The sequence below is a fragment of the Copadichromis virginalis genome, linkage group LG2, assembly GCF_057382275.1.
Source record: "Copadichromis virginalis isolate Kocher_CV1m ecotype Utaka linkage group LG2, C_Virginalis_male_GT1.1, whole genome shotgun sequence".
Classification (NCBI taxonomy): Eukaryota; Metazoa; Chordata; class Actinopteri; order Cichliformes; family Cichlidae; genus Copadichromis; species Copadichromis virginalis.
Window position 1 is genome coordinate 32,223,197 of NC_140619.1, and position 264,035 is coordinate 32,487,231.

Here is a 264,035-nt window from a genome sequence, read left to right on the forward strand (position 1 = left end):
ATCTGATCATTAGCACCTGGCTGCAACTTAGCATCTTAATTCATCTGGAAGCAATGTGAAAAAAGCCTTTTTCATATTGTTGCACATGTGAGATGAATGTCCTCCTTGTTTTTGAGTGATATGGAACAGGTCAAAGGTCAAGCCCAAGTCCAACTTGTTCTAAATTTTATTGAATGCATGATGCCAAAAAAGAAGGTTTCTGTCCTGAGGATCACATACTAGGTGATATTTGGCAAACCACAGAGAATGAATTTTTCTTGCTAGTGACCAGTGGACTCTGTCTTGGCATCTCGCCATAGATCTCACTTTACTTCAGCCTCTTTCTGGCCTCATGATACTCATGATGACTGACTGAAGCCAAGGACAAAAAGAAGCCAGCAGACCTCTGGATGCTGAAAAGAGGGATTCTTTTAACTTCCTCTGATTCTTCAGTTCTTGGAGAGGTTTAGGCAGGACCACTTCTTGGCAGATTCAGTGCTGTCCCAGACTTTTTCCCGCTTGTAGTTGGCTGATATTCAGTGGAGCCCCGTAGTTTTTGAGAATGACTCTGGAAACATTTCCAGACTGATAGGCGTCAACATCATCCCGCAGGACATGCTGATGTATTAACTTTGATTGTGATATAATGTGAAATATGTGTGATGATATTTTTTCTCTCTTGGTGAAGGTTGTCACATGTTTAATGCTTTCACCCTAATGGTCTCACAAAAGATCTTGTGAAGTTGAAGAGTAAAAAGTCTGTGTAGAAACAATTTAGTGGCCAGGTAGATTTACCTTAAGAAGAAACAGTTTAGTGTAGAGTAAAGTCCAGTTTTTGTATAGCTGCTGCTACAATTTCACACCCAACAGCTGTCAGGACAGTGTTGATGTTGATGTTAATGTCTCACATTAACATCAGCATTAAAACTGTGCACCAGGTGCTTCACAGCATGGCCCAGCAGCTCCTGTAGGTGTAATGTATAGGTTTATGTAGGAGACAGAGTATGACAAAATGTTGAATCATTGCCTCAAGATTATAGTCATTTTTCAATTCTTTATTTTTTAAGTAAATAAGCAGAAAATTTATAGGTGTCATATTACTCTTGTGTATACGAGTGTGTGGTTCCAACTGACCTGAAGCCCCTTTAAAAAAAAATCAACTCTGTGATACAACTGCCGTTTGACATAGTCAGGGAAATTCCATCTTATTAGCCCTAATTATCATTCTTCAATCTGTTTCTAGTTAAATAAGGTCCAGACAGTAATCAGTGAATGCACACACACACACACACACACACACACACACACACACACACACACACACACACACACACACACACACACACACACGCACACAAATTCAATGTGGTCTTAATTTTCATTAACAAGAGGATGGTTGGTGGGTTGGCAGGGGAGAGGGCGAGTCGCACGGTACTTGAAACATAAAACATTTAATCCTGTGATTCCATTAGAAGAAGACCATAACACATCATTTTTCTCAGTTTAAAACTACACACAGGTGGTCAAACACACTCACAACTCCTGAGAAGGCATGAACTGATAATAGTAACGTCTACTGCTCGCCACAGGGAGGCATTAGAGGCATATAAAAAACTTTTACAAGAGAAGTCTATTTAACCTCTTTAACAACTGGCCAATCATTTAGGAAACAGTGCTGTTGGCTGAAGCAAAACAGTTTCCAGTGGGCTTATTTACCTCCGGCAAGATCTGGAGCAGGAGCTCTAGCCTTAATGTAATCCAGCGCTCTCCTGTAACACAGAAAACAAAGCAGGAGTGCTTTTTTGACACATCTATTTGATTCGAGCCAAGCTTGGAGGCATTTCTACTGCTTCTCAATCCTGAACCTCAATAATGCTATAACTCTTATCCAACTTGGAAAGTAGGTTCCCATTATTCAACACACCAATTCTGCAGAGCTTCATATATCTTCCTTAAGTGGGTGCGGCCCTCTGGTCCTGTAACAGTAGTATCAAAAGAATGAACCCCAAGAACAGCCAGGACATGTGTTTTTCAACAGGCGTGCAGTGTAATGTACCATGCATAGAAGCACAAATGTCCATATAACATGAAAACTATACAAAGAACATATATTTAATGAGTCTAGATGAAATTAAAGTGATTTTTTTTATTTAAAAAATCCCCATATATTTTACTAAGGATTGCACTTTTTAAAATGTTGGTCTAAATTTTGTGTAACTTTTGAAAATACCATCAATCACAAATCATTTAATTTCTGCAGCTGCGTACTGGTTTATAGTATCACAAACACATGTGCAGAAAATCAGCTGCAGCGGATCCCTTTGTGTTTCAAAAAGACAGCAAAGCCATAACGGCTGTAGTTAAACCGGCATGAAATACCAGGTTGAATTCTCAATTTGCTTAAATGAATAGGGGGCATATACTATCTATATATAATAATTTGATTGCTGATTTTGAATATGTGTTTTACTACATCTATAAAAAAGAGCCAGCCGACCCTTGATGGTGAGAATCAGGATTACGTGTTTTCCAGAGGGAAAGTGGGAAAGTCAGTTTGGTGTTTAATACTCAAATAAACAGAAAACTTCAAAAGCTAAAGGTTCAACCAAATCCTGTGAGCTGCTACATTTGGATAACTCGTGAGATGTTGCTTTTGACACTAGCGTTGGGTGAATTTCTGACTTCACCATTCACAAAACTTGAGAACCAGCTTGTTGTCAGCCTGACCGATCGTCAATGAGGATAATCACAAGTGGCATGAATGCGATCTCTTTCAGGAGCATGAACAGGTGCAAATTAGGGTTTTAAGACATGAATTCATCCCTGGGGTTACTGTGTCAACATACAGAGCTTTTGCTTGAAGAGACCTGAGGAGCGTGACACTTTTTCAGCGACCACACCACTTACACTCATCCCCAGTATGATATTGAAAGGTTGCTGTTACCAAGGAAAAGATCCAGGATGTATTTCAAATGTGCACTTCCAGGCACCATTCTAAAAATTTCTGGAGATCAGGTAAGGTTTTTGATTTGGTAGATATTTTGGAGTCGTGGAGCTTGCAGACCTATGCAAAGCTCCAGTCTGTTATCCACCACTGAAGTTCATGCTGCCCATAAGATGTCATTCGGAGATACTTAAATTAGTTCCTGCAGATTAAGAACAGTTTCCTCAAAAATGTGCAGAATAGCAGCATTATACTTTGAATTTTCTTTCAGAAAAAGTAAAAAAAACAAAAAACAAAACATTCACACATTCATTGCACTCTAAATGTTTTGCATTATCTGCCATTAGAGATGAAGAAAAGCCTGGAGGTTGTTTGTTGGAACAAGGTCTACATGGTCTACATGAGATGAGTTATTTTTTTATATATCTAATAAGACTTTGTTTAGAATTGAAAGAAGATGTGAAAATGGAGTCCAGATCAAACATTGACTGATTTATCCTCGGGAGGGCATTAAGACTTTGAGGGCATTGTGTGTAGGTAGTAATTACCCTCCCTGCTGTTTCTCCGCACGCTCCTGCTCTGAAGTTCAATGGGCAGAGCATGGCGTGGCCATTCTGTGGTTAGGGGTTAGACTCCCGCTGTGGCTCCACAAATCGAAACTGCATGTTTGCACAGCACTGAAACACCAGTAATAAGAAGGATCCTTCAAATTGCTTATGATGCATTTGTACCCTGTGAGGCAAGTAGGTGCCTAAAAGTAATTAGCACATTCAGTTTTTTTTCCACAAGGACTCCTGCTGTCTTAAAATGGTTTGCTACTCCTGAAGTCGGCGAATAATCAAAGAGATCCCGCTGTGCAGTTGAGCCCATGGGCCAATCAAAAGTCTACTCCTGGCTTGAGTTATGACATGAAGCTCTTGAAACTAGACGCATTGGGCTGAAAGGAGCCCTGAGTGTGCATTAAACCAACGCGGCAGTAGCTCAGGACAAGCATATTCGCATAAATATGAGATAATTACACGACAGCGTTACAACCGCCGGCGACAGCACATGATGGATGAGCCAGGGAAAGAAAACATGAACAGGGCGAGCAGAGAAAGAGACAGGGCTACTGGTGTAACACTAACTCTCGATGGAGGGATGGGAACGAAAGCCAAAACAAAAGCTAGATTGAAGGACGGACAGGGAATGGCGGAGGTCTTAGTGGCTCAGGCCTCAAGTATTACCCGCTCCTCTTGCCCTTCTTCTATTTCTGCCTTTTAAGGAGCTCCATAACTTCAAGTAGATAATGAGTGCCTTCAAGCAGGCGGAGTAAATCAGACAGAGCACGACGAAGGGTAAGTGAAAAGGTGAGTGTGTGTTAAGGCGGGAGGGGGATGAGGGTGGATTGAGAGAAGCAGTGGGAGACAGTGGAAGGAAGAAGAAGATTAGAAGTGATAACAAATAGAGCGAGAGAGGCAGAGAGAGGAGCTGAGCTGAATGGAGATGCACGATAAGATCATGCATTAACTTAAAAGCATACTTTAATGAAACTCCAACGAGAGCTTAAGAGAGGGAGATGCGAGGATGGGTTTTTGCGTAGGTTAGGAAAACACACGATCTCTCTAGATGTTTTGAGATCCCCGATTTTGTGTTTGACCCCAAATCCCTCTTCTTGCTATTCTTCACGCTCATCACGTTACTCTATTTACAGTCTGAACAGGCCATACGCGGATTCCTGTCTTTCTTCACTCATTCACTCCAAAACTTCAGGTTCTTGGTAGGAATGTTGTGACTTTGAAGGAACCTCGAGTGCACTGCGTCAGCTTCACATTTCAGACTGCCACCTGGTTTCAAATTAGCAGCAACCCAGTCAACTTTAAACTTTCACTCTTACTTTAACCGAAAAGGTCTGATCAGAGTAATGAAGTCAGCGTGCTTTAGAAAGACAGCTCGTCAGGTTGTCTTTTTCAATCTTTTTCACGTCCTCAACAGCACAGGACATCTATCGAACACCCTTCGGCTTGGACGCTGAAAAATACCAAAAAAACCTCCACCTTTAATGGATTAGCACAGGTGAGACCCCTCTTACAAACAAACATATCGATGTTTCGACATAATGTCATCACGTTTCTGAGCACAAAAGGGGACTTTAAGAAAAGAGTGTTTGAATTCGCTTGCTGTTATCGTACCTTTCGTACCTTTCACCAAGTCGAGACACGTGAAATACGCAGAATACGGGAGATAGGGAGGCATTGCGATGCAGCCAGATAGAGGCTATGATGACAGACTTTCTTTCGTGTTTAGTGATACAAATAGCTACACGTTTGTCCTTAGACGCCATCGAGCGGCTCCTCGCACAGCCTAGGCTGGTTTAAGCCAACCGAACCCTTAAAGATGCTCTCGACAGATGACTGCGGGTAATGTGATAGGGACACTTGAAGCAAACCCCAATCATCACCCAACTTCATTTCGCTCGCATCTACAGACTTTCCCACGTATTTGTTGTTGTGGTTGTTGTGGTCTGTAACTTTACCTTTCTGACTCGACACATGAACTCTGCACAGAGTTGGAAGATTCGGGTCCAAAGTTTCTCGGATGTTACATGCCACAGGACGCTGCTGGAATCACTCTGTTTGGTTTAGGCGAGGTGCAACTCCTGGAATGAACATGCAAGAGACAGCATGACACTTACTGTGAACTTTAGTGTAACCTGCATATTCCTACATGGGTGCAACTGAATATTACACTGGCTTTGTACTAGGGAGCTGTCTCATCTGACTGAGTTGAACATTTGTGATTTCACATGCAGCTCCATTGGGGAATGTTTAGAAAGGATCATTGCTGCAGTGCGTGTATAAAAACAGCTGTAGTATTATTTTCCGCTCACTGGGTTGAGCAGGTAACCCATGTGCCATAAGGCTTGCGCAGAGACCTCTCCCAGCTATCAAAATAAAAGCTTAAAAAACCCATAAAGAATACTTTTTAAAAATTGTGACTAGAAGGTGGGTGGAGATGTTTTTAAAAAAGTACTAGTAATGTATTGCGTTACTAGTTTACTCCTTCTAAAAAGTAATTCACAACCTAACACAACTCATTACATAACCTATGTGTTACCCTGGAACATGCCCCGAGATGTACTGTCACATATTTACTGTTTAACAATAAAATCCAGAGGCTACATTCCCACCCCACTGGCATAAATCCCAGACCTAATGAGGACACTCACAAGATCTTTCTTTTAGTGTTTAAGTTTAAACACAAAGAGGACAGCAAAATTGGAAACCAGCCCAAAGAGCACTTCGGAGAAAAATGTTTTGGCCTCAGCGACTCTACTGTAGAAACAGGTACGGGTAGAAAAAAAGGCTCCTTTTCTCACCTGTTAAAAATCAAGCTGCTGGTCTGTGATTGGCTTACACTCAGTTTTAACCTCATTCTGGGTCCAGTTATCTTTAAACTCAGTTGTTTTTATGTAGCATCAATCGAAGAGTCCTGCAGGAGTCTGAGCCAATAGCAGCACAACTAAGCGATGGTTCAGCATCATCTGATCCAGCCTCGACTTGAGCTTTACCAGAAAGAAAAGTTTTAAGTCTAATCTTAAAAGTAGAGAGGCCAACTATATCCTGAATCCTAAGTGCAAGCAGGCTCCAGAGCAGAGGGGCCTGATAGCTGAAGGCGTCCCATTCACCTTCGCATGTTGTCTTTGCAGATTTTGGAAAAAGTTGATGTGGTGTTAGCAGCAGTGCACAGCTGTTTCTGGCCTGAGTTTGCACTTGATAGTCGTGTTCTGTACCTTTCAAGCAGAAAAAAATAAAGTATGTCCATATGTCCAGGTTTCTCGAAAACTGCTTATGGGGATGTTTAGCAGAGAAAGAGCTTTTATTTTATTGATCTTAGTGGATAGCCAAGAGCAAAACAAAGATAAATAAAGGATAAAAAAAAGAGGAAGATTGAGATGTGATGCATGAGTCCAAGTTAATGTGAATAGGCAACTGTCTGCTAACATGTTTATCAAATAATCCTTACAGGGTGTCAAAATGTTGTGTTGTCTCCAAGTGGCTAAAAATCAAAGTAGCTCTAAAGCTGCCCTAAGTGAAACTTCAGTCCAATGCATTCATCTTAAACTAATTAGAACATCAATATTTCATTAATAACAGCTTTCCTGCCAGCTTCTCTGACTGTATTTGTAGAATGTGACACTATATCTGAGCATCTCTGCGGTAAGTTCAATTTCTCACATTTCTGCCTCCCATACTGGTCAAAAATAACAACCATCAGTTTAATAGAAAACAAATATTGCCCAAGAAAACCCATTCTTTACCCACATTTCTCCATTTTCCTCTGTTTCTCTGGATTTTGCTTTGCCATCCGTTCATCTTTGTGTCTCTAAACCACAACCGTTTGTGGAAATCAGTCCCAGCTGTCAGCACTTTGATCTGATTGTAGAACGTGTCAATCAAGCCGGGCCGCATTGAACAAAATCTAATTCTAGTCACTCGTTATTTTAGCTCCCACTGAGGTCTTTGAGGAGGAATTAACTCTGACTGTCACACAGAACTAAGAAAGCCGTGGGCAAAACTGACCAGTGCATCTGATCTTTGTTCCATCTGCCAAGCAAACTGTAGATGAAAGCACAAACTTATTCAAAACAACTTGTTCTGGATTTCTTTGAATGTTCTTGCTCCTAGCACTAAATAGCTTCATGGCGGGGTTGCACGGCAGATGTGAAATTATTCCTTTTTTGTAAGCATAAAAAAAATACAAATCTGCCAGCATTAATAGAAACTGGGGATCAGCCCTGCTACACATCGTGGGAATCATTCCTCTGGATAGGTAAAGTGATGTTTTTGCAGGTTCGAGATGAAAAGTTCAGATTTTAAACAAGGCGTCAAAAAGAGGATGTGAATTCCCCCCCCCTCCGCTTTTCATTCATCTGGTCAGGACTCCCGCTCTTTCCCTAAACTTTTTCCTACTCGCTCATCCTTGTCCGCACTTTCAGGCAGACACAAGCATGCCCAGCTTGAGTTTGCTTTGGTCCATTCTTGTCTTTATATGCTCAAATGGTAAAACACCACAAAGCAATTAAAGAAAACTCAGACAGCGTGACGGAATGAAGAAACAGCATCATGTTACGGTGAGGTTTGTAAGAGGCCCTGTGTACTCTCCAGGCCTGGACCACTATTCGGTTCTGCCTTTAGAAATGGTGCATGGTGGGGGAGAAAAAAAAAGTTCAGGGTCAGTGAGAATGTAAGAAAGCAAAAGAGGAAGCCACGAACAGGTGTGTGAGGAAATGTGTTGTGTCTGTGAAGCAGGCGTTAAATGAGGTAGCAAAGTGGGAACCAAGAACCACTTGAACCAAGGACACTTAAAAATTGTTGGTTATTCAGATGTCAGTATAAGATTTAATAAATAAGCATAAATAAAAGTAATTACAACACTTGGAAAAACAATTTTAAAAGACAGTCAAAAAAATTAAGTATGACATCATATAAAAGGAAGGTCTATAAACAGGAATGATTTAAGGGAAATCACTGATTCTGCGAGCCTTATCTCCTCAGACTGGTCCTTCTAGAGTTGAGGGGCCCTGATGGGGTGTGATCTCCTTTTGATTTAAACCTGGATTTTTTTTAAAGCCAAAAGAAAGCCAATAAAATGAAGCCTGGATTAAGGGGACGTGATGCTGCCTGCTCAAGCCAGCAAGAAACCGAGGTGCTACCTTCTGAACCAGATGCAAGAGCGACTTCTGATTTATTCCAGAAAAAAAAGGTCTTGCAGTCAAATCTAGAGAAAAGAAAGACATCCTGTGTGCTACATCAGGTTTCAGCTGGATGAGGAAGGCTAAATTTGGTGTCTTTTGTGTGTTTCACGAGACTTGTTTGCATTTAAAAACACAGTATAAACACAGTAATTTTAAAGGTTAAAGGCAGGGATGTAGCATGGACTTGTTAGGACTAAAGTTGGGGTAAGTCTCCAGGGCATGAATGTAATGTCTCCCCTTGAGTGACAAAAAACAAGTGTGCGACGTTGTGTGTATCTGTGAGGGAGTCTGTAGTTCTTCCATAATCTCCTGTCTTTTTGTGTCATGCAGACAGTTTAAAAGCCTTCTATTTACCTTTAGCACCATTCTCCCATTTTCAAGTCACAGGATAGAGATGTGTGTGTGGGTGTGTGTGTGTGTGTGTGTGTGTGTAAGAGAGAGACAGAGAGAGCACTGTAAGTCTTCTTTGCGTGGGTGGACAGCCGGTCCAAAACAGGCGTTTTAGTCTCTAACAAACCGTGACACGTCAAACATGTAACGTAGACCGCGACACAGCAACATGTAAAACGCCTCATTGACTCTCACCCAAACCCTCGAGGGAAAGAAAAGAGAAAAAAAACTCCCAACTGTAGCCATTAATCATAAATGAGATTTTACGAGGGATGGGGAGGAATATGATTGTCATAAAATGAGCAAAACAAATGCACAGAGGGAAGTTCCTGGCTGTGGTTGCTGGAATCACCTCAGGATAGCTTGGCTCTGGGAACAAAGGTGCATACCTTGTCATACCTTGGGTTTGGATGCATATGTCTACCTCCCCCACCCGTCCGTCCCGCTGCTGCTGCTGCACCCTCTGTTTTGCATTTGTTCATCTCTGCTTTTTGCCAGGATGGATGTCAGTTATCGGACTTATTAGACGCCATCAAACGTCTCTTTTATCATCTGTTTGTTATCTGGCTCCTTCTGCTTTCCCCCAGTCTTTTCTCTCTAAAGTAGCTTTCGCTTGTTTTCCCTTTTCATCACTCTCTCACCACATACGCACACAAACATACATTAAATGTAAACCCCCAGAAAGACGGACAAGCAGAAGGAAAAACACAGAGCGAGTTGGGGGGGAGAGCAAAGAAAATACACAACACTACGTGGAAACATGCAAAGGTTCTCTGAAGCTGAAATCTGCTGATAAAAAGCAACATCCTGTGGGTAGGAGGACATCTAAACACCGTTTCTGATTGGCCAGGTGTTCAGATCATGTTGCTTGACACCTTGTTCTGGTATAACTGCTCTTCTTAATGATTGTTTAATCTGTAACCATTAAAACATAACCTCAGCTTAACTACAGTACTTTCTGCTTTGGTGTTACAACGTCTGAAAAATGGGGACTTTACCATCACTTTTCTGCTGGACTTGCTGGACATGGAGGTGCATGGGTTTGTTACTTTTACACAGCTGACTTTGTGCTCTTGTGATGATTTTCTTGGAGCAAAAATGAGGCACTGGTAGGATACAGTTCCTACTGCATTGTCAGTCACATTAGATATTACTTAACCGACATGCTTATTCATAATCCATGAGATTATCAACAAACAGTTTCAGGATCTGATTCAAGTCATTGTTTACTTGCCGCACTCCATTTCCATCTTCACATCTTCGATATTACCTGAGGCAGGGATTTTGTCCTCCCTCATGAATCACTAGAGACCCTTATATCCATAGACTGTATGTAAAAGATGGACACAGCCACCATTCAGTTGTAAAATCCCAACTTGAAGCCTTAAGCGGAGGCCATTATCTCCACTACTGTAGCGCTCTCTAACAAGACATGCGAGGAGACGTGCAGATCAACGCGGTTAATAATTATTATTGATTAATAACAATTATTAAGGTCAGGTTTATTTATATAGCACATCATAACAACAGCATTGACCAAAGTACCGTACATTAAAAGTATATAGCCTCAAGAAAAATGACACGAAAATCCAGAAAGGTTGAGCTCAATATACACCATTAAAAGACAAATCAAATCAAATAAAAACAATAAATAAATAATGAACACTTTTTACAGGGGAGTTTCCTGAACAACCTACTAACACCTCAGTCAAGGTAGCAGAAATGAGACTGAGTGAGAGACCCTAAAAAATCTGGAGAGACAAAAACCTTTTACCATTTTTACCTCCAGATATATTCACTAAATGTTCTGTTCTGTCTTCTCTGCATCTTGTTTTGCTATAATTATACCTAATAATTACTATAATTACTGTTCGAGTTCGAGCTGAACAAACCTGTTGAAAAGCAAAAGGGTGTGTTTGAGGTAATATGTCCTGAATTTAAAGAATTAATTTTTTTTAATGTAACTTAATGTAAATTTAATATAAATAAATTTGGTGATTGTTAAATGTCACATTTATGACTGAAAATATGTTAGCAACTTGCCAATTAATTAATTAATTAAAAGATAAATATAACACTGTATTTAATAAGAATGACATTTAAACTAATGGGAAAATAAAATAATGGGGAAAATGTTTACAGAGGCCTGAGGTCAGGTGAGCTCAAGGGTCCCATCCACTTCTATGCATCCAGAGTCACACCCTAATGGTAATTTTTGATGCTTTGTGTGCATTTTTTTAAAATATTAAATTCAATTAAATTCAATTGGATTTTATTTTTTACAGCTCCAGATCACAAGGTGCCACCTCAAGGTGCATTATATTGTAAGGTAAAGACCCTACAATAATATATGGAGTCTGTTGAGGAAGATTTCGATGGATCGTGCTTTGCCATGCCAGCATACTGCCACAAAGTAAAAATAGTTTTACATTAGCCTCAATTTCATCAAGTGCAGAAGAGCACTGGCTTGAAATTGGCTGTGAGGATTATAAAAATGGCAGTAACTGGCTAATCTAGCATTGGAGTTACTGTTTTAACTAAGAAACCATTATATTACATCACAGAGCAGTCAACTCGTTCAAAGATTTCGACCCGGGCAAAACAAGAATGCATTATTTTTAAACTGTATATGATTTTAGTTTTCCACTCAAGAGGAGTCGAGTGTTCAGGTCACTCCTATTATCAGTCCTTAGGGCATCAACTCCCAGCTTATAAGCTCCCATGAGCTAAATTCATGCAGCTTGTATGACAGACAGATGATGTAAAGGAGTGATGACTCTTTCCACCACTCCTTTACACTCCTTTAAACCATCATTTATCAAGTGACAAAGTCAAAGGTCGTTTTCTTTCACAAACCAAAGTAGAGTAAAAGTGGATTCAGAGATAAGCAAATGTCCTGGATCAGCTGCTTAGATGTCTTTAAATTAGTACACTGTCTGAAAAAATCTGTGAGCAGTTGTGAATCTGAACAATGGAGCTGAATGGCAGCTGTGTAAGCTGCTCACAATTGATGAGACAGTATAAACACAACTTTCTGTGATCTCTGCCTTCTTGTCAGATCAGTCATCTAAAGCTGAACAAGCAGAACCGCTGTTGTCATTGATCTGTTTTTGTGTTTATTTTGGCACATGACATTCACACCATAAAATAACGATTCGGACAGAATTCTCCCCGCCGATGCACAAACGTGATGTCAGGGCTTTTCACGGTCAGGTGAGGCTTCTGTAAGACCTTAACACCATACACCAACATCCACACAGACGAGGCATTCAACCATCAAGGTGAATGAAAACCCAGCCCCATTTCTCCGTAATTGCTTTTGAAAACATGTCGAGGAGCTGAACAACATGGGGAGTGACAGCTCCTGCTGTTTTCCTAAGGGACTGAGTCAACAAGCACAGACAGTAACATGAAAGAGCTCACACACCTCTGCGGTTTTACTCACTCACACGGACGACCGATTGATTAACTCATAAATCAACCTCTTCCCAGGCCCCAGGCCCTGAAGCGCCCCCTCCATCTTCCACCCCCACCAACCCCTAAACAGCAGTGAGAACCTGCAGCCCAACCCAACGCCCTCCAGCTAAGTAAGTGGAGGCGTGATGTTCCAGGTCATGGAAGAAACCCAGCAGGAGGGAGAGGCTAGGTGTAGCAGGTAGAGTGGGTGCTCCAGAGGAGAAAAAGAAAGGGTGTGGTCATGGAATCAACAGGTATAGGATTAGTATGTGTTAAAGACAGGAAGGGATGGAGAAAGAAAGCACAGATGGACTTAAAGAGGGATATAAATGTGTTAAAAAGACAAAGGACAAGATAGGCTGAATCCACTGCTGTGTTGTGCTGCCAAAACAGAGAGAAACAAGGGGAGACAGATATGGAGACAAAGAGGGAGCAAAAGCATAGAGGAATGCAGTAAATCCCACAGTGACTGAACTATCCTCTGGAGAGAGAAAAGAGGAATTTTTATGTGCTGCAGGTGAGCAGAAGAGAGAGGGAGGGAGAGGGAAGAGACTGAGAGAAGAAGAAGAAGAAGAAGAAGAGGAAGGAGATAGACAGATGGAAAAAGGCGGAGAGAACGCGGGGGTGGCCGAGGGAATTTGAGGGAAGGGTGAAAGGGTTTGATTGTAGCCGAGAAAAGTGGGACACATGGGGAGAAAATGAAACAAAACTGACATGAAATGACACAAAATGGCTTCTGGTGTGGTTAGAGAGGATGCCATACGGATGGACGCTGCAAAGGGAGGCAGTGGGACATATGGAAAAAAGATTAGGAAACAAAAAAAGCATGGCGAGCAAACACGAGAACTACAGACAGAGGGGGGGAAGATGAGAACCGTGAAGAGCTTGAAAAATGCATGTATATAATTTACAGGGATACACTGGATTTCTTGGAGACTTTAGCCTTTATTTCACACACTGTTGATGGTTTACGATTAGCTAGTAATATCTTGGAGAGGAGGATGTACTCTGGTTGTATTTTACAACATTCATACCACCACAAGTGACTTTCTGATGCCAGTAATGTATTTTGAATTTGACACACACACATTTGGATCTAGCATGTCCACAGAGGAACCTCACCTCTTAAGGGCAAAGAGGAATTGCACTCTCTTCTACATCCAAGCACTCAGGAAGTAACCAGGACTGCATTTATCACCATTTAAAGTATTATTGTCCTGAACAAAACATGTGACAAATTTATTTTTGAGGAAGATCTTAGGAGTATTTTTACTGCTGCAAAGATCCTTTGACAATTTTCTTTCACGATTCTGATCCTAAAAATAATAAAGTCACACGTATAAAGACTAGAGATGGCACGATACCACTTTTTTATGTCCGATACCGATACCGATATCATAAATTTGGATATCTGCCGATACCGATATGAATCCGATATAGTGTTTTTTAATCAACAAAACTGTTTTTTAAATATCTTGCTGCATTTTGTATAAGTTCATACTCAAGTTTAAAACAACAACTACACTAAAGCTATTCTGTTATACCTGTATGCAAAAAAAAATATTTCATATTTCAGCAATACTGATCAATCTAATAAACTTAAACCTACACCATCCTCCCTATTCTGGTATTTTAAAGAGTACTTAGCATAAATATTAAGCAACCTAACTAATAGGGTTCCAACTCCCAGCAACAACAAAAATAAATAAATAAAAAATAGGGAACCACCCCTCATGCTCCACCTCATGATGCTTAATCGCCGTAATCAACCTTAATTTGATGCAGTGTGAAAAAAAATGCACAGAAATCAATTATTTTTCAAGAAATATTAAATAGATTCAACATCTTTCTTCAACAGAATTGCAGACTGCACAGATGGTACCTTCCCAAAGTAAAAAGTACTATAGCTTACTAGGGTATATATATTAGACTTAATAGTTACTATATACAGTAATTGACTTCTATTCATTTTGCATCAAATTAAAACTTTGGGTGTCAGATAATTATTTATTAAAAGCTAGACATTTTAAATGAGAATAAGAAAGAAAAGTATGTCTTTGTGCCCCCTTTTCCCTGTTAATGCCCTATCGGCCCCCCTGGCTAAACTTTGCTAGATCCGCCCCTGCACAGTTACCAGTCGTCAGCTACATAGAAAAAGATCCTGGAGTAGAAAGTAATATTAAATACATTCTAACAACAGCTGATCAAGCTTAAACGTGCTGCTGTTGTTCAGCCGCTGGTTTCCTCTTTCTGGTGCAAAGTGGGCCAAAAGCAAACCAGAGAGACGGACTCGCGACAGAAAAGCCGATCAGCTGATCGTTAAGCAGTTTCATGATTGAAGTAGCAGCAAGAAGAGGCAGTCGCTCCATATATCGTTTGTTAAGCTTAACGCAGGAATGCTTTACAAACATTCAGAGATGGACTTACACACTTGCTTTACTTCTCTCGGGATAACTTTGTCGGAGATGAAATGCCGGGTTGCTAGCGAAGCTCCAAATGCTATCCAGAGCACCGACAGGTCCCGCATGCCACAGCCGCTCTATCACGTGATGCATACTGCTCCGAGTGCTAACGTTCTGAGGTGAGTTATGGCGTGTTGCAAGTTTTGTGAGGTGCTTTCGTGATATTTAATGGATCGGATTAAATTTTTTATTTTTCTCCGATATCCGATCCAGTAATTTAGGTCAGTATCGGACCGATACCGATACGTAATATCGGATCGGTCCATCTCTAATAAAGACTAAAAATAGGTCCATTGCAGGGTGGCTTCTGTTGTCTCTGACATTAAATAAAAGTTTTAGTATTTAGTATTTAGTATTTATTTATTTATTGTCATTGTCAAGAACAATGAAATTGCATTTGGGGCTTCCATACAACCCAAAAAAAAGAAGAAAATAATAAATACCCCTTAAAACCCAAGTGTACATATTTAACCCAGTGTAACTTTTTATAAGTGCATATAAGTTAAACTCGTCATTTTAGGCTTGCTAAGTGGTTGCTAGGCAACAAGATGACATCATAAAATCTGATATAGATAAGTACCTTCAGGGGACTAAGATGTACCTGTGCGTCAAGTTTGGTTGCTCAACTCCTGATTGTGTAGGAGTTCACAGACAAAGAAACAAAGAAACACCCAGACAGACAGAGATTATATGTATTACAGTAAGATAACAATGGAAAAAATAAACACCGCAAATGGCAAAGTTCTTCAAAGAATTTGAAACGTGTTCATGGGAATCGGGCCTTAGTGAAAAATTTATGTGTTTACAGGCTTAACGCTGTGTAATCCTCACTGCCAGGATTTTGGAAAAATGTATCCAATCAACAAATGTTTAGTCTTTTGTCAAAATGAAGGTAAACAACATAAATATGCTGTTCTTGTTACAATGTAATCTTTCAGGATGTGCGGTTACCTAGATTTGAATGAACACACTAGTGGATGACGTCATCGTTATTTACCTCAGCAGTTGGACCTGATCCAACCTTTTTTTCTCCTCTGGGGTGACCCTGCATTGTTTTGCTGCAGTCCCGTTTCTTTGGCACACATCAGCAGGGAGGTTATTTTCAAATGAAACTGTTTAACTCTGCATTAAGCTGGGATTTCAAGCATGTGGCCTGGGAGCCTGAATCGGACTCCCAAAGATGGCCGACTGGATGACTTTGCAAAAAATGACAAAGAAAGACATAAATCCTGGGCTGTATGTTTCACCAGAAATTATTGACGGTCGCCCTTAAAGAAAAAAACTGTTTCCCACTCCTTTCTTTCTTTATATATTGTCTGGTATACTACTGCAAAGTAAGGAGGTAAAAGGTTAAAAAGGTAAAAAACGGAGACAACTTACTTTTCTTATGCCTCATTCACACAGGCCCAGTGTTGGGAAAGTTACTTTTAAAATGTATTCCACTACAGATTACAGAATACATGCCCCAAAATGTATTTTGTAACGTATTCCGTTACGTTACTCAATGACAGTAACGTATTCTGAATACTTTGGATTACTTAATATATTATCATGCTTTTTACAACTACATGAATGTACTATTGCTGTGTGATTTATTACTATTACGGGAGGTCCGCGGCTCTGAACGCAGTAAAGGACCTCTGGCTAATACGTCAGGTTCGTGTCGGGCTCGTAGCTGAAAACTAGCTTTACTTTGTTGTCTGGGTCAACTTTACTAGCGAGAGGCAGAGAGAGGCTTTGAAAGGCTGCTCCAACGGAACTTATTGTTTCGGAGGAAAACATGAACACAGTGTACAGTCGAGTCTTAGTAGCGTACTTACAACTGGGCTCGTCAGGCACTCTTCTTGGCTGCAGTAGTTATTATTATATTTACATGCTTCCAGCTCCCGTTTCTGCTCGATGACAGCTCGTACTTTTCTACTCTCCTTTTTCTTCCTCCTCGCGCTCACAGACACATAACGAGTATGGCAGTCCATTCTCCCTGCAGCACAGACTACACTGCCCATGAGGCTAAATTCTTTAGGGCTATGCCTGTAGCATTCTGCCTATTAGCTTAGCACAACAACAACAACAAAAAGGCGCTCTGTCACCCAGGAAACACACAGTTCCAGAGAGAGCGTCACCCTGTAACCATGACAACCATGACACCCATAACGCTGCCGCCCCGCCTGGAATAACAGCATTATTTCAACAAAGTAACTGTATTCTAAATACCACCGTTTTAAACGGTAACTGTAACGGAATACAGTTACTCATATTTTGTATTTTAAATACGTAACGGCGGTACATGTATTCCGTTACTCCCCAACACTGCGCAGGCCTAAAGACTGATCAGCAACCCGCCCGTGACCACCAGTCACTGGGGAAAAATGTGTATTCGCTGACTGGTAATCACACGGAAAAATTTGTCACAAAGAGGTCTGCAATACTACACTGGCAAATGTCTTCAGTAGTCCGTAGTTTGGAAGACAACAACTTATCTGCACTCGCTAAGTATTCTCCAAGTAGTAGCAAAAGTGTGAAAATTGCAACACAAACCAGAAACAGATAAACTATGTGTGACCCTGGCAATCAACCAGCAACTACAGCAACTGCAAGGGGGTCTTCTTGCTTTTGAAATGGTTGCTTCCAAGGTAGGGACCAGGTCTGCAACCAGTCACAGGCGGTTGCTGTCCTTGAAGCAAGTTTGAGGACAGCAATAAAATGGCAATTTGTCTTCCCGCCAGGTGACCCATGCAATGGTCTTCTGATTGAAAGTTGGTCCAACAAATGTGAAAAAATCAATACAATAACTGGGACGACAACCAGATGTCTTTCTAGTCACAAAGAGGTTGCTTTCCTATTTTTAATGCAGTGTGACTGAGCCATGAGACAACTTAAGTTGTTCAGAGTCAGTTTTATAAAGGGTTTAAATTAAACGTGAATTTTTTGAAGCTGTACCTAAACTTCTTTATAGTAAAAGCAAATAAATAAAAGCAAAACAATGGAGGGGGGATAAATTTATTTTGGATTTCAGTGGTTTGGCCATTAAAAATCAAACTAAGCTGCATGTGTCCCAAAAACAACAATGAATTTCACACCCCTGCCCTTAAGTTCCCACCCAGCTGGATAACTGAAATTCTTCATATGACTTACACATTTTGTCATATATTTCAGATCTCAGTTGTTCATTCATCTTTTTGTTACGTACCTTTAGTTATATTTCAAATGAACTTAAAAAGTGCTATTACAGAAAAGTGGAATCTGGCACAGCTTCACCCACTTCATAGAGTGGGTGAAGCAACTTTATTGCTCTATCATTGTGTCTTGGCTTGTCAACATGTGACCCTGATGAAGGCCCCGAGCCAAAACAAGCTTGAGTTTTGACTTTTACTATTACCCTGCTATTCTTTGAGGGAGAAAATTGATATTGATATTTCCAAACTTATATACACGGATAATCCCTCTAAATGGTAAATGGCTGGAAAAAAAAATACGAGCCACCAGGGGCGTTTGAACTCAAAACGGAGATAAAGGAGAGGAAAAGCTTGGTTTTCCTTGGAGTGCAAAGGAGTAAAGGGAGCAATGAAACCAGAAAACCAAACAAAAAGAAAAGAAAAGGAGAGCTCTCCAAGAGGAAATAAAAACAACTTCTTCTTCAAAAAAGATGGCCCAAAATTGAGCTCCTCCACTGTAGCTCTGTCAGTCACACAGACAGGCCTGTGTGAGCAGTAACTGCCTGATAGATGAAACAAGCCAATAATGTCGATGCCTTGTCACTCAGTATCTGTTCACGTCGAAGGACCTGCCAACTGAGTCATACTAACAGGGCTCGGCTATCCTGCTATGTATTAGTTACAGCAATTTGTCTCTGCATCGCTGACAGGCAGAGAGCGGCGAAAAGAGAAAGAGAGAGACGATAGTGAGTGATGGCTGTTAGATAGCTATGCATGACAAGCCTCATTCCAGCGAAGTTCTGACACATAGAGATAATGATTCACACACGTGCTGCACTTGCAAGCCCACACAGGGGCACACACACACACACACACACACACACACACGCACACACACTTATAGGCCCCACAAAGCTGCCTTTGTCGACTGCTGGCAGCCGCTCGGTCACTGCTTACTGACTGTAAAAAAACACACGGCGCCTTGTGTTTATGTGTGTGTGTACACATATGTGTCATGCCTTTTAACCCTTTACAGCTCTTAGCGAGAGTTCTTAGTGCGTGCGTGACGATGATGCATCAGCGTTGACACAGTAAGCCTCCCATATAAGTCACTTCCTAGTGAGCTAATTCTGGATTTGAGGCTCATGCGTGCACTTGTTTGCCAGCACTTTCGTCCACGTTTGGGTGTTTGTGACTGTGTGCGTGCATGTGTGTGTGTCAGGGAGGGGAGTGTGCGGTTACGTGCAGGTGTGTACCTTGGAGGTGATGGAAGGGAGATTCTCATTGATCCTTTAATATCTGGCCTGAGGGGAGGCACAGAACAGCAAAATACATGGGAAAAGAAAAAGTGCAGTTGAGAGCAATAAGGCCAAACAAGAAAGACAAAAAAAGAAGATAACAGGTGAAGAAGCAATAAAAGGCTGAGAGACTGTGGGCAGCAGACAATGGCCATGCAAAAAACAAAACAAACCAAAAAAACATAAGAGGCAAAGTTGGTGACAGAGACGGGGCAAACACAGACACAACAAGAGACCCTGGTTGGATTATGGGTAGTGTTTGTACCTGTGCTCATGTAAATCAGTCAATGTCGTAGGTCAGGGGCTGTTCTGGAGGGAAGACGAGCTTCGTGAGATAGTGTAATGAGAAGGAAAAATCAAAGAAGGAGGTGGGAAGAGAGAGATGAAAGCAAAACGGGAAACGATCGTAAATTTTCACCCGGACAGACAAATAAAAACTCTCATACATTGCCTCTCTCACTCCTTCCTTCCTTCTTTTTTTTGCGACGAATGTGAGCCGGCCTTTGTTTTTCAGGGAACGCCCTGACCCCAAACTCCTCTCCCCTTGTGCCAATCACCCGAAACCATCCCTATAAAACTGAAACCATTGCAAACAAAAATCCCATATGCATTTCTTTATTCTCTTCTCCCAACGGGCTCCCAAATGACCAATAACACCGCGCTCTGTACAAAAGCTAGTATTTATTCTCTCTCAAGTTACAACACAGTATTTTCACACTGGAGAAAAATAAATAAACATCTTGTTCAATAAATAGTATAGATATGATCCATAACCTTTAGCCATATCATCTAAGGCACATTGCAAACACATAACATTTATTCTGGGGGAAAAAAAGCCATCTGTTAACCTCCACGTCTGCTTTTTTGGTATTTAGGAATGTAAAGTAAGTTTAAGGGGAAAAAAAGTTCATCATTTTGGCACTGAAAATGAGATTACAGAGCAGTTTTCCAACTTGCTTCACGATGTTGTCACTACAATCAGTCACCAGAAATCTGTAGCAAAAACACAACCAAGCCCATATCTCCAGTTCTGAAAAAAAAAATCCTGTATCTGTAGCTCAGATACTCAAAAAGTGGACCTATTATGCTCATTTAAAAGTACATATTTTATTTGGACTCTGCAGTTTGAAGCCAGCTGTTTTAGCTCCTTTCTTCTTTAAGCCCATTTTCTTCTGATTGGATGCCTTTTGCAAATGGAAGGTTTGAACAGAACAGGAATATCTGCCGTCAATGACATCACAGGAAAAAAATGTCTAAAACTGGACAGTAATGTGCAAAGGTTTTGAGCCGCCCCTCATTTCTTTATATACTTTTCTAGTTTGGTGTGACAGCCCTTGTTTTTCAACACAGCCTGAACTCTGTTGACAAGCTTTCTTGTCATTTCTTTAAGTTGTCTTTAGGAATAGTTCTCCAGGCTTCTTGAAGGACATTCATGATTGACTTTTGTTCTGTTCTCTGTCGAGATGATCCCACGCTGCTTCAGTAATGTTGAGGTCCAGACTCTGAGGAGGCCAATCCATGATAGTGTTTCACGTTGTGTTTTTTTTAGATGCAGCCCTCAGGTCCTGTGTTGGGTCTTTGCTTCATTTCATCTATTTCTTAAGGGCATGACTGTTTATCTTCTAGTTTTTAGCCTTTCCACCACTTCTTTTTTATCCTCCACTTCTTCAGCTTCCTCCAATGTGCAAAGGAAAAATCTGAAAGACCTTTAAAAAGCCAGGAAGCTTGAGACCACTATAAAAATCACAAAAGCTGCGTTCTTGGAAGCAAAATATAAAGAAGTAAGGGGTGGTGCAAGACTTTTGCACAGACATCCATGTATGAAAATAAATAAAATAAAATAAAGACAAGCATAATGGGTCCACTTTTAAGTCTTTTTCTGTTTGTGTTTGAGAAAGCACAATCAGTTGCTATAGCTATGGGACAAGACATTAGAAGCATAAATGAAAGTTGAGAACAGGGACAAAATGTTGACACTAAATTAAGTCTCGTTTGATATAAAATACATATACAAATTACAATTTGTGGCATTACATGGATGCTGAAGTTATGCAACATTTTATTCAAGACTTTGAGACCACGTGTAGGCTTTGCTGGTTTGCAACTTGGTGATTTTACATATTTACCTGGGCTTAAAAAAATAGACATTAAAAATGTGTATTCAAATGTGAGCCTTAGAGTTGCAGGTTAGTAGATTTCTTTACCCTGTTTTTATGCTTAAGAAAGCTGACTGAAGGCTGGCTCTAGAATCATATTATTGTACAAATCTGACAGTGGTTTAGATGTTCTCATCAAGCTTCCTGTAAGGAAGCAACACAGTATATTTTCCACTGCAGTGTAGTGTGGAAGTATTTCTTTGCTTTGTCTCAAATGTTATTAACATCTCTTGCTGTGAAGTGAAATATGTGAAGAGCTGAATTGACGGGATAAAAGTGAATGGTGTGTTAAGGCAGGAAACACCACAATAATTAGCGTGTGTGTGTGCGTATGTGTCCGGGCAGTATGTGTAGCGCTCTTGTAGGGTTACTGTAACTGACCAGTTGACTTGTGATTACGCAGCAGTACCGCTCTGCTGGTTATTTCCAGAGTCATCCCACTGACTCAGCTTCCTCTCCTTTTCTGCCTCTTTCTCTCCTCCTCTGCGCCCCCATCATCCCTCCGGCCATTTTTCCTCCCCTTTTGTCTTTTGCCCATTCAGAATTTTTCCCTTCTTCCTTTAGAGAAAATGAATGTTTGCTGATTCACACATCTGGGGGTCACTGAATCAGTTTTCACTCAATGGAGGCACTGTCTGTCTCACCGCCTGTCACTCAGTCTGCCCTCGTCTGCATGTGTGTGTCTAACCACCTACAGTGGTATTTCTGTTGATCTATGAGCCGTGAAGTCCGGTAACTCAGCCCAGCCTCAGTGTGTCTAACTCAATGAGCAGCTATGTGCATTAGGCGGGTGACAGTGCTGGTAATGTGTTGGCTTTGTGTGTCTTATATTCCATTAGCACTTCTGGTGACCTGCCAAACAGTCCTTCATTCACTTATTCCAGTACGGTATGAATGCATGTGTTTATGTGCTTTTGTCTGTTAAATCCGTCGGTTTGATTCCACTCAGATTTTGTGCAAATAATTCCCGATATACTGCACTTTTGTGTGTCTGTGTGTGTTTGTGAGCGTGCGTGTAAGTCTTATCAGTGCCTCAGCCTCGGAGCTTCTTCTTGAGGCAGTTAAAGTCCTTCGCCGATCGCCACAGCCAGCTCTGAAGCTCTCGCAGTATCCAGAAACCCTCCACCTTCCTGGTAAAGTCGTTCATTGTCGTCCGTGCCGGCAGCAGGGAAGATGAGGGGGAGGAAGAGGAGGCGGAGGTGTAGGAGGAGGTGAAGAGCGGATTCAAGGGAGGCGAGAGTAGGGAGGTGCCCCTTTGTAAAGATAGAGGGACAGGCTGGGGGAGGAGGGTGTGCTCCTTGCCTGCTCCGAATTGGTAGAGGAGGGAGAGTGTGGACAGAGGAGGTTCGAGAGTCGGGGAGAGGAGGGAGCGAGGAGACCGACGCTGCTTCAGATATCCACTGGAGGAAGAGGAGGTAGCATCTGCGTATGCTTGCTTGTCCTCCTCTTCCTCTGACCCTCTGCTCCCCTCTAGAATGAATCCATCCTCCGCTCTGAGCGTGTCTGGATGATGTGCGTTCAGATTGTAGCTGTATTGATGGTCGTTGGTTCCTTGTTGGTTTTCTGTTTGTTGTTGAAGAGATCCCAAGCCTTTTGTGTCCACATATGACACTTCAAACCCGGGTTCGAACTGCCTCTCCTGTTCCTCTCCATCCTCAGCTATACTTAACAGCCTTCTCCTCCTCACCCATCTCTCCTCTTCCTCCTTTCCTGCTGCGTTTTTTGCACTGGCTGCCCAATTTCCTCTCTCTGGCTCTTCCCTCTTCTCTCTTCTCCGTCTTTCTCCCCTTGCCCTCTCCCTCGATCCGCTACTCCTTCCTCTGGCTGCCTCTGCTCTCCTTGCCTCTTTTCCTCTTCTTTTTTCTGTCAGCTCCTTAGTGACACCATCTTCCTTAACTCCTCTGACTAACTTTGCCCCACTTCTTCTTTGGCCACTACGCTGACCAGACACCGATCTAGATCCGGCTCTCGATCTGTACAGGTTCTGGCTCATGAGCGGAGCTGGTCGGCCACCTCCTGTCCCTGTCTGCAAATACTGCAGCTCACCAGCGTTACCTCTCATGTTTGGAGTTTGTGTAGGATTTGTGTCACCGAGCGCGGTCATCAGTGCAGATATTGAACCCAGAAGTCCATCCAGACCCATGCAGAAGTGCAGGAGGGAGGTCTTGAGTGAGGGGCAGAGGGTTGAGCGGGCCAGCTCCCTGACAGCTCCTAGAAGGACAGAGTAGGCCTTTTGGTTCTGGGCCAGTCGTGCTTTGTTCTCCAGGCGGTGCCACTGGTCCACTCGAGTGGCAGCACTCGGCAGTGTCAGAGCTGTGCTGTTGGGCCGCGGAGGGGAGAAGTCTTTGTCATTAAATGGAGGGCCAAGATAGGTCAGCTGGAGGACAAATGAGAAGAGGAAAGGAGAAGATTTATTATAGTTTATTACAAATTGGGCAATCATTCATCATAACAATTTCAATATCTTCACTGCTATAAAGCTAAACTTGTCAGGGTGAGAAAAAAAAAGTCAAGAGCCACTCTATTTGAGTGCTTTAGGGGGCCTCCTTTTTAACTAAAAGGAAGGCAAATACCATGGTGCTACACAGAAAAACAGTGCACAGTTTATGCAAATACACTGTACAAAGGCTGAGCGGGAAAGTCACCCACTAAACTGTGAGGACTGACAATTGTTTTGCAGTTTGGCTTTGTTTTCTCCTCCAAATTAGTTTCCAAATAGTTCGGCTAACCGGAGGGTTTGAGTAAAAACCTGTCTGATCTGAAATAGCAGTTTCTGTTTCTTGTCTTGACAAAGTCCCAGATCTCAGCAAGTAACATGCAAAAAAACAACCAGCATGATTTTTTTTTTTTTTTGGTTGTGTTTCTTCAAATGTAGGAGGTTTTCTGCTAAATGGTTCTTCATGAGCCTGTTCGCATATGAGAGGCATCATCTGCGGCACATGTCCAGTGACAAGCAGACAAAGTTACAGCAGAATGACATATTCTACCAATGAATTCAAAACTATAATATTAAAAGCGCTGTAGAATTAAAAAGCACTGTTCTTAATACACTCTAGTGCTTCACGCATTAGGGTCGGAGAAGTGTGATATAATTGCAGCCCATTTAAAGCCAGAAAGGAAAGCTGGTAAAATTCACCCTATGCAAGTTAATAGACTTATCAGCATCACTGCCTCATTGTTTAATATAAATACCCAAACCTTTTTATAGTAACATCTTGCTTAAATTAAGGTGTTTCTACATAATGTAAGACAGTTTTTGACTTTCAGCTGCAGTCCTGTCAGCATTCAGGAGTCAGAAAACAAGTAAAGAAGTGTTTTTACAAATTCAAGAGTACTTCAATATGCAGAATTAAATTGGGGGTTGAACCACTAAGCCTCCAATGAGTAGAAAACCCGTTCTGCCTCCTCAGCCACATCCGCCTGCACTACTATCTGCCTATAACATCCATCTATTCTCTTCTGCTGATGCTTTTCAGGGTCAGGGTGGTGGTTGGGGGGGGGGCTGGTCCCAGCTACCATAGGGCGAGAGGAGGGGTACACCCTAGATAGATCACTTTACTTAGATCTTATTTTTGGATCTGATGCTGTTCATCAGGAATTACATCTATATAGACAGAAGTAGTGGGAAGTGCTTTCAGGAGTGTTCTTTAGTTAGTCAAGATCATATTTAAAAAGCAGGGTATAGAGTTAGTATTAATAATGATGAATATGAAGGGGTCTCCATGATGTATAGAGTCCAACAGGGTTGCTTCAATCTCACCATATGACTAGTCACACAAACATGCCATGTACCATGTACCATGAGAAGGTAAACAACTGAATGCAATAAAACATCCTTCAACTACATGAAGACAGAAGTAATTATGTTTGGCAATAAAAAAGAGGGAGATGCATTAAAGCTCCTTCATGCTCTGTTTTCTTGTCAGGTGTACTGCTGTAGTATATGTTAGACAGTCTTCAAAATGTAACAGAGATACACCAACAAGATCACACATAACTCCAGTTTCTTGTATCCTTGCACTGTTTGTCAATTAAATATAGAATTCACCTTAAGTCCCAATGTGTTGTCCAAAAAATATCACAAATATGTTTACTGAGCACAAGCCTGCACGGTCTCTCAAGTCTGCAGGGATTGGTCAACTCAAACCAAACATGGTGAAATGGCTTTTAGCCATCCTGCTGCCTACAGCTGGAATCAGCTCCCCACGGAGCTTAGATATACCCCAACTGTAGCCATTTTAAAACTAAACTCAAAATAAGCTACTGTTCCCAGTTCTCATTATCTGTTACGTTTATTATTTTTCTTATCTTTGGCCTGGCAGTGTTGGGAAAGTTACTTTGAAGTGGTTTACAAACCAAAAATTTAATTCACACAGGGAGCAGCTCAGCTAGCAAAATCGCCCGAGGGAGAAACTGGTAAAAAGAAAAAGCTACTTCATTAATTATTTTGCTGAGAGAAAGACATTATAATATATTACCAAAAAGCCACATGTCAGCTAAATGTCAATCAGTTTAATTTATTGCAAAGAGCTGTACTTGTTTACAAGTATAAGAAAAGAAATACTCCTTTATTCATGGGAAAGTGGAGAAATGCCATCTGTGGCTATCTATATAACATCCATCAGGCTTCCCTTTGGGAACTAGTCCTTGCCTTATACACTCTGTGGGCAAAAGCATTTAGCCACAGCTCTTAATCTTTGAATTGACGTGTTTTTAGTCCCATTACCACAGGTGACGTTACAGAGGGGGATGTCCAAGTGATGAGGCGGATCACATGTAAAAGTCACCAAAGCTCTGCTGAGTAAATAAATGCAGAGCTCTGAATCTCCTCTGACATTAAAATCAGTACAAAAATTGTGCACCTGGTGCTTCATGGCATCAGTTTCCATAGCCTGAGTTGCTTCTGTTGATGTAATGTGTAGTTGGCCCAGTGTTTTTGTCCATATTGAGGACTTTCTGGACTTTCTGGCCAAAAATTGTGTGTAGTTTCAGTTGTTAACTACACAAACGTCCACAGTGTGAATATGAACATTAACTGCAAGCAAGTTACTGCAAATGGCTAAAGTGCCTGTTTAATGACATGTAATTTCACCATAATTTCATAAGGAACCATAACAGATATGTGGCTCTTTATCTGCTAGATGTTCACTAACTATCTATCGTTTTCATTGTTGTGAAGGATCATATTCATCGTCACTGTTAAATACATTCTTATGATAAATAGTGCATTTGTGAGTTTTGAGCTGTTTTGCTTAAGCATTCTCATTTATTCCTGTGTATTTCATGCATATGCATTCCTATTTGAAAATTATTTACTTTTTTTCTCTGATGCAGACATTTTGGTAAAAGACTGAACAAATCACAAAACTACTCACATATACGTCTTTGATCTCTTTCAGCTGATACTCCAGGTACTTGGTGAGCTCATAGGTGCTCTGTATTGAACTCCTCTCGCTGGCCAGGTTGTGGAGAGCATCCCCGGCGGTGGCCATGGCAGCGGCCAATAGCAAGACGAGCTGGTGCTCGACTATGGAGAAACAAAGAAAACACTGTGAGATGTGTCTTTAATGACTTTCACGTCTTGGGTGTCCAAGCGTTAAATAGCTCACGCTGTAGAGGTATTTGCCGTAAAAACAGAGAGGTGAAATTTATTTTCTAAGACGTGTTGTCATTATTTAACTTGGATGATGAGTTTTTAAATGAATTTTGATGATAGGGAGCTCAACAAGCAAAAAAAAAAACAGAAAAAAAGAAAATCACCTCCAGCAACAGTTTCCTAGCTTTTCTCCGGTCGCATCACACTGTTTATAGGGATTTTTTTTACAATATTCCAGTTTATTCCTTTGTCTCTATGACGATGGCCTTGTCTGTTTACATTTTGCCAGGTCAGAGTCATCTGACACTGCCAATAAAGCTTTTTCCGTTTCCAATCTAATTTTAGAGGTTTCTGGCTGTCGGAGGTTTACTCTGGCTTCAAATAAAACCTTGTTTAATAGCTTCAGACAGTCAGACAAATGGCTCCTATGTTCAATGCAGCAGTCTGTCAGGACAGCAGTCGCCTGAACGTGCACACACTCTCGCACACACGCGTTCATTCCTGACCGATAACCCCGAAAACAAAGGCATGTGGCTTTCTTTACAATCACAAACATTAATGTGTTTGTATGGGTTGTATGTTTGCTGTGGACTTCTTGTTTAGGTTTCAGAGTGTTTGTGTAGGTGTTTCATGTTACTGTGTGAGTGTTTGTGAGAATGTTTGTAGCCGTAATTATATATGTGGATTAAATTCGCATTGCTGAGAGTGTATACAATGATTGTGCGTGTGTGTGTGTGTGTGTGTGTGTGTGTGTGTGTGTGTGTGTGTGTGTGTGTGTGTGTGTGTGAGAGAGAGAGAGAGAGAGGGGGGGGGGGGCGGCAGTGTATTTGTAAGAGCGGAAACCTTTCAGTGCCCCTGTCTCTGGTTTCAAACTGAGAAAATTGGAAAATTGGAGCTGAAAGGTGATTTTCAACATTAAGGAACTTCATGTACGTCCACTTCTCTGCGTCCCATGCGCTCTCTCTCTGGACACTTTCACACTTTCTCCTTTGCTCGCTAACTCACTCTCTCAGCACTGCTTCAGCCTTTCATTGGAGCCCTGCAAACATTTCCTCTTTTCATTTCTGCTCTCCATCATCCTCTCCCCCCCCTCCATCCTCCTGACACCCGGACGGCAGGCCGTGATTCATGCTTGTAATTATGGGCAAACCATGCTGCTGCTCAACAGGTGTGAAATATGCATTGCACAATGTGTGTGTGTGTGTTCATGTGTGCGTCCGCTTTCTCTCTTATGCTCAATCTCCTCTGTCTTAGACACACCTCAAGCCTCCTGTTGTTTGACCAGTGCAATCCCTTTCTGCTTCTAGATTAGTCACACTCTTCTCCAGCGTTCCTATCTTCCCTGTCATACCTTTATCCTCATTTTCTCCTCTCAGCGATCTTATCTCTCGCATGCCTTAGGTCGGAATAACAGCAGACAATTAACCCTGATTAGCTCGCCTGCTCCTCAATTTCCCTTTTCTCTCTCCCTTTGATATTTCACTACGGGGGCCCCACAGGACTAATATGAGACTTGAGAATTGAGGGAATTGCTTCAATACCCTGCAGAACATTTACCCCTAGCGTTCACTTGGGTATAAATAAAATAGAATAAATAAATAAATGATTTCGGTTTTAAATAGTCAACACCTTTTTTTCCTTCTCTGACTCACCATATTTGCCATATCAGTATGCACTCCCACACAGGGTTGGGTTGAAACTGAGTGATATGCAAAAGCATCCCAGAAATAACTGCACTGAGGAAGAGATTTAGCTCTCTATAATAAGTAAGTGATTAGTTATGACTCACCCAAAAATCGGAAACAAAAACAAACCACTAGAATACAGCAACAAGTAGGATTAATTATGTTACTTAATTTGATTCATTTTTAAAAAAGCACTGTGACATGGCAACTGCTTCTACTATAGCCTCACTTAATAGCAGATGACAGACAGTTTCAAATTAAAACAGGATTAAAAATGTGTGTCATGCTTTGAGTGACAGGGCAAAATCTAAGCAAACAACGCCCTAACTGCTTGATTAAACAAGACTCTTTCACACCAGGTGACTCTTCCCCTACCCGTTGACCCCCAAGTTGCCGACTACATCAAGGCATTTTCCCAGACTATTTTCTGAGCCCATGGCAACTCCCACACACACCTTGAAGTTAGTCATCCAGGGCAACCCTTCTCAGCCAAGCCTCCTCCTCACTCCTCGTCACCTGTCAGAGGCACTAAGCATCTTTCAGCAACGGCTAAACATTTGGAGCTCATCAAGCAGCTGGCTCCTCCCACTGAACATCCCCCATTAGCATCAAAACACCCCGAAACCAACACAACATCGTTGACTCTTGAAGTAAACAAGCTTGAAGAAAACAAGGGCTCACAGTGTGCAGTGAGGGGTCATTTTCAAAGGGAATAAACAGGTACCGAAAAAAGGAGTCTGGGATGAAGGAGGAAAAATCTTCTTGGCAAAAATCAACCCAAACTGTTCCAAACCGTTTCCTTTTGTCTGCAGCCACATGCTTGGAGATGATTGCCAGACGTGAAAGGCTCTTGTTGTTTTGATTGAGCACTGACATGTCTTAAAGCGGCCTCTGCTGCCGCTAAAAACAACCGCTCTTTTGTACAAGTAAACTCAGATAACTCAAACCGAAAGCCATGTTGTCGTTATATAATATTAGATTGAGTAACGGCAGTATAGTCGGCATATAGCCTGACTTCAAGGCGAGCCCTGTAGGCTTGGGGCTGTGTCTGTGTACCTGGCAGTGGAAGCACACTCCGCAGGGCAGGGTTGAAACCAGAACATTCTCCATGGGAGGATTGCATTACAGCAACACAGGAGTTCCCTACAACGGCCGACCGTGACCTGCTTCCACGCAGTTGTTTGTGTGAGTCTACACACGTGTACCTATTAGAGTTACACATATGCACACATGGGGTGAGGTGGGTTGGGGGGGGGGGGGGGGGGCTCCTTTATTTGCAACAGATCATATTTTTTATCTTCAGTTTGTTCGCCGGTGTAAAGTCAGTTCTGGCGCTCTGGAGTCTGGTTGCCATCTGCAGAGCAGAGCTGAACGTGAGGTTCTGGCAGCAGAGCTTGTGCGCTCCAGATAGTTCAGAATTAAACACCAACACGGGGTCAGGGTTCAGAGTTGAATGTTAGGGCGCAAGGATGTGTTCAAGGATAAAAGGACATTTGACATTTTACACTCCAGACGCTGTTTTGGTAAACCAGTGACCCAGTGTTTGTGGGTGTTGTGTCGCTTCCATCTGAGAGGACTGGTATTTCATCTTTCCCAGCATGCATCACCATTTGAGGTTTTAAACAAGCACTTAAACAGAATTTGGTATTGTGGGAAAACCATGTGCAAGAAAATCTCTCCGGTCTGGTCCAGGAAAAACTCACTCGGGTGCCAAAAAAGGTTGCCCTCCATCGCTCTAACCACTTGAAAGAGGTCTGAAACAGAGATGAAACCTAAGTACATGGAAGATGTTGTAAATCAGCTCTAGATTCATGATGTTTATTATTTCCTGTGTAATGCTGATTGGATAGGATCGGATGTTGTCATGTGCATACATACATATAAGTGCTGTGTGTACAGTACAAGATTTAACCTTTTGCAAACCCAAGCCATGTTTTCCTGAACCAAAATCCAGAGATGGATGCTAATTTCCTCACTCGTCACACATTATTTGTATCTAGTCGCTGTGAAGAATTCCTCTACTCCACCAGAGGACAATATCAAACATCACTAGGGACAGAAATAACTGATGTTTCCAGATATTTTCCACTTTGCTGCAATCCGTGATTGGAATATTGAGGTTATATTTCAGCTCCGTGACTGATTTTTAGTATGCTTTTTTTCTCTCCAGACTTTAAGAAAGATATCCCGATATAATCTGTTCAATATTTGCTAAAATGACCGGACTCACGTCATGATCAGACCAGGCAGCAGACCCTGCAAATACTATTCATGTGAGCCAATGATTGTGATTCTGAGTCAGAGATATCAGAAACTTTTGACAGCTCAAAAAAACAACAACAACATAGTCCGCTAACATCTGGGAACAATTGCTTAGATGTAATTCCTCCATTGGCAGGGACTTCTAAATAATCCTAATACGAACACTAATAGAATTAATTAAGCAAAAGTAAACTAAAATCATACTGTTTCCATTTGTTAGGACAGCACTACAAATAATAACACCACAAAAACATAATAAAATAACACTGCAAAAATGGAACAAATAGTAAAAGCTATTCTAGCCTTACCGACCTCTTCTATGCGCGCTTATACTAAAAGCCACATTCACCCATTCATACACTTTACTCTATTAACTTTAAGCACTTCGTCGAGCTCAAACACAGATGGATGCATCAAATTGGGGATGGGTATCTTTCCCAAGAAACGTTTCTTTCCCTTCTTATTAGGACGACCGGCTCTACCTCCTGAGCCGCAGCCGCCCCCAGCGTTTCCTGTCCATCCCAGCCTGCCGACATTATATGAATGCAGAACAAATTCAAGCTCCAGCTCAGTCTTACAGCCCTCATCAGACACTGTGAGCGTGGGCGTCACTGCCAACATCAACAAGTTCACAAATTATCGATATGTGCTCACTGAAATCCACATCCTGGAGCCACTAAATGAAAAACGGATCCTCTGCCTTGTCTTGTACGCTTGTTGTCTTCCAGCTAACGTGGCAGAGGCTGAGCTGGAGCCTCAATGTGGCTCTGATGACAGAAAGGAAGCATCCGAGCCAAAAATCAGAGAGCTGTTTGCTTTTTCCATTGTTTTAAACTATTCGGCTGCACTGTACCTGGTGGCAATTTTGTCCTCAGCCACACATATACAAAAAAAACATAAACACACCAGTGGATGCCAGGGGGAAAGCCATGCATCGCCTTACTGATATAAAGGATGGGGGGAACACAGGCCAGATGGACAGAAGGTTGACATTCTGGGGTCGGGGTCAGTTTTGTCTATCTGTGTACAGTTAAAGGCCAGATTTATGTGCAGTCTGTACTCAATCAAATGTGCATTCCTTCACTAACTCAACACACACACATGTATAAAGACTGCACACTGGAGTGTAGATCCGTGCATGCACAGGCGTTATACAGAGAAATACATATAAACAAACCTTTTCATAGTCAAGCACACACACACATGTGCAAACTTTTCCCATCCCTTCCCTCATGAGATTCCTTCCTCTGGAGTTTGTTCATGGTGAATTTCAAATTGATCCTCTTGGCACTGGACACACTCTGGGGTTGCCAAACAACATCAATGACCCCCAAAACAAAGGCAAAAGAAAACACACATTAAAAAAATCCAATAAAAATCATGTTCATGCCCAGAATCTCTCTTTGCAACCATTTCTCGCAATTTGTAAACTCAACATCTTCTGCTCGGCTGCGCTTCTCGCCTCATTGTCTGTCTCCTTCTTCTCCTTATAAGCCAATCTACCCCCTCCTATTTTTTTTATATCACTGGATTCCAGTGGCTCCATGCTTTATCGCCATGTTTGGTTTCAATTTCTTTGTCGCTTCATCTCCACCACTCTCTCCTTAAATCTCTCTGAAACATCAAACTTCCATTTTAAAGTCTCCTTCCTTTCTATCCCTAATTACCTTTCCCTTCTCTTCCTTTCACTAATTGGCTCCACTCGTTCCCTCCATCAACATCTCTCATTCCCTCCCTCTTTTTTTGTCAGACCTTCAGTTTTTAATTTACTTCGAACCCCCACCCCTTGCCATCCCCAAACTCACAGATTTTGCTTAGAAAAACACCCCGTAAACAGAATCAGACGAGAATCCGCTGCCGAATCGAGACTCCCCTGCTCCTCTACGGCCTTGATGGAAAGCCGAAGAGCAGAGGTGGGAAATACGGAGCTGTTTATCGAAATACGAGGTAGCACTGAAGAGTATAAAAGGATTGGGAATACAAAGGAAAAAATGCTAAATATTCTCTACTTCCAGCTTCTTAAATTCTTCAGCTTCACCGCTTTTTATCATCTCACAGGAGAGGGAAAATAATAGCGGCAAAACAAGGGATTTACAGTCCTTACCTTCGTCTTTCGGAAGATAACTAACAGATTAAAAGGCACAACTGTCGATAACAGACCTCCTGAAAGTGCCTCTATACACTTTCTATACCCTTAAGGTCAGCTTAGGGTCAACCTTTTAATTTATCCATTCGACAACTGTCCCTATATATTATCTTTTAGATTCATACACCGATTCTCTTTAAAGAAACACCCATGTGCTGGTGGAATACGGGTCCTTATCATTATCGCTTGTGCTCTGAGCAGTTTGACTCTTGTATCATCTGGGTTTGTGTGTCTGTGTGTATGCGCCTGTGTAAATTCACCAATTTACGCCACTTTGTCAAGAACCTTTTACTCAGTTATATGCATTCTTCGGCTTCCCTTGCGCATTACTCACTCCAGCTGAAGTGTTTATGCGTTTCTCTTATACGACGCATTGTTAAATAGTCGCTCAATGTGACAAAAACCTAAAAGAACCGCTGTAACTTTAAAATACTGGCTACACATACACTAAAACTTGGCGATTGGTTACTTTAATAGGATATAAAAGACAGATTTTTTTTGTTTGTTTGTTTTACTGCAATTTTTTTTTTCTGGAAGTGAGGAAGATATTTTGGAGCCTTGAAGGATAGACGGAGGGAAAGAAGAGGAGGAAGAGGAAAAGGGGTCGGTGGAGGGGAGCACGAGGGAGCCGGTGAGGGAGAGTTTTGTGAAGCGAGGGGCCATGTTAATTTGGGAAAAATGTAAACAGCATGTGTAACTGTTCAAAGCGTGACCGACTCATTTTATATCAGTCCCCCCCTGCTCTCTCCGCTCTCTTTCCCTCTGGGTGCTGCTAACTTCTGTCAATCTGCACTGCATTAACCCCTCTACCGCCAGTTCCTCCTTCTCCCTCTCTCCTTCTCTATTTACTTTTATCTGTCTCTCTCCCCCTCCACACACATCTTCCTGACGTTCACGTATACCGTGAAGAATTGGGGATGACGCTGCAGCGAATAAAAAGATGTGAAAGGCTCACTTTATCCTGTTTTCCACCTCCTCTTCTCTCTCTCCATTTATCCCTACCTCTCTTTCTTTTCACCCTGACTTTGTTTTGTCCTTTTTAACCAGCATTTTGGAGTTAATGGGTCCAGCACATACTAAAGCTTTTATCTGAAACACACTGACACTAATTCAAGCCTTGGGGCAATAAAAGTCTTTGTCTGCGTGTGTGTACGCAAAAGTCAGACAGTGATGAGGAAAAGCGTGTATCTGTGCATCTGTGACAAGATAAATTCAAAGTGTGTGTGTGTGTGTGTGTGTGTGTGTGTGTGTGTGTGTGTGTGTGTGTGTGTGTGTGTGTGTGTGAGACAAAGACAGCCGAGCTTTCTGTGTATTTATTTGCTCCAAGTATCGGTTTGTTCTGTAGTCAGCTTTCTGTTTATTGTCCTTCTAAAGTTACACTATACCTGACGTGAGACTCAAGACGGGACAGAGAGCATCATTTCGTCATGGGCCATCCTTCAGTAGCTGCTTATCTTTCCTTCTTCTTTCACTTCTCCTCTTCCCTTCGTCTCCTAGACATGGAGCAGCAGCCGCACCAGTGGTCCCAGGGGAAAAGTGTGTGTGTGTGTGTGTGTGTGTGTGTGTGTGTGTGTGTGTGTGTGTGTGTGTGTGTGTGTGTGTGTGTGTGTGTGTGACTAACGTGAATCATGTACTTTGTCATATCAGTGACAGTTAACTAGACAGGAGCTTTAGCTGCATCTGACCCCCTCAACCCGAGTCATTTTTTTCCCTTTTACTGTGAATAAGACCCCTCCCCATCCATCTTTCGCTCTCACAGACATTTTTCAGCCTTTCTCGCTCTTTTTTTCCTTCTCTCTTCCTGCCATCCCTCTCACATGGATATTTAACACCAAATTACCCTATAATTACATTTCCTATATTTTCGCTCCATTCATATTTCCATCCTTTTTTTTTTTTACTGTGTTTGTTTGTTTTTTTCTGATAACCCTCAGAGAATTGGATGATGGACCACTAAACCCACGTGTGCTCCTTCACCAGTAATTTCCAAATGTGAAGAGATGACTCACAACAACCTTTAAATTCATTTTATATTTAAAATAACAACAAGAAAAATAAATATTAAAAAATTAAATTATGTGATTTCTTTCCAGTATTATAAAAAAAACCTGTTTTGATATTTGGGATAATTTGATGTTTGGTTTTAAGTGGAAGAAACGTACGCATGTTAAACCCTTAGGCTACACAGGAAAGGATCATATTTGCGGGGATTACGCACTAAAATATCCAAACTCGGCGCTTTTGCCACAACTTTTAATCATGATTGAAGATGCAAGGCAAAACAAATTATTAAATAATAAAGCAAACGTTTAAGTGTAAAAGAAAGAAATGTTTAAAAAAAAGGAAATTCCACTTAATTCCACTGTAATTTTACTCTGTCTGGCAACAAAGTTTTTCTTTTTCCCATCATCCCTCCATAAAAGGTTTTAGATTCATGGTCTTACCTCCGCAGAATCTCCTCATTTTCCTCAAATCCTTTTATCCACGTCGGTGCGCTCTCAGAAGTTCATCCACTAAGCGCAGAAAGAACCCGATAATGATCTCCTCTCTCCTCTTGGAGATTAAACAGAACCGCAAACCTTTTTCTTATTTTTCGTCTAATCGGCTCAATAAAATCTGCTCAGGAGAAGATAAAGTGAAACACAGGTGATGCCGATCCAGTCATTTAAAGTGAAATATTTGTTACATTCAGTTGAAATATTAACGATCCGCTGACTATGGTGCGTGTGGTCTGTGCGACAGACTGAATGACGGCGGAGCCTTTTTGTACCTCCTCCTCCTCTTTTTCTACCCTTTCCACTTATTTCCTCCCCTCCTTCACATCCCTGTCTCTTCTTCTCCTTCTTCTTCTTTCGTTATCCGCCTCCTCCTCTTCAGTAAATGGTGGTGATTCACCGGGTTGACGCATCACGGCTCAACTTGACAGAGCCGCTGAACCACGAGACTTGTCACAACTCATTTCTTCCTCTCTCTCCTCTCGTCATCCTCGGGAACCCGATGTAAGCGCGGCCGTTTGATCTTAAATCTGCTTCCTTTTAACAAGGTGCGAGTCCGATTTGATCCGTTCAGCTGAGGCCAGCGTGACCTTCAAATCGTCCGGGAAATACGGAACGAATTAGATGTTTTCTCTCTTTTTCCATTTTATTACAATAATAATTATCATTATTCATTTAACTAAGCATTTACGCTTCCACTTGGAGTAAAAAATAAATTACCAAACAGTCGAAATGTTTTTTTTCTCTTTTGTCCTCTTTACGCAGAGACCAAATTAGTTTAAAAATGTACATTAAATCTATTCGTTTAAAGTAGGCCTAATAATATTGCACAAAAATCTCAAATAAAGTGAAATAACATAACAAAAAAATTCAAGGCTGTATTTTAATTAAACTGGGGCGCAAATAATAAAGGAAATAATTGCGTCTAAAAACATTACGCCTGTTTTGTTTTTTTTCCTTTCTGTTTCTTTGCGGGAGAATGAAGGCAAGTGTTTGCTTGCTTGTCCCGCGCTTCTTTTCTTCTCCCTCCATTCCTCAGCTCTTAGTTTTTTATTGACAGTGAGATTATTCTGGATCTTCTTCTCTCACCTCCAGCTGTCACTCAGCGTGCCAGCCAGAACATCAGCCCGTGGCATGCAGCACCGTATCGCGCCCCGAAGCACCGCTGCTGATACTCTTATTTGTCCCGGATCCAAGTAAAATTCTTTCGTAATCGCTGAGATATTTCAAAATCCGTCAGGCCCACCGGTTCATGTGGTTGAATAAAGTAGTCTAGTTATACGGACTGACAGTGTATCCTCAAGGCTGGATTAAGGTGGAGGAGACGGAGGAGGGGGTCCTCAAGGACTTTGCCAAAAGCTTCGGCGGTTTGTTTCAGCCTCGTGTGCTGATGTAGGGAGAGAGAGAGTGTGTGTGTGTGTGTGAGAATGTGAAAATGCACTTTTAAACTCACCTCAAACGATAAGGGCCTTAAATGCGCCCCGATTTAATTCAGGCCTGCCGAGGCCCTGTTTTGAAGGGGAAGAGGGTTCATTTATTTGGCCGATTTCTGTTTGGTTGCCTTATGTTGCATTTTCTTAAATTGATTTAAAACGAAATAAAGGCCAAACTGTGCCTTTTGCCTTAAGGTTTTCAATAAGGTTTGTTGGACCATGCGTACTAGCCTATTTGATCCGGGGCCTTCCTATCTCTGTCCATATGTCGTATTATAAGAGTCTAAATAACTATTTAGAATGATGCAATATTCCTATTTGACTCTTTTTTGTAATTTATTAAAAAATAAACCCATCAGTATTGTTATAGTTTGTGTTTAATACTATGTTATTAAACCTTTTGGCACTAAGTAAAGGCTGCCATACTAGCTTCATTACCTGTGCTCTGTGCCACCCAGTGGTGATGAGCGGTTACTGCAACGCATTCTGTCCTGCGCAGACTCCGTAACAAAATGTTTTTGGGCTTTTTTGTTTTATTGTCCAAGTTTCACACAGACCTCAGCTTTCAAACCACTTCAAATCCTTGTAATTTACTACCCACCAAACACCTCAGTGATTCAAAGGAAGAAGGGGGTAACGTCTCAAAACCGGAAGCAAATACGAGCCACCGTATGAGTGTTTCCTGTGACTAGCTCCCGATGCTACACGCGGGAAAACAGGCGAAGCTGCTGAGCACTGTCACAGTAAGACCTGATTTTTTTTAAACTCTGCATTCTCGCTTCTATAGAAATTAATTTTTTGATATGTATAAGCAACGAGGGAGTGCGTGGCGCACAATTAATTACTTTGAGTGACGTCGTTTGTTACAATAACCCCAAATATTTACATGATTTCTTTTTACCGGCCTAGTGCTGATGGAGCGCTGGATTTTAACTTAGGACCAGCCCGAGCGGGCGGCGTTCTAGCGCGTGCCGTATTCAATTTGAGGATTCAGTTGGAAACTGTCCCACATCGTTGTATAAAAGAAGCGTACCCTGTGCAGTTGAAGTTAGCCTAGCTATTGTTAGTGGCGCAGCATGGATGATAGTTAAGGGTTGCTTCGAGAAACACAAAGACCCAACTGTCGCTGACACATTCACGCCATAAGATAACGATATTCGTAAACTTTCGCCGGGCAGAGCTTTCTTTTAATTGTTCATAGTTAGCTGTTAGCTGGCTCAGAACTTCACTCAGTTTTTTAAACACTAATAAACGGAAATATTAAATAACACGAAAAGACCCAAATTCAACACGAAGCTGCTTTTACCGTTTGCACACTCACAGGATGGCTGCTTTCTGCCTCTCGGGTGTTTTGGCTCAGTCGCTGCGTGCTTGCTCATGTTTTCATCAACACCACACTACTTTCCCACCGTGAGGAGCAACAACAAAATGCAGACCCCACCTTGCCACAATCTGGGAATGGTTTTAAAGCCAGGCGTGACATAAGCCTCGTTGTAGATGTTTGGTTGTATTTAGTGCCGTTTCTTCCGTCTCTGTCTGTCTGTAGAGCATCAGTCATCGCCTGTAGCCAAAATGGGAGACACACTGGAGTTCAACGAGATCTACCAGGAGGTTAAAGGCTCCTGGGTAAGTATCTTCACCCAGCAGCTCTGCTCTCAAATTCTTTCAGGTCTTCATTACAGTCTCTTTTGAAGTGGCATCGCAGACAAACATCAGATCCTGTGCTCTTAATTGCAGTTCTGATTTCTTGTTTTGTTTTGTTTTTTGCCTATTTGTGTCACTCAGATTTTTCAAATCTTCAAACAGATGTCAATATTAGAGAAAGATAACCTGAGTAAATTTAAAATAAAATGCAGTTTTTAAAATGAGGATTTCATTTATTAAGGGAAACAAAGCCACCCAAACCTGCCTGGCCCTGGTTCAATTACCTCCTAAACCTAATAACTGGTTGTGCCCTGCTTGGGAGCAATAATTGTGCAGTATTGTTTTATCTGCCACACTGGAAGGTTTTCAGTCACAAATGTGCTGTTTTAGATGGGCATTCTCCTTAAGGAGTCTCTGGTAAAAAGTGAAAAAGGGTAGCCTTTGTGTGGTCAATCCACCGAATATTTTCCTAAAAGTCTTGGGGGATCATCAAGATGTTTTTGGCGAACGTGAGAGGAGCCTTCGTTTTCTTTTTGGTCAACAGTGGTTTTCACCCTGTAACGCTCCCAAGGATGCCATTTTTGTCTCTTTTTTTCTTTTCTTTTTTTATTGTTCAGTCATGAATTCTGACCTTAACTGAGCCAAGTGAGGCCTGCAATTCTTTAGATGATGCTCTGGGTGTTCTTTTGTGACCTACTAGATGGGTCATTGATGCACTTTTGGAGTAATTTTTATAGTCCAACCACACCTGGGAAGGTTCAACACTGTTCCAGATTTTCTCCATTTGTAGATAATGGCTCTCACTGTAATTCACTGGAGTCCCAAAGCCTTAAAATGACTTCATAAGCCTTTTCAGACTTATAGATGTCAGTTACTTCGTTTCTCATCTGTTCACTGTAGCATGATGTGTTGCTTTTTGGATCTTTTAGGCAACTACGATTTGTCAGACAGGTTTTATTTAAGTGATTTCTTAAGTAAACAGGTCTGGCAGTAATCAGGCCTTGGTGTGGCATTGAACTCAGCTCTCCAAAAAATGTGGTTAATCGCAGTTAATTCATGATTTACGATGTGCCAGATATGTTTGGATATTTTAGTTTTTTGTTTGTTTTTCTTAATAATTAAAATCATCATTTTAAAAATTGCATTTTGTCTTTCCTTGGGTTATGTTTTTTTTTATCTTATGTTACAATTTGGTGATCTGAAACATGTGACAAAATACTAAGAAGTCAGAAACAGGGAAAATTATTTTCTATGGCACTGTATTATTGTATCATTACACAACCTAGTAAAAATAAGATGCCTTTAAATGCTGTTAGCATTGACTCTTAGCCATGAGTGTGAAAAAAAATGAAACTGTCATCGGCTCAGCTGTGGAATTTTTGTTTTGCTGAAAAGACATTTACTCTTCTTTTTTTTTTCTTGTAAAATCACTATTGTAAAGAGGGTATCCATGCCCACGAGTACGGAAACAATAAGAAGATCTGGATTTTGGTTTTGTAAATTAATCTAAATCTAAACTAATCATCAAACTTAAAAAATAAATGTTATGATGTGAGCAAGCTCCCATTTGGAAAGCTGTAACCAGTGTTTTTTAGTTTATGTATAAAATATTTGAGTTTTTCATTTTTCAATATCTCGCTGCAGAATGACGGACGGCTGCGTTTCAGCAAGCAGAATGTGGTTTATAAGAGCAGCAAGACGGGGAAGGTGGATAGCATCCCTGCCAGCGAGCTCAATTTGGCCCAGTGGAGGCGGGTGTGCTTAGGCCATGGCATCAAACTTGGCACCAGCACGGGACACGTCTACAAATATGATGGCTTCAGGGACACGGTGAGTTCTGGATGCACATTGCATGCCTCCAGGTTGTTTTGTAGATTTGGGTAAGTGTGTGTGTGGTTCATATCTCTGATCAGTCTCTGAAGTTTGTCTCTCTCTTCCTTTTTTTTTTTTTTTTTTTTTTTTTCCTGGGATCTAAATCTTTTCTCTCCGTTTCTGGGAAATAATTGTTACCTTACTTGGAGGAGAACAAGGCAGCAGTGGAATATTTCAGAGTGACACACACTGCTGGTTTATTCAGCGCTGTGTTTATAGCCAGGGATGTAACCCAAGCAAGGGGACCTCTGATAAACAACTTCCATTCCCTGTCTGACATTTCCTCAGGAAAAACACTACCATCTTGCGAAAATGCCACCACTTGAGGGTGCGTGTGTGTCAGAAGTATGCGAATGAATCTGCTCTTCTCCCCGAAGCTCCTAATGGGATTAATGAGGGAAACGAGCACGAGCATGTGTGTTCCATAAACAGTGTAATCATCGGCTCATGTGAGTCAGTGTTTATATCAATCCACTGAAACAATTTGGCTCAGAAAACAGACAAGAAAAAATTGTGGTCGTGTTTGTTTTTTATCACTCCATTTTTTTCCCCTGCTCTGCCTTTTCCCTGCTGCTCTGAGTGTGTGGGGAATGTCAACACACAAGTACAACTCTGAGATGGAGGAGCGGGTATTAACCTGGAGTCTGCGGCTGTCTCCTGGGGTTAATCAGCGTATTTTTTTTCAAGATGGATCCTCTCAACCTGGAGCGCAGGCCGTGATGTCATTGTTTATTATCCCACGGTTAGTGTCGGTAATCGAGAATTGGCTGGAGGTTTAGCTGCTGGCGTGCGGAGCAGACTCTTTGATTCATTTGTCCCTGTGAAGCGTTCTTGAGCAAGATGGTGAATCTTTGCCAGATAGTCTGTTATATAGCTGACCTGTAACTCATGTGGAGGAGCAGAAGGTGTAGAAAAGCATGGATTTCACTTATGTTCATGTCACTCACATGTTTAGAGTGCAGCTGGCCCATAACGCTGTTGCTGACATTGCGAGTGTGGTGTTGAATGTATGCAGCAGCCCACTGTGGATGCATTTTACTATTGGGGTTCAAAAGTGTTTAGGCCTCATGCGTCAAACTGTCAGGTACTAAAGGCTTCCACCCTGCATGTAAAGTTGAAATAGTTTGACAGGTAACAGAAACAATTCATAGGTAGTTAATCGTTTAAATCACAGCTCAGTATTGTTTTAACGCAGCTTGTTTGTGTGTTAGGATAGAGCAAGACAACACCTCAGTATTTATGTTGTTGTTTTGCAGCTTTTTGAGATTTTATAGCGTAAACTAGCACTCCCCAAAGGTTTTTCTGCCAGCTGTTAGTTCAAATAATGAGTTGCTTAGTCTTTGTACCTCCTACAGGATTTTTCCTGGCTTAAAATTGGCCTTTGATGGTGCCTACATATAAACATGATTGAGCCACACGTGCTTAAAAACATGTATTTATAAATGCATGTAAAACCAATCGTAGGGGGATTGCAAGGCTAGTTGATTTTGGCAAAGTCTGTGCCAAATCAAACACAAAGATCCAAATCAAATACAAATGTTTTAAGTTTAAACCTTTTAAACAGACTATAATAGTAAAGGTCTTGCAGTTTGACATTAATTTATTCGTTTCAATCTATGTTGTTTTTGATTATGTCAAAATCGTTTCAGGGCTGAAAATCTTTTAAGTAACGTTGTTAATGCAGGGCAACATTGCATAGCACATAAAAGTAAGATAGTAGCAAGCCTTTAAAAAAACAGAGCGCTCGCTCTGTGCTTCATGAGGAAACTTTGTGTCTGATGTTAGAGAAGCAAGATGCTGACTGTCTAATGTTAGATAAACCGTGTTTAATGTTGACAAATGATGCCTGCAGAGTTTGGACATTCTTGAGTGTCTTTTACCTCCTCAAAAGAAGCCTCGACATCCCGCCTGTAACTGCATCGATGAACGGTCGATGTCTTTCTGTAGCCACTTCCTGTGGTGGACTTGACTGTGCACAACCGAACAAAAACAAGACTCTTGTCATCAACTGATTAGTTGGTACAATGTTTTTGGAGGGCGGCCCTAATCCTTATTGTTCCAGGAATCAATGATAAAATAATTGTTAGGTTCGGTCCTAATTGAAAGCTCACTTTTTCTTTTCCGTTTAAAATAATCTTGTTTGAGTGGTTGTTTCAAGTATTTGAGGTTTCAGTCCAGATGTTGACAGTACTTTATACAGCTGCTTGACAGCTGTACAAGAGCTCCTTATGAAAAGATTTTAAATGAAGAAAATGGCAAGGGGGGGGATTCTTATATAATAGTTGTAATTTTCACTTTTTACTCAGTTTAGTCTTTGTTTCCAGAGTTTGCTTGTTTAGATTTTACACTAAAGATATCTTTATTATTATTATTATTATTATTATTATTATTATAATCATAATCATAATCATTATTACTACTATGGGTATGTTTTTACTTTTTTTTTTTTCATTTTTTCCCAGGGAGAAGTTGAGAACAGGAGTTGCAATACAAACACTTGACTCACAGTCATGTAGACATCCCAGTCTCAATAAACATAACCACCAAACCACCTCATCAGACTGGCCATGATGAAAGATTTGACCACAATGACGGAGTCAAATTAAAGAGATTTAGCTCTACATTTTTATTTTATTTTACTTAGTTCTGTAATACATTGTTTGAAATAGTTTTGGTTAACTCTAATTTTTTTCCCGTACTTATTTTTTAAGCCTAGTCTTAGTAAACTGTATAAAGCAAATATCCAACTGACATAATGAAAGTAATCTTTTAACAAAGTGGATGAAGGCTTTTGGAAAAGCGGGGATTTAAAATGTACTAATAAAAGGCAGACAGGGTGGTCATGTTGAGTGAGTGTGTGTGTGTGTGTGTGTGTGTCTGTCTTTTGGTGGTCTGTGTTTATTATAACTTCATGAGCTGGGCAGTAACAAATCTGCCAAAGCTTCATCGAGGAGATGAGAACTTGCACAAACTCTGATTTTATGAATTTACACATCTGCTTGCGCCTGCTCTCCTATCTAAAAAATGCCTTAATGCTGGTCAACAAACATGCTGATGAACTTCAACGCACACACACACAAACACACAATTCTGAATCTCTGGGCTCTAATTGGCTGTAATAACCTCATGGACAGGCAGATATCCAGGTGCGTAAATTCGGTTTCCCACAGAGTCTCATTCTACCTTACACACACTCACACACCACAATCACTTCCACATGTGTTTGCACTACTGGGACTCTGTGTGTGTGTGTGTGTGTGTGTGTGTGTGTGAGAGTGTGTGAGGGAGAGAGAGTGTGTGATTGACCATGTGTTTGTCGCTCTGTGTGATTTCTTTCCAGTTGTAAGGGGTCCTGCAGGATAAATAAACAGGCTGATTGTCAGTGGTGGTGTAGAGGGAAAGAAGACAGAGAGGGTGGATGGATTACATTCATCTCCTGTGTTCCCAAGAGGCCCAAACGGCGGACATAGTTACAATTGCATTGTGATTAATTATCCCATTCCTCCTTCTTCTTAGGTGGTGTTTTTATAAGCTTTGACCCATGTGGAGCCAGTGCTTTGACGGCATTGCTAACTTTGAGGCTTTCTCTTCCTTTTGTTTTCACCTCTTTCTCTTCTGTCAACCTTTTTTCCCCACTGTTATTCTTTCTGCTCACCCCACCAGGACTTTGAGAAGATTTCAGAGTTTTTCAAGGCCAACTACAAGGTGGAGCTGACAGAGAAGGACATGTGTGTGAAGGGCTGGAACTGGGGAACGGCCAAGTTTTCAGGTAAATTTTTCAGAATCACTGCACTAATAATGTCTGAAATATTGATGATGATAAGTGAGGTGAAAATCAACAGTCAATTTAAGATTAGTTTGCTGTTTAACATCAACTCAGAGAGCTCTGAAGATGAGGTCAGTTGTTTCTCTCCTAACTGTCTTGTTTCTGCCTTTCACAGGGCCACTGTTATCCTTCGAAGTCAATGACAACACAGCGTTTGAGATCCCACTGTCCAACGTTTCCCAGTGTGCCACAGGGAAGAACGAAGTCACTCTGGAGTTTCACCAGAATGACGACACAGAAGTCTCCCTTATGGAGGTCCGATTCTACGTCCCACCCAGTCAGTCTGATGAACGGCAAGACCCCGTGGAGGTGACAAAGGATGCTTTACTTCTGCTTTTTTGTTTGTTTGGTTTCTTTATGCTTTTCTTTGTTTTTGTTTACAGTAGTTCTAAAACTGTGTGTTTTCATTCAGGCATTTGCCCAGAATGTGTTATCTAAGGCTGATGTGATCCAAGCTACAGGAGACGCTGTGTGTATCTTCAAAGAGCTGCAGTGTCTTACACCCAGAGGAAGGTAAAAGATTGACATTTGAGCACCCAAATCCAGTCACCTACCGATTTTCTGATTTGATTTTAAACCAAAAAATTGGCCAGTTTATCACTATATTGAACGTACTTGATACTAAGGGAGCCAAATTGTACAAAGAAAACATTCCCGTACTGTTACACTACCACTAGCCTGAACTGGCAGACTGGATCCATTCTTAAAGGTTGTTTACACCAAATTTTGACCATACCGCCCAAATGTCGCAGCAGAAATTGAGACCAACCACACCAGGGAATTGTTGTTGTTTTTTTTACCTTTGACCTTCAGCAGGTCATCTTGACATTGTCTACATGCAGAAGTACATTGAGTTGCTGCCAGGTGATTGGCTGTTCAGATATTGGAGTTAACAAGCAGTTAGGCTGATATACCTAATAATAAAATGGCCTTTGTATATTTGGATAAAGCGTGCATAAACCTTGCACTTTCATGAAGTCACACTTATGAACTCACTATATGATTCACATTAGTTAGTTATTCACATTAGGAGTTAACTAGTTAACTTTCCTTTCTTCAGATATGACATCCGTATCTACCCGACATTTCTTCACCTGCACGGTAAAACGTTCGACTACAAGATTCCCTACACCACCGTCCTCCGTCTTTTCCTGCTGCCACACAAGGATCAGAGGCAGATGTTCTTTGTGGTATGTGAACTTTTCTGTGTGACTTTTATTGTTGACAGTGTTAGCATTTAATGCTCCCATTTTCTGACCTGCTTTCTCTTTGTGGCGTTTTTGTTTTCTTTATAGATCAGTCTGGATCCTCCTATCAAGCAGGGGCAGACACGTTATCACTTTCTCATTCTGCTCTTCTCCAAGGAAGAAGATATTAGCCTAACCCTCAACATGAGCGAGTGAGTGCATCTAGACCTAGATTGGCTTCAGCTAATTTTGACTGAAGAATAATGTTGTAAAGCGTGTGTCCACTAGGGGGAACCAAGGGTCTGAGTCAGTAGTGTCAGTAGAAACAGTTCTTTGCATCATTTAGAAACTCTCAAAACTTAATTTTAAGGTTTTAAACTTTGTTCTTTCCCATGTGTGTCACAGAGAAGATGTGGAGCGTCGTTTTGAGGGTAAACTCAGTAAGTTCATGTCAGGATCTCTTTATGAGATGGTGAGCAGGGTGATGAAGGCCTTGGTCAACCGTAAAATCACAGTACCTGGAAACTTCCAAGGGTAGGCATCTCATATACTTCTGTTTTTCAAAAACACTGTTTTTTTTTTTTTTCTTTTGCAAAATTAAGTATAACTGTGTCACTCTTTGGGCGTTGATCTCTTCCTCCTCAGACACTCAGGAGCCCAGTGCATCACCTGCTCCTACAAGGCATCCTCAGGCCTCCTCTATCCTTTGGAAAGGGGTTTCATCTACGTCCACAAGCCCCCTGTTCACTTGCGCTTTGAAGAGATCTCTTGTGTCAACTTTGCCAGAGGCACCACCACAACACGTTCTTTTGACTTTGAGATTGAGACCAAGCAAGGGAACCAGTACACTTTTAGCAGCATTGAGAGGTGAGCATTGAGAGGTTTTGTTAACAGGAGCAGACCTATCATAAAAACACAAAGGTATCCTGGATATGTGTTTCATGCTGGGGGAATATTCATTCATATACAAGTCTGGGCATGATTTTCACTCTGGCACACTCGTTCACATTGTGTGGGTTTTTTTTCTTCTTCTAATAACTCACTTTAGAGGATGAGAGTAAATCCATTTTGGTTTCTGGCTGTTTGCATTGACCACTCTGCTGATTCAGCATCTCCATCTTATCGCCACTAATGTAACATGATCCTTCCAAGCACTAAAAGTCATCATCTGCATTAGAGTTGTCAGACTTTCATTTCATTTTGTGCCATATACTACAAAACTCAAGCTTAACATGAAGCTGCTGGAACCTAAGTTAAGTGCCTACACGGAGGGTTATATTCCCATCAAAAGAAGGACAGTAGGTAATTTCAGATTCTGAAGCAAGGATGTTGTTCATAAATTTAGATCTTGCTAATACCATGTTTTTATTTTGTTTATAGCTTTTGCCAGCACTGTACTGCTCAGACAGGAGCTCAGTTATGATATAGGTTCATGTGCCAAAATATGGAGGAGGATGAGCATTTCCTATGGATGACTCTAGGGTTGGGTGATTGCCATGGTCTGATTGTCCCCATGTGGGATCGCCAGTGAAATGTCTTACAAATGAGTATATGTGGAGATGAAATATGAAGCAATATTGAGATGGATTGAGACAGATTCATGTTATTATGAATATCATAGTAAGAAATATCTTAATTGAATGCATTAATGGTGGACAAGGGTCTCCATATTTTGGCATCTGAACCTATATCATAATTGACCAATGGAGACAGCTGAGCCATCATCGACATCGTTGTCCATCAGCACAACTTGCCATACTACATATTTATAATGTCACTTTTATAAACAACAACAGAGGTTACCATTGTGCTGAAAAATAAAACCATAAATAAAGGAAATAAAGCACAGGCCAAAAGGTAACAGACACCAAACACAAAAGAGCTGTAGAAGTGAAACAATAAAGGAGTACATAAAATATAACTTAAAATCACAGTCAACATCTCACACTGGGTTCAAAGCCAGGGAGTAAAAGTGTGCTTTTAAGGGATTTAAAAACAACAAGAAAAGGAGCCTGCTTGATGTGCAATGGCAAACCACAGGTTTGCTGGTCTACTGACCTGAGAGAACCAGTGTGACATTTGGCTGGATCAGAAAAAGAAACGATGGGGCACCACCATTAAGAGACTTAAAAACAAATGAAAGGGTTTTGAAATCGATTTGTAAATGACCTGGAAGCCAGTGAAGGGAAGCTGAAATTGGGCTTATGTGCTCTTACTTGCTTTAACCTGATTTAAAAAATCAAGCGAGAGCATTTTACTCCAGCTGTAGTCGAGAAATGGAGACATGTGCATTGCATTGCCGTAATCAAAACGAGACAATATGTTGTAAAAGCATGTTAATGTTTCAAGATTGCATGTGGACAGCTGAGGCTTGATTTTGACAGTAGTATATTCAAATGAGAATCGAACTTCAGAGAAGGAACCGTTTTCACATTTAAATTGGTGATAATGCATTTCTCATATGGGAGCAGATTGGAAAGGTTAACACAGTGGGTGCTGCTTTTGCCACAGGGTCTAAACAACATGACTTATGAAATTCAGAAAATTTGCAGCAGCTTCTGGTCCAGGTTATTCTTCCTCAGGACCGCTGTTGGGCCTTCTTTACCACCGCGTTTGTGTTGTGGGTCCAGATAAGATCGGCGTGAAGGTGGAGACAAATTCCACCCGTTCTCCATTTATAATCAGAGGGGAGTGGACCTGTCTGTGCCTCCTGAAGTCCATTATGAGTTCTTTTATTTTAAGGACGTTCAGCTTCAGAGCCATCCCATTGCAGGGCAGGGGAAGCTCTGCAGTTTTAGATGCTGAATTGAGGCTTGTGAGACATTTGGTTTTTGATCATATTGTTAAGCCATTCTGATTAATTTAAAATAAATAACTCCTACTTTGTCTCTTTCCCTTCTAGAGAGGAGTACGGCAAACTTTTTGACTTTGTTAATGCTAAGAAGCTCAACATCAAGAACAGAGGTTTCAAAGAGGTAATGCACAAGTCACTGAAACACCTCTCAGTTTGTACATTAAGTTTGATCATATTTCTATCCCCGATATTGATGCTTGTTGCCCTTCTCCTTTGTGTTTGTCCTTGTACACCTGTAGAAGAAGGTGGGTATGGTCATGGGCGTCACGTGTGGATTAGGCACTTGATTTTATTGGTCTGGAGTGATTTCCTGCTTGCATGGCGTGCTGCTGGTATGTGTGTGCGTGTTCTGAGGATGGCGTCCAATGATCTTGATTTGGTTTGACATTACCAATATGATTGCTGTTGAACCTGAGATATTTTGAGTGATTTATGACTAATCATGGGACATGGAGGTGAGGGAGCGCTGACCAATACCTCTTTGGGTTGGTGTGTGTGTGCGCGCGTTCTGTGTGTGTGTGTTTGCATTGTGCTGACTAATGTGTGGCCTGGGGGCTTTTGGTGTGCTTTAACACTGAGTACAGTTGTCATCAAGACTGCTGCCTTACAAAGGCGACGCTGATTGCATTACCTACAATGGTCTTTGACATATATGAGCTTCTTTCAACGAGGCCATCCCATCTGTTTCTGTGGTGATGGGGTCAGCAGAGGTCAATGAAAATTAATGGAGCTCCTCTCTAATTCCTGTTGGTGTTCAAGTAGCAGCCTCCCTGTTTGTCTGTCGATTGGTGGACTTGGATGCGTGCAGATGGAGAAGAAGAAAATAGTTTGAATTTTATTTCCAGGATGGCATTACAGCATAGCGAGCCTCAAGCTAAAGAAGAAGATGCTAAGCTAAGATTTTGTGTGGTCTTATACTTCACTTTATATGCAAACATGAGTCATTTAATTGATTAGAATCACAGTGTCCAATGGTTTTGGCTCATGTTAACCCTTTCCATGTCCTGGCAAACTAAATTTTTGTCCATCCAGAAGTTTGAAGACCTCAGAAATGGACCAAAAAAGCCCTGAACCACCTAAAATTCTAGATAAGATGAGCATGGCCACCATGACATCACCCATTATTTTCTGAAGTCACATCTTAAAGCTGGGCATTTTGTGGTGGATCTTTGTGACACTGTGTGCCTTTTTTCCACAAGTACCGACTTGACTCCACTCTACTCTGTTTTGGTGGGGTTTTTTCCCATTACAGTTGAGTGCCATCGCAGTATGATGGTCATTATAGCAACGCGTCCGAAACTCTGCAACACTATTTATATATGACACAAACACGACACAATAATGGAGGACTTAGGGGTGATAGTATACCTTTTGCTCCATTGTGGTGGGGGTTTCAGACTCGAGGACCACGGTGTTTATTTTTGTGCAGCCATTTACCTCGTTGCAGAGTTTCAGAAATGGAAGTTCTTCTTTTTTTTTCTTTTTTTTTTTTCTTTCTTCCCTTTCCTGAAAGAGTCACTTTCATGACTCATCAAGTAATGCCATCATTGACTGGCCAATCGGGGCTTGCAGTCTTTTGACGTCACATTTTCGTACCTGGTACCAAGTGCACCACCTGATGGAAACTCTAAAAGCCAGCCGAGTAGGTACTAGTGGAAAAGAGGCATTTGACTCTTGTACAGCAGAGACCTGCTAGTCACAAGGTAGCCACACCTTCAAAAACACACTGCTTTTTTTTTCTATTTAAGGGTATTTTTAAACACAATTTTCTACGGTGTGAAGAAGATTTCGCAAAATGTGTTCAAAGGTTGAGTCAAAAAGCTGTTTTCGCATAGGCTGCTATAGGATCTCAAATCTTTATTGTATGTGTGCGCTTCCCCCCCACAGCTATTGCCCTCTGGTGGCCATCACAAATAATGCAGGTTTCTAGGCACTTCTGCAGCGGCTTCATTTTTCCAAACCAAAATCTACATTCATGTTTTAAACCATGAAATGTGCAATAACAACAGTAAAAACAGCAGAACTAGAGAGGAAATGAAAAAAAGTTGGCATAAAAGCTAAAAATTTTCCGTAGGAAAAATGTTTTTCTTCCCATTTCCTGTTCTTAATAAGCTAGCTGCCCCCTCAGATTAAACCTTTAAACCTGCATTATATTCTCTTTGTGACAGAAATGCGATCAGCTGAAATTACTTCTGATAATTAAGTTATTTATTTAGCAAAAAGGGCCGAAGTGATGTGTTAAGTTGCAGTCATGTGTCGGGCTGATTTAATAGCACTGTACATTAAATATTTGGCGGTTTTAAACATGCTGGAAAAAAACAGCAGTTGCAATATCTGTAATGCCTAGTGGGATGTTTCTTTCTTTTCTGTTTTTTGCTAATGAACTAAGCAATAAGGAAAAGGTGGCTAACTTTATCTCAGAGTAGATAGAGGCTCGTGGGTACTGTGTTTTTTGTTTTTTGTCTGTTTGTTTTGTTTTTTGACCCTGTAGTGTATTTCCAGGGCATGAAGGGCAAGATTGATGAATACAGCGACTCAGATGATGACCAACACGATGCTTACTTGGAAAGGATGAAGGCTGAGGGCAAGATCAGGGAGGAGGGCAACGACAGCGACGAATCAGACGGTGAAAGTGGTGAGTAATGACTGCCTATATGACAGGATAGCGAGCATACTCAGAAGATGGGGAACGTTGGATAGTGATATTTTTTTCTTTCTTTCTTGTTTCTCTTCAGATGAGTCTTTCAACCCTGGAGAGGAAGATGAAGAGATTGCAGAAGAGTACGTGACTCTCCTAAAACGTAGTTGGATGATATGATAGCTTATTAACACTTATTAACACTACTGGCGTCTCCTTGTCTTCAATCAGGTATGACAGCAATGCCTCAGCAAGCGAGAGCAGTGAAGGAGGAGAGGAGAGCGAAGATGAGAGTGCAAAGAAGAAAAAAGCCAAAAAAGCCAAAGTGGTGAAGGAGAAAAAAGAGAGAAAGCCACGAAAAGAGGCGAGAGAAGGGCTAAAATAAGCCACCACTGTACATAAAGGTGTGCAGTTTCAATCATTTCTTTACTCAATTCCTTTTTATCTTCAATGTGAGCAGAAGAAGCAGAAGGATGCTGGCGGACCCAAGAGACCAATGAGTGCGTATATGCTTTGGCTCAACTCCAGCCGTGAGCGAATCAAGTCGGACAACCCCGGCATCTCCATCACAGAGATCTCTAAGAAAGCGGGAGAGATGTGGAGACAGCTGAGCAAAGATGAGAAGCAGGTGAGGGTTAAGAGAAATTGCTTTAGTTTTGGTTTTTTAACTTAAAAAAAAATACACACGAATAAAATGCATCTATTGTCCACTTAAGTATGTTAATTAACCAGAATAAATGTGTAGAGAAACCTCTAAAGAATGTTTTCTGTAGGAGTGGGAAGCAAAGGCAGGCGAGGCGAAAAAACAGTACGATAAAGCAAAGAAAGAATACAAAGAGAGCGGAGGAGCAACTTCCAGCCCCAGGAAGTAAGGCCTACAACAAAATAAGTCAACTCTTTGGTTTTGTTTTTTTTTTTGAAGTCTTGATGCAGAAAAATGGCTAAATTTGTTATATTTTCTTCCACTTTTCACCCATTAGGGAGAGTAAAAAGTCTGGAGGCAAAAAGGACGATAAGAAAAGGAAGTCTGCCGGAGCAGACAAGGACAAGGAGCGGGGAGGAAACGACAGCTTTAAGAGCCGAGAGTTCATCGAGACCAGCGAGGAGAGTTCATCAGACTCTGACCACAAGAGCAAGTCCAAGAGGAAGAAGGTAAATCCAGTGACTGTAAATGCCGTCATCAGACAGAACAGACTCAGACTCTTATTGAATGATGTAGGATGACTTTTAGTTTCTTTTACCTAATCAGAAACCACAATGCGATGGAAATGTTTGATCTAGCTAAAAGTCAAAACACTGATGGCTGCTCAGTGAGAAGTAGACATTTTCTTCAGGAGGAGAAACCTTTAAATCCCGTTAGCTGATTGAGGGACAGCTGCGGGACGAAGTGTATCAGGGAAAACCTGGAACTGAAGCACCCCGCTTACTAAAAAGATGGCAGGTAGGAGAGAGGGAAGGCAATAGAGAGCTAATGAGTGTGAGAATGAAAGCTCCTGTTATCTTGTGTATCACTATATTGCATTTTTAACCAAATGCAAAGAAAACAGTAATGAGGAGACTAAGAATTTTCTTGAACATGTCTGTGTATATTTGCAGTTTCTGTTAGAATATATTTGCGATAGAGCTACGAGGCAGTGTTTGATGACTTGCTTTTTCCTGTTTAGTTGAGATTTTGCCTGCAGTTTGAGTTAACTGTAAAGAAATGTGCTTTATTCGCTTCTCGATAACACAGATGCAGAGAGCAATCAGAGAACTTGAGCGTTGCGCATTAAATCAATGGAAATTGTTGATGTAAACATAGTGAAACTGCTTCATTTAGACTAAAGCACTCCTTCATGTTCTGACATGATTGTAAACACTGAGTTCTTCTTTCTTTTTTCTAAACAGGAATCAGACGATGAGGAAGAAGAAGAGGCGGTGTCAACACCTGCAAGCTCCGAGGAAGAGTCTGATTGAAGACACACTTTTCCACCTCGTATACACACACACACCAAGGACCAAGCGTTTATACTCTCTCTGCTGATACCACACTGACGGACAAATTAACAGACTTGAGTTGTATTTGCTTCTTCGTGGTTCGTTTTATGAGTACAAACACATTTTTGTGACTGACTCTTCAACCATGTAATGATATTTGAGTAGTTTGATGATGAGCTGGCATACCTTTTGGAAATACTGAAGGGTTTTCCATCAAACCAGTGGGCATATATGTTTTAGTTACATAGCACGATGATTGCAGGGGTTGTTAGTTAGCAGATGCAAAATTTATGTACGGGAATTTCTTTGACTTTTCCAGTGTCATGTTTTCAGGCCAAAATAAATAAATGAATCATTTTCAATAAAAACTCAGTTGGTGGTGCTTTGATCCTCATGGAAAAAGATTCTGAACTGATGGTCAAACGGTCACCTTGAGAGATTGCTTGCTGCCGTTTGCGTGTAAAGTAGCTTGTAAAGCACATTTAATGAATGTCGTCCATTTAGTGTTATTTACAACATGTAAACATTCATTCATTGTTTAGAATGTTTAAAAGTTTCTTTACATACACCGTTTCAGCCATTCAGTTAAATTCAGTTTTGTTTATTTAGCGCTAAATCACAACAGCAGTTTCCTCAAAGCGCTTTATATTTTAAGGTAAAGACCCTACAATAATACAGAGAAAACCCCCAACAATATTATAACCTCCTATGAGCAAGTGCTTTGGCGATAGCGGGAAGGAAAAACTCCCTTTTAACAGGAAGAAACCTCCAGCAGAACCAGGCTGAGGGAGGAGCGCCCATCTGCTACCACCAGTTGGGGGTGAGGGGAGGAACACAGGACAAAGACATGCTCTGGAAAGGGGGACAGAAATTAACATTAACTAATGATTAAAGGCAGAGAGGTTAACACATGTTAACAAACCAAAAATGTGAGTGAGAAGGGTAACTGAAGACGTAAAACTCAATGCATCATGGGGATCCCCCAGCAGCCTAGACCTACTGCAGTGTAACTGAGAGGAGCCCTAACTATATGCTAAAGTTATAAGTCTAATCTTAAAAGTAGAGAGAGTGTCTGTCTCTGGAAGCTGGTTTGACAGACGAGGGGTGTTCTGCTTTTAGATACTGTAGGAGCCACAAGTAAACCATCAGTCTGAGAGCAAAGTGCTTTAATGGGGTGATGCGGTACTATAAGTTCATTAAGATAGGATCGGTTGATTATTCAAGACCTTGTATGTGAGGAGCAGGATTTTAAATTGGATTCTTTAAATTTGATTTAACAGGGAGCCAACGAAGAGAAGCCAGTATAGGAGGAATATAAGAAATCAGATGGCAGCCACTCAATCATATGATTGGCAGTACAGTCTAAACGTAGACATGGTTGTGACTGGATGCTGAAGTTCAAACTGAGCAGAATGAGGAAGAAAGGTCATTTTAAGTGACTTTGAACATGGCATGCTTGTTACTGCCAGACAGGCTCGTCTGAGTATTTCAGAAACTGCTGATCTGAGATTTCCCCCCACAGCCATCTCTGGGGTTGACAGACTGGTCAGAGAAGAGAAAATGTCCAGTAAGCAGTAGATTTCTGACTGAAAATACTTTGTTGAGGTCAGAGAAGAATGTCCAGACTGCTTTGAGCTGGTAGGAAGGCAAATACACATGTTAAACAACCACCAAGTTATGGAAAAGGGCACCTCTGAAGGCACAACACAGCAAACTATACTCATACTCAATTGACCTCCACAGTGACCAGGACACTTTTGGGATTTGGTGTAACAGGACATTCACAAGTGCAACAAACAGTGACTGCTGCCATTTCAATATGGACCAAAATCTCTGAAGAATGTTTCTAGCGTCTTCTGGAATCTACGCCACGAAGAATTAAAGCAGTCCTGAAGTCAAATGGGTGCCCAACCCGTACTAGTGGCTGTTGTCTGAGCTTGTGGGGAAATTCTTATCTATGTGAACTATGAAATACTTTAAAAACATCCCTCCACAGTGTAGTTACTAAAAAATTTATATGTAAATCAGCATCACTCAGAAGTCTATACAGGGCTCACAGAAAGCAGAATTAAACATGTATCTTAGTGACAAATGAGCTACATGTGATTAACTCTGCAAATGAAAATAGCTCCAGAAAAACTCAGCCATGTGGTCCAAAAATCCTTGAAGAAATTAATATGATCAGCGTATGTTAGTGTAATTTTTCAACACATTAGGAACAGAATGAAAACCAAACCTCTTAAGCTGTTAAGATACTCCCATAGGACCTACACTTTTGCTCACTTGACCAGGCGGGGTGGTTTGAGAGTGTGTGTTAACTGGCTGCCCTAGTCAAAGCTGAAGAGACAGTGGTTTTAGCGATTTGCTGAAGCCTAAGTACAAGGTGGTTTGAAGAGTGGTTTTTAAGAGCTAAACGATACCAGCTCTAAAGTTCATCTCCACTTAATGTGGCTTTTGACAATAAGGTACTCTTCCCACATCCTGTAGTACTGATCACATATCCTTAGAATAGCCTTGGATATTTGTTATCATTTGATATTTGTTATCATCATGTGAAACTCGAGGTGTTGCAAAGTGGCTCTGTGAAGCTGCAACTAGGCAGAGCTTTCAGTGTTATTGTTTTAATTTGGTTTCCTTTGATTAATTTTTTTTGAATGCACCCTTTCCAGCTCTCTTAATAAGTAAACAGAATATGAATTAAAAAGCTGAGGTTTGTTCTTTTTGTCTTGTGTGATTGTCCTTTTATACTCCTTTACTCTCTGTTATGTCACTGTGATTTCAGTTGTTCTTCTGTCTGTTAACAGTCTTTGAGTTTTTAGAAGGAATGCATCCATAGTTTGGCATTTGAGTCATACCTTACAATTTTAGTAATTTTTAGTCAATTATGCTACACATGTCAATTCAAATCACACTGCACATGTGGCACATGCGTCCTAACTAGATGCACTGATATATGTGAGGATTAACTGACTTGTTATTTTCAGGTGCTTCCCTTAAAGTTTTTGTGGTTTCCTCCTGCACCTTAATCATGAATCAAAGCACCAAAGTATTAGAGGAACTTTTTAGAGTGAAAGAAGTAAGGTATTGAGTCTATGATGACCTGCACTGCATCATAATCCTATTGAGCTATTGTGGGAACAGCTTAAACTTATATTACATAAGAAGTGGCTTTTATACTAATTTCATTTGTGGGAGGATTTCAGGAAGCATGGGCTGAAATTGATTCAGATTACTTGAACAAATTGACAGCTTGAAGTGATTCTTTGACTAGATTAAATTTAAAGGATGAACTATTAGAATATTCCAATAATTTCTATTCACTTTGCAACACATTTGATGAATAGATGTTTAAGTTTGAATTTTAAATATGTACTTCATATTGCATGTGACTTCCTTGACCATGAATATGATTATATTCCAAGTCGGTAGAATAAATCCTCTGGAGAGCATGAATGTGTCTGCTAAGATTCATGGCAAAGAGTAACCTCGCTACAATGAGCTGCGTACGCTCTTCATGTGGTGTGTTTGGGTGCCGTGCAGGTGTCAGTGTGTTTAGTCATGTCCTAAATGTGGAGCCCAAAGAAAATCAGAGTGGAAAGTGTTTGCATACATCCCTTCCTGTGACATAATTATCTTTTCCGCTGCAGTTTCCCCTTTCACCAGTCTGCTCCCCATTCAATTACACTCTGACGAATAGGGTTTAGTGTTCAGTTTTCTGCTGATATAAACATGACATTTACATGAAAGCTTGTGATCTTGTTTGCATGTTCAGCGCATGCTTGTGTGTGTTTTTAGATGTATCTTACATTGTATTAGGTCACCATTAGCTGACCACAAACATAATGGATCCACTTAAGTAATTACATACTATCTACACACAGACACACACACACAGAGCGCTGTCACTGCATTACATTATCTCTCTAATGTAAAAGGCACTAATGCTGCTGGTCCTTGTGAATGTATTGAAAACCGATTGTATCATATGTCGCACTTATTGCACACTTGTCAGTAATACCGCTCTTTGTAATTTGTTGCAGTGCTGTTATTGAGGCGTCATCTGTAAGTATGGAAGCACATTGCTTTTTTTCTATGCCACTGATGTGCAGAAAGGTGACAAAATTGCATATAATGGAGTCATATTGAACATTAAGATTTCCCCCAGTGGTTTCATTTTAAATGATGACATTTCCAGAAGTTTTTCACAGCCACTTATATGAAAGTACAAACAACTTTCTTCACTCAGGCTTTCTTGTTTAGTTAAAGAACGGAAGGTCCTTCCTCTCTATGTGGCTAAAAGCAAACATAGTCATCTCTTCTATTTAGAGCATTACTTATATCACATTTAATAAGATGAACAATCAATAAACAATCAGCAGCACCACTTGTTCATCACAGACCATAAAGAAATGAGGACAAATTATAGTAACTCTGTCTCGTGTTAATGTGTTCTTCTTGTCTCGGTGCTTAGTGTTTGTCTTCAGGTTACTTCCTGTTTTTTACTTTGAAGGTTTGTTTCCTTTCATGTCTTGTGTTAGTTATCATGGTTTTCTTTTTAACTTTTTGTCACAGTATCTGTTTCGTTTCCAGCCCTGTGATAGTCTTTGCTATGGTTATTTTTTAGTTTGTGGACTGTATTTTGGACCATTCACTGTTCTGTCTGACCTTATATTTACTGTTTATTTCTACCATATCCATTGCAGCGCTCATTTTTCTAACATACCACATATCCCAGCTAGTATTAGGTAAGATGTACATCCCGGAGGGGTCAGTGGTCCATAACAGGGGTAAAGACATCTGTTCATACTGGCATCTACACCTCAGTCAGTATTAACTGTGGAAGGAAGAAACTTAACAACAGGAAATCAAAGAAACAGACACAGGGAGGACATGCAAAATCCAAACAGACAGGCCCCAGCCAACCAGGAGGTTATCTCTGCTGCAATATAACATCTGTTACTAAATAACAGATAAAATCTGCCTTCTGATGCTTTCTGTCTGGTTTATTCTAATGTCTGCAAAATTTTATTCTCATGAACTAAACCACTGAAGCATCCAATTTTATCATTTTTTCTTCATGCTGCTAATAAAATGGTTACTAAAAGTGAAATGGAAAGTGTGAGTGGTAGATTCCTTCTGAGTCAGACACTAACACATGAAAGACGAAAATTATTACATTATTACTGAAAGCATGCTGTGAGCAAATCACAGTGGACATATGGGGTATCGATTACTGCCTCAGTCTAATTGTGCATTTGTCTGTGCATGGTTAGTGTGTTTGGGGATGGGGATTTGTGGAGACAGAGGGAGACAGAGGGAGGGACAGAGGAGACATTTTCCTCCCACTCATTTGTGTCAAGAAAGGGGGAGGTCCAATTTGTGTCATAAACCAACAAAACTAAGCATGCAAGGAAGGCGATAAACACAGGCAGGACTGAGAGATGATACAAGCAGGGTGAAAATTAGGATCTTATTTCTTTATTTGAACCAGAAGGGAGAGCTGTATTGTGAAAGATTTACCATCAAGTTTCCAAGAAGGCACCTGTTGGGGAGAAGAGTTGCACTTTTCTCTCAGAGTCATTGCTACCTGGGTCACACTGACGAGCAGCAATGGGCTTCGTTTTGTGGGGGTTCTTGACTGATTTCTTCACCTACGAGACCACCAAATCCGTGGTGGTAAAGAGCTGGTCTGTGGGTATCATCAACCGTATTGTACAGCTGCTCATCATCACCTATTTTGTCGGGTCAGTGATCTGTAGTTTTCTTTTGAGTTTTTTTCAGAGTGTAATAATGTGTGTAATCATGGGTGTAAATTGAGTTTTCCTTAGCTAAATTACAAAATATTTCTTTCACTGATCCGTGTCATGCAGCTGGGTCTTCATCCATGAGAAAGCTTATCAGTCAAGCGACACCAACATTGAGTCCTCCGTGATGACCAAAGTCAAAGGCTTTGGTTATCTACAAAACCAAAACCAAAATGAGAACTATCAGAATCGTGTGATGGACGTGGCTGATTACGTGTCGCCCCCTCAGGTGAGTGACGTGATGATAACATGACATATTTAAACTTTGTAGTTTTCTATGAGTTATTAACAATGTTGGCAGTTAAGATGCTGCAGTTGAAAGTGTTTTTAAAATAACTTTTATGATGAGCAAGCTTTCTTCCCAGTCTCATATGTGTAGTAATAAATAAACACAAAGCATATCATAAGCATTCAGTTGTTGTTTTAGGGTTCAGGCGTGTTCTGCATCATCACCAAACTCATCGTCACTGAAAATCAGTTCCAAGGACGATGTACAGAGGTGAGTACACATTCAAACGCATGCTTTTGTCACGTTTTACTATTTTACCATTAATTTTCAGTCGATTTTAAGGCTTGCTGGTTTTATTGTAACCACTTATGTCTTCTTATTCCTAGGCAGCATAAAATACGTCAAAAATATTGCATATTTTGAACAAGGAAACCAAATTGCAGATTTTTTGTCAACATATCAGGATCAATATTATTGCAAACTGATATTCCAGCAGATATCTGCCTGGCATTTATACTTACGGGGTGTTTTTGGTCTCCAGAGAATCAACAGGAAGTCTTCAGCTAATTCACTGAAAGCCCTACAGCAAAAACATGGTCATATATATCAGTAAAGATTTATGACTATATTTATTTTTTCTGACAAATCTAATTAAAGTTTTAGTCTCTTTTGCACTGACATCAAATTACATTCTACTCCTACCTGTGAGTGGCGGTAGGATGCAGTAATGAGCTGAAGGGCAGAGGACACACCTTGAGCCATTAACTCCTTCTCAGTGTTGTGTTGGCAGTATGGTCCATCCATCCATTTTTCTTAGGCAGAGTATAACCTGGAGAAGTCATCAGTTTGTCACAGTAGTGTGTCAGTGCGCCCCAGGGCAGCTGTGGCTACAATGTAGCTTGCCATCACCAGTGTGTGAATGTGTGTGTGAATGGGTGAATGACTGAATGTAATGTGAAGCGCTTTGGTAGTAAAGCGCTATACAAATGCAAGCCATTTACCATTTTGTAATGAGACGGTGTGTGTGACCAGGTAGGAGGGCCTTGCCTCCGGATGGCAGGCAGAGACTCGATTCTCAAGGCAATGCTAAAACTGTATATAGAATGGGAAGAACGGGAGTCTTTCAATCTATTCTGGAATTTGTTACATTTATTCATTTGGTATGGAAACAGCTTCATGTTAGTATAAGATGAATGCAATTAGTAATATCTCTGATATGTATTCTTTAATGTTTCTAACGTAAACAGGCAGATCTGTAGGCTCTTAAACGCAGCCTTTTATCTGTCAGTGGCAGACAGGATGATTAAAAACTGACCTCACAGTGCATTAATAGCAGCTGGTAATACTGCAACATTTTTCAAGTTATATTTGGACTGATATATCGGGTTATATTTAGACTGATATATAGCGACCGTGGCTCAGGGGGTTGGGAAGCGCATCTATAACCGGAAGGTCGCTGGTTTGATCCCCGGGCTCTCTGTCCTGGTTGTTGTGTCCTTGGGCAACACCTACTGGTGTTGGCCAGAGGGGCCGATGGCGCGATATGGCAGCCTCGCTTCTGTCAGTCTGCCCCAGGGCAGCTGTGGCTGCAACCGTAGCTTGCCTCCACCAGTGAGTGAATGAATAGTGGCATTGTAAAGCGCTATATAAATCCAATCCGTTATTATTATCTTAGAGATGTGATTTTCAGTTTTATTTTTCAGTAGTAAAAGCACCAGAGCAGTCGTCCATGTGTTCCTGTTCATCCACTGTTACATTTCTATATGTTTCTTATTTTGTCTAGCATGCATTCAGTTTCTGTGTTTATGTTGTTTTTAGACTGAGAAGAAATGTTCTTCCGATGAAGACTGCCAGAAGCATGTTGGCAGCAACCTTTACAACGGTGAGTCAGATTTATTTTAAACAGAAACTTTCAACAGAAACAGAAACGTGCTGATGTCAAGTCTGTGGTGTTGTAACTTTGCTTATCTTTAAATCAGATTTGTGGCATTGGCTGGTAAGTAAATACTAGATGAAAAAATAATCATGAAAAAATCTTTTAACCCAAAAATTGAATTAATAAAATAAGGCATGGTGCTAAAAACTGAGGAAATGAATTACGCTATTTAACAAAAAAAAACAAAACAGGGTTTCTTTGTTCTTTTAACCGGGACAAAAATATTTTTAAAGTAGAAGTGAAGTTTAAAAAGAATCATAGATTTATTTTATCTACCTTTGAGACATAAGGCAGAATGTAGCACTTAATACCCAGGAACAAACCTTCTTAAAAATAATATCAATATAAATAATATCTTCAAAATAATGTGCAAAGATGTTTGTGATATTATTGTATCGTCAAATAATCTTTAATTGAATATAAGAATATATTTATAGTAGAATGAGCCAGCCTTTGTTAAACTTGTAGATTTATTAATGGAATCTTTATACCACCTGATATTGTTTAAACCCAATGTAGTAAATGGTGAAAATTGAAATGTGTTCCTATGTTTTGCAGGTTTAATATTATAATATTGAAACATATTGGTAACAGAAAGTCAGACAATGCTCATTGTTAAATATTTCAGTCTTTACAACCAGGTGCCATGTCCTTTAGCATATTTTAGAAGAATATCAACTGCACAGAGTATGAACCTAAATCAAAAAGCAGGGTAAATATTTATAGTTTTATATTGTTTACAAACAATTTGCAGTAAACGTTATCCAAAACTCTCTGGCCCTGTCTGACAAAGTAATTCACCCCTAAGCCTAATAAGTGGTTGTGGCAGCAAGAATTGCACTCAAGTGTTTGCAATAATTGGTAATGAGTCCTTGTCCTTGTGGACTGGAGGAATTTTGGCCCACTCTTATTTGCTGATTGAGGATGAATGGTCATCTCAAGTCCAGACTTAGGCCACAGTGACTAGGCCACTCTAAAACCTTCATTTTGTTCATTTTTTAAGCCATTCAGAGGACATCGGTGGACTTGCTGTTATTTTTTGGATCATTGTCCTGTTGCATGACCCAAGTGAGCTTGAGCTTCAGGGCATGGACTGATGGCTGGACATTCTTCTTCAGGATTTTCTTTCAGAGAGCCGAATTCATTACTCCATCAATTATGGCAAGTCTACCAAAGCAGCCCCAGACAATCACGCTACCACCACCGTGTTTGACTATTAGTATGATGAACTTTCTATTAAATTTTGTGTTAGTTTTGCACTAGATGTTAAAGTTTTGTCTCACAGAATATTTGATTAAAAGTCTCGAGGCTCATCGTGATGTTTCTCTGCAAATCTGAGATGAGCCTTTGTGATCGTCTGCTCACTGTTACTCTTCCATGGATGCCATTTTTGCCCAGTCTCTTTCTTATTGCTGAATCATGAACTCTGACCTTAAATGAGGCAAGTGAGACCTGCAGTTCTTTGGTTGATGTTCTTTGTGAGTCGTCGATGCGATTGGAGTAATTTCGGTCAACCAGCCATTTCCGGCAAAGGTTCACCGCTTGTCCAAATTTTCTCTGTCTGTGGATAAAGGCTCTTCCACGTCGAAAGCCTTAGAAATTGTTTTGTAGCCCTTTACAAACAGATGGTTGTCAAGTTTCTTCAGATCGTGGCATGTTGTTTGGCTTCTTGAAATGTTTTGACCTAGCCCACTTTGTCAGACAGGTTCTATCTAAGTAAATTCTTGATTCAGTAGGTCTGGTCAGTAATCAGGCCTGGATGTAATGAAACTTAACTCAGATTTCCAAAACATTAATAATTTAAGTGGGACAATTACTTTTTCACACATCATTTTTTTCCCTTAATAAATGAAATTATTATTTTCAATCTGCAATTTGTATGTGCTTGGGTTATCACTGTCTGACATAAAAATGTGTTTGATGATCTGAAATGTGTGTGGCAAATGTACAAAAACACTTGGGGTAAATACTACTTCACAGCACTGTATAACTGATCATTATTATGGCTAACAGTATCTCCATTCAGTTACCTGAGCACAATGTTTCCTTCCTCTTCTTTCTTACACACCAGGTGTAATAACAGGTGCTTGCCTTAAAAACTCCAATGAGTCCCATGGCATGTGTGAGATGGAAGGATGGTGTCCAGCTGAAAATGATGCCATCAAAATGTAAGAGTGCACGCACATCCCACACAAATACATTTCACTCACTGAAAGTGTCATCTTTGTCCCCTTGTCTCTGTGTTTATCTCCCACAGTGAACCAATGGATGTGAACACCTTCACTATTTTCATCAAAAACAGTATTCGTTTCCCTCTTTTTAATGTCACCAGGTAAACCCCACAAACCTTAACCGAAGCAGCTAAAAAACATCAATATATTATGAGTGTCTTTTAAAAAAAACATAAAATCATTTTCCTTACTCAGAGGGAACTTTCCACCCACAATGACAGCCAATGAAATCAAGAAATGTAAATACCATCCAGAGGACAACCCCCTTTGCCCCATCTTTCGTGTGGGGGATGTGCTGAACTACACCGGTCAGAATATAACCGAACTGTTAAGCAAGGTAAGCATGAGTGTACAAGGTCGTATGAAGGTCTTGTCACTGTTAGGATGTTTCAAGTTACAGACAGCGGTCTTGTCCTTCCTATGCAAAGCTTCTGAAGTGCCTCAATCATCATTAAGTGCACAAGATAACACTTAGCTCAAAAAGCCAGATATTTTTGGAAGTATTTCACATTAATTCTCTCTGACCTAAAGTCAATCCAATTCCATACACTTCAATACCAGCCTTAGCTTTGACACATATTTACGTCAAAGCCAAAGCTGGTATTACATATTTAAGTGCTGAACCTCAAGGGGTGTCTCTCTTTTCCCAATCCTTCTGTCTCAGGGTGGAGAAATAGGAATAAACATTCAGTGGGAATGTAACCTGGACTTAAACATTGAAAAATGTATTCCCAAGTACTCCTTCACACGACTCGATGCTCCATTTGCCAAGAATGCTGTGTCCAAAGGATACAACTTCAGGTAGTGATAATGATTCTTCCTCTTCAAGTTTACTTCTTTTTTTAAAAAATCAGTCTTTAGTTACTCTTTTCTCTTCTTTGAATACAGATATGCAAAATATTTCAAAACAGAGAATGGGACTGAATTTCGGACTCTTCATAAGGCTTTTGCGATCCGTTTTGATGTCATGGTCACTGGCAAAGTGAGTTGTCTTCAAACTTAATATTAGACAAAGTGTGATAACAACTGGCTAAAACAAAGAATTTCCATGTGTCATTTTATGTAATTTATTTTCAGAAAATGTGACATTTATTAATTAAAAAAACACTGAAACATGACAAAATCAAGAAACTTTGCAGAAGTCTCAATTTAACATGAACTAAAATCATTTTGTTGAGCTGAGCATTGTGGGAAACCTACTACCACCACGTTAGCTTATTGTAGCACAGAGCTAGCTTAGCTTAGACTCTAGACTTAGCCTATTGCATAGGCTGTTTTTCTAAACACAGCACAAACGTTTTGAAGCTTCCAAATTTCCAGTAATTGCATAAGCAAATATACTCACCAACAACTTTATCGGGTACATGCTTTTAACACCAGGCTCAACACCCTTTTCGTTTTCATGGCATAGGAGATTTTGGTCCCTGTTGGTATGAGCATCGCACAGTTGCTGCAGATTTCCATGAGATTTGTATCATGGACCATCATGGACCATGATACAAATCTCCAATTCCACAACATCCTAAAGGTGCTGCGCTGAATTAAGATTTGTTGACTTTGAAGGCTGTTTGCGTACAGTGAGCTCAGTGTCATGTTCCAAAAACCAGTTTGAGATGATCTGAGCTTCATGACACAGAGTGTTTTCCTCCTGGAAGCAGTCACTAGACGATGGGTACATTGTGGTCATAAAGGGATGAAAATGGTCAGCAACAATATTCTGGTAGGCTGTGGCACAAACAATGCCCAGTTGGTACTAAAGGCGTGTGCCAAGAAAATATCTTTGCTACCATTACACCACCATCCATGCTTTCATGTTGTATATACCAAATTCTGACACTACCCTTCAAATGTTAGGGCAGATATCAAGATTCAAGAACAAACCAGGCGATGTTTTTCCAAGTTTCTATTGTCCAATTTTGGTGAGCCTGTGTGGGTTATAGCCTTGATTTCCCGTTCTTAGTTGGCATGAGTGACACCTAGTGTGGTCTTCTACTGCTGTAGGGTCAATGTGTTGCCCTACACATTGTTGCACAGTGAGTGAATGTTATCTATATTCCTTTGAAAATAGCTCAGCTGATGTTTCCAAGACTTCAGTCTTCAGACTAAACTGCTGGCACAGAGCGCGATCCGTCCTCTCTCACCAGAGCAGAAAATAAGCATACTAGCCAAGTGTAAAAATATGACTTTTAAATCCCGGACTGTAAATGTTTAGAAAATAAATCACCATCTTTAAATATACATTTCAGTTATAATAGTGTAGAAAATCATTAAGGAATAGTACTTTATTTTAAAATTAAACATTATGGAGAGAGCCTGTGTGTATGAAACTGCATTACATGCCATCTGTCAAGGTCTGCGGAGGCAGACCGTGCGGAACGGTGTGTGGTGGACCCAGGTGCGAACACAAACGAGGATGCAGGAGTGGGTTCCAACAAAAACGAGCCTTTTATTATGGCTGAAAAACTCATAGAAAAGAACAACAAAGTAACTGAGGGAAAACCTGAACATAGACTGGGAAACTATGACTCTAATGAGATTTAGACAGCAAAATGCAAACTATGGCTGGGATACTACGACAAGGGGTAGGGGAGATAACACAGACGACGCGACACAGGCTACATGAAACACAGAGACTAAATACACATGAGGGATGATCAGGGGAAGTGGATGCACACGGGGAACACAGGTGGCACTGATAATCATAACAAGACACGGCAGGAGTGAACATAACACTGATGGGAGATGGGCAAAGTAAAGCAGGACGTACACAAAGGTTCAAACAGGAGGAGGGAGAGCACGGGGAGAACGCAGACATAACGGGCTGGGGAAAACATAGAATAAAGCACAAAGGGAGACGAGGGCTCATAAATACATAGAGGGCACACAGGGGGGAAGAGCCATGAAGGGAAAACACTTAGGGAACAACACAACAGGGCAACTCAGAAAACATGGCCTAAATAAGGAACAAAATACAAAAATGCATGAAAACTAAGAATACTGGGCCCACATGGCCCAGGACCATGACACCATCTAAAGTGACTCCATCTATTTCAGGCAGGAAAGTTTAACACAATCCCAACTATGATCAACTTGGTAGCTGCCTTTACCTCGATTGGACTGGTATGAAATTCTTATCAACCTAATCTATTGTTCTCATGTTGCTCTCGGCTCTCATTGATCTTTTGTATCTGTCGTGGCAGGGCGCGGTTCTCTGTGACATCATCTTACTAAACTTCTTGAAAGGGGCAGAGCAGTACAAAGCCAAAAAGTTTGAAGAGGTATTGCTTTTCATGGCACAGCAACATGTTTGTCCAAAAACCTATCAGAACCTTATCACAGATTTTCCTTCTTGCTTTGTCCGTGCAGGTGTCAGAGGCTCAGATAGAAGCTTCCATAGCTCAGAGTCCAGGGAGCCAGCTGTCACTCAAATGCATGAAGAGCTCCTGTGACTCTGGAGCACTTTCTCTCAACACCTATGACCAACCTCTCTAACCGACAGCAGCAATGTGAAGACATGGGCTCCCCTTCCTCTTTTCCTTTCCACCTTATTATAAGAGGTATTCAGCTTTAGATCGGCAAGTATATAGAACAGGGTAAAGGAGGACGATGTTGTTGCCATCTCCATAAGAAGTAAGGGCTTGTAGCTCACAACAATAACTGTCAAACTAGAGCCTCTTTGTAATAGTAATAAAATCCATTTTTATTCCAAACATTTTGATTTAGCAACATGTTAACTATGATAATCGTCAAACTCATGTTTGTCAGCTGAAAGGTGGAGCCGATTAAATCCTCCTGACTCAAGCCAAATAGGAAAAAATATGTCTAATACTGAAACACTGTTGAGAATAAATTATTTGAATAAGACTTTGGAGTATCTTTCTTTGTTGTCATGTACGCACAAACACAGTCTGTTCTTTTGTCTGAAGTAAAAGTGTCCAAGTCTCTAAGTGGTGTAGAGACACAGCAAATCCTGGTGTGTGTGTGTGTATGTGTGTGTGTGTGTGTGTGTGTGTGTGTGTGTGTGTGTGTGTGTGTGATCTTAAGGTTTACAAATGGTCCACTATTAGTCCACATCTGGTGGATATTGCATACTCATGCAACAGTTACTGTGCAGATTAATGGACTATTATAGTGATTCTTATTCTCTCAATTTTTAGTCATTTTTTTGTTTATGCAATTGAAAAAAAGATTATTCTTCTGCTTTTCTGACAGATTTTCATCTCAGACAGTCCCTCTACTTCTCTCCGTCACATATTTTCATTTTCCCGTCATCCGTCTGTGCCCACCCACTCTTCACTACCAGGACACTAATAGATCGGCTAAAGAGCTTCTTAATGGTGCTTGCTGACAGTGATTTATGAGAAAGGATATCTGTCAGGGGAGGCCACAGAGGAAACAACAGCAGTTAGTGTGAAGCTTTGATGTACTAAAATGATAACACAAGTTAGTATAATGCATGTAATGGAAATCATAGAATATGATACAATACACCACGAAGCACTCTGTACATGAAAAATACACAAAATGATTCAGTGTATCCCATAATTTTAAGGACCTTCTCTCTCACACATCCATGGCCTTTTTAGAATTACCAAGTAGCCTAACATGCCAGGTCTTTGTACTGTGGGAGGAAGTTGGAGCAGAAACACAAGGGACACGGAGAACATCCAAACTCCACAGAAACGCCCCTGCCCACTGCACCAACCTGACACCTGTTGAATATAATTATTAGCATTGAATAATGTGAGTGGGATGAGATGAGATTTGGTGGGAGGTGTTTATTTGCTAGTCAGCTATAGAGAAAATGTGGGTGTTATCTCAACTTTTCCAGCATAGATGCACAAGCATGAGGTGTTTGTGCAGATTTGCTTTGTTGATTTTTCTCTAAACTTCAGTCTTGTTGTTTCTTCAGATGCAAACCTAAACTGTGCTGCCATGTTCTTTTATAGAGGAGACACTTTCTCTTGGCAACCTTTCCAAACTTGTTCAGTCTTTTTCTAATTGGAGTATCATGAACTTTAGCATTTAATATGTTACATGCTAACTGAGGGCTATAGAGTCTTAGATGTAGCTCACCACTTTTTGTAGTGTCTCTGAGCACAGTTTGCACAGTTTGACCCAAGGTGAATTTTCTGGGATGTGCCCTCCCACAGATTGGCAGGTGACTTTCCACTCGTGAATAGTCTTTCTCACTATGCAACAATATACAATGGGCCTGATGAAGCTTCCTAAATTGATGGAAAGCAACAACTGACTCTCTACGGTCATTGTTTATGTGTGTCATCCTTAGCATCATGTTAATACTCACCTTAAGGCTCCAGACCAGCAAAGTGCCAGAACCTCTCCTCTTAAATAAAAAATGACACAGTATATGTCATCTATGTTCTTCATTTCAGCTTGTATTTATCTAATTTTAGAACCTACTGTGGACCAGATGATTTACCATTATGCCCGGATACATAAAACCCTAAAATTGAAAAATGCACTTTCTTTTTCACATGACTGTATAAATTTATTTTATTTGTTTATTCTGTAAAAAAAAAAAAAGAAAAGGCAGAAATAACAAAGTTCTCGTCTAACCCTACCAAAGAAGACAGATAGCTAAAGCTCTGACGCTTTATTTTTTGTCTCAATACTGCACAGCCTCTCATGTTGCTACATCTAAAAAGAAATAAAACGGCCTCAGCTGTTAAAAAAATTCACAGAGGTTCATGTGAGATGATGATTCACTCTGTATACACAGTATATAAAAGATAAAAGCAGTTTCTGGCTATGAAAACGAACTGTTTAAATACCAACCTGGTTTATGGTGACAGCTGCTAGTTTTAAGTCTTATTCAAGACAGAATGATGTTCATTTCATAAACAGTGATCACATGTAGAAAAAGCGGGGTTCGCTTTATGGAGGAGCTACCTTTTGATTGACAGTATGGCACACTCATACTACCATATGAGTGTGCAGTGTCCTTGGTTCCTCGGTCAGCTCCAGCCCTGGCTCAGGGTTTAAATAGGACGGGACTGTGCTGTTTAAATAAGGCTTAAAAACTAGTGGCGACATTCATCTTTTATACAAAGTCGATGCTTTCTCACTAGAATAAGTGAACTCAGTGCTCAGGTGCTTGTCTCCATCTCTCCAAATTTAAATGGTGGTATTGAATAGAGAGGAGCAGCTGATCAGAAACCACTGACCACTCCAGCTCACACATTCTTCCTCCTTTGGGGTTATTCTCTATGATGGCTGGACTGGGAGCCATTACCCTGAGACAGGATATGGACTGTGGGGTGGGGTGTTGAGTACAGTAAGTGAGTGACGCAGATAGCAGACTGCTGTCATGTGTAAGACTGAAGGAGCACAAGGAGGAACATCTGAATCAACAAAATGCTTTCAGCACATTCAGCTGTTGGGTTACTGCAGCATAGTCCTTAGTTTGGATCACTAGTGCAACTGGAAAAGTCTTTAACCTCTGCTCAAACTTTGCTTAATAAAGCAGGAACAATAAGAAAAAGAAAGACAAAAATATCCACTTATAAAGCTTTCTGTGTGCACTGCAGAAAATATAAATATAAATATATATATATATATATATATATATATATATATAAATATATATGTATATCCCAATATAGTATTTATTTCCCTTATTGCATCTTAAAATCAAAACATTTCAGAAAATAAATGAGGGAAAAAGTGATTACGTATCCACGCCAGGCCTACTACTGGTCAGATATGACTTTTTGAAATACTGTCACATTAAAAAAAAAAAGTTTTCAAAGCAGAGCAACCTGCTCTTGAGACAAACTGTATCCCCTTAAGTTTATTTGTTTAATTTATAGAACGCAAAGTCCGTGAGAATGAACCCAGCATGCAGACAGTTTTACAGTCACTATCTGCGTTTCTTGTTTGTGTTCTTCCTCTTCAGAGCCAGTATCCACGCAGGGAGGGCTGTCCGCCGGGCCGGTGCCTCCTCCCCTGCCGCTACCGGATGCACTTCACACTCCTGCTCTGTCACCGAGTCCTCATCTGTAGCTGCTGAGTCATCCTCCAAGTCTGAAGTGTCCAGATCCATGTCTGGAGGTTCTATGGCCACCACTTCCTCCGCAAAACGAACCCGGCGGTTCTCCTCCACTCTCCTCTGAACCGAGAAAGAAGCACGAAACACAAAAAAGTTACAGAGAATTTAGCATCTGATTAAATATTACAGAGACTGAATGATTTCCTCAAGTTTTTTCAAATCATTTCATTAATTTTATTTGTGGATGTTGACATTTTAAAATTTCCAACCACAAGGAGGCGCTGCGATACACACTATCTTACCCTTTTATTCACTGTCTCCATTGAGGACTCCGACTCGGGGGATACGGGGTATTTGAGGACACCATGGGGCGCTCGAGCCAAAGGATTAAAAGCAGTTGGGGAGAGAGAGGCTGAATGAGAGTTTAGGGTGTATAAGGGTATTACGTTCTCGTGCTCTGACTCTCCTGTGTCAACCATCATCTGGCTGCTCGTAGGATTCAGTGAAGACATGTCCCCTTCTGTAAAACAAAAGAGACAACTTGATTTCCTGAACAGCCACCAAATTAAATCGCTCAAACAATAAAAACTCTTTAATAATAACTGATCATTAATGTTGCTGTTGGAGTATTAAGCTGTTCTGACCTCTGTCTGTCTGCTCTCCATCACTTATTTTGTCGGCTTGAAGCCTGTCGTCTCTCCTGTCAGCCGACTGATGCTGTCTCTTTCTGTTGAGGGTGACTCGGCTCTTCAACGCCTTGTTAAGCGGATTTTTTGTAGACTGCAAAGGACAAGAGAGAATGGGGAGAATCACAAAGTTGTCATATTGATAATATAGATATTCTTTTTTATATTAACTGGATGAACATGAGATATTTTTTGTTTATGAATATCTTACCACTACAAATGATGGAGGTCTTATTTGCTGTTCCAGTCTGCTCGCTCCAGACTGCATATGTGGGTAGTTGTGACCATCTTCCATTGCTTCTGAAGGGTCAGTCTGATGTAGTTTTCCACCTGAAATGTCCGTACTTGCAGCTGGGAAAGCATTAGGCAATGTTTGCGCCATGCTGAAATCTGTGGCCCGTGATGACTCTGTGCTCCTGAAGCTCCACTGGTTGCCCCCACTGCCAAGTTGGTTCAAAATCCCATTTGACGGAGTGCTACTGTGAGGATTTAGTTGGTTTGGGGGTTGGCCCATTGGGTCCTCTAATGGTCTCTGATTTGCTGATGAGGATGAAAGGCTGGGACTGAGGAACTTAGCCCACTCTTGGCCCTTAGTGATCTCTTCCAGCAGACTGAATGACCCGAGGCCCAATTCAAAGTCACTGGCAGGTCTGAAACGGGACAAAATCTTCATTAAACTCAAAAATTCAGTATACAAATCCCATCACTACCAACAGCACAAAGAGATTTTTATTTAAAATAACCCAAAATAACATTTCAGAGTTCACTCAGATGAGGTATGATGTTATAAAAGGTCCTTGAATACAGTTAGCTCCATAACTTTGTATTTTTGAGGTTTTACCTCTGTACATCACCACGGTTGATTTTAAACAAACAATCAACACATTATTAGAAAGAAATTGGCATTAAGTTTTTAGGAAAGGGTCATTTTTATGCATAGAGGTTCAAAATTAATGAGACAACTGACTGACAAGCAGTAGAGGCCTGCTCCCTTGTTATTTTATGACAAGTGAAGAAAGCATAATATCTCAAACTGATTCAAAGTGTTAAAATTGCACTTTATTTTTCACTGTACTTTTAAATGAGTCCCAAAGAGATGTCTGTGCAAGTGAGGGAGGCTGAAAAACAAAACAAAATAAACATCTTAGAGAGAGCAAAAGCTTCAGCAGTGTCCAAATCAACAATCTGTTTCATTCTTATAAAGAATGAATACAGTGGCCTCCTTCAGCAACACCGAAATGCCTGAAGGCCCTAAGGAGACAACTGCAGTGAATGATGACAGAATTATTTCCATGGTTAACAAAAACAACTTCACTCAACTCATCAACTAACCAAGTCAAGAACTTTCTCAAGGAGGTAGGTGTATCATTATCAAAGACTACAATCAAGAGACGCCTTCGTGAATAGAAACAGGGGGTTTACAACAAGGTGCAAACTACTGATTACACTCAAGAGCAAGAAGCCCAAATTAGACTTTGCCAGAAAACATGTGGTTTTGAAAAATTCTTTGGACCTTGCACCACAATGATGGAAAGAGAAAACTGTGGAGAAGGACAGAAACATCTCATGATCCTCATGAGTGTACCACATCATCTGTCAAACATGGTGGAAGCAGTGTTACAGTATAGGCATGTACAGCTGGAGCTGGGTCACTGGTCTTTATTAGTGATGTGACTGCTAAAAGAAGCAGCCGGATAAATTGTGAAGTGTGCAGGGCTCTACTCTCTGCTCCGATTCAACCAAATGCTCCAAAACTGATCATGACACTGTTTCATGGTGCAAATGGAGATTACAATCATACTCCAAAAGCAACCCAAGAGTTTCTCAAGGCAAAGACATGGGTATTCTTTGATGGCCAAGTCAGTCACCTGAGCCTAACAGAGGATGCTTTTCAGTTACCAAAAACTAAACTGAAACCAGAGAGACCCACGAACAGCTGTAGGGGACTACAGTAAAGGTCAGGCAGAGCATCGCAAGGGAAGAAACACAGCATTTCAAATCAAGTCAAGTAAATGGCCTGTATTTGCTTTACTTAGTCCCTTAGGACCCCAAAGCGCTTTACACTACATTCAGTCATCCACCCATTCACACACACATACAGGTGATGGCAAGCTACATTGTAGCCACGGCTGCACTGGGGCGCACTGACAGAGGCGAGACTGCCGGACACTGGCGCCACCGGGCCCTCTGACCTTCTGACCACCACTAGTAGGCAACAGTGTCTTGCCCAAGGACACAACGACCGAGACTGTCAGAGCCAGGGTTCGAACCGGCAGCCTTCCGATTACAAGACGAACTGCCAACTCTTGAGCCACGATCGCACCAAGTGGCTTTTATTGTCATTTCGACCATGTACAGTGGTACAGTACAGAGTGAAATGCGACAGCGTTCCTCCGAGACCCTGGTGCTACAGTGCAACACTAGACAGAACAGGGCAATATAGACACAACACAGTGCAATGGAAATGTGCAAAATGCTGAGTATTGTGCAAAAGTAACTTGGTGTCTATAGGGGTGTCTGCACGTGTGTGTGTGTGTGTGTGTGTGTGTGTGTGTGTGTGTGTGTGTGTGTGTGTTTAATATGAGATACTACATATAAGTGCTTGGTAGTCACATGCATGAAGGTGTGCGTGTGTGTGTCAGTCCAGTCACTGAGTGTTCAGGAGTCCGACGGCTTGGGGGAAGAAACTGTTCCGTTGGTCACTGTATGCAAATAATTTTAATCCAAGTATTAAAAACTGAATTTATATTTAAAATTATCTTAGTACAACCAATTACTTTTGATCTCCTGAAATTCCTAAACAGCTAATGCAACATTTTTGTAAAGCCCCAGTGTGCAGAAACAAAATAACAAAAATTGTCATTATCCAACAACTTTAATGAAAGAAATCTCTCAGCAGATTAAATTCTTAAAGTTCTGTTTGCTCCTTGTCCAGGCTGTCCTGGAGAAAGCTTTTGTCAATACACAGAAAATGTCCTATTTTATTTGTTTACCTTACTGTGGTCTTCTTGTAAAAACCAGACATGCCTATAGTAGATAGTAAAAGAACAGGAACTTGTGTTTATCTGTTCTTCATTACTGTATAATGAATGACTGTGGGGAAGGTCTTTATCACTAGAACAAGCTGTAAAGTTTATGAAAATACAGTTAAAAGTCAAAAATGTATGCCCTACTTCACATTTTCTTTGCCAGTTCGATTCTCACCCACGGGCCTCATGTTTGACTAAATTCTATTAGCAAGTATTACTGTTTAGTCCACTGCGCCATAGAGCTCTACTGTTTCCCTAGAAATGTAGCCATATACATAAAACACATCAATGACACACACTGTGGCAGTAGTTTACAGTAGTTTACATGGGCCTTCATGGACCAACTAAGCTTACAAGCTAACTCGATACAACAGAAATGCTGACCAGAGCAAATTTTATAAACCTTTTTTGTTGTTGTTGCTGCCTGTTGTTATTTGTTTTTAGCCCCTGAGACACCACCAGTCAAGTATCAGATGTTTTTATATGGCTTTAAGGCTTGTTTTTATCTTTTGTCGTTGGTCAAATTTGCAATTTTACAATTTCTAAGCTATTTCATATTCTCTACGGCCTACTTTTCATGCTCTCATTTCCAGCAAGTAGGGCTCAGGCAGCATTTCCTGTACATTACATATACTACAGACCAGTTTTGCACCACTTCTACATCGCTTGATTATGTTTTTGTAGTGTTCCTTAATCTTCCTCAAGATCCAGCTAGCTAAGTCTACCTGTTTTAGGAAATTACAAATCCTTCAAAATGAAAGCTACATATATGGGAGTTATTTTAATTATTTATGTCTCTAGTAGGAAAAACATAAAGCAAACAAACTTGGCTTCGGTAAGCGAGTATCTTTCCATCTTGTGTGTTAAGTCCTAATGAGAGAATCATTCTTTATGAGTTACTTGCTGTGTACATCTGTTTCCTTTAATAGCAGGTTATAAAAAAAATCTCATTGTACACAGCATGAAAGTTTGTAATGACACATGCTGTCAGTGACAGGGTGTGTTTGGCACTTCAGACCACAGACACACATCAAGGGTAAAGATATCTGATGGCTGGAAACATCTCAAATGCTTCACATATCTTACTGCTGACGTTTCAGAGCAAATAAAGCCAAAAAAAAAACTGTTCGGCTTTCAGTTTGTGCCATGCTGCTAGAGTGCAGGTTTGGATGTATTTGTGCAATTTAGGATCATTTGTGTGCCTGTTACCTGATGTGGCTGTCGTTAGTGGCGTCCTCTGTGCGTGCAGGAAGCATTTTACTGGCTCCACTGGTGTCCAGTGAACGGAGGGTCCTTTCGTCCTTATTTGACGCATTGATGAGGCTTTCTGTAACCTGGTTTGGGTGTGAAATCTGCGTGAAAAAACAAGTTGCAGTGTCACTTCAAGATTTCTTTTTTTATCATTATATAACAAAACCACACTACTCACCTCAGGTTCCTCCCCACTCTTCTGGTCTCCTATGCTTCCTTCTTCTTCTTTTCCCTTTTTTCCTTGTCTGTCCTTCCATCGCTCCTTGAGCCTCTGCGTCCACCTTCTGGTTTTATTCTCAGATGATCTCTGTTTCCTCCTCACGCTACTGTTTGTTGTTTTTTGACTGTCTGAGGCAACCTGCGTATCTTTGTTTTCTGCCATCGCTCCAAATCCTCCATTTCCTACAATTAACGCTTTATTGTCTTGACCTCCTGCGAAAGGGTCTGTGTTTTTCGCGGCCCACAGGTAGACTTTAGGTTTAAAGCCCTGCTCCTGGTTCTCATTCACTCCCATGCTTTGGGCAGCATCTGTGTTAGGAGGCATGCTTCTTTTCATTGCAGAATTGCCAAAACTCCACTTCTCACTATCAGTCCTCTCAAAGGAAGCATCTTTAAGTGATGTGGTAGGAAACAGCTGCCCTGTTACTGTTGGGGCGATCGCAGGCTGTGTCGCCTGTCCCATAACCCTGCTATCACCAGTGTCACCAACACTGTTGTCTTTCTGGGAGGGGAAGGAAATAAAACCCCTGTCCACCCCACCTCCATGACCGGGCTGCTGTAGATGACTAAATTTGAAGTTAAAGTTGCTGTCTGCAGCAGGGCTCCTGACCTTATTTGAAGGGATGCCATTAGTACCTGGGCTGCTGTTTTCTGGTCCAAGAGTGTGCCGGTGCCCCTGGCCCTCTCTTTCCGACTGCAGCTTCAGTTTCTGCAGCATGGACTGCAGCAGGGCCTGGGAGTCTGCTGGATTAGGTGACTGAGACATCTAGTAACACAACCTCTAAGTCTTCTAAATCCAGAAGTCGCAGAAACGCGTGTCAACACCACAGTGAAACTGGATACACAAGGACGGACTCTATGCAAATAATATAATTCGTCGCTTTACAACCAGCATGACAAGAGGAAAAATACCTTTGTGTAGAAGATATCACTCTTTGGTCCAGTTTTTGTTAGAAAGACACCTGTTATGGCTGCTTTCGCCTTTCTGAATAATCCAATCCCTTTCCATGACAATGTAGTTGCTTCATAGCAAATATGAAGAAAGATCCACCTCTTCCAGTTAAATGTCCAGAGGTACAAATCCTTCTTCTTCTTCTCTGTGTAAACTGCTGCTTCTTATGCTGCCTCCACTAATGCTCAATCCTCAAGAAGAGCAGCAGAAGTCTTCTTCTGTTGTTCTGCAACAAAGAGATATAAGCTTTTGGTGTTTTTTCCCTATTTTCAAAAGTCTCTCGCTTTTACTAAATGCCCATAGTTCCATTACACTAAAGGTGTTGTCGTCACACCTCTTCTCCAGCAGCCAATTATATCACTGGTAATGGGAGGAGAGACTGTGAATGGCTGCGTTCCTCAGATATTACAAACTGAAGCAGACCAACAAGAAAGACCAGTAAGGTGAGATAATTGTTTGCTGACTCTAACTCTCTCCCACTGTGTGTATTTCTGCCCATCTTTGTATTTTGCCCTCCCTTCCTTCCCATTTCTCTACTTGTAACGCTTGCTCACTCAAGTGCACACACACCCTCTGTGACCTGTAACTGATAATTATAGGGCGTTCTTAAGAGCAGCCGCTATGAATGTGCCTGCCAAATTAAAGATATAGGAAAATGTCTGCACTGAGCTTTGCAATAACCCATTTTATATCAACTCTGTGAAAAATGCTGTCACAGAGGCCTTTGCTACTGTTGTCGAAATAAAGTAATAGATTCTCCAAACATGCAGTGTACTTCAGCTTGGAGAACACCATGCAATCTTTCTTATAGGTTTGTTAACCACCAGCTATACTGTTCTCCACTGTAAGTCATTAAAAAATGCTGCCGCCCTGATAAACTTTTAACTGTTTTAATTATATTTCAGCCAACTACTATGCATTTAAAAGCACAGTAATTGTACTGCCTTCTTTCTGACTGAAGGTTTAGAGTATAAGATTAAGTAGGTACACTACAGTACTTGAAAAGCTACTTTCCTATTCTGACATGAACTTATTTAATAATTATCAAGTTGCTAATCATTAAGTAAAGTTTATATAACAATTAGTAACAATGTACATCTTTATCCATTACAATTATACCTTTTTTTTGGTTTTTCGTCACGCTATCTTTATATATTTCTAATCCGGACGATCATAAAAAACCAGCCCCGAAGATGCAGTGAAGAAAAACACAAGTGGCAGAAATGTTCACTTAGAAACTAAGTGCGCATGTGCAGCGTCAAACGCACGCCCCCTTTAAGTTGCCGTGTATCTGATTGGTCCGCACTTTGTAAGCGGGCAATGGCGGCGTAAACAACGCTGATATCGATGAAAGAGACACTGCTTAACCGAGTAAAATAAACTTAGACTGGAAATAAACGGAGTATGCTTTCGGTAGGAAGATTTGCTCTCGGCGTGGAAACGATTAAAACGCCGTCTTGTGTACTTCTCGGTGATGCTTAGCCGCTCGTTTTGGCTAACTTTTAGCCAAATGTGCTAACTTAGCGGAAAAGTGAGTTTGCAGAGATGCACTGTATCGTAACGGGAGGAAACGTGAAAGGTAGCAAACATTTCCTGAATATTAAACACAGTCTCTAACTAGAACATGTGTCATTGATTAGATGTTGCTAATAATTATCTTGTGTGTGTTTGTTGGTGGGTGTGTCTGTACCGTCCAGTACTGGCCAAAGCCGTCCATTCTCTGTCCAGGATCGGCGATGAGCTGTATGTTGAGCCTCAGGAAGATGGGGTGAGCTGTTCTGACACTGACTTGCACACCATCACTTCCTCTTACAATGCAGATAGGCTTGTTGCTTCCTGTGGGTGCACACTTTGCGTCAATGAAAAAAGTTGATTTGTTGGTCTCTCTCTCTCTCTCTCTCTCTCTCTCTCTCTCGTGTCGTAGCTGGCCCTGCGGTCTGTGAACTCCTCTCGGTCGGCTTATGCTTGCTTCCTGTTCGCACCACTCTTCTTCAGCAGGTGCAGACTACATGCCTGTGTTTATAAATGGCATCTTTGTGTGAGAGAAAAAGAAAGCGTGTATATGAGTGAACTTCTGCCTTTTATACCTCTGTTTTTCTGTGCAGGTACTCCATTACTAGTGGGGATAACTTCCGCTGCAAGATGGCAATAAAGGTGTGAGAGAATTAGATAATCTACTGTTTTTCAAGGCTTTATATAGTCTGGGTGTGACATTAATTACATTTTAGTAGATAATGTGGTTCCCAAACTTTCATGATGACATAACACCCAAAGTTATTATAGAATTCGTTTCTTATCTACAACAGTTATGATATATCAGAGGTGTGCAACGTATTGAAGGCATTTAGGTTCCAGTTACAATCTTGTGAAAAAGAGTTCCCACAGGTCTTTGTTACTCACAGTTAGACCTGTGAAATTAAGTACACCCCATGATTCAGTAGCTCGTAGAACCAGCTATAGGAGCAATCACTTGAAGTTTATGAGTCGCTCATATTGTTTCAAAGTAATCGTTTTCTGTTTGACTTCACCAGTGTCTCAGATCATTGTCTCAGAGTTTTGGCCTACTGTTCTTTACAGTGTTGCTTCAGGACATCGCGGTTTGCGGGCATTCATTTATGCACAGTTCTCTTAAGGTCCCACCTCAGCAGTTCAGTTGGGGACAGGTCTAGAGCTTAATTATTCTCTTTTTCAGCCATTCCGTTGTAGATTTGCTTTAGTACTTGGGATTCTTGTCCTCCTGCACGATGCTGTTTGGGCCAAGTTTTGGCTGTCAGGCCGATGTCCTCACATTTCAGTTTGGAATACTTTGGTAAACAGAGGAGTTCATGGTCAACTCAATGAGTGGAAGGTGTCAGTGTTCTATGGCTGCAAAACAAGCTCAAATCATCACCTTCTCACCATCATACCTGACAGTTGGTATGAGGTGTTTGTGCTGATATGCTGTTTGGTTTTCACCAAACAGAGGTGGTTTCTTCAGTTGCAGGCCTAAGATGTGCTGCCATATTCTTTTACAGCCACTAGAGGCTTTCTGCTGGCAACCCTTCCAAACAAGCCAAACTTGTTCAGTCTTTTTCTAATTGTACTGTTGTGAACTTTGACATTTAACTGCTAACTAAGGCCTGTAGAGTCTGAAATGTAGCTCTTGGATTTTTATTTTTTATTTTTGCAGTTTCTCTGTTCACTGCACAGTCTGTCACTGGTGTGAGTTTGCAGGGACGTCCACACCTGGAAGGATTGACAGCTGTCTTGAATGTTTTCCACTTGTAATTGTCCTCACCGTGGTCAAATTATTTGGAAATCGGTTTATAACGATTGTCAGATTGCTTTGCATCAACAATGGCTTCTTTAAGATCACTGCTGACATGTTCCATCCTTGGGATTGTGTTAACACACACCTGAATGCTCTAGACATGCAAACTACTCACATTTTGAATTGGATTACAAGCCCCTAGCAGTAAGACTGTATTTAGTTTATCTCAGGATTGCATAGAATCAGTCACTTGACTGTCACGGATCTCAATAAACATGCTTACCAAAGGCCCCTCAGGCAGGTTGTGATAAGTATCACTTCAGTTACTTTTCTTTTGTTTTCTAGTCTAGTTTGAATTCTTTTTAAGCTCACAGTTCATTTTAAATAACTACTCTGACCTTGCATTAAACCCGAAAGTCCCATCACAAAAAGTTCAACCACTCGATCACAAAAGATGTATTGAAACTAAAGCTGCCAGTCTGATTTTTGTCTAATAGTTTGGTCAGGTTTGCATTCATGTGACCACTACCAAAATGTGAAAAATGTAAATTTTAACTTTCTCTCTATATATTTTTTTCTCCTTTTCTCACTGGTTTACATTAATTCTCAGTCGCAGTTTGCCATGTTATGGAAATGTGGCTGATAGTTTCTTGATTACTTTGATTTTAAACATACTAAAGATAAACATCATACTTTCTCATAATGATTTTTTTGTTCCTTGTTTTTTTTTTTTTTTTTGTTGCTGCTGCTGTTTTTCAAATTAACTGCATGATGGCAGTACTTGGGCCTCCCTGATGTAACTACAGTTAGGAATAGCAGATCTTATTCTTGGGATTGAGAGCGTAGTCTTGTATCTGCTGACAGCTTCAAATGCCTCCTTTCCTGTCGTGTTACCACCCAACGGTTGTGGTTATCTGTGTTCAAGTTTTGCAAAAACCTCACAGCTTCCTCGTATTAACAGTTGTACTTAGCAGTTATATTAGAGAGTGAATTGTGTGTCACTTGTCAGAAACAGCAAACATATTGATTTAGATACCATTTGAGTGTGACTAAAATGTTGATTCCTGTTGATTGTACCAGAGTGTGTCATTGCATATTGATAAGCATTATTTCCCCCCTGTGTTTCAGAGTGTACAGTCTGTGTTCAGATCTCTGACAACTTTGGAGAAGACGGTGGAAAAGTGTCACATCGATCTCGACAAACAGAAGGACCGTCTCACCTTCACCCTGCACTGCAAGCACGGTATCAGTGATTCACTTCATTATCAGATCATTCAAAGTGTTTTCCATATATGATTTAAGAAGGCTTACAACTCATTCAGGCATGTAGAATGGTGCTGGTTTCAAACCCAGAGGTGAGGGAACACATCCAGTTCTTACATTACAGGACGATCGTGGCTCAAGAGTTGGCAGTTTGTCTTGTAATCGAAAGGTTGCCGGTTCGAGCCCCGGCTCGGGCAGTCTTGGTCGTTGTGTCCTTGGGCAAGACATTTCACCTACCCCCTACTGGTCTTGGCCAGAGGGGCCGATGGCGCGATATGGCAGCCTCGCTTCTGTCAGTCTGCCCCAGGGCAGCTGTGGCTACAACTGTAGCTTGTGTGTGAGAGTGAATGCTCGAAAAGCGCTATATAAATGCAATCTGTTATTATTATTATTATTATTATTATTATTATTATTATTATTATTACATCCTTGCATTGACCTACAGATAAATATAAGTGTTTATAATTCTGTATTTATAATATAATTATTTATCATTTATAAGTCCACCAGTACTGCGGAACCCAAATATATTAGAGATAAGTTCACTGAGTACAAATGTCAGGCCTGCAGGTCACTTAGTGCTGCACAGAGCTAAAACAAAACTTCTATAATCTCTTTGAAACTTAGAGGTGCCTCAACTGTAGCTATTTTAAATGAAAAACGACCCTTTTTCATATGGCTTTTACATGTATTTATTAAACTATACAGTACTGTGCAAAACTCTTGAGTCACTCCTTGTTTCTTTATATTTTGCTAATAAAAGAGGAAATAGGTGCAGTGATTTATTGAAACATGCAAACATACATGGAAATACAGTAAATCAGGCAAAAACTGTTTAATTGTAACAAGTTAGAAAGTCAGTATTTGCTATAAGTATCTTTATTCTTCAACACAGTCTGAACTCTTTGGCAGCTTTCTTGGTGTGTTTTTAAGTAGTCTTCAGGAATAGTTCTCCAGGCTTCATTCAAAGGTCTTATTTGGATGTTTGCTACCTTTTGTTCCGTTCTCTGTCAAGATGGTCCCACACTGCTTTAATAGTTTTGAGGTCCGGGTTCTGGCGAGCCCAATCCACGACTGAGAGTGTGTTTTTTCTATCCAAGTATGCTTTAACGGCTTTGGCAGTGTGTTTGGGATTATTACCATGCTGAAAAATGAAGCCATTGCCAATCAGACATTTTTTAGTTGATATTGTGAGGTGGATAAAAATCTGATGATACTTTTTTGGGTTCATAATTCAATTCAGTCTTAATTATATAGCAGCAAATCATAACAACAGTTGCCTCAAGGCACTTTATATGGTAAGATAAAGACTACAATAATACAAAGAGAACAGAGCCTGGGTCCACAGAAGAGGGGCCTAAAAGTAAGCCTGCTGTCTGAGAACAGCAAGCTCTAATGGGGTGATATGGCACTATAAGGTCATTAAGATAAGATGGGGCTTGATTATTCAAGATCTTGTATTTGAGGAGCAGGATTTTAAATTTGATTCTGGATTTAACAGGGATCCAACGAAGAGAGTCCGGTATAGGAGAAATATGTTCTCTCTTTCTAGTTCCTAACAGCACTTTTTCCACAGCATTTTGGATCAGCCGAAGGCTTTTCAGGAAGTTTTTAGGACATCCTGATAATAATGAATTACAGTAGTCCAGCTTAGAAGTAATAAAGGCATGAACTAGTTTTTCAGCATCACTCTGAGACAGGATGTTTCTAACTATTCTATTCCACAAATGGAAGAAAGCAGTGGTAGATATTTGTTTAATATGTGCATTGAAGGACATATCCTGGTCAAAAATGATTCCTCACAGTGTTACTGGAGACCATGTTAATGCCATCCAGAGTAAGAATCTGTCTCTGATTTTTTGGGCCGAGTACATTAACCACAGTTTTGTCTGAATTTAGAAGCAGAAAATTAGAGGTAATCCAGGTCTTTATGTCTTTAAAACGTTCCTTCAGTTTAACTAATTGATGTGTATTATCTGGCTTCATGGATAGGTAAAGTTGGGTGTCATCTATATAGCAGTGAAAATGTATGCTATGCCTTCTGATGATACTGCCTAAGGAAGGGAAGCCCGTGGAACTCCATAATTAACCTTAGCATGTGAAGAGGACTCTTCATTTACATGAACAGATTGGAGTCTATTAGATAGATATGATTAAAAAACAAGAGTCTTAAATAAATATCAATAGCACTGAAAGTAGCAGTAATGTTTTGAACGACTTTCATTCGTGAAGAAATTCATAAATAAAAGTTGTAACCATTATAGAAAGATATTATGTTTCGAGCAGCTCCAAACCATGACAGAGCCTCCACTGTATTTTACAGATGGCTGTAGACACTCACTGCTGTACCTCCTCTGCATATAATGATGATTATTTGGACCAAACTTAGAGTCATTAGTTCATAAGACCTGATGCAGCTGTCACAGTTATTGTCTAATTTCTCCTGACAGCCACATTTTTTGCTGATCTGACTTCAGTGAACAGTAGATGGATCAGATTTAGGGCCAGATGCATCTCTCAGGTCTTGTATGAGGTCTTTGCTGGATTTTCTTTCCTGTTCTTTCCATGTCTTAAGCCATGACTGTTCATCCACTGTGTATACTTTGGCTATTTGGGAATCACTTTCATGGAGCAAAAATGCGATTTTATGCCTCTCAAACTGTTACCTTTGGCATTTTTCATAGATTCAACTAAAGTAATGGGAATCTGTTACAGGCTGCTAATAACAAAGTGCCTAAAGATACAATTTAAAATGAGTTATTTGCTAAATTATCTGTTAAAATACACAGATTGGAAAATGCTCAGGTGAAAGCACTGGACTGAAAAAGGAATGAAGAAGAAGCCAGAAGACCTTCAGAAGGCCTGGAGAACTTTGGTCAAGAGCACTTAAAAAAATGGGACTTCTACACATTAATACATATCGGATTTTTGTGACACTTTGAATCCATAAATTCTGATTTCACATCAGTTTATAAATAATGTTTTGCGTCTTTTTATTTTATCTTCTGCCTGTAAAGCAACTCTTTTAATAACCTCTATAAACAAGTTGTTACATTGTACTTTTACATCTTGTTTACATTCACATATTTTGTATTTAATGAAGCCCATCGTGCTTTCATCTCATTGCTTTCTATTTGCTCACAAACTTGACGTGATTTTCCTTTACAGGCCTACTGAAGACACATAACCTGTCTTTCCAGGACAGCGAGAGCCTGCAGGCAGTGTTTGATAAGGACAGCTATGCCAATGTATTCAGAGCCCAGCCCAGGTCTGTAAAAATCTTTCTTCATAGTTTATTTTGCAAATCATGACAATGACAGTCTCCCACTTGCTTTTAATCTTTTATTTCCTTGTACTTGATGATGACAAACACTGTGTAGCTTTTTTTTAACACCAGGAAAAACATTTTTACATTTCAGTTGGTTGATTAAATGAATAAATAGATTTAAATAGTAAAATATATTTTAAGGGAGGTGTAACTTTGTAGCTGTAGCTAGATTTGATTTCTCTTGTTCTCAGGCTGCTGGTAGACACAGTCGTCCATTTTCCTCCATCTCTGGACGAAGTGACTGTGTCAGTGAGTGATGAACGGATGTGGGTCAGGAACCATGTGGAGGAAGAAGCAGGTGACAAGACTGATATGAAAAAGTTTCGCCAGCGTAGTGGTAAAGCAGGAACTGACATCTAATAATGCCATGCATTGCTATGTTTTAAAATCAGCTTTTTGTCCTCTTGTTTTTCTGCTCTCTCAGAGGCGTCCAAAGCCATGCTGACCGAGCTGTGTTTGGCTTCAGATGAGTTTGATCATTTTGCTGCCCAAGCTCACAACAGTGTGACTTTTTGTCTGAAGGAGTTGCGGGTGAGAGAAACTATATAGGGAAATCACGAGAGAGTTGCGTAAGTTAGTTTGGGAGGGGGAGAGAGGTGATTATCAGACCAGAGTGTGAAAGAAGTTATTTGGAGACCAGTTGAAAGCACTTACAAGATGTTGTGGTGTTCTTGTAATGCTTGCATAGTTTGCAAAGTCACTAACTAGTATCTCTCATTCAGGGTTTACTAGTGTTTGCAGAATCAACTGGCCTCCCTGTTTCTATGTACTTGGACGAGCCGGGCAGGTGAGCATCGCCACCTGTGGGTTATTTTTTTTGATTACTTGTTTCTTCCTTTTTAATAACATAATTTTTTTCTGTGTCTGTTTGTGTGACAGCCCTGTGGTGCTTTCAGTAACGGACAGTGTCCTGGAAGGAAACTTTGTGCTGGCCACTCTTTCTGATGATCCCAGCCTTTGTAAAAATAACAGCAAAGGGTAAAAACGAAAAAACATATTTTTGTTGACTTGGGACGTTTTTTTCTCATGCTTGTGAGCAGGAAGGAAAATGAAAACAAAACTAGTGTACCCTTCACACAATGGCTTATTAACAGCTCGGTGACAGGCAGGAAATTCTAAACGTTTACCCTACTGCGCCACCTGGTGGATCAGAGTGTAAATGAAGACAAATGCTGGAGGAGCCCATTTACATTTCATACTCGACATTTCCATTTGTTGGAAATGGATTTTTATTATTTGCTCCAGGAGTTTAGACCAGGTTCTTAGTCCACCAGTTTGAATAAACTCTTTAAAAAAAACTGTGTTTATTCAGATTTTCACATCTTGTCATTCTGAGGCTGAGAGGCTAAATCTGGAGAACTCATGTCACAGTTAACAGCTGTTTGTAGTTGCATCTTCACACAATAAATGCACTCAGTATATTTATGGGAGTGAAAAACTAGAATGCCGTAGGCTTAATTGTTATGATATTGAGCTCTAAAATTGAAGCTGGTTAGTCATGTTGATTTGTTATTGTTTTGCAAGTCCAGAAAATCAAACGGTCACCATGAAGGTCAAAAGGAGCAAGAAAAGCTTTTTTTTTTTTTTTAATCTTGTGTGTCATCTTTCTATCTGACTTGCACTCCAAACCGTCTGCTCCACCCCTCAGAGCACACACAGCAGCTCCACCCCCTCCCGATGACTTCATGAATGATGACATGGACTCATATCTAATCGCCATGGATACCAGTATTGCGCCAGGTCCCTCAAACACAGGTCCACCCCCGCCTTCATTATCTGGTGACACACGTTCAAAACGGCCTGCAGCAGTCAGCCACAAGGCAAGGATTCTCATCGAGGAGGCAGAAGAAGAAGAAACAGATGATTTAGACAGACTACCTAATAAAAAGGTATGCCTTAGGTTTCTCAGGCGTGTTAACAGGCTGTGGATTCACTTCAATGAATCAAAAAGACAGAAGTAAAATATTCTCGCACATACAAAAAGAAGCAGATTCTTTAAAAATTGAGTCGTCACAACTGTCCACATACAGTCCTCACGTGAAAAAGAAAGTACACGCACGCTCTTTTAATTTAGTTTTATGTGTCAGGCTGTAACAAAAAAATCAACTTGTTCTTATTAGGTCTTAAAATTAGCTAAATGCAACTTTAGATTAATAACAACTCATGAATTATTATCATTACTTACATGTTACACACAAGCAGTGCGTGTGTGTAACTAAATATATCCTCACTGCTTCCACAGAAATTGAGTGTGAAGATAAATACAGTAGCAGCCAAGTGCTGCTAATCAAATCCACTTGATTAACTGATTAACAGCAAGTGTGTTCACCTTTATAAAACCAGAGGTCTGGTTGTTTTTCTGGTCTGGAGCATTCAGGTGTTTGTTAATGCAGTGCCAGGGAGGAAAGACATCAGCAATAACCTTAGAGAAACAGTTGTTGCTGCCCATCAATCAGGTGAGGGTTATAAGACCATTTCCAGTCAACCTGAACTCCATCACTGTACAGTGAGGAAGATTATTCACAAGTGGAAAACCTTCAAGACAGCTCTCAGTGTTGTTGGAAGTGAAGGTCCTGGCAAATTCGCCCAAAGGTCAGACCGTGCAGTTCTCAGACTCTATGGGCCTCAAGTTAGCATATCAAATGTTAAGGTTTATAAGGGTGTGATTAGAATAACGCTGAACAAGAATAGCTTGTTTGGAGGGTTGCTAGGCGAAAGAAACAATCCTCTCTAAAAACATGGCAGCACACCTTATGTTTGCAGAGTTGCTTCTGAACAAACCACAGAAACCTCTGGAACAAAGGCGTGCACATTTAAGCAGATATTTAATAAAAAAATAAACAAGTGATTGAATGTTTGTATATGCTCTCAAATTAATTAAATATTGGTATCTTAACATTTCGATAAATTGTAGTCTTTAATATATTTCCCTTGTGTGTGATTTTTCTCACAGTTTCGGTCGCTCTTCTTTGGATCGGTGCTTCCCCCGTCGTCTCAGTTGAGCACACAGCCGATGACTTCTCAAGAGGTGCTGGCCAGTGACAGTGAGGAAGAAAATTAAATAACTGCAGACTGATCGGCTAGAGGAGACATGGACTAAACTGACAGTGGGTGCATGTGCGTGCACTGTTAAACAAAGACACCTGGAGTACTTGAAGATAAAGAAATGAACACAAATTTTCATCCTTACTGGCCAGAACAAGTAGTACCTGGACCTGGTTAAATATGCAGAGGCCACCAGCCTCTAAATTCTCATTATGTAAAACTAGACATGAAGCAATTCCAATTTATTTTAATTTTGTGTTTGCCCAGTTTGTAATTAAGGTGCAGTGTAAAAGGTCCCACCGAATAAAGCAAACTTATTTTTCAATATATGTAAACATCATTTATTATTTATTTACATGTCGAAAAGTTCAAGTATGAGAAATATTTAGGATGAGGGAATTCCACATATCCACCAATGTGGAGCTCAAAGAGAGAAAGGCAGTGATGCAGAATCTGAGTAATGTCAAAAATAAGCCTCGGCATAACCAGCAGAATGTCTGTGAATTGTCTGTGAGTCAGTCTTTGCAGGATGAGCAGCGTCGTCACTACGTTTCTCTTTTTGCACCTGAAAACTTTTCCCTCTCGTCTGTGGTTTCCTCCTCTCCTTTTCCTTCCCCTTCTCCAGCTCCTTCTCTTTCTTCTTTTTCAACCTCTCCTCTTCCTTCTCCTTTCTTTCTTGTTCCCTCCGCCGCCGCCTCCTCTCCTTGGAGTTCAGTTTGTCCTCCGCCTCTTCCTCAGCTGCATTCCCAGTCCCTGGCATATCACTGAAGTCTTGAATCAAGATTTTCGGCACTTGCATTTTGGGTGCCTTCTTAGCCTTGTTGTCTTTGTGATGCTCACCTCTCAGTCTGCGGAAGAGACCAAAACGTTTAGGGGTGTCGGGCTGTGGCTGCTGCTGTGTGGGGGCTTCCTCTGTTGTTGTTGCTGCTGCTGCTGCTGCTGCTGCTGCAGGCGGCAGCAGATCAGGAGCAGCTTGTTTTGAGGTCACAGCTTTAGGATTGCACTGTGACTCTGTGAGTTTGGCTTCTGGTTGATTTTCTGAAGTTTTCTGGGGGGTGGTGAAGAGATCCTCGGAAAGCCTGCGGGCTAGCCTGGAGCTACGTGAGGTGGATGACTTGCGAACGCAGAAATCAGCGGATGATCGACTGCTGCGACGCTCAGGGGTTTGTACCGGGGGCTCTTTTGCAGATTGAGAACATTGGACTTGGGGAACATTTGTTGGCTCAGAAGAAATGAAGACATCGTCCTCTCCTGCTGGAGTTTGTTTAATCTTTTCAGTAATTTCTTCCTCCTGCGTGGGCTCCACTTGTTGAACCTTTTGATTTGAGTCTTCAGGATCCACAGTAACCTGGCTTGTTGTCTCTTCAGGTGCTTTTGTCTCAGAGGTACTAATTTGTACTGAACTCTCCTCATCAGGCTCACTGGTGTGGTTGAGCTGATCAGCTGGTGCTGCAGACTCTTCCGTTTCCATGGGTGTTGCAGAGTCTGCAGGCTTCTCATAAGTCTGAGTTTCTGTTGGTGTTTCCTCTGTGATTTTTTGAGTATAGATGCATGAATCACTTTCAACCTGTGCCTCCGAGTGTACATTCAAAATCATTTCTTCTGTTGCCTTATTTGACGCCTCCACTGTGTCTTTTCCTACTGTTATCTCAGCTTTAGTCTCTGGATCATCTACTCCACCAGTGCTTTCTTTTTGTTGAGTGCATTCAGATGAAGTCAGCATTAATATTTCTTCTTCTAGCTCCATTTCTGTCTTTGAATCTACTTGTTGTTCTGCATCGACTTCTTTAATTTCTACCTTTATATCGCACTGTGTGGCTGAATTTTCCTGATTATGTGTCAGAACCTCATTTTCTGTGTCTCTTTGGGTGTGGGACTCTGCTTCCTTTTCTGTTTGTACTAATGACTCAGTACTGTGGTATTTTACTTCAAGTGCACCTTTTTCTGTCTCCTTGATCAGCTCTTCCTTTTCCTGTCGTGATTCTGCCTCTGCTGCACTATTCTGATCATCAACAGTTAAAGCTTCAACACCTCTGTCTGTGTCCACACTTGTCTCACTTTTAGACTCCGTAACGTCTGCGTTCATCTCCACCTGTTGCACACTTTCAGTGTCAGCACTCTCTTCTGATTTCACGTCAGCTTGTATCCTCTGCTCCTCGCCTGCGTTTACACCTATTTGCATCTCGTCCTCTGTGTTTGTATGTGCTTCGGCTATTCTCGGTGTCTCACTGTGGTTTTCCTCCACAGCAACCACGTGTTTCTCTGCCTCTTCATTTGTGTCTTTGAGCTCTACTTCCTGGTCTTTGCTTTTATGACTTTGTTCTTCTAGCACTTGTGATTCACTCTCTGCGTCCAGCTTTTCTTCTTGTTCACAGTGAGGTGCATAATCAGGGGGATGAAGAATATTTTCAACAGTCTGATTTGGGGCAATCTTTTCTTCTTGTTCTGAAAGCATTTTGCTTTCATTTATCTCAGTCAGCTTGGTTTCATCCATATCACTGAGTTTGCGTTCCCCTGTCTCCCTGACTTCAATTGTCTCAGTCTTCCTGACATCACTTGTCTCCGTCTCCCTGACATCACTTGTCTCCGTCTCCCTGACATCACTTGTCTCCGTCTCCCTGACATCACTTGTCTCCGTCTCCCTGACATCACTTGTCTCCCTCTTCCTGACATCACTTTTCTCTGTCTCCCTGACAACACTTGTCTCCATCTCCTTGACAACACTTGTCTCCGTCTCCCCGACAACACTTGTCTCCGTCTCCCCGACATCACTTGTCTCTGTCTCCCCGACATCACTTGTCTCCGTCTCCCCGACAACACTTGTCTCCGTCTCCCGGACAACACTTGTCTCTGTGGCAACACTCATCTCCGTCTCCCTGACATCACTTGTCTCTGTCTCCCTGACATCACTTGTTTCTGTCTCCCTGACATCACTTGTCTCTGTCTCCCTGACATCACTTGTCTCTGTCTCCCTGACAACACTTGTCTCTGTCTCCCTGACAACACTTGTCTCTGTCTCCCTGACAACACTTGTCTCTGTCTCCCTGACAACACTTGTCTCTGTGACAACACTTTTCTCCATCTCTCTAACATCACCTGTTTCTGTCTCTTTGACACTGCTTTCCTCAATTTCAGCAACTCCTTTTTCCGTGTTTTCAGTCTGTTCTTTTCCCGCTGCTGTTTCTTCTGTTTGGATATTTTTGATTTCTTGAATCTTGTCAGGTGTCTGTGAAATTTCCTTCTGTTCAGTTTGTCCCTCTTTTTGTCCCTCTGAAACTACATCCTCCTCCTCTTTGACTCCTTGTACCTTCTTAAAGTCAAACTCATTCCAGCTTTTCCAGTCCTCCCTTCCACCCATTGAAAGATGCCTCACTACTTTGTTACTGCCTTCAGAGTCAACTGTGTTCCCTTTTCCCACTTTCCTCCACTTCTTGTGAAGGAGGGAAGGAGACAGTGAGAGAGAGGAGGCTGAGCGAGTTAGTGGGACAGAGAGGTTCCCTTTCTGTCTCTCTTTCCTCTCCTTCTCAATTTCATGCTGCCGAGCTCTAGCCCACGCCTTCTGGTATCCATGGCAGCGACCTCTGGGGTCAAACGTGGACGATGGTTTTTCTTTCCTCCACTTTTCCAGCTCCTTCTCCGTCTGCTTTTCCAAATCTTTACCCGACAGTGGCACAGAGCACACCTGAAACAAGAAGGGAAACTCTGCAGATAGTTTGTACCCCAACAACACAGTGTGTCCCGCCACAATACAAAACCTGTTAAAGATCCCTGAGAAACACCACAAAGAGCCTTGAACAGTTACCCCTAACCTCCAAATTCCTTAGATCATAATCCAATTGAGCAATTTTGACACACTAATTCCAAGCACCACAGGACACCTCCAGAGCTCCCACGTTCATGCCACAGTGGATCAGACATGTTTGTGGCTGAGCTGTTTTAGTAACTTACCAAGATTTATATCTACGTTATTTGATAGAATAGTGCCATTTTGTAAAAAAATTTAATAAAACAAAGTTAATGATAGAAACATGTTTTAAATTTACTCTTCAGGGTTTTTTATTTTTTTATTTGCCTCATCTCTTTGGTTTGCAGCCATCTTTTTGAAAGGTTTTTGCTTTTGAGGTGTATCTTTTTACACTATTCGTGGCCATGATTAGTTTAATTTACTTGCTCTGTTGCTTTACAAATGAAAGCTGTTATCTTGAGGTAATTGGCAGAGAACAAGATGCTTCTCTATAAGCCTATCAGGTTTAAAAATCGAAATCTTACCTCTGCTATGAATTCGTCATCTTCATCGTGGACCTCCTCCTTAACACCCCTCAACTTCTCCAGAGTCTCCATTTGGCCCTGACACTGCTTCCTCTGCTCAGCTCGACCCAACACCCGGCGCACCAGCACCGCTGCAACCTGTAGCAGCACTCGGACACCTACAAGGAAAGATGAGGGCGAAAGAGGAAGACCTGGTGAAAATGCTACATATCAGGTAGATGATGGCAGTGACCAAAAATGTAAGAATTGTGCAGATATTTAAACACTTCTATATATAGTGGACAAAACCATCGCTTTTAATAAGCTGCTATTCCTGCCAGTCCTAAGGGGGTTGTGTTAGCCTGAGGTCAGCTCTACCATAGCAGAAGAAGAGGTCCCAGACTCGGAGAAGCGTGTTGAATGGAAGGTGACGTGTGAACAGACACATCAGCCAGTCGGTGGCAAACATGAGGGGCTCCACTCCGTGGTTCTGCAGATGTTTGTGTGCAGCTGGACACGTCTTTTTCAAAACCCAGGTCAGCATGGCCGCATCGAACAGTACTCCCTCCTACACAGCACACCACAGTAGGCTCAGACAGCTGCCCAGCTTTCAGGGTCAACACATGATTCATCTTTGTGTTTGGGTTATATTTATAGCACAACTTATCAAGAATCAGCCTTGAAATCAACATCTACTCGCCTACGTGTTGATTATATGTATTATAAAAGGTAAAAAATGTAAAAAACAGAAGATGTGCATGTCCTCACCAGCAGAGGGCTGTAATATCCGGGCAGGTATTGCTCACTGATCTGAACCAGACACCAGAAGGCCTCCTGCCAGGTTACATAAGGTGAACATTAGGCCAATAACTGCTCCGTATTATAGAAAATTAGCACTGTATTCTCAGGATTGCATTAATACTGTTATACCTCTGAAATAAAAAGCTTAACAGGTCGATGAAACAAGCAAGGTAGAGTCGGTGTCTTAAATGAAGGTTGTTGTTTCTCCACTGAAATCTAATTATTTTAATGTCTTTGCAGCTGATTTATCAGACCGAAGCTAAACTGTTAATGGCCTTTACCTGAGCAGGCATGTTCATCAGCAGCACTGCAGCCACCGGCCCCTGAGCCTGACAGTAACCCTCATCTGGCTGATACTGGGTGTAAGCTTTCAACACCCGGAACAAACCACGCTGCCTGCAGACACACACACACCACAATCATCTCTCACACAGCCAGAGGTTTCAGTCACCTTTGACAAGAGTTATACATTTAATAACGAAAAGAAAGAAAGACAAGTGACAAGACTGTTTGCTGTTCTGTTGAATAAGCCTTTAACTGTGAAAGCTAAACCAGGGAAACTATGAAAAGATTGGAAAGCCACGCTGAACACTAAATAAACTGTATGGTTATTCTGCAGCTCTCAGCTTCAGAAACAAATAGCAGAAACGTCGCCTACCCGTGTCCGTCTTTGGACTGGAACATCTCGTGGAAAGGGAACTGCCGGTCCAGATCTCTCTCAATCACATCCACCCAGCTCTGCAGAGCCGGCTGCTCATCCAGAGTCTGATGCAGAGACAAAAAACATAAAATGCATACCAAACAATAGATTTTTGAGTCTTTAAAATTCTAAGTAAGTTAGTTTGTTTTTCAATATTATAAATAATTTAACTTTTACTCAATAAAATATAAGAAAACAGTGATCACAAGATCTCACAACTTAGAACAGTATATATAGATGATCAGGCATAGACTGTATATAAACAATGGACAATATAGCCTCCAGGTCTAACAGAAAGCAATGTAGAAATGCCTTAAACCTGCATTTTGTTTAATTGCCAGAAGGGGAAGACTCCTGGTGGGGGAAAAAAAAAGTCAGATTGCGTAGAAAAAATTAGAAAATGACCCTCTTGGTCATATTAAATTATTTCCTGATAGGTTTACGGCCTTAGTCGCTAATCTGAAGTGGTATTTAATGCAAAATACAATTATAGTCCCATTTATAGTTAAACGAATGATAAAGACGGCATGATTTAGGGAATGTGATGTTGCTGCTCTATAAGTATGTAGTTTCCTAAATTTCTCACTTAGATCCATCAATCACTCGTGAACAACATGTTGCCGGCCAAATAGTAAACCAGCACTTCAAACTCCAACGAGAGACAACATGGTGGCTATGTCCATCTTTTACATAAAGTCTTTGCAGCTGGACTCTTGCACTTTCTTAAACCATCCCAGTGAGAGTGTTTGTTTCTCTTGCCTCGTAGAGGTTTTCATGCTGTTTCATCCTGTTGGCAGCTCCGCACAGCAGAGGCCAGCACTTGGCTCTGAGCGAGGCAGGGATTCCTTTCTGACACTGCACTTTGACCTAATGAGAGACCCGGAAAACAAACGGTTACTGTGCTTTTTCCTGATGTGTCACAATGTCTGTCATGTATAAGGCCCATCGCCCATCATTTGGTGCCAGGGTTTATTTTCGGGCATCTTTGACGGGACGCACCTTACTGCTCTTCTTCGACAAGATGCGATCCCATTGGTCAATGATCTTTATCCACTTGGCCTCCCTCTGCCTGACCAGTTCAGGTGGCGGGCCCAAACTCCTGACACAGCACAGCACATGAATCACCAGGTAAGTATTTTGACACGTTTCACCTGTTTGCTGAACAATTTAAATTCTGGAGACCTTTGTAGTGCTGTGTCGCTGCACACTGTTTAGTGTGTTGTCATTACAGACACACAGTGCTCCGAAAACAAGACAGGAAACAGGAAAACCACACGTTAGCAGTGTGAAGTCTCTATGGCAACAGGTCAGGATGTTATCAATGAAGAAAGTAAAGATGACAGGTTGCAGTTTGTTCAGTTAGTTTTAATGCTTAGTTTATACCGCCTCGTGTGCAATCCCCTGCCAGGGCTATTATCAAACGCACAGTCAGCTGATTCTGAAAGTAAAATTGCACTTTATTTTTCAAGTACACACACCCACTTTCAGTTCAGTCATTATGTTTTTTGCAATATTTTTTTTTTTTTTGTGGATTATATGTAAAGAATATCAAGTGTAAACAATCTGTTTGTGCAGTTTCCGTCCTGAAGAAGGCCCACTGTGGTTGAAACCACTTGGCTTTTTCACTGATACGCTCAGCTAAATCATTCTAAAGCATCTCCTCCCCCTTTGCTCTGCTTATGAAACTGCCGTAAAGCCACGTTATTTGCAGGGGTCATCCTGATTTCTTTGTTTCTTGTCGTGTTTCCAACTGACATGCATTCTTACACATTCTCCACTACACCAGTATAGCCTGAATGTTCCTTTCTTTCACTCTGTGACTTTTTCTCTCAATCTTAACATCTCTGCTCTAACAATTTGTCTTTTAACTCTTTATTAATGGCATTTAGTCCACCTGGCTGTGTGCGTGTGTGTGTGTGTGGGGGGGGGGGGGGTGCAAATGCTCCTCTGTCTCTTAAAATCGGCAGATTTAAACACTGTTTCAACACTTCCTGGTCTTGTCATGGAGGAAAATTACTTTGTGTGCTGCTTCAGGGGGTGTTGTGTGCCCACATTAGAAACTCTTAGCTCATCTGGAACCTTTGTCTTTGCTCATATAAAGACAAAGCAACAACCATTAAATTATCTGATAATATTTAATATTTAGTTTCAAATTATATCTTCTGACAGCAGGTGCAAACCTTACTATTACCAAAGTCCCTGGGCTTTCTGATCTGTGTGATCTCGACAAGGTCGCCCTGCACGTCTTTTAGTCCCTTATAATAAAAAAAAAAAAAAATCTCTTTAATGGGAGAATGAAAACTTAGATCCCCTGGTTTTGAACAGATCACCAACAGCACAGTAAGAGTACACAAGGCGCAAGGTGGATGTGCTCACCCAGCTGTGGAACCATTGGTTAAGATGAAGCCAAAGCGGTCTGTCTCCGGTTCAGATCCAGAGCTGTCCTCTTCACTGAGGTTCTTCTGGGCTGGACTCGAAGAATTCAACATCTTAGCTAAAGAAAAGAGGATGGGCTCGTCATCCAGTATGCAACCGATGAGGATGTGTGCGTCAGAGATGTTTAAAATCTCAAACATCCAAGATGGTAAACAGCTTAACCCCACTCTGCAAACGTCTCTGTGCACGTTTTCACCCTCTCTCTCTTATTTGACTCGGGATCTATGAAATCTGCATTTTCCAAGTTGAGAATGAGAGTAAAGAAGTGTACCAAGCCCCCCAGCCCCCGATTTTAAGTCATAAACATAACCACAGCTGTTAAAGCTTTTAAAATATACATTTAAATGTGACTACCTTTTACATTTCCGCCCTGTTTGATTAGTTGGCTGCTGAAGAGGTGAAGTGATCCTCCAGTGATGGAGGAGGAAGACAAACTTCCTCTCTCTCTCTCTTGCTTTCTCTCATATGCTCTCATTTGTTCACCACGCCTTCATTTCTCACCGTCACAAATGCAGTTTTCACATAAACTTCCGCGTCACAAACAATGACGATAAAATTATGGAGTGGTTTGTTTTTTTTTTTTTGTTTGTTTTTTTACTGTCATGAAAATGCCGTTAAACTGCTTAAATATGATTCATCAGTCATCACATATAAGTGATAATTGTGCAATTGGGGCTTTTCTGTCATTTATAGGACTTCCTAATTGCGGGTGGGAAACAAGAAGGCCTATGCGTACTTTAGGAAGCCAGGTAAATTAAATAACTTGTTACTTTCAATGGCAGGTAAAATAATGTTGCGATTTCCTAGGTGACGGTGAATACAACATCAACGTGGAGGCCTTGAATGCAGCATTAATAGCATTGCACAGTTTAGGGACTATTGCCTCCTTAGTGTTGATCATCATAAACTTGTGCCAGTGGTAAGTCTAAAAGAGATTTACATTAATAATGACGCAAATTAGCTAGCATTGAGAATAGGCTATGTTCATCTTATTGTCATGTTAGCTCGATTATACTAAATTACCGTAAATTAACTGGCTAACATGGTTGCAAAGTTGCTGACCGATGAGTTTACCTTTATGAGGAATGCTTAGCGCATTAAAACATTTTTCATCTGAACGGAAATATATAAAAACTAAATAAAGCTTAATTAAAGAAATTAGCTTGGCAGCATTAGTGTACCAGAGCCTAATTTTGCTAACTGTTATGCTATTTGAAAGGAGGCGTTCAGGTGAATCGTGTAGACTGTATGTTAGAACCAGCGGCTGGGTTAAAGGCTTTATCCTGTCATTGGTCAGGACAGCTGGTCCTTCATGTGTCCGAAAAACACAGGTAGTTCAGATTAAACCTCTGTGGTGGATTGTTTTTTGATCGTATACGTATTTTTATACTAGCACCGATACAGTAAAGGCATCGACTGATTTCTCTCTGGGTTTACATGTTAAGAAATACTAAGGTCTTTATGTAATGTCCCTGCTTATAGGTTTTTCAGCTGATCGACTTTCCTGTGTATTTTACGATTTTACACGGCGAATACTGGTCAATAATCGAGGGATAATCCGAGAGTGCATTTCTTCCGATTCAAACAGCGTCCCGTGAACGTAGCAAATCGCTAACGTAATAGTTGGGATTTGGGGCGCCAGATTACAGGATGACTCGGATCAGCTGGCAGTCTGTCTCCCTTTTTTCACTCCTCTCTTGTTGTAGAGAAGCTTTTCTGGGTTAATACGACATTTATAAAAATATTTGCTGCAATATTGGCTCCACTGAGCGAACCCTTTACAGTCAGGTGAAAAGGGAGTGTTTTACGGGACTTTGCAGTAACCTGAAAATTATGTTCCTGATGCAAGAAAATGAGAAAAAGAGCGCCCAATTAAAAAAAAAAAAAAGTCCTACTAGCTTCAAGAAAAGGGAAGTATTATTGAGGAAAAAGAATGGGAGTACCCGGAGAGAACCCACGCAAACACGGGGAGAACATGCAAACTCCACACAGAAAGACCCCGGCCTGATGGTGGAATTGAACTCAGGACCTTCTTGCTGTGCGGCAACAGTGCTAACCACCGTGCATTAACCTATCCCCACAAGCTGCATGTCTTTGGAAGACATGCAGCTTGTGGGGATAGGTTAATTGGATAATCCAAATTGTCACTAGGTGTGAATGTGCAAATGAATGTGAGTGCGAATGGTTGTTTGTCCCTGTGTGTTGGCCCTGCGACAGACTGGCGACCTGTCCAGGGTGTACCCCGCCTCTCGCCCTATGACAGCTGGGATAGGCTCCAGCGCCCCCCGCGACCCTGAAAAGGATAAGCGGAAGCGAATGGATGGATGGAAAGAATGGGATCTCCAAGAAACAGACAAAAGGAATCAGCAGATGCAAGTAAAGCCTGGTGAAGCTCTGGGGAAAAAAAAAAGAAATCCTCCAAGAGAAGAAACAACAGGGCATAAAACAGAGAGAGATGCAATGCAAACTCCAAGACATGGAGATAAAATACAGAGTGCTGAAAGCAAGGTGTGATAAGAGACTGCACACAAATGTAGAGTTTCTTCAAGAGAAAAGGTTAAAGGAGATAAAACAGAAAGAAATGGATTGCAAGCTTCAGAACATTGAGAAACACAACAAAACAAGTAATGCTTGAAGTTCTGGAAAAAAATAAGTATAAAAACAAGTGTAAAAAACAAGTGTAAAAAATATAGGTATAAAATAAGTATAAAAATAAGAAATGGGTAATAGCTGCATGTGTGCTTGTGTGTGTGTGCGTAATATGCATACTTTACTTGTTGGATCCAAATCCCAGAATACATTTGGCATAAATGACATAAATCTCCCCTTTGATCATTGATCAGTAAATCTCACTGCATATAAATTCTGAAGTCTGATATAATTTCATTAGTAAAGCTGCTCAGATGGTTAAATGTTGAACTTTGTTGCGATTGCTTTTCTCAGAATCACTAACCCCCGTTTTGATTTATTTTTGCAAGTTGCTGATTTCACACAGGTCCACTGCTGAAACCTTCTTTGAGTTTTTCATTCAACAACAATAGTCTCAGGCAATAACTATGTAATTACACTTAGTATGCGACAGTACATAAATGTACATAATGAAAATGTATACTCTTTAGCATATATTAACTCCTGGATGTAAAATAAAATATACAAAAGAAAAAACTCTGATTTTAAATCACATTTCAGATCACCACAGTAGGATATCCACAATGTAGGATTCAGGCATTTGTTTTAGTTCAACATCACAATCATTCTATGAGTAGTTTACAGAGCCAGTAGTTAACAGCAGTAACTTCAGCTGCTTCAATTCATTGGCATTAGCAAGCATTCCTTTATACAAAGCATTTCAGTCAGGTTGAGGTCTGGACTTCCATGCTGTAGATTTGCTGCTGTGCTTGGGGTCATTATCCTGTTGCATGGCCTAATTTAGGAGAAGCTTTAGGTGTCGGACAGATGGCCTCACATTTCACTCTACAAAACTCTGACATACGGAGGAGTTAGGCACCTGCAAGGTGCCTATCTCTCGTGGCTACAAAACAAGCTCAAATCAGAAACCTTGCACCAGCATGATTGAACAGTTGGTTTGAAGTGTTTGTGCTGTGTTTGAGTTTTGCTGAAGGTAGTGCTGTGCAATATGGCCAAACCTCCACTTTGGTCTCATCTGTTAAAAAAAACTGTGCTCCAGAAGTCTTCTTCAAGGGCAGCTTTACCAACTTCAACCATGTCGTCTTGTTCTTTTTAGAGAAGAAGCTTCCTCCTAGCGGCCACTACTAACAAGCCACAGTTGTTCAGTCTTTTTCTAATTATACTGTCATGAACTTTAACATTTAACATGCTATCTGAGGCCTGTAGAGGCTCAGATGCAGCTCTTGGGTATTGTGCAGTTGTGAATTTCTTTTTTCACGTTTACTCTGAGAATCTTCATTCTTCTAACTATTCTTTACTCTTTTAAAAGCTTTCTCTGCTCAGATGTCTGCAGCACTGAGTCTACGTCTTCTCCACTGCTACTCCAAACAAGGTACTAATGCAGGTGTCATTAACACAGTAATATTTAAGTGCACAAAATATTCAGATCACACGTGTATGTCTCTCCAGGTACATTTGGATATGGCTGCGGTGCAATTCGCCCGCTGAGTCTCAGTGTGCAGAGAGACGGCTACAGTGAGTACACACACCAAGAGCTGTACATATATATGAATCTCCAGTGCAGTGACCACATCAGCATGCCAAATTTGTATTTACTCTTCTACTCCTCTCTCCTTTTATTCTTCTGTCAGAGTATGTAAATGCTCAGGAGCTGCCAACAGACATGAGATCCATCACTGACCGGGCTGCCACAACCCTGCTTTGGACCGAGCTCTTCAGAGGTCCCGTTGATTGTGTTTTCTGTGCTGATAGCCTAGATTTGTAGCCTGTAATGCTCCATGTCACAAAGCTCAAATCATCTCAAACTGGTTTCTTGACTGCAACAATGTTCACTAAACCACCACCTAAATGACCTCCACAGTCACGAGATGTCAGTTTAACAGCAAATTTGGGATGTGATCCATCAGGAGATTCACAATGTGAATGTGCAGCTGACAAACCTGCAGCAACTGTGTGATGCTATCATGTCTATATGGACCAAAATCTGAGAGGAAAGGCTCCAGCACCTTGTTGAATCTATGTGAATAGAATTACAGCAATTCTGATGGCAGAAGGGGCTCCAACCCAGTTCTACCAAAGTGTATCTATATAAAGTGCCTGATTTGTTTATCTACTGTTATTAATCATGGCCAGAAATTAAGTTAATGAGGTCAGTATACATCCATCTTATTCATATGAGTCAAAAACTCAGGCTTCATACGCCTTTAAACAGTACATTCCTCAGTACAGGTGAGTAATTGACCTCTTTTCAACTAACTCAAATCTTGCAAATCAATGTGTGTCAGAGACAGTGGGCCCTTTAAGTTTTTTTTAAAATTTTAATTATTATTTATTTATTTATTTTATTCTTTGCCTTCACGCAGGTTTGGCAATGACCATGAGTTATCTGTTCCGTGAACCTGCCACCATCAACTACCCATTTGAGAAGGGTCCTCTGTCGCCCCGCTTTCGTGGGGAGCACGCCCTCCGCCGCTATCCTAACGGAGAGGAGCGCTGCATTGCCTGTAAGCTTTGTGAGGCTATCTGCCCTGCTCAGGTAAACGCATACACACACAGTCCCTTTTATTATGATAGTTGTGTTTTGGTTTTTTTGACATGTTGAGGTTGTCTAGAAGATGTACTGAAGTACAAACAAAGCGTTATACGGAACGAGAAAAATGAATGACATCACTTTGATATGGCATAGCTGTTAGCCATGGATGATCAGGTTTGAGGGTTTTTAGAAACTGATGGTTTGGCAGCGGCAGTTCTCTGGGACTGATAAAAAGACATTGAATAACCGCTTTTTCAACCACTGTAAGAAAAGAAGAGCATTTCTGAAAACACAACATGTTGAAACCTTGAAGCAGACCAGTCACAGCAGCTGAAGGTTTCCAGCTGAGAACAGGAAACTGAGGCTAGAGTGGGCACAAGTGCAATAGTGTGGCAGATATTTTTGAACACATTTACCGCTCATTTAAACATCACCTTCTATCCGAGTATTGTTGACACAAATAACTTCCATAATCCCCAAATCTCACCAGAACTGCCTTGTGCTCTCATGTGGTTTCAAGTGCTTCTAAGCTTCTAAGCACCTTGTTGCATCTGCAGTACTATGAAAAAGTCTTCAGTCAGCCCTCATTGATTTCTATTTTGCTTCAGACCAGCAGGATTTTCTTGTAATTTATTAAAGAGCTCTTCAGCAATGGCTTTCTGTTTCTGTGTACATTGGCTGCTTTTTCCCTTATTTTCGATGCACTCTAGTCCTGTACCTAACCACTTTCTGAGGAATACTTTTTTTCTTAAGCCACTTAGCACTCATGAATGAATCATTCAAGACAAAAAAAAACACCTAAGGATGAGCCGTTGCTGTGCCTACAGCTTACACATAACAATTTAGCAAAGAATCCATTTTAAATTGTGTCATAAGACACTTTTTATATCCGGGAAAGATCTGAGACAGGACCTAAGAAATGCATCTTGCTCTACACTCTATCCATCTACTGTTCACCAAAACCTGACCAAAAATGGGCTCAGTGGTAGGGTGTCTGTCAAGAAACATTCTTGAAACCAGATTATTGTTTTGAAGCTACCAGTGGATCATGAATTGCTAATCATTCAGGATGTTTTGGTTATATGAATACATGTATATCTCAAAAGAAAGAACAAAAACTTAAAGTTTAAACTATTGCTTGATGGGAAAACATAGACTGCTGGAACATTTCATTATTAGCAGGGATAGTGTTAAGGAATGCAAACAAAGAAAAGAGGCTGAGGTATGCCAAGTTAATCGGGAACTGGGACTGAAAATCAGGGGCAAAAGGTTTGATGGAGTGATGGCTCCATATTTAGTCTAAATTGTCATCATGACATGCAGAGGAGGTCGGAAGAGAGCTACAGCAGTGAGTGTCTACACACGGTGAAGGCTCTGTCATGGTTTGGGGCTGCCTTTAAGCCAAAGGTGTTGGAGATCTGGTCAAAATGGATGTAATTATGAACCCAGAAAAGTATAATCAGATTTTGATCTGATTGGCTTCATTTTTCAGCATGGTAATTATTCCCAGGACGCTGCCATTCAGTAGAAGCATACCTAGATAGTGTTCCACTCTGTACGTTTCTGTCAGTCATGGATCGGCCTCCCCAGAGCCTGAACCTCGACATTATTGAAGCAGCGTGGGATCATCTAGATAGAGAACGGAACAAAAGCCAACCAACATCCAAAGAAAAGCTTAATGGCTCTGAAGACGCCTGAAGAACTATTCCTGACAACTGCTTAAAGAAATGATATGAACACTGCCTAAGAGAGTTCAGGCTGTGCTGAAGAATAAATGTGGTCATACTAAAATTGTATAAAATTCTCTACCCAATGTGGTGTTGCACATATTTAAAAAAAATCACTGTACATATTTCACATTTTCCAGAAGAAAACATGGGTGAGAGTGAGACAGTTCTGAAGGTAAACAGGGGTGTAATGTCTCTTCACTCAGTAGCTGTTTTGAAATACCTCAATTTGGGCACTTATGCTAAAACATTATCTAGATTATGTATTATTTATTTGTTTGTTTGTAGTCAGTTCTCAAAATGTCTGTAAAATGAATGTTGCTGATATTTGAATGCTTCCTACTGTTGTGCCAATAAACATGATGCTTCCCTTTCCTTTCTCTATTGATCTCAGGCTATCACTATTGAAGCTGAGACTCGAGCCGATGGCAGCAGGCGGACCACACGCTATGACATCGACATGACCAAGTGCATCTACTGCGGCTTCTGCCAGGAAGCCTGTCCTGTTGATGCCATTGTTGAGGTAAAAACAAGTGTCCTCCAAGTTTGATGAAGCTGAACAAGCAAATGATAATGTGGGGATCTTTCACTGTCTTTACTCTAGTTCAGTACAATAAATTTACAACTGAAAAACTCCACTATTCTACCCAACCCTCCTTCAAAACAGACAGTTAATGTCTTTAAAAAAAATTGAATTCCTTCTTCAGGGTCCGAACTTCGAGTTCTCCACAGAGACCCACGAGGAGCTGCTATACAACAAGGAGAAGCTACTCAACAACGGAGACCGATGGGAGGCTGAGATAGCAGCCAACATACAAGCAGACTATCTGTACAGATAGACTCACTGTGGGAAGGTCCTGTATGTCCTCCTGATATGCATTTAAAGAGATTACTGGCGGTTTTACAGTTATGCCAGCGGGTTCCGAGTGGTAAAGCCTCATACACTGAGGAAATTCTATAAAAAAACGCACAAATTGTATGCCTCTTGGGTGTAGTTGTACTTTTTTGATGTTGAGCTGTAGCACGTCAAAGCTTGCAATATAAGAGTATATTATTTGAAATGTTTGTTTTAAAGATATTGACAGACCTGTTGCAAATTTAACTAACCGAATTGAAATTAAAGGGGAAAAACCTCTGAAACTGAGAAGATGTGTTTTGTGGGTTTTTTTGTCTTTTATATTATATCCAAAACTTGACTCTTGTTGGACCAAATCCCTTATGTTAAGTGAGTTAATGACTGTGTTTTTAATGGTTTATTAGGCTATTGTTAGATGGTTGTAGCCTCCAGTGTAACTATTGCCGGCTGCAGTTGTGATGCAAATAAATTACTTTTAAATTTTTAGTCAATAGAAAAAAATATATATACAAATTACCTCAGAAATAAACAGCTCGTAACCATACCCAGCTGCCCAGCCTCAGCTGCTTGTCTGTAGTGGGAAATTGTGCTTTTCTAGCTACATGTGAATGTCTTTTAGGGTTGGATAAGTGTGTTTAAATAAAGACTGAATGCTGAATCACGTTCAGTTAGGACCGTGTTGCTTCTTGATGCGTTTTTGCCGCTGCAAGGGTCACATGATAAGGGCGGAAACTGACTCATAGTCCACGCTGAATCTCCCGCGAACGCAGCCATTTACTCTTTCCTCTCTTCGAAGTGTTACCGGTGAGTCTCTGAATTCCTCTCACAATGCGGGCTATCATATATTTCAAGTTTGCATTCGTTGGGATAAAAAGTCAGTTAAAACAATGGGCAACTTTAACTTTGCGATTTTGTAGCTGTATCCACGTGAGGAATGGGGCAGCTGGGGAAGGCCGGTGGTTTTTCTTATGCGGCTAACTAGCTGTTAGCTCGATGAAAAGAATGGCTTCCATGCTGTGCTAGCTAACGGGTTAGCATGCACGGCTAACCCTCATTTTTTCTGCTTTGTTCTTGGGACTCGCGCGTATTCCTGTAAATACATATTCAGTATTTTTGGCAAAATATATTGTGGATGCGTGGAGTTGCATTTATGTGTAGAGAATTATTTAGGCTGGGTTTGACTTGGAGTGTAGCGTGGAACACATTAGATGGGCTTCCAGTCGGATTGTTTCAGTCGAACAAGAAAAAGTGCGCTCGCCCGTCGTGTGGCGCACTCACTCTAACGTTTTTAGCTTTCCTAGCTAGCAGCCGTTGGTATTGAAATACGCATTTAGAAGCGCGCTTTCGAATTTTCGATTGAACGCAAATACACATTGGTCACACAACATGAATTAAACCTTTTTCCACAACATAGCTGCACCGTTACACGTTTACTCGTTACGTGTGCGTGAACGTTAGCTTGGATGGAAAATGCTAGAAGTTATGGCTATGTAACAAGCTATGGAGTTTAGCTAAACGATCAAATCGTAGGAAACTGCTCAAAGGACCAAAATAACATCTCAACAAATCATAGCTTATGTCATATTTTATCTTCTTGAAATGCCATTTAAAGTAGTTGCTAGCACTGCTAGTTGGTGTTGACGGACAACGTGCTAATCAACCATCCCGCCTCGTTTTGTTTAACAGAAAAGTCGCAACCACGGCGGACTCAATGGCACAGTGTGTTCCGGTGGCGGTGTTTAAGGTAAGTGCTTGCTATCTAACATAAATTGATGTTCCATTTCTCAGCCTTTTAACTAAATGAAGCACCGCTATCTGTGCTAACAACGGTCAGTGTGGTGAACCAGTACCAACCAGTCTAGACTAACTGTACGTTCTGCATCGCAGTTGGTGTTGGTAGGAGATGGAGGCACCGGGAAAACGACTTTCGTGAAGAGGCATATCACAGGAGAGTTTGAGAAGAAATATGTTGGTAAGTACTCGCTTGCCAGGAAGGAAATCAGCTCATTCTTTTAGTCTGGATGTGGTAATAGATTTGAAAGCAGGATGTAAGATGCCAAATGTGTTAAATGGAACTACAGGGAGCAACATGTCCTGCATGGCCTTTATCTCATCACCATTTACACCTTCATTCTCCTTATTCATTATGTCTTTGCTTGAAATTTCAGCTACTCTTGGAGTAGAGGTGCACCCACTGATTTTCCACACCAACAGAGGAGCGATCAAGTATAATGTGTGGGACACAGCTGGTCAGGAGAAGTTTGGAGGCCTGAGAGATGGCTACTACATTCAAGGTGCTCCTTGCATCCTTCGCACGCTGCTCAAGTGTCACGTTTTTAAAATTCATGTACCTTGGCTTTAGCTGAACAATACATTAATGCTTTCTTGCTTCCTCAACAGCTCAGTGTGCTATCATCATGTTCGACGTCACTTCTCGAGTCACCTATAAGAACGTGCCCAACTGGCATCGTGACCTGGTCCGTGTCTGTGAGAACATTCCCATTGTTCTTTGTGGCAACAAGGTGGACATCAAAGACAGGAAAGTCAAAGCCAAGAGCATTGTGTTTCACCGCAAGAAGAACCTGCAGGTAATAACTGCTTGCAAAAATGTGTATTTTTGAATTGTAGAATAAACCTTTGAGTTTTGTCATTTCTAACTGCTGCAAATTGTTCTACCCGCAGTACTACGACATTTCTGCCAAAAGTAACTACAACTTTGAGAAGCCTTTCCTGTGGTTAGCAAGGAAGTTGATCGGTGATCCCAACCTGGAGTTTGTGGCAATGCCTGCCCTTGCTCCCCCAGAGGTCCAGATGGACCCATCCCTTGCTGCTAAGTATGAGGAAGAGCTTCAAGTGAGTATCACTGTACAGACTCATTTGTCTGATTTGGATGAATATATTGTAAAGTTTACTTGCGCATCTTCTAAATGTGGAACAATCTGAAACATGACTTTGTTCTTCCATATCCAGGTTGCATCACAAACAGCACTCCCAGATGAAGAAGATGACCTCTAACCTGTTACCTAGATTTGTCCCTCCCTCCTCCCCCACCCGTGGACAGGAAGTCGTTGGAGTTTTGCCCCCTTACTGTAAAATCCCTTTTCAGATTTTTTTATTTTTGAATTTTTTTTGTTTTAAAACTTAAGTAAAAAAAGAAAAAAACTTGGTGGAAAAGTTGTGGTTCTAATTTCACTGTATGACACACACCCACCCTAGTGTTGTTGTTGGCATGGCAACGTGCTACTCTTCATCGTTGAGCACCCTCCATTGCACTTACCCAGCTCACATAATGCTGTTGTACGGTGTACTGGAAGCACTAAGGGGAGTAAACTTTGAATAAAAACATTCTCGGTATAACACGGCCGTGTTTGTTGTGATTTGCCTGCACGCCAACGATTTCAGGTCACAGGGAGCGCCTCGTAGTTAAAAAGTGGCTTTAGCATATTCAAGCATCTTGGTGAGGATTATTTGATGCACAATACAGGTTCCTGAAACTCAGATGGCTACAAGAAACTAATAGAATTCAGCATTTACGTTTGTGCTCTCCTGCAGTCACCAGTAAATGTTTCATATGGAATAAGTCTCATGCCATAGCTTTGTCTGCAACATTGCCCACAGTAGGTCAAATACAACTAGATAATGCTATACTGACATTTGTCCAAACTTACTAATTACTACTGTTGGAATCAAGTGGATACATGGAAACCTGAAGTAGACAATGATAGCCTGTGTCTTGGTGAGCCTTTACAAAGTGTGGTAATAATGAATGCTTTGCTTTCAGGTACAGCTAAAGGAGATATACAAACCATTTAATCTTGAGTGTGCCATTAAATTGAAAAAGCATGCAGACTGTAGGGCATTATGGGGGAAAAAACTGCTCCTTCAAAGCTTTGAAAGGCACCAAATACTTTAAATATTTGTGTCAGATAACATTGTTTCCAGTTAGATGAATCTTGAGTTTAAGAATGCAAAAGCTGGCTTTTGACTGTGTTTCATTGGCTTCAGATTTCACTTTAAAATATAACTGATTATAAAGTTTGATATAGCCAAAAAGATCTAAGGCATGGGCATGAATGTCATGGCAATTTGGGGTTTTAATGACTTCTTTGACCAGTCCTTTTTTTTGGGATAGAGTGAATGTACAGCATACATCTTTAATGACTTAACAAAACAAGAATTGGGTGCATGAGTGAGAATTTATTTTGAATTTACTGCAATCCATACAGGGTCAAATGCATACACATATATTGCCATTAATATTTTGGTTAAATGTTCCTTAGCAAGTTGCCTTTTGAACAGATGATGTGAAATCATCCCAACCTGGAAAAAGAGCAGGTCAAAGAAATCAAGAGTAGATTTCTGAATCAGTACTCTTATAGATAAGCTTCTCAATAATTTGTTCCTTATTTTTGCCCTAGTTTACACCATGTTTGCATGGAAGTATGTTCAACAGTGCTGTGAAAAAGTATTTGCCCTTCCCAGTTTCTTAGTATTTTAGCATATATGTCACACATGTTTCAGATTATCTAACAAACTTTAGTATTAGACAAAGATAGCCCATGTAAATACAAAATGCAGCTTTTAATCGTTGATTTCATTTCAGAGAAAATGTTATCCAATCACACAGGATCCTGTGTGAAAAAGCAGCACCCCTAAACCTAATAACTGGTTGTGCCAATCTCAGGAGCAAGAACTGCAATCAAGTGTTTGTGATAACTGATAATGAGGCTTTCACATCACTGTGGAGGAGTTATGGTCCACTCTTTGCACAATGGTTTTATTTCAGCCACACTGGAGTGTTTTAAAGCCTGAAAGGCCTGTTTAAAGTCACGCCAAAGCATCTCAGTGAGTTTTAAATCCAGAGTTTGCTTCAGCCGCACCATAATCATCTACTTGTTTTTTTAAGCCATTCTGAGGTGGACTTGGTCTGTTTCTGCTGCTTAAATCAAGTGCACTTGAGCTTCAGAGCATAAACTGATGGCCGAACATTTTCTTTCAGGATTTTTTGATAGGAAGCAGAATTCATGGTTCCATCAGTTACGGCAAGTCATCCAGGTGCTGAAGCAGCAAAGCAGCCACAGACCATCAAACTACCACCACCATTTTTACTCTTGATGTGATTTTATGAAATGCTGTGTTAGTTTTACAGCAGATGTAATAAGATGCAAAAAGTTCAGCTTTTGTCTCATCGGTCCACAGAATATTTTCCATAAAGTCTTGAGGATCGTCAAGATGTCTTTGACAAATCTGAGACAGCACTTTGTGCTCTTTTGGTCAGCAGGGGCTTTCTCATTGGAGCTCTAAATGTAAGAGTGTATGCTTAACAGAGTATGTACACTTTAAATTGTCATTTTACTGAAACTGAAGCACTTAAAAAAGTGCTATAGATTATTAAATTATTCATGCATAAGTTCCAGAAAAAGGTCTCTGCCAATCCTCCTTATCTGCAGAATAAAGACGAATAACATGAATACACAATTTCAAAATGTAATGACTACAAGGCACATGTCGTAGCCTGTGGCTTCTTCCGCTGACATGCTCATATCTATTTGAACAAAACGCTAAACCTTAATTTTTCCAAGTTGCACTACTGAGCATGTTTGTGCAGCGCAGTCTTCAGGTTTCCACATCGCAGCCTCCTATAATTTGCTACGATTGGCACTGGAGCTCATTTTAATGCTACCAGCCATGCTTGATGGGACATGTCTTCAACTCACAAGGTGAGTTCAGAGACAGCAGAACAAAAAATGAATCTTATAACATCACTCTGCCTCTGCACAGTGAGGCTCAGTGGAGTAGCCAAAAGAAATGTGTGAGTGGAAGGAGACTGAACGCATTGTTACCATTTAAAGTCATAAAGTAGCTACCTGAGTCCCAGATCCTTCACTGGACGCACGTGTGCTTTTATGAAAACTCACACAAGATGATGCCAGTGATGGAGGGTTTCATCTTAAGCTCGTGACCACTAGGTGTCACTCGTGCTTTTCCCTTTCCCCCCTGCTTTTTAAATTGAGAGCACAATGAACGCGCCCTGTAGGGTTATGTAATAGATTTCTGATGCACCTTCACTGTGACGTGTGCCGGTTACTACACGGATCTGGGTGCAACATCATTCACCCTCCACGCAGCGCCATATGTTCTGATTCAGACTCGGGTCCCACTTTACGTTTCACAATTTAGTCGTTGTGTGTTGAAAGCGTAGTGAAGAAGAAAACCGCAAAATGAGGAAATAGACATCTATATCCAGTTCTCAACAGTTGGTTACAAGCTGTAATAAAACTCTTCTTTATCGGCTTAGCTGGAAGGAAATGATCACGATGCGTTAGGTGACGGTGGGAGAGAGGAGAGTGTGATTTTGATCCCTGACACCCAGCTGTAACATTAGGCCTACATTCATGTTTACTGCTGCTGGCTGCTGAACACACTGCACATGTGAAAATACGAGTACACGTATTGCACTAAAAATATGCAGTCATTATAACAGGATAGAGATGCCTGAGCTTAGGAAGATATGTGTTTGCTCCTTTCCCCTGGTTGGCTGACTTAAAACCTCCGTAACCATGATCTGATTGATTTTTATTAACACACACACACACACACACACACACACACACACACACACACACACACACACACACACACACACACACACACACACACCACCCCAATAACGCTGCTGTAATGCCGTCAACCCTTAGTGCTACATTTACTTTACGTTAAAACCGCGAGATTTGTCATTTCCAATAGGGAATATTATATTTCACAGTAAAGTGAACCAACCAATAAAATGTATGGTCTAAATAAGATAATTTACCTGAGAGATCATATTATGAGTCCCCCTTAATAATAAAAGCCTGTAAACAACCATGGGAGTTTTTTCTACATTCGATGGGATAAACAGTGTTTATGATTTAGTTTATAATTTATATTTTACTGTCCTGGGTCACTTGTGCAACTGGGAGTATCAAACACCACAATTAAAAATAAATACATAAATAAGTATGCTTGATCACTTGCTTTAACATGAGCTTACTTTAAAATTAAATTGTCTTCAGCTCTCTCCAAGGCTTTCTAAGGGGGGATAAAAAGTGATGTTTTATTTATAGTGCCCTCGATGGTTAAGGCAAAACATCCCAAAACGCAAATGAATAGAGGGCATCAGTAAAGACTTTGCTGTAAAGAGTAAGGTGGTGAATTCTCCAGTAATGCTGCAGGCCACCATATCAGTCATGCTGTTTTCCTCTTCAAAACTCATTAACTCTCATAACTCTTTGAACTATGACCTTGAGGTGTAAACATACTGGCATGGCAATATGATCCATGTGCTGAAATAAAAAAGAAAAGACACAGCAAAGATAGACCTGATTAATAGATGTAAACACGTTCTAATTGGTTTTAATTTAAGTTGAGTACTTTGCTCTTGACTGAAACTCTCTTAAACTATAGATTAATTGTGATGACTTTTGGTTCAGACATTCATGGTAGAAAGACGGTGAAGTTATGATCACTTATTGTAAAACATTGCCAGTGACTTCAGCAATACAGTGGTCTTCACATTTGTGGCACAACATTAGAACAACTTGTGCAATGACATTTGTGTCAGGTATTCATGTTTCCCTCTGGATCGATGATCTCGTTGCTGATCATTTGACTTTATTTCCTCCAGCAGTAGAAAAACAAACCCTTTGTCTCACAGAACAAAGATCATGGTTCAAACCCAGTCTGGGGCCTTTCTGTCTGGAGTTGCATGTTCTGTCTAGGTACTCTAGGTTAACTGGTGATCCTAAAACTTGCTGTTGTCTGTCTCTCTGCATTACTTCTGCAGTAGATTGGCAGCCTCTCCAAGGTGTACAAGGAGTCCGGCCCTCCCACTGCTCTGGATTGGATAAGTGGAAGAAGAGGGATGGACTTTTACTTATTACTACATACCAGTGAAACTAATGACATCATGCTAATTAACCAATAATATCACAGAAAGCCCCAAAGTATAGTGGAAATTGGTATGTTAGAGTTGTTGCCTTAGTATGTTTCTGGGCATACTAACATACTATGACTTCCGTTATTACCTTCATACCTTTATACTGGTTCAACCAGGCAACTTGATATTTAACAGCATGTTGTTTAGCTGTTGTGAGACTCTGCGGATGTTTATCTTCTGTGACTCCATATCTTTCTCTAAATTCCCTCATAAGACAAAAATAATCACATTTGATTCCTTATTATATATTTTTAAAAGAGTTTCCAACAAATCCGCAGGTTAGTTGGTTTATTATTCCTACAATACCTGAATGCATCACGAGTGCAGGTGGCTCAGGGCGTGGCTTCATCACCGCGATCGGGGGACTTGTCTGCGCATGCGTTAGCCATAAAAGTGCGTTTTAGAATGATTACTGGTAGCCAGCGGAGAAACAGATTATACGGCTCCACACAACTGTTGTTTTAATCCCCTGAGCGAGGAGATTTAGCAAGAAAAAAACACTGGCTTCAAACCCAGCAGCCATATTGTATGGAAAAGCGACGGAAAGACTCCTGTTTTCAGAAAAAAGTCGTTTTCTCAGGACATCTGTCAAGACTTTTGGGGAGTTTAATTTTCTGCCTCACTGGCGGTGGGTCTGTGTTGCACAGCTAGCTTGGCAGCTGGCTGAGAACTTGAGAGATTGGGACTAGTTTTTTTTTTTTTAAACCCTTTTTGCACAATATTGTGTTTATTTCTTTATTTTAATACTGTGAAGCTAACCGCCTAAAAATGAAGGACCGATTGGAGCAGCTTAAAGCGGTAGGTAGTGTTTAGGAAACGTTGAGTTTTCTGAAAGTGTCTCCTTTTACTCATCAATATTGACTCTGTACACTCCGAAAAAGAAAAACGACCATTTTAAGATGTTTGAGGTTAGGATTTGTAAAATGAAAATTTTACACTCTTTGATTTAAACCTTTACCATAAATATATAGCATATATAAACAAACAACAATAGTGAGATATATGATGATGTAACTCATGTGATGGCTGTAGTGACATTACAGCTTGGATAATGATTGGGAATGGAAGTGCTGGATGAAAGACGTGTTTTGTGCATTCACTTCTGAGTATAAGGTTTGAAGTAGAGGTTAATTCTTATTAACTGAACTGCAGCTCAACAGGTCATATTTACCCAAGTAATTCCAGTGAAATTGAGCTTAATTTATATATCCCGGTGTATCGTGGCTAAAAATAACTTAGGTGAGTCACTCTGTTTTCATTGGTATTGATTAACTGTTGCTCGATAAAAGGGAGGACTTTATTATAGCTCTTGAAGAATGAAGGATCTGGTCCCAGCACCTTGATAATTTGTTTAACTATTTATTTAGAAATTAAGATAATCAGACATTTGACCTATACTCAATTACATGACAGCAACTGAGTGCATTTAGCCGTGTTGGCAGGTGGTGGTGAAGAATGGAGAAGAGGGGTGACTTTTTTTTTTAAGGGACTTTGAGTGTGGTGTAGTTGTTGGTGTCAGATGAGATGGTCTGAGTATTTCAGAAATGATCTACTGGGATTTTTTTCCCCCCAACACCACCTCTAGGGTTTGCAGACAATGGTCTGAAAAAGAGAATGTATCCAGTAAGCGGCTGTTCTCTGGGCGAAAATCCCTTGTTGGTGTCAGAGGTCAGAGGAGAATGGCCAGACTGATTTTAGCTGATGGAAAGGCAGCAGTAACTCAAATGACCACTTATTACAGATGGGCTAAAGCAGCAGAAGACCACACCGGATGTAAATGGTAATGGTAAATGGACTCCTATATAGCGCTTTATACAACATGCAACTTTTCTTTTTTCCTATGCTTATAAGTGCTTTCTAACTGCACACATACTCAACACTCATACTCCAATGGATGCCCTGGAGAGCAACTTGTGGTTAGTATCTTGCTCAATGATATTCGGCATGCAGACTGGGGGAGCCAAGGATCAAACCACCAACCTTCCGATCAGCAGATGACCTGCTCTGCCTCCTGAGCTACAGCCACCCTGGATGTCAATCGTATCAGCTAAGAATAGAAAACTGAGGTTATAGTTCACACAGGCTCACCAAAATTGGACAATAGAGGACTGGAAAACGTTTCATTATCTGAACAGTCTTGATTTCTGCTGCAACATTCAGGTAGTTGGGTCAGAAATTGCCATTAACAACATGAAAGCATGGATCTTCCTGCATGTCTCAACAGTTAAGGTTGCTGGTAGTGGTTTAGTGGTGTGGGGGGTGTTGTCTTTACACACTTTGAGTTCCTTAATATCAACGGAGCGTTGTTTACCTGAGTATTGTGTTGACCGTGTCAACTAGATCTTACTTCAGTAGAGTACCTTTGGGATGCGGTGAAACGAGAGATTCACATCATGGACATGCTGCCAACAAATGTGCAGCAACATTGTGATACAATCCTGTCAGGATGGACTGAAAAGAAGGTTTCTGGCATGCCATGAAAAATCAAGGCAGTTCTGAAGGAATGGGGTTCTAGCAAAGTGGCCAGTGGGTCTATATCAATAATGGTGCAGTACAGCGCGAATCTCCCACATTTTCATATCACTGGCCTCTTCTTTTCTGAATTGGGTTATGCTGCTGCTGTTGTACAGTAACTCATGATGGCGTGTGTTGAGGGATGTTGTGTTGCTATAGCTACCTAAAACTGCTGGTCAAATATTTGCTGTGTTTTAAAATTGTTTGAGCAGTGGTATTCCTCACTTGCCCCCACTCCCAGATATCTTTATCACAACACAGTTGGCTTTACATTAAAGGAAGTACAGATGTAAGCAGAACTAGGTCAGACATGTGTTTATAAGCAGGCCGTGTGACATTTTTAATTTTTCTCCAGTAATACTTGCGTCTTTTCCGACTACCTCGACCTGCCTTTACTCCTGTGTTTCTTTATCTTCCCACCTTATCCCCCTGTCTTCATTTCCCTCCTTGAGTTTCCTTTCTAATGTTTAACTTGCCGACAGTAATCTAGGCTGTGTGTGTGTATGTGCGCGTTCATGTCAATGTTTGCTTACGCCACTGGCATCATTATCACATCACCTGACGTACTGAAGACCTTGGCACTTTTATAAACCGTATGAAGTGTAGAATCGTAATTTGCTGAAGTTATTGTACTGTTACATGTGGCAGCTTATTGGCCAAGCTCCACTTTACGCTTGTTTTATTTGACTATTTTTAGAGAAATACTGAGAGGAGAAGTTGGTAACCTCACTTGTGAGCTAGACTAACATGACTGTTACTTTCTGTTGTTCTGCCTTTCTGTTCCCTCATAGTATTTTCAAATGCACTTTCATTTAAGCTCATCTGGTTTTCAGTTCTGTGTCTTCAGTGACGAGCTGGGGTTCTGGTGCTGCTCTGCTTCCTAGCCTGACCGGCACAAATCGTAAATGGAGTGCAGTTACGTAGCACTTAGTCTTATCAGTCACTGAAAGCACTTTACACCCAGTGGTAAAAATGTAACCGCGTAAACATGCCGTCTTCATTGCCATATGGAGTTTTTAAATCCCTTGTCAGATGCTTTGCATCAACACAACTGCTGATGGACTAAATAGGCTTCTGTCACCACGCTGCTGTAAATCTGACCCCAGGTCCCTGTGCTACTGCTTTTAAAGGTAGCAGCTCATTTTTAAACCATCCCACAGAAAATGCTGTTGCTCAGACAGCAGTAACTAACATTTCTTGTTATTATGGATTTTATCTGATTATTTTCTGCATTATTTATCGACAAATTGTCCAAAAACTGAACTTCATATTAGCCTGAAGAAACAACAAATCCTTACAAATGACTTTCCAAAGTGGTTTTCTTCTTTTTGCTTGGCTGTTAACTTTTTATTGATCATCAAAACCTCTGCTGTTTTTATATTTGTTTCTTTTTTCTGGTTGGTCGATCTTGTCCTGTAGCTCTACTGGTGCCCACATAGTTTCAACTCCACTATCACTATTCTGTGCTGCGTGTTTGATGTTTTCTAATCGTGATGTCCACTTGACCTAATTTTACCCACTGTGCAGCCATCAAAATCTTAAATGCAATCTTCTGCATGAGATTATAGCTGTCATGCTTTTTGTTTTTGTTATTCTATTTTTTATTTCTAAGCGAGCAAATCTAATTCACCAACAGTCGGGCTGGATTTTGGCTCGCAGCACCATTTAAAGCTCGTGTTAGATATTGTTACATAAACCTTGTTCACCTGTCTAAACATGCCTCCCAAATATTTAACATCTCGCAAACCAATCATGAAGAGTTGACCATCTCCCAAACTTTAAGCTGAAATGGTTCGTAGTAGTTTGATCCAAGAATTTCTTTGTGTCTTCTGAAGTGAAGTAAAGTGTTAAGATGAGCAAGTGAGTTTATTGAGTAATGCTGTTAAAGTTTTCTTGATGACTTGGATAAGGTCACTGCCTCTGACTGTTCCTGTCATTATCACGATGTTTTTACAAGCTGTGTGTGTGTGTGTGTGCGTGTCTTTGTGGTCTTTGGTTGTTTGGTTTGGTGCACACATCACTCCCTTTCCTCTTGTTTTTGCTGAATGAGAGACACTGGAAGGAAGTGAGTGCTTGGTCTTATCTCACAAGAGCAGAAATGCAGTGTGAGAGTGTGCGTGAGCCTGAGTGGTGCGTTTGATGAATAACTCTCTGAGAGATTCAAAAGCAAGCACTATGTCCTGGAAACTCTCGGTTCAACTACTGCTGTAGGTACGCCAGCCTGAAGCAAATGGTCTCGGCTACATTTGCAATTCAAATTTTCGATGAAGGCTGGAAGGTTAAAGGCCAAGTCTAAAAGTCAGCATTCGTGCAGTTGCAGTAAATGTTACTGCCTAGAAGGGTTAATGATTACTTTCAATACTGATGAATCTGCTGATTATTCTCTCAGTTAATCATTTTTGTCTGTAAAATGTCAGGAAATGTTGAAACTGTCCAGAAACTGAGGACCGCAAAAGAAAATGCTTACTGTTTGAATATGACAGTGAAAAGAAGCACAACAGGTGCACAGGACAGGTGCAGTGTGAATGAACCGTAATATTTATTGAGCTTACTATTGTAAATACTGTGTGTGAGTCAGCTAATATGAGATCAGAGGCATTAAACCGATGACGTCTTAACATTTTCCAAGCCTCGACTTTGACCTGGGTGCACACCTGAAGAGCCAAAGGTTTCACAAATTTATTAAAATACAAATTCCGAAATGATAATATATAAGACTGTTATTTGTGAAATGGGCCTCTCCATAACATACAACGCCCAAACCTCAGATAATATACAGCAAATACATCTTTAATTTCCAACATACATTATTATACTAACCTAAATCAGTGCTTTGAAGCTTATTCCAAATTTGTGGACCTCTGCAGGTCACACAGAGTCACCTGTTACAAAGCACAAACTCTGGACAAATGCCTGGAACAGCTCATCGGGTGTCTGATCAGAATATATTTAACTTAAAAGCAGAAGTAATTAGAAGGGAGGAAGCAAATAGGGCTGCTTTTTCTTTTCTCGCTTTATCAAACGCAGTCACGGCGTGGCCGTGATGTCCGTTCACTCTGCCTCAGTTTTGTTAAAGTCAGCTTAGAGTGAAAATTGGGTTGACGTCTTGGAGCCTGCCTCTGGTCCTAGATGTTAAATATTCACTGCCAGTGCTTGGTGCGTGCGTAGCAAACCATCAGTGCTGACTTGTGTTTACTGCCCGTCACTTGTGACACGTATAGTCAGCAGCGTGAAGCATTCTGATGAAATGCTGGATGTAAACTGATTAGGGTCAGGCTGAGCTGCTAACCAGGAAGCAATTTCATTAGTATAGCTTTGCATGAAGACTCACGGTCTAAACTGTGTTCGGTGGCTTTTCCAACCCAAACAGAAAAACTTCAGAAAAAAGAAATTAAACAGAAAATCTCTCTAAAATAAATGTGTAAAGTTGTAACTTAAATTAAGCTAATTGTTTTGTTTTGACTCTACTTTGTTTAAAGAAAGCACAGCTGCTTATTTTATTTTTATAAATTCAATATATCGTCTAGCAGTGTGATTTGAATACACTTCCTTTAATGTTGTTTGAGGTTTCGTATTTACCCTACAGATAGAGATATCCTTCTTCTCACCAGACTCCAGCCAGTTTGTTTAGCTTGACGTTGAGATGGGAAATACTTCCCCTAGCAGCACCTCTAAAGCTCACAACTAACCACATTATAATCCATGCGAGGACCAAAGTGTTGAAGTTTCAGGGTGTGGTTTTTATAGGTGAATACTAGACTTAACTTCTGGCTGGGAACAGGAACTTCCTGGAGCCTCCACTGCTGACCTAATTTTTTTTTTTTTTTTTTTTTTTTTTAAGTTTGCACCGGTGTTAAAGGTTTAATTTAAATGCTGTTATTGTAAGGTTTTAGAGATACAAAAAATAACAAGTGCAGAGTTTAATGGACTCGGACGTAGCTTTGAATTATTTAAACAGAGGTTTGGAGCCCCCAGGGGGATGCTGGATCAGTAGTTAAGACAGTGGATGGAAGATTGGTTTTGAACCATGGCTGGTTTGTTATGTCATTATTTATTTATGTATTCTTTTTATCTATCTAATTGCAAATATCATGGCAAACATACTTTATTGCTTAAGTAATATGTAATACATGAGAAAAGTCTTAGATGGGTTAGAGCTACAGGATGATCCAACTGTTATAAAATAGCTCAGTTGCATGGATGACCTCCACATGCCTGTTTGCACTCCAGACAACTACTGGGCATCCTCTGGATGTGATCCTCCCAGATCTGGATTGGGAAATCTGCAAGCTAGTCTGTGGTGCTGTTTGACAGTGTTGGAGGCACCGATATCGAGGTTATTTTTCTGCAAGACCCAGCAGTTCATTTTTGTCCTCTGTCGTTGACATGAGTCTGAGACCTCTATGTCAAGCACAATTTATGGAGTCTAGGGGAAATCCGGGCTTTCCATTGATGTTACATGTGTGGCGGCTGGGTTAACAGAGCACATGGACTTTCTTTTCAAAATGACAGAAACTGCAGCTTCCACATTTTATGGCTTTGAGGGAGGTTAAATTATACTTTTTTGCTAATATTAAGATTCTGGTGTTTGAGCTTAAATTGTTTGTTCAAGTTGAGAGTCTTAACTTTGATTTGGTGGGATTTCAGAAATGTACAGTATTTTTACCCCTTGTAAAACAAAACTTTTAGTGTACCTTGTAGTGGACTGCAGGACTTACTACCTCACATTTTCAACCAATGTCACTACTTCAGGACACATGCTTCACATGCACACACAAGCTAAGAGATTTATTTTGTCTTTTATCCTGTTGATTTATGTAACTAATAATAATGTGCTGAAAATGCACTAAACTACCTCTCCATACTGAAATTAGGTCAAAATTGTTTTTTTGCATGAAACATGAAAGCAGGACAATGCTGCCCACAATCACCAAACAGGAAGTCCTCTGATTAAAGTTGTATAAACTCAGTTTCAGCCCTTTTGTCTTCTTGCAGGTTGTTGTAAGGCATTTTGAATAGTTAACATTTTACTGATGTCCTAAACAAATGGCTGGTTTTGGATTTAAAAATTAATTTTAGGGGGTTTTGCATGGACCTTTAATGCAGTGCAGTGTTAACAGCGCTGGTTTTCTTTCTGGCGATGCCCCAAAATATGGATTAAATCATTAATACCATAATTGTGCAGCAACTAGTCGGCTCTTAACCTAAAGACAACAGGTTGACAAGGAAAAATTTTGGATGGGCTTGTTCTACATGAAGAATGAAAAGCTATTGAGAAACATAGGGCCTGCGGGCCTACCACCTCACGCTCTTAGTCCTGCTCTTTCTGTTTATTCTTATAGGTGTGTGATCAAGATGATGATGATGTGGAGATTGCTGTGGACAACGCAGGCTTCATGGATGAGTTCTTTTCTGAGGTAAGTGCTGCTATGGGTGTATGTATGCACTGAGTGTGATTGTTTTGCTTCACTTGCATTCACGAGGACCTGCGTGTTCTAAGATGGTGTGATTTGCATGTGTTTGCCATTTGCGGTGTGTCCTTGTGTTACAGATCGAGGTAATCAGAAACAACATTGAGAAAATCGATGAGAATGTGACAGAAGTGAAAAAGCTTTACTCTGTCATCTTGTCTGCTCCCACATCAGATCAGAGTAAGAAATCACCACCAGCTCTGACATTTACTTCATTTTTTTGCGTTACAAAATAACACAACATTGATCAGGAAAGGCATCAGCACTGAAAATCTGCACTATGCTGTATCCTGCACAGAAACACAGGAGGACTTGGAGGCGATCACCAATGACATAAAGAAGTTGGCCAACGGTGCGAGGAACAAACTCAAGAGTGAGTCCCGCTCCCATTTCTACATACAGCCTGTCATTATGAATAACTTGTATGTCTATTGGATTAGTAAACAAGTGAATAGTGGTGTTATATTTAATCAGTTCAAGGTTGTTTAAGTGAAGTAACTCTGCCTTCTTCCCAGCCATTGAGAGGAATCTGGAGTCAGAAGAGCAGGAGAGGGTGTCGGCTGACACGCGGATACGTAAATCACAGGTAAATCATCTCCTTCAGACGATTCAAGTAACCTTCTGAGAAAGCGCTTTTCTTGCAAACTTCCCCCTCATGCTGGGCTTTGTATGTGAGGTTGATTTTTTTCTGATGGTCTTATTTGTTGTATTTTAGGTAAAAGTAGGTTAAGAGAGAATTAAGAGAAGAGGGTGCTTGTTAATACTTCTGCTTTAAGACTTTAATAAATGTTTAGCATTTCTAAAATATTCCATTTCAATCAATCAACAAGAGTTGCTTCAAGGTGCTTCATATAGTAAGGTAAAGACCCTACAACAGTACAGAGAAAACACAGAAAACTCCAACAATAAAATGAAACCCTATGAGCAAGTGCTTTGGCGATTGTGGGAAGGAAAAACTTCCTTTTAACAGGAAGAAACCTCCAGCAGAACGAGGTTTGGGGCGGGGCAGCCATCTGCCGCAACTGATCAGGCGTGAAGGGAGGAAGACGGGACAAATACACGTCTCTGTCTTCAGGTTTCTGCTTTCATCATTTAAAAGTGTTACTTATAAGCTCTTCCATTGTTATTCTGTTACCTCCCAGCATGCAGTGCTGTCTAGGAAGTTTGTGGAGGTGATGACAAAGTATAATGAAGCTCAGGTGGATTTCCGGGAGAGGAGTAAAGGACGTATTCAGAGACAGCTCGAGATCAGTGAGTCACAACGACGCCAACAAAGACATTTGACGGTTCCATTGTCGCCTTTGTCATTAATCCCGCTCCTTTTCCTTTTTCCCTTTCCTCTCCAGCTGGAAAAGCAACTACGGATGAAGAACTAGAGGAGATGTTGGAGGGTGGTAATGCTTCTGTGTTCACTGCAGGGGTAAGAGTGTGCGTTTGTGCACGTATATGCATTTTCCTTAACGTACCTTAACGTTAACTCCACCATGATGTGGTTGAACTGTGAAAGCCGAGTTGTCAGTTTCTCAGTAAAACTTAAACTGCTTGTGTCAGCTAATTATTGGCGCTTAGGAGTCGACCTGACTCGCACTCAGTCTGCTCATGACACACTGAGATAAGGAGCATTGTGTTGTGTTGCTTTGGCTACACACAGCAGCTGGAAAAACTTGAAAATGTAGCCAAGATTCTCTGAGCTCACGTTGATAAAAAATACACAAGTAGGGAGGAATTTCTTGCACAAGGACGCACAGCTTGACTTGATATTTTCAGATACGGTGTCTCACATTCCTGTAACAAACAGGCTAGACTTTGACCTCACTTAACTGTTAAGGAATCCAACTGCTGGGCAGGACGGGACTGTTGTGTAGTGGTGTCCTTGAATAGATTTTAGATTTTTAGGCTGTATCACAACAACTGTTTTCTAGCTTGGTGCCGTTTTAAGTGAATACACATTGATTTGAATCAATGCCAAATATTCATTTAGCCACCTGTGTTTAAACTGATGCTGTTCGGTAATGTTAAGCCTCTCCTTTGCGCAGATTATAGACTCGGGGATCTCCAAACAAGCCCTGAATGAGATTGAAGCCAGACACAAAGACATCGTCCGTCTGGAGAGTAGTATTAAGGAGCTGCACGATATGTTTGTAGACATCGCCATGCTGGTCGAGAGCCAGGTACGGTCCTCTGCATCCACCTGCCTGTCATTTGATTCTAGTTATTTGCTTGTTCATTCATTGAATTCATCCTTAAATCCTCTCCATGGCTTTGTGTTCAGCCCTCATTGTATCCAACTCTTTGCACATCATTACTCTGTTTACTCTTTTCCAGCTGTATGTCTTTCCTTTACTCTTTGCGCTCTTCTGCCACTGTCACCTCCATCCCATCGCTCAGCGTTAACGGTACCAATACAAATAATAATAGAATAAATCATCAAGGTCAACAAACGTCTAACTAGCTGGTACAGGGACATTACTGTTAGCCTCTTAACTAAATATAACCACATATTTCTTGTTGCTTGCAAAATGCTGTCTGAGGAAAAGGCTTTGTAAGGTAAGGGTTGTTGTTATGCACATGTTTCATGTTGTGCTGTGAGATTGTTTTGGATATTTTTTTTTTCCTGCCAGTTTTAATTCCAGTTTTACGTTTGAAAGTTTGAATTACAGAAGAGAACTAGAAGGGTGCTTGCAGAGCTAATTCTCCACCAAGGCTGATGTCCTGGATCTCTCTTTATAGATCTCTATATGAGGCTATAAAAAGTGATTCAAGTTAAAATTAAATGTCAGAATTCAAAACAAACCCCTGAGATCCTCAGTGCAGGTGTTGGCAATCTAACTGTTCAGTGAACATGTAATACCCCTCTAACCGGATTTATTCCTCTGTATTTAACCCAATCTGCTTCTCATTTCTGCTTAAGTGTCAGTACCTTACAGAATGTTGCATGTTTTTCAGGGTGACATGGTAGAAAACATAGAGCAGAATATATCCAAGTCAGTGGACCACATTATAGCAGCAAAGGAGCAGACCAAAAAAGCTGTAAGGTATCAGACCAAAGCACGCAAGGTAATGTCTTTCTTTTTTCTTTCTTTCCAGTCATAGCACCAAGCCGCTTTTGTCTTTTTTTTTCCTGCTTATCTTCTGTACACTGTTGCACTCCTCACTGTTTGCCACACTTAAACCACATAGTGTGCCTACATATCCTCCCTTCACCATGTCTCTCTCACCCTCCCTCACCCAGTACTCGCACACGTTGCCATTCGCAACAACTGTTGCATTGCTGGTGCTTGTCTTTTTCTCTCTCTTTCTGTTTAATTTCACTGCTACGTTTCTTTACCTCTGATGCCGTTTACATCAGGGTGGAATGATTGACAGGATCGAGAGCAACATGGACCAGTCGGTGGGCTTTGTGGAGCGCGCTGTTGCAGACACTAAAAAAGCTGCAAAGTTTCAGCAAGAGGCTCGCCGTGTGAGTGATAATCATCGAAAACAATGGTCAGGTTTCCCAAAAGCACTGGAATTATTTATTTAATAACTTTGCATTTACAAATCTAGTTAGTTCTGAACAAGCAGGACAAAGATTAAAAATTACAATTAAACAGAATAACTTTGACACCATGGGACAAAAAAAACTGCGTTCTCCAGCCTGACTGATTGTGAATTAGAATATGTTCGGCATATGGAAATGTAGTCTGCTTTCTTCTCTCTCATGTTGAGTAGAACTGCACCGTCATGCAGGTGTAATGCAGGTTGTACAGGGTAGTAAACCCTGTAAAAAGTCCTTCAGGCTAAACAAAAAAAATATTATCTTAACTTTTGAAGTCTAAGTCATCATCAGTGAAAAGTGCTAACTCTGTTCACAAAATAATCGACTTTTGGCTTTTGAAAATTGTTCTCTTAAAAGCTAAGGTAAGTCTCAGAGGTACTTTGACCTCTGAGACTTGATTTCAAACATAGAAGCTTGACCTTCAACATTTACATGTTAGTGACTCATTAAATGCAGTTATTGGGTTTTTTTCTGAATTTCGTGCCAGAGGTAATCACAGTCCACAATAAGCTGTTCAAGCAATAATGAAACCAAAACAAAGTAAAGATGTCTCCCAGTCTCTACTGGTTAACCTTCCTTTTCATGTTTAGACTTTCAGTTTACCCTGTTCAGCCTGGCAGGTGCCCTTAAAAGATCTGTAACATTAACTCCCCTAATTTAGATTTATACACACTGATAGCATTAACTAGTGTGGAGATGATACAGCTCTGTTAACTACCATTGGATTGCATACCATCAGTGTGTGGGATGGTTAAAAACAAACAACCTGTCACAAGCTCTTGTGCGGTGTCATTTCCTGTCCTCAGAAGGATCCAGATCCTAGAGAGGCCTGCACACAGTCCTCAACCCGACAATCGTCAAGCAGGAGTCCTGAAGGCAACTCCTGCTCATGGTTGTTTTTTATTTTCAGGTTGGGAATAGTTGGAATTCCTCTTCCACTAGAGGATGCTTTTGGGAAACCTGTTTGAAGACCATTCCCACCTCCCCCTGTGGTGACTTGTGCTCTCCGATCCCCTCTACCTGCTCCGTTACCAACCTGTGGCCTGTGGAACCCTGTGCTTTAAACACCACTGTGACCTGCCCAGCAACACGTAGCAGAATAAAAAGCATCCTCCCTCCCTCCCACCAACACACACACACACACACACACACACACACACACACACACATTCCTGTCTTGCATAACGACTGAGGACCGGGTAAGTGCACTATCAAAGTGAGGACCACCATTTCTGCTACACTTGCAGACAAACCTTTGCCACTTTTGAACACTGGGTGGCTCTCTGACACCAAAAATCACCTCAAAATCTTAAAACACTCAAGTAAAAAAAAATCTCATTCTACTATCAGAATGAGGACCTTGTCATTGAGTGCTATTCAGGTGATTTTCCACCAGGGGGTGCTTTTGTGTTCGTTTCTGTCTATATGTTTTTTTCTGTTTGCATTTACTCCTTGACATTTTCTATTTTAGTGCAACCAAATAATGTTAAAGTTAAACAGTCTCAACTTTATACATAAATAGAATAACTAAAAAGTTCTGATAATCTATCAATACAACCCTACATAACAAAAAAGGTAGTATTACATTTCAAATACCGCTGTAGATTTTATTAATAATTACCAAGGAAATTCCCACAATGCTGCAACAAGAGCAAATTCAGTTTATTTCACAATGTAACATCCTTCCAGAGGAATAATTGCTATTATAACAATGAAGACAACTATTAAGTCTAATGACTTACAACTAAAATAGTGATCAATAACTTTGATCAGTTTGTTTTGACTTTTGCCAAAAAGAAAAATCAGTAAAGCTTAGGATGGCTACAACTGTACCAGTATGACCTTCCTGCTTCCTACATAATTAAAACCAAAATTAAACTTTTCGCCAATGAACATCAGCACTGAGCAAAGGTGGACACTTTAGGATGTGTTCTAACCATTAAGCCATTAAGAAGGTGAACAACTTAGATGCCTAATGTACTTTAACAGATTATAAAATAAATGAACCAAAAACATCCTGGGCAAAAACCTAGAACTTAAAATCCAAAACGGGTTACCTCAAAAGACACCAGGTAAAGGTATTTTCATCGCCCTCACAGTTCACCACTCCAAAACATAAAGCCAATCAAATTACAATCAGACTCGCAGTTGCTACCAAAGCCGTCAAGTCAGTCACAAACCAAGCATGAGAAGACAAAATTAAATCTTAAATAATGTCTTAACATTATCAAGGTAAACTTATTTTAGAAGAGTTTTTTACAAGCAGACCTTCGATTCAGAGTGACAATCGTGTTGTACACAAAGTTTTTAACATCTTTCCATGAGCGATTAGCTAGGTCTTTTTCCGCTTCTAAGCATTTCATGCAGTGTTCTTTTTTTGGAACTTTACGCTCTGCGACAAATTTTCCCAGCCGTCTTTGCACTGCCGTCTTCTCTGCTTCACTCCATGGCTTCTTGACCTTCGCACGGGGGATCTCTACAAATAACACAAAAGACAACATGGACTGTTAACTTTACAACATGTATGTAACCGTAGTTTTTTTGTTTTTGTTTTGTTTTTGAAATGGGGTTCTGCTTGTGTATATTTACAGAAAATGCCAAACCAAACTGTAGGTTCAACAATTTACTCAACATTTTGTACCCAAGATATGTAGTAAGCACTTTTAAATTAAGTATTTTGAGTTCACAGAAACATGAGATCAGTTATTGAGTAATATACCTACAGAGTGAAACAGCAGCCAATTTACTTTTATACATTTTGTTTTCAAAGGTACATGTTGCATCTAGCCTTTTAAAATAAGATGATAACTAGTTATTATTCCTGTTAAAATCATTCATCATAACAATATTCTTGTAAAAAAAAAAAACTGTCAGACTTTAATAATTTGCTATTGTTTTAAATAAGGCAAATATTTCTGATGTACTAGTAATAAAAAAAACCTGTGCTGTTGGTAGTAGTCCTAATCTAGTTAAGTGACATCACATATTTTAAGTCAATTTTTTTTTTTTATTATGAAATACAATTGCTAATATCCTTGACAATGTAACAAATTACCTAGATCATGATTCAGAACCAAACATAACTGATTGACATGATCTTTTCATTTTATCTGAATTTATGCGTTTTATTTGACAAACTGTCACAGTTTTGCGACTGGCGCACAGATACAATACCAAAGAGCATAATTAAGTTTTGTCTATCATTAGTCATAAGGCCTGTACTACAAAGCACATTCAACATATCAAGGCTATCTTTCCATAATCTGGATTCACTTAACCTGAAAGTGGCGATCTGGATAAGTGGTCACAAAAAGCTTAACCTGCATTGTCGCATGAAAGGGGTGGCATTGTGAGCATCTGTTCACTAATGATTACTGAAAAGCGTACTGGAAACAGAAGCTGATTTTTCAAAAGATAAAAGTATAGTATTAGGCAAATATGAAGATATTAAAACAGACTGCAGCATAACTAAGGGAGGATTCAGGGTCACCTGGTCCAGCCTGAAATATATGCTTTAGCAAAAAGGAAAGTTTGAAGCCTAATGTAGTCTACTCGATGAGCTTTGTTGCTTGTACTTGCCGTTTCTTGCTGTCTTTTCACAAACCTCTCACTGAAAATGATGGTCCATACTGTCAATCTAGTTCACTTTACAAATTTTGATTTTAAAACACAACATCTGTGTGTGTAATTGGTGGAAACTAAAATACGCATTGTAAAAAAAAAATAACATTGAGATAAAGTAGTTGTCTTTAATTGGTAAATCATAGGACCTTAAACAGGTATTTTCTATGATAATATAACAAGACATTTTCAGCCTGCATTTTTTTTTTTAATTCCAGACTTGTGAAATGACCTGCAGAACCCTGCCATGTGTTTTGTAGTGCTGTTCTTGCAAAGTGTGAACTCACGCAACACAGCAGGTTAAACTAGTCACTCACCAGAATAGGTAGCCTAACAAATCATAAATGTAACAATAAAAGTGAAGCAATCATTCTTTCAGCTGAACTCTTTAGGGGTCATCACAGCGGATCATCTCCTCAACCTCCTCCTATACCAGCATCCTCCTCTGTCACACCAACCTTCTGCCTGTCCTCCTTCACATCCATGAACCTCCTCTGAGGTCTTCCTCTTCTCATCCTGCCTGGCAGCTCCATCATCAACATCCCTTGGCAGCCTCCTCTGCACATGTCCAAACCATCTCAGCCTTGTCTCTCTTTGTCTCCAAACCTCTGACCTGAGCTGTCCCTATGATGTAGTCATTTCTAATCCTGTCCATCCTGGTCATTCCAATGAAAATCGTCATAGCTTTCCTCACTACCATTTTGTAAACCTTTCTTTTCCCTCTTGCTGCTTTCCTTTTATAACACATCACCCCTGACACCCATCTCCACCCCCTCTGAATTCTCCTCTTCAACTTACTGTAAAGCAATACTTAAACATTTTCAATAATTTTTCTAATTACCAACAAAATAATTCTGGATCAATATTATCAAGAGTTTTGTGTTTGTGTAGGCATATATTCTGCCACAAAGAGCAAGACTATAAGGAAATAAATTCATGTCTACAACCTGATTCATATACTGCAAACAGAAAATATCAAATACATTTAAAGCTGAAAACATCTCACCCTTTGCTTTGGCCACTTTGGTTTTTCCCCTTTTCCTCACGGCGAGTGTTACTTCTTTGGTCTCTTCTAAAACAGAAACAGATAAAAAAAAATGGTAGCTGTTATTGTACAATGCAGATTTTACTTGAATAGAATTTAATTAGAATACACAACAGTGTTACTACATTTCAGACAAATGCTTAAACTCACCATTTACATCTGCGAAATGCTGAGAACTATCGTCTTTAAAAAAATAAAAAAATAAATAAATTAATGTGCCACATCGTCCTAATTCACTGATTTTTTTCCTTTCTATTGAATAAATCTGGAAAATCTGACCTTCATCCATCTCACTGCCTCCTCCTTTCTCCTCCTCCTCATTTCCCTGAGGATCACTCTGAGTAGCTGCTATGGGACTTTCACCTGTGACTGACACCAGATGTCAAATATTAGCCATCAAGAGTATGTAAATGGTAATTACTCTTCTTTTATTTAGGATAAATTAAAAAAGCAAAAGGAAAAACCCCCCACTGCACAGCCATTACAAGGTGGCATTTGTATAAAAATACATTTGACAAATGTAACAAAAATTAGAATCTGGGTTGTGGTGATAAACTCGCAGATTTCATGTGTTTTTCAGTCTATTTCTTGCTGTAATAAAGGAGCTCACTATAGAGAGAGTGTACATGATCAAGTGTTATCTTTTGTATAGATTACTGAGCACTGAAGTTGGCCAACAGTGTGTTTATTTGGCTATAACATGCCACCCATTTCCTTTTAACCATTAGGAACTAGAGCTAACAGGCTAACATCAGTGTCTTATATTAGTCAATGTCACATACATAACTCTAGGCAGTTTATCATAAATGCAGCTTATTCATGAGACAGTATACCAACGGCTCTACTAGTGAGCAGGTAACACTTACCACCACTATCAGAACAGCCATCATCACTGCTTGCGAAGACCACATTATTGTCTGCAATGTAAGAAATATTGAAATGATGCAATTTTATGTGGAAATTTGTATAAAGACAGAAGTCTTTAAAATGAAATTACTGTAAAATGTATAACCTAAGCTAATTTCCATTGTCATGAGCTTTAAAATACACAACACTAACAATGTGCCAAAAAACAACAAGCAGTAGATCATGACTAGAAGACTAATCGTATTTTAAAACCAGTGCCCATTTAAATTTAAGATGTGCCAGTCAGGATTCAGACTGAGGTCCTCTAGTAAGGAATTCTACATGTTCTCTCCTGAACTGGAAAAGCTGTTTGTACAAACAGGGATTCAAAGTAACATCCCTTTTCACCTGGAAGCTAATCGTCTCATGAAGCCAAAAACTAAATGCAACCTTAAGGTCACAGAGCAAGTGGGAAACATGTTTAATAAGCATTTACAGATTTGTTTAGGAGTAACACATTTACTGAAATGATCAAGCCAAGATTTATTCTAAACATACCACTGCCATGATGCTGAATTTCTGTCCAAAACTGTTGCTTGATTATATAGATGGTGCTTGTGACCACAAGTTATACACTACATCAAAAATAAAAATCTCAGTGGATCAAACTATCCGTGGCACAAATAAATGCAATAAATGTAAATATATTTGTGATTTGAATATCTCCTCACCATTTCAACCTAACATAATGTTTTCATTTATGAAAAGATACATTGGAAACCAAAAATGTGTTCTGCTGTTGTACTGTAAACAGAAAGGACAAAACAGGAACACCATCAATATAATCAGTCCTATTCATTGTCAATTCATGGTCTTTATTGTCTTAACTGAGCTCATGTATTCACGGTTATAGGTAAAATAAGATGTTATGGCATGACCGTGTTATTGGACTGCAGAAGATTGCACAGGTCTACCACGTAGACACAGGCTGTAAAATAGGGCTGCAAACAAATGTTACTTGCAACAATTTTCTCTATATTAAAACCTACTTTCATCCACCTCTGTGTCTTGTTCCTTCAGTCTGCCTGGGTCTCTTTGACTAGCTGGAGGGCTGGGAGCTGGGGAAATTACACCTATAAAAGATAATGAAATATTAGTAATTGGTAGTCCAAAATTTTGATTAGAGAACAGTGCTAACCACCAACATTCTAAAGTTGGGTATATACTGTGCAATTTTTGGGCAATTTTGAGCCGATTTTTCAGTCATGTGTCCATTTTGGGGATTGGCCCAAGTTTCGCCTTAATCGTGTGTCATCGTCCACTATACATGGGGTAACGAGAAGCAATTAACACCTCACAACCAGCTCCCAATCAAGAGTCGGATGGTTGCAAGAAAGTCAAACTTATTTGAATTCCTGTCGCCCCTCGTGAGGGTGTCAACACAGCCTCTCACACTGCGCACGCACAAACACAGAAACGGAAGTGATAAAGACAGAGCAGCACAGCAGTGCAGCGTGTGATCTGGACACAAGCGATGGAGGCACAACTTGCAGAACTTTAGCAAGCTCACCTCAGCCTTTTCAATGTGGCCTCACAAAATTATCACGACCACAACAACCGTGAAAAGAGTTGGATGGACGTTGCTGCTCAATTGCAGCTGCCTGGTCAATGTTTTTCATTAACATTTTAGCAAAGTTGATGGTGGTGGTGGTGGTGGTGTGTGTGTGTCTGCGTGAGTGAAAGACAGAGGGAGGGAGAGCGAGAGACAGATTTGGTGTTATAAGCCTCATGTTATGGATTAGTCAAGTGTAAAACTATTTGACCACACAATACCATTTGCAATTCAATATAGCAGGACAGTGGAAAAAAAAGAAATACTCTATCATACATACCAGCAACAGAAACCTCCAGGGTGCTGAGGTTCTTGCCCCTTAAGGTGCCAGCGCCTCCCTCCATTGCAAACAGAAGCTTGCTTATCTTGGCAATTTGAAAGGTTTTGTCTGTCTGTCTGTAAAAGTCCTGGTGAACTCTGATGTCATGTCCCATGAATCTTGCAACTTGCTCGAGCTCTTGATCATTAAGATCGAGGAGTTGGCAAAGTGTGGCAACTTGTTTTCTTAATTTAGTTGACCTCAGAAGCTCAGGGTTTTCTGCTTTGCTTTGGTTTGCATATTTTCGTAGGCAGTCACATCCACGTATGTGTGTCATCCCACCAGGTCTAGCAAAGAGATAGGGGTTTTCAGCAGGTACACCAGCTGCTTCTCTGTTTTTCACCAACAAATCGATTGACTCCTTCATTCTGTCGCTCAAAAAAACTGGCACTTTCCTGCCTCTCTTCCCCCTGATTTCAATGCGGGTTAATAGCTTGCTTAGCTCTTTTTCTAATGGTGACAAGGTTTCGTAAATGTCTTCATTAATGGGACTTGTTTTTACGTTCTTGTAGGTCTGAAGAGTCAAGCGTGATGCTTCCCCTTCACGTCGCTTGTTAAAGACAATAACCTGTGCCAAAACAGTCTCATTCAGTGCCTTGTATGCTGCCAAATCCATGTGCTGCATTAGACTCTCTCTTGCTTCACCTTCCACGGTACGGAGATGGTCCCTCAGAGCAATCACATTTTTGGTGAGGGGAATGTCATCCGGTTTATTCCACCTCTTTTCTTGTATTGTTTGGTGAGCACTGACAGATACACTGTTCCTCCAGTTTTTGTCCAGAAGTTCCAAGAATTTTTTGGCCTTCTTCTCTGCATAGTCATCATCATTCATAAGAGTCTGTCCAATCAGTACCTCGACTGCGCCTTTAAGACAAAATCCAATTTTGACTGCTGTTGACGGTTTGCCATATTCATTTTTGCCTGGACTAAAGTTTGCAAGATGCTTGGCAACACTGACAACAAACTGGAATTTTGATGGTTTGCACAAATCTTCAAGTACATTCACTGTCCTGTCCATATTTTTTGCAGCTAATATGAGACGGCCAAGCTCCCTCATCCTTTGCGCAATATATTGGTGCTTAGACTTCACACGGCCATGTCTTGCATATAGCGATTCTCCATATTTGCAAATCAGAGAATCACTCCTGATGTGAAAGGACACTTGATCTTGTCGCATGTTGTCAATAATAGTCTGACATCCTTTAGATGAATGTTTTATTGGAAGCAGGCGTGCAGCGTAACCCTGTACTCTAGGATGTCTAGTTTTTGACGCACACAGTTTTTTACTTTTGCATGACAGCGCATGTTTCCATAATGTCTTTTTGATATACATTGCAAAGCAATAAGGGCAAGGTAAATATTCTCCTGCTATGGTTTTATTAGATGGCTGCTTCCATGTTACGACTTGTCCTCTGCCTTTTTGTAACACTTTGGTGTTGTGCTTAAAGTCACCTTTATTGCGAAGTTGTTCTAGAAGATCCTTCCTTTCTTTGGAACCAACAGGGTAGCTAAAGGCATATGCCACATCACTTATCTCTATGTGATTCCTCTCCAGGTGTCTCGATATTTTTGCTTGGGACTTCCCACAGTAAAGACAATAATGTTTTTTGTCCCATACTCGTTTGTTGTCCTCCCTTTTTGTACATGTTTTTACAGTCACTTCTGATTTCCGTTTAGTCCGTTTAGCCTTCTCTTGTGCCTTATGATCATTTCTCTTTCTTTTCCCATATGTTCTGGGTGTCTTTTTAAGAGTCATGTTTCTCAGTTCTTCATTATCACTGTCGCTAGAAACATCAGTGATCTTTAGTGTCTTACTTTGTAGACTGTGGTTGTCCTCATCACTTAAGTCTGAAATTTGACTTGGCACGTATTCAGAGCCTGAACAAATGGAGAAATCCAGCTCAGAGCAATCACTCTCCTCCTGAATAGGTAAAGAGAATAATCATCATGAGAAGAAGTCAATTATAAGGATAGAGTTATGTAATAAAGCTGTAAAACTATCTTCCAAAAGTTGAGATGCTGTGTAAAATGCAAGTTAAAATAGAACGCAATGTTTTTCAAAGCCCACATCTTAGTGTATGGGGGTGCATTAGTGCCTATGGAGCTAGTAGCATACAAATGTGGAAACGCATCGTTAGTGCCGAAAGAAAATACAGGTTATAGAGCAACATATGCTCCCATCTAAACTAGAGATGGCACGATACCACTTTTTTATGTCTGATAACGATATCATAAATTTGGATATCTGCCAATACCAGTATGAATCAGATAGTGTTTTTTAATCAATAAAACGTTTTTTTTTTAAATATCTTGCTGCATTTTGTATAAGTTCATACTCAAGTTTAAATAAACAACAACACTAAAGCTATTCTGTTATACCTGTACGTAAAAAATACAAAATATTTCATAGTTCAGCAAAACTGATCAATCTAATAAAGTTAAACCTGCACCATCCTCCCTATTCTGGTATTTTAAAGAGTACTTAGCAGAAATATTAAGCAACCTAACTAACAGGAGCAAAAAAAAAAAAAAAAAAAAAAAATATATAATAATAATAATTTATATATATATATATATATATATATATATATATTAGAGAACCACCCCTCACCCTCCACCTCATGATGCTTAATCGATGTAATCAACTTTAATTTGATGCAGTGTGAAATAAAATGCACAGAAATAAATTATTTTTCAAGAAATATTAAATAGATTCAACATCTTTCTTCAACAGAATTGCAGACTGCACAGATGGTTCCCAAAGGAAAAAGTACTATAGCTTACTAGGGTATATTAGACTTAATAGTTACTTAATAACTATAACTATATAACTTAATAGTTATTGTTAGTTATAAAGTAATGGACTTCTATATATTTTACATCAGATTAAAACTTTGGGTGTAAGATTCAGATATTTATTAAAAGCTCGACATTTTAAATGAGAATAAGAAAGAAAAGTATGTCTTTGTGCCCCCTTTTCCCTGTTCATGCCCTATCGGACCCCCTGGCTAAACTTTGCTAGATTCGCCCCTGCACAGTTACCAGCGTCAGCTACGTAGAAAAGAATCCTGGTCTAGAAAGTAATATTAAATAAATTCTAACAACAGATTATCAAGCTTAAACGTGCTTCTGTTATTCAGCCGCTGGTTTCCTCTTTCTGGTGCAAAGTGGGCCAAAAACAAACGAGAGAGACGGACTCGCCACAGAAAAGCCAATCAGCTGATCATTGATCAGTTTCATGATTGAAGTAGCAGCAGGAGAGAGAGAGAGGCAGTCGCTCCATATATCGGTTGTTAAGCTTAATGTGGGAATGCTTTACAAACATTCAGAGATGAACTTAAACACTTGCTTTACTTCTCTCTGGGATCACTTCCTCGGAGATGAAATGCCGGACACAGCCGCTCTATCACGTGACGCACACTGCTCCGACGTGCTACAGTTATGAGCTGAGTTACGCCGTGTCGCAAGTTTTGTGAGATGCTTTTTTGATATTTAATGGATCGGATTACATTTTTTATTTCTCTCCGATATCCGATCCAGTAATTTACATCAGTATCGGACCGATACCGATACGTAACATCGGATCGGTCCATCTCTAATCTAAACATCATCTTTTTCAGGGAAGGCCTTGGATATTTCAGGAAAACAATTGTAAATCGCATAGTGCATGTATTATAATGGCATTGTGTCATACTCCAATACTCTGAGTGCTGAAATAACCAGCCTGCAGTCAAAACCGTTCACCTACTCATAACATTTGGAGCATCATGAAACGAAAAATGCGACAAAGGCGGCCCAGGGCTGTTAAGCAGGTAAAATCTTACGTCAGACAAGAATGTGACAACATTGCTCTCCTTAAAGTCCAGCAACTGGTCTCCTCAGATCCCCGATGTTTACAATGTTGTAAAAACGAAAAGAGAAAATTCACAGTGGGAAACAAGGCCCTGTCTTAACTTTTCTGAGACATGGTACTACCATCACATTCAAAATGATCCCATAATTTTCTTAAAATGGAACAATTTCTCAGTTTCAATTGAAATGTTTTACATGTCTTACTGTTAATAAAATGTGGGTTTATGAGATTTGAAAAACATTGAATTCAGTTTTGATTTACATTCTACACTGCATCCCTTCTTTTATAGACATGAGGCTGTAAAAGAATAATGAACTAAAATGAGACTGATTACTACCGTATGCTGACACCCTTTATTGCATGTAAACTACTTTTTGTTTTTTTAAGTCAAACTAGTGGCATATAACAAACATGACTTTTTGTTTTCATTCCACAAAGTTATTGTATAAGAAAAGCTGCTAAGAAGATACACTCAAATACTGTTTGAGATAGAAATAACATCTAGAAATGTATTTGAAAAGACATCACATTTCTGGATACATATCCAATGTTCAAGGTTAAAGCTGACCTGAAACACTATATACATTAAGGCTAGATGACACTATGGAGGCCCACTCTTAAAAAAAAAAAAATCTCCGATTGAACACTGTCAGTGAAGCTCGTTATAAAAACACAAGCGTTTACAGCATGTTTATTTCCATCTTGGCTGAGTTCAGACTATGAGGTCACTGGGTTGGTTGGTTGGATGGATGCTGATAACAGTTCTACCCTACATTAGTTTATGTTAGCTAACTAGGGACAGAAAGAATAACTAAAAATAAAAGGAAGTCTAAGAGGGATCACTTTGTAACCCTGGCTGCAGCAATGAGTTTATGTTAAAAACCAAGTTAAGACTGTCAACTTTCACTTTTAGTCTCGAAGTGCTTTGTCATTGTTTGCTAGCTGTACTGAAACATAAGAATTCACCTGTTAACTGTAGTGCTCGAGTTTAGAAAGGTGACGCTTAAAAGGTGGCACATCTAAAACGTATTCCCACAGCAGAGAATCTATATCACACTTAAAATATGCTGTAAATAAAAGAATCAGTGAAAACGGGGTCTTCCAGTCTATTTTAAACAGAAACTCTGAATCTAACCTGCTTCCAACCAGATGATGTGTTCATCATGTTTAAAAAAAGATAAAAAATATGCTGTTTGACTTTAACATTCCTGCATACGATTCAGTAACAATTATTAAAGACTACTTGTTCAAATATTTGATAAAAAAGGCACATACCTGTGTTTGGCTTGCTGCCATGGCTTTTTCAACCTAATACCAAAGACAAAATCCAAAGTTACTTCTCAGTTACATTTACGTAATAACGGCTTAGAGGTGATACAGCACAACTGCACCAACATTTTTCTTAGTCTTCAGCAAGCAGGAAAAGCAGTTCATTTAATGCAGCCCATTACCCATCTCTAACATATAACTGGACTACACTGTGCTTTCCACCATTTCCACCTCCTTTTTCCTTTTCATTTATTTACTGAAGCTCACCTCAATAAGGCTACATTTTGCTTAACAGTGAGCTCTCATGCAGGTGAACCTGATGTACAAACTATGACCTGCACATACCATATATTTCCAAACGTGCTCCAACATTTTCGGAGACGTCTGTGACCCGCCAGCTCCATAGCAGACAGCGAGGTCGAGGATCACTAGAGCTGGCGAGAACAGCGGACTCCCGGCACATCGTTTTCACCCCCCCCCCCCCCCCCGCGATCTTTTCGCTACTCAGGTTAAACAAACCCCAAAACCCAGCAGCTGTCTATTGTATTGAGTGTACACTAAAATAAAAATAAAAGCGTTCTAACATCTCACCTGCTTCTTTTTATTAGGGCATACGTGTACACTATTCTTATTAATAGAGATTTCGCTACTGAGGTTAAACATGATATATAAGTCACTTAGATCACTTCTAAATGTTAATGTTTGGGGTTTTTTTCAGTGTTTTATTTGTTAGCGAGTAAATCGGTTTAGCTGAGATTAAAGTTATTAGATTAGATAAAATAAAACTTTATTAATCTCCCGGGTGGGTTCCTCCTTGGTTTTTACACAGCTGACTAAACGTCAAACAGAAAACAGATTAAACGGAAGTATGAGACAGTCGAGAATTTACGCCAGTGTCCTGTTATATTTTAGATAGCAAGAAGCAGACGGCTGAGTTTATTAAACTCCACCGAGACAGCGGTGACGCTAATCTGAAGACTAGACCGTCCAATTTCACGGCCGTTTACTTCCGGCCGACCCGACCTCCTGAGGACACGGGCAACGTAGACCGCGAAGGCCGGGTCCTCAGGAAGATGCAGCCCATGAATTTGGACACAGCTACTAATATTTTTCAACGCTGTTGTGCTTTTTTGAAATGTAAACTCCTCCTTAAATAAATGTCCGTGATTAAGGGAAAAGGACACCAGTTTTGGATTCAGCACCCCCAAAAACATCAAATTTGCCAAAAATATCCCATGCTGCTGAATTTCTTTTCTTTTAATTTGAAGTTGTGTAATTATCAGTTTGCTTGCTAGCAAGCTGCTATTAACTGAGACGAACTTCATGCATCGTTCAAGTTGAAAAAATTAAACCTGACGTAAGATACCTTTTTTTTTTGTTTCATTTCATTTAAAAAAATTTGCAGTTTTCATAAAGACAAAATGTGAAATCTTACCTGCCGAAACTTTGATTTAAATCTTGCAATCACCAGTTTAATTATGCAGCTTCTCCGTCCGTTGACTGAATGATTGAGATGCAAGCAATGCCCTGCAAAAGTTTGAGAGCGCAGTGCAGGTGCGCGGGGGGAGGGGCGGGTCACTGATGGGTCATGATATCTTAAAGAGGAATTGCAGAGAGCCAAAGTATTCTCTACTTCTCAGCTCTCACTCTGAAACCTGATTTACATTGTACATTATATAAAATAAAGGAAGCCTGACATTGCTTTTACTACAGTTTAAACACATAATGAAACAGCATAATAAAATTAATCTAAAGTAACATTTAGCCTTACAGTCTAAATTGACTTAATGCTTATCAGTAGTCAAAAAGAACTAAGAACCATTACCATATCTATTTTAAATATATATATATTTCTTTTGATTTTTTTACACACACTCTAAACGGTCACTGCATTAGGCACACCTTGCTAGTCCTGGTTTGGACTCTCTTTTGCCTTCAGAACAGCCAAAGTGCTGAAAATACTGGCCTGCCCCTCCCCCACTGCAGCAGCTATTGGGGTATGGGGGAGGTGCAGGGCATCAGTGAAGTTGGGAGCAGAGTGTAGCACAATATTCTGCACTTCTCATCCTTGAGGCACATTTTAAATCACCATAAACTCATCCTCAGTACTCGCTATGTTATCAGGCTATTTATCAGGCTATTTATCATAACTTCACAATGAAGTAAGACAATGGACTCAGGGTGAGCCCTTCTGGAGGCCAAATGATTCAATTTAATGCAAAATATGTATTTCATCTGCTCTGACGGAAAAGCCAGATATTTCAAAGTTTCATTAATGATGATCAAATTTTGTTTTATATTTTAGATTCTTCGAAGTAGCCACTCTTTGATTTGATTACTACCAAAGTTCTCAAATTTGGACTCATCAGACCAAAGCACAGATGTCCACTGGTCAGATGTCCATTCCTTGTGATTCTGGTGATAAATGTATCCTCAGCAGCAGAGGGGACTCTTGCTCTTCCTTTCCTGGGGCGGGCCTCATGTGAGACAGTTTTGTCGTAGTGCTTGATGTTTTGTGCGACTGCACTTGGGGGACACATTCAAAGTTTTAGCATTTTTCCAGATTGACTGACCTTCAGTTTTTAAAGTAATGATGGACTGCAGTTTCTCTTTACTTAACTGATTGGTTGTTGCCATAATATGAATTTTAACAGTAGTCAAATAGGGCTGTCAGCTGTGCACCAACCTGACTTCTGGACAACACAACTTGTGGTCCCAACCCCATAAAGACAGAAAGAAATTCCACAAATGAACCCTGACAAGGCACACCTGTGAGGTGAAACCATTTCAGATGACTACATCATGAAGCTCACTGAGAGAAGGCCAAAGGTTTGCAGCGTTGTCAACAAAGCAAAGGGTGGAATCTAAAATATAAAACATTTAGCGTTATACATCAGCTATCTCTTTGATATATAATTCCATATATATTGCTTCATATATTTCATGTCTTCAGTTTGTATGTACAATGTAGAAAGTAGTAAAAAACAGACAAACATTAAGTCAAAAGGTGTCCAAATTTTTGAATGATAGTGTATGGGGGGTGGAGTTGGGAGTGTACTCCGAAGCCCAGATAAACAGAGAGGGCTGTTACAGGAATGGCATCTGGTGTATTTCCATATCGGATCAGTCGGTACCTGGGTTAACAATTACTGCCTCCTGTGCTATTGGCCAACAGAGAGCCGATGGAAACTGTGCTACTATTCGAAGACAAAGGAAGAGGAAAGGGGAGAAGCGTGTTAGGAGTCAAAGAGAAGGACAGGCAGGAGCGTGGAGGTACTATGACTGGCAAAGGGAGAGAGCTGGCTGATATGAATGGAGAGAAGGAAGGTAGATTTACTATGTGTGCAGGAGACCAGGTTGAAGGTTGGATGTCAGTTAGAAGAGAAAGAGGAATTCTGCAGTTAGTTTGATAAAGTGGTAGAGAGTGTTGATTGGAGCAGACTTCAGTAGCCATGTAGGTGAAGGAAAGAGAGATAATGAGGAGGTGTTAGATAGGTATGGTGTTAAGCAGAGAAATGCAGAAGGTCAAAATTAGGAAGATGGAAATGGCTGGGGTGAACTCATACTTCAAGAAGAAGGAGGAACATAAGGTGACGTAGAAGAGTGGAAGAAAGTGTACACAGGTGGCTTACATCCTAAACAGAAGGGTCAGTGTGAAAGAGATAGGAGACTGCAAGGTGGTGTCAGGAGAGAATGTAGCCATGCAGCATTGGACACTAGTCTGTAGGATGACTTTGGACGTCAAGAAGAGGAAGAGAGTGAAGGCAGAGACAAGAACTAAATGGTGGAAGCTGAAGAAGGAAGAATGTTGTGCAGTTGTTAGTTCAGGGAGGAGTAGACATTCTCTGGGTGGAAGGGAAGAGTTACCAGATGACTGGAAAAATACAACTGAAATGGTAAGAGAAAGGCAAAGAAGGTGTTTGGTGTATTTTTTGGAGAGAGAGAAAAGAGGACAAGGAGACTTGGTGGTGGATTGGACACTTTCCTGTAGTTCCTCAAAGGAATAGCTAAGAGAAAGTGCGATAGTCAGGGAGATGGAGAAAGTAGACAGGAATACTGGGAGGCCAGGCCTACTGCAAAGATAGAGGTGGAAAAGGAAAAAGCTTATACTGAGTTGTATGTGAGGCTGGGCACTAAGGAAGGAGAACAGTACTTGTGTCAATTAGCTAGACAGAGATTGAGCTGAAAAGGATGTGCAGCAGGTTAGAGTGATTAAGGATAAAGATGGTGAAGAGAGTGTGTTGAGAAGATGGAAGATAGAAGTATTCTCTCATTGTCTTCATTAATGAAGACATTAATGAAGACAGAAACTGAGGACAGATGGAGGAAAGTTAGTGAATCAGGAAGCGCAGGGGATAAGTAAGGAGGACGTGAAGGCAGCTATGAAGAGAGGAAAGGCAGTTGGTCCACATGACATATATGTGGTTGTATAGAGATGTTGAGGAGAAAGGACTTTTTAACCAGATTGTTTAACACAAGTTTGGAGAGTGAGGAATGAATAAGTGTACTGGTACCAGTTTTCAAGACCAAGGGTGATATGCAGAGCTGTAGTAACTACAGAGCGATAAAGCTGAGACACACCAAGAAAGAGTTGTTGAAAGTAGGTTAAGAAGAGAGGTGATGATCCATGAGCAGCAGTATGGCTTCTCACTGAAAAAGAGCAGTGCAGATGTGATGTTTGCTTTGAGTGTGTTGATGCAGAAGTATAGTGAAGGTCAGAAAGAGTTGCACTGTGTCTTTGTGGATCTGGCAAAAGAATATGATGGGATGCTAAGAGAGGAACTGTGGTACTGCATGAGGTAAGTCAGGATGTGAGGGTGGTGCAGGATGTGTTCAAGGTGAGGGTGGGATTACATCAGGGATATGGAGTCAGGAGGAGGGACAGGAAACAGAAATGAGTATACAAGAAGGACAGCTCATGCTGAATGGTATGGAGAGAAAGTTAGAGACAAGGCTGAGATGATTCAGACATATGCAGAAGAGGGATAGTGGAAATACTGGACAAATGAGGGAGAAAACAGGATGACCTCAGAGATGACCTCAGAGGTCGACACCAGAGGCAGGCCCCTAAAGAGAGCATTTCTCTCTCTCTCTACAATACATATATATATATATATATATGTATATATATATATATATATATATATATATATATATATATATATATAAATGAATGAATGATGGATCGGGTGATCACATAATATGTAATGTGATCACCTGATCCACCATAGAGATCAGAGGTCCTCTTTTGGATTGAGATCTGGTGACTGTAGAGGCCATTTGAGTACAGTGAACTGAACTGTTATGTTTAAGAGTGCAATTTGACATCATTTGAGCTTCTTGACACTGGTTATTATCCTCCTGGAAGCAGCCATAATGAGATGGGCACTTCTGATGGATGGGACATATTTAATTTTTACAAAGTATTAAAGAACACACAAGTCAATATTATATTGCATTACAGATTATATATTAATGGTAGATTTTCACTAATAGAAGCTTACAGTAGAGGAACCAGGTTTTAATATAAAAGGGAACACAGCAATATATGTATCCTTTGTACGGAAGCCCATGCTTTCATATAATCTATCAAAATTCACCAGTATGATTTGTAATAGTTTGAAAAATACTTGAAACAAAACTACAGTTTCTTGCACATTGTCTATATTTATGTTATGTAGACACAATTTGTAGCTCACTACTAAAGCAGGGTCAAGGTGGTTTTTCAGATTCAGTCTCCTATTTGTCGAGATATTTTGGTAAAATATGCTGGTAACACTAAATGGAAAGCAGCCCCTCAAGACCTTAAATGATTTTTTTAAAACTGAATGGTCTAAAAAAGTTACTGATATGCCATTTCTATAGCAAAGATAAAAGTATGGTTTAAAAAGAGAAGCCTAAAATGAGAACCAGAAGGCAGAAATGATGAGCTGCATTAATAATTTCTAAACCTGTCTCACATTAACTGATCAAACCCATGTTAACTAGCACACTGTTTAGTTTAAATTGAAAATCCAGTCGTAATTTTTCAGGAACTGAAGCACTGTCTCATAGCCCAGTTTAGGCCAGTCCATATTCAATATTTCTATTTCAGCATTTAATTTCAAAAACTGTATTGGTGTGCTTTCCAATTTGGGTAGACCAAGACCAGATATTAAAAGTAAGACATAATAATATGTTTAACTTACCTTGTAGGGTCTTTACCCTAAAGTATAAAGTGCCCTCAGGTGACCTTTGTTGTGCTTTGGTGCTATATAAATAAAATTGAATTGAACTTGAAGGCACTATTTATTTCTCCTTCATTAGATAAACTGTCATTATCTTCATTTGTAGTTATAGTAGCTTGGGGGCAGTGAATGGGCAAAGACAGTAGTTGGCAGTAGAGTGCAAAAAAGTTCTTGGGTGCAGTGACTGTCCAAAAGCAGTAGGGGCAGTAGAGAGCAAAAAGTACGTGGGTGCAGTGACTATCCACAACCAAAAGGGGCAGAAGGGCAGTAGAGAGCAAAAAGGCTCAGGAGCAGTGATTTTTCATAACCACTAGTAGCCAGTAGAGAGCAAAAGTGTGTGTATGAAAAGAATAGCAGTGTGTATAGAAGTGTGTATTTTTTTCTCGTATTTCTATCTTTCTGAGGACCTCGCTCAAACTTTGAGAGAAGCATAAAAATGGCCTCTAGAAGGCATTACAGTGAAAAACAAGTGAGGACCATATTAAATGTCCTCACTTTCCCAAAAGGTCCTCACTCGTAAGGTCTTAAACCCGCGATGGTCCTCGCAAGTATAGCAGAACAAGCACACACACACACACACACACACACACACACACACACACACACAGAGCTTCTTTTCTTTCTGTCCTTTCTCTTCAGCTTCATCCTCACTGTGTTGATGTGCAGTTTACACATGAAGGCTGTAACCACAACCGCTGCTGTGTTGTAGGGTTGGAGATGTTGTGTGCTTGCTTCTGGCTGTTACAGATTATATGTGTGTGTGTGTGTGTGTGTGTGTGTGTTTGCAAAGGCAAACTGTTGTATTTTCAGGACAACAACAATCAACCCTGACCCTGTTTCAGTCTTGTGCAATACTAATGTGCAGAGTTTTTGTGGTAAATAAGCCTCAAGAGTAATCGATGTTATCTGATACATCTGCTGTTGTCAAGTAAAGACCTGCTGTCCTGCTGTTTTTACACTGACATTGGATCTGATCATTTATGTCCTAATTGTCCCCAACAGAAACTGGTGATAATAATTGTGATTGTGGTGATCTTGGTAATCATAGTGGCTCTGGCAATCGGATTGTCAGTGGGATTAAAGAAATGATGATGAATTATTTGAGTAAGAGAAGCGCTAAGGGTGAGTAATTGAGCAAATACCTGCTGTATAATGGGTGTGTGTCTGTTAGGCATGCTTTGGGAAGGAGTTTGCACTTCCTTTGAGGCTCAGTGTGTGTTTTCTTACTATCCAGAGGACTTACTCGAGGTGTGTGTGCTTGTTTGAAGTACTTTGGGTGTGTTGTTGTTCTCCTGTTCTGGGCCTCTTGCCTCTGGTTACTGTAGTGGCGAATTAGTTCCTGCTGGTGTTAAGTTTGTGGGTGCTTTTCAGTTGTAGGTATCCCATCATCAACGCTGTTTCTGTGTATGTTTCTCCCTCTCTGTAGAAGATCATCATTATTGCTGTGGTCTGTGCCGTGGTTCTTCTCATTATCCTCATCATCATCCTCACCCAGACACTATAGGGTTGATCGCTGCCATCATCTCATCATCTGTGTATTCAACATCCTCACCATTATTCATCAGCCTGCCTGCAGAAGGAAAAACTGATCCTGATCACTCCATATGGGTATAAGAATATTTAACCTGCAGATCTTTTCAATCGAATAAAACACACTGAAGGTCTCCCTCACTTTTGGACAATTGAGGATGCTCTCCTGCGAATGAGGAAACAAGACCAAAGCTGACATATGAGGTACATTGTCTATTGTACCTCTGTGAAGGCGAAAAGGGAATTGGGAAATAAAACATCACTTCAGTGTCACTAAACATTTCACTGTTCAACATTTGCTGCCAAAGAATCAGCTGGGAAGCGTTTGTCATCTGAAAGCTTTCAGAAGCACATAAACCCCCTGATTTATTTGAGCCTTGATATGATTTTATGATTGAAAATCTCCCCAGTGAACTTTCACTGCTGTGGGATTTCTTTTTGTTGTTGTTCTTGTTAGGGTTTGGGGAGTTCCAGCACTTTAACATTTCCAAATGCGTAGCTCAGATATGTGTAATTATCACTGGTTGTTAAAAAAACAAAAACAAATATGAAGGATTGCACTTATGGGAACACATTTCATGAACTTACAGGCGCGTGTGATGAACGCTCATTACTTGCTTACTTGTAGCAGCTGAAATTTGATCCTTTTCACAACCCAAACCAAAGCTTTTACATGTATAGACACAGTTACTCCTCCTGTTAAAGTGCTGTAGAAATATTTCAATGCCAAAGGAGTTTTAGAGAGTCTGGTAGTAACACTAGTGGTTTGTTTCCCGTAAGTGCCAGAATAGTCTTTTTGTATTTATTCTACTGTTCTAAGACATGTTGCTTATGACGTCACATACAAATGGGCACTCTGTAAAGTATCCGTGGCTAGTCTTGTCTTACTACTAGGAAATGCCTTAACAGGCATGTTTTAGGTTTTACTACTGAGTTGCCAGTTTTAGACACAGTCCTGCAGTACATCTGATGTTTGCGAAGGTGATAATGTTCAGTTTTTGTTTACACAGCCTTAGGATGTAATGGTTTGACATTTTTAACAGAGGCTGTATGTGTGCTGCTCTTTACTTCATAGGTGTGTCTAACATTTAGACTGCCCTCATTAGTGAATGTGGGGGGTGGGGACAATATTACAAACACCTCTTACTGTAACCAGTTCATCCGCACCACAAAGTACGTCCTCCAAAAAGCCCATCGAGTCTTAATGAACAATTTCAACTAAAATGAACATTATACCTCCTTTTTTTATTTAAAGAAGTCATTTTAATGTACATAGAAAACTTGTATTTTCAAAAAAAAGACGACAGGATTTTTGCAGGGCTGTGTATTAGATCACATTAGCTTTAGCAACATGTACCTCCCTGTTGGATTCAGTAATGGTTGTCCATCATCATTTCATTCATTTCATTTCAGACAATCTTTGGAACTGACAGTTTACCAAACCAAAGTGCACAGGTTGTCATCCAGTGGCTTTAACAGGGTAATTAAAGCACATGATTCCAGCCGTACATAAAATCAGTACCAACCAGTCATGAGGAGAAGCCCTGACATAAGGGAGTAGGCCGATTTCAGTAAAACAATGTTGTAATTTAAGCATGAATTAAATTTTAAACTGTGGTTTTGTATGAAGCATTTGAAAATGAGAATCCCGCAGCATCATCATCATTTAGGGGCACAATCCATTTTATTTGAGCCGTTGGCGCAGACTGGAACATAAGAGAAAATTGAAGCTTTTTTTTTTTTTACCTGTGTAAATGTCAATGATTTTATCAGAAATTAAAGATTTTATGTGTTAAATTACCCAGTGTTTATTTGTCGTGTTTGACTTGCAGAAATGGAATTATGTAACTGAATTTTACATTCTGATGACTGCTTGTTGCAAAGTGGTGTGTGTGTTTTATTGGAGTGTAGTAGCTGCTGTCAGCATGTTAACCACAGTGTTGCAAAGTACAGCTTTTAAAGACTGGTGCACACGTGTCAAAAAAGGGGGTAAGTCGTTTCACCTTTCCTGTCTCTTTACACACACAGTTACACACAAACCTCTATAACCCTTTGTTCTGCTTTTGCTCAATTGTTTCCTCAAACCAGTGTCGATCAATGTTGATAATTGCGTCGGCTCGCAAAGTAAAGCCTGATTCCTCTCTTTATCGTCTGACTGTGTGTTTCTGATTGCGTCTCCAGAAAAAGATGATGATTACATTGTGCTGTGCCATCATTGGGATCGTTGGGTTCTCCTATCTCTACAGCTTCTTCTCATAAAAACCGTTTTACACAGGTAAAAGACAAAAAAAACACCTGCATCAGCCTTTCAGTGCTATTGTTTATGCGGACTCTCTGAATGCTTAAAGACTGCATTTCTTTTGTCTCTGTGTGGTGTTTGTAGGCACGAAGGATTTCTCCAAAAATTAGGAATATTCCCCTGATGCTCCTTCATACCCCCCCCCCCCTATTTATATACAATAAAGTATTTAAAAACAAAAAATCACATCCCTCCCATTCACTTTCTCTTTTATTATTAATTGAAATGTAAACAATTTTCTTGCTATATGAAGTGTTTGAAATGTATTGTGTGTCGATGTCTCAGCCTGACTGTTCACAGCCAGGTGACTTGACTCGTGATTTGTAATCATATACTCTACCGCCTCCTGGTGGTGCATCAAGGGAAAACCCCATATTTAGAGAAATTATCTTTTTCAGGATAAAATAAAACTTTGGAAGAACACATTTTAATCATTTTCTTTTCTTTATTTTTTTTAATATACATATTTAATTATTTTACTGTCTCGGCTCCAAAATGATCTGTTCCAAAGTGTCCAGTTTAGTGGTATTTTCTGGCCTGTTTGTCATAATTATGATTAAAAATGTGCGTGACTTTGTGTGTGAGATCTGTCTGATGGTGTTTTCCGTAACAGCGGCTGTCAGTCGCTCACTGGCTGTGTTGTCTCTGTAAAGCCTGTTATGTAATAAAATTTCTGTGCGTTACATCAAGTGCTGTGTGCGGCTCGCTTCTTGCATGAGGCTCAGCTGATCGCCTCTTTGCGTGGAGGGATCCCGATGACCCTGACTTGCATAGAATCGGCCGTGTGGAGCTATTTTCCTATGTCAAAGACGTAAATGCAGCAGCTGATATAAGCACGACTTTGCATCCGCGGATGAAGACCCTTCCTGACCTCGTTTCATCCCCATCTCGCTGTTCTTCCTAACCAGCTGCAAGCCCCGCCCAACCACACGATGCGGGGCAAGCAGTAGATGAGGGTGCGCTCGTTTTCCTGTTCTGTGTTTGCCGGATCCATGCTTTTATATTCTTCACGCCACATTCAGACACCAGCCAAATGTCGCAGAACAAACGGAGACTTTTCCAGTCTCAATGGTCAAGTTTTGGTAACTGCGTGTAAATTGTAGCATCAGTTTCCAGTTCTTAAATGACAGAAGTGGTCTCCTGCTACTGTAGCCCATTTGCTTGAAGGTTCAACGGGTTTAGAGATGCTCTTCTGCACACCTTGTAGCGAGTCGTCATTCGAGTTACTCTTGCGCCCCCATCAGTTCAAATCAGTTTGACATCAACAACACACTGCTGCTCATTACAAGAGCAATATCTCTCATTCTTAATGCCCCCCACTGTAGCCAGCTTTGATAATTTTAGGTCCTCCTTTAGTATTATTCCAAAATTATGGAATAAATTTCTAATTATGCCAGATATCACAAGGTGTGTGGTCCATTTCTTATTACTTTCATTGTTCATGCTGTCAGAACACAGTGTAAAGGCACAAAATCTTCAGATGTAGAGATCGGGTAACAAAAAAAAATAGACACTACTTGGTGTCTAATAATATAAAATGCTTTTAATACAAATTTTAATACTAAAATACCAGTAGTATTTGTTTTATATAAAATATTAATTTACCGGTCACACCGGAGCAGACAAACTAAACATACTTGTATGTTAACATATGCTAATCTGCTCTAAGTGACACACCCTGTGCCCAATGAGAGCGCCTACATGCTAATTTCTCGGAGCAGTGGAGTAAATAGGGGTGGGTCCTGAGCGTTTTCCTTTTTTTTCCGTTTCGTGTGTATGTTTTTTGACTAGCTGGAAATGGCGTCTCTTGGCTTCGAACCGTTCTAACTTTATCGCACAATAATAAACATAACAATATACACAGCTATTATCCCATAACATGGGGAGAAACTTTACTGGGAGGTTTTGGACGCTCTAGTTGGGAAGCATTACTGTGACCGCTGCGACTAAAAGGAGTTAAATCGCGGAGGTAATGATAAAGAAGCTTACAACTACCGTGTACAGAGGCTAACGATAGCTAGCTAGCGATAGCGGACGACTCAAGAAAGGGCTTGCCAACTGAGCTAGTCTACGCTAGCCGATAAGGCCACTTAAAAAACGGAAGAAAATTGAGACGGTGGTTCCGGGTATTTGTGTTAAAATTAAGCTACTCTTATAGGCAGTTATCATCATAGAATGACGCGAGATGAACGTTTATGTTGGTAATTATATGTGCTGTGCTAACCGTAGCTTGCTGGCTACAGTAACACTGTTGGCTAACGTTAGCAGGGGTATCTGGCTGAGAGGGGGTGTGTTTCTGTCCGACTGGGTGTAAAAACAAACTAAAATACTCGGACAGTGGTTGGATATTTCATCTGTGTGACCAGAAACTTTTGTTTCGCTTCCAGAGAATAATGGAGGATTCTCATACACGGTACAGCAAGCGCCTGGTAAGTAACTTCACCCAACTGTTAAATCCCCGGATTCGTTGTTTTATGTTAGCAGGGCAACTTCTTCGTTTTCAATGCGGGTTTTTAATGGACAATAAGCGATTTAGTGAATGAGAACTGATATGTTTTCTTTAGAGCGGCCTGCTTTTCTTTTCTCTTTTTTTTGGCACATTGTGTTCACGGTAATGGTCCCATTTTTGTTTTGTGTGGCACCCTAATGATAACGGCAGTGAACCTGTGTAAAGGCTCTGGGTTCAGGAAAAGGTCAAGTTCAGTGTCTAAACTGACAGCATTTGTGCTGTGACCCTGTTTCACCCTCTTCCCTGTCATTGTAAAGCAATAAACTCCAAGCTTACCGTCTGCGGTTTGTACTCAAAAAATGGCACCAGCTGATTCCTGTTATTACCGGGGCAGAGGTTCAATATTAGGTATATTTATATTATTAAAAAGACTTCTTGTCATTGTTGATTATTATTTTATTGCACGAAAACCTAATAAAAGCACACATAAAGTGGTTGCTTAATACTATTTTTATTAATTATGCTTTCTTCTTTTATTGCTTTATCTGGAAGCTTTAGCTTTGGTTTCGTTGGTAATATTGACTTGCTTTAGTTTAATAGTAATAGGGACTGTGTGTTCTTTGAAAGTAAGGACTATTATATCTTAAATAATACTACATTTGTGGTGTAGAGATGGGGGTGGGGAGATCTGAGAACAGAATTCATGTGCTTCATCCATCTGTTTTGCCAAGCAGTGCACATAGGATGAATGGCAGGAGGGGAGTTAAAGGGGGGCAGTGTGTAGAAGATTAACCCCTGCTATTGTAATACTGTATTGTTTGTTTACCAGATGAACTGATTTTTGTGTCTGACTGATTGATGAATTTGGATGGGCTTACATCTATCCAGCTCTTTGCTTAAAGCTTTGATATTGCTAGTTTCAGTTTCTTTCTTTTCTTAAAAATGTTGTGGTATAGGTCTAAAGTCTTGTTAAATGCCTATAATGAAATTTAACTTGATGCCAAAAGGTAATCCAGTTATTAGTGTTATAATAGTTTAAGTATATTGTAGTAATATACAGCTGTTTTTCAGTGGTTTTCCTCTCAAGCACATTTAATTTATCCAGCTCTCAGTTATTTCTTTGTGTGTGCCTCCAATCAGATCTCGTCAGTATCAGCTGATTATTATAAATAAGATACCTTTACTATATGTGATGAAGTGTGTGGAAACTAGGCTAAAGTCTAAATTCTTTTTGTTTTATATTTTCTAAAACTTTCAAACATTTCTTTCTTCATTTTCTATGAGTATTTAACTCAAGGTGTCAAACTGTATTTCTTTTAGTTATTGTTGTGTAGTAACCATGAACACAGTTAAATACCCACTTGTACCACATTTGTAAATGATTAAGCTTATTATACAAAACTCCACCAGGTTCACAATACTCTGCTGATTGATCACAGTCGTCACAGGGTTATCGCCAAAGGCTGAAGGCTTTATCAAAACCTCTGCCAGGTCTAGGCCCATGTGGCTATGCTGACAGGGGATTCCCCCTCATAACTGAGAGTTATGCTGGATGTGGGTTTGAGACAAAATTGCACCTTGTTTATTTGCTCTTTATGCACTGGAAACTGTTTGGTAAACTGCAATTTTGGGACCTTGTTTTGAGAGATATCTGTTGACAGTGAAGTTAAGATCATGAAGCTGGAAAATACTGGAAAGTCCGGTTGTTCTTCTTGGTGGATGGCTGTTGTGCGTAGCTGTAATTCTTGATTTGTGTCGCATAATTTATGAAGCCGTACAAATTTTTACCTTAATATAATTTATATTTTTCTGAGACTCAAGCCCCCAGAGTACATCTTACTCTAATAGTTATAGCGTATGCATGTATGTCTGTTCACTAGCTTCTCTTCTATGCGTTAACCAATCTGGATGAAGGTTACTATATAAACTGCCTAGAGTACCGGGATAATCAACATCTGTATAGTGTTTGGAAATTACTTTTAAAACATTCAAATTCTTAGAAATTCTATATATTATCTGTAGTCGCTGATCTCAAAACAAATGGGGACATTAGATCTACGTTACATGTTGTATTTTAAAAATATTTCTTGCAGTGTCTGTAATTGATTATTTTGTCTTATACATTGAATATGTAGCTTTCAAATATGAACTGTAAACATGTTTTTAGTGTATATTCATTTGTTTGGTGTTTGTGAGCAGGGTTTTTTTTTTTTGCCATATGAAGATAAAAGGAATAAAATGATAAATTAACAAACATGTTTATTTTTTTTTTAATTCTGTGAAGTTAAAACTTTATTAAGTTTTATTAAGTTTAAGTTTTTGTGAAACTAAACCCCGAGCCATTTCTAAGGGTTTGGATGGCACAGACTTTAACTGAAAACCTTTATTTGTCTTCAGCGTACGCGAACACAGCGCCGCTATCAGGACGATGGAATCTCCGATGATGAAATTGAAGGAAAACGAATGTTTGACCTGGATGAAAAGCTGGAGTGTGAGAGATTCGGCAGTGAATTGATCAAACACATGGAGGGTAAAGGTGAGACTAGTGTACTGAAATTTATTTTTTATTTTTTTAAAACAGAACCTTTTGTGATTATATCTAGAGCTCTGTGAGATGAGTTGATGTGTTATTTTTTTTGTAAGAGTCTATCTACAAATTTCTTGTCCCTTGGGGGTTTTTGTTTTGTTTTTGATATGTGTATCTTTTTTCTAGAATTCACATTTGAATACATCCAGAGGGAAGGACTCAGGGATCCCATTATCTTCAAGACTACTGATGGCCTTGGCATGCAGTAAGGGACTGGTTTCATTAGAAAACTCTTTTCACTGTGTGTCTTTCACCAAAGAAAAGTAATAGTAAAATTATTACCTCTCTTACAGAATGCCAGATCCGGATTTTAGCGTGAGTGATGTCAAGTTGTTTGTTGGTAAGTTCCTATTTTATCCCCATTCAGAGGAAGCAATTAACCAGTAGCCACAAACCCAGCCTCAGGGGTAACGCGCTAGTGTACTCCTAGTGCCAATCCTAGTGCCAATCCTAAGCTTGGATAATTGGGAGGGTTGCATCAAAAATTGCATTCACTAAATTTTTTTTTTTACCAGAAAATGTGGCAGCCCACCTAAGCAGCAACATTTTATCGGCAAGAAAAATATAAAGCCATGTCACTAAAACCACAGCACTACAGCAGAAAGCCTAAATATTTTCTTTTTTGTTTTTATGACACTGCCAGATGGAATCTTAAAATATAATTACACTTTATAATAATATTTTTATACTTGTAAAATGTTTTTGCACTACATTGTTCAACTTAAAAATATTGTTTTTACTAATCTTATTGTTATTGTTATAATCTTTATTATTATTATTTTTTTTAAACGCCTCTTGATTTGATTTATTTTTATTTTTTTAAATTTTTGCACCCATGATCTAGAAAATAGTTCTTGTATTGTAACAGCCCCACAGAGCACTGAAGAGTTGATTTTTAACTTGTGTACTGTTCTGCTCATTGTGGCTCCAAAACGTAGTAATGTTTTTTTTGTTTATTTGTTTTTTTTGTTGGTTTGTTTTGTTTCCAAAAATTTGTGCATATTGGGGGAAAAAATGGAGTAAAGGTTTACAAAATATCCATTATAAATTGGTGAGTAGGGCTGGGCGATCAATGGCGATATACGATATATATCTCGTTTTTTTATTTTTTTTATTTTTTACTTTTAAGCCATAAAGTAAGAACAAAAAAAGAGTTCTTAGTCCAAGCTGTCCCAGATGTCACACAGGCACTTTTATTAACATTCAGCATAGATGTACGTAAAATAAATTATCAGCATTTATTAAATAATAATGCTCCATAAATAAAATAACAGTGTTGTTTTTGTGCATAACAAAAAGCTCACAATTGTGCAGTCAAAATGCAAACTAAAAAGATGCTGAGCATAATAACAAAGACAGATTTTGCAGCTGCTCTGTTCCGAAGTTCTACTGCGTGACTGACAGCCTTGAGTTTGAAATCCGCTCTGTAACCAGGCCATTTGTGGTCCTTATACACACACAATACGGTAATATCATGTTGAAGGACAGTACGTAGTACTCCACGAGGTTCCTGACTACGGTAGCCGTAATGCTCTGACAATCCATCAAGCGGTGTGGCTTCGTAGCTTACCAAAGTTGTACTAAAACATTTTTTGACAGATTGCTGAGCGCCATGTAGCACATAAAATCGGTTATCGGTCAGTAAGCACAACCAGAATTCATACATAAGGCGCACTGTCGATTTTTGAGAAAATTAAAGGATTTTAGGCCAAACGCGTTAGCGCGGTTAGCTCGTTAACACGTTGACACCGTCCAGCCCCATGCACGTGCCGATCCGTGGTAACTCGCTAACGGAGATTTGTCGCATTAATGCAGCGTTAATGTCATTTTAACGAGATTAACGCTGGCAGCACTAAAATAGTAATCTCCAAATGTTTTCTTTTTACTGACCAGCTCCTCTGTGTCCTTCTTGTAGCCTGCAGTTGAAATGATGGGGGAGGGGGAGTTGTGTTCAGTGAAGGAGAGAGGTGAGGCAGAGTAATTTTGCGTACAGACAAAAGTGGACGAAAGAGAGGCAAACTTGCGGCTGCACAAGTATAATTATAACGTAACATAGACTATATCGATATAAACGATATCTTCACATCTCATATCTCGTATAAAAATATATATCGATGTATTTAAAAACTTGATATATCGCCCAGCCCTGCTGGTGAGTGTTATGCAAAGTAAGCAATGATCTCAGTTGACATTAATGTGCTTACAGGTAGTCGACGTATTGTAGACGTTATGGATGTGAACACCCAGAAAGGAATTGAGATGTCGATGGCTCAGTGGCGACGGTACTATGAGACGCCACCATCAGAAAGAGAAAAACTCTACAATGTCATCAGTCTAGAGTTCAGTCACACCAGACTGGAAAACCTGGTGAAACGGCCTGCTTCGGTGAGAGTTTGCACAGTTTTACACATGACGTTTACAGAAACTGTACTTGTTGAAGCAACTGTTTGGGGGGGAAAAAAATGGATCTGTAACTTCACCTTTAGTTATTGACCAACTGTGATGTGTTAAGCAGAAAGTGGTGCTGATCATCAGAATAGTCTCGGGTTTGGTGCTGAAATTTTAATTGTGTACTTCTGTATTACACAGGTGGACCTTATTGACTGGGTGGACAACATGTGGCCCCGTCATATCAAGGAGAGGCAGAGGGACTCCACCAATGCCATCATAGACATGCACTATCCCAAAGTACAGAAGTGAGTAAACTAACAACATTTAACATTTGCTGTGCTGTAGAGAAACCACCATCATGACCCTCTCCTATATCAATGCAAATGTAAGCTAGCTAATCTGTATGCCAGCTTCTGTTCACATTTTAATCTTGTTTGATGGTTTTCAATCCTGCCTTCATATCTCTCAGGTACTGTCTCATGAGTGTGCAGGGCTGCTTCACAGATTTCCACATTGACTTTGGAGGCACTTCCGTCTGGTACCACATTCTGAGAGGAGGAAAGGTCAGTTTGAATGTCACACCGCACAAGAACTATAGATTTAACGAGGTGTCCATCAGAATAGTTGTTAACTTTGGTGGTTTTAACAGGCACATTTCTATGTGTATGTAGGCTGTTGTTGCACAGTTGCAACGCTAACTATGAGGCCCACATGCAGCAAAGGAGCTATGTGTGCATCTCTGCACTCACAGAGGGTTTCCAGAAGGAGAATTTGTTTCCCACTTTACAGCCTTTACCATTGAGAGAAATTTGGTGGCATTAAAGGAGAATAAGCAAGAAGGAGAAGAAAGGTGTATTTTACTGAAGATGCAAACACTGAGGTTACTGCAAATGATAAGTTGGAGCTTTTTCTGAAATGGATACAAGCGTGTAGGAATTCTGAACATAATAGTAAAGGTACATTAGCTAACTTAACAATTGTGGCTTTTGTATTTAAAAAAATCCAGGTAGGCTGCTGTGTTTACAGAAACTCTAACAGCAGTGCCTATAACAGCTGGGTAAAAACTTAATCTGGGACAGTCCTTTTCTTCAGTCTTGCTTTCAGAATAAATCAAAGTATGATCTAATGTTATCACACTTCTTGTTATTATGCAGTAAATACTGACGGGGACATTTTTATGAGTGCATGCCAGTTCCTTTAATAAATTCAATTCTTGTTAGCAGACTAGAGGGAAGATCAAATTGTTTAGTTGGCATGCATTGCAGATTCTAACTAAGATTTACTTTCCCCCTACAGGTGTTCTGGCTGATTCCACCCTCACCACAGAACCTGGAGATGTATGAGAACTGGGTTTTATCAGGAAAACAGGGAGACATCTTCTTGGGGGATAAGTGCCATGACTGTCAAAGGATAGAGCTCCATCAAGGGAACACCTTCGTCATCCCATCAGGTCTGTTCTGTAATAGAATAATAGCGTTAGTACATACAGTTACAGACGAGGGTAGAGACAATGTATGTAAGCCTCTCACACATGTAAACAAGCATCCTGTGTTTAATATGGTGTAGGGTGGATCCATGCTGTGTACACACCAGAGGACACATTGGTGTTTGGGGGGAATTTCCTCCACAGCTTTAACATCCCGATGCAGCTCAACATCTACACCATTGAGGATCGCACACGGGTGAGCAGCAGTTAAACAGCTCACTGTTTAAATGTCTTTATAAATCATTTGAGATTTTAGAGTAATGTAATACATGATTCAGGGCCGTGTGGAAATTACAAGGGGCGAAAAAGACAAGTCTAAAAAAACCATTTAGTACCTTTTCGGGTATTCCCACTGTAGAAATCTGATGCCAGTACTGTCATTTTCTTGAAATTGAAACATGTATGCATCTTTTGGTTCTTGGATATGAATCCAGGGGTTGTAAAGCACTATCCACACAATTGTAGCCCACTGACAGGGTTACTGCAGGTCATTAAAAAGTCTGAAAGGAAAAACTAGACCTCAAATTGTGTGAGAGATTGTTGTATATTATAAATTTGGAGATGCTGTGACTTTAACTGGTAGATGAAATCAAAATGTGCTATGGAAAATATGAAGTTTATTTTGAGACTATGTCAAGTTTCTTTTCCTTTCTTAAATTTAGCTATAACACAGGTTAGGTATCCGGCTGGGTTAGCCCACACACACAGGTGTTCAGCTTGTATCTGGACTGCTGTGTCTGCAGTGACACCATATTTTTTTTAAATATATATTTCTAAGAAGAAGTGAAAACCACAGCTACCGTGTGACAAATGCTTCTTTTTTGTGGTGCTTGACAGTAGCTGTTAAACAAAACAAAAAACATAAATAATATAGTTGCATAGGTGCAGCTGAGAATTTTAAAAAAGACATTTAATTATTAACAATTTGGAACCATTGTAGATGCATTACAAGCATGTAACTTCCTACATGTTCCTATAGGAACACATGTAATATCAATGTCCCCATCCTGTATGTGGTATGGCTCATATTTCCGTCATTTATTTACATTGATTGCTATACATATGGTTTCTGTTATTTGTAAATGTTGATCTACCTATAATATAAGCATAAATAGTTTAATTAGTACTAAATTAGGGTTAAATATGATTTTGAGCAGTGTTTAAAATGAACCTTTACATGGTTTCTTAGAGAGAAAAGGACATTTTCAACATTTTGCTACAGGTCAAACACTTTAACCTTCACTTTATAATCAATAATAGGAGCTTTTAATTGTGATAGAAATAGAAACGAAGAAGGAAATAATTGAAAAAGCAAGGCAACACTTTAGCTCAAACGAATGAATTGACATACCCATTGTTCATGTGACTACTTGGTTGCTTTTATGTCCATTGTGGTTCTTTGGACGTTTTATTTACCTGCGTAAAAATGGTGTATATTACAAACTGGCCTCAGTCACGCAGGTTCTGGATACAAATATGCAGAAAAAAACCCAGCAGTTTTTTATTTGCCGTAAATGTTTGAATCAACCGCCATATTGTGATGTTATTAGTCTTGGTACCCGAGGTAGTTTATGGGCCAAGTTTCATAAAGATTGAACCAATCCACTAGGGGGAGTTCAGGAACAGAAATGCAGACATAAATATATCATTATTATATAAGATTTAGCAGTTCTTCCTGGTCTGTTTTTATCAACATCCCCTAGGTGCCAGCAAAGTTCAGGTACCCGTTTTACTATGAGATGTGCTGGTACGTCCTGGAGAGATACCTTTACTGTCTGACAGACATCTCGCACCTCACCCCTGAGTTCAAGAAGTACTCCCTCGGTATAGGTAAGGATAAATGTACTCAGATAAAGACCGCTGCCCCCACCCCCCCCTTTTTTTTTCTTTCCTACAGAACACAAACATTTGTTTATCACTTACTTTAACTTTAAACACTACATGCTTCCTTTTTTAAGGCTTAACACCAGCTGACCTCGAAAACAATGCCTACACTGGTAATGGTGCTTCCAATGAAGATGACACTAATGATGAAGATGAGGATATCAAGATCAAGGAGGAAGATGCCGAAGAAGAAAAACCAATCCAAGTTAGCAAACCCCGGCCCGTGCTGACCCCCTTTGAGCTGGAAGGACTGTGGAACCTTTTAGGAAAACTGGAGGAGCTGCCGAGCCACAAAAAGTGCGTCCCTGAAGGAATTGCGAATGCTGCAGGCCTGCTTGAGGACATGAGGGTGAGTGTCACCAAAGTTCCTTGCGTTGATCAACTTAGAATGTAGTCACATGCTCTATTTAATATATTTAGACCAAATACTCATCTGTCATTTCCATATTTTTTTGTCTAGGCTGTTCTGACAGATTGTGCCGATGACAGCCCTAAGCTAGCCTACACTGGAGAGCCCATAGTCAGATGGCCTGAAAGGGTGAGTAGTGAACTATTTTTCTAAGCTTTATTTTTAATCATCTGCCTGATGTTTGTGGGACTCAATCATAACATGCATTTTGCCTGCTGGTCTTGTATATGTAGCCATCATGGTACCAGCCTCCCACTCCTCCTACACCTGTTCTTTACCGTCCTCGCTTGGGACCCACCCTCCACAAGCCTCTGGGTCAGAAGACCAAACGGTCTTCCATCTCCGCCTTGAGACGGAGACGGGTGAGGTGCAAGCGCTGTGCTGCCTGCTGCAGGAAGGAGTGTGGCAACTGCCAGTACTGCCATGACATGAGGAAGTTCGGTGGACCTGGGCGCATGAAGAAGAGCTGCGTCATGCGACAGTGTCTAGCAGTAAGATTTCATACCCATCATTGTATTTATATACACTGAAATAATTATGCTGTCCATCTGTAAATGCATGCAGAAGAAACACTGAAAACTGTTAAAACATACTTTTACTGAAGCGTCTTACTCTAAAGTGTGTTGACAAACTGAACTGGAAAATCATTCTAAAGTTTTGATTATACTCAGTTGCTGAAGACCTGACAGCTAAGTTAAAAAAAAAAAAAAAAAAAAAAAAAAGCAGGCAGGTGTGTGCCAAAGGTTACATCACTCAGACCCTTGCCGACTCATAGACACCGAAAGTATAATCAAGGCTTAACAAGTGTCCTGTCAGCATTATATGTAAAATTTCGGGCTTTATTTTGTCCACCATCTAGCCTGCGTTACCGAACACAGCACGATGTGCCATATGTGGAGAGGGGGAGTCAGATGAAGCAAATCCAATCACTCACACCCTCATGGAGTGCTCTGTGTGTTCAGAAATCGCCCATCGACAATGCATTAAGGTGCGTCTGCTTCTGATCTAGCGTATAAATTAAGGACATTACACAGTTATTGCATTGATGCTTTTTGCATTTGTGATCAGGTTTTGTAGTTTCCAATTCAAACATTTACCTGTTGTGTTTTAGGAACCTGGTGAGGGGAAGATCAATAAGGACTTACCGAGTTGTTGGGAGTGTCCCAAATGTTACCAAGGAAAAGATTCAGCATCAGAGGTGCTTAAATATATTTCTTACATTTACTTTGATTCCTTCTTGCTTTAGCTGGTTCATTCTTTCAGACGTGTTTTTTTTTCTTTTCCCTTTATTGTTTATCAGCCACTTCCTGTTGCCTTATAGTTGATGTTGATACACTAATTAATAATGACACTCCCATATCAGTCTTCCAGCGATGAGGAAAGTGAAGAGTCAGAAGGCTCAACCTCCTTGCCACAGTCCAAACTTTCATACAGGGAAGGAATTGGTGTTGGTGAAGAGGCGGGTCCAGCAAAACGTAGCAGACCCCAAGGCCGGCCAACAGCACCACCGCCTTCTCAGAAACTGCTACTACAGCATCAACAGAGCCGCAAACGAGCAACTGAGCTTCAGCTCAGATATAAAAAGAGAGTAAGTTGGGGATACTTAAGTTTGTTTCACATTGATTTGTATTTTTTTTTTAGTTGCTACTGATTTTCCAACTGAAACACCTGTTTGGGGAAACTGTCTCTGACTTTAAATAATAAGCTAACACTTTATCTATTCATAGATTAGTTTTTTCTGTAGCTGACTCTTCCCTACATCTTTTCTTTTTATTGCAGCTGAAACTGGATCGGGTCAAAATGTTAACAGTAAGTGGTGCACTTATTTCTGCAGTTATTCTGTATTGCATTTGAAACTGTTGCATTTGTGAAGTTTTTTTTATCAACTTTTCAATGTTTTATATCTGCAGCAGATGACACAATTATGCAAAACCATTTTTTGTAGAACTAGATTTGATGTCTGAAACATGTCATGTCTTATTGATATTTGCCTTTTCCCTCTAAACAGAAATCGTCATCTCTAGCTCATTCCCCGAGGCTGCTGGGCTCCAGGGTGCTGCCTCGTCTGCGCTCTCCAGCGAGCAGACTACCTCAGGGCAGAGGTCAAGGTTCCACCTGGGCGAATGGGTCTTCTTACCACAGCAATCCAGTAGAGACCGAGTCCTTTGAGCAGCAGCAGCAGTCTTCCCATGGTTTAGTGCTTGCACCCAAAGGAGAGCCCCGCAGGGGGAGAGGGCGAGGTGTGAGGCTGCGGGGAGGAGGGGCAGGAAAAGGCATCAGAGGTGGTCAGAGTCACGCAGAGTTGGAAGAGGACAGTGAGGACAGCAGCAGCAGCAGCACCAACAGCAGCAGCAGTGACGACGACGAAGAAGAAGAGAGTGGGCAGAACAGCGGGAGGGGAGGTGATAAAGAGAACCAGCCACAGTTGAGACGGGAAGGACAGGCAGCCAAAGAAAGAGAAGAGGACGGGTTTGAGATGGCCAACCAAAATGGAGCAGATGAGGATGAAGAGGAGGAGATGGAGCAGGAAAGTCGAACAGGGGACAGAGATGCAACATATCTTAATAAAGTCACACTCCAAAGGCCAACCAGAGCCAAACAGGACCCGTCAGCTATTGTCCCCAAATTAGAGGCTGTCGCCCCTCACACTGCTACTTCCACAGTACACAGCCAGCCCAGAGCCCTCCTCAGACCCCCAATTAGAAATCGCAGCCCCTGTCCTGATCAGCACTCAAATAGGCACACACCACCGCAGACTCGCAGTGGACACACTGGCACTCGCACTTCCCACTCAGAGAGACTTGAGGCCTCAAAAAGAATGAGACTGACCAGGCCAGCCAAACTGAACAATGGAGCTTCCTCGTCTTCATCTTCTGAGCTTCCCCATCTCCGCGTCCCTCTGTCTGCCCTGCAGGAAGGAGGGGGCGAAGCAGAAAGGGGGAGTGTCGGGAATAACCCAAGTTGTGAGAGAGAGGTGTGGGTGTCTGTCTTCCGCTACTTAAATCGTGCAGATCTCTGCGTCTGCATGGCAGTCTGCAAGAACTGGTACAAATGGTAAGACCTCTTCCCTGACACTTTACTAACAAATCTCCTTAAAGTGTTTTTTGTTTCACTACACTCATAAAAAGCAAAGTAAAACATACGCGTTCAGGCCCATTCTACCTAATTTAAATTACAAATCACTGACGTTACTTGTGCTGGCTACAAATGATGGCTTGTTCTCTGGTTAATGTGGCCTCTATAGCTGGTCTCTGCATTAAGTTAAAGAAAAGCTTCACACTTTTTAAGAGAGCTTTACAAACCCTACTGGACTTTTGTTTTTTGTAGTTCAGCAAAGTGATGACTGTTACCTGGCTGATCACCTCAGGATCTCAGCATTTTTATCTGATATTTATGATAACTCTGAATCTGGACCTTTTTTAAAGTTGTTAAATTATGCCAGACTACAGGTGTGAATCACACGATCGAGGTATGTTTAACTGGGCCGTCTTGTGGGTCATTTCAATTTCATGTTGTAGAGGCAGGATAATTTTGCTTCTACTTTTTAAATGTTAAAAAGATTTTAGTAAGATTCAGTTGGATTTCAGTCTTTAAAATCAATTCAGACCACTTTGATTTGTATTTGTTAAAAGGCCCAGTGAGCCCTTTTGAAAGCCTAAAAGATGGTTTATTTAGACTGTATCGCTGACCCATATATCTACAAATGCACAGATATGTTCTTTATGCATATGTTTTCATCTGTAGGTGTTTAGACAAGCGGCTTTGGGCGCGGATTGACCTAAGCATCAAGCGCACGGTTAGTCCTCAGGCCTTGACAGGCATCATAAAGAGACAGCCGGTCACACTCAACCTCTCCTGGACCAACATCTCTAAAAAACAGCTCAGCTGGCTCATTGACCGCCTGCCTGGTACACACTCAAGTTTTCTTCCAGGATTATTGAATTCTGAAAGGGACAATATAGATGTATTAACAATATTAACACATAAAAGGGGGACTCAATTTTTAGATTGTATGACATTAAACACTATTTAAATCTTACCCATTTTACAGGGCTGAAGGATCTGATGCTGGCAGGTTGTTCCTGGTCCTCTGTTTCAGCTCTGTGCTCCTCTGGTTGCCCTCTACTCCGTTCACTTGATCTGCGATATGCAGATGCCGTCAAAGATGCTCAGATCAGGGATCTAGTCACTCCTCCAGGTAAGGAAAGGGGAGCCTCAGAGGGTACAAAGGGATCATACGATGTGCATTATCAAGTAATAGATTTAGTATAGTTTTCTTTCTTTTTCGTGTCTTTTCCTTTTCCTTTCTCCCTTTCCTTTACCAAATTTACAGAATGTCTCTGCTTGTTTTCTTTCATCTCTGGTCCAGGCTGTGACAATCGTAGTCAGTTGCGGTCCATGCAGTGTTTGCGGCTAGCAGGTTTGGACATTAGCGACTCCACTCTGCGTCTGGTGATCCGCCACATGCCCCATTTAACAAAACTGGATCTGTCCCACTGCAACAGTCTCACCGACCACTCCATCAATCTGCTGACTGCAGTGGGCTCGTCCACGCGAAACACACTCACAGAACTCAATCTGGGAGGTAGGAAACTGTTGGGAAGTATATGGACTGGACAGCATTTCTGGGAAGTTTCATTCAACTGGAGATAAATGTTTTCACGTTTCTTTTCCAGGCTGCAGTAAACTGACAGATACGTGTCTGAAGTATCTCCGCCGCCTCTCTTGCATCATGCTGCTTGACCTACGAGGCTGTAAAGGTGTCTCCCGCAAGGCCTGTGAGGCGTTCATCTCTGAGCTGTCGGTCAACACACTCTACTGCCTATCGGACGAAAAACTGATCCAGCGGATATCCTAAGCGGCTCGCCTTCTGTCATTGCAGACGTGATTTGAGATGCAAAAGCGGAGGGAGTGGATCCTGATGTGAATCTGTGCAACAGAGAGAGGCAGGGAAGCTCATGCACCTGTGCCACGCAAAGGAAGGGTGGGGTCTAAACTGGGAGGGCTCGCTGACTGGTGCTGTTGGGAGGGGTCAAATGGCATGTCACAGCTGGAACGATGCTTCTTTTCATTACATTTTATTTTGCCATGTACTTAAAAAGGAAAAAAGGACTCAGGAGCTTTTTTGCTGTTCTTTTGGGACTTCGTGGTGAGTGGAGAAAACATCTTTTTTTTTTTTTTTTTTTTTTTTTTTTTTTTTAAATTTTCCTAAGTGGGAGAATGCAGGCAATTAAAAGCTGTATTAGACTATACATCCTGTGGATATCAAAGTCATCAACTCTTCTTTGGACAGAGCCAGTCATGACTGTCATCACAAGCTTTCTGCCTTGAGAAAGATAAGCAGAGACTTTGAGTTTCATCCGCAGAACAAACATGCATTGTTTTGTTGAACTTAACTGATTTCAGCTACTTTTGGGTGCTTCAAGCATATTAATATCTTTTTCTGTTCAATTGTTTGATGACTTGCGCTTCATGCACAACAGCTATGCTTTGATACTTAAAAAACAAACAAACAAAAAAAAAGGAAAGTAAAGGTGAAAGGACTTCGATGTCAGACTTGGGAAACGTGAGCTACGGGAATGACCTATGTTTACCAGATGTTTATTCAGCTTTGTAAGTCACTGGTTGCGACACAAGTCCAGTTGTATGGTGTATATGGATGCTAAGTGTGTAAGAAAGTTAAAAGTGTGAGTAGGCAATCAACATGGCAACAAGACCTCACCCCAACAAAAGGGCAGGTTGCATTAAGTGTAGGGGACGAGCCAAGGATAAGGTGTCAGATAAATGGTGCATTTTCAAACAACGTTAGACTTCAGGTGCTATAATTTCCAAACTCCTTTTGCTTTGTTTTTGTACAGAGACAACATTTAGAACAAAACTATTCTAGATTAAACCGCTCCCCACCTGTCTTTGATACACTTGTTTTGCTTTCATTTACAAATAAAAAGAGAGGAAAAAATGTGACCATCTACTTTTCACATGACTTTGTCAGATTCAGTGTAGAGATGTTTTGTTTAGGGAGGTGGGGGTTCTGCTCATTTCTTTGTTCCCTTATAGTGTTATGGCTCTATATCAAAGGTCTCCTCCCAGACTGCTCCTCCTGGCCATATCCCTTAAAAATGAATATAAGAATATAAATGTATACTTTTGTGTAAATGTGTTTTTCCTCTTTTAGATTATCAAAACGGGGAACCTGTAGCATTGTAATTATTTTCAGAAGCCTTTTTCACTTTATGTTATTTGTGTTATTTTTCAAGAAAAAAATAAATAAAAGAATGATAAACAATGGCTGGGTTTCGTGATTTCTGTTGAGCTGAAAGTGGGGAAGATGCACTGCAATTACATCACTAGTATTTTCCTGTTTATACCATCTATCCACTCCTCGGTGGCTCCACCCAGCATCTCTCAATAACCTGGAAATAAAGCGACGCCTAGATAAATAAATAATAAAGAAAACTGCCGCTGCGGCTGTAAATACACAGGCATATTTGTACCGGATCGCAGCAGACTGACAGATGTAATCGCCTTTATTAGGCGTTTGCTTGGCAGGAAACGAGTGCCGTCCCGACATCAACTGTCACCAGCATCATCTCGGATGCCCCAACTCGAGGGACCTGGATGTGAAAGCGGAGTAAAGGCCGTGTCTTGTGTTATTTAGACAGCCCTGCGATAAGAAAGGGGGGAATGGTTGCAGTAGCAGCAGCGGGGGAGAAGCTAGCTAACTCCATCAGCCGGCAATTTCACCCGCTATTTTACTACTTTAAGGACACTGTGGAAAAAATGAGCGGACACTGAGGCGCATTTTAGGCTGTCTTCAGTTACGAATAATGGAACACAGGCGCCAAAACGAGAGGGAAATGATGTTATTAGCCAGTTAGCTAACGTTAGCCCAGCTAGCTGCTAGTTAACGTTAACTACAACAAATTAGTGGGCTGAGTTAGCCTAGCTAACTCAGCCCACTAATTTCCATAGGCAGGTACAGTAGTCGTTTAGTTGCTGACTAACGCTAGCAACTTTGGTATATTTAGTGAGTGGAAGGGTTTTTCCCCCTTGGTGACACACCTCTTGCATTCAGAGTTTACAATTCCCTGCTGTAAACGAGGCTAGCTAGCTAAGCAGCGGTGCCGATCAGCGCAGCACCCGTCTGCTGTGGTGTCGCTGCAGAAGTCGTAGCTTTCCTGCTGATTAACTCTCAAACGGTCTTCAAACATGGCTCAAGAAGCGTTTCCTTTGCATTATCTGGTTTGGAACAATCAGTACCTGGAGCTGGATCGAGAGCTACAGAAGAAAGAGGTAAGACTTGATTTTGTTTTTTGGAGCTGGTGATTGATGATGGGGTTTTTTTTTTGGCATGTCGAACTGCATTGCGCTCATGCTGCTGCTGCTTGTGTGTTTGGTTTTGCAGCAGGATCTGGAGCGCTTGGATCCCAGAGGGCGCACCCCGCTGGAGCTTGCTGTGTGTCTGGGCCACCTGGAGTCAACCCGGGTGCTGCTCAGGCACTCTGCAGACCCTACACATTGCAACGCACAGGGCTGGACCAGTGAGTGCTCTGCTGCTTCTCTGTTTCCTACCCTCAGGCTACTGAGGGAAAGAGAAACACCCTCTGTAAATAAATGCATGTTTCAGTCTTGCAGGAGGCAGTGAGCACGGGGGACCCTGAGCTTGTACAGCTGGTGCTTCAGTACAGAGACTTCAAGCGTGCCACTGAGAGACTGGCGGGCATTCCCGAGCTGCTCAGCAAACTAAGACAGGTAGATCCATCTGGTTGCACAAATGTAATCTCTTGGGTTTTACACCTGACCCGTTGAACTGAGACAACCCTCATCAATTCCTTGGTGCCTGGTTGAAGGTTGATGGGGAAGAATTTAAGTCTGATGTGTCAGTGTATGTTTTTAGCAGCTCTTGAGCTGTATTGAATCTGAAGGCATAAACGGTAGACGACTTGAGAAGATCTAAGAGTGTCTTCTGTGTCTTCCAGGCACGAGACTTTTATGTGGAGATGAAATGGGAGTTTACCAGTTGGGGTGAGTGTGGCTCATTAATGCATATCCACAGAGGTCAGTTTCAGCACCACAACTAGCTGGACAGCTCCCACAACAGCCGCAAACAGATGTTGTTCAGCGGATTAAAATTAGAGTATCACTACCAACCAGATTATAGCATATATGATTCTCTCATTGATAGTTAATAAATTCAGACAAAAATTGTCAGCTTTATTGTCAGCCAGCTTTTTATTCATTAGGTATTCAAATTGTTTCTAGTGCTACTTCACTGTAACTGCATCTCATCTTCTTCAACTTCCATCTCAGTGCCCTTGGTGTCAAAAGTGTGCCCCAGTGATGTCTACCGGGTGTGGAAGAGTGGCTCTTGCCTCCGTGTGGACACCACACTCCTGGGTTTTGAACACATGACTTGGCTGAAAGGACGACGCAGCTATATCTTCAAGGGTGGAGGTATGCGCTTTTTGCACCTTAGGCCACAATAGCATGCAAGCCTTTTAACTTAGAAACTAACATAGATAGATTCTGAGCTGATGTAGGCCATCCCTGAAAGACTAAAAAGCAATTCTGTTCTTCTAGCTTTGTGATGGCTTTCATTCTGTCAGAATTATTGTCATTTTCCTCTTGCACCTGTATCTTGATTGAGTTTTGTATGCACCCTGATTACACAGCCTAGCTGTTTGTGCTATCTGTCCGTCTCTTCTCAGACGATGGGGCAGTGGTCATGGAGGTGGACCATGAGAAGCAGGTCGTGTACACAGAGCCGCTTGTGTTGTCCCCTCGTGATGCGCCTTCGCTCCTGGCAGCAATGCAGCCATCTCAAGAGAACACAGCCCAGAGACTCACATCGCCTATTGTCTCCACGCACCTCAACACTCGCAATATTGCATTTGAGCGGTAACATACTGTATACATATACGCAGAATTCTTAAATTATTTCTACACATCTCATTTTTCATGTTTCCGTGCATAAACTCTGAGTGCATCCTCACAGTTAGTCATGTAGAAATATATATTATATTAGCACAATGAGTACTTAATTTGTCATTGTGTGTTTAGGAACAAGTCTGGAATCTGGGGCTGGCGCTCTGAGAAGAGCGAGGTCGTCAGTGGGTATGAAGCTAAGGTAAGTGCGAGTGAGCCCATTTAGTTTTAGATGTATTTAATTATTTATTTCAAACTGTGCTTTTGAATTTAGACAGGCAGACACTCATACTCCTGACTGAAAGCAAACTAAAATGCTCACGGGTGCTTTTCCTTTGTGCGTTGTTGTGTATAGGTTTACAGCGCTACCAATGTGGAGCTGGTGACTCGTTCAAGGACAGAACATCTGTCAGACCAGGACAAGTCGAGAAGCAAAGGTAACAACGGATACACACAGATACACCTCATAACTGAGGTGTGTATCTTGAACAGATCGTGGACACTGAAAAATGTGATTTTTCACCAATTTATTGTAATAAAATGTTGATTGTATTAGAAAATTAGCTCTTCATGGATACTTTCCTTAAGTGGACTTATTATGCTTTTACTTGTTTCTGGTCATATATACACTGCTACAAGTGTGAATGTTCATGTTAAACGTGGTCAAGGTTTTAAATAATAAGTATGAGTAATCCCTCTGAGATTGAAACCGAAGCATCTAACTGCTCAGAATGCTCCATGTCAGATAGATCATCAGTCCATAGGCACAGTAAAAGATAAATAAGGACTATTTTGAACTATGGGTCTTGCAGAGCTGCTCTAATAAAGTGCTGGAATAAAAATATGGGGCTGGAAATTTACAGTCCACTTTAAACAGACCATACAGAGTAAATTTTAATGGATTTTTGTAGCACTTTTATAGTGATCTCTTTTTATTCCTTTTTGTCTTCCTACTCAGGCTCAAAGACTCCTCTGCAGTCTTTCCTGGGGATTGCTGAACAGCACACAGCTCACAATGGGGTAAGTCTCAGCAGCGCCCGTGCATTAACATCTACACACACACCACCTACACTGCTTTCAGCCTCCTTTAATGAACACTGTTACTTACTGCTCCCTTTCCATATTTCTCTTAGAGCAACGTGTCCCAGTGCGCCAGTCCTCACAACCCCACAGCCATCACAGCTGAGGAATACTTCAACCCGGAGTTCAACTTGAACGGCCGCGACATTGGACGCCCCATTGAGCTTACCAGCAAAGTTCAGAGGTAAGATACACAACGCAAATCCATGCACAGATGTTCATCACCACCCTTATTTCTCTTTTTGTTGTTCTGCCTCCATTCTAGGTTTAAAGCAACGCTGTGGTTGAGCGAGTCTCACCCTCTGTCCCTGGCCGAGCAAGTGACACCCATCATAGACCTCATGGCCATTTCGAACGCCCACTTTGCCAAGCTGCGTGACTTCATCACCCTCCGCCTGCCACCAGGCTTCCCTGTCAAGATAGGTGAGTGTGGTTAAAGATATATGTTGTTAGTGGCACTATTTGAGACTTTTTGAAAGTTTGCCAACTTGACATTATCTCACGGTAGTTATTTTGCAATAACAAGAGCAAGCACCTGTATAAATGAAAGAGGAGAGAGCAAAGACTTTAGTTTCTATGTTTACCAGGGTGTAAAAATCACATGTATCAAATCATCGGTCAAAACTGGTTAAATCCAAATGGCAACTGTCTTGTTTAGGGTGTGCAATCCTAGCTTATATGAAGTATATAATTATATTAAATATATTGAAGATCCCAGAAATGCAATCACCTCTGAGCCTCCAATCACCTTTTGTGGGTTTGGAAGGAGTTTTATTTATATGTTTTTGTTTAAGTCCTTGCTGGCCACCACATCTCATGTCTGACTGAACTCTCCGTCTGCCTTTCAGAGATTCCTCTGTTTCATGTGTTGAATGCCAGAGTGACGTTCAGCAACCTGTGCGGCTGTGACGAGCCAGTCAGTTCTGTGACGGTTCACAAACCAGAGAGCCCCGGAGAAGCTGGTAACTACTGACCTAACATTTAGTGGTACCTGATACCTTTACATGACTTTAAATTGACATGTAATCATTATCATTGTTATTATCATGTACTTTCTCATATCACAGGTCAGGCCACTCCTCCCTTCCACTGTGAGGTGGACCCCTCAGTGTTTGAGCCCCCTCCCGACTACACCACTCTCGGTCCGGGCCGCAGCGAGCCAATGAGGGACGAGGATGACAACCTGCTGCAGTTTGCCATTCAGCAGAGCCTGCTGGACGCCGGCACAGAGAGCGACCAGGTCAGAACAAATCCCCTTCTGGGTCACAGAGCCTTGTTCTTCTTTTCCTTTCAAGACTTTTCTGGGGGGTTTTTTAAATTTTCTCTCAGTTTATTAATTTGCCCTTCTCATGTGACGTTTTACAGCACCTTTTAAAAAACAAAGGGTCTCGGGTCATAATACTGTTACAGTGTTTTTATCATCTCAAACTCATTCCACTGTGAATTATTTAAAAGCTCAGCACAGTCTCTGTGTAGGTTGTCCTTAAATCTAAAGCCAGGTGTAACCCTTGTGTCTGGTTTTCAGGTGACCATCTGGGAGGCCCTCACCAACAGCCGTCCGGTGCCACAGTCTCCCCTGTACGAGGAAGACTCTCAGCTGGAGAGGTGAGCTTATCCTCAGGCTTTACCCATCTTCTTTTCTTAAACTGGCCATGTCCTTAATAATTACTTCAAACGTTCTGAGATGGCACACAACACACCTAAGGACTGTTTCCAGATTGTCGTGTTTGACAGAGAGGAGCATAAACCTGGCAGCTGAGTCACTCATCTATGCAACACATGTTAATGACTGGTCCGTGGACTGTTGGCTGGACATTCTGACTTTTGTTTGTTCTGCAAATGAAATGATGAGACTAAACGTCTGCTATCTCAGTCAGTCTGTCTAAATCGTATGCAACACTGATCAGCTGCCAGGCCCAGCTTCAGTTCACGGACACTTTCACGCTGCTCACACTAGCTAAAGGTTTTATGCCTGAATGAAAGCTTCAGAAAACAGCCAGAGATATGAGGACATGCAGGTAGATATCCTCCATATGTTTTCTCTGGTATTAAACTTTAATACTTACACTTTCTAAGAAAGTGATAACACCTCTGCAACCAAATTTAACAGGCTCTTTTTCTTGCCAGTGCTCCTCCTCTTCACAATGGAAACAAATGGCACTGATCATATACTTTTCACTCACCTTTTGACATGTCTGGTTAAAAGGTTATGACCTCACAAACTCTCTTGTAGTTGTTACTGTAAAGAAAAATCAGACAGTTTTAACTTATCTTCCTTGTTGTTATGTAGGGAAATCCCTGGCTTGTGAAGTGACTTAATTACACATTTCTAAATAGAGTTCAGTGATGAGCTTTTTCTTCCCACCTTCTCCTGAGAGCACCAGCTTAAATTTATCCTGTAATGAAGCGCAGCTTGAAAAGTCTCCTGTTAAGAGACCCGTCGTTATTTAACGGTGTCCTCATTTCTCTCCCATCTCAGGGCGATCCAGGAGTCTCTGTCCATCTCACTGGCCAGCAGAGAGGGAGAGGAGATGGCCGACCCCAGCCAGCCCTCTTCTGTCTCTCCGTTGGACCCCACCGCCAACTCCCCGCTCTCCTACAGCACAGTGACCGATCCGCGCTTATCCGCACACTACGGTGTGGCGACCAGCTTCGACGAGCAGCTGCGGATTGCCATGGAGCTGTCCTGCAGGGAGCAGGAGGAGATAGACAGGTGGGAGTGGAGACGAGATGGATGAGGAAATGAGTCATTTCTGAAATTGTGGGTTTATATGACCTATAATTGTTAGACAGAAGGAAGAAACGACAACAAACAAACAAAAAACCTCTCACACCTGCTAGAATTTGTAGAGCTTACAAAGTATTAGTCATCTTTTTTATTTTTGTTTTAATTTAATGGAGTGTGCACACAGAGAGTGCCGCCCTCTGCTCTTTCATCTCAAACTCATATTTTGGCAGCATGGTGTGACAAACAACAACTGCGACACTTTAGGTGTCAAAAATCTCTCAAAAAACAAATGATGCTGACAAATTATTCCCTGCTTAGGGAAGCAGTTGGATTCAGATGGATTCATCCATTCATCTAACCACCCTTTTTCATAACCACGTATCTAATTCAGGGTTATCCATCTGTCACTGGGCTAGAGGCGGGGGACACTGCAGACAAGTTTCCTTGCTCTCACGTGGCTGGAAACATTAAAAATGTTTTAAGCTTGAAAAATAAAATATGAAAAAAAGGAGAGGAAGATAATGAGGGATAAAATACTGCTTGTCAGCACCCCATTAATGCTACCCAGCGCTATCATAGCCAAATAGCAAAGTAGTTTATCTGATGTTATTATAACTATATCAGCCTTCAGCTGTAGCGGTCTAATTATTTCTGGTGTTAATGGCGGCTCATAGTTCAGCTGCTGTCAAAGAGGCCCGATTGAACCTGCAAACTACTAGCTATACAGGCAGTTTAAAAGTGTCTTTATGAAGCACGAGGGATTTCAGCAGATGCTAAATGCCCGAAGTGAAAGGTTCAGTCCACTGAATGAGCAAAACAGTGGGGGGCTGTGGGGGGTCACTTCTCATTCTGCAGTCTTGTGAACTTCTACGGACACAATTTTATGAAATAAAGGTGAAAATTAAAAAATTCTGACCCAGATTAGGACTCACAACGACTCAGACTCGTGTATTGTTTTCAGTCGGTCATCCTCAGTCATCTCTGGTGAGTTAATGCACATTTAGCAGTGAGTTACTCTTCCATCCTCCTTTGTGTCAGATGGTAATGAGCTGCAAATTCGGTGTGAAGTCACGTTGCTTTTGGTGCCTTTCGTTTGGGTGGTAACCTGATTAAATACATTCACCTGTTCAACAAAAAATTCATTTTTATTAGTAAATTTCTTGATTTTCATAATTCATGCGCGCTTCAGCAAGAACTGTGCAGTTTTCTTAGATTGACAACTTTTTTTTCAGCTATGGTCCTGTGAGAAACGGAGTACACCATGTGATTGAGAAGCTTGTAGAAACACCTTTCAGTATAAATAACTTGACTTAATTATTTTCTACATCAGTCTCTCACGTCACGCTTCTTTACGGCATTGCTTCAGTTCATCGAGGTTCGCAGGGTTTCTCTTAATGCCCTACCACAGCATTTCAATCAGGTTGAGTCAGCCATTCTGTTGTGACAGATGGCCTCACATTTGACTCTAGAATACTTTGGTATACAGAGGAGTTCATAGTCCACTCAATGACAACAAGGTGCCCTGGCCCTGTGACTGCAAAGCAAGCCCAGATCATCACCACTCGTCTGTCCAAAGGACATTGTTCCAAAAGTCTTTGTTCGGATGCAGCTTTGCAAACCCAAGCTGTACTGCCATGTGCTTTTTAGAGAGAGGAGGCTTTCTTCTTTCAGTCCTTCCAAACAAGCCACATTTGTTCAATCTTTTGGTGTGTTGGTGTTGTTCCTGCATCATCAATACTAATGTTGCTCCAGGATCAGCATCGCAAATGGCCAGGGAGCATTCAGTCAGCATTAGCCAAGAAGTTAATGCTTTTAAAACACGAGTAACCTAAATTTGGCTAATGGCAAACCTAAGTTGATAATGTTCTTTTGTACAAACTGATTAAAGAAAAGAGTTAAAATGTTTACTGTTTGTTGTGGAGGAAAACTTAATATAAACAAACCCCCCACTCCCACATTGCAAAGCTATGACATCACAACAATGTGCTTGATCCCTTTAAAGCCAAATCATATTTGTTAAGTGAGTTTTTGAGATTACATCACAAGTGTGATCTCCCTTCCCTAACCCCACCCCCTGAAAAACCCAAATAAACTGCAGGAGATATTTGTATGGAATAAATTGCAAAAAATATTATAAAACATGATACAAATTTTAACTCATATATGCAAATTAATATTTCATGTTTTTTAAATTTCATCAGAAGATTCACCAAATACTCTATTGTTAAAAAATTGGAATTTTCTGACAATTATTTTGTGATTCATGCTTTGAAGGGTTAAGATGATGCAGGAACACCTACACGGGGATATCAAATACACCACTTTACATTTAACACTACTTTAACACACTATCGGGCGATCGTGGCTTAAAGAGTTGGCAGTTCGTCTTGTAACCGGAAGTTTGCCGGTTCGAGCCCTGGCTCGGACAGTCTCGGTCGTTGTGTCCTTGGGCAAGACACTTCACCTTCAGATTACACTTATAACACGATCCGAACAGCTTTTCAGATGCCTTAAACCTGTGAAGAAAGTCATCTTAAAGTGATGATGCTGTCAGTGTTCTGACAGATGAACTTCTTATTTTGCTACAGGAAGCGTAAGGAGGAGGAGGAGGAGCTGGAGAGGATCCTGCAGCTGTCACTCACCGAAAAGTAATGTAACACCGACAAGGGCAGGCGGAGGCAGGTCTACATTAGGGAACAATCATCTTATTTATTCTGTTTTATTTTTTAAATCCTGAGATGTTAACTTATTACAGACATTTTATTTGTATTTCTCACACGAAGGCTGCTACAACAGAGTGTAAAGGACCTGAATATAAGAAATGTGAAACAGGAAGAGACCGCTACTCTTAAAAAACAACAAAAAATAAACACTATAGTGAAGGAGTGAGACGAAAAGGGATAGTGTGTTTGGTTTTCTTTTTTATTGAATATTTTTCACAGTCTTGCTGTCTTTACTGAGTAATGAATGATCCTTAAACTTTAAACCTATAACATGATCCACAATAAAGATAAAAAATAAAATAAAGTGCAATCTTAATGGAATAACTTATAAAACTATAACATTTCAAAAGTTTATGTTGGCTTACTCCTGTGTGTGGAAAATAAAAAAAAATAACAATGATCCTGGATTGTGTCTGTGGGTTTTTTTTGTTTGTTTGTTTTTAATTTATTAATAAAGAATAAGAAGAAACATCAGTTTTCTATATTTACAATTTAATTATACATTGATCCGAAATAAACAACAGTGCTTTAAGCTTTTGTTTCTTTTGTTTCTTTTCTCTTTTTTTTTTTACACATTTAAACATGAATAACAGGCAGAAGCTGAGACAAAAACCAAAGCTAATCTGCAAAACCTATTCATGTTACTTTGGCAGTTGATTGTTTTCACCTATGTGAGATTTTTGACATCAGAGTCATCACTTTTGTATTGTGAAAATAGTCATCAATCAATCAGTAAAGCAAGAAAGCACTCAGCAGAGTTGGAATCATATTCAACCCCAGTGACAGCGTTTAAGCTCACTCTTACAAAACTTATGAAAAATACAAAAATGGAGTACAGTGATGCAACGTTGCACATGTAAACAATCTTTCATCAAGAACATATTAAAGACCTTCACTGATAATCTTACAACTCTGCAATGTGAAAATCTTATCTAGCATTGGCCAAGCTTTTTAAAAATATTCTCGGGCTCTCAAACATGTTTCATCCTCATGTTCAGACCCTCCTGCTTCTGGTATTATTACTTTAGCTGTAGCGGTGTCGCTGATGGCCGCCCTCAGCCCAGTCTAAATATCCAGGGCATGACTTTTCATTCATTAACATCCAAGTTCCCGAGGGGGTTGATTACTTTGGTGAACCCTCAGTGTAAAAGTTCCAATACGGATCCATCCACAGGTACAAAGATTTGAACAAACATTTAATCTTTTACAAAGTTTTTGGGACTGACTACGGGATGAAATGTTCAGCTTTTTTATTGACACCCCTCAGCTGGATTGCAATGACGGATGCAGATATTAGTGGTCACTGAAATAAACACAGAAATCCTTTTGATCATCTAGCACCGTCCGCTCATTTGGTCACAATATTTAAGCAACGGTCCAAACTCTCCCATCTTGGAGAAAAATGTATAAATTTCGTTTCAATAAAGCAGAATTTAGCCATTTTCACCGTGAACATTGTGATCTCTGAGCTGTAGGTAAAAGTTTTACGTTATACTTGTCAGGTTACACCAGTCCCTACTTCACGCTGTCGGTTTCTCGGTCGTCCACTGTGCCGTGTTAGATCGTTGTTTTTCCATTCAGTTTTGTTTCATAAGGGGAGACTTTCTCATCAGTCGAAACATAGATGTTTTCTCTCCGTTGTTTTAGGGCTCTCCTGAGCTCATCATCCAACTGAGCTGGTTTAAACAAAAGCATTCAAGTCATTTAGACTTGCTCTTACATTTGCCTTGATTTCTGCCCGTTCGCTTGTTTGTTTTGTTTTTAAATCAACATTCACTCTGCTCACCTAGATTCAGGCTGGAGTCATTGGGATCATCAGGAATGACATATTCTCCCTCATCAGGCTTGTTTGGCAGAATCTCCTCTTTGGTCCGTGACCGCAGCATAGGGGGCACTTGTGCCTTTGGTAGTGGTTTAGGTGCACGTGCGGTTGTGTTGAGGCACTTGGGAGCTGGTGACGCCTCTATTGAACACAATCGGTGGTTAGGAGTTGCCCACTTCACTGTAACCATTTTTAAAAGCAGTACTCTCACCGATCAAAGTGTCATAGGGCTGAGATGGAATGAAAGGACAAAGCCGATACTCAGTTTTTTCAATGAAGTATTTTAGAACATCCTTCAGGGAGCTGACGGTCACCTACAGAGGACGTGTGAAAAAAAAAGCCAAAGATAGACTCGGTTAATGATGCTCCCCTTTGATTTATCAGAAGTATCTGTCATTCCTCTATTACAGACAGCAGATTTTATGACACTTCTACAGCTTATAAAATAATAATAAAACAACGATAATTACAGGCGGCCTGTTTAACACTGTAAAGCTTCACTGTTCTGCTGAGACTTGCAAACTGGCAATAATCTGAACTTTGTGCTCCACAGAAATGTACTACATTGCCAAAACCTGGACTTGAACCTAGGACCCTCAGATCTTCAGTCTTTATTAGCTCTGCAGTTTTATTGCTCTATGCAATAAATCACATAATGATTTTCTGCAGCATTTATTAATCCTGTGTCCTTTCTGTAAGTGCATTTTGCTTTTATATATGAGTTTTTGGTCATCATTTGATCAACAACTGATAATGTTGAAATTATTTGACTGTTTTGGTCAGGTGACGGGTCACAGTGCTCTCTCTCATTCTCCATGTGTAGTGCATTGCCGAAATAGCTTAGTTGGGAGAGCGTCAGACTGAAGATCTGAAGGCCCCCTGGTTCAATCCCGGGTTTCGGCATTATACATTTAATCAGAGAAAGGATGATAATGGCCTAATAAAACTGAACCACAACCTCTGCCTTTTAAATCTGACCTGTATCTAAAATGGTTAAATGTTTAAAAAAAAGCCTGAGAGGACATACTGCCCTCTTAGCAGATGTTCAGTCTGGTGCTCTCCCACATGACTACCAAATTCAAGTCATTTACTCAGTTAAAATTACTTGGCACAGAAAGTAAGGACATTCGTGTTTGATCAATAATTTCTTTATTGGAACAGTAGTTCTTGGCAATTAATCTTATGCTGTTGAAAAGTCTGTTTATTTCCCCTTATTTAACCAGTAAATGGTTTAGTAAGAGAAATGCATTTGCACATATGTACACTCCTGCCTTTCCTTCTCTCTTGCTCCCTCCTCATATGCCTTCCCTTTTTCCTCTTCCTCTGTCTTTGTGCTAACAGTTGTACAGTTTCCACTGGCACTCTGTTGGTCAGCAGCACCTGGGTGATGACAGTTACTGAATCACTTGCCTTTTTTGGTGCAAGTCATGGATGCTTGGTGATACTCCAGTGCTCTCCAAAAGTTGATTCTGTTCATATGAACGTGACGTTTTGTGGGAGAATCGTTTCATCACTCATCCAAGTGACTTCTTCAGTCTCAGCTGACTGCAGGTTTCCCCAATCTTATAAACATTACATTACATAATGACTGAAACCATGCAAATGTACTGTTTATAAGATTGGGGAAACCTGCAGTCAGCTGAGACTGAAGAAGTCACTTGGATGAGTGATGAAACATTTCTCCCACAAAACGCTACGTCTAGATGAACAGAATCAACTTTTGGAGATTTACTTACCTGGATGATTGAGCATGCATCATAATGGCACTCCAGTGCCGAAATAGCTCAGTTGGGAGAGCGTCAGACTGAAGATCTGAAGGTCCCTGGTTCAATCCCGGGTTTCGGCATTGTGCTTTGATTAACTGATTAATAAATCTTTAGAAAAGGTGAACTACAGTATTTTTCTGCAACACCAACCCTCTGCATGTCCTCCTCTACATCCATGAACCTGAACAGAATTGTGTATGTGGGTTGCCCCAGTAAAAAAATCTGGTTTCATCTGAAGTTAATCCCATTTTAATTGTTTTTCCTGTGAGTTTCTAGGCATGGATCATGACTTAAAACTAGCCTGAGGTTTGTTCAAGTGAGGCGAACACATAGGTCCTTCTGCTGAACATGTTTGTTGCCGAAATAGCTCAGCTGGGAGAGCGTCAGACTGAAGATCTGAAGGTCCCTGGTTCAATCCCGGGTTTCGGCATTGTGTTTTGATTATGTGTTAATGCCATCAGGTAAATGTCTCCAAACAACTTACTAAAGTGTTGATCCAAAACCAGTATCGTTAACAACACGATTGATCTGTCCGCCTCTAATTTCACTCACTACACGCTCATGATTCTTCTTTGAATCACTTGTGCTCCTGTGGCTTTGAAGGAACTTTATGTGTAAATGTGTCCTTTAGCTGAAATATATTCTGATTGGTGAGAAGCTGTGAGAGCCTGTAAGGACTTACTGGTGTCTCCAGTTCAATGACAAATCCGGCGTTTATTTGGGTCACTCTGTAATTCTTCATTACAGGCCCGCTGAAACAGAAGAAACGTTGTGATGATTATATTACAGTTATATTACAAATGAAAATAGCAAAAGTTATTCCAATCCATAAAAACGGAGAGAGATGTCAGTTTACCAATTATAGGCCAATATCACTACTCCCACAGTTCTCAAAAATTTTAGAAAAGTTATTTGTTAATAGACTTGATAAATATATTGAGAAGCATAATCTCCTAAGTGATAACCAATATGGCTTTAGAGTGAAAAGGTCCACTTCAATGGCAGTGATGGAACTTGTTGAAGGGATATCTAATGCAATAGATAATAAGGAATATACTGTTGGTGTTTTTATAGACTTAAAAAAGGCGTTTGATACAATTGATCATTCTATATTAATGAATAAACTAGAGAGATATGGCATAAGAGGGATAGCATACAAGTGGATGAAAAGTTACCTGGATGAAAGATATCAATATGTCGAATTCAATAATGTAAAATCTAAGCAGTTGAAGGTAACTTGCGGAAAAGGAGTTAAATATATTAAAAAACTGGTTTGATGTAAATAAGTTATCATTAAATATAAAGAAAACAAAATTGATTATTTTTGGCACTAGACAAGTGAAAAATGTATCTAAAATAAGGGTTAATGGAATTGAAATTGAAAGAGTGTACGAAAATAAATTTCTTGGAGTGATAATTGATGATAAGCTGAGTTGGAAGTCTCATATAAACCACGTGAAAACAAAAATGTCAAAAACCATTGCTATTCTCTATAAAACAAAGCATGTCCTGAACAAAAAATCATTATACACACTTTATTGTTCTCTGTTGCTTCCATATATGACTTACTGTCTGGAGATATGGGGTAATGCATATAAAACGAACACTCTTCATATTTTCAAGTTACAAAAAAGAGCTATAAGAATTATAAACCAATCAAACTATATAGAACCAACTAACATTTTGTTTATTAATCTGAATACCCTGAAATTTTATGATTTAGTTGAATATAAAATGGCACAGATAATGTATAAAGCACAAAATAACTTGCTTTGCCCCAGTACTCAGAAGCTGTTCAAAGTCAGAGAGAGTCAATATGACTTAAGGGGAACAGATTTCTTTAAGAAAAACAAGATGAGGACAAATATAAAGCAGAGATGTGTTTCTGTTAGAGGAGTTAACCTGTGGAATAGTTATGACAGTGATTTAAAAAGGTGTAGTTCATTTTCCTTGTTTAAAAACATGTTTAAAAATAGAGTATTAGAAACATATATATATCAAGAATGAAAAGAACAAAAAGGAGAAAAAAAACAACAACCTCTTGATTCTTTACTTTGATGTAGTTACTTATCTAAGGTGGAAAGTTTTTTTTCTTTGTTTTGTTTGTTTGTTTGTTTGTTTGTTTGTTTTGTTTGGTTTTTGCTTTGTTTTATTATTTTCTTCAAGCCCTGTGTACAGGAGCTGCATACAAAAAGATATTTTGTGAAAAGGGTTGGCGTAATAAGCAAATGCTTCAGCCAATACCTTTTGATTAGCCTTGTCTCATGCTTTCTTTCTTTATGGTAGATTTTTGTTCTGTTTTCACTGTTTTTTGTTTTTTTTTTCTCACTGTTTTCACTGAGATTTGAATTTGAATGCTAATCAATAAAAATCAAATCAAATCAAATCAAAATTCTTCACAGTGTGTTTTTGCTCAATGGGCTTTCACTGAGCAAAGTTCATATTACGTTCCACTTTCTGTCTGTCCCACTCAATACTGTTTTTATCGCCAGTTAGTTCCTGGTGAACACTTCATTCTCTGTGTCAATGTGTCAGACTTACCAGTAATAATAATAATAAGGTGAATAAATTGTTTGTTGGCATCTTTCAAAGCACTCAAACTCACGTTACATTACGAAATTAGCAGGAACAATATTAAAATAGTTCTAAAACTCAGTAATATATATTATTGTAAGAGATATAAAACAAGACATTTATAGCTGATGTGCTGATGAAATCAGTCAGTACAGGAGAAAATTTATAATACAAAAAGATTAATGGTCAAAATTCAATAGTCATTTATGAGCAGGTATTCTGCATTCAGTGGTGTATATCAGAGGTTTGAATAGATTAGCAGACCTGGATGACACTTGTCTGAGGGTCAAGGCGTAGTTGTTGGGCATGGTGGACGGGCGAAGGATGATGCTTCCACACTCTGGGTTTTCCTCTAGCATCTTCTCAGCCTCCTTTCGAGTCACATCAAAGAAACACCTACAGGATTCAAAGGAAAAACAAGGAGGCACACTTCTATTTTATTGTATTTTAACTGTTTTGAAGCACTTTTTAAAGTCTATCTGAGAATTTTCTGAACCTACAAATGATCAGTGTTTACACAAACAGCAGACAGTGCTTACTCAGCAATCTCAGAGCTCAATTTGTCTTTGGATGGCGGGCCTGAGAGGAAACCTGGTCGAGGTGGGAGCGGTGGACGTGACGATGGGGATTTTCTTTTTATTTCCTGAGTGAGAACCTCCTTCAGCTGTAACACCTGGCCAGGCATCAGCTGCAGCTTACTGGGAAGCTCCTTCTGCAAGGAAACACGAGCTCGACCTCAGTACCATTCAGATCATCTGTAACATGTTCAAAAATATATCCTGATATATTTTAAAAATATATAAACGTTTATTCACTGGCCACTTTATCTGGCACCTTGCTCATTTACACCAATATCTAATCAGTCAATCAAATGGCAGCAACTCAGCACATTTTAGGCATGTGGACACCGTCAAGGTAACCTGGTGAAGTTCAAACTGAGAAGGAAAAAAGGTGATTTAAGTGACTCGGCCTTTGCTGTTGGTGCTGAATGGGCAGGTCTGATTATTTCAGAAACTGATGATCTTTTGGGATTTTACCATATACCTGACGGCTCATTTCAACTAAGGTAGAAGAGCATCTTTGAATGCACAACACATCCAATCACAAAAGACAACACCAGGCGTTCAGCTACAAACAAGAAACTGAGGGTCATCATCACTGAACAGAAAAATGTTGCCTGGGTCTCGATTTCTGCTGTGCAGTAATAATGCGAAGGACTTCAGACTTTATCTGTACCAGGTGAACATTATTTAAATACCACTGTCTACATCACTGTGTGTGTGTAATATCCTGTATAAATGGAAATAATTGTGCTGAATCAATTAGATCGGCGTGTGTTTGCTCACCTTGACCACAGTCAGGATGAAACCCCTCCACACCTCTCCCATGTCTGCACTGTCCATCTACACACACACACACACACACACACACACACACACACACACACACACACACACACACACACACACACAGTTGATAAAAAGCTGGTGCGATGTATAGTATTGATCCATCCAGTGATTAATTATAAGATTAGATATTAGATGTAATTGGATCATTTGAAGTGAGTTTTATCACAACAGACCTTAAGTTGCACCTTCTCTGTGCTGAGGCTGAGAGTGAACACAGTGGGTTCCTTCTTCTGATATGGAGAGTCTGACTCCATCGACTTCAGCTGGTCCAGGTCCAACTTCTCTGTATACTGAGAAAAAAATCAGGTCAGTGCTCCCAGCACTTCCTTATTGCCCCTCAAAGCTACTTCCTAATTCTTGGAATTAAACACTCCACATATTTTCAAAAGATGATTCAGTGATTAAGTCAAGCGCACAATGTGAACAAGCATAGGTGTTTGCTTACGGTATCCTGTGTGTCATCCTTGTACAGAAACAGCGAACACCCACGGAGCTCTCCATAGTATTTCTTGAAATCCTGAAAGTCATTTGATGAACATATCAGGCATCACACTTAAACTACTTACACTTGACCTGTTTCAGTTTTTCAGCTACGCAGTCATGTGGAAAACTATGCACACTTCCTGATTCGGTATCTAGTTGCTATCTGGACTTTGACTGAGCTACTGCAGCACCTTGATTCTTTTCTCTTTTCAGCCATTCTTTAGTAGATTTGGTGCTCTCCATTGTGTAGTTGCATGACCCACTTTTGCCACGTTTTAGCTGTCAGACAGATGGCCTCACATTTGTATATTTAGTATACAGAGAGATTCACAGTCAACTCAGTATCTGCAAAGTTCACAGGGCCTGTGAACTTTGCAGATACCTTTACCGCCATGTTTGCAATCGGTATCAGGTGTTTGTGCTGATATGTTGTGTTTGTTTTTTCCAAACGTGTTGCTGTACATTATCTCCAAACATTTCTACTTTGGTCTCATCTGTCTAAAGGACGATGTTTCAGAAGTCTCGTGGTTTGTTCAGACGCAACCTTGCGGATCAAAGCTGTGCTGCCATGTTTGCTTTAGTGAGAACAGAGGCTTTCTGCTGGCAACCCTTCCAAAAATGCACTACTTGTTCAGTCTTTTTCTAACTGTTCTGGTGTAAACTTTAACATTTAACACGCTAACTGAGGCCTGTAGAGTCTAAAATGTAGCTCTTGGTTGTTGTTGAAATTTTTCTGATCTTGATGAGACATCGACCCTGGGTAGATTGTCTTAAAACACACCAGAATGGTCCAGACTAGCAAACTGCTAAAACTCTTGCTGGTGATCAGTTCATCAAGTACATTTGATTAACGGCCCATGGCTGCCTCTTACCCTCTTAACTCCTGTGGAAACAGTAAGGATGTAGCTTTTTCAAAAATGCTCTTTGTCACATGATTGTATTTACACGTATCTAAAGGCTGTAAGATAATTTACAGATGAGGTATTTACATACAGACCTCTATGTCTTGTATATTTATTGTTGGATTACCATTATAAAATATGATGCACCGTCAGAGCCGAGCTACTCACTCACCGGTGATAAAAGGTGGTTAAATTTAGTCCCCTCTCCACAATAAGGCAGTAACAGTTTACGTCAGATTGAAACAACTACAGTCAGCCCAGATTACATTTGAATAATAATGTCAAAAATTGCTTCTCTACATTTTTCATGCCATTAAAATATTTTACAGTTATAAAACCTTTTCGATAACCAATAAAACAATCTCATAAAAATGTGTCCTACATAGTTTATGTGTACCACAGCACTGTGTGTCTGCTGAAAGTCATGACTGCATGAAGAGTACAGACATAAAACATTTTTATGTTTTTTGATGTTGAGTAACACAAAATTTGCTTTGTCTCCACTTTTTAAAGTAGTCCAAGAGTAATCAGATTATGCTACACAAATTTATGTAATCTAGCGGATTAATAATCAGATATGTAGCTTGTACTCAGCAACCAACATTACAGTGCAGTGCAGTAAGACCCAACTCTCTGACCTACAGCATTAAAATACTGTCGGTCAGTAAGTGATTTAGTAACAGGCCGACAAAGCTAATTCTCCATTATAAGTCCTTACTTTTGTTACACTTTTGCAGCTTTTGTTTGGTTTGTTTGGTCTTAATTATTTACATTTCCTCATGTTTATTCCCCATATTCGTTCTTACCTTGTCTTTACTGTGTTTCTTCAGCAGGTGTCCGGAGTAGTAGAGAGGCAGGGCTGTGATCGTCTCCCTCCTCTTGTGGACAACTCTGGGGGGCACTGACATTGTCCAGTAGTCTCTCAAGTCAACGTCTTCTTCTGCCCTGGTTTGGCTCAGCTTATGTCTTACAGTGCAGTCACTAGTCAAGGGCGAACTGCTGAGTCCTGGAAAAGCTTTGTTCTGATTTTGTTTCCTTATGAGGCTCTGATAACGGGTATGAATTGAGACTAGGCGTCCAGAATATGAGAGTTTTGATCACGAGGCCATAAATGTACAAAGATAAGCCTTTCTTTCCCCCAACTTCAGCCTCAGCACTGTCCTCTCCCTCAGAATGAGGAAATGTTAGTAAATATATAAAGAAGGAAGTAGCTGGTGTTATAAGAACTCTCATACTAACTTGTGCTTTTGTACTTTGGACCTGAGCATATCCCTAAAAAGCTTTACACCACAATAAAATATGCACACACACACACACACACACACACACACACACACACACACACACGTTCACATCAGATCAAAGATTATTTCAGTTAACTTCACTTAAATCTTGGAGATTTATCTTAACTTTAAACATAATAAATTCTTACCTAGAATTAAATTCAGGTGTAAATGGGACCGCAAACAGATTCTGAGGAATTCACACATACACACGCACGCACAAGCTCTTAATATTGCAAGTCAGCGTAATATTTAGATTGAACACACGATTAAAGAAGATAAGCAACACTTGTTTAAAAACATTCAGCAGGATTTGTCGTGTGAGAGCTGGCACGGCGCCATGTACTAAGACAGATTTATCACAAAGTTGAAAATATACAATACACAGAATACATACATGAATGGTTTAAACTTGACTATAAGATGGTATCAATATATTTTAAGGTGTAAAGGACAAGGGCAAAATTAGACTGAAAACTTAAAAAAAAAAAAGTAAATTGCTGAAACCTGCATCACTACTTAAAATTCAGTGATGCTAGCTAGATAAATAAATAGTTCGATATTGTGTAGCAGATAACAGAAATAACAGTGTTAGCTATACATTTTCAATACATCGTATTATCCTCAGCAGTAGTAAGGTAGAAGTGTGTCTACGGTACTTGTTACAGTTTATGAACCGTTACATAAAGGTTACATGTAACACTCTCAGGTGCAGCTAATCACACCAGCAGAAGGCTCTTACTTCAGATTGTCTGGGATTTTGGGAGGTAAGAAAAGCATCATTGTTTTCCAAGTGCATTCAATCTGTGGTGAACATGGTTAATGTTTAACTGATGCCAAGCAGCATTTTAACCTTTTACCCTGACATTTACCAGTATGATAGCAGGCAGTGACATTGGCGGCCATTAAAACCTTTGAGCAGTTGTTCAGCTAAAATGTGTTTTAGAGGAATTACTTGCACGTGTCTGTCTGCATGACACTTCCTGCATTTTTGCTTTAGAGTTGTTAGCCACACTGCCAGGAATGTTTAAATAGGGCTTTTTAATAAATTTGGTAATTGCAAAGAAAAAAAGGTATTTAAAAAAACCCCAATATATGACCTGAGCCAAGATGAGCAGGTAAAACTGACAAATTCATTAACAAAGCTCAACCATTAAAAGTCAAGGATGTTAGATAGAATTATTAGCTATTATGTTTATAAGCCTTCTTAAGGTTTGTTCTTCCTTTTTCCTGATCCAAATGGGTTAAAGAACCTGTACAGACGGTAAAACCTCTTGAGACACATCTGGAATTAGTGACACTGGATTACAGTCACTATAGTAACCGGCTTGATTAAGACACTGGCTGCTATTGTATCATAACAAAGTGATCAGAACCCTAAAATAAGAGCCTTCTTTGAGTTGTCTGCCTTTGCATTTGTTCCACTGTCTCATAATCCCATCAAGTGTTAATGCTCTTCTGAGTGATTTGCCTTAATGAGTTTTAGCTTGAAGTGTTTCCGGAGCTGTGCTGTTATGATAAGAAGTGGGTGTGGATGCATTACTAGCTCTGTTAATGCATCCTTGGTACAGAGTCACTTTACAAGACAAACTACTCACAGAAGTGCTGTCCTCTACTGATGCAAGCTCATTTTCAGTCCTTCTATTTTGAGAGGAATTTTCAATCATTCAAGTATAAAAAAAGACACCAAACTCAAGGGATGAAAAAGTCTTGTGTCTACACAAGGACTTAGAAAAGAACCAATTTTACCTATTTTTATTAGCAGTTTGTCACAAAAAATACACGATTTGTTCTCTCTCGCTGTTCATTGAAACCTCATCAGAAAGGGTCTCAGTGGAAGAGCGGCAGTCAAGAAGCTAGAAGGGAAACAGGGAAAAAAGGTTGAGCTATGCCAAATAGGGGATTTTATCACAACTGATGGCATTATGAATGCAGAAAAGTGCCACCAAATTTAAAACCACCATACAATACCATCTCAAAAGCAGCTGATTGATAGCTGCTTCTTTTTTCAGTATTGCAATGATCCCAAACATACTGTCAGTGCAGTAGAATTATACTTGGATACAAACACACACACACACACACACACACACACTAGAACATGATCAGTCATGGATTGGCCTCCCCAGAGCCCAGACTTCAACATTAGTGAAGCAGAATGAGATTATCTCAACAGAGAACTGAACAAAGACACCCATTTTCCATTTTCCTAGCAAAATATGAATAAACGAATGGTGACTGAAGACTTTTGAACAGTATTGTATTTAACCCTTTCTCACTTCAAATGGAACATGGTGTCCCTCATCCACCTGGCAAGGGGTGGTGGAGGTAATCATTCCAGTTTTAAATAACAAGATGATGGGCTAACAGGCAATCAAAAGAAAGAGTATTATGGATGTTTTTAGACCAGGTTTCACACTAAATATGGCAATCATAGGACTGGGCTCAGCTGGTGTGTTTAAAGCCTCCCTGAGTGATTTAAATATGGAACACCAGAATGCACTGAGGTCAGGGTCTGACTAAAACATCTGGATTAAAGTACCGGGAGGTGATTTACATGCGCTACATATCGGGTCCAAATGAGGGTATATTTTTGCTAATTCAACTTAACGCAGTGACACTGGTGGACAACTAGCCTGTGACTAGTACAGGGAGAAGAAGAGCTGCGTTCCAAGATACATCTGAAAATCTGGTATCCAATTGAGTTTTAAGCATGTGTAATGATTGAGGGCATATTTCACCTATCCAATAAATCTGGGAATTTATTCCATGTTCCTGTCATTTTTTACTTTGTACTGTATTTCTGTCTAATCTGTATCTATAGCACTTATTATATGCCCGTCCAGGGCATATAAAATCTGAGGAAGAGGACCACTTTTTTGCTTATTGACCTTCATTTAGGATTATTTGGGGTTTTTTTGCCTTTATTTGATATTTGACATACAGCAAAGAACACAAATCGGGCAGCTGCTCCACCAGTAAGCTAAACCAGGCCTTGTTTATTGACCATCTTAAGGTTTATTCAGTTTTTCTGTCATGAACATTTATTTTACGCCCAGCTGATAGCTGGCCGTCCCATCGCTTGTTCTGCCAGAGGTTTCCTCCTGGTAAAAGGGAGTTTTTCCTTCCCACTGTCACCAAGTACTTGATTGTTGGGGTTTTTCTGTATTATTGTGGGGTCTTTATCTTACAGTATAAAGCACCTTGAGGTGATTGTTGTTGCTTTATAAACAGAATTGCGGTTTCTAAGTTTAAAGGTGAAGCTGATTTGATAGCTTTGGTTTATTGTGGTCACATGCTGAATTATTTGCACACAGATGTTGCCATGGTGCTTCATAAATTTTTTGTGGTGCATGAGGGATTTGTGCACGTGTCTAGATATACTTAGTAAAACCAAAACAAAAACACATTCGTCATCCTGTTAATATTCTCTACATGCTTCATGCAGATTGATGTCTACTGCTGAGCAGATTTCTTTCTCAGCGGTGTTTCTTTTTTTTTGACCCCACTGCTCCTTCTAGCAGCTCCCATCTTCTACTTTAATCCCTCATCCTGGAGGGGAGGCCAGGGAGATGCACACAAAGGAGAGAAAGCAGTCTCTGCTCTCCATCATGAGGCCCCTAATGATGCTAACCCTATACCACTGACAGAGGAGAAAGTGGCCACAGGGGTGACAGGGATGGGGGATAATATGTTGGACTGATGAAGCTCTATTAGGCTGTTCTTTGCTTCAAATAATGTGAATAAAACATGAAAGGTGAGGCTTGTTATCTTGGTTTTATTTCCACATGTTTTCAATTATGATCCAGATTTCTATCTCGGTGATAGTAATAAATAGAATTACAGTTAAACGAGTTCTGCAGTCATCCTGTTTGTGGCACTAAAGCGGTGATATTTTTTCTTCTCAGGGCTCCTTATTCAGCTGCACTGACACGAAGGTCCTAAACAAGAGGATGTATGAGACAGAGAAAGACACATCAAAGCTGACCTCATATGAGAGATAAGTGATCATAATTCAGTAAATACTGACCCATCACGTCTGGATTACGATTAGCTGGCAGGCTTGTATAGGCTTGAGGTTAAGCTGGACAGAGAGATCATGCAGGGGTCCGGCTGTCCCCAGGTGTCATAACATGAACACGGCTGGTCTTGGTACACGCTGCAAGAGATGTCCCCTGCTGGAAAACAAAACAGTTCCAGCTCAGGTTCTCTTTTATTTCCCTTCCTGTCTCCATTTCTATCTTCACTTGTGCTAATTAGACGAATGATGAAACACATGCATGCCTGCGTTTCCAGGGGTAGCTATGCATATTTTTCCATGCAATCTCCTCTTCTAATGCTCGCAGTGATGGAGATGTGAGGGTGTATGGGCCTGTAATGAGAGGCCAAGGTGAGGAGGAGGCAGCGAGGAGCAGAGAACCTGCTGGCTTTGAGGACAGAAGCCTGGGGAGCTGAGGTGGACCTCCTGCCGCGGAGGTTGTTTTAGTCAGACTAATATTAACATAAGACCGCTGGCTTTTCACATCAGTCTGCCATGTGGTCACAAGCTGCGGAGAAGAATAGGCTCTAAACCCTGAGCCTCCTCTGTAAATACATCCATGTGTGTGAGCTCTTACAGTAGAAAAAGAAATGGCCAGTGAAGTTTGTCTATCTTAAGGATGCAATTTCAAACAATGTGTTTGACTTTTCTTGCAGAAATTATGTTTTCTTGGTATGACTTTAAAATATATATGTATTTTTAAAAAGGTGCATCAAGAAAAAAACTTGTTGGAAAGGTATTAAAAATAGGACTTTCAAAGACATCTGAACAATGTGCAGATTTGCTTAAAAAGAGAAACTTTACATTCTTCACCAGTTATCCAGCTAGTGTCTGCAAGCTCCAGAGGCACCAGCTCATGAGCAGATATGAACGTTTCTAGATTTGTGACACCAACATGACTACAATCAGATGAGAAGATTGTATGACTCAATATGAAACACAGTAATAACAGTTTAAAAGTTTCTCCTCTCTTCTAATCTCTGTCAACAAATGTGTTTCCCAGGGCTCAATAGCACTTAGAAAAAATATATGCAAGCATAGCCTAAACTTTCTCTCAGCTCCACATCACCACAAACTGTCTGCCAGACATCACTAACTGCTTCTGTGACCTCAGGATCTGATTATCTTCCAGTTTTCTCAAAATTAACAAAAACAAAACTCATGTTTTTTTTTTTTTATTAAAATGCACTTGTATGAAGAGTTGGAGCTCAATCTCTTGCAGTTCATGGTTGTTTACTACCTGCCCATCCATGATGGCTAACAAACTACGGTGTATCCTGGACTTGACCTTATATTCTATTATCTTCTATTTAAACTAAAGCTTCCTGGGTCCAGATATTCACCTACAACCTTTTTCAGTGTTGGGGTTTATTTCAACCTCTTGCAGCATCTCTCATTTCTGTCATTAATTCTCCTTTCATTCTGTTGCTTTTTTCACCTTTTGTTTGAACGATTGTAACAGAATCTTTTCTGTAGCATTAAGATTCATATCCCTGGAGCATCCCCTGCTCAAGTTCCTTTGAGATTTTGTGTCTCACAACCTCTATGAGCAACTGAATCGCTACACCATCTCCCAAAATCTTTGCTCCATTGACACTGAGCAGCCACCCATTTCCCTTTCTCTGGACTTACATGTGATGCTGCAGTTAATAATGTCTGACAAAAATGGAGAGCTGCTAACAGCAGATAAAGCAATCGAGTGTAGAAATTGGTAGTAGAAGTGAAAATATAGAAATTAATAGAATACTCGTGAGCCTGAACTTTCAACATGAACAATTGCAGATCATGCTCACAGATTACATTACCTTCTGGTATCTTGCAGCTATATTTTGAGATTCCCAGAATCCCACTGATGGAAAAGCTGGTTGGGGAGGAACAGGCTGTTCCCATGGCAACTGATGATGCTGAGGACACTGCAGAGGCAGAGGTTTAGTGTCATTAAACATTTGTGAGAGCACTAGAGGGTAAAAGAAACAGTCTTACCAGCTTCACAAGATTCGGACTGAACTTTCTTCCTGATGATTCTGTGAGGACAGAAATAACCCACTCAACGTTTTTCTTCACTTTTAAAATCTGTGTAGTCAGACACACGTGAGTTCACACACTGTACCTGTTGATGGAGCTGATGCTGGGCACACTGTTCTGGTCACACACTTGCTCCAGCAGCAGCCTGTCTCGGATCTCCCAGGCGAACATGGTGGGGTTGTGGTGTTTCAGTTGGAGGATCTTTTGCACAACTTGGGGAGTGGCCACTTTGGGCTTAGAGCCCCCGATCAGTCCGGGTCTGATGCTTCCTGTCTCATTGTACCTGAACAAACAATGTCAATATCTATCAGTTGGGCTAACATTTTACCTGAAAGCAATGCTGTATAACAACCACATCAAAAAGTCACCTTTCAAGGATTTTCACCTTTAATCAGCTATTGTAATATTTTTTTTTTTACATTTTCCATAAAAACCTCAAGCTGTAATGAAGTGAGAAAAACCAAGAAGTTTAACAGTCCAGCTTAAAGCTTAAAAAAGCAACAACAAAATATCACAGCATCACAAAGAAATTACACTCACTAGCGTGCTCACACAAAATATTTGCATTAATATAAGTAGGACGTGGAATAGATTAAAAAGATAATGACAAGTTTTACAAATAAGCTAAAAAAAATTGTTTAAAATATGTGGTTTTCATATTCAATTGATACACTTTGCTTTTGGAAAAGTGGTAAAACAGCCAAGCAGACATCACTACTAACACTACTAAATAAAACAAATAGTTGTTTCAAGTCAAATAACAGTTGTTTCAAGTCAAACGGGCGACCGTGGCTCAGGAGGTTGGGAAGTGTATCTGTAACCGGAAGGTCGCCGGTTCGATCACCGGGCTCTCTGTCCTGGTCGTTGTGTCCTTGGGCAAGACTACCGCCTACTGGTGTTGGCCAGAGGGGCCGATGGCGCGATATGGCAGCCTTGCCTCTGTCAGTCTACCCCAGGGCAGCTGTGGCAACGACCGTAGCTTTCCTCCACCAGTGAGTGAATGAATAGTGGCATTGTAAAGCGCTTTGGGCTATATAAATCCAATCCAGCTCCTAGGCTGTGTAGATGAGTTAGTGAAACAACTTGATCAGCTGTCTTCTTGCGTCTTGTGATACAACATATGCCCTCTAACCATCGGTATCCGTACACCTTTCCATTACCAGCTGTTTTTATTTTACTCTTCCAAGCTCGTGTTTTTTCTTTTTGACCAAATGCAGCTTTCAGCTCTTCAGCGCCCTCATCACATATCAGCAAACTGCGTTCATGAGCAAAAAAAAAAAAGACACAATCGTACTTCATAATTAGTTTTATTAACAAGGGTTAATAAAACTAATTATGAAGTACGATTTCACTATATAAAGCATTATATAAAAGGCGTCAATCTTTATATTTCAATCTGACATTGATTAACAATCACGTGGCCCTGATGCTCCTTCGTACATTACAGACTCCGTTTACCTGGCCAGTATTTTGCTGACGCAGCCGTGACTGACGCGCAGGCGGCGGGAGATCTCACAGGGACGCACGCCCTGTTGCGCGAGCTCCACGATGTGCTGTCTCACCACGTGAGGTAACGGGCGGCCGTTAATGAAGACACCGCCAAGCTGATTGACTCCACCGTGCCCTGAGCACCGGAGCGGATGAAGAAACATCAGTTAAATTGTGCTATACTTTGGACCACCCATTTATGCGACTGCCGCGTACTACTTAAAGTTAAAGAGGTAACACTATAACTTAGTCTGGGCTACGGTGCTGGTAAAGTCCCTCACTAGGAAACATCATTAGGCTACTTACTGTGCATAACGGTGAGCGGAGCCTGTCCAAAATGCACTTCCATCACAGACTTTTGTCTAAGTGTGGAAAATGCTTTGAGATCTGTTGGACTTCTGCTTCTGGGTGCGGTTATTGTGGAGGTTGCAACATTTTAAACCAACCTGGAAACTGAAAAACTAAAGTTGTGCGCGGTGGCAGGTCAGAGGCTCCTCTCTGATACTTTCAGCACCTGCGCGCTGGAAAGCTGCTGGAGCGCTTTGAACGCACACGCACGTGCAGCAGCTCGTGTGAGCAGGGCTGTACCAGGACTTTAGGAATACAGAAGTGGTAAATCAGAGTCCCCAAGGCGGAGCCCCTTAAGTCCCCACAGTCCATGTGCTTTTAAAGTTATTTGTCATAGAAATATCGTGAGATATTTAATATTTACAAACACTACACCTGGCTTCTTTCACGTACAGACACCATTTGCTGCATATGAAAGATGTGCTAATCCACACAATGCACAGCCTGAGCAGCAGATGATTTGTGCTTATGATAAATCAGTTTTAACGTTTAAAGCAAGAGCAATAAGCAAGCTGTGTAGCTGACATCTGTCTATTACAAAAATATTATAGTAAATCATCAGGTGCATACAACTTATTTTCGGTGTGCACATCAAATCATTTTTATGTGTAAGAACGTCACAAATTTAGTATTTTTATAATAGATTATCGTGTGCACTCCAACTACTTACATCAGAATTAAGATGGTAAGAAGCAGCCAGATGCAAACTGATCATCAGCAAGTGAGAAACCTCTATAAAAGCAGAAGTTCTGGTTTGCTGGTTTAATGTCCTTTGGACAGATAAAAACCACAGTGGAGATGTTTGGCACTTTCTGAAGAAAAGCATCAAGGCAAGGCTGTGGGAAGCAGGGGAGCTGCAGCTGGTATACTTTTTCAGCGCAACATTTAGGTTAAATTTTGATTGTTTATTGTTCTCTGCTATGTGCAGTGATGTAAGATAATTGCAAGACTAACAAAATTTGTAGAGCATGACAGGATGACAGAGACCCCCTCCTCTGAATTAAGGCGTTGCAATGGCACAGCTAAAGTCCAGACATAAACCTGATTGAAATCCTCTGGTGGGACCTTAAGAGCTGTGCACAGCTGAAAATGTGCAACCCTCAAATGAACTGAAGGAATATTGTAAATACTGCAAACGGTGAGTCAAAATTCCTCCACAATCATGTGAGAGACTTCTGAATCATGTGGCGTTATTAGTTTTTCCACACAATTCTTGGTTTAGTTTTTTTTTTAAATAAAAAATAAATAATGACAGTGTAATAAGTCACGTGTTACTCATCTCATTGTATTTATATTTTATCTTAAGACCTGATAAGCCTTCTGATAAATGGACTGTGCCCCCTCCCTACCCACACAGCCATTCACACAGCTACACTGTAAGATCCACAAGCGGACTGTGTTGTCCCTGTCTACACACGCACGCACACAAACACACACGTACACACATACAATACACTCCTCAGATACTCACACTACCTAATTTAACCATCCCCTTCAGTGAATGGACTGCTGCTATCCATCCGAACGAATGTCACTTGAGTTTGTTTTAGAACTTTGATTTTATGCTATTATTATCCATAACTATTGTTGCAATTCATTACTGCCTTTTAACTGCTCTTTTTAAACTTATTCTTTTTAATCTGTTTATTCTGTTTAAACTGTATTGCTTATTGCACTGTGGAGGCTGGTGAGAAACCGTATTTCGTTTCAGGCTGGGTAACATCATACAAAATGACAATAAACTTCTTGAGTCTTTTATTATGTCTTGATATGTAAAGCCTTAAAATTGACAAAGGGTGCACTTCTTTTTTTTAGTTATTTATTTATTACATTGATTGTAATATAACACTAGACCTTTATAGTTAACCTCTAATTAGGATTACGCTTGACTGAATGTAGGCTGATAGTCCTATTTCAGTTCAAAATGTATTAATGTGATTACATTTCTTAGTTAAATAATCTATTTTTAGTTCACAAAATTAATCCTACAGCTGTAGCTACGCTGCAGACTGAAGTCCATATTATAAAATGGTCTAACTTCAATCGCTAACAATTAAACCCAACAAAAGTAGTTTTTCATACAAACGTGGACCTCTTCCTCTTTTATCACTGACTATACCTGGAAACTCCTAGACAGACTTTGGACGCTGGGTTCTGTTTTGGTTGTCCAACATTTTCCGGAAACGCCGGGTAAACCGCTCCACACAAGTAAACAAGCATGGGAGAAAAACAAGCTTTTTCTGCGCTGTATTGAAGGAACAATAATTTTACGCCATGAACCTGAAAGCGAAGTATTGGGAGTTAAAGGTGTAGGTAGCCGGATATCATGTTTACTGAAGTTATTTGACTTGGTAATGTTTAGCTGCTACTTTAGCTAACTGCCTCGTGCACTGCGGTGCTACTTAGCTCGCGACAAAATACGTTTTTTTAATGTTTGCACACCCGCGCGGTAACTATCCCGGTTTAAACCAAAACGGTTTTAGTTCGGTCGGATAAAAGACGTTAATAAAAACGTGTAAAACACCCATCAGTTATCGCTGTTTGCTAGCAGAAGACAGTCGCCTGTGAGTGGCGCTGTTCAGCTACAGGTTGTGTCAGGTCTGATTATGGAGCACACTGAGGAAAATGAAGCTGATGATGGGCAGGAGGGCTCCGAAGACTTCTTTATTCGGGGGTCCAGCAGTTCAGAAGGCGAAGGAGGGTGTATGAGACATTCGATGAGCTGCAAACAAGCTGCACGGCAGAGCAGAGAAAGCTCCCCTCCGCTCCTCCTGGTCTTTCCATTCTCCTCTGGAGGAAAAAGGGCTCTGCTGGACGCTGAGCTGGAAGTGTCTTCTAGTGATGACCTACGGGACGATAAAGATGAGGATCAGCCCATAGAGGACTGGATGATCCTGGAAGGGGAGGAACAGGTGGAGGACTCAAACATCCAGCTCAATCTGAGCTACAGGAACAGCTCCGGGGAGGAATTAGATGATGAAGGTGAAACTTGACTTGGTCAGCTTTTGGGTTAAGAATATAGTTTCCTGCCATTTTATTTCCGTAGTCCTAATGCAAGCGCGAGAGGAAGATTTCGCAGAGTTTAAATATGAAAGCAAAAAGTCAGAAGTAAGTGCAATACAGGAGTGATATCCAACCAAAATCTGCAATAACAAAATAAATAAAAGTAAATGCGATTATTCCACTACCTATTTGTAATGTGCGTTAAAGCTCAGCTAATCCAGATGGATGGATGTTATTCACAGTGACTATATGTAGATTACATATTACTGTATGGCTTCACCTTTGAAGTTTTGTCTGGTTAATGTATATTATTGATATATATATATATGTGGAAAATTGAAAATTGATGTACATTTAAATGTAATTCCAAAAGATTACTGAGGCCGTGCAATATTAATTTGATTGATCAGTTTAATTTGATTCTAATACATACCACAGACCAAAACAATCCCACGATACTATGCGTGCAATAAGTAAATGAATAGAAGCATTAAAATTAATCATACTTATTCTCATAGTGGACCTTTTGGAAGTGTTACCTGACAGAAACGATGCTAGCACAAGCAAAAAAACAAACAAACAAAATAAAGCAAACTACAAGAAATATAAAAACATTATTGCATTAACTAAAAACATCCAGTAAAAATTATGTACTAACTTGTTGTTCTAAAATGCTCCTTGTTTAGTTTAACAAAGCAATTTTTCATTTTGAGATTTGCTTAGATTAATTTTTTTTTTATGTTGAAAGGTAATTTGTTTCAGCAATTTCTGGCAAAATATCTGAAGTTTTTTTGTGCCTGTGTTTTAACAATTGGAGAAATGTACACCAAATCACATCCAAGGGTACTGTAACTGGAAAACAACAAATTCTAGTGAATATAATACATGAGGGTCAAAGAAAAGTAATCCACCCCAGGGAAACATTTAGCCATTTTGATCTGCAAAAGTCATCAAACACCTAAATTTTGTGGCATGAATAGGTCTTTGAACCATGCACAATTAATTACATGCGTAATCAATACTTAAATTAAAATAAGGGGTGATAACAAAAATGGGAGCCCAAGAAATCACGAACTGTCACCACATGCTTGTGCTCACTGGTATGGGGATTGGTTCACAAAAAAACTGGATGCGGGCGATCAAAAGAAAGACTTTAATACATGTACTTTAATAATTATTTAATTAGAGAGAAAACAGCTTTGAAATGCAGCTAGTGCAAACAACAAACAGATGCTACGTACTTATTGCTTACTTATTATGCTACTGTTGATGTTTCCATGAGCTGTATTGTTTTCTATAATGGGCTGTGGTGATACAGTTTAGTTATTCTTTTGTGGATGTACCAGCTTCCAGCATAGAGATAAAAATGAAGAAAAATAAAGGTGACTAAAAACACATCTCTGTAAATGCATTTCAACCAAAAGAGTAAATGGACCCAGTAAGTGCACAGTTATTTTTGTAAATGTGTGGGAGTGCAATTTATTTAAAAAGTGTATACAGAGACAGTTTGCTTAGCTTGGTGCTTTGGATGAAGATTATCATATTCACACCAGGGAGCTGCACAGAACAACCACTTTGATTTGACCCACCAGCTCGGGGCTCCACTGGAGCAGTAAAGTTTTAGGTTTTCTTTACACATAAGTGATAGTTAGTCCAGAAAGGTCAGGTGCCCTTCATTATTTTTTAGAGCTCCTGCTTTATCGAGACTGAATGCTTAGAAAAGATTACCAAGCTTTGAAAAACCCTATTTTTCTTTTTATTCCCTTTTTTTAGGTGCTTATGTTTCTGTTCAGTAACTATGCTGAGATCAGCTTAAATTTGGATATTTTATTGCACACAATATTTAGTTGTATTTATTAATGTTCCCCCTGGTCTTTCTCTCCAACACAGATTTGAAGGGCAACGTGCGAAAATCAGTAAAAGAAAGCTGGGCTGTATCTGTGAAAGACAAGGTAACTTTTGATTTTTATCAGCTTTCATGAATACTATAGGACGACTCACTGCAGCTCATCTGCAGTGAGTGTAGCCTGTCAGTCCACAGTTTACCTCAGCTGTCAATATGCCGGGTGTCCACTTTAATTTAATCTGGGGGAGTCTGTAAAATGTTGTGAAATAAGTCCAATATGAATCAATGAGTCAGTGAAGCTCACGTCTGCCCAATGACAGCAACACTGAGGTGAGCTTTTGAAGATGCTGAACTTTTCTCTATGTAAGTGCTGCTATTAGCTTCATTTAGCTGCTATTAGCCCTTGTTAACCTCTGTTAGCTGCAATTAACCAGTGTTAGTGAAACATTCTTTGACATTGATCTAAAATTGTTGGACTGGAGCAATTGCGACAACATTGGGAATAAATAAGCATTTTATGCATGCTTTTGTGTGTTAGAGCTCCGATTTCAAGTCAGGAAAGGAGGTTTGAGGTGAGGAGGAAGAGGATCAGGTGGAACAGAGGGAGAGCAGTGATGGAGAAGAAAGACATAATGAAAAAGAGATTTAAGGGTTTTGGAAGGCATTGGTGTGTTTGAAGATGTAATTACACTCTAATCAATGTATATTCATGAGTACAGCATTCTTTTTTCTGTCAAATAACTTCAACAAATTGCTGGGCTCAGATCTACCCCCCGTCCCAATCCCTTTTTGTCCCCCATAAACCCCCCACCAGAGCGGCCAAAGGTTCGCCATCGAGCCCCACCCTCAACAGAGCAATCGAAGTCACATTGCCCAGCCTCGCCCCCCTTAGTTCCTCTTCATGCCCTGTCTCCCCAGTCTGATGCGTGATGTGTGAAGGGTCCGGGCTGTGAGGATTATGGCAGTGATGACTTTTCCCAGGAGAAGCTGGGACCCTGTTTACTAGAAGGTTTTAAAATTTCTGTACTTTTAGGTGACAGGAGACATGTGGCCTGGTCAAAACACAGAGAGCTGCACTCTAAAAGATCTTTAAACATAGTAAACATACCTTGTGTGCCACAGACTGCTCCCAAACACGAGGGGACAAGTAATACCTCTAAAACACTTAAGTTGGCTTTATTAAACATTAGATCTCTAGCTGGGAAAACATTTTTAATTAATGATTTAATCACTGAGCACAGCCTTGATTTTATGTTTTTAACTGAAACTTGGTTGGACCAAAGTAACAGTGGAGCTGTTCTCATCGAGACGACCCCTCCTAACTACAGTTTCATCAGTGAGGCCAGGGCGAGCAGGAGAGGAGGAGGGGTTGCTGTCTTATTTAATGAATCATTTCAATGTAAGCAGCTATCTCCTGGAAGTTTTCAGTCTTTTGAATATGTGGCTTTACAGCTGAAGGCCCCATCCAAAGTTGTGTTTCTTAATGTTTACAGGCCTCCCAAATACTGCACAGACTTTTTTAATGACCTCAGTGAACTGCTGTCTGTGATCTGTGTTGATTTTGACTGTGTAATTATTGCTGGGGATTTTAACATTCATGTGGACAACCCTCAGGACAAAGGGACTAAAGACCTGAGTAACACTCTGGGCAACTTTGGGCTGACTCTGCATGTAACAGAGGCCACACATAATAGAGGACACACTCTTGACCTACTGATCTCCAAAGGCCTGAGCATTTCAAAGGTTACTGTGTCTGATGTGGGCCTGTCTGATCATTACTGTGTTTTCTTTGAAAGTAAAATCTCAGCCCACACAAATGTATCAACAACAGTGATCACAAAACGGTGTATAACTGAACACAGTAGTGCAATTTTTAACCAGGTCTTCCCATTAACACCTGACCTGCCCAGAGGGTCAGTCAATGAGCTCGTCAATAGCTTCAATGCTAACATGTTAAATGTAATGGACACTATTGCTCCCATTAAGGTGAAGGTTATCTCTGGAAGGAAAAAGTCTCCATGGAGAAACTCCACACTGGTGAAAAATGAAAAAAGAGAGCGTAGGAAAGCTGAGCGCAGATGGAGAAAAACAAACCTCCAGGTTCATTATGACATTTATAAAGAGAAACTTCACAATTATAATTTACAACTGAGGAATGCAAGGAGGTCCTACTTCTCTGACATCATCACTAAAAACAGCCATAATGCTCGGGTCTTATTTTCTACAGTTGACAGGCTAACAAACCCCCCTGTGTCAGTGGCAGCTGAACTTCATTCGACCATGGCCTGCAATGACTTTGCCAAATTCTTCACTGAAAAAATCCAAAAAATTAGACAAGCAATTGGTACATCAACAGCAGATCCAGGATATGTACTGTGTCCACCAAAAAACTGTTTAAACACCATGAAACAGTTTCAACCTATTAACAGCAAAGACCTGGAGGACATCTTAGGTCAACTGAACTCCTCCTCCTGCTGTTTAGATGTCCTGCCAACAAGTTTTTTCAAAAAGGTCTCAAAGACTTTAGAGTCAGACCTGTTACAGATCGTCAACTTTTCTTTATTATCAGGTGTGTTTCCAGAATCACTAAAAACTGCTGTAATCAAACCTATACTGAAAAAGGACAATCTTGACAAGACACAAATGAACAACTACAGGCCGATCTCAAATCTCCCGTTTTTAAGTAAGATCATTGAAAAAGCAGTTTCTCAACAGCTCAGTTACTTCTTAAAACAGAATAATTGCTACGATGCCTTCCAGTCAGGTTTTAGACAGAACCACAGCACTGAAACCGCTCTGACCAAAGTGTTTAATGACATATGTCTGAATACAGACAGTGGAAAAATGTCAGTCCTAGTTTTACTGGATCTCAGTGCAGCATTTGATACAGTTGACCACAACATATTACTCAAACGACTGGAGAACTGGACAGGTCTTTCAGGAACTGTACTAAACTGGTTCAAAACATACGTAGAAAACAGGAAATACTTTGTATCAATAGGTAACTTCACATCTGAGCAGACAAGTATCACATGTGGAGTTCCCCAAGGTTCCATCTTGGGACCCCTTCTGTTTAACATCTACATGCTCCCACTGGCACAGATTATAAACAACAACAAAATAAACTATCACAGCTATGCAGATGACACACAAATATATATCACAATGTCACCAGGAGACCGAGGCCCTGTACAGGCTCTTGGTAAATGCATTGAGGAAATCAATGACTGGTTGTGCCACAATTTTCTCCAGCTAAACAAAAACAAAACTGAGGTAATAGTCTTTGGCGCCAAAGAAAAACGATTACAGGTCACCAGAGAACTTCAATCTATACATCTAAAAACCACAAACCAGGCGAGAAATTTGGGTGTAGTGATGGATGCAGACCTAAACTTAGAAAAACACATTAAGACAATAACAAAGTCAGCTTACTATCACCTCAAGAATATATCAAGGATAAAAGATCTGATGTCTCAACAGGACCTGGAAAAACTAGTCCATGCATTCATCTTTAGTAGGCTTGATTACTGTAACAGCATCTTTACAGGTCTACCTAAAAAATCAGTCAGACAACTACAGCTCATTCAGAACTCTGCTGCTCGAGTCCTCACTAAGACCAAAAAAGTGGACCACATCAGTCCAGCTCTGAGGTCCTTACACTGGCTGCCTGTCCGTCAGAGGATAGACTTTAAAGTTCTGATGCTGGCCTATAAAGCTCTGAATGGTTTAGGACCAAAATACATCAATGACCTCCTGACCCAGTATGAACCATCCAGATCCCTCAGGTCATCTGGATCCGGTCTTTTATCAGTTCCCAGGGTCAGAACCAGACACGGAGAAGCTGCATTCAGCTTTTATGCTCCTTATATCTGGAACAAACTCCCAGAAAGCCTCAGATCAGCTGAAACACTCAGTTTATTTAAATCCAGGTTGAAGACTCACCTGTTCTCAGCTGCATTTGAATAAAGCACCAAATCCACACTTTTAGCTTAAATTTCAAAACTTACATTTAACTACTGATTTTATCTACTGTTCTGATTTTATCTGTTTTGATTTTATATACTGTTGTTTGTTTGTTTGTTTGTTTGTTAATTAGTTAGTTAGTTTATTTGCTTGTTTTAATCAATTTTAAATCATGCTTTTTATTTGTTCTTGTTTCTAATGTCTCTGTAAAGCACTTTGAATCACCTTGTTGTTGAATTGTGCTATACAAATAAACTTGCCTTGCCTTGCCTTGCCTTGCCTTCTGTACCTTTGATTTTGCAGTGTGGAGACAAAATTATGGTTTAACCTAATTTTAAAAATCTCTGTGTTGTCTTGGATTATTCCTGGATCATCTTATCTAGAGTGGCGCGGATCAGTCTCTGACCAGCCGTTATTTCTCGCCTGGTTGTTCCCTGTTCTGTCGTGCATGCAACAGGACAGGACACCTTGCCAAAAGCTGCTCCTTCCGCAAGGTAAATGAACTCACTCATCAGTGCTGTTTCCATGGACACCTGCAGAGGTTCCTCAACAGGACCATTTTAAAAATCTTTTTTTTGTTGTTTTTTTTGTCTTTGTGTTGACAGAAATATCCTATATGTGTCCTTTGTGGGATCCAAGGTCACATCCAAAGGAAATGTCCAAGTCGCCCCTGTGGTAGATGTGGACTGCCTTCACACGGGCTCAAGCCATGTGATCTGCCTCCAGTATGGAACCAGCACTGCCTGCGCTGCGGGATGACAGGGCACCTTTCTGATGTGAGTTCGCAGGTCTGGCCCCTTTGAGTGTTGGTGTTGCAGAGTGTGTTATTGTGCTGAAGGAAGCGTTGAAAACATTTGACAGTTGTTTGTTGACAGATTCTGTAACCTCATGATTGTGTGGGCTCAATTTATGAAGTGTTGTTTTATTTCTTGCAAACAGTTCTTTGTCTTCCTCGTTGTTGCTTAAAGAAAACATTTCTTCTCTGTTTTCTGGATTTTCCTCAGGCTTGCCCTGATACATGGAGACAATACCACTTGACAGTGAGTTTTGACTGCTCTTTATCTGCTCTTTTTTTTTTTTTTTTTTTAATCTAATCTTCTTTACTCAGCAAAATGCATAATAACAAGCCTTTCTGGCTCAATGTGTAAACCTAATTGGAGTTCTTAATGATTTTTCTCTAAAGTAAGCAATAGAATTGATCTAGGTACTAGGTGGCAGGGGACCGGTTTAATTAGGCAATTTTGAAAGCTGTATTTGCTGCCTTTTCATTGATAGTCACAGGACAAAATAGATGGAAAATGGGGGAAAGAGATCAGGGGAATCAAATGCAATGAAGATCCCACGTGCTGGGGATCAGACCAGAATACACCCATTATCAGGAGCCTGTTGATAGGTGTGTACTGCTAAAATAGCCAAGAGATCAGTGAAAGTCTGTTATCGCTGTAGAAATGTCCTTCATTTGACCTTTTTCTTCCAGATTAGGGTAGCGGTTCCCCTCAGGCCACAGGCAAGCCACAGCCTCCATCACAGGAAGTGCCGCATTCATTGTTACAACTGCTCTAAAAGAGGACATTACGGTTATGTAAGTGATAAATACATTTAATCCTCATCTTACTTTTACTCGATCTTTGTCTGCCTTTATGTCTATTGCCTAATCTGTTTGGTCTCTCACTTGTCTTTTCCCTAAACTTGCTACTCTTTTTTTGTTTAGTTTTTTTTTTGCTTCACCTCGCTACACCAAATTCTTTTCTCCCCCTGTTCTTTTTTTGTGTTGAATCAAACTTAGTTAAATTCTCTCTATTTAAGTCTCAGTTGCATCCATTTTCCACTGTCCTGTATCCATCCTTCAACTCATTTTTTCTTCTTTTGTCTCATGTGTATCACTGCCTGTCTTCTGTATCAGGAGTGCACTAAAAGGAGGATGGTTACGGGCACTTTTCCATCATTGCCTTATGTTTACCAATATGACACCAGGGAAGACATTCTCCAACTTCGGACCAGGCGAGAGGAAAGAGTTAAAGGTGATGAAGCTGATATCAGAGTTTTTACATTATTATTTTACAATCGGTGTATCTTTGTTTGGGCTGTACATGTGAGTTTATTGGAGCTGCCTGTTAGTTCGAAAACAGCAGATGTAAACTGAACACTGAGCGTGAATTATAACCAAAATTATCTCCTGAAATGGGTTGTTCATTTATATATACAGTCAAGTCCATATGTTTTCTGTAAATCCCCCAAGTTGACTTTTAATCGAACAATCAGATCATTATGTGTTGAAGTGCAGACTTTGGTTTTATAACTGCAGGGATCAAAAGTCATTGGATGCACTAACTTTAAATATTTTAAATATAGTGAAATCCTTTGCATTCAATGACTTGCTGAAGTCTACTACCCACCGACATCACCAAATGCTGTTTTTCCTCCCATGAGATGCTCTGCAACACCTTTATTGCAGCTGCTGTCAGTTCAGGCTGTGCCTTTATTTTGGCTTCAGTAACTGAAAAGCATGCTCTGTCAGGCTTAGATCAGGTGACTGACTTGGCCATTGAAATATCCCATTTCTTTGCCTTCAGAAAGACTTTTGTTTGTTTTTTGGGGGGTTTTTGTAGTACAATTTGGGTCATTATCCATATGTACTGTGAAGCACTGTCTAATCAGTTATGCAGCATTTGTTTGAATCTGAGCAGAGAGTTGAGTCCTTTACATTTAGGAATTCATCCCGCTGCTTCTATCAGCAGTCAGCTCATCAATAAACATCAGTGATCTGGTTCCACTGGCAGTCATATGTACACATGCTGTCACATTGCCTCCACCATGTTAGGAAGATATGTGTTGTGTGATGTGATATGCTTTGGATCATGAGCTGTTTTGCTCCTTCCCCATACTTTTGTCTTCCCATCACTCTGGTTCAAGTTCATCATGGTTTTGTTGGTCCAAAGATTTTGTTTCAGAGCTGCGCAGGCTGTTTTAGATGTTTTCTGACAAGGTCTAATCTGATCTTACTGTTCTTGAGTGTAACCAGTGGTTTGCGCATTGTTGTGAGCCCTATGCATTTCCATTAATAAAGGTGTCTCTTGATTGTAGACTTTAATAATGATACGCCTACCTCTTTGAGTGTTGTTCACATTGTCAGATGTTGTGAAGGAGTTTTTCTTAACCATGGAAATAATTCTGTCATCATGCATTTTGCTGGCCAGTGCATTCATCCTTTTTAGGAATGGACCAGATTCTTTAAAGATTTTGGTCACTTCTTAAGTGCTTGCAATCTCTCTGATAGGTTTATTTTGATTTTTCAGTCTAACGATAGCCTCCTCCTCCTCCTCCTTGAGATTTCTAGTGAATCACCACGAGATACAAATGATGTCAGCTGGAGATGGTTTATCTGATTAACCTGTTTTATTTACCTTTGACCTGGTAGCGGCCCTATTTACAGGCACTTTTTAAATGACTGTGTTCCCATTTGTGCTTGAGACTAAATTAAAACGGATTTGAAGAAGAAAAGGTGAGCTTTACAGGAATATTCGATGTATCATGGTAGCACAAAGCATTTATAGGTAAGTTGTCCAATTAATTCTGAAAATACCTCTGAAAATGGAGGGCTATGTATAAAAATAGCTGTAATTCCTAAACAGTTCAGACAATATTTTAATTAAACCCCTTGAATTAAAGCTGAAAGTCTGCACTTCAGTCATACCTCAGTTGTTTGATTTAAATCCATAGTGATGGTGTACAGAGGAAAAATGATTTAAAAAATGTCATTGTCTAGAGATGTGTGGACCTAAATGTTTGTTGGTTTTGAATTGGAAATGCCAGCCATTTTTCTGCTTTGGGATTGCTTTAATCATACTTAGTTTTTTTGTGATTCTATCCAGACTGTTATTCACCTTGCCCAAGAAGCATTGCAGAATCATGATAATGATACAAGGCTTTGGGTATTTAATCAGAAGTGGGATACAAAATGCAAACAGATCACATCCTGCCCAGAAAAACATTTCAAATGAAACGATTTATCAAAAGACAAATGATGTTATTGGGCATCTATGCTTTTTGCTGGCTCTTTTGAATGGTGAGGGAACACTTTCAAAATGCACCAGCGTGCTTCATTTTGGTGAGAATAGATTGACATGTGAATTCTGTGAAGGTGCTTTCTTTGGATTAGTGTAACTCTGGGTCTGAAATGTTAGTTATTGGACACATTTTCTTGATCTCTAACAGCTCTGCAACAAAGTATGCCCCTTCACTATTTAAATGCACCAATTACTGCTTGGGTGGGATTGGTAGGTTTATCAGTGCTGCCTTTTAATGACTGAAACCAGCACTGTGAATTAAGTGAATTAAAACATAAAGCTAATACAATGAACTGAAAAACATTATCTCTGTAGAGTTAAGAAGAACTGCACAGTTGGTTGATAAAGCGTTCTTTTCACACCGCGTTTGATCAGGAAATAAACGAAAAGATTTATTAGTTCAACAGCTGCTTTTAATCACCTGTTATTCAGTTAAAACAGGATCAGACTTGTCAAGGACGTCTTTTGTGTTTCTGTGTTTTCAGAGCCTGCACATGTTTTCTCAGACCTGTCTGAAAAAACAGGGACGAGCGGTGAGGAGAATCGATCAGTCCAGGGGTGGACAAAGACAAAGAAGGAGCTGCACACCCGAGCTGGCACGTGGAAGACGTGGCAAGAGAGGCGCAAGGAGAGACGAGAGGTGAAGCGTCTGAGGAGGGAAGCTCAGGCCAGGCGGGAAGGAGGACTACTGATAAAGTCCCGCTGTAGCTCTGATGACGAAGTCTATCCCAGAGTCCCCTTTAGTCGGCCCGATGACAGGCAAAAACAGTCCACTGCACCTCCACAGAAGAAAAGGAGGGATGAGACAGGTGGCAAAAAGAGCAAGAAGAGCAGAGAGGCAGAAAGGTGGAAGAAAAGAGGAGGGGTAAAACGTGGGTATTTGTATCCCCATGCTGACATAGATATCAGGAGTGTAAATCTTCTTTCCCCAAAACAAAGAGTACGCCACAGAAAAAAATGATAGCTGATCTTTTTTTAATGCATTTATTTTTTAGGTGCTAATAAATGTAACAAGTTTGCAAAGAAGTCATTTTGTGTCTGTGATCTTTTGATGTGTTATTTATCAACATTTAATGACAGTACAGAAAACTGAAAATTATACAGGAATGTACTTTGGTACTTAATATTTAGTTTTGTAGTTTAATACTTAAGTGTTTTACACCTACACAGTTTTGAACATGTTTTGTTTTTATTAGATTATATTAAATTAGATTTTTATTCAGATGTAATATTTTGTGAATGTACCGTAGTTGCCTTCCTAGTAATATTTAATTTTTTTGTATTATTTTGAAATCTGCCTAGATGTTTAAGTGGCATATTGTAAAGAAAAGCATGAATACTGTAGTCTAAGGAGCTTGGAAACCAAAGCAACTGGACATTTCACCTCTCATCTGAGAAGCTTTTTCACTTCTAAGACCAAATGGTGGAGAATCCCAGGTATTTAAGCCCTAGTGGGAGTTCTCCCTTAGGGGTTAGGGATCTCAAAACTGGATCGTAGCTGGCAGACAGTTGGTGTTGTAAGCCACCCCTTCTGTTTATGGTCCTTCACAGTGGACATAGATGGCTTCTTTCACTCCTCTTTCAAATTATCTGTCTTCTCTGTCCAAAATGTGATCATTGACGTCCTTGAAAGAGTGACCTTTATCCTTTAGATGCAGATGTACAACTGAGTGTATCTCCTTAGATTACCAGGACCTGGATGATTGAGAACCTACACAGACATACCTACCCTCTTCTCTTCACCCTGTACACCTCTGACTTCTGCTACAACTCTGAATTATGCCACATTCAGAAGTTTGCAGACGACACAGCCATCATGGGGTGTATCTGGGATGATCAGGAAGAGGAGTACAGAAGTCTGGTGAGGAACTTTGTCGCATGGAGTCACACAAACCACCTGCAACTCAACACCTCAAAGACTAAGGAACTGGTTGTGGACTTCGGGAGGTCCAGAGAAGGTCCACTGCCGGTTCAGATAGAGGGGGAGGAGGTGGAGGTGGTCAACAAGTACAAGTACCTCGGGCTGTGGGTGGACAATAAACTGGACTGGTCATGCAACACAGAGCACCTGTATAAAAAAGCCCAAAGCCGACTGTACTTCCTCAGGAGGCTGAGGTCTTTTAACATCTGCAGGAAGCTCCTGAGGATGTTTTACCAGTCGGTGGTTGCTGGAGTACTTTTCTATGCTGTGGTGTGCTGGGGGAGCAGCACAGCAAAGAGGGACTCATCCAGGCTGGAGAAACTGATCAGGAAGGCTAGCTCTGTGGTCGGCATGAAGCTGGACACTCTGGTGACAGTGGCAGAGAAAAGGACATTAAAGAAATTGCTGGACATTATGAACAATGCTGGGCATCCTCTGCACACGGCCATAAACAATCAGAAGAGTCTGTTCAGTGACAGGTTGCTTCTCCCCAAGACAAGAACTAACAGACTTAAAAACTCCTTTGTCCCACACGCCATCAGACTGTTTAACTCCTCTCTGGAGGGGAGAGGGAGGGGAAACAGGAGGACAAAGGAGGGGGCAACAACTAAGCTGTAGTGCCTCTTCACCTCACTGTACAATACCTTGTGCAATACTTTTTGTAAATAGTCAACAGTGCAATAGACTCAATACTTGAAATGTGCAATTCACTTGTATTTTTATTTATTTTTTATTCCTATTTATTCTATTTATCCCCTTTGTATATTTTATTTATATTTGTCTCTGTATTTATATATATATATATATATATATATATATATATATATATATATATATATATATAAATATATATATATATATATATATATATATATATATAACAATTCTGTAACTGTAACTTCGGTCGTTGCTGTGCTTTTTTTGGAAGTCGAATTTCCCAGAGGAACCCACCCGAGGGATTAATAAAGTTCTATCTTATCTTATCTTATCTTATCTTACATGTATACTGTAAAGGAGAAACTGTGGAAGTCTTGAATCACTCATTTCGTTTTGTTTTCCTTCTAAAGTGCCAGACTTTTCTGTAATTGTTTTAAAGTAGCCTTGAGCAAAAGTCTTTCAAAGTTTTTCTTTGGACATTGGAATATTGTTTTTTACATTGAATCATTTAAGCACAAAAAGGCACCTAAATCTAGGGCTGAACCGGTGTTGTATCTACAAATAACAGAGGCCCTAGCAAGAAACCAATTTAAAATGGAATTGTAACGTATTTTTCTTACTACCAGACTGTCACAAAGGCACATCATTTGTTCCTTTAAAAAAAAAAAAAAAAGCCAAATCTATGAAAAATGCCAAAGATAACAGTTTGACAAGCATAAAATACTATTTCTGCACTAACAAGGTAATTCCCAAAAAGCTATTAGCCTAAGACTTGGCATGTCTCAGTATGGTGTGCAGTGAGTCCTTCAATATTTTGAGGAAACAGGCCTGAATGATTGATAATTCCAAACACACTGCCGATGCAGTTAAAGCAGTTAAGCTATCTTTGATTGACCTCCCCAAAGCCTGAATCTCAATACTATTGAAACGGTGTGGGATCGTCTTGACAGAAAACAGAACAAAAGGCAGCCAATATCCAAATAAGATCTTTGTCTTTCAAGAAGCCTGGAAGACTCTCCCTGAGGACTTACAGAAATTGCAGGAAAGCTTGCCTAAGATAATTCAGGCTGTGTTGAAGAATATAGGTGGCCATAACATATATTGACTTTCAATCTCATGACCATTGTACAAACTCTGTTTTCCTGATATACTGTATTTCCCTGTATGTTTGCTGCCCCTATTTCTCATTTCTTAGAAAAATATAAAGAATAATGACTCAAGACTTTTGGACAGTACTGTATAATTTGTGATCACAGCACAAGAATAAATATTTTCTGCGTGGAAACCGAATAAACGGACTTAGGTTTACGCAGTGCATTGGTGAGTATCCGTGTATGTGGAGCACATCCAGCTGAAAAAGCCCCGGGATGCCAGCGGCTCTCAAAGCCTTGTCTCATAGTATTTCTGCTTTGAAGCTGCTGAATAATTAATGAGCGGAGCTGACGCCTGCGGTTGGCCAGACAAAAATAGTCAATTCCGAAAACAAGCCAGTAGTTAAAGTCGACCTTGGCGCATGCTAATAAGACATATTTTGCTCTCGTCACTTTTCACTTTTCCTTGCTAGCGACTTTGTATAATTTTATATGAAAAGTAGAAAGCAATTTAGCAAAATGTCGTTCTGCTATCGATTGATGATGACTTGACAGCGATGCGAACCTCCCATTGATTGATCTCCACTACACTCCCCGCTGACCAGAGAAAACACTCGATAGCGAATGCGAGAGGGGATTTAAATTAGACATATACTGTCCACCTCAGTTCACGGACGAGGTAGCTGTTCGCTTTTTCATGTAGATAGGATATTCGCTATTTAGCTTTGCTCACCGACCAGCCTGACATTGACACGGAACGACGCTCGCTAGCTCGTAATGTCGGCACTGTTGGACTTGTTTTCCCCTCTAGACCCCGCTTCCTGTTAGCCTTGGGCTAGCTGGAAAATCGAATTTCTGCTAATGAACGAGTAGGTATAGTTAGCAAACGCAGAGGGGTGTAACTTTTCTGTTTACTGTAGGCAAGCCGCTGTGGTTTACTTCTAATTTATTGAAAAACTTATGCTAATAACTTTATTTTGCAAGCAACTACCGGGCGGCCGTTTTTTGTGTTTTGTTTTTAGTTCGCTAACGCTTTACAGCTAGCCATCTTGCTTATGTTTTGTGTTGTCGGATCGAAGTGTTTTATTTAGCTGGCTTTTTGGTGGCACAGAGCTGGCTATTATTTTCAGTTGTTCCTCAGCATAAGTCTCGGCAATGGTTTCACTGATATAAGACTTAATTCTGTGCGACCAGTGCTTATAAAATACTTTTATTTAATGTGGGGAAAGCCTGACTATTGACTGTGAAAACACAAAAGAGACGCAGAAAACGATTAAACCGTTCTAGTAATGAGGACAGCACTGACGATAACGGAGAGTTAAAACATAATTTTGTTGTACTGTATGCAGCTGTATTAATTTTGAATCCTTATGGTTTAAGAAAATAATAAGCGGTTTTTCGTTAAGTTGAGCGGCACCGATAGCAAAAAGGAGAAAGTGGATGGAGTCGATGCAGATGGTGCTTGTGCGACATACGAGGGCTGTGCTTCCCTGAACCTGCTGCCTTCAGGTGTCTCATCTCATTAAAACAATAGCTTTAAATGCCTCAGAAAACACTCGCAGTAGCAGGTGATCGTCAGAGGTAACTGGGCGGGTAGAGAGAGAGAGACGGAAAAGCGGTCTAAAGAGCGAGGCACCTGCCCGTACGTCACATTACATCCACCACCGCCGTCGTCCTTTTCTAGCCATGGACCCCCCGAGGACTCGTTCGCGGTCTCGGTCTGGCTTCTTTCATTTCGCCATGAACGGCAGCGTTGGAAGCAACGGCGGCGCTAACGCGATCGGTAACGGGGGCTTGATGAGCGCCAGCGGCGGAGGGGTGAACTACCCGCAGCAGAGCAACTCTAGCTGGGCGCCGCACCACGGAGGTCGTAGCTACCCCGAGAACCAGCAGCAGCACACCCAGGGGAGCTACCTGTCCGCAGGGGCGCAGCGCCACTCTTCACACGGAGCTCACAGGCATCCCGGAGCCGGTAAGCAGGGTTAAGTAGTCGGGGCCTGCAGCCCGGCTAGATGCATTGCATCTACATTACATACTAACACAGGATGGATCCCTCCTCTGAGGGATGCAGCCTCATCACTAGCAGCTTAAAAGGCTTGGTGTTTTCACTGCCAGCTGTTGCTTGAAAGGCCAGCTATGGGTCGCTGCTCGGTAGGCAGCAGTCTCTTTTCTTTAGAGGTTTGGTCAGCGTTTACTCATGTAAATAGGGAAAACCAAGTTCACAAACTTTGTCTTGTATGTCATTGGAAAATGGACTGGTTCTTATGTAACGCTTTTCTGCTCTCTCTGAGCACTCAAAGCACTGTATTCAACATGCCCCATTCACACAAACACTTGTTTCTAGGCTTAAGTGCTTTTTATCTGACATTCAGCTTCTGGTTAGTATCTTGCCCAACTTGCCAAACTATCTTGCCAAACCCCCAACCTTCCGATTAGTAGGTGACCTACTCTACCTCCTGAGCTGACTTTATTTCCAGAATTCAACTTGCCCTGCCCACAGTAGAAACTAAGCACTGCAGATAAATCAAAAATAATATTATTCTATTGGCCTGCAACTTCTCCCTGTATAAACTTATTTGTAGCTTAACTGGAAGACTATGACTTTTATATGTCTTAGTTTTATCATCCAAGTAACGGTTAATGATTGATGTTTGAATAAGCATATTTGACTTTTTTCACATTTGGGGAAAAGTATATTTAAAATTGGCAGGGAACATGTTGTTGTTGTTGTTGTTGTTTTTTTGAAAAATACAAAGGTTAAACTTGTAGAATTGCTTTTATTAATCTTTACAGAAATACAAAAAAAATGTAAAATGCATGTTAAGGATCAAGGAAACGGGTTATCTCTTATTGCAGTGTGTCTTGGAGTGTGCATTGTTCACACATCTCTAGAAATAGAGTGCAAATAGGTCACAAACTTTTCCTTGTATGTCATTGTCTGGCTTTATTCTCAGAATGCAAATGATCTTGGCTATTAGTAGACATTTCACACTGCAGATTTTTCCTAAGGCTAATCCAAGCACAGTTGTGCTTAAGGCCTCCAGATCACATCGTGTTACTCGTATGAATGCAGTTAAACAGTATAAGGAAAGTAACACCAAAAACATTCAGATTACTGTTATCTAGATAGAGATATTTAGCGATAAAGTTGAATTGCTTTTGACATTGAATAAAACAAATCTTTAAGTTCTTCAGACTGTAATCGTGTTCGCTATAGAGCAGCAGTGCAATTTCATTTATCAGATCAGAGACAAATGCATGAGCCCACTGGTTAAGACATCCCACATGCTCTTATTCAGTTTCTGCAAGACATGTATGAGAGGAGTCTGATTAATAGAGCAGTTGGAGCCTTGAAACAAGGCTTGTCCTTTTCTCGATAGTGATTTATTTTTAGTTTCAGTGCTGTGGTGCAGGCTGGCATTATACAGTTTTCCTTGTTTCATCCTTAAGCATTATACTCTTCAACTTGCATTTTACCCTGAGTAAAGCTTGATATTGTCTCAGATTAGTCAAATATGTCTTTCTTTACTGTATTTAGCCATTAACAAGTAAAGATTGATGTTGCTGAGTGCAGTTGTGTGGGCTCATTGTTTGTTTCATCACTTTCTCACATCAAATCTAATTGTACTGTCCGGTTTCCATCAAAGGTTTATTCAGTTAGCGGTGTTTCTTTACCAAACCCAAACTCGTCAACGAGACAACAGAAAAAAATGTAAACAGAAGAGGAAAAAGTGAATGAAACTCTCATAAAAGAAAATAACATTTGAGATTGCACATGAGCCTCTTTTTGTTTATTATCTCACCACTAGCACCACTCTTTAGTGTTCAGCAAGTTTCCAGTGAAAAGTGACTGGAAGCCCTCTGTAAAACTAGACTGGCTTCCCTCAAAGGCAAACAAAAGTGCAGGGAATGAATGAAAGCAGGCTTTTAATGGTGCCATGTCGTAATAGAAGAAACTGTTGCCAAACAGCCAAAATGAGCCACATAGACAGACTCTCACAGAAACACACGCTTCCCAAATTGACAGACCAAAGTAGGGTTTGTGTGAATGACTTCAGCACTATATTTCCCATCTGTGTGAGCTGTCTTCTTATTCCTCTTAGCAGCTGCACATGCCTCATCCTTTGTGGCAGGGGTTTGTGTGTAAAATGTTCTCTGTGTGTAAGCAAAGCAACACTGTGTATATTTAAGTGCATCACAGATTTTTTTTGTTTGCCAGGTCTTGTTTGTACATGTCACTGTATTACGCCTCTTGGCATCACTTTATGCAGAATGTGACAGGGTTGGATTTGGGGTTGTTAAAAATGTATCTAACTGCCTTACCTCTGTTATGTTCTCCTCCTATTTTTTTCTCTTCCATTTTCAAGCAATGTCATCACTTGGTATAGCTGTAATAGCTGGCTGACATTGTAGTTACATATTTAGACATCTTCATCTGCAGATTCTATTTGTAAATCGAGTGGTTCTCTGATTACATCCTGTCTCTCCCACATGATACTTGAAGTTTTTGAACTTCAGCTAAAGAGCATGAACAAATTGCTTCTTGATGACAGCTGATGCTCTGAGTTCACTACCCTGCTCGACTCAATTGTCTGTTGTAAAAGAAATGGTGTCAGTCTCCCATCAGCAGCCATGCTCAAAGGGAAGCAAGGTCGCATCTACACACCAACAGAACCTGTCCAGTCAGACTCACCATCCCCTCTCCTAGCTTCCCGGGATGAATCAGCATATACCGGCCTAATTCTGCATAAACTGCATGGCCATCTGAGGCCCAGAACCCTATGAGGTCTAAAGAAAAAGGGATGGTTTGATGAATAAACATGTAAGCCAATGTACTGGCCCAAATGTTGGCTAGACACTCAATCACCCGTCCCTCTGTTCTCCGCAGCCACTAGCGGGGCATCTTTGAGCTGTCACTATCGGCAGACTTCACATGGCTCTGGAGTGGCGTCGCAAAGACAAGAAAGGGGTAGGGGGCTGCCTTCAGATCTGTTGTTTCTGAGGAGGCAGAAAGGGCTGTCTGGATGAGAGAGGTTTACAGAGGAAGAAACAGAAAAGCATGAGGGGAGGAGTTCCCCCCCCCCCCCCCCCCCCTCCTCTTTTTGGTGATTAAAGGTTTTTTGGGGAACTGCTTAGAGGAAACTCTTGTCAGCCAAGTTCAAGGACATCCTTCTTAAGCTGCTGAAAGGTCTGCATGCACATGTTGCTTCCAGACTGCACATGTGGACTGTTAGATAAACAGATAGGAGAGCACTGTGTTTTTCTGAGATTACGTTTATAGCATTAGTGGTTTATTCAGCAATGTTATTTTTAGTTTTAGGTTTTTGGGCGGGGGGCACATACTAATTTCAATCCCTTTTAGTGATGCTCTGTTGATCTTATAAAATAGATTCTTTATCAGAAACAAAGCTGTCATTGCAAACCTGATAGTGCTTGACTAACCTGCTTAGAAAATCTTTAGCACACTAAAAGTGGGTCAACATGACATTTGAAGCCAAGATTCTTGCTAATACTTTGTACGTGAAGGGGATAGTCAGCAGGTATAGGGTCACTCCAGTTTATGGGCTAATGCTAGGGGGTTCAGTTGTTAAATGTATTGTGAAATGCAAAAAAAAAAAGTAGTAATGAGCATGTCCATCATAATTTGCCAAAAGATCTCTTTAGATTGCAGGATAAATGCATATCTTCACATTTGAGAAGCTGAATTCAGGAAATGTTTGGAACTATTGCATGATAGGAATAGCACCTATTATCGCTTTTTATGTTATTTTCCTTATCTTCATTATCAATAATTTTCCTTCTTTATGCTACAAAAGTGGGTAAAGTAGTTATTTGCATTTGAAGTAGGTCACATTTTAAAAATCAAAAAGTTGCTCTGGCGTGTTATACGTGTGTGTGTGTGTGTGTGTGTGTGTGTGTGTGTGTGTGTGCGTGTGTGCGGGCTTTTCATGTAAGATCAGAGGGAGTGAGCTAGCGAGGAGACGTCCAGGGTGACATCTTCCAGAGATGACTCGCTTTCTTGTCTGCTCATTTAAAGCAGAGAATTTAAGTTTGTTTAGAAGACAAACCCTATGGGAGGGCAAAGCACTTTTCTGGTTGTGTAACAAAATGTCACATTTTTGTTTTCTACGTTGGACTTTGTGGTGTGAAGTCTTTAGAAATGTTTAGGCAAGAAAAGGAAAATAAAATGCCAGAGGCAGCCAGTTACCTGTGTATGTTTGTGTGTTGCGGGTGGTGTATTTTTGTCTGCTTGGCTTGCAAATGTCCATGTGTCTTGTGATGTTTTCCTCAGTCCTGTCTTATCTGATTATGATATTTTTTTTTTTTTTTTTTTTTTTAAATCTGTGCGGCCGGCAGGAGGAGTGCTACATTTTCATTCAGATAACGTGTGCAGCGAGGATCGGGACAAAGTAAGTATGAAACATGACCACCGCCTGTTTTCCTTGCTCTTTTTCTGGTTTAAATAGAATTTGTATTTCATTGTGCTCTCTTTCTTATTCATCCTCTCCCTTATTGTTCTCACTTTTTTTTTTTTTTTTTTTTTTTTTTCCCCCTCTAACCGAACATTTGTGGTTTCCTCTCCTCCCTCACCTCTGTGTCCAGATGGAAGACAGCCCAAGCCCAAAAAGGCAGCGTCTTTCCCAGCAGTCCATGTTAGATTTAAACTCCGCCCCACCCTCAACTCCTTCCTCTCCCATTCGCCCCTGGGAGCTGCCGCCGAGTCGCAGACCACACCCTCACTACATGCCAGAGCGATGCCACACACCCCTTCGAAACCGTCGCAGGTTTGTGTCTGACACAAATGCATACAAACAGACTTCATTAATAAATTTAATTTTTCAGCCTGTAAATGTAATGACTTATGACAGATTGGAGATCTTGCAATAGTATCTTTGAATTTGTCTGTATTAATATTTATTATGCTCAGTTTTATTAGTTGGCAGCTGGCAACTTATATTTTGTGGCATATTAGTGTCTGTGTTCTATGTGACTGGAATAAATTTTAGTATTATCTTCTCATATTTTCTAGTATAATTAAATTAATCAGATGTGTTAAATCAGGAAGGTCTATTGAGGTTACAAAAACAAAATACTTGAATGTATTAAGGTATCAGATACACAGCAATTTGCTCTGATGCATTGCAATCTGCATGCATTTGTGAATTTTCACTTGTTATAGTGTATTTGGCTGTTTGTCTGAATGTTAGAATTGATTTGAATATCTGAATGAAAAATTCCATTTCAGAAAGCTTAATAACTTGAATACTAATCTGCCTGTTGAGTGGTTTTGACTCTTGTTTGGTTAAATGATTAGGAATTAAAGTTTTAGTCATGTTGCCATTGGTGGCTTATCAGGTGTCTTTCATGATGCAAATGTCAACATAACTCCTTCTGCCTCTTCTTTAGTTTTTCCTTCTTTCTTCCACCTCAGCCCTCCAATGAGACGTCAGCGTGGCCGGAGAGACCGTCTGACCCGACACCACCACCACCACTCCCACAACAACAACAACCATCACCACTACAACAGCAACAACAATCACCACCATCACCCCAATGCCCACCATCATCATCATCACCACCACCACCTGCACTCCCATAACGGCCCTTCACCTGGCCATCAGGATGAAAACTACCGCCATCCGGCTCCTTCACAGGGCTACCCACCCTATAACCAGCAGCTTCCCCGAGGGCCTGGGGCAGGGCCCGGGCCTGAAGAACGCCCTGGGTACCATCCTCCAAATCCCTCCCCGAGGCCTCTTCACCAGTCTCCAAACCTTTCTCCCAGGCTTCTGCACCCTGCAGCTCATCCACAGCACCCACACGCCCACCCTTCCCAGCAACAAAGCAGTGTGGTGTTGGATCTTCATGAGCAGGTGGGTTCAAAGCAGATGATGTAACCTGTTTTAGGAAAGAAAAATAATTGAATTCCTGTTAACTGAATCATTTTCTGTGCTTTTGTCTCCTTTTGTTTTTTAACTCTGCTTAAGATTGAGAGATGGGTGCAAATAACACTCTAAGATGCAAACAAGTCAATGTGAAAATGAAAGCCTATCACTCGTGGGTGTAAAAACTTATTTATGGCTGTAGATGGAGACTAATTAGTAATATAATTTTGTTTTGATCATACAGGTAAAAGGTTAATGCAGGGTTGTCTGTTAATATATCTGGCTTGTTTGTGTTTTATTCATCTCTACATGCATGAATACATAATCTTTACATAAATCAATACATATATTTTAATGCACATATCCAGCAGTCTTAAAGTAAGCATTTTGAACTTGTCTCTAGAAAAGAAAACATAATGAACAATGGATTTAATGATAACACAAAAAAGAAAAAAATGGAATAACGAGTTTTCAGCTGCAGGGAAATGCAGACCTCAGGGTTATCATCTGCTTGATTTGTGCTCCACAACAAGTATAAATCTGTGGTGTTAGCAGTGATCCATGAAGTTTTAAAATTTGTTATTTACAACTCGGACAATGTGGATTAAGTCTGCTAACTCCAGCTATCCAGCTTTTAATTAAAATTTACAGCCATAAAGTGGCAGACCTTTTTTTTTCTGCTGATCTCCATATTTAGGGTTCGGCTCCAGTCTCGTATCCTGTGACACCACCGGGAGCGCCACCTGGCCTGCCACCTCGCTCTGCCCCACAGCAGATCCCAGCATGCTCTGTGGTCTTCAGTGGTCAACACTATCCTGTGTGCAGCGTCCCTCCTCCCGTGAGTGTTTTTGCTTTTTTGCACGTTTTTTGGTGATTTTCTGTTTTTTGTTGTTGTTGTTTTTTGTTTTTTTTAACCTTATGGTGAAATGGGGAGAATAGTGACAGTTTCTTAAGGGAGAAACTGCTAAACTGAATATCTGAGCTGAATATAATTTCATCCGAGACTCAAGGTAGAAAATAATACTAATTTAAAAAAAAGTTTGGCTACAAGAAAAAGAAAAGATAAAAAAGATTATATTAAATGAAGAATATGTTTGTTAAAAGGATAAAGTCTAGAGAAAAGATGGCCTTTCTCTTTAGTATTTTGTTTTCTTTACATGCAAGTTATTTTTATGGCAATTCTGAGAATTTTGTGGCTGATGTTCTGGGAAAACTGCAAATAATTACCTGAAGGAGGTAATAAAAAATAAATAAATAAATAGTACCGTATTTTTCGGACCATAAGGCGCACCAGATTATAAGGTGCATTAGGCAAAACAAAACGGTCAGATAACTCAAACTTTACTCAACTCATTCTTCTTGCTTCCTCTTTTCCGTACCATTGATTCATTAATGTTGAATTCTCTCGCTGCTGCTCTATTCCCATGTTGTTGTATATTAATGACTAACCTCGTATTGTGGATGGATTTTCTCAGTTGTTCTCCTTCCTGAAGTTTGGTCCCTTTACAGCATCCTGCCATGCTATTGCATTTGTCTCCAACCATCCGGAACTCTCATGTTTATTGAGTCACTGCTGTTTAGTTTCATGTTTTTATTTATATTGGAAGTGAAAGCAGAGCTGTACATTTTAATTATTTCAGAAATCTCTCAGTCAGAACATGGTATATCATGTTTAGGTGGAAACTAGCGAGCTCACTTCTAACTCCATTAAATTTAATACATTCTGTTTTCATGGATGCCTGGATATTAAACTTCATTGTTAACGCTGACCGTTTTATTAAAGATGAAAGAATTTAGACAGTTTTTAACTCTTACTGATGTCGCAGTGTTCGTTTGACTTTGGGACTCCTGACTACGGTAGTCGTAATGCTCCGACAATCCATCAAGTGGTGTGGCTTCGTAGCTTACCAGAGTCGTACTAAAACATTTTTTGACAGATTTTTGAGTGTTGTGTATCACATAAAATCGGTTCGAGGTCAGTAAGCAGAACCAGAATTCATACATAAGGCGCCCTGTCGATTTTTGAGAAAATTAAAGGACTTTAAGTGCGTCTTATAGTGCGAAAAAAAGGATAGTAGTTTTGATCCCACGCATGGTCAGAGGGGTTTCTGAATTTTTCCGTGAACAAACAAAAGCATACAAAAGTATTATCAATTTATGAATACATTTTATGCATGCATGATTTGAACACAAAAAAATCTATGCTCTTCAGAAGTGTTGTAGTTTGTTCAGATGTGTTTTTTAGAGAGTCTTTCTCTTGGCAACCCATGCTTGTTCTTTCCTTTTCTAATTAACCAACAAACAGCCAAAACTTCTGCTTTTAAAGAGCCGATCATAATTTGTTGATCTTCATTTAATCTAGTGCATTTGATTAGCACCAGCTGGCCTCTACGTCACTGCCTAATTTGGAAGTGGCAAAAGTGTACTTACTTTTTCACAGGGCTGTATTTCATTTTTTGTTTTGGAATTAAAGTAGTTATAGGTGTAAATAAGCATTTTATCGACATGAATTCAAATCATGTCTGTTAAATGTTACTTAATCTTCTTCTGTTATTTTTATTTATCTATTTATTTAAGAAATCCTTTTTTGTAACATACTTTAACAAGTGAAACTTTTGTGTGTTTCTGCTAGGTCCTTCAGACTTGTTCTGTACAGCACTTACCGATGCCCTACCCATTCCCATCACTGTTGTCCAGTGATCCGGCCTTCCTGCTCCCTCCACCTCATCTCACCCATACCCCCACACATCTTTCCCACCATCCACCTCATTTGCCTCAGCCTGGACAGTTTGGACCATATCCAGCACAGCAGGCCCGTTCGGTGAGTGGGAAACCTTTTGATAACTTGGTATCAAATACAGCTTTTGTATTAGGTGTTTTAATTTAAGCTAGTAGTTAGTCAGTCGAGATCTTTCTGGGAAGCTTTCAAAATTCCTCCTGGAATTTCAAAAACTGTAAACTTTATAAAAACGTCTTACGAAGTTCAAGCTAAATGGGTGATGCATATTTTAAACACTAGAGTTGAAGCAGTTTGTGGTACTCTTGAGTTTTGGCAACAAATGAGTATATGTACTGAAACTGTGGTATTGACAGCTCTTTTGTGCACATTTTGTCTTTGCACAGCTTTAATCTAAAACTTTATTTCATTTGCATTGGCTACATGTTAAAGCAGCTGCCAATTAACTGATTAAAAAACGATTTCAGAGATAATTCAATTGTTTTTTTTTTTTTTCTTTCTGAATTCAGTTATTTCTTTTCTTTATCCCTTTTGTAAACACTTGTATTTCAAAGGTTGAAACTTTCTTTCTTAATCCCATTCAGACTCTTTAATTAAATTTATTAAGTTGTTAAGTTGCTTCTTATGCTGTAATAACAGGAAAAATCCTGGGCAATATCACCTATATGTTTTGAATTTTAACATTTTGTCCTTGATCTCCTCAGCCGTTACAGAGGATAGAGAATGATGTTGAGCTGCTTGGTGAGCATCTGTCTTTGGGTGCTGGGCTTCACTATCCTCCTGCCACCCACCCTGCACTCACCCCACACTCCACACAACTCCACTTCCTGTCCCATGACCCCCTGCCACAGGAATTCTTTGGAGTGGTGAGCATTTACAATAATTTATAAAATATGTTTATTTCATCCCACTGAAGTGTTATATAAAAAAATGTAATGCTGTGCAAATCATCTGACTTGTATTTGTTGTATCTCTCCACCTAGTCCTATCCAAACTTCATTCCTCGCCGTCTCCCAGGGCGACGGTACCGCTCCCAGCAGCTGCCACCTTCGCCTTACCACCCCAGCCTCTTGCCTTACTTCCTGTAAGTAGAACGGGGAATAAATTCACTTAGAATGATTTTTTTAAATTATCTTTAGACAAATATCCAGAGTGTATCAGAAAGAATAATCTGATTTCAAAAGATTATATTGTTTTTGAAGTAATGGACATAGAAGCTTGTGGTAAATTTTAAAATACATGGCTGAATATAAAATTTTGTTCAAAACCTCAGTGCGTCCCCCTCCAGACAGACAGCATATGTCCACATGATAGTCCAAGTCTTCCTATACTTTTGTGACCATGTCTGGAGTCACTGCAGCCACTGCTGTTATGCTACTTACCTACAACCACATAAAACTGATGACTTCCCTCTTTCTTACTGTATGTGTTTCAGTCATTACCGGTGGACAGCTGCAGAATTAAAGGACTTTTAAATCGGCTCATTCTTTTTAATTTACCTGATATTTATTGCTGGAATGTGAATATTTATTAGTGTGTTATTGATAAATATGTTAATTTTGCTGCGTGTTTAAAAGAACCGAAGAACAAATCTTGTCCACACCGACAAAATAAAAGCAAATTAATAAAGTCGAGATATGAGATGCAGCCATTAAGACTTGAGCATGGTCATTGAAAATCCCCTTGAGGCTAAGGAACTAATACAGAGTTTATTTATTTAAACAAAGAATACAATGACTGCAGTGCAGGCTATTGGTTAGATTTTACTGATCCCCTAATGAGTCTTCATCCAAACTGTGTTTAAGGTCAAGATGATATTTGTCATTTTTACAGGTACTTTTCAATTTCCACTCCTGGATTTGACTGTTTGTGAGCCACCTTGACTTAATTTTCATTATTTTGTACTATACAGCCAAGCAGTGACAACAAAACATAACTTTATTGCAATGTGAAGTACAAAAAGTAACTTTGTATTGTGATGATTCAAGAGCTGAATTAACTACTATGTTATTAATGTTTTGGTTTGTGTTAAATCGCTCTTCTGTAGATCAATGCTGCCAGTCCAGCCAGGTCCTGCAATCAGTCTAGAGCTGGATGTCGATGATGGTGAAGTGGAAAATTATGAGGTTTGTTCTTGCCATTCTTTAGCATTTTGGTTTTGCATTTCCTGGTGTGCAGGGTGGGGGAGAGACTCTAATTCTACTGTCGCTGATGTTTTCTCCCACAGGCTCTGCTGAACCTTGCTGAGCGCCTGGGAGAGGCTAAACTCCGGGGACTGACCAAGGGAGACATAGAACAGCTTCCTTCTTATCGATTTAATCCAAATAACCATCAGTCTGAGCAAACACTGTGAGTACTTCCCTTTTAGAAACTATGTACTTGCTAATAATGGACAATTATCCTAATTATTTTTTTATTTATTTATTTTTTTCAGCTACTCAGGGTTGAGAATCTCATTGTGGACTTTTATCGATAACAGACTGTCTTTGTACATTTTATTTAGCATATTTATAGTTTTGAAAGCTTCTGAGGGCTTAACACACTAATATCACCCATAAACTCTCTCTAATGGGGTTGGATACCATGAGAAATATGTTCACATTCAAAATGTGCATATTTTTTAGTAAAGCGTACATCCAAGTGACCTTTTTCAAAATAATTTCCACAGATACCCTAAGTTACTGGCCTAACTAAATCTGCCTGAATGCACTGTCTGTCATTTAGAAAGTGTCAAAAAGGTCTCTTCTTTTGCTGTAATTTGTGTGTTAATAGCTATCTCATTGCAGGTGTGTGGTATGTATGAGTGATTTTGAGTCGCGTCAACTGCTTAGAGTTTTGCCCTGCAGTCATGAGTTCCACGGAAAGTGCGTCGACAAGTGGCTGAGGGTACGTGTGTCCAGCATGAAGCCCACCAGCTTATGCTGATCTCTGTTACACACACATATTTACAGTTAGCCAAGGCTTATTGCGCATTGTTTGGCAACAGATTCACATCACTGTTCACACATGGCATTAACATCAAAATAAGTGCTCACTCCAAGTGTAAATTTGAGTCCTCTCAAGACACTTTAAGGGATGATCTGATAACCTAAACCAGATTTTGAGCTGGTCTCAGCCACATAAGGTCACTTTGTTTTTCAAGTGAGCATGAAATTGTGCCTGAGGCCTCATTATGAAAGACTGCCCTGCTCATTGATGACCTCTGTGCAAGCATAATAGTGCGCTCATTGGCTCTCAAATGAGATACACAGTGCCTTTTAATGTTTGTAAATGATAAAGACAGTTTATGAGTGTGTTAAACACCTTGGGTGATCTGGTTTGCCAGGAATGTATCAAAGAATAAACAGAGTCTAATATTGTTGTGATTTCTTCTTCTAACATTAATTTCTGGCAAACTAGTATTGAAAATTGCATCACTTTGGTCTCTGCAGAGAGAAGTGGCACACATTTTTCTTTTTTTTTTTTTTCTTTTTTCTTTTTCTTTTTCTTTTTTTTGCAAATGAAGCAGGAAAGTGAGAGACGCTCACAGGTTGTCACTTGAGACACATGTGGTGATGGATTCTAATGTCAAGTGTAAATTAGAGCTTTCTAAATGTAATAACATCATTCATGACCATGTGTGAACAGGGCAGAAGTCACCCAGCAAAGTGTTACATAACAAACCTGGAAAACTTTTTGGAAGTTGCTGAAAGGCACAAACCTAATCAGTCCAAGCACACATGTATTAAGATACACAGACACCTCTTAATTATAGGATTCTAGTGAGAATCTCACTCTTCAAGAGATCTGATAAATAGCAGAAGCAAGTCTCAGTCCAAGTGTGTTGAAATGTTTCTAAATTCATCTCATCTGATTTACTGAAATCTGTGAACTCGCACTAACCCCAGGATACTACAGTCAGAAGGTGCTGAAGATTTCATAAACACGTGATTTCCCACTGAAAATGCTAAATGAGGCTCTTGAACACCAAGTTCTTGTTGATCATACTAGTCTTATGATTTAGACACACGCTGCACTCTACAAAGCCTCAGTGTAAATTGGGTTAAAAGGGTTGCATATTGATTAAAAAATAAAATATCTAAGTGTGGGAACATGAAATCAGTATCCTGACTGAATATAAGGACCATCTCTCAAACCTAATTTGCTGTTTTCTCCCTCAGGCCAACAGGACGTGCCCCATTTGTCGAGCGGATGCCTCAGAGGTCCAGAGAGACTCGGAGTGACCACACGAGGGAGCCAGACACTCCTTAATGTCTGTCAGACATGTTCAGCACTGCCTGCTCTCTCTCTCTCTCTCTCTCTCACACACACACGCGCACACACACACTCTCACACCACAACCTTATATATTTGTGACCATAATCTTATGTTTGTGCAGCACTCTCTCTTCCTGTTTTCTTTTCATTCTTTGCCAAAATGTTGCATCCCCTCGTACATGTAATGTCATTTTCATGGGATGACTTCCTCTCGCACTTTTCTACCATGCAAATGCACAGAAGTCCTCCAGTATCTCCCGCTGTAGTGTGTGTTTGTGTGTGCGCGTGCGGGCGCGTACACGTGCATGCACCACACCTGTGCAACTGTTGCTGGGCCCATTCTGTAATGCAGGGCCGTGTGTGTGTGTGTGTGTGTGTGTGTGTGTGTGAGAGAGAGTGTGAGTGTTTTTTTGTTTTTGTTTTTTTTTGTTTTGTTTTTTTTTAAACATCTCCTGAAGCATGTCTGAGTTTTCTGTTGAGAAAAGTAAACAACATGTGAGAGCTTTTTGCTCTCATGAGTGACTGACTTTACTTCCTGTTTGTATGCTTATGCACTGTCTGTATGCATACTATGTGTGTATGTATGTTATAGACTTAAACCTTTTCTCTAGTTTGACACTAAGGGTCCATGCTGCCACTATAGTTCTTGGTTGCTTATTTGTTCAGTTTATTATTATTATTATTATTATTATTATTATTATTATTATTATTGTTATTATTATTATTGTTATTGTTATTATGGTTATTATTATTCAGCTATTATTAATGGTTATTTTCCTTCCTTGCAGTTACCTCATCATTCCGATTTTGTTCATCTTTCATTAAAAGCTTCACAGCACTACTTTGAAATTAAGCACATATATTTTTCTTTTCCTTTTTTTTCTTGGCAAAAATAATTTTGTCTGTGACTTTGCAGTGGCACATGTTAAATATATATATATATAAAAAACTTGCGCTCTCTCTCTCTCTCTCTATATATATATAAACTGTATAAATCTATGAATATCTGTATACCAAATAAAAGGCTTGATATGGACTTTTTAAATGTAGTAATTTGTATATTCTTTTTTTTTTCTCCTTTTTATTTTTTTTTTTTAACATTCAGCAGCAAAAATCATGTTTGGTTTGCTGGATTTCTAAACATGAAACTACAGACCGCTGCTGTGGATGACTCCCTATTTTTCAGAAGGTGTAACAACTTTCAGGTGACCACTGGGTGGTGTAACTGCTCTTCAAGACTGCCATCCCCACCTCCCTTGAGAACTTGTCACAGTTATTGGGGCTGATCCAACACTTCTGATGGCGTTCAAACTGATGATCAAGCGCCTAAAACCCTTTTGCACTCATGTTTAATTAAGTGAGAAGCCTCTTGACCTGGGGCTGATAAGTCCCCCCCATACTTTTTTTTTTTCTTTTTCTTTAAATATATCATCTTCCTACAAATCTTCATTCAGTCCCTCTTTCTTACACTTCTTGTTAGACCTGCATCTTCTGATCTACAACCTCATGTTCTGCCTTTTTCTCTCCTTCCTAGCACCTTTGTCCTTCCTGTAATGACTTTGGTGATTCTCGACCGCTTCCTGCACTACCCTGTTTTTCCTCTCTCCTTCAGTTGTGCTCACCACTTTTTTCCTCTCCACTGTCTTTTTACTTATGCATCTCCACCCACTCCTTTGACTTGCTTCCGCTGCATTGAAGGGGAAATAAGGGGGTTTTGGTCTAAAACTACCCAGTTGCTCCCGTGAAGCGCATAATCTGCCTTGTCTCGTGTTCTCTTTGCCACTCAGCTATTGTTTCCTGCCCATGGTTGTATGAGGCAAGTTCACCAAATTTTAATGGCACATAAAGCCCTCTTACAGTTTTTTCTGATTGCTTAAGCACATTTTTTGTAACTATTGGCTAATTTTGCAAAACTCTTCACACAAATAAAACCTGTCACCCAATCATCAAAACATTGTAGTTCTCTTGCAAAAGCAAACACAGCTAGATTAACTCTTCACACCTTCGTAAAAATGGTGTTTCCGTATCAAACAGTACACACAAGCCATCATCTACTAAGCACACAATGCGCCAACTGCACACCGATGGTATGAATACAAAACACATCTGGCGTTTGCTTTCCCTGTGCACAAGGTAGGCTATGTCAGTTTGAGCTCATACTTCTGTCATAGATCCATAAGCATGGAGGGATCCAAACTTCAAGTACTGGTGTTTATTCAAACACATCAAAACAAACACAAGTGTTTATTTCCAAGTATAGGATTATTTGCAATCGCCATAATGACTATATGGGTTACGTGGTCTGCAGTGAACATGCTTCCTCTCCCCCCTCCTCATCTTCCTCTGCCCCCTCCTCGTCTTCCTCTTGCTCCTCCTTGTCCTTGTCGTCCTCTTCATCCTACTTCTTCACCTCCACGTCCTCTTCCTCGGCCTCCTCTACTTCTCACTCTTTCTGCTCCCTCCATTGTACTCCGCACACACAGCTTACCTGTATTATAGTGCTTAGGCTGATTGCAAAGTGAACGAATTATCTAAGAAAGTTCTCACATGTGAAAGTGTGCCAGACAGTTGGCAAATTAGTGTTAATGATAGCCATACATGTGTATACTTTTGCTAGGAGTGTGTTGGAAATTTGGAAATTGAGTGTTGTGCAGTGAATTGTGCCTACAGTCTTGCAAAGTGTGTGTTACAAAATTGCAAACTGAGTGCAAAGCAGTTTTTGTGCTTTTAGTTTTGCACACTCAGTGAGTGGTTTTGCTGTAAGTCTGACTAGTTTTAGAAATTGTGCTACAGGATTCACAGTTAGTGTTTAGGCATTCGGTAAAAACTGTAATGTAGGAACATTCAATTTCTTCCAACATTTTAAGTAATTGTGAAGTGAACTGCAAAATGAAAACTACAATATAGAAGTTAAAGTCAAAAACAATTTCCACAACAATACCCACCCTTGATAGTACTCAGATAGTACAAAATATTCCTACAGTAGAACTTCAGTTGCCCAAAACCTCGGGTAAAAGTTCTGGTTTGAATGTCCACGTGTTTGCTTGGTTGACTGCTCTCCGCTCACTCATGAGTGGCTGCCTTTTCTGTCCTGAGGATGTGCCCGGGTTGGTGACATGTTTTGGGCAGCCTGTTCTACTATGTCTGAGAAGATGCTGAGAAGCTGATCCTAGACATTTTTTATCTTTGGAGCAAAAATAAGGCTTTTTAAAAAATTTAAAATCAGACACCACACCCTTTCTCTGAAAAACAGAGGCAAGAGTTTTTCCTTGTGAGCAGCCAACATTTCTAATGTGCAAATCTAGAACTGTAGTTGTGTGTGTGTGTGTGTGTGTGCGTGTTTGTCGGTGAGACCCTGTGTTCTGAGGAGGCTGTCTCAAGCTGACAGGGTACATGGATTCTCCATCTTGCTTGTATATATAAAAAGAAAATGAGATGCCTGCTTCACCTACACCCACACCGATACCCACACACGTATACGGGTGTTTATGTATCTTCCTTTCTCCAATTTTTTTTTTTTTTTTTTACATTTTCCTTGTTCAGCAGTGTGAGGGTTAAATGTGAACGTGTCAGCAGGTCAGGTTGTCCCCTGCCTGTCTCCCTGAGTGAAGTATATGTGTGTAATATTTATTTTATAGGGATTTCCCTCTCGCCATGCTGGGTGGCTGCTGGCCATGTCATGTTCTGAGCTGTCAAAGGCCATCACTGTCACTCGTGGAAAATGAGATGTGGGTGTAAGAGAGAGACACATGAGACATGGACCCGACAGAAACAGAGACAGAATCATGTCTGCCATGTGTGCTTGGGTGTGGGAATAGCCCGGGTACTCGGGGCTCAGTGGAAGTGGCAGCGTCAGGTAGAGGCTTTCGGTTTCATGCAGTTTGCAGGAGGAAAGGTGAGGTTTAAGGCTGAGTGCATCATTTCCGTTCACGGGTGTCTCTGGTCGTCTTCCCACTCTGCCAGATGATTCCTTCTTAGGACACAGTGTGAAAAATAAAGTGGAGCAAATTCCATGAAAGCACTCTTTAATCTGTAAATGCTGCCATCATTATCTGTTGGCTTTTATGGTTTAGAAAAAATATTACAATATGTAGTAATTGTCCAGTTTTAGGAGTTCAGCTTCAATTCAATGGGCCATTTGTCACAGTTGGCAGTTTCATGGCCAGGTGAAGCCTTTTTTTTTTTCATTATTTCACGTCAAATGAAACAGATGTACTTGAAGATGATTCAGAGTGTTGAGTCTGTATATCATATCTTTTCACCTTAAATGTGAGACCCAACGAGATGAGGGAGGCCGTTATCAGAGTGAAGAAACAGTTAAGAGATGCCTTTATGAATGCAAATAAACAGTGTTTACAAGCAGTAACAGGAAGGCCACATTGAATTTTGCTCAGAAAACATCTATAAGAGCCTGCACAGCTCTGACTTTGGACAGATGAAACCAAGATTAATGCAAATTTGTGCAAAAAAACCCTCTTGAAATAAGGCTGAAAGTCTGCGCTTCAATCACATCATGGTCACCTGTTAAAAAAAATCCACTGTGCTGCAGAAGAAGGCAAAATGACAAAAAATGTGTCTTTGGCATAAGAAATTCATTCTTGCATCTTCTGTTTTGCATTGAAAATGTTTCATCTTCAAGGTTCTATCTCACTTCCAAACCTCCTCCTAACTCTAAAACGAAACCCCAGTAAGGACAAGCAAACCTTTATAAAGCAAAGATGTATTTGTTTCTCATCTTGATAGAAGTACACATGAGAAATCAGAGTGAATACATGTGCACACATAAATCAACAAAGCTGAACAGACACATAAAACACTTGAAATGCGGCAATGAATGTGACTGATGATCCAATACTCGAATCATAGTTTGATTTAGATGAGGGCAGCCATATTTTCCCACTTTCTATTATTGTCACTTTCTCTGCCCTGTTGGTTATCATTTTAAAGCCTCCACGGTTTTGGTGTTACATCACTTTTCAGTGAGTTTTATATATATTTTTTAAAGGCTGAAAAGCAAATCTGATGCCAGCTGGCTTGATGATTTGTCTGGTGGTGACTTTTTTATTCTTGGGTTTATGTCTGCTCATTCCAGTATATCAAATAAGGACAGTTTATACAATTTATTACTGTGGTCAAGCAAAGGTTTTAAGGCATGGTTTGAGACAATGAAAATAGGAAAGTAGTGACCTGCATCTCACACTGGGTGCAAACAGACAATATGAGTTACATATGTTACGTTCTGACACAGATGTTGACTTCAGTTTACCCCATTATCTAAAAGATATGCAAGTTTTACCTGCTGATAAGGTGATGCCATATATGACCTATGCAACTCCTGTTTTTCCCATCTGCTAAGTGAGGATGAAAATATGATAAGGGACAATAACACAGACTATTAAAACTCAGTTGTGTGCATGAAGGACATGGGTTATTCAATCTATGATCTTCAGTATATTGTGAGTATGTCTGCTTTCTGGAACGCCTGGCAAAAACATTAATTTGGATTCAAGGATTGAACTATAAAAATGTGTTCACTGTGAGTTCACCCTAACTCCAGAAGCCACATTTCACACAAATGTAAGAGAAGCAGAAAAGATAAAGAGGTATCTAAAAGGTCAAAGTCAACTTCAAAGTGATATCATGGAAGAACACAATCATTCAGAAGCGGCACTCCTTCAGTCCTGTAAGCTGGGTGAGTTCCAAGTAGACACGACAGATTCAGCACCCTTGTTATGCCACAGTCTAATCAATCTCACAGAGACTACTGGACATCAAAATCCTTGGCCTTCTATGATGCAGAATATCTCCCCTCTCAGACTCCAACCTCCTGGCAGTACAAATTGTTTTGAGTGTTAACTTCACTTACAGAAACAGAAAGGGAAAGACCTTGAGTGCAAACATTTAACATTCGAGCCAAATAGAGGTGGTGCTTACAAGAGGAATGTTAACAGCCCTGACCAAGCAGCTAGTGAAGAAAATGGAATATCAGTCAGTCATTGCCAAACTTGTGACCTCCTTTCTTTAGGCGCTAGAAGACTCTGTGTCTCTTCAGGGGGAAGTGGTAAGAAGTGGTAGGTAAGCCACAGCTTCTCCCTTGTCTTGATCCTTACCATTTATATGGAGCCGCAGGAACCTTCTCCCTCTCTGGAAAATAAAGTCTCTCTGGGTTATGACATCAATACTGTTTTCCAGGCTCAGCGATGTGCACCTGCTTCCTGCCTCTGCACCAGTCCCAGTGGCACAATACCAATCATATCTACACTGAGTGATATTTGTAGCTCCCAGTCAAAGAACTCCATCAAACCTGATACCAGCAGTGCCAAGGGGCAACCACATTATGCTGAAGTGTCTTCTTAATCATCCACCATTGGATCTCACATCAGCCCAACTCTTAGTGCATCCAAGCATTGAGTCCTTTATGATTTTCATCTTCTGTGTCTGGTGGGTATGCTTTGGACCCCTAAAGAGAAAGGCTGAATTTAAGCTAAGTGCAGCTCTCAAATTAGGGTGAGCCTAAGCCTTACTGTGCGTTCTGCAACATTAAAGAACATTACCTGAGCTCATGTTCAGAGTTCAAGAAGCCTTAGCAAGATTTTGAAGTGGATCCACGATTGATGATGGTTTCAAATCGACTACCGGCCCCAAGCTTCATTTTATAGTGCCAGATGAACTCGTGACAGCTCGAGGCATACAGGGTGACTCCAATGACCGGGTCACCTGCAGAAGGTCATACTTGTTTGGGGTTCTAGTTTGCTATAGGGGTTGAACCTTAGAGACATGCTGTACTCTGATTGCTCTGAGATAGCATTATTCTGCCACGGGCTTCAAAGATGACCAGTAAATGGTTACAATAATGTAATAGCAGGCTGATGGTCATTTTACCCAGAGCTGCAGCTGCTGTCTATCCCCACCACAGGAGAAGATAAATACATTTATTCACCATTGGTGCTAAACTGCTTTCTCCCCTAGGCCATTCGGACTGTTAACAAACACTATCCGCCCACACCCCACCCCTGCCCACCCACCTCACCAATCTGAGCCATGGTCTGAGTAACCCCCATCACTCAGGCCACTCACACGGACTCTATTCAGACCAAGACTTTTTTCTTTGTACTACTTCCAAGCACTTTGCAACTTGTTCTCTAATGTGTGGCTTGCTCTTATTTTTGTATATAATTCTCCTGTTTGTTATTTATTCCTGCTGTTGAAGGTTTTTATTTTATTCTGGCACAGTTGGTGTGGTGGACCCACAATTTTGTTGTAAATGTACAATGACAAAGGGCTAAAGGTCTATTCTATTCTATTCTATTCTATTCTATTCTATTCTATTCTATTCTGAGGATAAATACTCTGAAGCTGTCTTCTAAAAGAAAACAAGCTTATTTATTTATTTATTTATTTATTTATTCATTTAAATAGAAAATTTAATTGTTTTTGCACATTTTTTTTAAAAGATAGATATGAAATTTCTCTTTTAGCACAGAGGTGGAATCAGTGGGAAAGAAAATGCTGGTTTCTTGCTTTTCTGTCTTCTTGTGTGTCTTTTCACCTGCATGTGTGTGTGTGTGTGTGTGTGTGTGTGTGTGTGTGTGTGTGTGTGTGTGTGTGTGTGTAGCTTTGCAAACATGTTAGTCTTTGTTTACTGACATGTCATTTCAGGTCAAAGTGTTGGCTACAGGCTGGGAAGCAGCTTGACTAAGGAGTGCTGAAGTCAGAGAGACTGAGTCATAATGATGTAACACTGTATGGGGTTCAAAGCACACACACACACACACACAATTTTGGCCCTTGTGCTTCTACATCTCAAAAAGAAATCTGATTTTTGAAAAAGTTTAATTTTTTTCTAATTTAATTCAAAAATCTAAACTTCCATGTTCTGTATTCATTACACATGAAATGAAATATTTCAAGGCTTTTGATGATTATGGGTTAAAACTCAAAAACAAATCTGATATCCAGTATCCAAGATTATTAGATCAATCAAAAATGATTCAAAAATAATTTATTACATAGAAATGTCCTTTCACCAACGATGAAAGGTGTGTTCATCGTTGGTGATTGGGTCAGGTGAGTTGGTTAGTCAAGCAAAGTTATGATGTGGTCAGCAACTATTTTTGTGGTTGCAGACATTTTCTAAGTCCTGCTAGAAAAGGAAATCACCATCTGTCCGTCTTCTGGGTTGCAGATGGAAACATGAAGTGCTCTAAAATCTCCTGGTAGATGGCTGCATTTACTTTAGACTCAGTAAAATACAGTGGGCCAACCACCACCAACACCAGGCACTCCAAATCATCGCAGACAGGCTGAAACTTCATTGCACTTTGAATTAAAATGTGTGGGAATGCTAAAGCATTCTGATTGGCACATTAATTTCAGACTTATTTTTCATTGGTGGATTGGTGGCTCAAATCTGGGTAGCTGGAGGCAGTTGATGAATTTTGGAATCATCTTTTCTGACTGGATGATTTGAACTGAAACCATTTACCTGTCTGTAGTAGTTTCTCCCACATTTCAACTCATCTAAACTATTTTAATGTCTCTGTTTTTAGTCTGTATAGTTTATTTTCCCACTATCACAAAATCTTAAAATAAAACCAACAAAACAGCTCAAGATTAAAAACTATTTCACCTGTTCATTTGATGCCAGTTCCCCACTTTCTCTGTCTGTCACTCACTCACTGATACTCACATACACAGACACCAGTTTTAGTTACTCTTGTTAATATGCTAACAGTAAGAAAGAGTTAAGTTTTCTTAAAAATAATAACACTAACATTTTATGTTAACAACATTTACTGGACTTGCGGAGGTATTGTGAGAACCCTAAGAGAGTTTTGAGTTTTTGGAAGAAGCCTTTTTTTTTCTTCTTCTTCTTTTTCTTCTGGATTTTAAGGTCTTCAGACTTCTCTGTGACACTGATAACAGATACAACTAACTGGGACACGGATGGAGTTTCAGAAGGAGTTTCCTCTCAGGGAACATCAGTCACTGGCAGACTTTCAGAAGAAGGTTCTTCAACTGGTGGAACATTAAGCATTGACAGGCTTTCAGAAGCATGTTCTTCACTTGGAAGAACATTGTACATCTGCAGGCTTTCAGAATGAGGTTCTTCAATTCCTAGTATCATAACCCCTCCAAACAAAGAACCATAATGCTGCCCTGCTGGCTTTAGTCAGGACTTGACTGCAGCAGCATCCTTTTCACACTCCAGCTTTGACCTATGCTATAGACTCATGTGTTAAGCTGCATGCTGTATGCCCCAGATAATCCAGTCACATCTGGTTCTTTATGGTGTGGTCAGCAGAGCTGCACTGAAATGTTTACATATAGAGATGACAGGAGGTCATATGCTTTTAGTCCTGTGTTTCATTTACCTCCCATTCCATTTGTTTGGGATTGCACTTTGCAAACAGAAAACAGTGCTGCGCACCTGTAACATATGGAATATAGGCTTCTCTTTCTGGCCCGCAGTAAAGATGATGTGAAAAGCTCACTGTTGCTCTATTTTTACACTGCCTTGAACACACTGAGACTGATAAGCATGCTTTAAAATTTAATCCACATACCTACAAGTATGCTCCAAAGGCACATCACCAGTATTTGCAAAAACTCTAATTGTGTCCAGTATAATAGACTTTGATAAATAGTAGCTTAGCATTCGTATAAGAACAGTATCCAATGCGGTATATGAGGCTGAAAATTCATCCGTATATTCATGGTTTAATCCTTGGGCTCTCACAGATACCCCGCTTCCTTTAGTACATGGTAGAGCTGCACAGGTGCTCAATAGAAGTTTGGGGATATGCTCCAAGGTTGCAGCCTCCAAAGCACTTAACTGAGTTCTGCCCAGATAAGATCCATGTAATACTTCTGACATTTTTCTCCAGCCACCAGGGAACTCATTAGAGGTTATACGCTGTTTGATTCAATGAAGACTAGAGGAGAAAGAAATGAAGGTAAAAAGGTAAGCAGGCACATGAATGGTTCACTAGCATATACAGTTAGAAAAAGACATAGATTGAGGGCTACTGATGAGGGTAAGAAACACAAGATATAGGCAATGACTTCCTTCTCTCACTACACAGCCACTTTGTCCTATCATACTGATTCTGTCCCACTGGAACAATGTGATGACCAAGCATGACAGGCTTTAAGAGTGGTCTCATCTCATGCTGTCAGGCTGAGGCAAAAATATCCCCTTGTGATCTGAATTTATGAGAACTTTAATGCAGCAGGGGAATATGCCTCTTAACCTGGGAACACTGCTAGTGACTCTGCTGCCTGGAGGCAAGAAACAAACTGTAAAATAATGGGGATGCTGGTCAGTAGGCTCAATTATAAAGCGCACAATGATGCAGCTTTTGGGGAATAGATGCACTTAATGTGAGTTTACTGCAAACACAAGGGTTTTAAAGTTAAATTCATGAGTTGTTTGGAAAAGAAACATGTTTATGTTTTTGTGGCTGTCTGTTGGCCAATGTTATGGCACGGGCCATACAGGCCCGTGCCATAACATTGGCTCCACCATGTTAGGCAAATAGTGTGGGAAGCTTTGGATCATACAGTTTATCTCCTTCTCTGTGCTTCTTGTTCTTCTTCCTGTCTTTCCGGTACATCTTAGATGATCTTAGTTTCAATGTCCAAAGAATTGTTTTATTATTGTCTCAGAACTGTGTGTTCTTGAGTATAATCAGTGGTTTGCACCTTGTTGTAAACCCTCTGTATTTCCATTCATGAAGGTGTCTCCTGATTGTTGAATTTTTCTTATTCATGGAACTAATTATGTTGCTGTGCACTTTAGCAGTTTTCTGTCCTCTTTCCTGAGCAGGTCACTGTATTCATTCTTTTTTAATAGTACACCACACTGTTAATTTGGCCATTGTAAATTTTTGCTGTTTATTTCATTCATTTATTTTTTCCATCTAATGACGGCCTCCATCTCTTGGCATCAAAAACGTCATGTTGCTGTACCTCAGTGAAAAGCTACAAAATACAATTAAACACTTTGAATCAACAGATATTATATCTGCTTCATTTTTCATGAAAATATAAGTGAACAGGACTCACCTTGCCATGAAACTACTTGTTAGTCAAATGTTAAATTACTTTTGAACCTAAAAATGGCTGTAATTCCTCAGCGAAATCTATAAATTCAAGCCAAACAATTTGCACTTCACTCAACAATTATCTTAAATGTTTATTTCAAATTTAAACTCCACTGTGGTGGTGGCCTAAAGAGGCAGAAACATTACTAGACTGAAACAAAAACACCTTCTGCAGAACTACAGACATCCTTATGAACTCTGAAGTCTTGACAGTTTGGATGTGTGCTTTAAAAGGTTTGGATTAGGGACAGAATAACTGTGTAAATATAAGATTTAGGATTTTTTTTTTCAATTTTCCAATGATGTCATTTTTTGTTTGTTTTTACATGAAATTATAATGTGAAACATATGTATGTTTTAACTTTCAAGAGGCTATTGGACAACTTATTATTAGCATCACCTTCCTGGCAGGCAAAATTCAGACGAAATCAGGCTAAATAAATACACTTTTTTGCAGTGTATTTTGGATGTAGGGTTTATTGTTGTTCATCCTGTTTTTATCAACTGACCTTTGACTTCTAAAAAGGCGAATAAAAAAAAAATCATTATGAGGAAATCAATGTGATGTTAGGGGAAGCCAAAAAGACTAAGGAATTTTTAAAAATCTGTGAAATTATCTGGTAATAATATGACTTAAATACTAGAGATATGCATAGTTTGCATTTAATTCCTCCAAAATCACAAGAGTAGGCTTTTAAGAGAAATCTAAGAAGGTTTTTCCAGGTGTTATTTGTGAGATGTAAAAGCTTTTACCACAGTCCCGTCTATTTGTGTGTTTGTATGCGGATGCATGTAATAATGTTCATCTCCCATATATCAGTTACACTATGCACAAAGCAAGACTAAGGCGAACAAAGATTTTTATCCTTTAAATGTACATGAGTGTTTTCTGGTAGGCTCTTCAGAGCCACAGCAATCCCAGCAGTGAGCTCTAAGTAACCCTGATTAAATCTGGCCTCCCTCTGCTCCTCTCCATTGCTTTTAGGATGCAGAGATAATGTTCATTAGCAGCGACGGGTGGGGATTTTGGGAGGCGGATGCTCGTGTGTTGCTCATGTGTGGCAATAATGGGGTCTGATGGGAGGTTAATGCTATTTGGTTGAATATGAAGCTGTGACTATTATGTTGTATGGATGTTACTAGAGCACTAAAAATTCCACCAAAATTCAAAATTCTATACACTGGGGGACGTGTGCCACAACAAGTCCACAGAGGCTCGAGACGATGCACTGCCAGACACCACAGCACACTGCAGGAGGTCCTGTATCCATACTTTGACTGATCAAAGCTGCTTTGGTGTGTCTTTCGGTCTCTGCTGTTGCCAGGAAACCTTATAGAGACACAGACTATGAAGCCACAATGGAATAATAACTATAATGGATTGCTTTTATATAGCGCTTTTTGGGACCCCTCAAAGCGCTTTACAATTCCACTATTCATTCACTCTCACATTCATACACTGGTGAAGGCAAGCTACAGTTGTAGCCACAGCTGCAGCCACAGCTGCCCTGGGGCAGACTGACAGAAGCGAGGCTGCCATATTGCGCCATCGGCCCCTCTGGTCATCACCAGTAGGCAGTAGGTGAAGTGTCTTGCCCAAGGACACAACGACCGAGACTGTCCAAGCCGGGGCCCGAACCGGCAACCTTCCGATTACAAGACAAACACCCAACTCTTGAACCACGATCGCCTCAGTATCAGTATCAATGTATCAGTTATTACACTTACTGTTACTGTTCAAATTAAGAAAAAAAAAAAAAAAGTAACGCTTAGCAAATGTTTGATTTAATGCAAGCTGTGTCATGGATTTCCGAGGCACACCGTTAAAAAGTGCCACTACCAAATCACTTTATGTGATTAGTTCACTTAGCTGATCACTTAAGGAACATTAACTCACAGTTTCTTCATATATAAATGGATGTACAATGAAATTAGCAGGATTAGGTACTAAAAACTTTATTGTAAGATTATTTATTTGCTAAGCTTTTTTTTTTTTTAAAGTTTGATACATTTTTTTTTTCCAAAAATATGAGTTTATTCCTTCTATCAAACTTCTCACCAGATGCATAGATTTCCACAGTAAACACGAGTACGTATTTATGATTGTCTGCATCCTCATTTTGACTGTGGACCATTTGCGTACAGTGAATTTAAGAACCCTGTTTGAGATGATCTGAGCTTTGTGACAAGGTGGGTTATTCTGCTGGAAGCAGCCATCAGAAGATGGATACACTGTGGTCATGGACACGGTCAGCACAATACTTGGGTAGGCTGTGTTGTTTAAAAATGTTCAGCTGGTGCCACATCATTATACAACCACCAGCAGCAGCCTGCACTGCTGATATAAGGCAGGACAGATCCATGCTTTCATCTTGTTTATACCAAATTCTGACCCTAACATCTGAATGTTGCAGCACAAATTGATACTCATAAGGTGAATGTTTCTCCAATCATCTATTGTCCATTTTTCCTCTTCTAGCTGGCAGGAGTGGTTGACCGGTGTGTGGTCTTCAGCTGCTGAAGCCCATCTGCTGCAAAGTTCAAAATGTTGTGCATTAAGAGATGCTCTTCTGCATACCTTGGTTGACTCTTTATGTTACTGTTGCCTTCCTATCAGCTCAAAGCAGTCTGGCCATTATTCTGTGCCATTCATCCAGATAACTACCAATTACCATTATCTGTAAACTCTAGATATGATTGTGTGGGTAAAAAAATCCAAGTAGATAATCAGTTTCTGTAATGCTCAGACCAGCTCCTCTGGCAACAACAACATGCCTAAACTAAAAGTTGCAGTTCAACTGTACCTAATAAAGAAGCCAGTGCACTCTCTATTGAAGCTAAAATTATTTTAAATTAATTCATGTATGAAGTAAGTGTGAAAATTCTTTGTCTGATGCTCAAATGATCGCATAACGTGTCAGGAGCTGATAGCACATCTTGAGTTTTTTTTTTTAAATTCATACTATCTTTTAAACCATTACTGTGTGAATTACATTAGTGATCTTTAAATATACTATTTTGAAAATTTCGCTGATGTTGGAGAATCCCCAGGTCTTGCTTAAGGCATGAAACTGTGATCCATCTCCTCCACTAATTCTTGGGAAAAAAATCTGATCTTTAATTCACATTGAATATATGATCTTCAATCAGCTTTTTTCATTTTCCCCTCTTTGTTTCCTGTCTTATTCCTCCTCCTCCTCCTCTCTGTCCATGTAATTAGCTGGAGTCGTTTTGTCTAGCAAATTTAAGACCACGTCTTCCTTCTGCCCTCTCCTCCTCTCACATCACCAAAGGGAGTTCTGGGTAGTTATACTTCACTGATGTGTGCAGACTCAAGAAGCCTGCAGCTTTTCCATTCTCATTACACACACAAACCAGACCCATAGACCCACCAGCTGAGGCCAGTTCCACTGTAGGATAACTATAGTTGACTTATTAAGCCACAGATCAAATATATCTGAATTCCTCCTCTCAGATTTTTGTGAGGAAACAGATTTGATAAAGTCAGTGGGATTTTCCCTTTTTTTAAATTTCTGTATCTTTGTGTTTTGGTGAAATCATACAGCTGGTTTGATGATGACTGACAGTGATGAAGGATTTTATTGATCCCCGTGCAATTTCTCTGGGGACTCCAGCTTCCTTCCACAATCCAAAGAAATGCATGTTAGGTTAATTGGTGATTCTAAAACCTGGTTGTAGGTGTGGATGTGACAGTGTTATGTTTGTCCCTTTGTTGACCTTGTTGACTGGTATAATCTATAATCCCAATCTTACCTTTTGAGAGCTGGGATAAGCTCCAGCCTCCCTCAGAAACTCTGAGTCGGACTTGAGAAAGTTGTTCCAGTTGTTTTGTATTTGACTGGTGAAACTGGTGTTCAGAGTAAATGTGGATTTGGACAAAAGCTGTGTGGTTTCTGAATCTCTCCATGATAACCTTTATTGAGTTATCTTTTAGTGGACCCTGACCTTTGACCGCCCAGTGGGAGAAAGACAGCTGAATATCCTATATGCTCATTTTGTATTACTGCAAGTGGCAGCCTTCCAGGATTTTATATATACATGCTAACAGGGGCAACAAGACTTCTGTTTTACTGCCAAGAACCTGCTTCGGCGTTATTAACTACATTTAATCATTATTTAATTAATTAAAAGATTGACTTTATTTTTTTCTCTACTTTTTCTACAACAACTTTACAAAGTAAAATTCCACTTTGAATTCTCCATAAACTGGAGGAGATAAGGTTGGTTCGGGGTGTTTAATATCTTCCCTGGGGGGTTTCTAACCGTTATCGCTTCCTGTTTGTTGTCACACATGTTAAACTGAGTCGATCAAGGAGGTGCAGAGCGAAACTGACGCCCGGTCAGTGAGCGCACTGGGGCGGGCAGGGCGATGCGGTCACCGTGGTACTTAAATCTTTTATCTTAAGAATGGCTGCTTTGGCGATAACGGGATTGACGTATTCCCGCTAGCTCCTCAACTCACTTTCCCAAAGAAAGTGCTGTTTGTAAGGGGGGCTCTGATCTCTACAGCCGGTTTCCACTGCGCGCAATCACAGCTCTAGGACCAGCGGTACAGTCGGTGCGCTCTGGCAGAAAGCATCCAGCCTCTTTATCTCTCGGTTCTAACAGCAATCGGTATTCTTTTCAATGTCCCCCAACCCTCACTCACCGCTCGCAATGAAACCGTTGTAATCCACCCTGTTCATTGTTTTTCTTTTTTTTTTCTCGGTTTCACACTTTACTTACTGCAAAGTGAGCGCAGAGAAGAGGAAAACGCGGGAAATACTCTTCATCTGCAAGTTTTCGTGTGTGTGCCGCACTGGAGGGGAGGAAGAGATGGCAGCCCCGGTGAAAGCAGCCCTGGCTCTCCTGATTTTCACCGTGACAAGTGAGTAATCCTTTCCAGTCCTCTCGGAACGGGACGGGAGACTTTACTTTTTTGGGCTTTAAAATCTGGCTTGGGTTGGCCATTGCAAAATTGCACACCCTCTCTTACACAAATGCATGCCAGTTAATATAACAGGTCTGATAAGTGCTTTCTTAAGGGGTTTAATTTCTTGCATGGTTAAGCCACACTTTTACCTTGCAGACAGAGGTGGTCTCGGGAAAGCAGGCCAGTGGGGATAAGTAGCGGCATTTCCATGCGTCAAACCCTTTAGCACGTGATTTTTCAGCACGCTTCAATTAACTAACACGCTTGTCCTTTAGGCAGAAAACCCACGGAGTTTTAATTACATTTGCATTTTAAGGGCAAGGGTGTGAAATCTGAGTAAGGAGCATTCATTCACTCATTTTAGTTTGGTTCAAGACTTCATAGCCTGCAATTTAAATAACAAATCTGGCACCGTGCTTTGAAGAGAACTCGCGAAACAGCTGACTGCGTGGTTGTAAGTGCAGATACAATTATTGCTATTTAACCTACATGAAATGCCTTCATTGCCAGTAAGTGAAAAAGATACTTTGATAACAATAGCAGACATTTCAATTGAGAGTTTGCTTACTTTAACTTACATCACACCTATCAGATGATCTCCCCACCTACAGACAAGTAAAGTAACTTATGAGGTCCTAAATCAGGCAGGAGGAATCTATTATTGAGCTGTCAGTGGTGCTGAAATTGGATCAATGTGCAGCTCTACCAGGCAAACCCCAGTACCCATTGTGTTTGCTTCTCCAGTTCAGATAGACAGAGAGATAGAAAAACAGTGTTACAACTACTGCAGTGGAATTAAATTCAGTAATTGAGGGTTTAATTTACCCCCCCTGCCATGAATAGGGCGTGTTCTTACTGGAAGAAAAGTATACGCGCAGATAATATGAATTCATACGGGGGAATATGGTAAATGTGCTGATTCTTTTCTACTCTGATTGAACACTCAAAGCGATTTATACAACATGCCTCAGTCACACATTCATACAAACACTTTTTTCTATCTGACAATCACACAAACTCATACGCTGATGGGACATTGGAGAGCACAAGGATGCAAGGATACCTTGACATGCAGACTGGGGAAACCAGGGATCAAAACACCAAGCATGCAATTAGTAGATGACCTGCTCTACCTCCTGGTGTATTTCATCAGTTGCTGTATTAATAAAAATCTCAATATTAAACATGTTGTAAGTTCAAAAAGAAAGTCACTTTAATTTTTTTGAGTATTCAGTAAAACAGCTAAGAAATTAAGCAGGATTAGCTAAGTGCATTCATATTATTTAAAAAAGTACAAAAGTGAAGTTCATGGTTTCAGACTTGCTTGTTCTCTGTAACTTATTCAGTGTCACCTGTGCTCTGTCTGCCAGTGATTCACTGTATGAATCTGTCACTTCAACCAAACATTCTCATGGCTCCAACTCTAAACAGACGAAATCCAGTCAGCCACTCTGCTGGGATGCATTTGCTCCTTTGTGTTGGCTTCCCTACCGTTCTCACTCTGTGTCTCTGTTCCTGCACACCATCTTTTCTGCCTTACTCTATATTTTCACACTTTGTTTGTTTCCTATACTGCAACTTATCTAATATTTTCAGTGCTGCATCACACATTTCTCTGCCTTCTGTGCTCTCAGGATCATTTGCAGTAAATGCACAGTGCTAATGTGTGCTACAGCTACCCTATGAGATGTTTTGCTCATTGTAGGCTTGCAAGATCTTTAACATTTTGCACGAAACCATCAGTGTCACCATACCCTGATTCTGCTTCTCTGTAGCTCATGTGTGATGCATTATACGTGAGTGGGCAGAATTGTGCAGCTCCTAGTTTGTGCTTGTAGTTTCTCATGAGTTTAAAACTGGTTTCTCATAACTGCAGATGTATATCTCGCCAGCAGGGCCCAGCATCACTGAGTCAACACTTCATAGTAAACTATTAGTCATTGCGTTGGCAGGATTGTTTGGATGCTGCTCTTTGAAGGAGAGATGCATGCCGATGAAAAGATGTATCGAAGTGCTTTGCAAAGCAAAAAGAAAAAATGAAAGCGGCACCAGGTGGTGCACACCTAAGCAATGCTTCCACTTAGAGGTGACACTGAGCGAGCTGAGCGCAAAAGAAAGGCACTTTTACTGCATCTGCTGTCTCTCTTATATCCTAAATCTGCACATGTTCCTGTCACGCTGTGAACAAAAGAGCAAAGCAGGACAGGAAGACACGAGGGAGAGATTGTGACAGATTAAAAGAAAATCATTGTAATAAGAGAATTTGTTTTATTCTCACAGACAGAAGGACTGTCTGGGATGAGGAAAAGTTCGGAGCAAAACAAGTAAAAGAAATCCCACGAGGCACAAAAAACACAAAAATCTCTCAGGCAGTAGATTTGCTACGAACAATATGAAATGCGTGGATGTGAGACTCTGTGGATGTGTATGCACGCAGGCCTGTATTTTATAACATGACTGATATGGACAGCATCCTGAGTAAAACCAAAGACAGCTGAATCCTAAATTGTTTTGGCCTCTGAAAGGCCACTGCAGATGGTAACACGCTGAATAATTCACTAACCTGAAAAGAAACCTACAGGATGTAGAACTGTTTTTTCCTCTCCTCTCTGCACTCTTGACTGATGACACAACCTCTCTGTCCATCTGCATCACTCAAACTCAGCGGCACGCCTGAAAGCTTGTTTTTGTTTGTTTTTTAATTATTTCCATGTTGTGATGGAAACGGTGTCGATTTTATGCGAGCGAGAAAGACTTTGAGAATAATCTCTGATTGTGTCTGCGTCTCCGCGCAAGTAAGATGATGGCATTTTTATTTTAGCGGTAATGAATTATTGAGGTGTGGAGAGTGCAGTGAGGCAGACAGGAGTGTGTGTGCATACATGTGTGATGAGACCTGTTGGTAGACTCCCTCCTGCTCCATCTCTACTTAAGCCGTATCCGCATCTTATTTTAGCATCATCTACCATTTTAGCCATTACCGTCGAACCCACCATCTATATCGCATCTCTTCATCATTTTCAGACACATGACGCAAATTGTCTTTCCCAGTTTGTTCATGCTTTGTGCTGGATTTATTTTTATACTGCCTCCCTTTACATTTTTAAGGCAATGTGACGTTTCTTGTTTCTCTCAGGCTGAAATCAGAGTGCAGCCATGGAACAGCCACAAGCTGAAGTCACTAGAGAAGGAGTAACGCGTTAGGGTCAAACAGCTACAAAACTGTGCATTCAAATTAGAAACCACATCTGTTTAGTTATTTCACTTTGTTCTACTACAGTGCTCTTTTTGTATAGTGTATAGATGTGTTTGAATTTTGTCTATTGCTCCTGCTCCAAATGACTTTTTTACTGATTGTTCTCTGCTTCAGAAAGATTGAAACACTTAGAGCAAATAGCGAAGGCGATGAGAATGATTTTAGTCACGATAGCAATAAAATGTTAATTTTCAAAGTAACTGTGAGAGCTTAGAGACTTCTCTAAAAAATACTGTCTTTATAATCTTAAAACAGTTGTGGGAAATGGTTTATTGGCAGTGCTTAACTTGAATTGCCCCATCTGACAACAAAATTGTTTTCACTGGAACTTTATTCCTGTGCTGGGATAAGCTTTTAAACATGTTTTATTTGTTGCGTCCTATAAATAGAATCACATGCAAAGCAAATGTGATAATTAACAAATAGAAACAAAAATAAAATAAAATGGATCTGTAAAGAGTATACGACTGAGGACTCACATATATGACATTTGAGGTTGAGTCATTGATCAAAAGTACTGAGCGAATAAAAAAAGAACAATAAATATGAAAATCAAAAGAACATAACAAAGAAAACATGCAGGAGCCAAGCAGGACAGCAAAAACAGACACTGTAACAAGAGTAAGACAGGACTATACACTCACTGGTCACTTTGTTAGGTAAACCTTCCTGTAACTCTTTTTGCATTCAAAACTGCTGTAATTATTCGTGGCATAGATTCAACAAGGTGCTGGAAACATTCCTCACAGATTTTGGCCCATTTTGACACGAGAGCATCACATGGATTCAGCAGATTTTCCAGCTGGACATCTACGATGGGAATCTCCTGCTCCACCACATCCATGGAGGCCATTCGAGTACAGTGAAGTCATGTGCCGTGTGTTATTTGCCTGCTCAAAGCAGTCAGACTATCCTCTTACTGTGGGGCTGATCACCACAAAGGAGGTTAAAAACAGAAAGTAGCGCCAAAAACTAACAGGAAGTAACCAAAAGACAAAATACTAAACACAGACATGAATAACAAACCCCTGTGTGTAGGTGCTAATGGAAAGACATGAGAGAGTGGACAAGAGACGGGAAATACTAAGGGATTTAAAACTACTACAACCAATAAAAACCAAGATCTGAACCAAAACACTCAACATTGGAATAACCAGACACTAAAAACAGCAAAAGACACAGGACTAATATTTTAACATAAAAATAACAATGAAATTAACAGGAACCAAAACTCAGTCACAACAGACTGATTTTCTGGTACTTGATACCTTAAAACTCTGAAATCAGAAGAGCTGAAGGCCACCAAAATCTGATAACCAGTTGATTTGAATTAGAAGTAGAAGTTGGCCTCATACGGCTGTTTATTGCATGTAAACAGTGAATTGTTGTCAGGCTTTAATCCCTTTAAAAATGAAACTCATAAATCCCTGTTATTACTCATCACCATAATATAGCATGATCCTATTTAATTTTATCTGATGATTATACTAATCTGGGAATTGTTTTGTCTCACGCTCTGATGTTTCCATTGTATGTTGTCGTGTCTCTATTGTCCTCTTCTCCTGGCACGAGTCTCCTCTCCCTCTAATCCTGACAGACGCAGCTTTTTGTCTCTGAGGAGGTTTACCTTCGGGGTTTCTTGTCATAGTTGCTCAGACACCGGACACTTCTCCTGTCTCCTGTCTGAAGGTTAATGTAAAGTGACCAAGTGTAGCATATACCTCTTCTTCTGTCACCTGCCTTTAAAGCTCAGATCCTCTTATTTTCAGTCTGATTCTGACATGTTTCAAAACATATTGGTTTCTTGAGTATATCTTGACAAGACAGTTGAGAGCATGGCTGCAAAGCTATACAAGTGAAGTGCCTGAACAGGTGTGTTCTTCTAAGTTGACATACAATGCCATTATGGGGTAGAATATGGTTAGAAAATAGATTTCAGTGCTAAAGTTGTTTAAATATACTGTGTTTCAAACAGCAATTTGTTTTTGCCCCTCAGCAGTAAAAGGCTGATGGGGTATTGTCATAGAGAACAAGGCACATCTAATAAAAATCTTGGTTCAGAGGTCAGTTTTGGTGAAAATTACCTAGGATTTTCAAACTTTAACCACAGGTGCAAATAATAGGAGGCTGCTATGATATTTTGACTTGCTTCTTCGCAACTTCCGTGTTACTTGCTTTGGCCAGGCAAAGGCAGATCACAGTTTACCTGCTTTGTGTCTGGCAAAGCCAAAGATGACTCATCTAAACAGACACCACTGCATAATAGAGGACTGGCAGCGTTACTCTTCATTAAGACACTGACACAAACCCCGTTATTTACTTTTCTGGTTCTCTAGTGTTTTGTTTGTGCTTTTAGGATAAAGGTTAAGATTCAACATGTACTATGTAACTTGTTTTTTTGAAGCTGGTAGTTTATGTTGCTTTGCAAAGCATTAATACAATTCACTTTTTTTCTTTTTCCCCTGCTCGTCATTCTCCTGTATACACTGTATACGCATAGCCAACAGTCATGTCAAGTTTATTTATGAGGCACACACAGAAAAAAAATGCTGCCACAAAAGCCTCCCAGACCTCAAATAACATAAAAACACACAAGGCAAATCATACCAGGAAACAACACGTACAGGACAGCATAGAAAGCTTTTAAATGGAAATTTATGTGACAAGACTTGTTTGTGTGGCAGCACAAAAGACAATGGCTTCTTAAATTGCAGTTAAACATAAAACAGAACAGATATGCGATAAGTCATCCATAATATTTTCTTTATTTAGTATTTATTCCTTAAAAAACACCAATATTTATTCCTCTTAAAATTGAATATACAGTCAGTAGTTTATATGATGAAATGTCTGGGCATGAGGTGCTTTGAGCAGGTGCAAAACTTGTTTATGTTTTTGTGTTTGTGTATTGAATTGTGACTGAATACAATTACATGTGATCTGTTTGTGAGACAGTAACACTCCCACTCATGACACATACACACGAGCGCATGAGAGCATGCAGCGGGCTGCATCACTGCAGCACGTAATTGGCGAAACCTGACAACACGAGATTTAAACATCGCTTCACCAGCTAGAGTTTTGGGCATCTGTGTTTTCTCATTCAAGTCCCACTGAAATTAAATGTGAATCGTGAGTGTGTTAGCGGTCATTAAAATGCTTTAATTGCATACACATATATTTTATAGTCACCCAGCCAAAATGCAGGGCTGCAAACAAGGAGGTATTTACTGCAGGAGACTCAAAGTGAAGTTAATGGATGGTCAACCAAACAACAGCTTATTCTGCTGTAAATTTTAGCTCAAGGTTGTGTTAAATTCAAGGTCTACATAAGGCCCCAGTTCACTGTACCCAATAACTTAAGCTGCACGGTAGTAAAGATGTGCTTACTGTAAGCTTGATCTGGCTGCATCATCACAACAAGCACTCGACTGAGATGATGAAATTACGAATAAGTCTGGCTTATTCTTGACATTTTCTGACTGTATGATAGCCAGAGGACATTTATCTCCGTGAAACAGAATAAACTGGAGTAGCTACTATTATGTATGAGGAAGAAATATGGAATATGTTCATTCTTAATAATGCAATTTATCTTTTACTTTATAAAATTGGAGCTAATTTATTTTAAGAAAACAGATGAAGACTGTATACAATAGTTCTGGAAACAGTCCAGAGATTCACAACGCCAGTCTGCATGCCAAAGTATCTTTGGGCAAGTTACTGAACCCCAAGTTGATCCTAAAGCTTTATTAGAGTGTGAATATTAGACAGAAAGAACAGATGTGGAACGATGCTGTATAGAGTTCAGATTAAAGGTAGAAAAATACTCAATAAGAACCAGTCCAGTTACTGTTTGCTTTTCATTTACAGAGTGGAACCAGTGGTGTATTAGACTGTGCTCACACTTGCTTGTCATATCATAGTCAAGTCAGTGCTTAGCACTTTTCTAACATGCCTTTGATAGGAGGTTATATTGGGTTGTAATGAGTTGTGATATCCTCTGTAGTGTACTTCTGACTGTTTTCCCCCTGTGTGCGTATTTGTGTGTGCAGCTATCCTGTGTGCGGAGGTAGAGGAACGGTTGGTGAATCACCTGTTGTCACCAGAGCGCTACAACAAACTCATCAGGCCAGCTATCAACACCAGCCAGCAGGTCACCATTTACATCCAGGTGTCTCTAGCCCAGCTGATCAATGTGGTAAGAAAACACACAAACAAACCCATAACCTCACATACTGTGAGCAAAGAGGCATACCCTACTAATGTCAAATGACTGGGGAACACGTTAACCTGGTTGTTGTCAGTGGAGCCACTGCTTACAGAATTTTCCCATGTCTGTGTTTCAGAATGAGAGAGAGCAGATCATGACCACCAACTGTTGGCTCACCCAGGTTAGTGTCAAAGCACCTTGCTCATAATTTTTTGTTTGTTTGTTTCCGAGGATCAGACCAATTGAAAAATTTGACCATTAGGGTCTATCGGTTCATGAACCACTACAATTATAAATGTACTGTCATGGTCCTGGGTCAGTGACCCAGTGTTTTGAGTTTTTGTATCATTGTTGAACTTTGATTTTGTCATTTTTTTTATCTTTTCTAGTCTTTTGGTTTCGGTTTCTGTGTTCTATGGTTGCAAATAAAATGCGACAGCAAACGCGCTCTAGTGTGAACGCTCAAAGCGGCCCGCATGCGCAAAAGAAGACGTCACACACAACGCGCTCTGTTTAGACCCAGAGCAAACAATATTGTTTGACTGATGGCCCTTAATATAAAGACTTCGGACTTCACGTTTCCCAATTTTTGCTTTAAGTTATTTTGTTATTTACATAATAATGTAGATAACCTAATAATTATCCTTATTGCTGTTTTAGAGAGGAGCGGTGCTTCAAAGGATAGTTGCAGATTTCTATCTGAATCTGCAGATTATGCAGTACAAATAAAATGTTAACGTTTCTCCAACGTTGTCTTCCCAGCAGTTTCACCGGATGGCCAAGAAGCTTTCGCGATGTCTTATCGGGCGCTTCTCCGGCGCTGATAATTGGCGTCTGTCTTGTGTCAGTGACGTAAAAGACGGATTTAATGCGACTTGGCCATTCATACAGCAGTCGCTTTCTAAAACATCGGATATGTATCGGATTCAGTACCACATACAAAAGTGACCCAGATCGGATTTGAAAATATCGGATTTGTGCCGTTCACACTGTCATACCATGATCGGATATGGGTCGCATAGGGTCAAAAAAATCTGATTTGATGCGCTTTCGCCTGCAGTGTGAACATAGCCAAAGTTTCTCCAGTTAAGGTTTTAGTTTAGGTTAACCACTGTCCCTGCTGTTTGGTTTGCCTTTCTATAAGCCTCAATAAAGGCTCGCCTTTCGTTTAAAGTTCAGTTTTGTCTCCTTGCCTGTGTTCATGCCTGGGTCCTCACTCATTCACACATGGTCTGCCCTGCGGACCGTGACTGTCATGGTCCTGGGTCGTTGACCCAGCGTCTTGCGTTTTTTCTGATCTGTATTAGTTAGGGTTAACCTGAAGTTTGGTGTATTGTCAGCCCTACCTGTGTCTGTCCTTGGTGCTCTGTTCATGTCCCCGTGTTGTGTTGTACATCAGTCTGTTTCCTGTTTTATTTTGAAGGCTCGTGTTCTGGATTTCCTGTTCTGTTCTGAAGGTCTGTGTCTGTTGTTATTGTGTTCAGCTTGTCTCCTCCGGTCCCCAGGTGTATTAGGTTCAGCTGTTCTTCCCGCCTGTGTGTGATTACCTGATTACCTTGTGTGTGTATATTTAGTGGGTGTCGGTCTGTGTTCGTTGTCGGCTCGTCTGCGTCCATCCATGTATCACTGCGTTCCTCCGTGTAGCTCTGCATTCTATGGTGTTCCTGTCTCTGCGTCTCTCTGCCCCGCACCCCTTTTGTATGGTCTCAGGTTTGTCACTTAGTTTCTCCCAGTTTAGGTTTCCGTTTGTGATTACTCATGCTTCATTGCCTGTTTTTGCCACTACCACCCTGTAAATAAACGTCACTCGTATCATCAGTTTGCTGCATTTTGGGTCCTCCTTTTCCTCCACTCCACACGGCTCTCCGCCAGCCGTGACAGTGACATGTTCTTTAAATGCATTTGTATGTATTCATGTAGTTAATGATAGATGTCTCTTTTTGTCAGAAATCATGGGCATGAATACCATGGTAATTTTGGGCTTTTAATGACTTCACTGAACTGTTTTCTAGAGTGTCACATACATCTTTAATGATTAAGAAAAAACAAGAATTAGGTGCACAAGTATGAATTTTTTTTGGATTTCCTCTAATCCACACAGTCACCCTATGAGAGGAAATTAGTTAGCATGTTTAGGAACAAGCAAGGAATCACAAAGGATCGAACCTGCCATGAACTGGAAGTTGCTGGAACACCAGCATCACTGTTCACACTGAAGTTACCATGGACTGAAATTATAATCAACAAAGAAACCTCGGCTCCAAAATGAACACTTTCACATTCAACAGAAATTTGCAGCTGCCCACAAGGACAGGCCAACTGTCTTCTAGAGAAATATTCTATGGTTAGATGAGACAAAGATTGAGCTTTTTGGCCACATTGACAAGAACTATGTTTGGAGGAATAAAGGTGAGGCTTTAATACCTAAGAACAATATACCAGCTGTCAAGTATGGTGGTGGTAGCATTATGCTCTGGGACAGTTTTGCTGCCAGTGGTACTGTTGCACAAACTGGATGCAATAATAAAGAAGGACTACCTCCAAATTCTTCAGCGTCGCCTCAAATCAGCAGCTAGATGGTTGAAACTTGGAAACAACTCTGTGTTCTAACAAGAAAACAATCCCAAACACACATCACAGCTGGTTTTGGAGTGGATATAGCAGTCTACCTTTAAGGTACTGAAACTCTGGGGACTACTCTTGAAAGTGGAGTCGTGTCAGGAAACCAAACAATTTCCATCCACTCTATCAGTTCTGACAGAAATAGTGGCCAGAATTATGCCAGAAGCTTGTTGATGACTACCCAAAAAAGCCTCAAATTACCACAACATTCAAGCCCATAATAAATATTTGTTAACTTGTGACCATAACTGTATGTGGCTCTTGATTTTAATTGTTTACTTGTATGTTCATGCATGCCCTTACGTGCCTTTCTACACCAGGGTTGGAATGACTACAGATTAATGTGGGATCCTGAAGAGTACGAGGGAATCAAGAAAATCCGACTCCCGTCACAACACATCTGGTTGCCTGACATTGTCCTTTACAACAAGTATGTCCTCTTTGTGACAGACGCAATAAATGTGTGTGTGTGTGTAAAACTAAGTGATGAAAGTAGGAACAGACAGAAAGCTTGAGTAACTTCACTTTAATATTTACAAAAGCCCCATTTCCCTAAAAGCTTTCCAATTCTATCCTCTTACTCAGTCTATCCTCCTATCTCATTTTTAGCCCACTTGTCACTTCTTTTAGGTTAATAAATAGTGAATAATGAACCAACAAATTTTTAATGGCATTGTATGGAGCGTCTGCAGACAGTCTGATAATAATGAAGACTGTTTGAATGTTAGAGAGCGTATGAATCATTCACACAAGGAGATTATGAATTACAATGGCAGAATCAGGCCTGTTGTAGACAGAGTAAAACAATTTGTTTTTATCTCTTAAGTGTTAATCCGTAAGGTCACCAGTTTTGGTGCACTTGAATAATATTACTTTTTAATCAATATTCACTGCTCCATTTGAGGCTAACCTTGCAGTACGCAGTAGAGACTGCTTCACACTATACACTAAATGTTTACCTTTCAGGTTTTTTAGACTTCCTGTAAACATTTGCAGTTCGTTTATGATTGGAAAGAAAAGCTTCAGATTTATTCCTGCGCAATTCTGCAACTACTGTGTTGACAGAAACACAGAAATCCAGACTTTCCAACTTAGTTACATTGGAGAGCAGGATATCCTTGTACATTATTGATTGTTTTGTACTGCGAGCACAGGTATACAAAATGATGAGGTGAGAATATCTTGGCACATCTGGGATTTATCTTGTAACTCTGGAAAATGGCTGCAGGGAAAAATCAATACATCAGTACTTCTGCACTGTAAAAAAAGAGGAACTCGGAGAAATAAGCTGCACTGCTCTTATTCACTGGAGAGTCGGCTGACAGACGCAAAGGCCTGTGAACGTCTCGTCGTCTGTCACCCATATAGGTCAGCAGATGGGTCTCATCGCCATCTGTTAGTTTCTTGAAAAACATTAACTGTTGATTTTCCCCGTTTAAAATGTATTCAGTGGGAAAGTCCTTCCTTTGTTGTACCACAGAACAAAAGCATCATAGCCAAATGCAGTTTGAGTTTTTGCTGAATTTTGTTTTGTGTGGTGATCAGAGGTTTTTTCATCTGGCTTTTCTGTGTTAAGTTTGCTCCCTGTGCCTGTACAGCTTCTCTCTGGGCCACATTCCAGAAACCTGCACTTTAGGTTAATTCCTGATATGTTGTTTGCTTGACACAGTCAAGCAAAGTCAAGCAGTTTTGCACAAGCATGCATAAATAGGTACTGTTTTTTCTACCTGCCCATAGGAGAAATAATTTGAGAATATAATTCTTTGAATAGTAAAAGTAATTTTATTTCTGAATTTAAGAACAGTTGTTGCAGAAAGGTAATATGAGTGTGAAAGCTGTGTCTGCCTCTTTAGGCTGTAGGAATAATTACACTGAGCCCACAGTTGATGTGGGCTTACGATGAGGAAAAACCACAGTAGTGGTAATCTGCTTTGTTTCCTGTTAATGGTTTTATTCATTAGACCATAATGTTTCATTTGAAAGATGAATTTCTTTTTTGTTTGCAGCATCAGAAATCTTTTTGTAGGCGTTCTCCGCTTTCGCGCCACAGGATTTAATAAACTCATTTCTGCAGTGTCTTGATGCATGCTCAGTCATCCAGGTAACTAAATCCCAAAAGGTTGATTCTGTTCATCTGGACATAGCGTTTTCAGTGGGAGAAAAGTTTTGTCAGTCAATCAAGTGACTTCTTCTGTCTCTGGCGACTGCAGGTTTCCCTAACCTTACAAATAGTACATTTGCACAATGGGCTGGTAGGTCAGTTCCTTGATTGTTAATATGCAAATTCTCATGACCAATGATCAACGACCACTGATTAAAGCCCATCGATCAAAGACCATAAGTACCATTCATAGAGAGTTGGGGAATGGCCGCAATCACAGCATTGTAAGATGGCGAAAGTAAGATTTGCATGAAAAGGGAAAGACCATCTCTGAATCGAGGAGGAGGCCTAAGGGAACATCTTTCACCATCTTACAATGCTGTGATTGCAGCTGTTCCCCAGCTCTCTGTGATATTTAAGTCCAGTAAGTTGTGATTGGAGCATTCATGACCTTGTTGTTGAGCACATTTCCCAGTTGCTTGATTGGATTGATATCTGTACAATTTACACCAAGTCTGTGAAGGTTCTCAGTCATCCAGGTCATTGTAGTCTAAGGAGCTTGGAAAGAAAAGCGTCTGGACTTCTTTAAGTTGCTTGAAGCAACTTAAAGAAGTCCAGACGCTTTTCTTTCCAAGCTCCTTAGACAATTTAGACCAAGTCAACACCTCAAGCTCATTTATGAACCATTTTTGCTTTGAGGCAGGGCACATTATGCTGCTGAAAGAGGCCAGAGACATCAGGGAAAAGCATTTCCATGAAAGGGTGTACATGGTCTACAACAATGCTTAGCTAGGTGGTATGTGTCAAATATGCACATGGATGGCAGGACCCAACGTTTCCCAGCAGAACATTGCCCAAAGCATTGCATGCACCCGGCCATCCACGGGATGTAAACGAAAGACCAGGCCACCTTCTTCCATTGCTCCATGGTCTAGTTCTGATACTCACGTGTCCATTGTTGTCACTTTCAGCATGGACACCCTGACTAGTCTGTGGCTGTGAAGATACATGCGCAACAAACAGCAATCAATTGTGTTTCTGACAATTTTCTATCAGAACCAGCATGAACTTTTTTTTTTGACTATTTGAGCTACAGCACCTCGTCTGTTGGATTGGACCACACAGGCCAGCCTTAGCTGTCCATGTGCATCAGTGACCCTCAGCTGCTGTTACCTTGTCTCTGCTTCATCATGGATATCAGACCACTTTTGATAGATATTGACCACAGCAAACAGGGAACAACCCACAAGACCTGGCACTTTGGCGATACTTTGACCCAGTCACCTACATCAAACTCACTCAAATCCATACACTTGCCCATTTTTCCTCCTTGTACCTCATCACCTTTGAGGATAAAATGTTGCTCGCTAATCTATCCCACCTACTAACAAGTGCTGTGATGAAGAGACAGTCAGTGATACTCAAGTTGTCTGTCAGTGCTCATAATGTAATGCCTAAAACGCACCTCTGAAGCTGCAGGGTACTGAGTTATCTACTGAGCATTTAGGGTTTGGAAACCTTGTTTTAGGGCATCTCAGTGTTGCTAATGAAGGACAAGCAGCTGTTTTTTATTCTCTTCCCAGATTTATCCAAGTTTCCCCTTAACTTATGTAATAATTTACATGAAAACAACCTCTTGTGTCATGACAAAATCTCCAACAACTGTTCTTGAACTCTGAGTCATGATTTTCATCGGATCATGGTGTTTTATGATTGAACTTCGGCTTTTAGGCCAACATGGAGAAAAGTTCCCAAAGTGCGCAGGATAAAAAGGGAAACTTGAGTTTGAAATGAAACCTCAGAAAACATGCGTGATTGTTCTCTCAGCTACTGTAACCACTAAGCTTGAGTCTGACAGAGTCTTACAGTTGTTTGAACTGTTCTTGTGTTTTGACCTTATGCTTGCAGGCATTCAAATTTTATGAATGGAGATTGCTCATCAGCTGAAGGACAACCTGAAGAGCATAATAGCTTAAGAGACCAGTGAGAGGTCATCTATCTAACTTCAGGTTGAGGTCTAACTTTGGGAGACCTGAGGTCACAGTAAGCAGGTGGGACCTCTGCATTTTTTATTAGTCTGGATATACACAGCAGCCCCAAAGCATTAGAGGCAAGTGGGATGGTTGTATTCCTGACCCACTTTATAATTGATAGGCCACTTATTTATAATGCATCCCCTGCAGCCCTGATGAGATGAAGAAAAAAAGTCAGTCTCAGCAGATTTGAGTTGTGAGGGACAGGTGTTGCCTTGATGCCAGCATGTGTCCCAGGCCAAGCTCTTCCCTTGAGATGCTAAATGCATCCTTTGGACTTCAAACTGTTGCATGCGTCACCTCTGCAGCCTCATGGTAGCAGTCAGGCAATCTTTTACTCAGCATTTGGTGAATGAATTAACATAAAATCCATGTTTGTCTCGCGCTAAAAGTCTGTAACAGGATTTCTTGACTTTATTCAGAGAATAAAAGGCTATTAAAAGACTATTTTAATAAATGTGATGGGATATTTCTATTCTGTGTATGTCCTGTACATGTGGCAGAATTGACAAATAAAGTTGACTTGACTTGACTTGACTTGATATTGACAAGTGTCCGACAGCACAGTGTTTCTTATCAACTGAAGCTAAAAGTGTGCAGCTGTATAACAAAGCACAATGCTAATTAAAATCTGACAATAAGCATTATCAGACTGAAACAGCCAAATGTTGTAAAAAGGCAGAGTTGGGTATATCAGTGATATTGAAGAATGATCAGATACCAGATTATCAATCATTATAGGAGCAATTATTTTATTTACACAGTAATTAACGCTTATTGTTGACTTTAATTTAAGTTCATTAAGTAATTTTGTTTGAATGTGGCTTCAGCAACTCATACCACCAAAACCACATCACTGTCTGAAAGCATTTTGGAAATAAGAAAATGAACATACTGTACATAGGTGTGTTTGTTAAGAAGTGCAAACTCTCACAAGAGGATTATTTTTCTTCACTGAAAGAGCAGAGCACGCTCTATCAACTCAAACCGTGTCAGCTTTCCAACCTAACTCTGTGTCCGAATCATAGATGTCCACAGAAAGCACATTATTCTGGGTGAAAAGGGGCAAACAGCGGAGACTTTATTTTAGGAATTATATTTTCGTTTTTATTCACAGTTTTGTCTGTCTAAGGAAATCAAGTTACCTGTAAAGTTAAGCAAAAATGATTTGCATTAAAACACTCAAGTGTCCTTGAGTGTTCTCTTGTTTCAGTTGGCGTATCTTTGTGAGTATGCTTGAAGCGCCTCAGCTGGCTCCTTCAAATATAAGAAGCACTGGTTTAAATGATGTGATATGGGCAATCTTTTTGTGAGTGCTTGACTTTACTGACTTTATCTCATCTCCTGCCTTTTCCTCAGTGCTGATGGGACATATGAAGTCTCCTTCTACTCCAACGCTGTGGTCTCCAATAATGGTGAAGTGGCCTGGCTCCCACCAGCGATCTACAAGTCGGCCTGTAAAATCGAAGTCCGTGATTTTCCCTTTGACCAGCAGAACTGCACTCTCAAGTTTCGCTCTTGGACCTACGACCACACGGAGATCGATCTCATCCTCCTCAGTGATTACGCCTCACGCGATGACTTCAAGCCTAGTGGCGAGTGGGATATTGTTTCACTGCCTGGACGCAAGAATGAAGACCCTAACGATATTAGATACCTGGATATTACTTATGATTTTATTATCAAGAGAAAACCTCTCTTCTACACCATCAACCTGATCATTCCCTGCATCCTGATCACGTCGCTGGCTATTCTTGTCTTCTACCTCCCATCAGACTGTGGTGAGAAGATGACTCTTTGTATCTCAGTCCTCCTGGCCCTTACTGTGTTTTTACTCCTTATCTCAAAGATTGTGCCACCTACGTCTCTAGCAGTGCCTCTGATTGGGAAGTACCTAATGTTTACAATGGTGCTGGTCACCTTCTCTATTGTCACCAGCGTTTGCGTGCTCAATGTGCACCATCGGTCACCCAGTACGCACACCATGCCTCCTTGGGTCAAGCGTGTCTTTCTGTACCGGCTCCCCTCTTTCCTCTTCATGCGGAGACCAGGAAGTTCCAACATCCGTGAACGGTTCCGGAAAAAACACCAGAAGCAGAAGTACTCTGACCGGAAGCAGTGTGGAACAGAAGTTGGAGGTGGAAGCTCCGTGGGAATGGCTGATTCCTCCTCATCCTTCTTTGTCAATGAGGAGTCAGCCAAGCGCTATGGCTGGAGGGTCAGTGACTGCTCAGAGAACACAGAGTTCAGGAAGAGGATGACGCTCAAGAGCAACATTGACGTGGAGGATGCAGTGGATGGAGTACGTTATATTGCGGAGAAGATGAAGAGTGAGGATGATGATGAAGGGGTAGGTGTTTTGAAGAAGTAATCGGATATATATCATGATTTATATGCTTATATATATATATATATAAAAGAAAGTACTTCTTTCTTTTGTAAGGTTTAATCATAATCACTTGTTACCTGAATCTCAGTTCACTTTAGTTCAGACTCATGAACACAAGTGGTTAATATCCAACGTCTTTATCTCTCTGCAGATCATTGAAGACTGGAAATACGTGGCGATGGTTATCGACCGTCTTTTCCTGTGGATCTTTGTGTTTGTGTGTGTAGTTGGAACAATGGGGCTCTTCATGCAACCTCTTTTTCAGAGTTATAACACCCCCATTGTTGAGGACATGGATCATAAATCTGAAACTTGATGTGACTCAGAAGTGACTTTTTATTTCCAGAAGCAGATTTTAACACATAAAGTCATATGTCCGCCTCTCACCTCACTCTGACTGGGAAAGGACGCATTTTAGCCTTTCCATTTCCTCCTCCCCATCCCTGCTCTGCCCTTTGAATCTTACACATACCCCCCGCAGTCCTGTAATCAACACAGGGGCTGTGATTGTTTTATTTCAGAGGATCTGCCACCCCAAGCTTTATAACAGAAAAAAATTAAGAAAAAAACATAACCCAAGGTGTTTTTTTGTGTTTTTTATCTGTCACAATATTTACTTCAATACCTTTATCTAAAAGGTTGGGATGCTATGCAAAATGTGGTTGTATTCTCATTTTGGAGAGCCAGCACAAGTCTGGGTGTAGCCTCTTGTATCAGCCACACTTTCACTAATCCCTATAAACAAATGCGTACAGACAGCCATGGCTGCGTGAACCACCAGGCAGCATACCATTCAGTACAACAAGGCAAAAGCCTTTATACCTTTACCTGCAGCATCACTTTGCTTTAAGAATGTGAGTGCTGGACGGACCACAACAGTTTGGAGCATTATGAAACAAAAAGAAAGAACTGCACTGCAAAACAGTGCTGGGAAAACTGCTTTTCCCCTTCCTGATTTCTTTCTTTCTTTTTTCTTTTTTTTTTGCATATTTCTCACACTTAAATATTTCAGAGCTTTAAAAAGATTTTAATATTAGATAAAAATAACCTGAATAAATAGAAAATCCAAACTTACATCATGTCTGCAGTCAAAGCAGGTGGTGGTGTGATGGTCGGGGGCTGCTTTGCTGCCTAAGGACCTGAACAACTTGCTATAATAGATGAAGACTTAGGCCTACCAGAAAATCCTGAAAGAGAATTTCTGGCCATCAGTTTTGCTCCAGCGCACTCAGGTTATACAGCATGATAAAAAATACACCATCAAGTCAACCTGTGAATGGCTTAAAAAACAAAAATGAAGATTTTGGAGTGTAGACTTCAGACTTCAATCCTATTGAGATGCCTTGGCATGACCTTAAAAGACTGTTCATGACCAACCCCCCCTCAAACATGGGTGAATTAAAACAACTCTGCAAAGAAGAGTGGAGCAAAATTCTACCACAGCGATGTCAAAGACTCGATGCGAATTACTGCAAATACTTGATTGCAGTTCTTGCTGCCAAGGGTGGCACAACCAGTTCTTAGGTTTAGTGGGAAATTACTTTTTTCACACAAGGCCACGTGGGTTTGGATAGACTTTTTCCCTTAATAAATGAAATCATCACTGAATAACTTGAGTTATCTTTGTCTAATATTAAAATTTGTTTTATGTTCTGAAACATTTTACAGAATGCAGAAAACTAAGAAACCAGGAAGGGGCGGGGTACTTTTTATAGTAATGCATATTAGATAGAATATAAAAGAAAATAGAAAATAAACAACTCTGAAATATGCTATTAGTATCACGTTAAAAATAAATCTTTTTAACACATATTTTTAGCTTCTACTTTGTAGTATTTTTAGTTAAACAAAGATTTTAAATGATTTTTTGTTCTATTTATGTTAAGATTTTACACAGCGTCCCAATTTAAAAAAAAAAAAGGATTATACTTAATACCTTTCTTGTATCATTCTCACAAGAAAACTAGAAAAGAACAAGAACAAGAGCCAAGTTACAATTAACCAAAATGCTGTTTAAATATAAAATATTAAGCCTGATCTGATCACTTAGGGGTCAATATCTTTCTTATAGGACTGAAATGTAGCATATTTGAAAACTCACATCTTTACTGGAAACGAGACTGAAGGTACCCTTATCATTGTTCGTAAAGGTTACACAAACAACAACTCAGGACTTATATTCCACCCCATTTATTTCTTATCTGTGTCGCTGCGTCCAAATCAAGAAATAATTCTAGTGGCTGAGTCATGACATAACTGGGACTAGCATGCGCACAAACCAGTACAGATGCTGATTTTGTTAACTTGAAGAGTGACAGAGCCCAAAGAGAAACAAAATCTTACAAACCGGCTGATTTTCCAGATGTGGACTTTACATCACTCATGCACGCCTCAAGAGCAAAAGATGAATCTGCTTTGTGAAGACACCCAGAAGATGCTCACTCCCCTTGTGTCCTTTTGCCAATACCAATATACAGCCGACACAAAACAGCTGACAGCTGGACTGCTTAAATAACAATGATAGGTGTGTATGAGGGAGGCGACCAGCCTTTTGTTTACGCTCACACAGCTCACTGTGCAGATAGGCTGACTTGGTAAGCTGATCAAATCTATGAGCATCTTTGTTTGAAATAAAGGCGGGTAAATAGTGCTAAAAATTCTCCAAACCAATGACTTTGAAGCTGTTGCTTGTTGCCGTGCTGATTTTAAAAGTACAGCATGCCGGTCAAAAGCAGTGCTCATCAGCATCCATCACCAAAAAACCAGCAGCAATAATATTGTACAGTATTTTATACACACTGACGTGGATGAAATGACCAAACAGCCTGTCGCTTCACTTTCATTATCTGCCATCATATTGTATACTTTACAGTCTGTTCTCAGATGAATTACTTGAAATCATATCCTGTTATTTCTGAGCGGTATTATATAACGTTTCACCTTCCTAATGCACTCGTCGGTCACTGCTGCCAATGTCAGCTTGGGAAAAAAGGGTTTACTGATCTAATCCAGCTTGATTGATTTGTTTCATTTTTCATTTGTTGGTGGATGGTTGAATGAAAACATGCCTGTCTTTCTTCCCAGTAGACAGTCATGTTACGTGACATGCTGAGTTTTGTCTAACAGTAAGGGGCTGTGTTGGGACCTGATGTCTTGCTAAATGAATCAATAAAGGGTAATGAAAGCAACAAGCAGGCCTCATGAATCCCATCTACACTATTCACTCTGGCCTGTGTTTTTTTTTTTTTCACATGCCTTAGTTTCTGCGTTTATCTCTATCTGGGACATTTTTATTCTCATTTTCTGTCTTCCTTCTTGATTTTTTGCTTATATAGTCGGAGATCATTTCACCTGAAAGTACAAAAGAAAAAAAAAGAATTTTGAGCAGGAGTTTCTGGAGTGTGTGCGATCTATGTGTCCTGGGTCAGTGCTAAGAATTAGTCAGCTGACTGCAGATTCATTAGACAGTCTCATATCCTCAGGCTTTGCAACTTCACCTTCTGTTAGCTTAAGATGGCAGCGAGGCTGTATGACTGCTGAAGAGACACAGCTTGTGAATGAATACAGACATACACACAGTCACAAATCTGGAAAGTCTGTATTATGATGCTTTATCACAAAGGTGCTACTTATCTGGGTTTTAAAGTATCTGATAGAGGCAAATATTTGGGTACATGTTACAGATAATCACATTTCACGCAATCAGAGTCAAAGTTTGGTCATTATTTACTGTTATTCTATTATTATATAATTTCCAGTAACTTTTGGAGCTTGGAAAACAGAACCTCCAACATATTTATTATTAACATTTTTTCATTTGTTCTTCCAAACCAGAAATACAAACAAACTGGTGTGTACAGCAAACGTACTACTGAGCGGGCCACTGTAATTTTCCTGCAAATGTTATATCAGCCACACACACACACACACATACCACATTTATTATGTAACATCCTTGTTTCATATTAAAAGAGTTCAGGTCCTGAACTGGCCTGCCTGCAGTCTAGATCTTTCACCAACTAAAATCATTAGGTATATCATGAAATGAAACCACAACAACGAGGACCCAGGACTGTGCAGCTAGAATCTTTTATCAGACAAGAATGGGACAACATTCCTCTTCCAAAATTCCAACAGCTGGTCTCCTGAGATCCCAGATGTTCACTGAGGATTAAAAAAAGGGACTTTTTTTTCATTTTAAACATTTTCATTTTAAACATTTTCAGTGTTGGGTTTTTAATGTTTTATTGTGTTTTTATTTACATGCCAACTTTTTGGGGAGTTAGGGTTGTATTTCCTGACAAGTTACCCCCAAGTGCTATTTCCCTAAATCTCTTTTGACCTAGCAAATAAACCCAGCTCAACCACACACACATCAGTCCATTTTCTGCCGCTGTTCTGTGTTCAGGTCGTGGAGAGATCAGTATAAGCAGAGATGCCCAGACAGCCAGCTCCTCTTCCTCCTTTTCCAGGGAGATGCAGAGTCATTACCAAGCAAGCTGAGAAATGAAATCCCTCCAGCTTGTCCTGTGTCAGGCCTGGGGCCTCGCCAGTGTAGGACATGCCTGAAGCACCTCACCCAGGAGGCATCCTGGTCAGATCCCCCAAACACTTTAACTGGTTCTTTTCAAATAAACCAAGACAGCTGAGTCCTCAAATTCTGACTGTTTAAACATTTGAACTTAAAACTTACTGACTGAATCTTCAGCTCCAAAACCAGGTTGTCACATCACACACCTCTTTGAAGGACCAGGCAAAACCCTAGAAAAATACATGGTGATAGCTTAGAACTAAAAGTGTCCACACAAAGCATGTACACAACACACACACATGACTTTGACATAAGCCCAGAGATGTAGTGACAGCCACTGAATTGGGACTGGGTTCAGCAATTACAGCTCCTTTTTGTACCCCATCTTCCCTCCACTGACACATAAATTAGATACTTGACATCTGCATCAGTTTCTAATGAGAGAGGAGCCACGTGATTTTGGAGAGGGATGGAGAGGTGCTGTTCGTGCTTTGGAGAGCTGCAGAGACAGACAGTCACATTACATTTTGGTTTTAGTTTGATTATTGCTGTTGAACATATGGCCTTGCAGTGTTTGTCATCTTTTCATGCTCTTGTGTTTGCCTTTGTTCTGCCATATTTACATCCAATTACCCACATTCTGGATTTACTGATCCTTTCCTCTGCAGCACAAGGAGCACAATAAGAAAACAAATCTGAGACAAAGCTTAAGCTTAGGAAAGATTAAAGCAAAGAGCCATCCAAGTGAAATCAATTTCAAGCTTATCTTAAATCGAACCAAGGTTAATGCCTCACCTGGCAATTCTTCTGCTGTGGCTAAATTGTATAGGCTGGCAACTTTACTGACTGCAGACAAGCAAAAAAGAAAGTAGGTTTTTCCGCAGATTTCAGCAGCACATGTATTATAGCCACAAGACCCTCAGTCATTTATACCATGCTGTCAGCGACCTGCCCGTCTTTGATACGATAAAGGTGTGCATGTGTGTGTCTGTGTCCCTTCAGAGGTACACCTCTACAGAGATGGCACCACTGCATACAGGTCTTTCCTTCAGAAATCCTGTTGTTAAGGTTTCCAGGTGTGATCGTGAAGTGTGACCAAAGAGATCAAACTGGACGGCTGGAGGCAGAGAAGAGAGGGGGAAGGGTATGAAGGAGGATGACAGACATCAGAGAGGTCGGTCATAAATGAGAAACACTGGACTTTTGCAGTCTGTCAGATGGACAGAGGAGGTGACATTAGAAAGTGTTTCATGCTGTAGTGGTCAGAGATCAAGAAACATTAATTCTTCACTACACACACACACACACACACACACACACACACACACACACACACACACACACACCCATATTGTGTTGAAATCTTGTTGGTAGGACTATGTGTGTGTGAGTGGCAGGGTGAGTGTCAGCAGTTTGATCTGTTTCCTGTAGTTGGTCGTTGCCCTCCATCTCCCCCATTATCCTCCACAAGGCATTCCTTCAGGATTTATACCTGCCATTTCTGCTCTGTGGTCGATATTTATGAACTACATTACTGCATTACAGAACGTGTAGCTGCCGTGCAGTTAAGTCAGGGGAGCCATCGATCCTCTCCTCTGAGCTGCTGAGCCTCAGGGATGAGGGACGGACACAGAGATGTGGTCTAAACACTTTAGAGGGCTTTCATCTTGGCTCAGGGGTTGCTCTGTAATGTCCCGGCCAGAGAAATAAATATCCTTGAGTCTGCTGCTGGCTGACAGATCTGAGTGCCTACTGCTGCTCACTAGTGGCTACAAGAGATACTGCAGTGTTAAGTGTCTTTCCCAGAAACAGTAAAAGCACTCAGGTGGGATTTAAAAAAAAAGATGTTTCAAGGCAACAAAAGCAAAAACAACCAAAACAGCTGAACAAAACCTAATCTACATCATATACTTGCCACACAGATACATGTGAAATATCTTTACTCTGATAAGCAGCAGAATAACAGAAGGCTGAGATGGCTGATTTGTTATAGTTATAGTTGCCTCAAGGCCAATGAGAAGGACTGTAAAATGTATTAGAGTATTAATTTAAAAAGTTCCTCCCACATTTCAAACTGATTAAATATCACTCGCAGCTATGATCATCAGTGACAGCTAAAAGAGACACAGGAAACTATTTGGATTTCATCTCAGGACAAAGATGAGTGAGTCAGATAATGAGTAAGCTTTGCGTGGCTCACTTTAACCCCTCGGGCTGCAGCTGTTTAACTGAAAATGACACTGCTGGTCATTCAGAGGACGAGACAGGAAGAGGCGATAAAACATGAAGTATAACATGACCAATATTTGAGCACAAGGTTTTGTAGATTTGTATGTTTTGTGAGAGAACCGAGAAAGAGAGGGAGGGAGGGAGAGTCTGTGGGAAAAGCATGGCAGAGAGAAATGGCAGTTTAATTAGCAGCAAAGGGCTTTAATCAGATAACTGTGATTTGAGCAGTGAAAGGACTTTAATTAGTTGCTCTTGGCTAGAACAGACCACAGCATGGCCTAGCAGACTACAGTGGACACTGCATGAATGAGAAATAAGAAATGGACTTTGTGGCATTAATGGGTTTGGAGCAGGAGGGTGAAGAAGGGAGGAGCGACAGCAGTGGCAAAGCGGAGGGCTGGGGTTGAGGATGTGCATGCTTGGAGGGCTGAGTGGGGTCAGCAAGGGTAGCGTGACTGGCAGATCGGGACAAGCTGTGGGGGGAAAGGGGATGCTGAGAGCTTTTAAAACGGGAATATCGGAGGGTGGAGTGGTGGAAGATGGGGATTATAGGAAAGAAGGCTTTTTAGATTAGGTTAAAGGGCAAGGATGGGAAGAGGAAATTTGAGATTTAGGGTTAGGGGGTTAATCATGATCATGATAATTTCTATGATTAGAATTGACATCCCACTTGTTTCTTTTGGTAAGTAATAATGGTTTGGCTTAAATGTTGAATATGAGACACATTTTCAGGATTATGATAGACCAAAATCTTTCTATTCCCCAACATGACCTAATGTCAGTTAACATGAGTGCATGACCTCCACAAAATGACTTCATCAGGTTATTATGAAATGCAATATTTGTTCTTCTCATTTCAAAAGCTGATAACTTTGCTTATTTTGTATGTTTAGTGCAGTTTGGTGGAAGGCTTGTGGTGACAAACAGAGCTGTGAGACAAGAAAAGAAAACTAACGAAGAATTAGGGCGAAAAATGAAAACTGAGCAAAAAGTTAAAGGTCAAGTAAACGTAACAGGGATCAAATCTGCATCACATAGTTACTGGTGCCGCTTTAAATATCCTTACGGTATGATTGAACAGAGGCCAGCTGTAATCCAAGTTGATCCTAAATTGGCTACAGACACAACTTGATCAATAATACAAACTAAGGATCAGACTTGCAGTAACGTCAGACTAAGGTTGTTCATACGTAGACGTCCCGTCAGTGTCACTGACAGACAATGAGGTGAGACAGCTGCCAGCTGAGGGGACAAGACAAGCACTTAGAATACACTTAATTAGGCATGGAAAGACTAAACCTACTTGTACTTTCTTCTTTTCTCTTTTATGTCCCTCAGATTTGATCTCTCCTAACAGATTTTCCATGTCTCGAGCTGTCTTTTATATTTACATTTGATATATGGTAAATAGATTGGTTCTTTTACCCTACCTGAGCACTCAAAGAACTTTATACAACATACCCCATTCACACCATTTATACAAGCATTTTTTTCTATGCTTAAGTGATTTCTGTCTAACAGTCACTCTGATGGATGCAACTTGGAGCTAGTTTCTTGCTAAGAATATTTATTGTACAGGCTAGACCAGCCAGGGATCGAACCACCAGCCTTTCAAATAGCAGATGAAAAACTTAGTAAATGACCTGGAGGAAATGACTTACCTCCTGAGCCACTGCCACCCCCATTTAAACTGTTCTATTTATAGCCAGCATTTTGGCTAGTTATAGCAGGACAAATGGTGGAACTAATTGCATTGATAGCTCTGCCCCGGCAATTAATGCAGTGCGGTAATTCGTAATATTATTAGTTCCACCTCTGTCTGGCAAATCAAAGTGTCAACTGTCTAAAAGGTGTAAAGAAAAAGCTTCCTTTATGACTAATGGGGTGAAATATTCAAAAATGAAGCTGGGGAGAGGAAAGAAGGAAAAAAATGAAGGCTGAGGGATGTAAAGTAAAAACCACAGACGAGTGTGGCAAACAGCAAAAACAGATTCAGCCCAGGAGAAAGAAAACGTGTATAAGGTTGACGTGGATGAGCCAGGACAGTGCTGTCTGACACACACGGTAACTACTCTTGCCTTTTTCCTTTCGGCTGAATGCAAATGCTTGGACTTCACCACACTTGCAGACTCGCATAGGTGCCTTGCTTATTTGCAAAGACGTTTGATTTTTTTTTTCCCATTCTTGTTCTGTTTAGTTTAGTTTAGTGGTGCATTGGATTTTATTTTGCACATGCAGAACCATTTCTATTTAAGAAAATTACAGTGTTTCTGTGTATAAAGACATATATATTATTTTATTTTGCAGGTAGCTGTAAAAGAATAATTGATTTGCTTGTCGACCACAGTGTTATTCATTGCTGTGAACCTTAACTGACTATGCACAATTTTTCAATATATGCAGGCATTCAATTAAGCACCAGTCGGATAAATAATCATGAACATATAAAGTTCCACCTCACACTGCATTTCATTACCCGAACAGTGAACATGTCACTGACCAAATCCATGAGGGTTCAGCCTCGACTCTGTCTAAATTCTGTGTTTTCTTTCCTTTCACAAACATAGACGAGGCAGAAAGTGACTAAAAGCTGTAGGGCGACAATGTTTCCCATGTTCGGTGCTCTTTTAGAGAGTAAACAGTGACTGGGATGTCACTTAGATTTGGCGTGGTTTGCAGACATCAGCTGACTGATTTTGACACTACAGAGCAATGCACTCCTGTCGTGCACCTGACTAATTCCTGCCTCCGTGCAGATGCTCCGCGTCTATGAACTAATCCCATTTTACTTTCCTTTTCTCCACCTGACTTTCTCACTCTGCTGGGTTTATGTGGGTGTGTTATAATCTGCTGTGTAGTCTTGCATTAGTATTTATAGAGTATCGGTGCTCTAATA

The 264,035-nt window shown here is 40.3% G+C and overlaps 16 protein-coding genes, 3 non-coding genes and 1 pseudogene across 39 annotated transcripts; 14 read left to right on the forward strand and 6 right to left on the reverse strand.

The window, feature by feature from the left end:
• Window positions 1-20,082: 20,082 nt before the first annotated feature.
• clcf1 (cardiotrophin-like cytokine factor 1) lies at window positions 20,083-36,221 on the reverse strand. The gene is made up of 3 exons (XM_085430405.1): window positions 35,711-36,221; window positions 26,953-27,104; window positions 20,083-23,954 (listed from the first exon to the last, which is right to left on the reverse strand). Exons 1-3 carry the CDS (start codon window positions 35,727-35,729, stop codon window positions 22,611-22,613), a joined length of 1,515 nt encoding a protein of 504 aa, XP_085286531.1. The 5' UTR covers window positions 35,730-36,221; the 3' UTR covers window positions 20,083-22,610.
• A 1,519-nt stretch (window positions 36,222-37,740) lies between these two features.
• On the forward strand, window positions 37,741-53,580 carry ssrp1a (structure specific recognition protein 1a). Of its 2 annotated transcripts, none has more exons than XM_085430423.1 (18): window positions 37,741-37,937; window positions 38,741-38,820; window positions 40,483-40,668; window positions 44,374-44,479; window positions 44,652-44,845; window positions 44,949-45,049; window positions 45,597-45,726; window positions 45,832-45,935; window positions 46,129-46,257; window positions 46,369-46,590; window positions 48,626-48,698; window positions 51,080-51,212; window positions 51,313-51,358; window positions 51,447-51,579; window positions 51,676-51,843; window positions 51,989-52,083; window positions 52,196-52,367; window positions 52,465-52,643. In XM_085430423.1, exons 2-18 carry the CDS (start codon window positions 38,767-38,769, stop codon window positions 52,489-52,491), a joined length of 2,073 nt encoding a protein of 690 aa, XP_085286549.1. In that variant the 5' UTR covers window positions 37,741-37,937; window positions 38,741-38,766; the 3' UTR covers window positions 52,492-52,643. The 2 variants fall into 2 exon arrangements, with proteins under 2 accessions (XP_085286549.1, XP_085286542.1); XM_085430416.1 differs by lacking the exon at window positions 52,465-52,643 and adding an exon at window positions 53,103-53,580 and having other exon boundaries at window positions 37,744-37,937.
• Window positions 53,581-58,693: 5,113 nt separating this feature from the next.
• p2rx3a (purinergic receptor P2X, ligand-gated ion channel, 3a) lies at window positions 58,694-67,189 on the forward strand. The gene is made up of 12 exons (XM_085466476.1): window positions 58,694-58,936; window positions 59,063-59,225; window positions 59,424-59,495; window positions 61,044-61,107; window positions 63,233-63,329; window positions 63,419-63,493; window positions 63,588-63,729; window positions 64,057-64,193; window positions 64,281-64,374; window positions 66,447-66,512; window positions 66,593-66,670; window positions 66,759-67,189. The coding sequence occupies exons 1-12, from the start codon at window positions 58,803-58,805 to the stop codon at window positions 66,882-66,884; spliced, it is 1,248 nt and encodes a 415-aa protein (XP_085322602.1). The 5' UTR covers window positions 58,694-58,802; the 3' UTR covers window positions 66,885-67,189.
• Window positions 67,190-68,891: 1,702 nt separating this feature from the next.
• Window positions 68,892-78,341, reverse strand: LOC146717749 (uncharacterized). Of its 2 annotated transcripts, none has more exons than XM_085430457.1 (7): window positions 78,232-78,341; window positions 75,549-76,767; window positions 75,329-75,453; window positions 71,302-71,740; window positions 71,049-71,184; window positions 70,707-70,924; window positions 68,892-70,524 (listed from the first exon to the last, which is right to left on the reverse strand). In XM_085430457.1, the coding sequence occupies exons 2-7, from the start codon at window positions 76,353-76,355 to the stop codon at window positions 70,276-70,278; spliced, it is 1,974 nt and encodes a 657-aa protein (XP_085286583.1). In that variant the 5' UTR covers window positions 76,356-76,767; window positions 78,232-78,341; the 3' UTR covers window positions 68,892-70,275. The 2 variants fall into 2 exon arrangements, with proteins under 2 accessions (XP_085286583.1, XP_085286574.1); XM_085430448.1 differs by having other exon boundaries at window positions 75,329-75,471; window positions 78,232-78,340.
• rad9a (RAD9 checkpoint clamp component A) lies at window positions 77,839-87,754 on the forward strand. 2 transcript variants are annotated; one of them, XM_085430472.1, is made up of 12 exons: window positions 77,839-78,120; window positions 78,239-78,309; window positions 78,466-78,539; window positions 78,647-78,695; window positions 80,920-81,034; window positions 84,223-84,322; window positions 84,574-84,680; window positions 84,807-84,913; window positions 85,105-85,169; window positions 85,262-85,360; window positions 86,031-86,271; window positions 87,336-87,754. In XM_085430472.1, exons 1-12 carry the CDS (start codon window positions 78,087-78,089, stop codon window positions 87,441-87,443), a joined length of 1,170 nt encoding a protein of 389 aa, XP_085286598.1. In that variant the 5' UTR covers window positions 77,839-78,086; the 3' UTR covers window positions 87,444-87,754. The 2 variants fall into 2 exon arrangements, with proteins under 2 accessions (XP_085286598.1, XP_085286607.1); XM_085430481.1 differs by lacking the exon at window positions 78,466-78,539.
• tbc1d10c (TBC1 domain family, member 10C) lies at window positions 87,735-96,222 on the reverse strand. Its single transcript, XM_085430436.1, has 10 exons — window positions 95,967-96,222; window positions 95,553-95,670; window positions 94,176-94,275; window positions 93,936-94,043; window positions 93,135-93,241; window positions 92,758-92,872; window positions 92,444-92,509; window positions 92,054-92,243; window positions 91,697-91,854; window positions 87,735-91,109 (listed from the first exon to the last, which is right to left on the reverse strand). The coding sequence occupies exons 1-10, from the start codon at window positions 96,085-96,087 to the stop codon at window positions 87,891-87,893; spliced, it is 4,302 nt and encodes a 1,433-aa protein (XP_085286562.1). The 5' UTR covers window positions 96,088-96,222; the 3' UTR covers window positions 87,735-87,890.
• A 79-nt stretch (window positions 96,223-96,301) lies between these two features.
• On the forward strand, window positions 96,302-103,981 carry ndufs8b (NADH:ubiquinone oxidoreductase core subunit S8b). 3 transcript variants are annotated; one of them, XM_085430506.1, is made up of 7 exons: window positions 96,302-96,361; window positions 99,571-99,633; window positions 99,711-99,776; window positions 99,893-99,982; window positions 100,625-100,797; window positions 102,916-103,044; window positions 103,229-103,975. In XM_085430506.1, exons 2-7 carry the CDS (start codon window positions 99,585-99,587, stop codon window positions 103,358-103,360), a joined length of 639 nt encoding a protein of 212 aa, XP_085286632.1. In that variant the 5' UTR covers window positions 96,302-96,361; window positions 99,571-99,584; the 3' UTR covers window positions 103,361-103,975. The 3 variants fall into 3 exon arrangements, with proteins under 3 accessions (XP_085286632.1, XP_085286626.1, XP_085286617.1); XM_085430500.1 differs by lacking the exon at window positions 96,302-96,361 and adding an exon at window positions 96,449-96,531 and having other exon boundaries at window positions 103,229-103,981; XM_085430491.1 differs by lacking the exon at window positions 96,302-96,361 and adding an exon at window positions 99,467-99,488.
• A 128-nt stretch (window positions 103,982-104,109) lies between these two features.
• Window positions 104,110-106,736, forward strand: ran (RAN, member RAS oncogene family). Of its 2 annotated transcripts, none has more exons than XM_085430516.1 (7): window positions 104,110-104,181; window positions 105,064-105,121; window positions 105,265-105,349; window positions 105,546-105,671; window positions 105,778-105,965; window positions 106,060-106,230; window positions 106,348-106,736. In XM_085430516.1, the coding sequence occupies exons 2-7, from the start codon at window positions 105,089-105,091 to the stop codon at window positions 106,390-106,392; spliced, it is 648 nt and encodes a 215-aa protein (XP_085286642.1). In that variant the 5' UTR covers window positions 104,110-104,181; window positions 105,064-105,088; the 3' UTR covers window positions 106,393-106,736. The 2 variants fall into 2 exon arrangements, with proteins under 2 accessions (XP_085286642.1, XP_085286651.1); XM_085430525.1 differs by lacking the exon at window positions 104,110-104,181 and adding an exon at window positions 104,413-104,469.
• A 5,005-nt stretch (window positions 106,737-111,741) lies between these two features.
• On the forward strand, window positions 111,742-145,000 carry stx3b (syntaxin 3b). 4 transcript variants are annotated; one of them, XM_085430609.1, is made up of 11 exons: window positions 111,742-112,153; window positions 119,212-119,286; window positions 119,421-119,520; window positions 119,639-119,713; window positions 119,856-119,926; window positions 120,483-120,591; window positions 120,687-120,760; window positions 121,377-121,511; window positions 122,287-122,397; window positions 142,673-142,792; window positions 143,097-143,162. In XM_085430609.1, the coding sequence occupies exons 1-10, from the start codon at window positions 112,124-112,126 to the stop codon at window positions 142,757-142,759; spliced, it is 867 nt and encodes a 288-aa protein (XP_085286735.1). In that variant the 5' UTR covers window positions 111,742-112,123; the 3' UTR covers window positions 142,760-142,792; window positions 143,097-143,162. The 4 variants fall into 4 exon arrangements, with proteins under 4 accessions (XP_085286735.1, XP_085286745.1, XP_085286727.1 ...); XM_085430619.1 differs by lacking the exon at window positions 142,673-142,792 and having other exon boundaries at window positions 143,097-145,000; XM_085430601.1 differs by having other exon boundaries at window positions 142,673-143,159.
• On the reverse strand, window positions 124,520-137,164 carry LOC146717755 (uncharacterized). Of its 7 annotated transcripts, XM_085430560.1 has the most exons (9): window positions 136,879-137,163; window positions 135,450-135,482; window positions 130,283-132,242; window positions 129,440-129,523; window positions 128,411-128,461; window positions 127,824-127,913; window positions 127,695-127,727; window positions 127,506-127,571; window positions 124,520-125,354 (listed from the first exon to the last, which is right to left on the reverse strand). In XM_085430560.1, exons 2-9 carry the CDS (start codon window positions 135,468-135,470, stop codon window positions 125,122-125,124), a joined length of 2,538 nt encoding a protein of 845 aa, XP_085286686.1. In that variant the 5' UTR covers window positions 135,471-135,482; window positions 136,879-137,163; the 3' UTR covers window positions 124,520-125,121. The 7 variants fall into 7 exon arrangements, 6 of the variants coding, with proteins under 6 accessions (XP_085286686.1, XP_085286695.1, XP_085286665.1 ...); XM_085430569.1 differs by lacking the exon at window positions 127,695-127,727; XM_085430539.1 differs by having other exon boundaries at window positions 127,695-127,913.
• A 2,184-nt stretch (window positions 145,001-147,184) lies between the features above and the next one.
• kdm2ab (lysine (K)-specific demethylase 2Ab) lies at window positions 147,185-162,993 on the forward strand. 4 transcript variants are annotated; one of them, XM_085430656.1, is made up of 23 exons: window positions 147,185-147,234; window positions 147,887-147,928; window positions 150,346-150,484; window positions 150,662-150,740; window positions 150,829-150,875; window positions 152,742-152,920; window positions 153,125-153,231; window positions 153,396-153,489; window positions 154,223-154,376; window positions 154,493-154,608; window positions 156,116-156,242; window positions 156,371-156,645; window positions 156,757-156,834; window positions 156,939-157,196; window positions 157,565-157,693; window positions 157,817-157,903; window positions 158,069-158,293; window positions 158,485-158,514; window positions 158,714-159,759; window positions 160,450-160,613; window positions 160,757-160,903; window positions 161,075-161,290; window positions 161,382-162,993. In XM_085430656.1, exons 2-23 carry the CDS (start codon window positions 147,893-147,895, stop codon window positions 161,561-161,563), a joined length of 3,915 nt encoding a protein of 1,304 aa, XP_085286782.1. In that variant the 5' UTR covers window positions 147,185-147,234; window positions 147,887-147,892; the 3' UTR covers window positions 161,564-162,993. The 4 variants fall into 4 exon arrangements, with proteins under 4 accessions (XP_085286782.1, XP_085286774.1, XP_085286791.1 ...); XM_085430648.1 differs by lacking the exon at window positions 147,185-147,234 and adding an exon at window positions 147,258-147,468; XM_085430665.1 differs by lacking the exon at window positions 147,185-147,234 and adding an exon at window positions 147,491-147,625.
• A 97-nt stretch (window positions 162,994-163,090) lies between these two features.
• On the forward strand, window positions 163,091-172,561 carry ankrd13d (ankyrin repeat domain 13 family, member D). Its single transcript, XM_085430675.1, has 16 exons — window positions 163,091-163,998; window positions 164,111-164,246; window positions 164,333-164,457; window positions 164,685-164,730; window positions 165,016-165,159; window positions 165,414-165,603; window positions 165,766-165,832; window positions 165,986-166,067; window positions 166,589-166,650; window positions 166,764-166,894; window positions 166,976-167,133; window positions 167,559-167,672; window positions 167,778-167,950; window positions 168,236-168,315; window positions 169,190-169,423; window positions 172,027-172,561. Exons 1-16 carry the CDS (start codon window positions 163,915-163,917, stop codon window positions 172,088-172,090), a joined length of 1,890 nt encoding a protein of 629 aa, XP_085286801.1. The 5' UTR covers window positions 163,091-163,914; the 3' UTR covers window positions 172,091-172,561.
• Window positions 172,387-182,266, reverse strand: LOC146717758 (signal-transducing adaptor protein 1-like). Its single transcript, XM_085430687.1, has 10 exons — window positions 181,924-182,266; window positions 180,178-180,249; window positions 179,906-180,022; window positions 179,670-179,726; window positions 178,863-179,035; window positions 178,588-178,719; window positions 176,432-176,501; window positions 174,195-174,297; window positions 173,948-174,124; window positions 172,387-173,837 (listed from the first exon to the last, which is right to left on the reverse strand). Exons 1-10 carry the CDS (start codon window positions 182,023-182,025, stop codon window positions 173,719-173,721), a joined length of 1,122 nt encoding a protein of 373 aa, XP_085286813.1. The 5' UTR covers window positions 182,026-182,266; the 3' UTR covers window positions 172,387-173,718.
• On the forward strand, window positions 174,813-174,886 carry trnaf-gaa (transfer RNA phenylalanine (anticodon GAA)). The gene has a single exon. It is a non-coding gene; the product is annotated as a tRNA-Phe (tRNA).
• On the forward strand, window positions 175,757-175,829 carry trnaf-gaa (transfer RNA phenylalanine (anticodon GAA)). Its single transcript has one exon. It is a non-coding gene; the product is annotated as a tRNA-Phe (tRNA).
• On the forward strand, window positions 176,107-176,179 carry trnaf-gaa (transfer RNA phenylalanine (anticodon GAA)). The gene has a single exon. It is a non-coding gene; the product is annotated as a tRNA-Phe (tRNA).
• Window positions 182,267-186,167: 3,901 nt separating the features above from the next.
• On the reverse strand, window positions 186,168-190,265 carry LOC146717762 (paired box protein Pax-5-like; annotated as a pseudogene). The gene is made up of 7 exons (XR_014922105.1): window positions 190,259-190,265; window positions 189,923-190,088; window positions 188,550-188,747; window positions 188,423-188,463; window positions 188,245-188,352; window positions 186,431-186,578; window positions 186,168-186,341 (listed from the first exon to the last, which is right to left on the reverse strand). The product of XR_014922105.1 is annotated as a paired box protein Pax-5-like (transcript).
• Window positions 190,266-192,469: 2,204 nt separating this feature from the next.
• LOC146717763 (zinc finger CCHC domain-containing protein 7-like) lies at window positions 192,470-204,205 on the forward strand. Of its 2 annotated transcripts, none has more exons than XM_085430701.1 (8): window positions 192,470-193,282; window positions 195,194-195,265; window positions 199,494-199,606; window positions 199,718-199,888; window positions 200,117-200,152; window positions 200,590-200,694; window positions 201,016-201,133; window positions 203,665-204,205. In XM_085430701.1, exons 1-8 carry the CDS (start codon window positions 192,907-192,909, stop codon window positions 204,138-204,140), a joined length of 1,467 nt encoding a protein of 488 aa, XP_085286827.1. In that variant the 5' UTR covers window positions 192,470-192,906; the 3' UTR covers window positions 204,141-204,205. The 2 variants fall into 2 exon arrangements, with proteins under 2 accessions (XP_085286827.1, XP_085286836.1); XM_085430710.1 differs by having other exon boundaries at window positions 192,471-193,282; window positions 195,194-195,255; window positions 199,496-199,606.
• Window positions 204,206-207,352: 3,147 nt separating this feature from the next.
• LOC146717764 (E3 ubiquitin-protein ligase RNF38-like) lies at window positions 207,353-222,763 on the forward strand. Its single transcript, XM_085430722.1, has 12 exons — window positions 207,353-208,820; window positions 213,206-213,258; window positions 213,452-213,633; window positions 214,281-214,722; window positions 215,432-215,572; window positions 217,367-217,555; window positions 218,176-218,337; window positions 218,455-218,555; window positions 219,519-219,597; window positions 219,699-219,820; window positions 220,258-220,357; window positions 221,632-222,763. Exons 1-12 carry the CDS (start codon window positions 208,535-208,537, stop codon window positions 221,692-221,694), a joined length of 1,920 nt encoding a protein of 639 aa, XP_085286848.1. The 5' UTR covers window positions 207,353-208,534; the 3' UTR covers window positions 221,695-222,763.
• Window positions 222,764-237,611: 14,848 nt separating this feature from the next.
• Window positions 237,612-254,870, forward strand: LOC146717765 (neuronal acetylcholine receptor subunit beta-2-like). Its single transcript, XM_085430736.1, has 6 exons — window positions 237,612-237,720; window positions 245,077-245,222; window positions 245,371-245,415; window positions 248,177-248,286; window positions 253,350-254,340; window positions 254,531-254,870. The coding sequence occupies exons 1-6, from the start codon at window positions 237,669-237,671 to the stop codon at window positions 254,693-254,695; spliced, it is 1,509 nt and encodes a 502-aa protein (XP_085286862.1). The 5' UTR covers window positions 237,612-237,668; the 3' UTR covers window positions 254,696-254,870.
• Window positions 254,871-264,035: the final 9,165 nt, after the last annotated feature.

Coding starts and splice junctions, on each gene's coding strand:
- clcf1 (XM_085430405.1), bottom strand. Junction 23,955..26,952: donor AAGAGATCAAAGACGTATAT/GTGAGTAGTTTT, acceptor TTTGTCCTCCAG/CTGACCTATCTTGGCCCTCC.
- ssrp1a (XM_085430416.1), top strand. CDS start 38,767: ATGGGAGACACACTGGAGTTCAACGAGATCTACCAGGAGGTTAAAGGC. Junction 51,844..51,988: donor TGAGCAAAGATGAGAAGCAG/GTGAGGGTTAAG, acceptor TGTTTTCTGTAG/GAGTGGGAAGCAAAGGCAGG. Junction 52,368..53,102: donor GCAAGTCCAAGAGGAAGAAG/GTAAATCCAGTG, acceptor TTTTCTAAACAG/GAATCAGACGATGAGGAAGA.
- p2rx3a (XM_085466476.1), top strand. CDS start 58,803: ATGGGCTTCGTTTTGTGGGGGTTCTTGACTGATTTCTTCACCTACGAG. Junction 63,730..64,056: donor TAACCGAACTGTTAAGCAAG/GTAAGCATGAGT, acceptor CTTCTGTCTCAG/GGTGGAGAAATAGGAATAAA. Junction 66,513..66,592: donor CCTTTACCTCGATTGGACTG/GTATGAAATTCT, acceptor CTGTCGTGGCAG/GGCGCGGTTCTCTGTGACAT.
- LOC146717749 (XM_085430448.1), bottom strand. CDS start 76,355: ATGTCTCAGTCACCTAATCCAGCAGACTCCCAGGCCCTGCTGCAGTCC. Junction 75,472..75,548: donor AGAGTGGGGAGGAACCTGAG/GTGAGTAGTGTG, acceptor TTTTTCACGCAG/ATTTCACACCCAAACCAGGT. Junction 71,185..71,301: donor GACCTCCATCATTTGTAGTG/GTAAGATATTCA, acceptor TGTCCTTTGCAG/TCTACAAAAAATCCGCTTAA.
- rad9a (XM_085430472.1), top strand. CDS start 78,087: ATGCACTGTATCGTAACGGGAGGAAACGTGAAAG. Junction 78,310..78,465: donor TTGAGCCTCAGGAAGATGGG/GTGAGCTGTTCT, acceptor CTCGTGTCGTAG/CTGGCCCTGCGGTCTGTGAA. Junction 86,272..87,335: donor ACAGACTACCTAATAAAAAG/GTATGCCTTAGG, acceptor TTTTTCTCACAG/TTTCGGTCGCTCTTCTTTGG.
- tbc1d10c (XM_085430436.1), bottom strand. CDS start 96,087: ATGAGAGCATATGAGAGAAAGCAAGAGAGAGAGAGAGGAAGTTTGTCT. Junction 95,671..95,966: donor ACAGGGCGGAAATGTAAAAG/GTAGTCACATTT, acceptor TCTTTTCTTTAG/CTAAGATGTTGAATTCTTCG. Junction 92,510..92,757: donor TGATGAACATGCCTGCTCAG/GTAAAGGCCATT, acceptor GTAACCTGGCAG/GAGGCCTTCTGGTGTCTGGT.
- ndufs8b (XM_085430491.1), top strand. Junction 99,634..99,710: donor CCACTGCTACTCCAAACAAG/GTACTAATGCAG, acceptor ATGTCTCTCCAG/GTACATTTGGATATGGCTGC. Junction 99,983..100,624: donor TTGGACCGAGCTCTTCAGAG/GTCCCGTTGATT, acceptor GCCTTCACGCAG/GTTTGGCAATGACCATGAGT.
- ran (XM_085430516.1), top strand. CDS start 105,089: ATGGCACAGTGTGTTCCGGTGGCGGTGTTTAAG. Junction 105,122..105,264: donor TTCCGGTGGCGGTGTTTAAG/GTAAGTGCTTGC, acceptor TCTGCATCGCAG/TTGGTGTTGGTAGGAGATGG. Junction 105,672..105,777: donor AGATGGCTACTACATTCAAG/GTGCTCCTTGCA, acceptor CTTCCTCAACAG/CTCAGTGTGCTATCATCATG.
- stx3b (XM_085430609.1), top strand. CDS start 112,124: ATGAAGGACCGATTGGAGCAGCTTAAAGCG. Junction 119,714..119,855: donor TGCGAGGAACAAACTCAAGA/GTGAGTCCCGCT, acceptor CCTTCTTCCCAG/CCATTGAGAGGAATCTGGAG. Junction 120,761..121,376: donor CTTCTGTGTTCACTGCAGGG/GTAAGAGTGTGC, acceptor TCCTTTGCGCAG/ATTATAGACTCGGGGATCTC.
- LOC146717755 (XM_085430539.1), bottom strand. CDS start 135,470: ATGGCAGCAAGCCAAACACAG. Junction 128,462..129,439: donor AGACACAGAGGTGGATGAAA/GTAGGTTTTAAT, acceptor CTTACATTGCAG/ACAATAATGTGGTCTTCGCA. Junction 127,572..127,694: donor GCATTTCGCAGATGTAAATG/GTGAGTTTAAGC, acceptor TTTCTGTTTTAG/AAGAGACCAAAGAAGTAACA.
- kdm2ab (XM_085430640.1), top strand. Junction 150,485..150,661: donor CAAACACATGGAGGGTAAAG/GTGAGACTAGTG, acceptor TCTTTTTTCTAG/AATTCACATTTGAATACATC. Junction 150,876..152,741: donor TGATGTCAAGTTGTTTGTTG/GTAAGTTCCTAT, acceptor ATGTGCTTACAG/GTAGTCGACGTATTGTAGAC.
- ankrd13d (XM_085430675.1), top strand. CDS start 163,915: ATGGCTCAAGAAGCGTTTCCTTTGCATTATCTGGTTTGGAACAATCAG. Junction 164,247..164,332: donor CAACGCACAGGGCTGGACCA/GTGAGTGCTCTG, acceptor TGCATGTTTCAG/TCTTGCAGGAGGCAGTGAGC. Junction 167,134..167,558: donor AGGCTTCCCTGTCAAGATAG/GTGAGTGTGGTT, acceptor TCTGCCTTTCAG/AGATTCCTCTGTTTCATGTG.
- LOC146717758 (XM_085430687.1), bottom strand. CDS start 182,025: ATGTCAGTGCCCCCCAGAGTTGTCCACAAGAGGAGGGAGACGATCACA. Junction 180,023..180,177: donor AGGATGACACACAGGATACC/GTAAGCAAACAC, acceptor TTTTTTTCTCAG/TATACAGAGAAGTTGGACCT. Junction 174,298..176,431: donor TCATTGAACTGGAGACACCA/GTAAGTCCTTAC, acceptor CGTCCTCTGTAG/GTGACCGTCAGCTCCCTGAA.
- LOC146717763 (XM_085430701.1), top strand. CDS start 192,907: ATGGAGCACACTGAGGAAAATGAAGCTGATGATGGGCAGGAGGGCTCC. Junction 199,607..199,717: donor AAAGCTGCTCCTTCCGCAAG/GTAAATGAACTC, acceptor TTGTGTTGACAG/AAATATCCTATATGTGTCCT. Junction 201,134..203,664: donor GCGAGAGGAAAGAGTTAAAG/GTGATGAAGCTG, acceptor CTGTGTTTTCAG/AGCCTGCACATGTTTTCTCA.
- LOC146717764 (XM_085430722.1), top strand. CDS start 208,535: ATGGACCCCCCGAGGACTCGTTCGCGGTCTCGGTCTGGCTTCTTTCAT. Junction 213,259..213,451: donor GCAGCGAGGATCGGGACAAA/GTAAGTATGAAA, acceptor CTCTGTGTCCAG/ATGGAAGACAGCCCAAGCCC. Junction 218,338..218,454: donor CACAGGAATTCTTTGGAGTG/GTGAGCATTTAC, acceptor CTCTCCACCTAG/TCCTATCCAAACTTCATTCC.
- LOC146717765 (XM_085430736.1), top strand. CDS start 237,669: ATGGCAGCCCCGGTGAAAGCAGCCCTGGCTCTCCTGATTTTCACCGTG. Junction 237,721..245,076: donor CCTGATTTTCACCGTGACAA/GTGAGTAATCCT, acceptor TTGTGTGTGCAG/CTATCCTGTGTGCGGAGGTA. Junction 248,287..253,349: donor GACATTGTCCTTTACAACAA/GTATGTCCTCTT, acceptor CCTTTTCCTCAG/TGCTGATGGGACATATGAAG.